The sequence below is a fragment of the Aricia agestis genome, chromosome 19 (genome assembly GCF_905147365.1).
Source record: "Aricia agestis chromosome 19, ilAriAges1.1, whole genome shotgun sequence".
Classification (NCBI taxonomy): Eukaryota; Metazoa; Arthropoda; class Insecta; order Lepidoptera; family Lycaenidae; genus Aricia; species Aricia agestis.
In genome coordinates this window covers 11,213,667-11,453,363 of record NC_056424.1, presented here as the reverse complement: position 1 = coordinate 11,453,363, position 239,697 = coordinate 11,213,667, and the positions used below count along the sequence as shown (strand labels likewise).

The 239,697-nt window shown below is 36.1% G+C and overlaps 5 protein-coding genes, 1 long non-coding RNA gene and 2 other non-coding genes across 26 annotated transcripts; 5 read left to right on the top strand and 3 right to left on the bottom strand.

Annotated features, from left to right (window-relative positions):
* Positions 1-8,072: 8,072 nt before the first annotated feature.
* On the top strand, positions 8,073-60,053 carry LOC121736867 (rho GTPase-activating protein 190). Of its 4 annotated transcripts, none has more exons than XM_042128331.1 (40): positions 8,073-8,167; positions 8,614-8,746; positions 28,225-28,337; positions 29,369-29,513; positions 30,957-31,162; positions 32,642-32,884; positions 33,157-33,257; positions 33,447-33,534; positions 33,741-33,868; positions 34,185-34,347; positions 35,535-35,644; positions 35,861-36,047; positions 39,306-39,421; positions 39,979-40,128; positions 40,320-40,422; positions 40,713-40,866; positions 41,135-41,241; positions 41,516-41,610; positions 41,893-42,048; positions 42,309-42,453; positions 42,989-43,095; positions 43,252-43,436; positions 44,103-44,250; positions 44,819-44,937; positions 45,500-45,577; positions 45,978-46,022; positions 46,610-46,719; positions 47,668-47,760; positions 48,247-48,336; positions 48,831-48,924; positions 49,307-49,409; positions 49,913-50,025; positions 50,556-50,647; positions 53,735-53,839; positions 54,467-54,544; positions 55,335-55,470; positions 55,884-56,015; positions 57,260-57,398; positions 58,244-58,451; positions 58,929-60,053. In XM_042128331.1, exons 2-39 carry the CDS (start codon positions 8,683-8,685, stop codon positions 58,440-58,442), a joined length of 4,740 nt encoding a protein of 1,579 aa, XP_041984265.1. In that variant the 5' UTR covers positions 8,073-8,167; positions 8,614-8,682; the 3' UTR covers positions 58,443-58,451; positions 58,929-60,053. The 4 variants fall into 4 exon arrangements, with proteins under 4 accessions (XP_041984265.1, XP_041984266.1, XP_041984268.1 ...); XM_042128332.1 differs by having other exon boundaries at positions 8,594-8,746; XM_042128333.1 differs by having other exon boundaries at positions 8,095-8,136.
* Positions 38,755-38,836, top strand: Trnal-aag. The gene has a single exon. It is a non-coding gene; the product is annotated as a tRNA-Leu (tRNA).
* LOC121736890 lies at positions 56,617-56,809 on the top strand. The gene has a single exon (XR_006037078.1). It is a non-coding gene; the product is annotated as a U2 spliceosomal RNA (small nuclear RNA).
* On the bottom strand, positions 56,733-70,078 carry LOC121736870. The gene is made up of 3 exons (XR_006037075.1): positions 70,024-70,078; positions 62,935-62,940; positions 56,733-56,819 (listed from the first exon to the last, which is right to left on the bottom strand). It is a non-coding gene; the product is annotated as an uncharacterized LOC121736870 (long non-coding RNA).
* LOC121736868 lies at positions 64,019-121,803 on the bottom strand. 2 transcript variants are annotated; one of them, XM_042128335.1, is made up of 7 exons: positions 121,685-121,803; positions 69,491-69,594; positions 68,861-68,949; positions 68,372-68,502; positions 67,252-67,365; positions 64,945-66,105; positions 64,019-64,343 (listed from the first exon to the last, which is right to left on the bottom strand). In XM_042128335.1, exons 2-7 carry the CDS (start codon positions 69,559-69,561, stop codon positions 64,188-64,190), a joined length of 1,722 nt encoding a protein of 573 aa, XP_041984269.1. In that variant the 5' UTR covers positions 69,562-69,594; positions 121,685-121,803; the 3' UTR covers positions 64,019-64,187. The 2 variants fall into 2 exon arrangements, with proteins under 2 accessions (XP_041984269.1, XP_041984270.1); XM_042128336.1 differs by lacking the exon at positions 121,685-121,803 and adding an exon at positions 77,516-77,568.
* On the top strand, positions 80,016-88,787 carry LOC121736869. The gene is made up of 3 exons (XM_042128337.1): positions 80,016-80,211; positions 86,802-87,191; positions 88,145-88,787. The coding sequence occupies exons 1-3, from the start codon at positions 80,049-80,051 to the stop codon at positions 88,654-88,656; spliced, it is 1,065 nt and encodes a 354-aa protein (XP_041984271.1). The 5' UTR covers positions 80,016-80,048; the 3' UTR covers positions 88,657-88,787.
* Positions 121,804-134,104: 12,301 nt separating the features above from the next.
* LOC121736712 (ankyrin-3-like) lies at positions 134,105-192,291 on the top strand. 15 transcript variants are annotated; one of them, XM_042128088.1, is made up of 54 exons: positions 134,105-134,387; positions 150,801-150,902; positions 152,846-153,025; positions 154,596-154,712; positions 155,238-155,393; positions 155,662-155,827; positions 156,200-156,360; positions 156,616-156,785; positions 157,079-157,185; positions 157,556-157,716; positions 158,017-158,220; positions 158,342-158,440; positions 158,703-158,840; positions 159,338-159,484; positions 159,963-160,106; positions 160,447-160,568; positions 160,862-160,955; positions 161,287-161,458; positions 161,798-161,950; positions 162,258-162,375; positions 162,558-162,578; positions 162,736-162,855; positions 163,112-163,216; positions 164,064-164,224; positions 165,065-165,190; positions 165,501-165,589; positions 167,676-167,883; positions 168,780-168,806; positions 170,017-170,176; positions 170,277-170,442; positions 170,551-170,763; positions 170,846-170,976; positions 171,180-171,349; positions 171,438-171,578; positions 171,951-172,130; positions 172,218-172,381; positions 172,485-173,600; positions 173,681-173,869; positions 173,946-174,200; positions 174,295-175,090; positions 175,190-175,390; positions 175,497-175,623; positions 175,796-176,682; positions 176,785-177,450; positions 178,147-178,283; positions 178,405-179,413; positions 179,521-179,637; positions 180,233-180,328; positions 181,343-187,019; positions 187,109-187,230; positions 188,113-188,270; positions 189,712-189,868; positions 190,058-190,163; positions 190,905-192,291. In XM_042128088.1, the coding sequence occupies exons 1-54, from the start codon at positions 134,358-134,360 to the stop codon at positions 190,963-190,965; spliced, it is 16,800 nt and encodes a 5,599-aa protein (XP_041984022.1). In that variant the 5' UTR covers positions 134,105-134,357; the 3' UTR covers positions 190,966-192,291. The 15 variants fall into 15 exon arrangements, with proteins under 15 accessions (XP_041984022.1, XP_041984018.1, XP_041984014.1 ...); XM_042128084.1 differs by adding an exon at positions 190,590-190,632 and having other exon boundaries at positions 175,796-177,450; positions 190,905-190,974; XM_042128080.1 differs by having other exon boundaries at positions 161,287-161,455; positions 175,796-177,450.
* A 9,771-nt stretch (positions 192,292-202,062) lies between these two features.
* Positions 202,063-229,855, bottom strand: LOC121736761 (the record flags this gene model as incomplete). Its single annotated transcript, XM_042128145.1, has 20 exons — positions 202,063-202,147; positions 203,055-203,129; positions 205,051-205,135; positions 205,437-205,487; positions 206,342-206,492; positions 206,784-206,847; positions 207,042-207,141; positions 210,299-210,420; positions 210,549-210,659; positions 211,065-211,210; positions 211,824-211,943; positions 212,231-212,377; positions 212,567-212,696; positions 212,955-213,214; positions 213,317-213,445; positions 213,553-216,942; positions 216,991-219,499; positions 220,138-220,316; positions 222,217-229,248; positions 229,780-229,855. Coding segments are annotated over 20 exons (14,910 nt in total), but the record flags the coding sequence as incomplete, so codon positions are not given.
* Positions 229,856-239,697: the final 9,842 nt, after the last annotated feature.

The following is a 239,697-nucleotide window of genomic DNA, read 5'->3' as shown; positions in this document are numbered from 1 at the left end:
ACGGCGGAGTAATCGTTGAATATAAAAAAACGAACATAACACCTCCCCCATTTTGAAAGTCAGTTAAAATTGTAGCCTATGTGTTATTCTGATGTTTAAGCTATATTATTGTAAAGTTTCATTAAGATACATTCAGTAGTTTTTGCGTGAAAGAGTAACAAACATCCATACATCCAAACAAACTTTCGCCTTTATAATATTACGAGCTTTTGCCCGCGGCTTCGCTCTCGTTAAGAAGTATTATTATATACAAACTTTCATCCCCTATTTGAACCCCTTGGGCTTGGAATTTATCAAAATCCTTTCTTAGCGGATGCCTCCGCTAAGAAAGGATTTTAATAAATTCCAAGCCCAATAGATCACTATGTCAGAAAGTCGGTCACCTTTGAGTTTTATATATATATATATATATATATATATATATATATATATATATATATATATATATATATATATATATATATATATATATAGATAACGTAAATCCATACTAATATCCATCCATACTAATATTATAAATGCGAAAGTATCTCTGTCTGTCTGTCTGTCTGTCTCGCTTTCACGCCAAAACTACTGAACCGATTGCAATGAAATTTTGTACACAGTTATTCTAGAGTCTGAGAAAGGACATAGGCTACATTTTGATGTGGGAAAATATCTTATTTCCATGAAAATATCGATTGGATGTGGACGCTTCACACCACGTCAGTCTGGCCCCGTGCTAAGTACCTAAAGAACTTGTTTTACAGGTACCAGACAACGGAAATATATTTAATACTTTTGTACTATACATATATTTAAGATTTTTATTATATCATACACATATTTAATACACATCCAGACCCGGGAACATTGAAAACTTTTTGTTCCGTCGGCGGGATTCGAACCCGCGACCCCCGGCTTGAGCTACCAACGTGCTCACCACTGAGCCACAGAGGTCGTCGAATCATACTTATTAGTTATATAGTATGTTTTTGTTTATAGTTTTTAATACGTTAGAATATTATGTTTCATAATATAATCACTTGGTATAATAATAATCAATCTATCTTATCTTATAGAACTCCTACTGCATTTCTAATACCTATATGTGAGAAGTTGACAACAGATGGCGCTCTAAAATAAAGGAGTTCGAGTGTACCGTGTTGGCCTATATTCCATCCAGAAAATATATCAATGCAATCAACATTTTAATTCTAATATATGAAAACAGATGGCGTTTTATTTTTTACTTAAATATATTTTATGTATAATATTATAAAAAATCCAGAAATATATCGATGCAATGAACATTTTAGTGTATGGTTTAAGGTTACGTAACTGTGCAGTGACGTAACCTTAAACCTATCAATGATAAATAGTTTATGGGTAAAGTTGTGTAATTGGGGGGGCTAAATAAGCTTTAAAATTTGGCATAAAATATAAAGTTTAATATAAAAAAATGAAATACTTATTGTGTGCACACTGCACAGCTGTATTGATTTAAGGGGTACCAGGGTTTTTTTATAAAAGCTTTTGACACAAATTTTGTTGACACCGCGCGCTATAAACTAAAGTCCACGCGGACGAAGTCGCGGGCAACAGCTAGTATCTCATCAGCTTATAGTAAAGTATATAAAGTATAAAGTAGGATTAATAATTATATTCTGTTCACTAAACAATGCTAGCATGTCTTGTATGGCAAAAGCCCTTATTAAAATAAGGATTAAAAAAAATCTCTTTGTCGCGGGACAGAAAACCGACAACAATCGGGGAACGGGCCGCGAAGTGCGAAACATATGCGAATCGGATCTCTCACTCATGCTTCGCAGGAATTTCGCGGCGCCGCGGCGTCGCGCACGGTTCGCGCGCGAGTGGGGATGCGGTCGGGGAACCAGCCGCGAGGTGCGAAAAATATGCAAACCGGATCCACACTCACGTTTCGCGGAAATTTCGCGGCGTCGCGCGCGTTTTGCGCGCGAGTGGGGATGGGGCCTTAGGGTTGCCAAGAGGGTTGCTATCCCAATACAAACTATTGTTTAGTGTGGCCATAAGAAGCCACACCAACACGTGGCGACTCGATTTTTGTCGTCTCTTTTTTGATGTACCTACAGTACTGTTATAGTTTGTGCATTTTAAGATGATATGCCGTATGCGTGAGTCGTGACACATTATAATTGACAATAGTAGAGAAGTTACCTAACAAAAATTAATCGATAATTTAAAAATATCGAATCACTTCGTAAAGGAATTGCAATCGAAATTATCGATTTCGTACTGACATTTCCATTGAGGTACTCAAAAAAAAATACCGGTATTTGAAGCCCTGGTGTATAGACAGTATACACTGGAGAGAGCCTTATATCGGTGTATAACACTGACCTCTATTATACAAGTACGCTGGACTGATGATACCCTTTGAAATGACAGCTATTTTTTGTGCCTATTTGAAGCGGAATCAGCTCCCCCATTATTAGGGATAGGAACTAAATTTGACGTAAAAATGACGTTTGAAAGTCGCCATCATGTCGCCGTATTGGCGCTGATAGCAGTAGTGGGAGTATTTGGAACTAATACTAGTGATGTAAAACTGTCTTTTTTATCGATGAAATGTTTCCAGATTCAGATAATGTCGACCATTAGGACAAAAATATTAAATTGAATAATACAAACGCTACATATTTGTATTAAAGATTACAGACTTCCTCTCCGTAATTTAGATAGGCGTAATAAATTAACAACTATTTCATACGTAGATAACGTGAAGTAGCAGTACCTATAATCCATTTATTTTTAGCAGTTAGCACTACGAAAAACTAAAAACAAAACTGAAGATAAGCTTCTAACCTACGAATAATAAAAACTAAGGAAAAGTAACTCCGTCAAAAAATATGCTCCACAATACTTGTCAAAAAAGTGTACCTTAGGTACACATTTCAATACATTTGCAATATTTAGGTGACCTTGAGCGGTACTAGGCTGATGTTACATGACAGATCAAAAGGAACCAAATTTAAAACGGTAATAGTATGGGAGTTACGATTCCTTAGTTTTTATTATTCGTAGCTTCTAACGAAAAATTTGTTGTATTGTATTTTCTAATTTCATTTCTAATATTATCAAAGTAGTGCTACAGTGTATCGTATTAAAGCTGAACAAAGCTGAATAAGTGTTCTGTGTGATTAGACCCTAACTAATGTCATCATATTATATTACAAAGCGGAAGAGTTTGTTTGTTTGAACGCTCTTATCTCAGGAACTGCTGGTCCAATTTGAACAATTATTTCAGTGTTAGACAGCCCATTTTATATATTTTATCACGCTGAGACTAATGGGAGCTAAGAAATAGAGGAAAATGTGGAAAAAGCGGGGGAATGTATAACGTGAAGGATTATATAGGCTATTTTTTATGGTCCAATTTGTCTGTGTAATTAGATATTTACGTGGGAGAAGGCGCGCGGAAAGTCTAGTAATAATATAAAAGTTCCTTATTTATTTATGGATCTAGCAAGCTAATTTTTATCGATTTACTTTATCTCATTTGATTTTCGCCATTTTGGCGCTGATTGCAGAAGTGCGAGGGAAATTAACTAATTGGATAATGCGATCCATAAATAAATATGGAACGTTTGAATACATTTTTTTATTGTGGTGGAGTAGGTAAGGTATTTATAAATAATAAAAATATATGTGCGATACTTTAACATTATATTTTATTAGTCACCGTTACACAGTTACAGTCTGTCAAGAAAGAGTAGACGCTGAAATAAATTTTCCAAACATAATCACGATGAAATGGTAGTTTTGCGTCTTGTATTTTCACAGAGAACGTTTGTACACTTCAAATAGTAACGGCAAGCGGTAGTAGCAATTTTCGGACGCCAACCAGGCTTTTCATATTTTTTAACCATAATAATTCCAGTCTTCCTTCGTCAGACGGAAACCTGTCAATTATTTTAAGAGCATAATATGTATTTGATAATAAAATCGGTTATCGGAGATTTCAATACAATTATTACAGATATCGATAAGTTTTATCGACAGAAAACTCCAGCACTATTGAATTTTATTGTTTATCAAAAATCGGTAAAACAAAGGTAAATATGTGGTGAATACGGTATAATAAGATTGGCACTAATCTTATTATACCATTTTTAAGTGCCTATATTATCAATAAAAGTTTAATACCGTAGAAATGAGCTGTTAAAATCACTTACTTGTGGAATGTAACCCCACATCCCTTTTTGTACCGTGTTTTACAAAACATACACCCTTTCATAGGTTAACTATGAACTACCACCACTTATATATATATTATATATATATATATATATATATATATATATATATATATATATATATATATATATATATATATATATATATATATATATATATATATATATATATATATATTACTTAATCGCGTAAAGCCTTTTAAAACACTTTAAAAACACGAAAACAATTCGAACGATTAAGCCATAGACAATTAAAATAAATACATGGTTACCAATGGTTACGTCAAATTTAGTTCTCTGTCCTAATAATGGGGGCGCTGATTCCGCTTCAAATGGCACAAAAAAAGTAGGTATCATAGATCCAGCGTACTTGTATAATGGAGATCAGTGGTGTATAAGCGTGTAATGTTATGTCCTACTTAGTAGGACATAACAAAGGAGTCGGTCTGCATATTTCATGTAATAAAAGTGTTAATCAAGGTTTTTAGTGAACATTTAATGCTAGATATTGTTGAGTTCTGTGGTTCCGCTAAATATCAAACCATAAGAATGGTCAAAGAATGCCTCAAACAAGTGGATTTAACATTAAATACGTAAGTTTTGAACAACGTTTTTTGGGCTTTTCAATCGGTATTTTCGTAAGCTAAAAAGATAATTTATAAGTTTATTAATCCCTTATTCGTGTTATATACGGCATTAGTGCTAAAAATGTCAAATCAATTAATAATTTGGCTATAAAAATTGCATAGCTTTTTACGTGTGTTTACGGATTCTCATCACTTGAACTATAGTTAATCGATATCATGAACTAATTGACTTTCTTTCCTGTATCATAATGTGCTTCAAAATAATCGACAAATAGAAATATTCAACAAAATAAATGCACACTACTTGTATGAAAAAAAGCACAAAATGGCCACGCGATGACGGGCTAAGACTACATCTATACTATAATACTTTATCTATGGACATTTCAGTGGTGCCGGCGATTTAAGATGGCCGCCCTTTTTTATCGATTTGATTTCGATTCAACAGAGTCAATCTCTATTGACATAAGTTCCGTTTCATGCATCTAACATTTTTCAAATGTTTTCGTAACAATAATTTTATACTCCTATAATTTCACAGTTAATATTTATAATTTTATATTAATAAGTTAGCATTTAGCAACATTTCATTTTTATTCATTTACAATTATTATAGGAAACATTTATTTTTGTAGATGGAATATAATTTATTACATTTTGATTTTTTTTGTTTTCTTGTAAAAAAAAACCCGTAGCAAGGAATATGAAAACTGTCACCCATATCATCACTGATGAAATACTCAAACCAGATATGTTACCACCGCGCGCGTTGTGAAGCTTCAAATACGGCCCAATTGGGCCGTCTGTTGTTTAGTCTGCATCGAGCGCAGTCACGAACGTGCCACGTCTTGTCTTACCTAAATAAATTGAAAATGACGTCGTGCGTGTTTCGAAAATTTATTAATTATGACTCGAAAGTAAACAAAACACATGGAATCTCTTACCACATGTCTTGATTGTAATAAATACCTCGATTATCTACATTTTCAATTATTTTTTCGAACAATCTCGAAAAATCGAATTTTCGTCATAGCTCAGGCGAAGAAAGAGAGCGATACGATTCGACGTTTAAAAATAGAACTGTCTCTTTTATGTAAATGGTTTTTCGTATCTTTTGTTTCACTTATCTGTCAAATTTGTCAATGTCTGCAATTTTGAATTTAAAAAGTGTTCGGAAGAGATTTGAGCCGGAAAATAGTATGGACGTAACATATCTGTATAAGTAGAAAATCATTGCATATCATCTTATAACGCACAAACTATAGTAATTATTACTATACCTTTGCTTTGTAAAGCCGGCGCCAGACATGGGCTTCAAAGTTTGAGCAAACTTTGCACAAATAGGAAAATGCCAGCAATAACTTTGCACAAATAGGCAAATGTCAGTGCCACACTTGGCGGATTTGCGTATTTGATCACATGTCTGGCGCCCGCATAAAGCAAACACACAGTATCCGGTCACTATAAAAGATTTTGATACTTTAAATATTAAATACAGTTTAAAAAACACGTTGTGAATTATATTATTATTTATAATACGAGTATTATGTAGTTAATACAATTTTAAATATTTATGATGTATTTATAGTGTGTGTTTAATTTAAGATATTACAGAAAAAAATCTAATCTATGTAAAGTATTACAATCTTGAATCTATGTATAAAAATGGATTTTCAATTATGTTAGTCACACTTTAATTAACGCTATAACTTAATAACGGTTGAACCGGTGTGGCTAATTATAGTCTTAAAATATTCCTGGAAGTCCAGGGAAGGTTTATAAGTGTAAAGTGACACTTTCACCGGGACATCTAGTGTTACATAATACAAGATGTTAGTGTAATCACCGTTATCCTTGAAACAATCAAATGACCCCGTCAAAATGAACAACTTTTTCTATAAGAACAATGGGGAACTAAAACAATCCGTCATCATAATATTATTATCCGTACAAATTGCCGATCTGGACATCCGTATGGATATGAAGACGGCATTTTTAGGGTTCCGTAGCCAAATCGCAAAAAGTGGAACCCTTATAGATTCGTCATGTCTGTCTGTCTGTCTGTCTGTCCGTCCGTATGTCACAGCCACTTTTCTCTGAAACTATAAGAGCTATACTATTGAAACTTTCATAAGTAGATATTGTAGTCTCTAAACCGCATTCAGATTTTGATACAAAAATGGAAAAATTATATAAAAATTTAGGGGTCCCCATAGGTACAACTGAAACAAAAAATTTTTTTTTCATCTAACTTATGCGTGCGGGGTATCTGTGGATGGGTCTTCAAAAATCATATCCCAATTTCATTTTTTTCTAACCTGAATAGTTTGCGAGAGAGACTCTTCCAAAATGGTAAAATGTGTCCCCCCCCCCTCTAACTTCTAAAGTATATAATATTATATATGGATTTTTCCCTTCCGGGCCGCAAAAAAACGCTAAATTTTGGTAACGTGTAGCATCAAAACTATTGTGAATTGACACGCGGGTGTTCTACTCTCGCATTCATTTTACTAATGCCTATTCAAAATTGAAGAAAATAGAAAATTTCCGATTTTTCGTCTCCTCCGTACACTGTGCATGGTTCGGAAGGTGCTTAGAGAACACCTGATTGTTTATAGATACGAGTTTGGGAGTTTCGGTTTTTAAAGCGTGGGTCGTCGTGGTTGGGTCAAGCGATTTGTTTTAAGAATGGAATGCATATGCTAATATGCAAAGAACATAATTATTTTGTCTTCAACATCATCATCATTGCCATATTATTATACCTTGCATCGTCCCATGATTATGAGCCTATTATGAGTTATGACCTTATTATTGGTACTTTTCATAGTCTTTTAGATCGAGACTCGAGTTTGTCAAGCGATTTAAAGACCAAAACTTCTTTTACTTTAAAGTACAAAGCCTCTATAACTTAAAATAATAATTTGAGCACCGCACCTCAGTAACAGTACTCTGGGCTCCCCTACTATTAGCGATGCGAGTGTGGCGACAGCTGGCGAGTGGCGACTGGCGAGCCGTGGGCCGTGGGCGGCTGTGGCCCGTGGCCCGTGAGTGGCGAATGGCGACTTTTGGCATAAAAGTGAAGAAATTAAAATGTGGCAACATCGTAGTGTCATCTCTTTTTTCTTAGATTGATTTGAAAGGGATGACACTACGATGTTGTCACTTTTTAATTTCTTCACTTTTTTGCCAGACTTTTACTCTTTCTTGACATTACGAAACCAGGGGAATTTTTAAAGCTAGCAACAATATTTAAGTACAAAGCAACGCGAGTAGTGTCAGTGCTAGATTATTGCGATTTTATCAAAAATTAATTGGATTATTGATAAAATGTGAACAATTCGGTTATAAATCGATAAATATGTATGTAATAAATTATTAGACAGTTATTAAATACAATATTTCCTTCATTTTTACTAGTTGTGCATAATCAGTTTTTACTGTGTCAAACTCTCCAAACTGCGGGTTTTCAATCCAACTACATTCTTTCCAATTCTTGTTTCTATCTGAATTAAATACAAGTAAATATAACAGGATACGTGATTGTAAACATTATATCCTAATCATCATTTAAATAATGTATGAGCTGATAAATGTCGATATTGTTACATCTGGTTGTCGAATACCCCTGTCGTGGACAGCAATATTTCATTTCCGCCACTAAATTCTACAGTATTTTGTATTATATCTCACAATTATATAGAATTGTAAAATTTAATTTCACACCGGCACACAACTAGTCAGAAATAATTTAAAACTGTCTATACATTGTTACTACATAATATTTAGCTGGATCATTTCTTGTGCAGTAGACTCTGTGTTGTGATGAGTGCATCAGTTTGTACAGTCCCGAAACTAATGTATTGAATTAATGAAAAATGGCCAAAAAATCCGAGAACACCGGGGGAAAATTGGTCACAGTTTCAGTTGTAGGCCTCTCAGGTGAGTCCACTGTAGACTGTAAAACATTTTATTTTTTCCATTTCATTTTTCACTGGCTAGAAACTAATTTTCGGAATGCTTCTATATAATTCCTACCACTGTTTTGGGAACTAACCTGAAGCATTAATATTGAGTAGATTCTAATAATGTTTAAAGCTTTGGGTGCTGAACATTCTTATTATTACAGATACGAATTAAAACCTATTACAAGTGTTACTCTACTTATTTCCATTTGCACAGATCTGGGTATAGAATTTGGCCATTAAATTTTAGAAGAAGAGTTTTATTAAGAGCACAACTAACCCAAAAAATCAAACATCGTCCTTCTCTCTTCACACTCACGCTTGTCTTTCATATACCAGGTGAAAAAGGATGATGCGTAATCATCACCAAGTTAGTTTTTTCTTAACAACTGTTAAGCTGCGGAATCATCACCAAGTTAGTTTTTTTCTTAACAATTGTGATTTTTTGGGTTACTTGCGCTCTTAATAAAACTCTTCTTCTGAAATTTAATTTCCAAATTCTATACCCAGATCTGTGCAAATGGAAATAATTAGGTGATGATTGGTGATGATTCCGCATCATCCTTTTTCACCTGGTATATGAAAGACAAGCGTGAGTGTGAAGAGAGAAGGACGATGATTTTTAAAATGTTGTATATTTATTGAGTTCAATAAATATACAACATTTTCAAAATCCGCCAGGTCAGTGTCTCAATAATGGAATTTTATACAAAGTGTGAAAATAGTGACGTAGTTTAATGCACGGTTATGGCAATATATGAATAATTTGTGAAAATTAGATGCATATTTGTAATTTTTTTCTGTTGAGAAAATTTTAAGATAATATTGTGTTTTCGCTCAGATCAAACTCTTGGAAATATAATGTAGTATCTATGAATAATTATAAAATTGACAATTTTGGGTTAGTCACCCCCTTAAGTCAAATACTTTAAATACTTTGGTTACTCAAAATATGTTTTCATTTGTTTGATCGTCTTCTTTGTTTGCTTGTGAAGGTAAGTTTTTATTACATAAAATAAGTGAGAGAAAAAGGTTTAGTTTTATTATTTTTATATTTGTTAGAACCCTAATTTTACCTTCAGCTTTTTTAAAATATTATGCAATTATGAAATCTTAAACACACACAAGTGTTGTGTAAAAATTTAAATGGACTGTAATCTGTGTGGATATTTTGGATTGTTGTATTCTGTTGTCTTTCTGGTAATGGATTTGTACAATGTACCTTCTGCTAACTGGTAAAACATCGTTGTTTTCTATGGAAATTACTGATAATACTATAAAACTTCTGTGACTATTGTACTATAACATATTAATTTTAAGGTATTTTAATATTCTCTGTCCTCGTATTTTTAATCTACCTCACTATCTCTCATATATATTGGATCCGAGAGCATTGAGTCAATGATATTGGATAATGTAATATAGACATAATATGATTCATTTCTTCCTTGATCATAGATTTTTGACATTTGCTGAGAGATTGGATCCAATACGGTCATAGAAATAGGTGTTGCCAGTTATTTAATATAAAAAAGAGTTTTTAATTTCTTGTTCGTTAATATGTTTCAAATAATGTAATGTAATTATTTTTCTAATTATATACTTCAATAATCTTGCTGAAATAACAAAAAACAAGCCATATTAAAAATGACGATGTCTTTTGACAAATCGAATTCTCTGAGATCTAGTAACCCTGACGTCAATACCTGTCAGCGTTAGCGCTCTCCATTGGCTATTGAAACCACATATGACGTAAAATAGGATCAATGAAATATGATAATGTAATACGCAGATATGATCAAATGATCATATATATTGGATCCTATATATGATCATAGAAATGATCCAATATAATATATGATAATGTAATACCCCCCTAAGGTTTGACTGGAAGAAAATGCCACAAGGCATTAAGCCTGCCTTTGTGCAACGATGTACAAAAGTTTTAAATGAAATAAAAATAAATAAATAAAAATCAGTCAAATAGTATTTTAAAAAGATAAAACCGACTTCAAAGTTGTAAAAAAATCCTTATCTCAAAAACTGCAGAACCGATTTTGATGAAGCTTGCAGTATTCCCTAAGTTGAACCATATGATATATATATATATATATAATGAGTTTTAGTTTCGTAATTCGTTTCTTAACACTCGTGGCGCTGCTCGTGTCACAGATTAATATATGAGAAGTAATTAATTGCGTATGCCATTTAAAAATTTGGTTTGCAAAAAATAACAGCTAATAAATCATTTTGTCAGCGTACAAAGATTTTGTTAGCAATAATTGAATTCACGTATTCTGTAAATAATCATGACAATGGTCAGCAATTTAAAAACATAACTGGCAGCGAGTTTTATGATGTATCTGCAAAATAAACAGTCGCTCGGCAGAATAATTACTTGGTCGGCAAGATTATACATTCGGTCAGCAGAGAAAACATTTCAGTATTTTATTTCATTTCATTATTAATTAATTTATTTTATTAATTAACTAGCTGTTGCCCGCGACTTCGTCCGCGTGGACTTCAGTTTATAGCGCGCGATGTCAGCAAAATTGGTGTCAAAAGCTTTTATAAAAAAACCCTGGTACCCCTTAAATCAATACAGCTGTGCAGTGTGCACACAATAAGTATTTCATTTTTTTATATTAAACTTTATATTTTATGCCAAATTTTAAAGCTTATTTAGCCCTCCAATTACACAACTTTACCCATAAACTATTTATCATTGATAGATTTAAGGTTACATCACTGCACAGATAAAGTACTGAGTTATTTAATACCGTAGAATAGATATAACAATCGAAAAAAATCGAAACTTAAATGAAAGATGATACTACGTCTTATAGAAAGACTTTTGAGCAAGCGTCAGCGCGATGTAGAAGACGCACGGCGCCATCTATTATGAATTGTTGGAACTAACTTAATTTGAACAAATTTACGCATTTTCACCCCCTTACAACCCTTTTTTTCCAGTAAAAAAGTAGCCTATGTCCTTTCTCAGGCTTTAGACTATCTGTATACAAAATTTCATTACAATCGGTTCGGAAGTTTTGGCGTTTGGCGTGAAAGAGAGACTGACAGACAGACAGACAGACAGAGATACTTTTGGCGTTTGGCGTGAAAGCGAGACTGACAGACAGACAGACAGACAGAGATACTTTCGCATTTATAATATTAGTATAGATTATGTGCACACTGCATAGCTGTTTTTGGGTATTTTGATTAATTAAGGGCCGCGCTACACCGGAATGGAGCTGCCATGCGAGGCGAGCACTTTCAGCGCTGCCATTCCGGTGTAGCGCGGCCCTAAGAGGGGTACCACTTACCAGGGTTTTAAAAAGTTTTAAATTTGACACAAATTTTGTTGACACCGCGCGCTATAAACTAAAGTCCACGCGGACGAAGTCGCGGGCAACAGCTAGTATATATATATAATATTATTATAATATTATTAAATATCATATTCTAACGTATTAAAAACTATAAACAAAAACATACTAACTAATAAGATGTGCCTGAAGTTCCGAACGTTCAAGTGAACGAATTAGCTACAAAACAAAAACAGCTTATCTTGTGTATCAAAATATAATATGCATCATAGTGAGATAAGGGGACACTTTTAGAGGGTGCAAATGTTATTTCTAACTCAAAAAATAGTCACCCCTAAAACCCACCCTTATAATTCCAAGTCGATTTTCTTCCACCCCACAGTGATTGAAAATTCTAAAAAAATTCATGCTAGTATATTTATAGATCCTACATACGATGGTAATATTTTCAACTTGCGGACTCACCCCTAAAACTTACCCTTAAAATTCAAAGTCGATTTTCTCCCACACCACAGTGATTGAAAATTCTAAAAAAATTCATGCTAGTATACTTATAGATCCTACATACGATGGTAATATTTTCAACTCGCGGACTCACCCCTAAAACTTACCCTTAAAATTCAAAGTCGATTTTCTACCATACCACAGTGATTGAAAATTCTAAAAAAATTCATGCTAGTATACTTATAGATCCTACATACGATGGTAATATTTTCAACTTGCGGACTCACCCCTAAAAATTACCCTTAAAATTCAAAGTCGATTTTCTCCCACACCACAGTGATTGAAAATTCTAAAAAAATTCATGCTAGTATATTTTAAGATCCTACATACGATGGTAATATTTTTAACTTGCGGACTCACCCCTAAAACTTACCCTTAAAATTCAAAGTCGATTTTCTCCCACACCACAGTGATTGAAAATTCTAAAAAAATTCATGCTAGTATACTTATAGATCCTATATACGATGGTAATATTTTCAACTTGCGGACTCACCCCTAAAACTTACCCTTAAAATTCAAAGTCGATTTTCTACCATACCACAGTGATTGAAAATTCTAAAAAAATTCATGCTAGTATACTTATAGATCCTACATACGATGGTAATATTTTCAACTTGCGGACTCACCCCTAAAAATTACCCTTAAAATTCAAAGTCGATTTTCTCCCACACCACAGTGATTGAAAATTCTAAAAAAATTCATGCTAGTATATTTATAGATCCTACATACGATGGTAATATTTTCAACTTGCGGACTCACCCCTAAAACTTACCCTTAAAATTCAAAGTCGATTTTCTCCCACACCACAGTGATTGAAAATTCTAAAAAAATTCATGCTAGTATACTTATAGATCCTACATACGATGGTAATATTTTCAACTTGCGGACTCACCCCTAAAAATTACCTTTAAAATTCAAAGTCGATTTTCTCCCACACCACAGTGATTGAAAATTCTAAAAAAATTCATGCTAGTATATTTTAAGATCCTACATACGATGGTAATATTTTCAACTTGCGGACTCACCCCTAAAACTTACCCTTAAAATTCAAAGTCGATTTTCTCCCACACCACAGTGATTGAAAATTCTAAAAAAATTCATGCTAGTATACTTATAGATCCTACATACGATGGTAATATTTTCAACTTGCGGACTCACCCCTAAAAATTACCCTTAAAATTCAAAGTCGATTTTCTCCCACACCACAGTGATTGAAAATTCTAAAAAAATTCATGCTAGTATACTTATAGATCCTACATACGATGGTAATATTTTCAACTTGCGGACTCACCCCTAAAAATTACCCTTAAAATTCAAAGTCGATTTTCTCCCACACCACAGTGATTGAAAATTCTAAAAAAATTCATGCTAGTATATTTTAAGATCCTACATACGATGGTAATATTTTCAACTTGCGGACTCACCCCTAAAACTTACCCTTAAAATTCAAAGTCGATTTTCTCCCACACCACAGTGATTGAAAATTCTAAAAAAATTCATGCTAGTATACTTATAGATCCTACATACGATGGTAATATTTTCAACTTGCGGACTCACCCCTAAAAATTACCCTTAAAATTCAAAGTCGATTTTCTCCCACACCACAGTGATTGAAAATTCTAAAAAAATTCACGCTAGTATATTTTAAGATCCTACATACGATGGTAATATTTTCAACTTGCGGACTCACCCCTAAAACTTACCCTTAAAATTCAAAGTCGATTTTCTCCCACACCACAGTGATTGAAAATTCTAAAAAAAATCATGCTAGTATACTTATAGATCCTACATACGATGGTAATATTTTCAACTTGCGGACTCACTCCTAAAAATTACCCTTAAAATTCAAAGTCGATTTTCTCCCACACCACAGTGATTGAAAATTCTAAAAAAATTCATGCTAGTATATTTTAAGATCCTACATACGATGGTAATATTTTCAACTTACGGACTCACCCCTAAAACTTACCCTTAAAATTCAAAGTCGATTTTCTCCCACACCACAGTGATTGAAAATTCTAAAAAAATTCATGCTAGTATACTTATAGATCCTACATACGATGGTAATATTTTCAACTTGCGGACTCACCCCTAAAAATTACCCTTAAAATTCAAAGTCGATTTTCTCCCACACCACAGTGATTGAAAATTCTAAAAAAATTCATGCTAGTATATTTTAAGATCCTACATACGATGGTAATATTTTCAACTTGCGGACTCACCCCTAAAACTTACCCTTAAAATTCAAAGTCGATTTTCTCCCACACCACAGTGATTGAAAATTCTAAAAAAAATCATGCTAGTATACTTATAGATCCTACATACGATGGTAATATTTTCAACTTGCGGACTCACTCCTAAAAATTACCCTTAAAATTCAAAGTCGATTTTCTCCCACACCACAGTGATTGAAAATTATAAAAAAATTCATGCTAGTATATTTTAAGATCCTACATACGATGGTAATATTTTCAACTTGCGGACTCACCCCTAAAACTTACCCTTAAAATTCAAAGTCGATTTTCTCCCACACCACAGTGATTGAAAATTCTAAAAAAAAATCATGCTAGTATACTTATAGGTCCTACATACGATGGTAATATTTTAAACTTGCGGACTCACCCCTAAAACTTACCCTTAAAATTCAAAGTCGATTTCCTACCATACCACAGTGATTGAAAATTCTAAAAAAATTCATGCTAGTATACTTATAGATCCTACATACGATGGTAATATTTTCAACTTGCGGACTCACCCCTAAAAATTACCCTTAAAATTCAAAGTCGATTTTCTCCCACACCACAGTGATTGAAAATTCTAAAAAAATTCATGCTAGTATATTTTAAGATCCTACATACGATGGTAATATTTTCAACTTGCGGACTCACCCCTAAAACTTACCCTTAAAATTCAAAGTCGATTTTCTCCCACACCACAGTGATTGAAAATTCTAAAAAAAAATCATGCTAGTATACTTATAGGTCCTACATACGATGGTAATATTTTAAACTTGCGGACTCACCCCTAAAACTTACCCTTAAAATTCAAAGTCGATTTCCTACCATACCACAGTGATTGAAAATTCTAAAAAAATTCATGCTAGTATACTTATAGATCCTACATACGATGGTAATATTTTCAACTTGCGGACTCACCCCTAAAACTTACCCTTAAAATTCAAAGTCGATTTTCTCCCACACCACAGTGATTGAAAATTCTAAAAAAATTCACGCTAGTATATTTTAAGATCCTACATACGATGGTAATATTTTCAACTTGCGGACTCACCCCTAAAACTTACCCTTAAAATTCAAAGTCGATTTTCTCCCACACCACAGTGATTGAAAATTCTAAAAAAAATCATGCTAGTATACTTATAGATCCTACATACGATGGTAATATTTTCAACTTGCGGACTCACTCCTAAAAATTACCCTTAAAATTCAAAGTCGATTTTCTCCCACACCACAGTGATTGAAAATTCTAAAAAAATTCATGCTAGTATATTTTAAGATCCTACATACGATGGTAATATTTTCAACTTGCGGACTCACCCCTAAAACTTACCCTTAAAATTCAAAGTCGATTTTCTCCCACACCACAGTGATTGAAAATTCTAAAAAAATTCATGCTAGTATACTTATAGATCCTACATACGATGGTAATATTTTCAACTTGCGGACTCACCCCTAAAAATTACCCTTAAAATTCAAAGTCGATTTTCTCCCACACCACAGTGATTGAAAATTCTAAAAAAATTCATGCTAGTATATTTTAAGATCCTACATACGATGGTAATATTTTCAACTTGCGGACTCACCCCTAAAACTTACCCTTAAAATTCAAAGTCGATTTTCTCCCACACCACAGTGATTGAAAATTCTAAAAAAAATCATGCTAGTATACTTATAGATCCTACATACGATGGTAATATTTTCAACTTGCGGACTCACTCCTAAAAATTACCCTTAAAATTCAAAGTCGATTTTCTCCCACACCACAGTGATTGAAAATTATAAAAAAATTCATGCTAGTATATTTTAAGATCCTACATACGATGGTAATATTTTCAACTTGCGGACTCACCCCTAAAACTTACCCTTAAAATTCAAAGTCGATTTTCTCCCACACCACAGTGATTGAAAATTCTAAAAAAAAATCATGCTAGTATACTTATAGGTCCTACATACGATGGTAATATTTTAAACTTGCGGACTCACCCCTAAAACTTACCCTTAAAATTCAAAGTCGATTTCCTACCATACCACAGTGATTGAAAATTCTAAAAAAATTCATGCTAGTATACTTATAGATCCTACATACGATGGTAATATTTTCAACTTGCGGACTCACCCCTAAAAATTACCCTTAAAATTCAAAGTCGATTTTCTCCCACACCACAGTGATTGAAAATTCTAAAAAAATTCATGCTAGTATATTTTAAGATCCTACATACGATGGTAATATTTTCAACTTGCGGACTCACCCCTAAAACTTACCCTTAAAATTCAAAGTCGATTTTCTCCCACACCACAGTGATTGAAAATTCTAAAAAAAAATCATGCTAGTATACTTATAGGTCCTACATACGATGGTAATATTTTAAACTTGCGGACTCACCCCTAAAACTTACCCTTAAAATTCAAAGTCGATTTCCTACCATACCACAGTGATTGAAAATTCTAAAAAAATTCATGCTAGTATACTTATAGATCCTACATACGATGGTAATATTTTCAACTTGCGGACTCACCCCTAAAAATTACCCTTAAAATTCAAAGTCGATTTTCTCCCACACCACAGTGATTGAAAATTCTAAAAAAATTCACGCTAGTATATTTTAAGATCCTACATACGATGGTAATATTTTCAACTTGCGGACTCACCCCTAAAACTTACCCTTAAAATTCAAAGTCGATTTTCTCCCACACCACAGTGATTGAAAATTCTAAAAAAAATCATGCTAGTATACTTATAGATCCTACATACGATGGTAATATTTTCAACTTGCGGACTCACTCCTAAAAATTACCCTTAAAATTCAAAGTCGATTTTCTCCCACACCACAGTGATTGAAAATTCTAAAAAAATTCATGCTAGTATATTTTAAGATCCTACATACGATGGTAATATTTTCAACTTGCGGACTCACCCCTAAAACTTACCCTTAAAATTCAAAGTCGATTTTCTCCCACACCACAGTGATTGAAAATTCTAAAAAAATTCATGCTAGTATACTTATAGATCCTACATACGATGGTAATATTTTCAACTTGCGGACTCACCCCTAAAAATTACCCTTAAAATTCAAAGTCGATTTTCTCCCACACCACAGTGATTGAAAATTCTAAAAAAATTCATGCTAGTATATTTTAAGATCCTACATACGATGGTAATATTTTCAACTTGCGGACTCACCCCTAAAACTTACCCTTAAAATTCAAAGTCGATTTTCTCCCACACCACAGTGATTGAAAATTCTAAAAAAATTCATGCTAGTATACTTATAGATCCTACATACGATGGTAATATTTTCAACTTGCGGACTCACTCCTAAAAATTACCCTTAAAATTCAAAGTCGATTTTCTCCCACACCACAGTGATTGAAAATTATAAAAAAATTCATGCTAGTATATTTTAAGATCCTACATACGATGGTAATATTTTCAACTTGCGGACTCACCCCTAAAACTTACCCTTAAAATTCAAAGTCGATTTTCTCCCACACCACAGTGATTGAAAATTCTAAAAAAAAATCATGCTAGTATACTTATAGGTCCTACATACGATGGTAATATTTTAAACTTGCGGACTCACCCCTAAAACTTACCCTTAAAATTCAAAGTCGATTTCCTACCATACCACAGTGATTGAAAATTCTAAAAAAATTCATGCTAGTATACTTATAGATCCTACATACGATGGTAATATTTTCAACTTGCGGACTCACCCCTAAAAATTACCCTTAAAATTCAAAGTCGATTTTCTCCCACACCACAGTGATTGAAAATTCTAAAAAAATTCATGCTAGTATATTTTAAGATCCTACATACGATGGTAATATTTTCAACTTGCGGACTCACCCCTAAAACTTACCCTTAAAATTCAAAGTCGATTTTCTCCCACACCACAGTGATTGAAAATTCTAAAAAAATTCATGCTAGTATACTTATAGATCCTACATACGATGGTAATATTTTCAACTTGCGGACTCACCCCTAAAACTTACCCTTAAAATTCAAAGTCGATTTTCTACCATACCACAGTGATTGAAAATTCTAAAAAAATTCATGCTAGTATACTTATAGATCCTACATACGATGGTAATATTTTCAACTTGCGGACTCACCCCTAAAACTTACCCTTAAAATTCAAAGTCGATTTTCTACCATACCACAGTGATTGAAAATTCTAAAAAAATTCATGCTAGTATACTTATAGATCCTACATACGATGGTAATATTTTCAACTTGCGGACTCACCCCTAAAACTTACCCTTAAAATTCAAAGTCGATTTTCGACCATACCACAGTGATTGAAAATTCTAAAAAAATTCATGCTAGTATACTTATAGATCCTACATACGATGGTAATATTTTCAACTTGCGGACTCACCCCTAAAACTTACCCTTAAAATTCAAAGTCGATTTTCTACCATACCACAGTGATTGAAAATTCTAAAAAAATTCATGCTAGTAAACTTATAGATTCTACATACCATGGTCATATTTTCAACTTGCGGACTCACCCCTAAAACTTACCCTTAAAATTCAAAGTCGATTTTCTCCCACAACACAGTGATTGAAAATTCTAAAAAAATTCATGCTAGTATACTTATAGATCCTAAGTAAGGGTAAGTATTTTTAATACCAAAATTGGGTATTAATTTTTTTAGTTTATGGTAGACTTTTACATGGAACTGCCCTGTTATTGACAAATATTTTTAACTATAAGGCATCTATTATTTAAACTTATATTATTACTTCCAATGAAATAAAATACGAAAAAGATGACTGATAAATGTATACTTACCGAATGACACAGAGATCCTTTAGCAATCGATGAAAACGACACACCGTCGATATTTTCTATATCTTTAATTAGTGTAGGTATTACTTCTGCGAGAGAAACTTTTTTTGCTGTGGGTTATTTAAAATAAATTAAACCAAGTAAAAAACCACAATGTCTCGAAATATCTCAAAGCGTTACGTCACAGATGGTCGAGCTTGAATGTAGTCGTGGAAAGTTCCATAAATTTTGAATTTTAAGAGTAAGTTTTAGGGGTGAGTCCGCAAGTTGAAAATATTACCATGGTATGTAGAATCTATAAGTCTACTAGCATGAATTTTTTTAGAATTTTCAATCACTGTGTTGTGGGAGAAAATCGACTTTGAATTTTAAGGGTGGGTTTTAGGGGTGAGTCCGCAAGTTGAAAATATTACCATCGTATGTAGGATCTATAAGTATACTAGCATGAATTTTTTTAGAATTTTCAATCACTGTGGTATGGTAGAAAATCGACTTTGAATTTTAAGGGTAAGTTTTAGGGGTGAGTCCGCAAGTTGAAAATATTACCATCGTATGTAGGATCTATAAGTATACTAGCATGAATTTTTTTAGAATTTTCAATCACTGTGGTGTGGGAGAAAATCGACTTTGAATTTTAAGGGTAAGTTTTAGGGGTGAGTCCGCAAGTTGAAAATATTACCATCGTATGTAGGATCTATAAGTATACTAGCATGAATTTTTTTAGAATTTTCAATCACTGTGGTATGGTAGAAAATCGACTTTGATTTTTAAGGGTAAGTTTTAGGGGTGAGTCCGCAAGTTGAAAATATTACCATCGTATGTAGGATCTATAAGTATACTAGCATGAATTTTTTTAGAATTTTCAATCACTGTGGTGTGGGAGAAAATCGACTTTGAATTTTAAGGGTAAGTTTTAGGGGTGAGTCCGCAAGTTGAAAATATTACCATCGTATGTAGGATCTTAAAATATACTAGCATGAATTTTTTTAGAATTTTCAATCACTGTGGTGTGGGAGAAAATCGACTTTGAATTTTAAGGGTAATTTTTAGGGGTGAGTCCGCAAGTTGAAAATATTACCATCGTATGTAGGATCTATAAGTATACTAGCATGAATTTTTTTAGAACTTTCAATCACTGTGGTATGGTAGAAAATCGACTTTGAATTTTAAGGGTAAGTTTTAGGGGTGAGTCCGCAAGTTGAAAATATTACCATCGTATGTAGGATCTATAAATATACTAGCATGATTTTTTTTTAGAATTTTCAATCACTGTGGGGTGGAAGAAAATCGACTTGGAATTATAAGGGTGGGTTTTAGGGGTGACTATTTTTTGAGTTAGAAATAACATTTGCACCCTCTAAAAGTGTCCCCTTATCTCACTATGATGCATATTATATTTTGATACACAAGATAAGCTGTTTTTGTTTTGTAGCTAATTCGTTCACTTGAACGTTCGGAACTTCAGGCACATCTAATAAGTATGATTAGTTCTATGTTACAATAAAGTAAAAAATAAAACGCCATCTGTTGAATCGTATTAGAACTAAAATGTTCATTCCATCGATATATTTCTGGATTTTTTATAATATTATACATAAAATATGTTTAAGATTTTTGAAATTTTATTTTAATACACATCCAAGACCCAGGAAAATTGAAAACTTTTTGTTCCGCCTGCGGGACTCGAACCCAGGACCCCCGGGATGAGCGCTGGCCACGCGCAATGCGAATTCATTTTCATCGAAATTTTCATGGAAATAAGATATTTTCCCACATCAAAATGTAGCCTATGTCCTTTCTCAGACTCTAGAATAACTGTATACAAAATTTCATTGCAATCGGTTCAGTAGTTTTGGCGTGAAAGCAAGACAGACAGACAGACAGACAGACAGACAGAGATACTTTCGCATTTATAATATTAGTATAGATAAAGACTTAACAGAAAGCATACTTACCACGGATACCGAAGCGGGGGGTCGGGGGGTGCAGCCCCCCCGAAATGGGGGCTGGGGGGGAAAGGGGGGGGGCGCCAAAACAAAAACAAACAATTCAGAAAGTCCAAAAGTAGGTTATGTTAGGTTAGAACTTAGACCACAACACAGCTGTCTGTGTTCACCGAGCGAGCGAAGCGAGCGTGCTGCGGCAGCAGCCGGAGACTGTCATGAAACAAAAGGGGGGTTCGGGGGGCGCAGCCCCCCGCCAAAACAAAAAAAATAAATCCAGAATTTTTCGCTTATTCTCTGAGTGCTTACCAAAATTTAATGAAGTATAGGCCACTCATTGCAGCATTGTTTTATTTTGCAATCATGGTCACCCTATAACTTACGTAGGAGTACGATGCGGCTAAACGTGGGCCGCCTTATTGAAAAACGTATCGCAATTACAATCCGGCTAAACGTCGACACGCCGCATTACAAAACGGCGCCGTATTTTAAAATTGCTATGCGACAGCCGGGTGCCCCTTGGGGATAGATGGGTTAACCAAATGATATATTATATAGTGATACCTAGCATATTAAATTATCATGGTTAGGTAGCTAATGAGCAAAGAGATAAACACAACTTTTAAAAGCCTTGATGAGGCTTCTCAAGACAAATCTCAGGAGAAGTTGGTGTAGATATTCAGAATATATTACTGGGTGCTGTAGGGTAATTGGTATGTCAGCAACATATTTACATAAAATGCAGCTCAATATAAAAATGACAAACGAAGAGGCAGACACATATTTACCTATAATGCAATGTAAAAATGACAGCCAAAAAGGCAGCAACATATTATTTACCTTAAATGCCGGCTGGCAATGTACCTGCAGTTTTTCTAATGTTGGGAGAGACCCATATTTTGTTCGTTTGCCCCCTTAGTTTTTATAAAAAACCAAAAATGCAGGTCAATATAGTTATAAATGACTGGAGAAAAGGCAGTAACTTATGAACTTAAAATGGAACCTAGTGTGAAAATGCCAGGAGAAAAGGACTAAAAAAGAAATCTCTCTTGCACAGCTGATTTGGTGGCTGCAACAATTTAAAAAAAATTGTCTAGATTCTTATCTCCCTTTCCTCTACATTTTGAACCCTATCCCTAAAGTAATAAAGCATTGGATTTGTACATTAGTACATTATTAAGTATACCAATGCCTCTCAATGTCAATATCCATTGGGTAAATGGAGTATACTCCAGGGATCAATTGTTCGGTTTACATCTATTGTTATATATGTATTATCACATCTTGTGCACTTCCTATTTTATTGATAGCTTCCTCCGTACAACATTCTTATCTGCTGTATAAACATGAATAGTTCAATGTTTGGTGTCTGGCATACAAATTTAAATTTAAGCTAAGTAGTTTGTTTTGTAACTTTTATCATCTTGGAACAATGGGTGGGAATTGAAATTAAGGTTTTCTGGCTAAAATGGCTTTAGTGTCAGTAGTAACAAAGGTACTTACATATTATATAATTTGGATTACAAGACTGCAACAAAATAAACAGCGAAACCACCAAAATGTCTTCGGTAAAATTTTACCGAAGTGTGACTTGGACTCGCGCACGAAGGGAAAATACCTAGAGCAAAAATATGCAAAAATTGTGGGTTTTGTATGGAAGCCCCATTAATGAATTAGTTAATTTTAATTTTATTATTAATTATTAAATTAATAAACACAACTGAGGCTTTTGTGAACATTTCAAGTTCCTACCTGTTGATATTATTGAGATCAAGCAAAATAAAAAACGAAAAAATTACGTTTGTTGTATGGGAGACCCGTTAAAAATTTAATTTATTTTGATTTTTTTTTATGAAATAAGGGGGCAAACGAGCAAACGGGTCACGTCAACTTCCGTCGCCAATGGACACTCGCAGCATCAGAAGAGCTGCAAGTGCGTTGCCGGCCTTTTAAGAGGGAATAGGGTAATAGGGGAGGGTAGGGATGGGAAGGGAAGGGAAGGGAATAGGGGAGCATAGGGAAGGGAATAGGGTAGGGGATTGGGCCTCCGGTAAACTCACTCACTCGGCGAAACAAAGCGCAAGCGCTGTTTCACGCCGGTTTTCTGTGAGAACGTGGTATTTCTCCGGTCGAGACGGCCAATTCGTGCCGAAGCATGGCTCTCCCACGTATAAGTATTTGTTGTTATAGCGGCAGAAAAAGTCTACCTATAGCGGTTCTTGATACAACCTGGAGATAGACAGACAGAAGGACATCTACGAAGACGAAGTCTTAGTATTAGCGTCCCGTGTTCACCCTCTAGGTATGGAATCTTAAAAATCGACCAAGTGCGTATAGAACTCGCGCACGAAGTGTTCCATACCATTACAGAGCAAAAATAGGCATTTTTTTTTGGACGGGATGGGACCTTTTCAATTTATTATTGATTTTAGTATTTGTATTTTTTTTTGTTATAGCGGCAATAGAAATAAATAATTTGTGAAAATTGCAACTCTTTAGCTATTACCGTTGAGATACAGTTTGGAGTCAGATGTCCATCTGGACAGACATCGAAGTCCCAGTAAGTAGTAAGGCCTGGTACACATTGGGCGTTTTGAAGCGTGCGCTTTGCTAATGGCGGCTCTCGACATAGGCGAACGCGTTGGCCAACGCGTCTGCAGACGCGTTGGCCCAATGTGTAGAACGGGCGTTCGCGCGTTGGCCGTAGGTATTTAGACGTTGGCCAACGCGCGAACGCCCGTTCTACACATTGGGCCAACGCGTCTGCAGACGCGTTGGCCAACGCGTTCGCCTATGTCGAGAGCCGCCATAACGCGCGTTTCGAGAACCCCGGATTCTATTGAAGCGTACACACGCGCGCTTGCATGTGTACGCTTCAATAGAATCCAGAGCGCGCGCTTCAAAACGCCCAATGTGTACCAGCTCTAATAGGGCACGTTTTTCCTTTGGGTAAGGAACCCTAAAGGGTTGCTCTCCGGGAGTGCCGGCAGGAAAGAAAACAGCCGGCATACATTTTCGCCGCGCTGTAGACTACTCTTAGTGGGAGATGTTACTTCCTCTCCTATGCTATGGCGGTCTACTCTCCCTGCGTCTAAAGGTGCCTCTTCACAATGGTCGATATTGGCCGACTACAACTTACAAGCCATCGCCATTGTGTAGACGGGGTAATGGTGTATGATGGCGGACGATGGCCGGTGTATTATCAGGCAGTGAGCCATGCGCCATTGTGTTTAACACCAAGTGATTCAAGTTTTTGATCACGTCATGTGTCCCGAACTCCCGACGCAAGTACTCTTTTATCAATCCATTAGTCTACAACATTTTTAAGAAGTTGTCATTTTAAAAATTTGTGGAGGTAGTCCCTCTCTGAGAGAAAGTAATTTTACTAGGTAGTCATCGTAGTCATTCTGTAAATTAATGTTTTAAATAGCGATGTGAAGTTTGTCGATTACTTCCGTCGCACAGTGAATGTTTAATCAGGAAATTGCAAACCTAATATGGATATGAAGTTCTATGCGGGGGTTATTGCAAACTTTTTATTTTCACATAAGTTTTGCTATAGTCGGGACGCGGATGACGTAGAAATTCACAAATCTAAAGCTACTTCTCTTTCAAGACATCTCGTTTCTTACATGTACGGCGCAATAGGAGTAAGATATTATTAATTATTGCGGAAAATCTCTAGTAGTTGCAAGTCCGAAAGTGTATTAAAATTAGTTCAGTAGTTTAGGGCAGGGGTCACCAAATGGCGGACCGCGGTCCGCATCCGGACCGCCGACCCATTGTGTGCCGGCCAAGCATTTTCGAAGATGAACTTCGTTAAAAATAAATTTCGGTCTCGACTTACTGATGAACATCTCCAGGATTTAATATCAATAGCTTGCACCAATTTCACTCCAAACATTAGCTACAAAAATTGTCACTTTTGTCATTGATATAAATTATTAATATAAGGGCCTGTTTCACCACTTCCTGATAAGGCTATCCACCACTTAACTTGACAGATGAAGTATGGAGAATCTGTCAAAAAGCTGTGTATAGCCTATTCGGCACTTTATCAGATAGTGGTGAAACAGGCCCTAAGTATTTGTAAATTCCGTAATTACATTTGTTTAATTTTTTTTTAATGTGTGGACCGCGAAGGTAATTTTATTTCTTAACGTGGATCCCGAGCGTAACTAATTGGTGACCCATGGTTTAGGGTTTTATGAATAGCGATGATCTTTACATTCTTTATTGTAATTTATATGTAACAGCGTTAATATTTTTAAATAAGGGCCTTTTGTATTTAACAGAATATCGAGTTTAATTAGCTTTTCAATTAACCGACTAACCTCTCTTCAATGAGCAGTTCTAATTAAACAACATAATTACATACATCATAATAATGTTAAAAAAATAAAACAGAGATCTCCAAAAATTAAGACTCACGATATTGTTTTGGCATCTTTGTTTACTGATTATTATTTCTTTGGTAGTAAAATATTTAACGTTAAAGTCCAATGATATAGTCCTGAAGTTTCTGATTTAGATTTTAGAAATTATGTGTGTACTGTTTAGTCTAAAATAAAGACCCAACAGTAAACACTTAACCTATGTCCAATCTTTACAAGTTAAACCTACAATAAATTAATTATTGTCAGAGAGAATAGTAAAATATCCAGTTTACCCTTTAGTATTTTAGCATAACGATATAATCCATCTAACAAGTAATTTTGTACTATATGTATAATACGTGACGTTAGACGTGGGAGAGCCATGCTTCGGCACGAATGGGCCGGCTCGATCGGAGAAATACCACGTTCTCACAGAAAACCGGCGTGAAACAGCGCTTACGCTGTGTTTCGCCGAGTGAGCGAGTTTACCGGAGGCTCAATCCCCTACCCTCCCCTATTCCCTTCCCTTCCCATCCCTACCATTCCCTATTACCCTATTCAGCTCTTCTGATGTTGCTCGTTTGCCCCCTTATTACATAAAAAAAATAAAAAAATACGTGTATAACTTTCGTTACATAGCTCATATTTTATTCCACAATATCTTGGAGCTTCTATTATTATGTTACCATTATCTGAGCAGTGTCTGTGATAAAAAGGAAGTATCCAAGTCTTTTGTCAACTCATTAATGGCATGATCTCATCGCGATGCTCCTATGTTTACTGATGTATACGGCCCCAACGTTACTAAATTAAATTTTTTATAGACATCGTTTACATAGATTTCGGATACGTGACTCCCCGTAACTTAGAGTCGTAACTTTGGAAGTAAGGATGAGCTCCGCCCTCCCCGATGAATTTTTTGTTTTCGAAGTTTTCCGTGTTTAATAATATTTAATAATTGAAATCTAAAACGTAATGACTGTATGGGGACATTTTAGTTGGCACCGTTATTGTGAAATACTCCCCTGTATTTACGTTAAATACTAAGTTAGATCTGAACAGAAAATAATATGACACATGATAAGTCGCAACGTAATGTGATATTATCCTCTACGTTGGGCAGTGATAGATATAATTGCCATTTGCACCAAGATTTCGCGAGCTCTGACCACATTATATTATGCAGAATCAAAGTCGATCATGGTCAGTTTACGGTGACGCTGCGTTAAAGTAAAAAACCGTGTTGGATATGTTTTAGATTGCTTGTTTTCTATGAGAGGCCGGCCCGGACTCTTATAGAAATATAAGCAAATTAAAGTGTATGCTTGAACCAATCTATGTACAAATTTTGGAAGCTTAAATCACTCTCCTCTGTTGGCAAAATAGGAATCCCATTTTTACAGAGGCCTTTTCGATTGATTATTCTGTGTTATAAAAGTTGATCAATTGTGTTATGGCAGTTATGCTATGGCTATAAAGACAAAGACATGATGAATACTGACAATGAACTTTAATTTCTAAGCTTTAGTCATTGCTGAGAAAAATCGATATCGCTATTCGCTACAGCCAAATTATCAAGGCGTCGCCTTAAGACGAATATTCCTCTCAACACGTTCGCAATCGCATTGATAATTGCCCATCATGGTCAAAGTGGAGAAGCCACATCAAGTCTATAATATAGCCATTTTACGCGTAGATAACCAGTCCACCAGTTAATGTAGGTAGGTAGACTTCAAGTAAGTTCGAGCCTGATAATTTATTTTACTTAAATATCACTTAAAGCAGCCTTTCTCGAGTTTCGGCTAACAAGTAACATTTATTTGATAGCTCTTTAGAATTTGTGCGACACGTGTATTTTGGGTGTACAAGATGCTTTACCACATACGGCCTTGATACAATCTAGGTCGAACTGAATCGTAATTCGCAATGAGTAGACATCAATATAGTTTAATTTTCGATTTAATCAGTGTTTTTATTAGTTTCTCATATAAGTTCGTAGAGATGTTAGAGTATGCACAGTAGTTATTATAACAGGTCCAGCTTAAAAGTAGCTTTTCTTATGAAATCCTTAGGTTTGTGCTCCATACAAACTTAAGCCTTATACAACACATGTGAGCAGAAAATAAGGATGATAATTATTAAATCTTTTAAACTTTTCGTGAGATTTTCGCCATGTGTGTGGTTGCCGAATAATAAATAATTTTAAACATGTCGATTATAGCCCTTCCTTACTTATAAAATTCAAGTCTTATGTAACTTCTTTTTCTTTACAGGAACTGAGAAAGACAAAGGGCAGCTGGGCGTGGGCAAATCTTGCCTCTGCAACCGCTTCGTCAGGACCGACGCTGATGACTACAATGTGGACCACATCTCTGTGTTGAGTCAGGTAACAGTCATACTTCTAAAGCCAATAAAGCCTATTTTCAGAGCGTGTGCGTTGCCATTTTTTTATGAAATAAGGGGGCAAACGAGCAAACGGGTCACCTGATGGAAAGCAACTTCCGTCGCCCATGGACACTCGCAGTATCAGAAGAGCTGCAGGTGCGTTGCCGGCCTTTTAATTTTGAGGGTAGGGATGGGAAGGGAAGGGAATAGGGGAGTATAGGGAAGGGAATCGGGCCTCCGGTAACCTCACTCACAAGCGCAATGGCTGAACTGACAAACTTCCTCAAAGTCGAGGGCTACTCAAATCATACTGGCAGATTGTAGAGTCCTTTTACACATTGCTCCAAGGAATTGAGCCAGCGCAATGGGCCAACGTGTAAAGTAAATTTCGCTTCCAACTTATGGCCGAGTAAGCCTCTAGAAGCGGCAAGGCTGAACACACACGCTCTGAAAATAGATTGGCAAGGTTTAATGGGTGTCAGAAAAAATGTATGAAAAGTTATATGATTAGTGATTACTATGTTACACCTACGAATATTCATTAGGTTTAAATTCTGTTATATCTGTAGAATGTAGATTGTTGTAATTTACACTAATTTTTAAATTCTTTAATCTTGAGTATGACGTCAGCCACAAAAAGCCTAAACAGGGGCCGTACCACGAAATCGTTTTGAGACTCGAAACAATCGTACGAGAATGCCGCGTCCTGCTCTAACAAACGAGAAATCACGTTGTTAGAGCGGGACGCGGCATTCTTAGCCGATTGTTTGAGTCTCAAAACGGTTTCGTAGTAGGCCCACAGAAGCGATTAAGCTGGTCGCGCACATTTGTCAAAACCGTCGCGGCTTGCGCGTCTAACGCACCATATTAATACACGAAATGCGGCGCGTACGGTGGAGACGAATGTGCGAGGTTTCACATCATTTCATACAACGAGTTCGAAAATGCGGTGCGTTCGTTTTGATAAATGTACGATCACCTTAAATCACCTGTGTAAAACCTTTACCGTGACGTCATCAATTTCCCCCTCAGTCGGACTTCAGCGGCCGCGTGGTGAACAACGACCACTTCCTGTACTGGGGCAGCGTGGGCAAGGAGCACGATGAGCTCGAGTACAGGTTCGAGGTGGTCGAGCAGACTGAGTTTGTGGACGACGCCTGCTTCCAGCCGTTCAAAGGTCAGTAGCAGCTTGGAGGACTACTGGGCGGTCGTGATGTTATACTAGAGTAGCTGAGGCCGTAGCAGTAATCTACGGGTGTAACAAAAATAAGTGATAATACCTTAGGGTGTGTACGTGTTCCTTGTAGAGAGTTCACTGTGAGAGTAGCAGCGCTGAAAGACCAAATTTTTTTTTCACTTTTGTATGGGGAAACTTGTGACGCTCGGGCCCTTGCCCATACAAAAGTGAAAAAAAAACTTCGTCTTTCAGCGCTGCTACTTTTACAGTGAACTCTTTACAAGGAACACGTACACACCCTAAGGTATTATCACTTATTTTTGTTACACCCTGTATACTAATATTATAAAGCTGAAGAGTTCATTTGTTTGAACGTGATAATCTAAGAAAGTACAGGACCGATTTCAAAAGTTCTTTCAATAATGTATAGCTAAGATGTCCCTGAGTCCTATAGGCTATGTATGTACCACGGGCGGGGCGGACCACTAGTGATCTCATAACTCTTCTTGCTAGAAGAAAAGTTACACCTTAAAAGTGATTATGGAACCGACTAAGGCAGGGGCTCCCAATCTTTTTCTGCCTGCGGCGCACTTACAAGTAAATATTTTATCACGGCGCCCTTCTAGCTAATATTACAAAAATATGCATAAATAAACACCTTTATTGATTATAGTTAGGTTAAACAAGTAAATAATAATAAACATATACTTAATCATCGGCTTGCTATGTATAATTCATAATATTATTATTTTATTTTATAATATTTCTGGTTATGGATAATTATGGAGGATTGACTCACCGCTCACGGCGCCCCTCTTGCCTTTCCACGGCGCACCAGGGCGCCGCGGCGCACAGTTTGGGAACCCCTGGACTAAGGCATAAGTGCGGAGTACCTCTAAGTTCTAACTAATGCGTTTTAAAATATCTGCTATTTGGAGCAAAATACAGAATTAGAATTTTAAATGTACTCTGACTACCAGAGAAATTAATTCTCAGGTTGATTGTCGACCTACCTAAATGACTAGTGTTCTGTCAAGACAATGATAGTCTTAATCTGCCGTGACCAAACTACTTCGCAAACTACGGTCGCCAGGACGGACCTAATTGACATAGGCGGATGCCTATGTCAGTTTTACTGATAGTTCAATAGCTTTGTCCACACTGTGCCTTTTTCTGTTCGTCAAGGGCATGCGTTATAGCGCAGTCATCAGCGAACGTGAGGCATGCCCGCGACGCATGCCCTCTGACTGTATCCAAAACTTCAAAAATGACAATATTGGCGTTGCGTTCCTTGACGCATTCAATTATTGAATGCGCCAATATGAAAGTTGATGACGAAAATTAAAGATGAAAGTACACAGTGTGGACATAGCTATTGGTAGATAACTAGAAACCTTAACTATTTCTTTGGTGTAATCTCTTAAACTATGTTACCATTTTCAGCCGTGGGTAAAACTGAGACGTACGTGAAGAGATGCGTCGCCACGAAGCTGCAGTCTGCAGAGAAGCTGATGTACGTGTGCAAGAACCAGCTTGGAATAGAGAAGGAGTATGAGCAGAAACTCATGCCGGATGGCAAACTGTCTGTCGATGGGTTCCTGTGCGTGTACGACGTTAGTTTGGTGCCCGGACGAAGTTGGGAGAAGCAGGTATGTCATGTTCTGCAATTAACACATTTGTCGACCTCTGTGGCTCAGTTGGTGGGCTATTGGTAGCTCAAGCCAGGGGTCGCGGGTTCGAATTCCGCCAACGGAACCAAAAGTTTTCAAAGTTCCTGGGTCATGGATGTGTATTAAATATGTGTTTGATACAATCGGTGTATGATACAATCGGTCTCGGGATGAACTTGGACAAGACGAAAGTCATGTTCAACGAACATGTTCTCCCGAGACCGGTTGCAGTTAACGGTGTCTTTCTCGAAGTCGTAACGGAATATGTCTATTTGGGGCACATACTGCAGGTAGGTAGACATAACTTCGAGAGAGAAGCCGATAGGAGGATACAGTTGGGTTGGGCAGCATTCAGGAAGCTAAGCCACATTCTCACGTCGCATATTCCGCAGAGCTTGAAGACGAAAGTCTTCGATCAATGCGTGCTTCCCGTTATGACCTACGGGGCGGAAACCTGGCCTTTTACAGCAGGGCTAGCTCGTAAGTTTTCCGTCGCTCAGCGTGCTATGGAACGCGCTATGCTCGGAGTTTCTTTGGCGGATAAGCTTCGAAATGAAACAATTCGTCAAAGAACTAAAGTCACCGACATAGTGCAGAGAATCAGTACGCTGAAGTGGAACTGGGCTGGTCACGTAGCTCGAAGAACAGACGATCGCTGGAGTAAACTTACTCTGGAATGGAGACCAAGGCTGGGAAATCGGGGTGTAGGTCGACCTCCAACTAGGTGGGACGACGATCTCCGCTTAGTTGCAGGCCCATGTTGGATGCGAGTAGCAGGAGATCGGTCATCTTGGCGTTCATTGAGAGAGGCCTATGTCCAGCAGTGGACGACTATAGGCTGATATGATGATGATACAATAAAAATCTTAAATATATACATATATAGTATAAAAGTATTAAATATATTTCTGTTGTCTGGTACCCGTAACACAAGTCCTTCAGGTACTTACCACGGGGCCAGACTGACGTGGTGTGAAGCGTCTATAGATATTATTATTAACACTGATGTCTGATTGCCCAAGTCCAAGAGAACCATAGTCAATATCGACTATCGTTGACAGCCACGTTGCGACTTCACTAACAATTATGCATAGTGCATATTTCAAGCAGAAAAGACAGCTATTGCTAGACAAAGCTTTCTCTCTACTTTTTGGATAAATTAGCCACTGGACCTGGTCTATGGAATCAATTTTAAGTTGATATAATGTGTTTGTAAAATCATTTTTGCGTTAAGAAGGAGTATGGATGGTGTGAAATTTCCTTTTTGTAAATTATGCTTCCTAACTATGTAATTAATACTGTGCAAAGTAATAATTGTTACGTCTAAGTCCCTTGATATGCGATGGCTAGTGAAGCAGAGTCTTTAAAACCCAACCCCTGTGGTGGGTTTTGACCATTCTAGATATGCCACCAGTAAATATGTCAACAAAATTATACCACCAATCCACCACTTTTCAGAACGAAACCTTAGCAGCTCTCCTACTCAACATAGTCAAACTCAAGAAACCAGTAGTCCTAGTAACCACTAAGAACGACGAGGCTTCAGAGCAGGGTGTGCGCGAGGCGGAACGTCTGGTACAACGCAAAGAGTTCAAGGGAGCTATACCCATTGTGGAGACGTCCAGCCATGATAACGTCAATGTGGACCAGGCTTTCTTCCTGCTGGCCCAGATGGTGGATAAGTCGAAGGCTAGGATTAAGGTAATTTCAATGAAACTATAACTATTATTACTACTAGAACTACAAAAACTATTAAATTGTTATAAAAGCTATAAACTATTAACAGACTACGACCGATGTCTGAGGTTTTGAATAGGAGTTTATCTATTCAAAAGTGTTATTAATTGGTCAAGGATATTTATGTTAGGCAATAAAAATCGCTAATGAATAATTTTTGTCAAAAAACCCGATTTTAAAGTCAGAAGTAATGACGATTAATTAGTCGCTATCATATTTTTTAATATTTTTTTTAGGTGGCAAACTATGCAGAAGCTTTAAGAATACGAAGGGAGACGTTAGATTTTGTTACTGAAGCGTTTACACAGTTAATAAGGATACATGTACAGGATCATAAGTGAGTATCATGATAATGTTGTCTTCTTCTCAGTTTTCTCATAAGTTTTTATAGGTATCATATTTGTCTCATCTACCTGACTTAAAGAAACACCTCAAATTATATAATTCAATTATGTTACAAAAAGTATTTGTATTATTTTTCGTTTTTTTTTTTTAATTTTTTTTTTACTACAATGCTATGTTGCAGGGAAATGTGGTCTATGGTGAGCAAACGATTATGTCATTATCCGGAATGGACGAAGTTTGTGCAACAGTTTGGCAATGATGGAACGCAGGTAAGAATTTTTTAACTGATTTTATTTTATATAAAAATTTCTACATATTATAAAAAGGTTGCTGACGTCTGCATATACAGTGAGGCCTTATTATTAAAGTGTGTCATTCGTATAGACTTACATAAGTTCTTTCAATGTGTGTTAACCCTAGAATGTCATCTTTACAATACAAATTATTTGTCAATATAATATACAATAACCATCAGGTGGTGTTCCGGAGACACATCAGGCGGCTGAAGGAGGAGCGAACCACCAAGAAGTTAAGGAAGCAACTGGCGAAGCTGCCGCAAGTGCTGTCAAGACTGCAACTGCCTACTGACGATCTGAGAGACAGGTTTGTAAAATTAGACTAGACCTGCATTCTGTTTGCATAAGAAAAAAGTTATTTTCCGGTATTTTAACGGCGTTTTAACAGTGACATCTCGTCGTTAAAATGTAGAAAAAAAACTTATACTTGTCTATAAAAACTTTGTTCTTTGAAATGTTATGAAAATTTACCTCAATCTTTTTTCTCTAATACAGTCTTTATGAAAATAGGAGATAACTGCTCACTGATGTCATTTTAGGCTTGTGTCAGTACTTTTGCTTTAATTTTACTTCTCTCTATATTAGGAACGGTAAAGTTACTGATTTATTTTTCATCGTTTTAGTGACTGGGGCATGGTGCTCCGTCAGTTGCGAGCCCACCGCGACTTCTCTGTATACTTCACGGAGACGCGCGCGCACTCGTCGGGCTCCGGCAGCGGGACGGAGCCCGACAGCCCGCTGGGGGCGGATACGACGTTACGGGTGGGCGAGCGGGCGCGGTACCAGGTGAGAGAACCTATATATTTATATTTAGTCGCGGTGCGCTCGCAGTTGACAGAGTACCTATCATGGTACTACGTCAGCTGTGACTGCACCGCGACTTCTCCGTATACTTCACGGAGACGCGCGCGCACTCGTCGGGCTCCGGCAGCGGGACGGAGCCCGACAGCCCGCTGGGGGCGGATACGACGTTACGGGTGGGCGAGCGGGCGCGGTACCAAGTGAGAGAACCTATATATTTATATTTAGTCGCAGTGCGCTCGCAGTTGACAGAGCACCATGCCCCTGTCATGGTACTACGTCAGCTGTGAGCGCACCGCGACTTCTCCGTATACTTTACGGAGACGCGCGCGCACTCGTCGGGCTCCGGCAGCGGGACGGATCCCGACAGCCCGCTGGGGGCGGATACGACGTTACGGGTCGGCGAGCGGGCGCGGTACCAGGCGAGGCCGACTACCATACGGCAGGGATGGCGAACCTTTTCGTATCAATGTGCCCGTTTCTAAAGAAATCTTTCTGAACGAGCCGTTCAATATTTTTTCGGTATAGTAATGATTCGGTTTGTATTTCAAAAATATAATTTAGTGCTTGCTTTGCAGAGATTGATCTATAACCTTCATTGTTGGTAAAATAATTATTTCGATACTAGTTTTTTTGGCTAATACCGTGCTCCAAATTTTATGTCATGTTACGGGCGTACCCAGGTTCTGGGCCAGGGGGGGGGGGGGGGGGGGGTTGTGGGGCAAATCAGATTTTTCATAAGCCTAGGCGTTTATCAAGAATAAAAAATTAATAATTTTTAGTTGTAAAAATATTGTATTGCAACCAAAGACAAAATTCGTTTTCTTAATTTTTAATTTTTATATATAAAAGTACTAGATAATAATACTTAGTAGGGACGTCAACATGATCCAGGGGGTATCCCCTCGGTACGCCCATGAGCACGCGTGCCATTGTTTCGCCATCCCTACCCTAAGGCATTCGTGTGTAAAAAATGTTTGCGCAGTGGATAACAACAAGAGACTTTTCTAAGTTAATATTTTTATTACTAAGTGTCAGCTTACAAATGGCCAATTTAAAGATTAAATTGACAAACTTGACGCAAAATTTCTAATGGGTTCGAAATGACCATATTCACAGTTTATTAATCAAATTGTAATAACCGACGTTATTATTTCCTTTTTATATTTCAGACTCTTGGCCAATCGCAGAAGATTCCCTACGAAATACTAGAGACGAACGAAGCGGCAGCTATATTCAAAACTTACTTGCACGAGGCACAGGAGAAGCAGAGGAACTTTGAGTAAGTTTTGATTTCTTTATTACTTTTTTTTAAGAAAAAAAAAGTCTTTAAACATCATCGATTACTGACCCTTTACAATTTTCAAGTATGACAGAGATCGCAAACCTTTTCTAATGGACATTCCACCAGCAATCACAAATTTTTTCATAGCTGTAATTTTGTCTTTTCCTGCATCCCCTTAACCTTACTATTTTTACTCTAATGTTAACCCTACAGATGGTGTCAACAATTCAAACGCCTGCTTGAAGAGACGGGGTATGTGACGCCCGGCAAACAGCTATCAGAAGTGAGGGTTTTGCTCATGGGCCGCGAGTGTTACGAGGCGCTCACTGATGACCAACGACAGAGGGTGTATGACGAACATCAGAGGGATATCCAGAGGCGGGCGAAGCATAATTTACAGGTTTTTTTTTTTTTTTTTTTTTTTAAACGGGCTTTGGCCCACCACACATTCCCACCACTGTATCTCCTGTGTCGCCAGGATCGACAGCGGCATCCAACCACGAAAACCCTTTGATATGATCTCAGGGAGCCCGAGGGACATGCTAAAGCTGTCTTGGGACCCGCAACGAAATTAATCAGAAGAAAATAGGAGGAGTAGGAAGAATTCCAGATTCCCTCCCCAATATAAAGCGGGAGACAGCACAAAGTTGCAGTGACCGAAAGTCAAAGAACTGAAGGGGAGAAGTACCACGGGAATTTAACGTTAATAATACTAGTGACTACTATGCTACAGCTAAATTAATTTATTGTGTTAGACTGTTGCCAATAGTAATTGTGACAAAAACGCTTGAAGGCACGGAAGTTCCTAGCGCTGTCCACGAGATCACCGTAGTATGCGACACCAGATGTGCAGAGTAGGTTGTTTAGCATTGTAGTTCTTTCGTCCTGCCAGAGACTGCACTCCCAGAGAACATGATGAGCTGTTTGTTCAAACATGTTGCCTTCGGTCGAGCACTCGCACATGGGTGATGCTACCAGATTAAATCCGTAGAGTTTGGCCTTAAAATTTCCATGATCGGTCAGGAATTGAGAAACGCAGTGATCAATATCCATCCAATGTTTGGATAGTCGTTCACGAATATTAGGGAAAAAATTATAAAGATGTCGCCCTTTGGTGGAACAGTCCCAACGCGTCTGCCATTCGGAGATTAGGCTTTGCAAAGAGTTTTCTAAAGGTTCAAACAATCTTGCTATTTTATTTTTATCGCGAGCGCTTAAAAAGAACGGGTTGTCAATGTTTTTGTTATGATAGTACATTGTCGCACGACGCTGAATCTCAAGGTCAACGGGTAAAACTCCGGCTAACACGGGCAAGGCTTCGGTGCTTGTGGTTCTGTAAGCTTTGCACAAGAATATAAGAGCAAGACGTTGGCTTTGTAGCAACTTGCGACGAGCCGCGCCGATAGTTGCTCTGTCGGCCCACACGGGGGCCCCGTAGCAAATGCTACCAAGGTAAGTAGCAGTGTAAATTAATTTTAGGGTTTTGAATGAAAGGCCCCATGTCGAAGTAGATATTTTGGTAAAGGAGTAAAAGTTGCGTTTCGCTTTCTCACCGGTTTGAATTATATGTTCTAAAAATGTAAATTTATTTTCTAAGTAAAAACCAAGATAACAGAGCGACTGTTTGCGTTTAACGTTAATATTGTCAAGTTTAATGCTAGGGGAAGATATAAGGGAACCTTTTAAAAGAATTTGGTAAGTTTTTTGCGCGGCGAATTTCAGACGATTACGCTTACCCCAGTCAGATATTAAATTAAGACTACTGTTGGCTTTAGACTCAATTTCGGAACGCGAGTTTGCTTGAACGATAAGAAACCCGTCATCGGCGTAACCAACTAGTATACAAAGCGGTGGAAGTGGAAGACTTAACAAATCGTCGAATCCGATGTTCCATAATTTAGGCGAAATTACCGATCCTTGAGGGCAGCCGCACGTTAAATCTTTGACATGTGTACAATGTCCTAGACGAAGCTTAGTTTGACCGTTAGAAAAGTAAGAATGTATTATAGAATAAATATTGCAGTAACACCCTCGATTTTTTAGTTTTAATAGCACCATCGGCCACCAGGCATGGTCGAAGGCCCCGGAATTATCACGAATTACATTTAATTGACATAGTCCGACCAAATGACGTAGGTCTGTAAACTGTCTATGAATTCAATTTCTTCGATGGTACATCGTGTGTTAGTTTGTGTTGTTGGAGAATAGGAACTGGTATAGTTAGTACATAGTTGTAACTGTTTAACCGATTTCAAAAAAGGAGGTTATGTAATATTTATATTGTTATCTACTTTAACTTATTAATAACAGAAAATAATATTATGTCTCGGTCACCAAACATTAGCATCCTGATTCAAGCATACGCAAAACACTATGTCTACTCTTCCACAAAATGTGATTTCCATAGGTAAAGTTGTAGACTATATTTTGCGTGTTCTACAGTCTATTATCAGAATGCAAATAATAGGCAATGCTTTATACGACCGTGCGTGTTTTAATCTATATCTATACATATTATAAAACAAAGTCGCTTTTTTCCCCTCATGTCCCTTTGTTCCCTTTAATCTTTAAAACTACGTAACGAATTTTGATGATTCCTTCAGTGTTAGATAGCCCATTTATCGAGGAAGGCAGGCTATATTTTATCACGCTAAGACAAATAGAGGAAAATGTGGAAAAAACGGGAAAAATTATTTGAAAGGGCTAATTTGAACGCGCTAATCTCAGGAACTACTGGTCTGATTTGAAAAATTCTTTCAGTGTTAGATAGCCCATTTATTGCGGAAGGCTAAGCTATATTTTATCACGCTAAGACTAATAGGAGAATGTGGTAGAAACGGGGGAAATTATTTGAAAGGGCTTATCTCGCGAACTACTGGAGCAATTTTTATGTTATTTGGCACAGATAAGAAGTAGACCACTATTCTATCGATTTTAATATTTTTTTCAGTGGCTATATACCCGTGCGACGCATGGGACGGGTCGCTAGTTCTTATATATAAATAAACATACGTCTACATCTTATTAGGCGCTTAAAATAGAACATAATATTGTATCACAGAGATCTATTTATAAATAGATGCGTAAATTGGATCAGTGAGATCAGTGGTAGCGTGGCCGAGCGGTCTAAGGCGCTGGTTTAAGGCACCAGTCTCTTCGGAGGCGTGGGTTCGAATCCCACCGCTGCCAGATTTTTTTTTAATTATTATTTTTTCACCAATATGGCGAAGCAAAAAGGAAAGATGACAAACCTTTTTTGGCCTTGGCCTAAAACTGTTTATCTGTACGTATGTTAGTTCCACTGCTAGCTCCTAAGCATCCCATCTTTTATTGCCTAAACATTCCGTCCTTTAGGGCCTAAACTCCTGATCCAATTTAGATCAAAGAGATGTCAATTGATTTGTTAAAATAGACTGGATATATTATCGACTTACCCCCTTACTAATAAACGTTGTATAAGCTTTGAATAGTTATACAGTGTTTTGTTCCTGTCACACAAGTGACATTTTTAATTGGATTGAAGAAGACAAAACACTTTATAACTATTCAAAGCTTATACAGCGTTTATTAGTAAGGGGGGTAAAGTTTATGTAGTTAAAACGAGTAAGGAGGTTTTTTATTGAATGGTATAAATTATTATTTTTTCCTTTTTTTTTAGGAATTGTTGCTAGAACACGCCGACTTGTTCTATCACTTCAAACGAATTTCACCCACGGGGACGATAACGCAGGAGGACATCAAGGAAATAACGGACGTGCTACAAGATGATTTGAGGTAAGTTGTTCTAAAGTGGTTCTAAGGGTAAAGTAAATTCACCGTGTTACTTATTTTCAAATACTACGCATTCATTTTTGATTGGAGTGTTAGCGTTAACGTTATCAAAAATAGTTTTGCTGCTGCCTACAACTAAACAGCCTTCACTTCTCATACGAAAAGTGGTTATACAGTACAACAGAAACATGTAGTTAAGTGTATAATAATAAAAATATTACGTTTCAAACTACGAATTTATAGAATAAAATTATTGTTAGCGTTCTTTTTAAATTATAGTAAAAACCATGAGATGTAGCACAGAACATCATTTTTGTGTCAATAACTTTTAGGCATCAGTCTCGAAGTCAGCGGGCAGCGGGGCGGGAGCGGCTCATTCCAATGTATAGATTTATATGGACAGGCTTCGAAAGCAGCGGCGCGGCGAGCGACGCGCGGCTTACTAGAGGGCTTATCCATATAAATCTATACATTGGAACGCGCCGCTCCCGCCCAGCTGCCCGCTGACTTCGAGACTGAAGCCTTATACCTCGTCTCACGCCTTTGTCTCCTCTCACCAGGTACAAGATGCTGGACCGCATGGAGCAGGACCGCAAGCTGATGCTGTTCCAGCACCTGGGGTTCGTGCACTGCCCCATGCGCGAGCACTGCCCCGCCGCCGCCAACTGCCTCGACGCCGTGCTGCCCGTCATACTGAACACCAGAGTGGGGTGAGTGGAGACTAGAGAGGCAATTTGATCGAAATTTCATTGCAAAGTGATAAAGTTAATTGGAACTTCGAAAAATAAGTCTACGTCTTCGTTATAGATAACTATATTCTACAAATCTCACTCGAAATATTAGTGTCCGATATTAAAAGGAAATATACCAAAGTGTCTTTATCCTTATAATTTTGTTTCAGGTCGCTGACGTCATCAGGCGAGTCGCAGTGTCACGCGGGTCCGCCGGCGGCGCCTTGGGCGCTAACCTCAGACTCCAATCAGATCAACGTCATCATACTTGGTGTAAGTTATAAGATTATGATCAAGTCTGTTCAAGACTTCTCATCATATGCAGTCTTTGTAGAGCAACCGATTATGATGATATAAAGGTGATGTACTTTTTACACCGACTTTGCGCTATTGGTTTGATTTGCCGAATGGACTTTAAACGGAAACTTAATATATTTTGCGGTGTTCCACGACCGGAATTTATATGGAATACATATTATTATACAATACAATAGATTCACGTTTAAAAACCCGATTTAAAGAAATAGCGGGAACTAATCATATGCTTTTTTTCACATACACAGGTAGAAGAAATAGCTGGGGAGTTTGGAAAACGGCTGATAGCGGGATGCGACAGCGAGCGGCGCGTAATGGTGGGCGGGACGGCGTGGCGGGTGGAGCAGCGGCTGCGTACTGACGACTTCGCCGCCGACCCGCCCCGAGACTTCGCGCCCAACGGTTAGTACTAGCGTGCAGTGCGATAGAGATGACGCGCGTGGCGCGTTCGTGATTGGTCTGAACATACGCACGTCCGTACGTACGTACTCACGCTCGTACGCACGCCACTTTGCGTCCTCAAAGTTAATTTTAATTGTAAATTGTATATTGCTAGTATAAGGTCTGCTGCATAAGGTCTGGTTTAATTTATAAGATTTTAAAGACCTATTAAATTACTTGATATTTTGTTTTATTTTATACGAAATGCTTATTTCATTTTCAATTTCAGGATACTTCTGTGTATATCAAGATCAAGAATCGTTCGAGTATATCCGAGGATGTGCGGAAAAGACGCTTTTGTCGAGTCTAGAGCAAGAGGATAAACTTCCATTTCAAGTAAATTTATATCAATATTAATCTGTCTGTCTGTTCCTCCACGCTCATACTTTGTGTGGATATATATTTGGCTCCCGTAAAAGGACAATAGTTTTTGTTGGGGAGATTGGAATCGTTCCAATAAATGAATTTCTGCGCGAACAAGGTTCTGCATAACTTCTAGTAGTGAGAAAAATAGACAAGGAGACACAATTGATTCTCCTTAAAAATTTGTTCATTTACTAGTTTACCGTACATAACAATAGGAAGTTTTAACGGTGTTTGTTAATTTCAGGGTCTTCCATTGGTTGTGATGTTTGTTCAAGACGAGGGTATGGATAAGAAGGAGTTATCAAGACTACAAGAGGAAGGACAGAATCTAGCTGACAAGTATGTAGAGCAAGATTTAACTTTTTTAAATTCAATAAAAACTGTAAGCCGTCAACATATCTGACGTTAATAAATTGCAGGTTTTTAAGGGTGGTATTGTTTAAATTATTCGTCAAATCACTAAGACTTATGCCCGGTATTTGAGGTTTTTTTAATAATGTTTATTTATTCACTAGCGTTTTTGATCTAAAACTCTTCCTCCTGCCAAAACACTGCAGAAACTTAGTATCTTGACGAAGAGTTTACTTGTGACTAAGTAAGACTAACAATTTTTTATTTCAGTCTTCACTGTTCCTACATGGAGGCGTCCGTCAACGAGTTGGGCACAGAAGCGCTGACCTCTGACGCGGTGCAGGAACTGATAAGGGCGAATAGAGAGAAGGCGAGCTACGCGCACCTGTATAGAGACTTGATTGTGTGCTTCGACGCTGATATACGGTGAGTAAAGGACAGATAATATATAGGAAAAATATATTGTCTCGACTTTCATTGGCTTGCCTTTTCGAGATAGTTTTGTCTGTCCCAAAAGGCCAGACAGTGAAATTTTGTTAAATTAAATTCGGCCATGCCCTGTTAAATACATACATCAAAATATGATGATTTCATTTGATGTATTTAACATGGCACAATAATGATTCACTAAAACACAAAATAGGTTCATGAGTAACAAAGTCTATTCATTATATTTATATTTCCAGTATAATGGTGTGCATGTTTTGCGACGACCCGTACTCAGCAGAGCGCGCGCTCGGCCCGCTGCTGCAGCACCGCGCCTGCTTCCTCACCGGCGACCGCTCCATACTGATAGAGACATTCCTCGGTGACTCCAAGAGGAAGGTGGAGGTGAGTTGTAAAACGAATGGAGCAGTTTGTATGATAATATCATGTATGCTTTTTTTGATTACGCAGGGAAAACGCTTTTTGCGTGGACCGGGTTGGGGAATGATACTAAAGCACCCCACTGAAGTACCCCGTGGGTATGTGGGACGGACCACGACCTACCCACTTAAACAACCTGCGATGTGTAATCAGCCGCATAACGAATGGTGTCCCGGATCTGAAAAACACATGACAACCACCACCGTCTGGTGTCCCTCATAAGTGACCAGATTTTCGCCAAAGTAATTGAACGTTTCGGCAAATTGAAGCGTTTCCCCCGGCGCCGGGACTGGCTAATCCGGGGAGGGTTCCATCCTCCCCCGGAAATAAAACTCCTTTAATAAAGAATTTAAAAAAAGGGTGAAGAGAAGACATAATAATATTAAGTTTTATGGTAGACATTTGAGCTCCACCGGTTCTTACTCTAAGCCTTAGTTCAACGAAACAAGACGCGACGTGGCTTTCACGCGTAGTGTTGATGAACTTGTGTTTGTTTCAGGTTATAATATCGAGCTTCCACGGCGCTAGCCAGTTCAGAGAGGAATTGATCCACGGCTTCATACTGATATACTCTGCGAAGAGAAAAGCTAGTTTAGCGACGCTAAAGTAAGTTTGAACTTTGAACGTTGAAAAATCCTTCACATTATTAAATACATTAATCGTCGATATAGTGTTGGAGTTCTCACAGCGTAAAGCCTCTTATTTCAAGTGTGCCTTTTGTTTTTCATGTATCAACTTAAATAAAAAAAAATCCATTTACAGCGCTTTCTCGATGAACATACCGAATCTGCCGATCCAAATGGTGGCGGTGACGGACGGGGGCGGGTCCGCGGCGACCGCGTTCTTCGGCACCGACCTCGGCCACGCCCTCATCACGGACGGCAACGCTACTGCCGACAGACTCGGCGCGCACTTCACTACGTACACGTCGAGTGCGGAGAATAAGTGTCAGTACTGTAGATATCTTATTAAGACTTATATTACTTACATCTTTTAAAAGCAACGCAAGAGCTATATATTTGTGCGCGAATGCAACAGGCAAGTAGTAATGGATTAATTGATGATCTATGCTGTTGCTGCTGCCAATGGACACCACGATTATACATACATGTTTGTTCTACAATTTTTCATTCATTCTACAACAGGGGTTCCCAAACTCATTTTGTTTACTGAGCCCACTTTGAGAACAAATTATGTTTTAGCGCCCCCCAATGTTTCAATTTAAAATGCATCCAGATGATGATGATGATTTTACAAATCACCCCCTAAGCATTTACACAACGCCCTCATTTTTTTCCGGGTCACACCCTTTAGATCAGCCTTTCCCAAAGTGGGGGATAACGCTCCCTTGTGGGCGCTGAAGATCTGGGATCCAGAAAAAATATCCTGATGAAAAGAATCCTGATGAAATAAATCACCCCGCAAGCCTCTAGGCTTGCGGGGTGATTTATTTCATCAGGATGCATTTTAAATTGAAACTATGGGGGCGCTAAAATATAATTTGTTCTTAAAGTGGGCGGTAGACAAAATAAGTTTGGGAACCTCTGCTTAAGATCTTTAGCGCCCACAAGGGGGCGTTATCGCATCGATTCTATATTTGTTCATTATTCCAGCGGCCTTCTACACGCCGTTCTTCAAGGAGGTGTGGGAGAGGAAGGGCGAGATTGAACGCGCGTTCCGCATGGAGCAGCCCGCGCGGCCTAACCTGCCCGACGTCGCCGCCGGCCGACCGCCGCACGCGCCCCGCCCCCGACAACACAGGTATACTACGGTCACGGCGTACGATTTGATGGTCGTTACGATGATTCGGCTTCCAAATGAAAGATGTTGGGCGTGGCTTATAACGCGGCCCAACCTGGCGGACGTCGCCGCCGCTCGACCGCCGCACGCGCCCCGCCCCTGACAACACAGGTACGTAGTATACCATACCAAGCATTGATGTCTGCAGGGTGATTCACGATTCCCGTTCGACAGGGATTCGGAAACATTACCGTGCGGTCACTGGTCAATGCCTAGGTCACAAAATTGACTCGTTTGTGAGGAATGAGACAAACACATACTAAACACCATCGTCCTAAACAGAAAAAGGAACTATTCATTTTTATGTCACACTGTCACGCTTAAAAATAATAAATCATACACACTCTGCGCTTCAAAAAACAACCTCAGATAATTATTACAAAAATCGTCGAAGGTGGGATATTGCGCGGGTCAGTCAGCCACAGTCAGTACAGTATACAAAAATGAATATGTAATATTTACATTAGGCACTCACGCACATAACAAACACTTTTATTTTCCAACTCACATGTTTTTATTTTCGTTTCAGAATGGACCACAAGCTCACGAACTCACTGGATCTACTCATCGGCCCGGACTCGCGCGCCGACATTGACTCCGAGTACAGTGACACACTCAACAATTCCAAAAACAGAGGGTTCCTCAAAGGTATTGTTTTGCCTGTTCTGTTGGTAACTTACTCATCAAAAACCTCAAGTGCACTCAAGAAACAAAAAAGACGTACTCAAGAAATAAAACATCAGAGAATTTACAAAGTACTCTAATTCTTTCCGACATTCTACAATCTCTTCCTAAAACTTTTATCTCTATACAAATTACTGGCATTATTCACTCTATACTAATATTTTTGATCGAAAAAAAAAACAAAAGTGCAAGAAGCAATACCACATTGCTGTTTGACGTGTGAGATATTGTGGTGCGCTTATACGGGCAACTAAAATTGCTCAACTCCAGTCAATTCTCGTCAACTTTGACGTCACGACTACATCAAGCAATTTGCGGCGAAAAGACATTGAGCGATATAAAATAAATTGCTCCATATTGCTCCACTAATTACTCCATAGTCCATTCGTGTCACCGAGCAATGATTGCCGTAATTATTGCCCGTGTAAGCGCTTCTTAAGACCTGTGAATCGCTTTTTTCGGTTGGAAATGTATGCAAACATCAAAAGTGTCCTGGCGTTATCTATTTATTTATTTGTGACCGCAGGCTTCAGCGTGTACCCGCCTCCTAGCACACCGCCCGAGCCCGCGCCGCCAGACCATCGGATGCACGCGGACTTGTCGCGTGAGTAGCTCTGTCTCTTTCTAACTTCGCTACGTCGGTATATCTATCTCTTTCTCATGTAACTTCAATAGGAAATCTGATGAAGAGGCGTCTATTCTACGAATGTGAATTGAATAAGTAGTAAAGAAGTATGTTAGATAACACTTATTCAACAGCCACGTAAAAAAATGCGCATCTGTGAACGTTAAAGTTTGCGGTCTTTCGCGTTACGCCCTAACGCCGCCCTGCCCACAATGGCGTCGCATTAAAAGGTGTAGCAAAATTATTGGTTTACTCTGTAATTTTTACTTCACTTTTTATGAAATAGAACACCTACTATTGATTATCTACCTACCTACTGAACTACATACCTACATACATATTTTAACATTAAATTAAATGACGAATTCTTACAACGCAGCGGATCTCAACTGTTCCGAGGATTCGCTCAGCACACACGAGTCAGGTGATTGCATGACAATCCAATGTCGATCTTATTACGTTACCGGGAGGGTTCAATGTTGTCTGTAGTTTGTGGAATGCATGCATGTACCGTTTACTTTAGATGATTTCGTTTAAAATATGTTTTACTTTTTAATCTTTTGATGTTAGATGGCATGATAAGATGTTTTGTTTAAACGATTTTAAAACAACATTTTTGTATTTTTATTTACCAGCGTCGAATATAATTATAATTTTTATTTGAGTCTATTTTCTTTTTTAATAAAGGAAGCACAATTTATTTTAATTAATATAATCTTCTTAAAATTTAATTCTTGTTGTGTGTTTAGTTTTGTGTTTCGTATATTAGAAATATCATATAATATGTATGACATTATCATGATTCCAATAGGTTTAATATTAAATATACGTACCTACCTATAATTTATTTACATAGTTTTAACATTAGATTACACATTGTTGTGGCAAAGCCGGCTGCATTTTCGCTTTACCTAGTGGGCAAATTTAATAATAATAAAAAATGCGGCTCGTGTTTTTGAGGCCTAACATAATGTGTGTTTATTTATATAATATTGTAATAACTGTTTATAGATGGCGGCGGTCTATGGCAGCCAGCGGGGTACGGACATCGCGCGTTCACAACGGGCCGCGCGCGCCCGCAGCCGCCGCCGCAGAGGTTAAGACATTCGCAGACGTTAAAGGTATGGGTTTTACTTTTATAATATTGTAATGGGGAATACTGTACCTCGAAATGAATGGAGTTTGACTGGTCTACAAGTTGTAAAGCAGTGGTAATAAAAGTATAGTGCGGACAGAACTATTAAATAGCTGGCGCGAAAGCTAAATAATTAATGCGTCTTTTCCATGCGGGATATTTCATAGATATGCGTGCAGGATATTTCAAGATAGTCGAGCGTGGAAACACACCCGTTTCTCAGCCCCCGATTAAGTAACACTATGTTATTTAGTTAATGGAATCAGGCGTTACTTTGCGGAAATCCATAGCTTAAATTTAGTTTCTTATTTTTTAGCAATATTCCGTGAAAAAAACTTCCATCTTTAAGTAAATGAGTGAGTGTACGCATAGGCATGCGTACAGTACCTCCCTCCTCCCACACTGCCTATGCGTACACTCGCACGCAAGAACCTGCAAACACCACCACCACATAAGCAATAATGTTGGCAAATCCGCGCAAGTGCCCTCACCACCATGCAGGTTGAAAGACTTGACTCCCCATCCCATGCTTTCTCTATAAAATTAAATTGGTTAAAAAATTTATGTAATGACACGTGCAACAACGGTATAAAATATTCATAATTCTTACAATTTCATCGATTTCTACATTATGCAAAACACTACAAGCATGTTAAGTACCAAACTAATAAGTAACGGATAAAGTTGACGGATTTGCCAACATTATTGCTTGTGTGGTGGTGGTGTTTGCAGGTTCTTGCGTGCGAGTGTACGCATAGGCAGTGTGGGAGGAGGGGGGTGCTGTACGCATGCATAGCTATGCGTACACTCACTCATTTACTTGAAGGTGGAAGTTTATTTCGCGGAATATTGCTAAAAAAATATAACAAACTGAATTTTAAACTATGTTATTTGTTTGATGAAATGAATATTAACAGTAGTATTCATTTTTCAGCAACCTGGTAAACTAGATATGAACAACTACACAATGGTCAGTGACGCCCTACAGCACATTACGATTGGTCCTCCGCCGCCTAGAGAGAGAAAGGTAAATGCTGCTCTTTTTCTTAAAGTAAAATGTAAACAAACTTTTTAATATAAAGATGACAATGTGTTGTACAGAAATTAAGTACTTACAGCGTTTTGTCGGTCAAACGATCTCACATATCAGACAAGAAAGAAACATTGTACCCCTCCTACTAATTTAACGTTCACAATGAATAAGCAATGTTTTGTCTATCTCTGGAGTGACTTTTCCATTGTATAAGGATGCATTTCCACCAGAGATGTGTTCCGAGAAATGTGTTTTTATTAAGATCCAATAGCATCGCCGCGGTCAAGCGATGTCATAGTCATGGCGAGCTCACGTTAATGAAGCGATTCTATTGGTTCTCAAAAACACATTCCTCGTAACAAATCTCTGGTGGAAACGCAGCCTTAGACTAAGATGAAAGACGTTTCCTTAGTAAAAATATTAGTAAGTGGGCCAGACCACAACGTATACAATATATTGCTATTTTAATTAACTTTTTAGTCATCGCGTCCTGGCTGGGGTGGGTCCGGGCAGCATCAACATCCATCAGGCGTCAGCTCTGAGACGGAATTGGACGCACAGTATGCACAGGTATTGTAGATTTTTATCTATGCTATATAATATTATAAAGATGAAGAGTTTGTTTGTACTTTGTATGTTTGAACGCGCTAATCTCAGGAACTACTGGTCCGATTTGAAAAATTCTTTCACCAATGTATATTGTAAAGCTTAGATGACCCTAAGTGCTATAGGCTATGTATGTGTACAACGGGCGGAGCCGGGGCGGACCACTAAAACGTAATATGACTGGGATAAGCGTACGAGTTTCTACGTATTTCACGACAGGTCTATAGTAATAGTATGGCTTTTTCTCGCTACTTGTCTCTTTCAGTTGTACGCGGAAATAATAATTATTGTATTGCTCTTAATTTAACTTTTCACAAGGCTGTGCGTAACCGATTTTAATAAATTTTGGTATAGAGATAATTTGAGTGTTTTCCGTGTGTGCTTCAAAACTATCTCTCTTACAAGTTCTATCTTGATTTGTTGTCTATGTCACTTATTATTATTGACTTTAATTTCAGATAAAAGAAGGTAACGAATACATGGAGGCGCCGTCGATGACGCGGCTCCGGAGACATCGGCGACACCACGACAAGACGCCGTTGCATCAGCCTTGTGAGTTTAACCAAAATACGTCATCATACTTGTATTGATCCATCACAGGCCAACGTGGAGTCTGTAAAGTTGTTATATACGATAATACGTACGTTTAACGTCCTTAGGAGTAAGTAGTGTAAAGTGGCATTAATACATACCTACTTATAATTAGCAGACTGATTGTAAATTACACTTGCATAACTCGACGTGTAACGTTTTTTTGTATAATTTTAATAGTGTTTCGTCTTTGAATATATAAAACAGGTGTCAATGTGTAAATTTGGATTGTATTGTATTATAGGTTCTCAATTATTCGAAGATATAATTATATCTACATGTAACCACCCTTTTATTTTTGAACTAAAGCTATAACCCAACTTCGTAATTATTGTGTTAACAGCATTCTCAGAAACTGACAGTTCGGGTTCGAGTGAGGCGTCGGGAGGCGCGCGGGCGCACGTACGACGCAGGCATCATCACGCGCCGAGACATTATAAGAAACGGTAAAAACGAATCTCAAGTTGTCATGATTACTACTGGGTAAAGTGTAAAAGACAGAATGTAACTACTGACTCGATTTGAATTAGTAGTAGTATTTGAATAATCGGAAATTAAACCTTTAAATATTTGACAATATATAAAATATTAATGCCAATTGTGTGTCAAATGTTTCACTAAAACTACTGCAGCCATTCTGCGTACCTACCATGAGTTTATAGCTATAGTATTTATCGATACTCGATACCGACTACGTAAATAATCGGTATGGCGATTTTAGTCCCGCAAGTGACCGCTAGAGGCGCTGTAAAATTTGCCATACTAAAAATTTACGTAGTCGGTATCGAGTGTCGATAAATAATATATCTTTAAACTCATTTGTAGCGAGATAGTGGAATTATAAACGTGGTGAAAAATGGGGTAGGTATGTTATGTCTTGCCGAAAAGGACTATATTTTAGTTGTCCTTCTAAGATTGCTATCACTCATACTATTGATTTGTTTTCTAGGTCTCTAGGAAATTTAGTGGCGGTGCAGAGTCCACGCGTACCCAAACTTGGCATGTTCGTCGGCCCGCCCGAGCTACCAACTGGTTATAGGGCAAGGACGGTCGAAGATAAAGGTAATTAATCATCATCGTCAGTATATTATATTATGCTCCTATACACTTTCGTAATCGTTTGTGCAGGTCCATCATAGGCCAACGTGGACAGATCGCATGAGATGTTCTGTCGTTTTAGACAATACGTAAATTAAGTTTGACCTTTTACGGCCATTCCCAATATTTGATCTATCTCTGGTTTTGCCCTACTAGAGATAGGAATAGCTCACAATTGATATAAAATATATGTCTCTAATATCTAATGTGAGCTATTCCTATCTCTAGTAGGGCCAAACCAGAGATAGATCAAATATTGGGAACGGCCGTTAATAAACAAATAATAGGACAGAAGTAACTAATCCATGTTGCTTTGTCTTATACTTTAAAAAGCCATGAAATACTGGTGACTGTCTTATTCTTCATTTATTTAATAAGACCGAAAACTATATTTCATAAAATTGTCCAGTTCAATAAAAAGACAATAATTTTTCAAATTCAAATACAGGCATATATTAATTATTACAGGTTTAATATTAATATATGGTTTACAGTCGCCAGCGACTCGAGTGAAGGCAGCTCTGACGGTGAATCGAGAAGACCGAGGCCCCTACCGCCTCCGCCACATCACGAACCCACACACAAGGTATTTTTATTTACTTGCTGTAACCATTAAATTATTTTATATACCTATTAAATTTTACCATCTTTGAGTAGAATCTAAAATCTTGCATACTTTAAAATTATTTTTTGTCTAAATGATTACACAAAAGAAAATCTCTAGCTTGTGCCATTTTATTCTCAACTGTGTGCTTAATACGTGTAATTTAAATTGGTAACATTACAAGCCGCCTAAAATGAGCTTTGCTTACATTCGTTTGAAATTACTTAATTAAAACGGCAAAATAATAGTTGGCCGTAACGGGTAGCGTTGCTACCCGTTACGGCCAATCCATAGCAATAGAAAGAATTATCACATCTTAGCACTGGAGTACTGAAATCTGCACAAGAAATCACAAAAACATAGTGCTGTTATCATGCGGATGGATCTAGATCTATAGATACCTACACCATGATTTTGGTACACCTCGGGAGGAAATAACTAAGGATTCTTTACAGAAAATATATTGTGATCGAAATGGAATGCCCTAGAACCTTATTTGACTTTATCAAAAAATTATATTTTTGAACGAAAATCGCGACGGCATTTAAAAGTAAATAGTAAAGAGCATTTATACAATTATTCATTCTTTACTCACGACAATTTGATGCAATGTACTGGAACCGTAATTTTTTTCGGGATAAAAAGTATCCTGTCTAGTTTCTTCACCAAACATAAAAAATGGTTCAGCATGAATCAAAATCAAAGATGACAGACAGACTATTCTATTATTAGTATAGATTATTATTAAATATGAAATATAATAAGGTACATATTTCGTAAATATTTCAAACACCTACCGCTTGCCATTATTGAATTATTGATGTCAAAAAAAAGGTCTAAAAATCGCGTTTTTGTTTTGAATATTCCAGCCCTCTTAAATATTCATTTTAGCTTGTTTCTATTTGTTGTTATGGTGACAAGAAGAGTACATATTCTTTAAAATTTCAGTTCTCTAGCTACCGCGTTACTTGATATTGTTACGTGCTATCCACTGACTCGACGTCTACAAGCGGCTATTTATATGAGCCGAGACGAGTTCTAGAACGTACGAGAATTTCCTTCCATTCCTTTCTAGAATGTACCTGATTCCCGTAAACAAGTGTGGAATATTTCTGAAAGCCTAGCGCCATCTAGTATCGAGTAGGAGTTTTATGTTGTTTGAGAGCATAATATTTCCCGATAAGTTCCATCGGTGTGACGCTATATGGCACTATATGTCGTAAGTTGGTAACAATATACACCCTGGAGACAGACAGACGGATAGATAGCAAAGCGAAGACTTCCCGGGCCAAGGGTCTCTTTTAGGAACAGATTCCTGAAAATTACAAAGAAAATATGAATATGAGCTGCATAACTATAATGAATATTATAATCTAATTAAAAACTTGTCAAAAACGTTACCTTGCTGCAAGTAGAGTTTTCGTTTTTGAACTTCTGGAGGGTGTTATATAGATTCCAGGTGATGCTGCAGCGACAGATACAAGTGATTGTCATGGGGTAGACCCAGGGTTAAGGGCTTTTTATTAAAGCTATTGCAATAAACCCAAACACAAAAAAATATTTCAACCCTTCTCATTGAGGTCATAAAATAAGCTCCAGCAGAGAGGGAGCTGACGATGATGAAAATATTGTAGCTAAGAACTTTTGTGTCTATTTTACCGAATTTCAAATTGACTTCGGTATTAATACTTTGGGGTACGTATATATTAATATAATTTTCGCTGTGAAAGTAGCAATGCTAAAAGAGTTAGTTTTGAGTTCCATGTTTCTATTTAAAATACGCCAATAACATAAATAATATAGTATTTCTTTATAACTATTTTATGGCATATTCATAATGTTGGCGTATTTTCCATGCACAAGTATATATTTATGCAATGAACTATACAGGGTGTAACAAAACTAAGTGATAATAATTTAGGGTGTGTACATGTTCCTTGTAGAGAGTTCACTGTGAAAGTAGCAGCGCTGACCAAATTTTTTTTCACTTTTGTATGGGTGAATGCCCCAGCGTCACGAGTTTCTCCATACTAAAGTGAAAAAAATGGTCTTTCAGCGCTGCTACTTTCACAGTGAGCTCTCTACAAGGAACACATACACACCCTAAAGTATAATTACTTAGTTTTGTTCCACTTTATATAGGTATGGGTAATACTTTATTTTGTTATACATTGTCTAATTTGGTCTATGTATTATTTAGAGGAAATACATTTTTTATGTCCGTGTACAGTACAGAACAAACATCATATTTAAATACCTAATACATCATTTTATTATAATACAAAATTCATTAAAGATTTCGTTTATCAAGTGTTGAACATGGCCTCTCTGCTAATCCTTACTCTGTATGTCGAGTTTACCACGTGATCACATTATTTCTGAAAATATTAAAATCGACGATGACTTGTAAATATATACCTTTCGAACGCCATCTATTGAGCTAGTTTGCCTCAAATTCTAAAACGTCAGTGGCCTATAATCCCGCCTTAATCTATACATATAATAAAACAAAGTCGCTTTTTTCCCCTCATGTCCCTTTGTTCCCTTTAATCTTTAAAACTACGCAACGGATTTTGATGCAGTTTTCTTTAATAGATAGAGTGATTCAAGAGGAAGGTTTTTAAGTATAATACATTCATTAAATAGTGGAGAAATACTGTTATTGTTGGGCTTTCTAATGGGATGTCGTAAACAATTACATTTTTTTCCGCTTACATTGCAAACGCAGGCTGAACCCTGCGAGATTTATCAAAGTAATGTTCCAAGTTTTGTATAGTCTGTCAAAAAAGTGAAGAAATTAAAAAGTGGCAACATCGTAGTGTCATTCCGTTCAAATCGATCTAAAAAAAATAATAATTTAAAAGTGGCAACATTGTAGTCATCCCTTTCAAATAGATCTAAGAAAAAAGGGATGACACTACGATGTTGCCATTTTTTAATTCCTTCGCTTTTTTGACAGACTATACGTACGATATTTTTGTATAAATGAAATTCGTATGTTTTTTTAATTGTCGTATTGTAATGTCGTTTGGGCTCTATCTTAAGTGCACATTACACATTTGTCTGTAGGTACTGTCGGGCGAGTATCCGTCGTCAGCGCAGGACAACTCTTCGTCTAGCGCGGCGGACTCGCGTCGGCGGCAGGCATTCGGCAAACACGATAGGAGGCATAAAGTGAGTTAATGTTTTGTCCTTCTTAACTGAACAAGTGTGTGAGATAAATAACGTGGATCCTACGTCTTTTTTTCATAAAAATTGTATGCTTTACAAACTAATTAAGTACGAAAAGTATAATCACGAGTTAAGGCGGGGATTAATCTCAATCCAAAACGATAACCTTGCACACAACCAAAGACCAAGCGTATACGCATCGCAATAAGATTCATTTTAGCTTAGCATAAAACTGTTGTTACTCGGGCGGATCTTCTTTATTTTTCATTTTTTTTAAATATCTTTGGAAATAAATTAAAAAAAAAAAACAAAATTGTTCGGTTAAGGAGATTTTAATATAGACTAACTAACAATTTATTCAAATAAAATGTATAATTATCCTAGTTAATACTTATATTTCGATGAAATAGATTTTTATCGGAGGTGAGTTTGAAAATTAATTACAGCCAAAGTATTACGTTTTATTAAAATGTTTATGGTTTAAGGTATTTTAAATATTGTGCTTTATATCTCATATTTTTTAACACTTCGTTATTATAATGGAACTAGGTAAACCGGGAGTCTCGGAATAACAAATTGGTGTTTATCCTCGCCTTAAGATTGATGATGTTTTCTATTACTATTTTGCAGGAATTCTCTAAAAGTAAAGACAAGAAGAACGCGTCGCAGTTACAAAATACAAATTCAATACAAAATTGGGGACCACAGGTAAATCAACATAGAATTTCGTAATCATAATAATATTATTTCACAAGCTTTGGGAATGCTATTATTAATTGTGGTAAAATCAAATGTTAAAAGTATTCATAGCTTCATTTAAGAATAAGAATATGTTTATTTTAACACCACACAACACATGTAAATCAAACAATAATACAGCTGAAGAACATATTTCTACAATACCTACAATACATATATTGTGTGATGTCAAAATTGGCCCAGGCTCAGCTATACGCAGCAAGCTAGCTCGCTGCACTGGTATTCTGCCAGGGCCAATGAGTGACTTCACCACAAAATAAGGCTAATCTATACTATACCTACTTACTCTAATAAAATTAAAATAAACAAAAAAAAAACAAAAAATAAGAAAAACAAAACAATAACGAACATACAAAAATTTATAATATGTAACTACTAACAATAATATTAATTAATAAGAAAATAAAATATAATGAACACACACTTTATACCTCAGTCCTGCCTGCAGTTTTACCACACCTAATACATTATTAAAAAGTGCTAAAAGCTTTTAAAATAAGAACTCGTTTGAAATGAAAACTTGATTGTGCTGTGCCTCGGCCCCGAAAAATTCAGTCTGTATTCTCTACAACAGTGATACTCAACGTTTTTTATACGGGCTACAAGAATTTCAAAATGGTTAAATTTCACGCAGGCTACTAATGAAATTCCGGCGGGCACACGCGGCCAGCGGGCCGCAGGTTGAGTATAGCTGCTCTGCAACTAAGAACCAATCTAAAAAAGATTCTAACTCTTTCAGGGCCCCCACGGTGTCCCGTTGTTTGTAGAGAAGTGTATTCAGTTCATCGAGCGTGAGGGTCTCGCGTCTGAAGGCCTGTACCGCGTTCCCGGGAACCGTGCGCACGTCGATATGCTCTTCGCTAAGTTCTATGAAGGTAAATTAATGTTAAATTAAGAAATTTAAAATTAACCCCCGATTCAAAGATATAAGCGTCAGGAAATAGATTACAAAATATTGAACCGATCAAATCACTGGAAGGTACGTACAAGTTACAAACTTACAACGAACAACCTTACAAACTTATAACACCAGTCTTTTATGTCGGGATTTAAAAAGTATCGTAATTACTAACTAGTCACAAAAAATGGAGCGGCATTATTATATTAGCAACTGATAGCAAAACCGAAGAAAAAACACCTGAACGTTTAACCAGTGCTATGTTAGTCAAACATACCATATCTCTAATATTATCTCCTTTATAAGTTTTCACTTTATTTTCAGAAGTTCTTCATATTATGTATTTATGGTCTGAATGGCGTCTTATAAGTTATATCTAATAATTTTCAGATCCAAATATTGATCTAGATTCTCTAGATATACCTGTCAACGCGGTTGCGACAGCACTTAAAGATTTCTTCTCGAAGAAACTGCCACCACTACTTGACGAGGCGAGCATGGCGCAACTAGAAGACATAGCAGGTAAAGTGATTTAACTATAAAATATATATAACTAGATGTTCCTACCACAGGTTCCTACCGATTCCATAATATGCCATACGCGCAAAACGGAATACCGCGGATACCCTGGTCAATAAAATATAGCCTATGTCCTTCTCATGGTCATCAAAATAGATCCCGTGGTGGCCGAAATATCTTTAAAACATTATAGTATCATAATAAAAATATGGTTGGGGAGGCCTTTGCCCAGCAGTGGGACACTGTAGGCTGATAATAATAATAATAATAATAATAATAAAAATATTATTTGTCTTGGCACATTACGCGTCCACATAATATAAGTGGATGCTGTTTAGTAAAGAATCAAATTTTGAATAATCCGCCAAAAGATGATTCGCGGCGTACTCGTTTGTGATTGGTCAATGATACGTCACGAAATAGTCACCACCCAATGACGACGAAGCAGCAGTAGCGCCATCTGTCAAATAATTTTGGAAACGTGTAGAGGTTACATTTCCATGTTTGCAGCCAGATGTCACTCTCAGATTTAGCCCGTTTTCTACATCGCGCTATCGAAAACGCGGCGTACAGAATGACGTCTCTCGCGTTGTATCAGTTCGGTATCGCTTCTCGGCCTTTTGGCTAAGATCAAAGTGTAGTATCTGTTCTTTTCAGCTTAATATCTGAAAGTTCCCGCACTGCGGGACCAGTATATTAAACTGATTTTTGTACCACGACGGGATGTTCGGGGCTCGCTCCACTCCCGTCACGGGTTGGCCCGGCATTGCAGTGCCGCCGGGATCGGCCCACATAAACACTTGAAACCTACATAATATAATTATTATAAAACCACATGGGTCACGTCATGGCCCACGGCTATAGATTATGGTTTCTGTATCAGTTTGATCAGATGGGCTTCAGGTAGGATAGTATATAGATAATAAATAATCGCTGCACTGTTGGGAATAATATAATATTTGTTTCTCTTTGATCGCGTTAATAATATTTTGCTTTGTTGTTAACTACCAAAGTAAATCTGAATCTGTGTTGTAAATTACACCTGTAATTTTATATTTGTCGCAGCAGTTTATTTTTTTACTATTTAGTTTATGTTGCCAATTGCAAACCTGCGTCGCGAATCCGTTCACAACAATGCTGAATGGGAACCAATTTGGTGTTACTTAGTATAAATTATTATTTTTCTTTCTCATGTTGACTATAATTCATGGCTACTTAAATAATTTCACCTCCTTACCCTGTTCTAGCGATGCGCGGCTGCATAGCTGGCGGCGTGGAGCTGAAGGACCGCAGCTGGCGACTGCTGGCGTTGCGCGGGCTGCTGGCGTCCGCTCTCACGCCGCAGGCGCGGGCCACACTCGACTACCTGCTCAATCACTTTGCCAGGTATGTAGTACAAGTTACAACTTACAACTCTTCATGCTAAAGATTTTATTGTACAGTTTGTACACAATTCACGTACACTCTTTAAAGCTTAGGCCAAACCTACGCGACCAGGTGACTGCGAAGCGGAGCGTCAAGTTGTCAAATGTGTGTTTTGTATACAAAACACACATTTGATAATACCTACCTATACAATGTCTGGTTCTTGACTTTTGTAACTACATAATCAATAAAAAAATTAAAAAAGATAAAAGTAAAATAAAAGTAAGGAATATTAAATTACAATATGGGCGTAGTCACGACTCACAACAGTGCGTTGCGGTATCGCAAAAACAACCATATCGATGGCCCCAACGAATAAACGTGCAAGAGCTTTTACCCAAACATTTTTTTTGCATTTTTCGTTTGCATGGCCTATGATGCACTTATGCGCTTATTGCAGATTATTTGTTTATTTGAGTTTACCAGAATAAACGTGTTAAAACAATCTGAAGCTCGTGTCTATCCTTTCCTTTTTTTTCTTTTACATCTTTTACTAATAATTTCTCTTGTCTTTTTTGCTTTTGTAAAAGTTATTCGAAGAGCGGGTCAATAAATATATTTTACTACTCGCTACAAAGTGTTAGTACTACATCTTCATCCATCTAGATGGATGAAGATGTAGTACTACTAGTATGATCGAATAACAAGTGTATTGCGCACTTTTGTTCATAAATGTACATAATATATGAACAAAAGTGCGACATACACTTTGTATTTGCGTTACTGAGCTATAGATAGTAGTAGAATAATCGTTAGTAAAAAAAAGAGAATCACTTTATCAAAAAATAACCAACTACAAATTCCAGGGTGGCCGACAACTCCAAACTGAACTCCATGGACAGCAAGAACCTGGCCATCTGCTGGTGGCCGACGCTGCTGCCCGTGCAGTTCTCCGACATGGGCCGCTTCGAGATGACGCGTCCGTACCTCGAGGACATCGTGCAGACGATGATCGACCAGCACCCGTTCCTGTTCCGGGGGCAGGAGGCCTTCGTGATGGTGTGAGGACCGCGGGTGAGTGAGAGACTGAGAGGGTGAAAGAAGGAGGGAATGCAGTAATCTATGATGCATTTAGTAGGACCCTTAGCGTATTTTGGTGCGGTGCACTTACATACTAATATAGTATTAATGACTGTTGGTTACGAAAGATCCTAGAATAGACTTAATTCGTGGCAAATGTTTGGCTTTATGAAGCAAGTAAACATACTGATTAACTTTTAATCCTCAAGGTAGATATTTAGCCGAAACGTATTTTTAAAGTTTTAACTTAACTATGTTTAAAAAATAAGTTCTTGCTGAGATCTTACCGTTTTCTTAGTTGCATAATTTTAAGCAAGTCTTCTACATCAATAATAATTCAAATTATCAAAAGTTTTTAGCATTTTTATCATGTATGCATGTTGTTGATGTGACCTCCTACAGGTTGAAAGACAAGTTTTACATAATATTATTCAGTAATAATAATAATAATGATCGTCTATTCGTTTCCAGGAACCCACAATGCAGGTTGCATTCGTGATGGACGACGTGTGACGTCACTCGTCCCAGCCCCGGTGCGGGCCGCGGACGCCGGGGGACACTACCGATATCGATATCGACGTCGATACACGATATCGACTGTCGACTCTCGTCTAACTGTGTTGCTATTGTTGTTGTATCGTAGTATTATGGACGAAAGTGATACGGCCGTTTGTTTTTTACGAGTGTTGTCATATCATATGCTTAGTACCGCGGAACAAGCTTGAGTAAACGATATTTAGCGCTTTTTTACCGGTCTAGATAGGTATTATAATTCGATGGACTAAAATTGAATCAGTATTTTATTGTAGATGTTAAAAGCATTTTCTAGGTAAGGGATTGCACAAAACATATTTAACGGAAATGTTTCTATATAATATGGTAAGTATCGATTTTCGTATATTTGTATCAATATGACAACATGGCACATTCCGTAAGGCGAGATGTAGGTTTTTATCCGTTCGTTTACGCCATTTTATTTAAACACGCCTATGTATAGGTGAAATGCTTATTAACGTAAATGCCTTATTTGTAACACCAAATCATCTTTTCATCGACACCAAAATGCACTAAATATTTATTTCTCAGCACTATTCCTTTGTAAATTCTTGCCAAATATTGGATGACTCCGAACGATTGCCGCATTCGACCCAACTATGGTCCAAACCACGAGACTAGTCAAAAAAATTCACACTTAACAATTTTTAAATTTTGTGATTCGTCTCGTGATTTGGGCTATGAAATTTTATCCTTAGGATAATTTTACAATGTTTTTGAAAATTGTTTAAATATCTGTAGGATAAAATAATTGTTACGTTTGCGGTCTTAGAATTTGTGATATAGCAGAAGTTAGAAAGCGAGGCTCAAGGTGTTTTCTTGCCTGTTATTGTTTAGGTATTTTAGTGTATCGCTAAACTTTAATATCTAGGACTACTATATCTGTACGTGGTGAAAATGGCTTAGTTTTTAGGTTTTGCTTAAATAATTCCATATTATGTATTAATTTAAGTATTTTGTGTATAATCTAGCGTTTTCCAAATGTATACAGACATTATTACAAAGTTTAACATTATTCATATTTTTCACAAAATTATCTCTATGTATTATAATTTTTAACCAAAAAGTTTAAATATATTCATAATATATGAATTACAATTAGGTTAAAGCTTTAATTTTATATTTTTCTTCATTAATCATCACAGAAATCTCTATTTTTCTTAAGTATCGCTAGTTTTAGTAATAGAATTTTTATGGTTAACAAATTTGGTTTATTTTTTATGTTTTATTTTGGCTTTATTTTTTATAAATGAATTAAAGAATAAATAATATTTTTGTTACGTAATAATACTCAGCGAGTGGCAATACTAAAGAAAAGCATCACATGTTCATTTGCGTTAATAAATGGCCTATTTTTACGTTTCAAAATGGTGACGTATTCGCTAGCGTGCACGCTATAAGCGTACGGTACGCACAAAATAACATTAATTATAACTTTATAAAGTCCAATTGTTAATCTAAAGCTTTTTTATTTTATTTGTGCAATGGTATAATAAAAAAAGATCTCTATTTATGGCAGCTGCCTAGATTTTGTAATACTGTGACTACACTCACGCGTAACGAAAACTTTTGTCATCATACACACGACCATAATGATTTATTTAATAAGTCGAAACTTTTTGTAAGTGTCGTCCCAGCGCAGCATTATGTTTTTTAAATAATTAATAATTATGCATCATAAAGACATCACAAGGCAGCTTTTTGTTGTGAATAATACGATCTTTCTCATATTTTTCTGGTGTTAAAATGTATTAAAATTATAATTCAACTGTTTAACTGTTCTCGTAGGCTAGCCCTTTACTGTCAAAAGATACCGCTTTGTAAGCAAAGATGGAAGATCAATATTTGTCTATGAAATTGAACATTTACTCTGTGCTGAAACCAAGGTGTCATTTTATGTTAGAAAATGGCGAACTGTAACGTCTTAATTTGTACACAAGAAGATATTCCCAATGTATTTATTTGCATATAATAAATGTAAACTACTCGTAAGTATTTAATATATTAGATGTCTCCAATAAGCATAGTACGTGTAAGTTTATAACGACGTCAATATCTTACGCCGCAGGCGACATGTCCAATAGAGGGAAACGATGCGAGGGATTTTTTATATTTTACTATGAATCGAAGATGACATAGAGCCTACTTTCCTTTGAAACAATTATTTTTATACATTTCGTAGATCTCAATGGCGCTTGTACGAAATTCCCCCTTTACTTTGTATCGTGGCCGATATTTTAATTTGGATTTGTAAATATTGTACATTCGTTTATTTTCGTAATTTATTTATTTGTTTTTGTATCAGAGTTTTAAAGCCATATTTGTTGTTAGTGATTTTAGTTTCGCGACGGCCTTTTTGAGTGCCATTTCGGTTCGTGAAGTTGACTGGTGTGAAGTGAGCAACGTATTGCATTGCAAGTCGCAAACACGGCTAACGTCACATCTGTCATCCTGATAGGTGCACAATTCTCATACCACGAATACATCGATCGTAAAACTGCACGATTACTTGTTCACGCGGTCAACAGTTTTATATTCGAATGAAGGTCGAAGGTTCGAGAATTGGGCCCCAGTTATTGGTGATTCTTATGAAATGTATTCGCGTTGTGTTCGCGTTCTGTTCTCCCGTAGGTTCTCGATTGTTCTAATGTAGAATCAATGTACGCTTGGCCGACTGAACATTCTTTAGCTGTTTATAAAACGAAAAATAATGAATAAAATTAGGCTTCAAATTAATTATTCACTAGTTTATTTTCTTATCACAGGTTCAATCTGGACAAATCTAAGAATTCATTTTTAATTTAGCCCAGAAACTAAAACTCGTCACGTCACTATTTCTAATAAAATCATGTTTAGATCAAAACAATTCATGTTATATCGTGTGTGAGCGAGACAGCGCATAGAAAAGGATTATCACATAAAAACGCTTCCAAATTTCTAGTTCAGAGGCCGTAGCCAAAGTCCCTTTCGTTAAAAACGATGACGAAATTCGTTATCAGAATGTATGGAATTTGACATTAGTCTTCGCAAGCGAAATGTCATTTAGCGATGACTTATGTCAAAGCGCATACATTTTGTTAACGAATTTCGTTACCGTTTTTAATGAAAGATACTTCGTCTAAGGCGGCTGGTTTTTTTCACGAAAATAATCTGCTTCTTTTGATTTTTTGATGACAGATGTGAAGTTTTTAATCTTAAAGTAACGCAAAATTTAATATAATGAAACCACGTTGCGATGCGTTGCCTCGCTCTAACTTCACGTCAAAGTATTAAGTTTTGTAATATAACAGCAGAAGAATGTACAGTAGAATCCCAGTTTTGCTATATGCGTCTGGTAAACTGTATTAAGCAGTTCAAAGAATGTGTCATATTTTATAATAAATAACCATCTATGTATTCATTGTTTTATTTACCATATCTCTTTACTTTTAATGAGAAAATCTTTATTTTTCATGCGGGCTCTACACTCGCAGCGCGAAAGCGGCGAACCGCGAGTGTGAAGGGTTTCGCAGCTTCGTGTTTGCGCTTCGCGGCTTCGTATTTGTACGTATCGTATTCCCGGCGCGTAGCATCCGCGAATCGCCGCCGCAATTCGCGCCGCGAGTGTAGAGCCCGCATCAGATATAATGGCAAGAATATATTTAGTCGTTTATTACGCAATTTAATTTATTGTCCGAATCAAAAATGTTAAAATGGCTTGTTCAGACTCACCGACCTACGAGAAAAGTCTTCTTCCCGCTGCCTTGCTTTAAGTCGAAGAAAGAAGTATTGTAACTTCTGTCTTTTTTTCTTCGTTTTGAGGCTTATCGTAAGGATACTATGATAATGAAATACTACATAAGGTATACATAAGGTATTATTATTTTATTAAATAATACGAGAACCACATGTCGTAATCTTTTACTCATTATCAACCAATCACAGATTACTATTTACATCTAATATCCGTTTCGTATAAATTGAATAGTGAACTCATAATATTGTGTATATCGCAGCCATCTCGTAAAATTAGCCAGTAAACTTTACGCCTAGGCGCATTGAAAGCGCTCTAAAATTATTTTTATCAGTATTATTAATCGTTAGAAATAAGCCACAGGTCTAGATGTATTCTGATATCCTGATCATGCTTTTGATAAATGGCCTAGTCGTCCAGTTTGATTACTAATTTAACTAGACGGCTGCGACTGAAGTTTACACATTTTTGCACGTATATTAACAACATCTATTTCATATCCATATTGCTTAAACATAAGCTACTTGTAAATAAATTAAGATTTGTAATTTAATATTCTTATAACCATGATCATTAAATTGCAATTATTGTTTTAATAAATAGTATCTAAATTGTAAATCTAAGATTTACCAACATTAATTTCGTCATACGAAATACCAAGTGATTTTTCTATCAAAAGTGTCCTCTACATTTCTAGAAAAATATAAATTTCCCTATCTATACAAATAGTATTACAAAGTCTTAGAAAAACTTAACAAAATCGTTTAGAACATTTGCTTGAGTATGATAGATTGTGATTTGTGTTATATTATTATTTATAATGTTCATCTAAAATGTTTCTAAAGCTTAGGGTACACAAAATGCATTTAGGTAAGGTATATTGTTATATACAAAGGAACATCTACATTTTTATAATCTGATACAACATTTACCTGAAATATGTAAGTTATAATATATGTAATACGAACAGTAAACACTGTACAAAAAGTTTGTGAAAGTCCCTAGAAATTGAGAAGTAACCCTGGATGGGCCTTGGAAGTCAACAAACGGCTTATGACATTATTGCATCATGGTGGTTCAAAGTTTCCTGAAAACTCTCGTCACTGATTGATTGAATTGAATTGGGATTAGGAATCCTTTAGTTTAATTGGCTAATTCACAGTTATACAGTTTTGCACAATCACAACTTGATTGGGTGCAAGCGAGAGAAAATAGCTCTGTCCTTGTCACACGTAGCTGGCACCCCAGCAGCCGCACTAGGGGATGGAGTCCTGCGGCGCAGTAGACAGCTCGCTGCAGGGTGCGAGCGAGACGGGGGAACTGCGCCGTCCCTGTCACACGCAGCCGGCGCCCCAGCAGCCGCACCAGGGAATGGAGTCCTGAGGCGCGGCGGACAGCTCGCTGCAGGGTGCGAGCGAGATGGGGGAACTGCGCCGTCCCTGTCACACGCAGCCGGCGCCCCAGCAGCCGCACCAGGGGATGGAGTCCTGCGGCGCGACAGACAGCTTTCGCGATTTCTGCGTGCAGGCAGACGCCAGAGAAACGGAAGAACACATGCTGTTCGTGCGCTCGTGCTCAGAGTGCGATGTGTTCATCTCCTGAAAAGACAGATGAGTCATTAGGATCAGTTTCAGTTCACGATAATTGATAAGAGAGTTTATGGATCTGAAAAAGGAGAGAATTCCAACCACCAAGGAAATGTAGAAGTTTTAAATAAGTAGGTATTCCGTGACTACGAAATAAATATTTTGAGAGTAAAATAGCGATATAATTTGGCAAGAATTAAAAGAATTCAGAGTTCCGACGCAGACTCCAATGGATATTAACAATATAAACGGACAACCATTATATTTATAACGTTCGGACAGCGGTGAAAATTTTCGAGGAATGGGGCAATCACACGCGTAGATGCCCCTTAAACGTGAAGAAATAAAATGGAAGGATATAATACAATAATACAAAGTTAGCGTGAATATAATGTAATATACATAAACTACAATTTAGCAGGAAATGGTACATGAAATACGAAAGCTACTTGGCACTCGCACTATAAAAAGCAATAGGTCACTAGAGGAAATGATTATGTACATGTCTGCTCTACGGCATATTCTATTAATCTCTCATAAACAAGCTCTAAATTTAGCGTGTGAGTGGCCCATTCTCAAAAAGACCTCGAAGAAAGAAGGCTTCTTTAAATACCTGGTAGCTGTCCCTTTTGTATCTCGGACAGGAGCTGGAGGAAGACATGGTCGGCCGCGGGCGGTGCCTTGTGCAGTGCTTGTGCTTTTGTTCCTCGCTCCTCTCCTCTATTAACCTCTCATTGTCACTCTCTACTAGAACTGGAACACCATTCTTCGCTCCGTTCTTTGCTTCCGCTTTCACTTCCTTTCTTTTTCGTTCCCTCTTCTTGAACGTCAGAGAGAATCTCTTTCTCTTCTTCGCTTTCGGTGATTGTGGTCTCTGCGGTGCGGTGGATTTCTCTCTTTCAGACCTACTCGTGTCGTCGTCTGGAGGAGGTACCTGGGACTCCGAATCGGATTTCACGGTTATTTCAGTTCGGGACGATGAATCCGGCTCGGCGTTTTTGTACGACACCTCTTTCTCTAAATTAGCTAGCTCCATCCTTCGGAGTTTCTTTGGGAGCTTGTTTACTGTCGCATAAATCGGTTCCTCGTTGTCGCCGACCGGCGCCGATCTCGATCTGAAGAAGAAGTCGAACTTTTTTGGCTTAGTCGGCATTCGTTTTTCGACGAAGACAACAGTGCTCGCCACCTCCGTCGTCGTAGATTGTATCTCCTCCCCTGACTTCGGACTGGTGCTCGGAATGGGCGTACCTCGAGGGTAGTCGTATGTGAGCTCGATATTCTTCTCCGTGACGTACGATTTGGGAGGCTGCTCCGGACAGACCTCGGGCTTCGGGCTGGGATCTCTCTTTATACAGCAGCACGGTTTCTGCACAATATTCCTGGTATTGCACATAATAATGGAATTCTGCTGTATATAAGTCGTCTGTATGGTCGTCTGCATGTCTCCGAGCAAGTCCTCGACGTTTCCCCCGGTGTGGAAGCGGGGAGGTTGGCAGGGAGCGATGACGAAGCCCGGCGGCGGCGGTCCGGTGAAGTGGAATGGAGAGGAAGTCATGGTCTGATAAAATCTCGGCACTTCGGGCGCGTCGTGTACTAACACGTCGACGGTTCGGTCTATTCCATTGTTCTCCGTATTCGCCTTCGCTGATACATTGTTAGTTTTAGATTCTTCCTTCGGCGGTTCCTTGTCTGCCTTATTTGAATTTTGGCTGGTGTCAGGCTGGTTCGCTTCCTTCTCGCATTCATCGCAATTGCAAGGGGTTGTAGCTCCACTCTGAAATAGTAACATTTTGAGTATTAGCGATTTGACGCTTTACTTTGGACTTAGAACGTACATAAATTACACTATACAGTTAGCAGACAACCGGTTACTTTAAATCTTAAACTAATCTGTACAATGTAAATACTTAAATCTGTAAATACAAATTGACAAATTTGTATGTACAGATTTTCATTTTGTTTTTAACAATGTTTTACTTTTACGTGACCCACGAAAACTTAAAATTGAGATTTTTTTATTAGCATGCATTTTTAATCAATAAAAGTGAAAAGCCAAAAATAAAAACTGCAGATATTTAAACTATATTGAGGCCATTTAGTTAGAACCTTGTTAAAATAACCTTTGAAACTCTTATGGAAAAATTGATCAATCAATATGTTACTAATTACTATGGTGATAGTTAGAGATGCACACAATGAAAACAAAACATTACTATAAATAATATCAATTTAACCCTGCAATATCGATTAAAACTGCATACCGTTCTAGCGTTAGTCGAAATTAGGCATTAACGTCATCCGAACGGAATTGTCGCGTATCTCGGAGCATGCGTCATCCAGGTATTCGATAGTTACAAATATCCAAAAATACACAAAATACGTACGGTATACATGGGATCACTCGACCACACCACTTGTCACTGTATCATAACTGACGTTTACGCGTGCGAGCGCTCAAAAACCGACTGGTTTATTTATAAATCCATCATTAGGTACCACAATATTTTCATACGCTCGCCCTTGACTTATTTTCCAGTGGGATGTATCATTTGAAAGCTTTATACAAACTTTCGATTGAGATAACGATTTAATGTTGTTTGTTGCTAGGCTTTTATTTTGGCAATGGTTTTGAAATTATATTATTATGGTATGTTTGAAAAGTATCGATCCCACTGGTATTAAAACATAGGCTTTAGGTGTATGTCACGATTATGGTTTATAAGCAGTAAGCATTATGAGAATTTTGAAAAGAGAGAACATAGAGAACTGTACCGGTATTCCTATGATCTCAAGCTCATATTATTTTTGGCTGGATATCTATAGCGGGTCACTGCCTTTGTGGCCTTGGTGGGTATAACGAAACGTCTCTTGACAATGGACCATGCTGGTCCACTACAAGCCACATCATCTTTTTCTTTACCTTATCCTGTTCCCCCTCCTCCGGCACCACGCTTAGGTCATGAAAGGCAACAGCCCGGACACTGCCGTCGGCGCTCGTGCACTCGGGACAAGCGCTGCACACCGAGACGCTGTCCTGCCAAACGATACAGTACTTTATCTCTACACACACATGGTTCATTTCACATCTGACTATCGTCATCAACTTCACATTAATTATTATTACCTACAGCAACATCTTTATCAGCATAATGTATGCATCTGTAGCCATATTATCATCATTGTCTTCACCAATACTATTATAGTTAATTATCGTAACTAACATAAAATCTTTCTAAGCAACATCTTTAACAGCATTACCATCATTCTCATTCATCACAATATCATCATAATTATCCACCACACCACTATCATCATTATCGTCAATCATCGTAACTAACATGGACTCTTTTCGGTCATTGCCGCCATAGTCTCGACTATCATAACAATTATCATTAAAACGATTTTATCCTCATCACAATCGTCTACTTTGCCTTCCCCATTCTTATCATGATCATCATCACCATTGACATTACCACAATAACACCAACAATCATCATCAGTATCCTGAACACCATTCACGCTCACAATGGGCATTGTCCAAAAAAAATCACATGCACTTTTTATATATTTTTTAGTTAAAATAGGGTATTTTAAGAATATAAATTAAATAATTTTGAAATTCATTTGCTAGTTTTTTCTCAATAAATTTTTTAAGTTTCGCTCTGACGTCATCATCGGCGGCCAGTAATTGACCTCTGCAGTATGTTTTTTCCTTTCAATCTTATTTATAATGGCTGGTTCGTCAAATGCAAGTTCTCATTATGTGAAAGCTGATACGAGAAGCTTACCAAAAGTTCGAAACGTAATGTTGGTCGAATTTATTGCTAATTTATCACCATTGAAGGTCAAACAAAGGTTAAACTTATTTGTTCAAAAATATAAGTAACTAATGGGTATTTTTTTCGTTTATATACAGAAAAACGATCACTGACCTTATTGCTCGAAATGTTTTTGTAATGAGCAAAATTAAAAAAAAATGGACAATCCCCATTCTCACTGTCATTATCATCATCTTCATTATCATAATCATCATCACGTACGTCCGAGTGGTCCGGCGAAGATCTCCGGTCCCGCAGCATCCGGTCCAGCCGGTCGTACTCGTAGCGCAGGGCGGAGATCTCTCTCTTCAGTTGCTCGTTCTCACGCTTCAACTTCTTTATGTCTGACTGTCCTGAGAAGAGAAGGTTTAAGGTAAATAAAGAGGAAGATTAGTAGCGTGTTTAGGGCTATAAAGTTGGAAGACGTAAACGACGCCCTTCATAAAGAATTGCCGAGGAATATTACATTTAAAAAAATCTACAAAATCGCTAAGATTGTGTTTTCCTAGAGTTACAGTTTATATACTGTTCAGAAATAATAAGGAAAGGGAGATGCAGGTAGACTGTCCAATAAGTTATTTTGCGTGGTCTTAGTTTAGATCGCGAAAATTAGCTTAAGTTTAAATATCATGATAGTCTTTCTCACTGTATGAGTTACGACCAGTCAGTAATAGCAACAGATGAAAAAGAATGAAGACTAGTCAGAGTCACCTCTTTCTACTTCTGCATTGATGTTGATAGTTCGTAGACGTAGCTCCTCGTTTTCGTAGAGCATGCCCCGAGAAGACTTTCGGTCCAACCTGGAAAAGTATTGTAAAAGTACCTATATAAGAAACTGAGATGTTACTACGGACTTAAGAATATAGCAGATGGATGGGGTCGTGACTCGTGAGTATACTGTCTATCCAGTGACAATTTACGAGATGATCCTCATCACCTTGACGAGTGGCAGTCTTCCGCCGTGCATTTTTCGCGTTACTTTCTATCGCGCACTGTAAAACTCTGGAACGAACTATCGCCAGAAGTAATATTTCAGGAGTCCGGACATATACGACCAACAACCCTTCAAGAAGAGAGCGTATTCCCTCTTAAAAGGCCGGTGACGCACCTGCAGCTCTTCTGATGTTGCGAGTGTCCATGGGCGACGGTAGTTTGCTCATTTGCCCTCTTATTTTATTAAAAAAAAAAGATGATGGTAGTTGCGGATATTCGCCACGCCGTCACGAGCCATAATTGGTACTGTAGTACTCTCCTACTAGAGCCCACATTTATCTTATTCTTGGAAGAATTTAGGATTTATTGAAACATTTTTCCCATCTTTGACTGAAGGTTGGTTCTTACTTGCGGTTGGGTTTGACGTTGACATCTTTGCGGCGCGTGCGCAGCATGCTGGCTCCCGTCATGCCCGACATCTTGTTTGACTTCAGCCATGCGTTGATGATCTCCTGCAAATAAGTCAAAGGTGAATATAAAAATGGATTTTCAAATGTGTTAGTCGCGCTAAAACTCGAAAACGGCTGGACGGATTGGGCTGATTTTAGTCTTAAAATATTCGTAGAAGTCCAGGGAAGGTTTTGAAGTGACACGAAGTTCACCGGGACAGCTTGTATAATATAATAACGTTGTAGCGGTATGAACATTGTACAATAAATTCTAAATGGTGCTATCGATGTTTCTGATATTAGCACGACGTTGCGTTTTTCAATTGCAGCACTAAAGTGCATAATCCGGCATAAGACTAAACGTTGAATGTTTCAGCTACAGCAGCGATTTGCTCAGTCAAGAATTGATTCACATTTCAATTAAGCATTAGCACGCTTGGGCAATGAGCATTGTGCGCCAGAGTCGCATTATGCTGTGCAAGTGGAAAAAACTATTATAGTAGAGGAGCGGAGGGTGCTATTTTTGTAGTCACTCGAGCGTCATGGAGACTTAGTAGGTTTTGTACATTAGATAAAACTGATTAAAAAATAATACGAGCGTTTTTTGTTTTAGTGGTGGGTTCAGAAACTGCAGCCATTTTAAAGTTTTGAAAAAGAAAATATATTTATTCAGAAAATTGCTTATTTAAGTCAGTTATAAATATATTTTAGACAGCAAGGACTAAATCATTTAGTTTTTATATTTTAAAATGTACTGGCATCTACAGGCTTATCAAACCTTTGAATCGTCAGTGTTTTATATGGTAGCTTCTTTGGGGTATACTAAACATCCAGTATGTTAATCTGACAGATCCGATGACATTTCAATGTAAAAAAAAATTAACCCACCACATGAGAAATCTGATTTCTATACACATGTCGGAAGCCTATACAAGCTTAATCTGACACGCTGGAGCTACTCCCGAAATCCCCTCTTCACCTCCCCAACTATTATGAGTTAAGAGCCCATATGACCCTAACTTGACTACATACTTTAACCTAGATCTCAAAATCTGTAAGGTCTAGAAAACTGATTTTTTGACACAAGTAACTTCAGTTCATAAAGAGTATATGCTCAAGACGAAAACACGATTACTCAAAACATGCTCGATAGTTTCTTTTTTACAAAAAACATTGTTTAGACACATTTTTGCTTGGATCTTCGAAGTTTGCTGTCTTTTCTTTAATATTTTTTAATATCTAAAAAGGTATTGATAAAACCTAAATTTGCTCAAAACACTTTTTTCAAAATCATTATAGTTCGTCTTTTATTCAAGTAAAACTAACTCGGCGATGATTCCGCGCCGTCCTTTTTCACCTGGCATATGAAAGACGGGCGTGAGTGTGAAGAGAGAAGGACGATGTTTGATTTTTAGAGTCAGGTAAGCTCTTAAGCCTGAAAATTAAAATGCTCTTTATTTATGTCTTCTTACGTGCAGATTTAAGATTCAAGACTTTATTAGCATCCAAGTATAGTATACAATATGATACAGCACCTTGTACAGGCGGTTGCTAATAAAATACTAGGTAATTTATTATTGCAGCAAACTTAACCTAACTTTAAATTAGGGCACAAAGTTCACTGGGCACGATTAGGTTGGAGTTAATGACATAGGTTATAACTTATAAGTTACGAGCTTTTGCCCGCAGCTTCGCTCGCGATAAGAAGTATTATTATATACAAACTTTCATCCCCTATTTTAACCCCTTGGAGGTGGAATTGATCAAAATCCTTTCTTAGCGGATGCGTCATAATATGTACCTGCATGCCAAATTTCAGCCCGATCGGTCCAGTGGTTTGGGCTGTGCGTTGATAGATCTCCATGTTAGTCTGTCACCTTTGAGTTTTATATATTATATAGATGTCAAATATGTCATTTTCTTCGATTCGGAGTAAAACTATCGAGCAATACCGTATGTGAGTACTTAGTATTAGAGTTTTTCGATACATTTTGTAAAAGACTAACGCTCTCAGATATATATATATATAGGTATACGGTACCGGTACCTATGTAACTTTAATTTATTATTTAATGTTTGATGGAAAACGTATGAAGCTTAATATGTCAAAATCATATTTTTGCCAGAAATTCTCCAGCACATAGTAACATTCATAATGTAACTTAAGTACTTGATCAAAATACCATAGCACATTGTAGTTCAATATACAAAGTAAGTTAGTACCTACTTGGAAAACTTGCTAATTAAATCTTTTTATGTTACCTAACTGTATATTTTATTAACTGACTTCCAAAAAGGAGGAGGTTATGTAATATGTACGGCTGTGAAGTGTGGATAGTTTCTATTTAAATACAAAAAGACGACATAATTCCGAATATCCATAAAGCGAAATGTTCGTTAAGCCAAGCTTGTTTGTGGACAAAGCCACACTGAAGTGGCGGCACTAAATCTCAGCTCTGCGGTACTCTCGTACATGACATACACGATACAGAGTAATTAAAGCCAAGTCTGATGGCTTACATTATTCCAATCCAGAAATCCAATCCAGCGTTGGATCAGAATGAATTGGTAGCTCAATGGAAACTTCCGGCTCGGTCACACAAAACTCATCGCATCGTAATGTCACTTTTATTATGAGTTTTGTCCATAAAGTTAATATACCTAGCGGAATAGAGCAACAATTTCGAGCTGTCAAACGAAACCGAAATTGGTTTACATCTGTGGGTAAAAATATGTGTACGTATACACTTACACAAGCATGATTAAGCATGAATTCTATGAGATTAAATTGTCAACGTGCGGCACGTGCCGACTGGACGTCAAAAAAAGAGTGCTGCTGTCATGTATCACACGTCTCTTTTTACCACGCAGTGATACTGATAGTGACATCTCTCTTGCTCAGGCCTTTGTCTCTCTATTCCGCTAGGTATATTAACTTTATGGTTTTGTCGCAGACATTTGCGATGCGAATTCGCAGTAATGTGTTGGATCCCTTAATGGTCGCGAAAATATATGCGAAAACCTTCCGTTCGGTTAATCGACGTTTGGAAAATAGTAATCGACGCCATTGAGTACTACTGCAATAGTGCAGTGGTACTCAACCTTTTATTTATACGGGCCACTAACATGCTTTGAGGAGGTGTCACAGGCCGCAACCAAATTTTTTTAGGATTAATTTTTTTAAATAATCGACTTAAAAGTAGAAAAAGTTTCACAACTTTCGCGACACACCGGTAAACGGGAATTTAAAAATGGTTTAACTTCACACGGGCCACCGATAAAGACCCGGCGGGCCGCAGATCGTTTCTTAAATTCAAGACTTTTTAATTGTAAGCAGTGTATTAAAATTAAGTGATAACTCATAATACTTTAGGGTGTGTGTGTGTGTTGTGTGTGTTGTGAAAAAGCAGCGGTGAAAGAATTAAATGTTTCTCAAAATATCGTTGGGACATTTCTCATAAAAACATAGGTCTGTACAAATTTTTATTCAAATTAAATCTGTAGAGGGAAATCTTCTCTACTTCAGCTGGAATATTACGTTATTGTACGACGGATTTCTGCTGTTCCCGTAAAACGTAAGTCCTTCACGTGGTACGTGACGTAAGGCGAAGGTTTCAGGTCCTGAGGCGTCTCACTCCGAGCCCTCGAGCGCCCTCAGCCCTTGATTAGGGCGGGCACAGCTTTTGCCCCCGACTTTGTTCGTGTGAAAAGAAAAAATACGCGAAAATTATCGTTTAATTACTAGGCTCAAAGTGTAACAAAATAAAAAAGATGATGTTAGTCTCGCTAACACTCGAGAACGGCTAAACCGTTTTGGCTAATTTTTGTCTGGAAATGTTCGTGGAAGCATAGACTAAGGAAAATGGTGGAAGTCTAGGAAAGGTTTATACTCTTATTAGGAGGTTCACCGGGTCGTCTAGTACTTTATAAAGTTTATATAAATGTGGAAATGTGTTGCCATTTAGCCTGTCCCTTTGTCAGATGGTGACGCTTAAACCACTGAACCAATTTTGATGTTTAGAACTGGGATAAAAAGTATAAAGTAATATTCTATATCCTTTCCCAGGACTTAAAGTATCTCCTTTCAGCAAAATTAGTTCTGTGGTTTGGGCGTGAAGATATTAACAGACAAACTGACACACTTTCGCATTTATAATATTAGTTAGTATGGATTAATAACGTAAAAGTGTTCTCAATTCACACCCATTCAAAGGTTTTTGCATGGAAGATAGTTTTATCGATAATCGATTCATAAATTTGCATTTCAATCGTTTATGAATCTGTGCCCCACTTAATAAGGGGCCGTCCATTAATCACGTCATGTCTTTAACAACTTTTTATCTCTCTCGGCTTTTTTTAATGAAATAAGGGCCACTTCCGTCACCCATGGACACTCGCAGCATAAGAAGAGCTGCAGGTGCGTTGCCGGCCTTTTAAGAGGGAATAGGGTAATAATGGAGGGTAGGGAAGGGAATAGGGAAGGGTAGGAAGGAAATAGGAGTAAAGAGGAAGAAGGAGAATAGAGGGTAGGGAAGGGAAAAGGGTAGGGGATTGGGCCTCCGGTAAACTCACTCACTCGGCGAAATACAGCGCAAGCGCTGTTTCACGCCGGTATTCTGTGAGCCCGTGGCATTTCTCCGGTCGAGCCGGCCCATTCGTGCCGAAGCATGGCTCTCCCACGTCAAATTGTAATGGTGATATTATAATCTTTGGCAAACTCATCCGCTTTCTTATAGAAAACTAATTAGTCCTCTATCGAAAAACCTTTTTTAACGTAAGACACTAAACATACAAAAAATCTAAGAAAGTTTGCCCAAAAACTAAAAACTTTAGGCCTATCCATCCATATTCCATACTAATATTATAAATGCGAAAGTGTAATCTCTCTGTCTGTTACCTCACGCCCAAACGACTGAACCGATTTTGCTGAAATTTAGTATACCGTAGAGATAATATATACCTACTTTGAGTCTTGGAAAAGGATATAGGATACTTTTTATACGAAAAAATTTTATGGTTCTCGCGCAATAAACGAATTTTGGCGCAACGGAGTTGCGGGCGTCAACTATGGAAAGGATTTTTTAGACTTAAAACCGATCTCCTTGCAGTTTAAGGTAAAGTAACAGAAAAGAACTAATTAAAAAGCCTTAGAAAGCTGTCCAAAACTTTCGGCTTGTTTACAGCCTTGAAGCTTCAATAGCATAGGTACCTACAGCTGATAGTAGGTCGTATAGCTGATAATAAGTAGATTGGGGTCACGATTATATTCCGTACAATGTTACTAATTGGATAGCATCTTATAGTCTTTTGGAGTGGATCTCTACGTCAAGTGTTTACACCGAACTTGAGGTTGGATGCTGTTTTGAGTTACCTCATAGAAGATTGGAGAGAATAATATTTCGAACTTGAAATCCGATGATGTTTAATGTTTAAGAGAAGATATTTTATGGAGAGGAAAAATTGTAGAAAAAAAAGAGAACGTAAAAAAGAGCCCAGCAGTGATCAATGTATGTTTTTAATGATTAACTTAATTAAGTTAATAACATACGTACAGTATGATTTCAATTATAACTTTTAAAATATAATTAAATACTATTAAACTTGGCACGACTCACGTATTTTATCTAAAGCATAATAATTATGCTCATTTAAATATAACTAGCTGTTTGACCGAGCTTTGCTCGGTATTCGATAAAACACGAATAAAATGACATTTTCTAAAAATGATTCCTAGCTAGATCGATTTATCGCCCCTGAAACCCCCTATATACTAAATTTCATGAAAATCGTTGAAGCCGATTCGGAGATTCCAATTATATATTTATGTACAAGAATTGCTCGTTTAAAGATATAAGATATGTCTACTAAGAGTAGTGTAGTATCAAACTTTTCTTTTGTTGATCAATTTGGTTCTTTGCATCGAATAATCTCCAAAACCACGGATTTATTTTATTACATTTTGTCACAAAATGTAGAGTAGCTAGACTACTACTAGAGTATAAATTTAGTTTGTTATTATTTTTAGCAACATTCCGCGAAAACAACTTCCACCTTTAAGTAAATGAGCGAGTGTACTTAACGGACGTTGTTCGTAGAGTCCACATCCTGAGGATGCTCCGGTGTTGGGGCGAAACGCGCGTCGAGGTTTTCAACCTGCATGGTGGTGAGGGGCCTTGCACGGATTTGCCAACGTTATTGCTTGTGTGGTGGTGGTGTTTGCCAGTTCTTGCATGCGAATATACGCATAGGCAGTGTAGGAGGAGGGAGGTGCTGTACGCATGCCTATGCGTACACTCACTCATTTACTTAAAGGTGGAAGTTACTAAATTTAAACTATGGATTTCCGCAAAGTAACGCCTGATTCCATTAACTAATAGTAGAGTAAGCCTTTTATTTTATTATACGCTATACCAGGGGTCACCAATTAGTTTCGCTAGGGGTCCGTTTTAAGACATGAAATTACCTTCGCGGTCCACACATTTTATATAAAAAAAAATAAGTAGTAGGTAAACAAAAGTAATTACGAAAATTACAAAGGTATATTTAGATATCCATAAGAAAAGTAACCATTTTTTGTAGCTAATTACCTCTCTGAAGTTTGGAGTGAAATATTGGTGCAAGCTATAGATATTGACATTAAATCCTGGAGATGTTGAAGTCCTAAGATGAACGAAAATTATCTTCGAACATGCTTGGTCCGCACACAATAGGTCGGCGGTCCGGTCCTCCATTTGGTGACCCCTGCGCTCTACGGTTAGATTACCGTAATCTTTGTTCCCCGCGTAGGTTTTGGGTATCAAAATTTCAAGAACATTTTATTGCTATTTGGTTTTTATAGGCACGCAATAAAAGCCAGGCTGTGGCAATAGTCTTCACGTTACAGCTACCTAGGTATAAAACTCTGGTTACTGGTACTTACAAAAATACTAAGGTATAAAAGTTTATTACGTATTTCAGAGTTACTTGCAGTTTTTATAGGCAGTAATTGAGGTATATTTGAGTCCTATTAAAATTTATGGATTGGCTATAATTTGGCAATGGTGAAAAAAAAAACTTTGAACCGCTTCAGGTTTTTCAATAAACATTTACTTACTAGTGTTACAAGTCTAATATTAATAAGAAAATAACGGCTGTATTATTTTTTCAGTTCTGCGTACTATTTGTTGTTATTTAACGTATAAGACATAAGTGGTTCAAAATAAATAATAATACACCTTTTGTTGGCGACCGTACGAATTTGGAACGAAATTACAAAGTATTTCCGTTATCTTCAGTTCTACTTATTTTTACTTCTTTCCTTTTATTAACGTCTCATATACACTGCATAACAATCACTATAACGTCCAAAATAATTCAGCGGTTTTGTTGGCGACCGTACACATACATTTGCAAAGAAATTAAGTGAATATTACGCAAGCAAGACTGCAGTCCATCCAACTTGCATAACATTAATGCAAACTGCATTGTTTATAATGAAATAGACCGAAGAAAGTAATTGAATTAATATAGGGTTCCTCTACTAATGTATAGTCAAAACTTTAAACTACACATCTTAAACAGACCTAGTATAACGTGGTTTGTGTTAATCTATGTATAAAAAAAAAAGAAAATATTTTGAATGTTGTTAGTATCGCTAATACTCGAGAACGGCTTAACCAATTTGGGTGATTTTAATCTTGAAATGTTCGTGGACGTCCAGGGAAGGTTTATATTATGATGAAATTAATACGAAGTTCACAGGGACAGCTATTAACATGATATTTATTAATTTTGACGTATAAGTTATGATACTTGTTAACTGAAAGAAAATTGGAAATTTAAAAAACAAGAAAGATAAAAACAATAGAAAATGTCGTAGAAACTATAACATAACAATAAACAGTAAAATCACCAGCACCTAAGTCCTACGAAATTGGTCGCAAGGAAGGGTGTTTCGTACAAATTACGTAGGAGTCCTACGGTAGGACTAATTGAATTAACTTACCGTCGTTTCGGCTGACTCCCGTAGGACTCTTGGACACGGGTATACCCTGGACAGAGCACAGGTAAGGACTGACGCTAGCCTAAGCCTCTTGATCCGATCATGCGCAGTACGACATAACTTAATTAACTGATAATGAGTTCGAAATCACTTGACTGATGAATGGATAATGTGACCTATATTTTACATGATATAGTATAGGCTCCACGATAGGCGAGGTAAGACCTGATTATGTAAATGAAAAGCTAAATTCTTTTCGCGGTTTTGTTTGCGTAAAATAGACCATAGTTGCACTGGCATATTATGAAGCATGATTCCCTATTTAATTCTCTCAAGGGTGGAATTTTGAAAAAGATCTTTAGACTACATCATAAGTCGTAACAGAAACACGAAAGGTTTCTGTTATGATGTAGTCTATGTAGAATGAATTTCTGATCTATTTGGTCAGTCAGCATAAAACATTGTCAGAAAAGTTACACTTTGTAACTTCGCTAAAGTCGAAAAGCGAAGGGAAAGTTATAATTTCTATTAGCAAGTTAGATGTTTGCTATTTGCCTTATGATCTGTATCCCGACAAAACCATAAGTTCTGTACTTTGACGTGGGAGAGCCATGCTTCGGCATAAATGGGCCGGCTCGACTGGAGAAATACCACGGGCTCACAGAAAACCGGCGTGAAACAGCGCTTGCTTGATCCCCTACCATATTCCCTTCCCTACGCTATTCCCTTCCCTTCCCATCCCTACCCTCCCCTATTACCCTATTCCCTCTTTAAAGGCCGGTAACGCACCTGCAGCTCTTCCGATGCTGCGAGTGTCCATGGGCGACGGAAGTTGCTTTCCATAAGGTGACCCGTTTGCTCGTTTGCCCCCTTATTTCATTAAAAAATATGTACTCTATATGACTTAAATCTTAATTTAAAAAAACCTGATCGAACGATTGCTGTTTTTTGCAGGTTATTAATTCTGTAATTAAAAGTGTAGTAATCATCATCATCTCATCTCATAATATTAATACGCGAACGAAAAACTTTGTAACCCTTTTTACGAAAAATGGGGAAACGTAGGTGCATGAAATTTTGCACAGTTATAGTTTATATGGTGAAGGAGTGCATCGAACTAATATTATTTTGAAATTATGCTTTTATCATACATTTTTTTAACAAATAAAACATTACACACACTACAACACACACACATGAGAAATGACAGATTTTTGAGTGACAAGCCTATACATACGAATTATACTCTTTTATTTATGGTTGAAGTCTGTTGACAACAAGTTGACAAATTGAAAATGGATTATAGTTTTTTTTATTGAATCTAAGATACTATTAGACAATGCTTACACGGCCAGTCTGAGATCAGCTGAGTCCCAGAGGCAAGAGTTGAAAAAAAAAGATTAAGGCAATATTTTTTACAAATTATAGATAGTAGTCCTAATGTCCTTGAAACTAAGGTCGAATTTCGACCATTGGGCGATCTCTAGTCTTTATTAACATTTAGATAAAATGAATTGAATCCAAGTATAGTTTTTTACGACTCTACTAAGTACTTTATAAGACTTTTTCCGTAAAAGAAGATGCTTTTCTTGGGAAGGTTTCGATTGATTTACACGTTTAGAATCCTATTCCATCTCTTTTTTTTAATAATCATTACAAAGCAAATATGAGAACAAATTACAAAGCATCGAACCCAGCCCTTCTAAAACCCTAAGAACTTAGTAATCTGCAACCGCTCTACATATCTCTACCATTAGGCCACGGATATTTTTATGTCGATAAAAACTTTAATAGTCCATAAAAATCGACCGGTCAAATCTTATTACTTGGGCCATATTGGGTTTCGACTGATGGCTTAAGGCTTAAAAGTAAATATAATGTTACGTGTTCTACATTCAAGATAATCTGTATAAATTGTATAATAATGAAAGTTACGTAATTTATACTGGAATAATAATATTATTGATTAGGTACCTACATGATATTAAAAGAGGTATTGATTATGAAAGGGATTTTCAAAGCAAAAATCGCCTTTATGCATTCCGTTTCGTGCACCCCAAACACAAGCGAGCTCGCTTGTCCGTAGCTAAGCTACGTGAAAGCGGAAATGTACAGTTATATTAATGGTAGGTAGGTCGAAGGGGAGCCCAAGAAGGGATTTCGAGATATTCTCGAGCGTGTCAGATTAAGCTAGAAATTAGAATAGGTAGTTGACACGTAAAACATATGTCTCCAGTTATCGTCTCTTTCGACGTTCTCGAAACGTCGCGCGTCGTGAAGACTTTGTAGGTTTTATAGATATAAAACCTACAAAGTCTTCACGACGCGCGACGTTTCGAGTAATACGAATAGCATCTGGGCTCCCCTACTATTCGTAGCGCATACAATACAGCGGATTTGTAAGCGAGCGAGAGAGCGATAGAGCGGGGAGCGAGACGCGAGCAAGATGGCGGACTGGCGGGGCGAGACGCGGGTCGCGGGCGTCAGTCGCTCTCCGCGCGCGCCCCGCGTCTCCCGTCAGCGTTGACTATCCGCTATGGAGGTTAAAAGTAAAGCGAGGCGGGACAGAAATATGGACAAACTCATAGCCGCCGTCCAGGCTAGAGAGTGTTTGTGGGATAAAAGTTATAGAGGACACAGAAATCGGTTTAAATTGGAGCGGTATTGGAACGAAGTCGCGGCCGAGGTCGGCACCACAAGTGAGTAGCGGCCTAGCGGCCATCTTGAATGTTTACGTTTACGCGCAGCGGCCAGCGACTCAACGCATGTGGTAGTACAATTTACTATCAGCGAAAACTCGCAATATGTTTACAATTGTGCAATTATGTGTTGTTAGGTATAGATTGATAAAACCGATTCTAATTTTGGTCTAATCAATACCTCATTAATATATTATCATATTCATATTAAACATAGTATTAAAATTATTTTAGTAACTATCTAAGTAGTAAGTACCTTTTAAGTTTTTACCTTTACTTACTAAAAACTTGATAAGTATCATTTGCATTTTATTTCGAATATATATATATATATATATATATATATATATAGTATGGATAATATTATAAATGCGAAAGTATCTCTGTCTGTCTGTCTGTCTGTCTCGCTTTCACGCCAAAACTACTGAACCGATTGCAATGAAATTTTGTACACAGTTATTCTAGAGTCTGAGAAAGGACATAGGCTACATTTTGATGTGGGAAAATATCTTATTTCCATGAAAATATCGATGAAAATTAATTCGCATTGCGCGTGGCCAGCGCTCATCCCGGGGGTCCTGGGTTCGAGTCCCGCAGGCGAAACAAAAAGTTTTCAATGTTCCTGGGTCTTGGATGTGTATTAAAATAATATTTCAAAAATCTTAAATATATTTTATGTATAATATTATAAAAAATCCAGAAATGTATAGATGTAATGAACATTTTAGTTCTAATACGATTCAACAGATGGCGTGTTATTTTTTACTTCATTGTAACATAGAACTAATCCTACTTATAATTAGTTATTATGTTTTTGTTTATAGTTTTTAATACGTTAGAATAATATGTTTAATAATATTATCACTTGGTATAATAATAATCAATCTATCTTATCTTATAGAACTCCTACTGCATTACTAATATAATATATTAGAAATGCATGCATTATGAATGAATGAATGAATATACTTTATTGCGCACCTCACAGTTACAAACACACACATAAAATAAAGAACATATAAAATGGAGAGTTGACAACAGAAGGCGCTCTAAAATAAAGGAGTTCGAGAGTACCGTGTTGGCCTGTATTCCATCCAGAAAATATATCAATGCAATCAACATTTTAATTCTAATATATAAAAACAGATGGCGTTTTATTTTTTACTTCATTATTGTAACAGAACTAATCATACCTACTTTATTATATATTGCTTTTATTCATAACTAGCTGTTGCCCGCGACTTCGTCCGCGTGGACTTTAGTTTATAGCGCGCGGTGTCAACAAAATTTGTGTCAAATTTAAAAACTTTTTAAAACCCTGGTAACTCTTAGGGCCGCGCTACACCGGAATGGCAGCGCTGAAAGTGCTCGCCTCGCCGCTGCCATTCCGGTGTAGTGCGGCCCTTAATCAAAATACCCAAAAACAGCTGTGCAGTGTGCACATAATCTATACTAATATTATAAATGCGAAAGTATCTCTGTCTGTCTGTCTGTCTGTCAGTCTCACTTTCACGCCAAACGCCAAAACTACCGAACCGATTGTAATGAAATTTTGTATACAGATAGTCTAAAGCCTGAGAAAGGACATAGGCTACTTTTTTTTTTACTGAAAAAAGGGTTGTAAGGGGGTGAAAATGCGTAAATTTGTTCAAAATTAAGTTAGTTCCAAAAATTCATAATAGATTTGGCCGTGCGTCTTCTATATCGCGCTGACGCTTGCTCAAAAGTCTTTCTATAAGAGGTGGTATCATCTTCCATCTAAGTTTCGATTTTTTTCGATTGTTGATCTATTCTACGGTAGGTATTAAATAGCTCAGTACTTTATCTGTGCAGTGACGTAACCTTAAACCTATCAATGATAAATAGTTTATGGGTAAAGTTGTGTAATTGGGGGGCTAAATAAGCTTTAAAATTTGGCATAAAATATAAAGTTTAATATAAAAAAAATGAAATACTTATTGTGTGCACACTGGACAGCTGTATTGATTTAAGGGGTACCAGGTTTTTTTTATAAAAGCATTTGACACCAATTTTGTTGACATCGCGCGCTATAAACTGAAGTCCACGCGGACGAAGTCGCGGGCAACAGCTAGTATAAGTATAAATGTAAACTTTTTTTATCTATTTGGTTTTTACTAGATTTTTAGACAAATCACAAACTCAAATAAGTAAAATTACTTATATTAGCATTAGCTAGTAGGTACTAGCTTTTCCCCGCGGCTTCGCTCGCTTGAAATTCGAAAATCGCGTAAGCCTTTGGGATCATGATGTTTTAATTTTAAGATCAAAAGTTACTTGATTTTTTATTTATTTATTTACAATTTATGTACACACAAAAAAGTTAAAAAACCAGTTTAAAACTAAAATCACAGGATCACAGTAGTTTTCGTGTTAAAGAAAAAAGTTTGATACAAAATCTTACACCCTCTTTTGTCCCCATAGAGGGGTGGGTGGTCCCTTTCAAATGGGATCAGTAGTTTTCGCATGGTGCTGGAACAAACATACAGACATACAGACAGACAAATAAACTAACCACATTTTTGGCTTCTATGACGTATAGCGATGTAGTGACAGCCCCCACTTATTATTTTTTGAATATCTATAATGTACAGAATTTTCATTTCTACAGTATTACTTATTACATGTATAGTTTTTCTTTTTCAAAAAATTGTAACGTCCAGCCAAAATCGGGACATGGCAACGCTGGTTATAATTATTCTTAGTCCCGGTTACGGACACAATGTTAGGAAAGTTTTATCGCGGAAAATGTGTGGCAAATGCATGACAAACGATTTAATTAATTACAGAAAATGTTTTATTCTAAAATAATTGAAAATATACTTTAGATAGAACAAGAGTTAGGATAATATCAAAGACCTTTGATGATTATGAAACAAAGTATGTAAAACAGCTCCTACGCTAAAACATACCTATATAGGTAACGAAGCCTACGCTAAATAATTCTAGACTTGTGTAGGCGCATATCGTTGGTTCTATTTTTACTATCCTAATAACTTTAATGAAAATGTGTCGCTTAACAACAGCTATCTATCACTTATTAGTAAATTGTGAAACCTGTTTTGCCTACTTCAAAGACATGCTTAATTCATAAGAAATAGATTTTTCCCGGTGTGCGTAAAAATAAATCTTGTGGAAACCGTAAGTTTTGTCGCCTGAAGCTTTGATGGATGTCGTACGTAAACGTAAAATAACTTAGATTTTAAAATACTTGACATAAAAGAATCGATACCATATATATTTGAATGTTGTGCTGTTGAAATATTACAATATAATTTAATAATAATTTGTATATATAAAACTCCTGACTCCAATGCTACGATTTTTTTAAATAATTTAAAATCTCTCCTAAATCGTTTATTACGAAGAAATAAAAAAAATGTTATATTATGTGGTGATTGGAATATTGATCTGTTAACATGTAACAAATATACTAAAGATCTGATAGGTATTTTGTCTAATTATAATCTTACGAACCACATTATTAAACCTACTCGTAAAAATTCTTGTCTCGACTTAATTGTTAGTAACTTATCAAGAATTGTGGGAGCGAATACTCACTATCTTTGTCTATCAGACCATGAAACTGGACAGAGCATAACTTTTAACTTGGATATTAAAGGTAAATGTAAAAAAACACCTAATGTTTGGTTTGAAAAAAAAAGAGATATGAATACTGAGAACCTACATAAATTTCAATCCTGTATGTCTGCTTTATCTTTTGCAGAAGTTTTAGAAGACAATAATACTGAAAGCGCATTTAACAAATTTCACGATATTATAAAGCTGTTCTATGACCTTTGTTTCCCGATTATTAACGTAAAAAAAGTTAACAAGCCAATCAAAAATTCCTGCCTCACGAAAGGTATAAAAAAATGTTGCATAAATAAACGACGATTATATTTAAAATACAGACTTGATTCATCTAATAGAAATGTAAAAAAAAATCATTATAAGGACTACACGAGAATTCTTAAAAAATGTATTTTAGCTGCTCAAAAATCAATCAATACTAGTCTAATAAAAAAATCAAAGAATGCTTGTAAAACTACTTGGAATGTAATAAAAAATAATTCTCAAAATAAAAGTATGAATAAAGGAATTCGTGAAATAATACTAAATGATAATAAAATTACTGACATCCCAACAATTTGTAATGAATTCAATAATTTTTTTATTGACATATCTAAATTGAATAAAATTGACATTTCTAATAATACGAATTCATTTAATCATATACCTAATAACCCAAAATCTATTTATTTGACTCCAGTAAATGAAAATGACATATTCAAAAAAATTAAAGAACTAAAAAATTCGTTCTCCACAGGACATGATGGAATATGTACAAGAGTGATTAAAAAATGTGCCAAAGAACTTTCCTTACCATTGGCACATATTATAAATCTGTCGATGAATCAAGGACATTTTCCTTCCGCATTAAAAATTACAATTGTAAAGCCATTACATAAAAAAGGTCCTTCAGACCTATTAGGTAATTACAGGCCTATATCCATCATACCAATTATATCAAAGATATTTGAAAAAGTCGTATCAGATAAAATCCAGACATTTATTTCTTTGAATAATTTGCTTAGCAAAGAACAATTTGGTTTTCGAAAAAATAGCTCTACAGCCCTTGCCTGCTTTAACTTAGTTAGATGCATCTCTGAAAGTCTAAACAAAGGAATTCATGCCTTGGCTATATTTCTTGATATGAGCAAGGCATTCGATTGTGTTGACAAGAAATTACTTCTTCGGAAGCTTGAGAGATATGGAATAAGAGGAATAGCTTTAAATTGGATAGAAAGTTACCTTGAAAATCGCCAACAAAGGGTCGAAATAACTGTCATAGAAAATAACTCCAAGAAAACATATACCTCTAACTTCCTTACTAATACTTGTGGCGTTCCACAAGGAAGTGTATTGGGGCCTTTGTTATTCCTTTTATACATTAACGATCTACCTATTTTTACGGACCAAGAGTGTATACTGTTTGCAGATGACACAACACTGATAATTAAATGTAAAAATAAAAATATGCTAAAAACTATCGCAATTAAAGAGTTAAACAAAATAGTTAAATGGTTGTATAATAATAATTTAAATATTAACATAGAGAAAACAAAATTTATAAAATTTCAATCTATAAATAAAAAAGAAAATAAAATTGACATCACCTGTAATATAAACAACAAAACTAATTCAATAGAGGAGGTTAATATGACAAAATTTTTGGGAATAACTATTGACAAGTACCTTAACTGGAAAGCTCACATTGACACTATTGTAACAAAATTGGACCGGTTTGTTTACGCTCTCAATAGATTAAGACAAATTGCATCGAAACAAGCTGCCTTGACTGCTTATCACGGATATGTGTCCTCAACTCTACGGTATGGAATTATACTATGGGGCAATTCAACCGATACTACTAGAGCATTTAAGGTCCAAAAAAAATGTGTAAGATCTGTATGCGGCGCAGGGTATTTGGACAGTTGCAAGCCGCTGTTTAAAAAGTTGAATGTACTGCCTTTGCCTTGTCTTTACATTTACGAAACGGCTATATTTGTTTATAAACATATATACTTATTTGCTAAAAACAAGGACTGTTCTAAATATAGAGGTAGGAAACGTGAAAACTTGTGCATTCCTGACCAGAAAATAGCTCTATTTTCTAAAAATGCATACTGCATGGCTATCCGTATATATAACAACTTACCTAACGATTTAAAAAAAATGTCATTAAACAAATTTAAAAATAATTTATTTCAATTACTATTAGCCAAAATGTATTATACCATTGACGATTTTATTAATGATGATAATATAATATTGTAATAATTATAAGTAACATTTCATTTTGACAATTTTTAATTTCTTTTTTGCATATTTGTACTGTTTGACATTTGATTAATTTATTATAATTTTTACTAACAATATTGTACTGCAACCTATGAATAATAAAAACTAACTGCAACTAAATATTATGTGTCAAAGAATTAAGAAAATTAAATGTAACTTTTATTTCCACAATATTTGCACGTCGAGATGTATCCGACAAAACATGAGCTCTATTTCTCATTGTACCATCTAATATTGTCATTACCATGTTTTTGCAAATAAACGTTATTATTATTATTATTATTATTATTATTATTACGGCGTACCCCTTTATATCCGTGCCATTAATCAAAATCGAGCCTGCAGCCCTAGCATGGCCACAGTAGAAATGCGAAAGTATAGAAACACTGCGGAGATAAACTGAAGGTACCGTTCCGATCTTTACCGCGGCTAACCGCGATCGACAAAATATCAAATAAAATGCCACTTTATGACTTAGGTCTTAGACTGTAGTCTATGTCACAAAGAATTTCTACTGTGGCCATGCTAGGGCTGCAGCAGTAGTTTTAGATCTTATTTATGCATTAAATAGGCTCTGAAACTACTGCTGCAAATATAGAAACAATAAAACGGACCATTTTTTCTAATCTATGAACCAAAATATAGAACTGTTTTAACTAACTAGTATCTACTCATATAAAACTAATCTTTATTTTCTCAATTTCCAGCTTTGTACTGCAGAAAAAGATGGAAGAACCTAAAAGACCAATGCCGAAAAGAGATGAAGAAGAACCCTCATCAGTCAGACTGGCCGCATTTCCAGAAGCTGAGCTTCATTCATCATCAGTTTCTGGTAGACGATGAAGACAATGATGATTTTATGGGTGATGAAGCATTCAACGCTTTGGACGAGTCGATCAAAACACCCAAATTAGGATACACTATGCGAAAAAAGTTGCTCATGAATAAAAGAAGGACGATAGATGTGGATATGAATAAGCTTATAGACCTGGTGAAGGAGAGAGAGTTGATATGGAATAGGCAGCTGAAAGGACACCACAATTGGTATTTACTGGATGAAAATTGGAAGGAAATAGCGCAGGAGTTGGGAGTTACACGTAAGTTTTTGTACTTAGTACTTTAACAGTTTAACAGTAAAATAAAGGTAAAGATATAAGTATATAATGACGATATTGAACTTATAACAAAGTATATAACGTTAGGTTACTTTGTTGTAATAGTCATCAATGCAAAATATGCATGGCATATTTCACTTACGGGTGGTTAAACAATAAACATGCATAGTTTTACTGTCATTATTTAATGAAGAATGTAGTCTGAAGACTCGCTGCTGACTAAATGAAAATTCATCAATCATCATAATATTTTCATAAACTATTATGTGAAGGTATCTGACTTTCAATACCTGTTCACGATTAAACTGCTTCACTGATTAACACCTCCATCGTGGGTATCGCAGACACAGTTACGTGGGAGAGCCATGATTCGGCACGAATGGGCCGGCTCGACCGGAGAAATACCACGTTCTCACAGAAAACCGGCGTGGAGTGAGTTTACCGGAGGCTCAATCCCCTACCCTTTCCCTTCCCTACCCTCCCCTATTGCCTTCCCTTCCTTTCCCTACCCTCCCCTATTACCCTATTCCCTCTTAAAAGGCCGGCAACGCACTTGCAGGTCTTCTGATGCTGCGAGTGTCTATGGGCGACGGAAGTTGCTTTCCATCAGGTGACCCGTTTGCTCGTTTGCCCCCTTATTTCATAAAAAAAAAACAGTAGATTTTCAATTGTTATGCGGTAGCCGGCTGCCGCTTGGGGCTTGATGGGTTAAGATATAATTTATCTTAACCCATTATCTCCATATTTAATGTGGAGATAATTTATGTCTCTGGAAAGGGCATAGGATAGTTTTTATCCTGGAAAATTGTACGGTTCCCGCGCGATAAACGATGTCTGTGGCCAATCGCTAAAGAAATTCTATTCCCGTTCATCATTTTGATTATAGTCTTTCGTTTTATTATGCAATTTCTCAACAAAAACATTTCGAATTCCAGGCGACGAGGCCAGGCTCAAATGGAAATACCTGCGAGACCAAGCGAGGAAGGAGATAAGAAAATCAGAGTCCGAGTGGTCTTACCTACCAAAACTAGAGTTCCTCACCAACCAGTTCTATGAGTACGAAGGGGGAGAGACGGTCGATGATAATTATTACGACAACACATTAGACTACGAAGCCGAAGCGGCGCCGGCGACCGATTTCTTTCCGGAGCAAAGTGAAGCGGCCACGAGCGAAGCCCCACCCACCTCGTCGAACGTCAAAGACGACGAGTTCGACGAATTCGACACGAAACCCGTCATAATGGAGACGGATTTCTACGACGACGACCACCCAACCGCGAACAGCACCATCTCCGAAACTCCCAAAGACGAGGACGTGGGCTTCTTCGACAGTCTAATACCGCACGTCAGAAAGTTGCCACCGGCAAAAAAGTTGATGCTGCGAATGAAAATACAGGAGCTAGTTTATAATACGGTGTATAATAATAGTAATGGGGCATCGTCGTAAATAAAATAAGACGGACGCACTTGGAGAGATTAAGTCCCAATTTCACCAACGACTGTTAAAGTTAATCCTCGATTTAGAGTCATATTATCTCTTTCGTTTTTCATATGAATGAAAGAGAAGACACGACTTTTTAACAAGCTGTTCACACTAACAGACGTTGGTGAAATTGGGTCTTAGGTTGGGTTGCACCAACCAACTTTAACTGTTACATTAACTATAACTTTAACTACAATGTAAAATGCAAATCTTTGGTTAAAGTTATAAATGGACGCCATCAAGACGCCATATTTAACCATAACCATAGAGCTCGACAAGGTTTTAAATGCACGTGGCGAAAAAAGGAACTAACGCTGTCGTCATACAAAAACGCCATTTTTGAGAGTTCTCCTTTACCAGCAGCGCCCCTGCCCACGTTCATTTATAACCTTGTTGGACCAGCTGTCATCTGTCAATTTCAAAGTCAAAGTTAAGGTTAAAGTTAAAGCTAAATTTAGTCTTAACTATAACCATAACTTTAACCACGCCTCTGGTGCAACTCACCCTTAAATATTACTATGAAAGGAGTATGAAGATTTTTGTATGTAGCCTGGCCGACCTGCTGTCCGCTAAACGTGTTTTTTCGCGTTCACGAATATTTTTTTCAAAAATAGATAGCTATCATCAATACAAACAAAAAATAATCTTGGACACCGCGTAAGGTGTCACATTTCGAAGATTTGTGCTGCCAAAGTTGCAATATCTTAAATTGGTAAAACTTTAGCAGCTCATATCTTCGAAATGTGACTCTTTATGTGGTTTTGTCTAAGATTATTTTTTGTTTGTATTGATGTTAGCTATCCATTTTTGAAAAAAATATTCGTGAACGCGAAAAAACACATTTAGCGAAAGTAGGTCGACCTCTGTGGCTCAGTGCAGGTGAGCGCGGTGGTAGCTCAAGCCGGGGGTCGCGGGTTCGAATCCCGCCGACGGAACAAAAAGTTTTCAATGTGTGTATGATATAATAAAAATCTTAAATATATGTATAGTATAAAAGTATTAAATATATTTCCGTTGTCTGGTACCTGTAACACAAGTCCTTTTGGTACTTAGCACGGGGCCAGACTGACGTGGTGTGAAGCGTCCATAGATATTATATATATTATTATAGGTCGGCCAAAATCTTCACACCCCTTTAATAAAGACTGATGGCCGCACTCACACACACACAGAGACTCTTAATTACTTAACTGATTATAAATGAAGATTTTGACAAAAGCACAGAATAGATAATAGCACAACATAAGCATCGTACGTTATCTGTAAAACTCTTCATTTAATTACAGTAACTAATATTCGTCTTTAAATGCGGCAACGAATGTATAAAGCTTATGTCAAATTCATCATTAAATCAATGTTCAGTAATCAAATGTGACTGTGTGCGGCCGTCAGTGCATCGAATAAGCTAGCTCTACAAAAGCCTTAAAACCGTTCGCCTCTTTGCCAAGAGATGGCGCTCACTTTAATAAAAACGACAGTCTTTAGGCAGGCTATACAAACACATGAAGATGCAAATACACAAACTAATAATTTTACTGCAATGTCTGTCTTATTTAGTAAGTTGTACCTGAAATGAGCGCACGCCGTGCCGTAAGAAGCAAAGGTCTAAGGGGGTCTTAGGAATTATAAGGAAACGTGGGTAACACCAAAAATTACAATTTAATGTTTTTGTTGAACTATGGGGCTACGACTGTATACGCGTCGTGGCAACCGCTTACCATCAGATGATCCTGCCTCTTTAGTCTTTACTGGTCCATTGTACAGCGTTCATACGAATTGAGCTAGTAGTCTAGTTTTGCTCGATCGAGCAATAACGTCGAGCAAATCCCGCGGCTCGGGATTTCGTGCACACATTCAGCATTGCTCGATAGTTTTATTCTAAATGGATATATTTAATTCCATCGAGCCGTTCGATGCGAGCCTTCGAGTTGTCAGTTTTGCGGTCCACACAGTAATTATTATTCGATTTGGTGTAAAACTATCGAGCAAAACCGCATGTGAGTACGTAGCATAAGAGCGAGTGTTCGGCAGACTTACACCCAATTTCACCAACAACTGTTAAAGTTAATGCTGGAAGTATCACTCTATCTCTTTCATTTTTAATATGAATGAAAGAGAAGACATTAAATTTTAACAAGCTGTTAACACTAACATACGTTGGCGAAATTGGGCCTAACAGTAAAGTAGCGAACTCTATATTAATGCCATGTAGTTTTTCTAAGTAGTCTGTGGCCATGTATACTGTTACTGCCGAATACGTGATCAGTCTATAGCTATTTCTTTTCTCAGTTCTATATATTTTCTCTATTTCTTATATGGGGTAGGAAGTAAATGAATGATCTCAAAATTATAAGAATAAGAACTAAAAATATAATACCTAAGTTACTAAAAGTGTAACATAGATTTTGCATACATAATTCTATATTTTTGTCACCACTCATTTTTTAATCGCAGTAAATAATTCTATTTAAGTGCTTATATTAACAATTTCCTAATATGAAAGGCCATAACTATGGAATAATATAAGAACAGTAGTTGTACATAATAATTATTATTAGTTAAGTTTATAAAGAAAATATACGTACTTTAGTGTAAAAAGTCTATTCAGACGACTTGTTCTAAGTTTTTGTAAGCATAATAAATAATAATATTATATTTTCAAAGTATGTACTCTGGTACCGTTCCGATCAACGTGGCAATAGCGACCGCGACCGACAAAAGTTTGAATAAAATGTCACTTTATGACATAGCCTAATATAGGTTTGTCGCTAGACCAATATCGGTAGAAAATGAAACCTAGCCTAGTTCATAAAGTGGAATTTTACTTGAATTTTTGTCGTACCCAAAGCTTTATTTTGTCATCAGTATAATACATAATATTTATGAGACTTTAATAAGACAACTTTGTCATTCTTAAATTACGAATTTATTCTTTAATCTGGTCTTCTTGTCTTATTACATTGGTAATAAGAAGTTGATAATATTATTATTTCACCAGAAACAAACAGACAGATTGTTTTTTTATGGGAACTGTTTTATTTGTACCACAAATAAATATGAATATGAAGCAAGTTCCTAAATCCTAATGTATAAAACTTTGTATAATAAAAAAAAACTACTCTTATACTTTTTTATTGAATATTGAATATTACGCAAAGGTAAAGGCAGCAGAGGGCGCTACTAGCATACAGTAAATAATCCGACCAAAATCCGACATGCTGCACACGTCATATCAGAATATTGACAGAAACGTACTCGTCTAACAAAACTTTATTTACTGTCTATGCTGGTGCTGCTGACAAGCGATTCAGGTGCTTACAAATTGAATATAAAAATTGAATAGTTACTAGTTACCACGTTGGGAATTAGTAGAACTTACGGTCAATTAATCAATTTAAATAATAGAGCAGAGTCGAAGCGCAGCGAAGCGAATTCCCAAAAACTACACAGAAAACTCTGTAACTCAAGAACGTAATGCACATAATATTATTACTTTTGAGTTTTGCGAGATCAACCAGCGTTGGTCGGGCGCATGCGCGCGAATTAGCGCAAACGCGCCCGACGCGCGCGCGCCTTTTAAAATTCTCAGATGTAATGTGTGCGTTATGGCTTTGGAGTTACGGTTGGATATATGAACATAGCAAATGTTCAGTTTTGATCCTTCGTTTCGATGCGCTTCGACTCTGCGCTAATATAAATTGGCCCGAAATCATGTGACACAGCTACCAATAATTATAATATATTTTTATCAAAATACACTTTGTCCATGTTCATTGACTGAACAAAATGCAATTTAATTGTGTTCAAATATTAAATTAGGCAAAACTAGATGACGCCGGCAACTCTGTTGCGCCAAAATTCGTATATCGCGCGGTAGCTGTACATTTTTCCAGGTTAAAAAGTATCCTATGTCCCTTCCAAAAAGTATCTCCATATCATATTTCATCAAAATCTGTTCAGCTGTTTGGGCGTGAAGAGAAAGTTCTTAAAAACATTCAGAAATATAAGTCTGAATGTCTTTAAAAAATTCAGTTGGTGCAACCTAATCTTTTAGATTAGGTTGCACCAACTAACTTTAACTATAACAGCTGTAACTTTAACTAATTACAGTGCAAAATGTCAAATCTTTTACAATACATCTGAAAATTTACTATGTTTTGCAGTGTTATATTTTTCCTGTCGATTTTGACGGATAATTCAATTTTTATACCCTCAATCCCGTTACCTGTAGGTACAAAGCTTCAATAAAAGAAATAAGCGCAACAGACAACTGTGAATTGCTCCGGTTAAAGTTAAGGTTAAAGTTAAAGCTAAAGGACGCCATAATTAACTATAACTTTAACCACGCCTCTGGTGCAACCCAATCTTATTGTTTCTATTCTTTCGTATTTCTATGCCATATTAAGCCTGCAGATTGACGTGAGATGAATCATAAATATTTATTATCCGGAAGCGATTCGGTTTAAAAATAAACGGAGTAAATCGCCTGCAATTTCAGATGCGCCATTTTGGAGTTCGTTCACCTGGCACAGATGATATAACGCAGATGCGACATCTGTTATTACTTATTAGATCTTGCATTGCATTGTCAAGGCCACTAGCTGTGGTGTATGAAGTTTGGACTATTTATTCAGGTGACGAAGATAGTACGTCAACTATTAAGCTTTCGCTTGTACTATTATCCATCTGTGCTTTCGCACAGAATATAATATATTAGTAATACCAAGCTTTAGGCCAAATTTCACCAATGACTGTTAAAGTTAATGCTTGAATGTATCAGTAGGCCTACTACGAAACCGTTATGAGACTCAAACAATCGGACGTGAATGCCGCGTCCCGCTCTAACAACGTCATTTCACGTTTGTTAGAGTAGGATGCGGCATTCTCGTTCGATTGTTTTTCGATTCGATTCGAACTCAAAATGGTTTCGTAGTACAAGCCCAGGTTGCCACTTTCGTTTTTTATATGAATGAAAGAGAAGAAAATATGACATTTTAACAAACTGTAAACACTAACAAAGTACATTGGTGGGCTTTAGCCAACCAGGGTTCAGTTGCGACAGTCTGAGTCATAGGTGGTTGAAGTATGGCAACATTATTTTTATTTATTACAAGATGAAGAGCGGAAACAATGGCATAAGATTATTATTTACATTTTACAGTATAAAAAACATATCAGACAAATTAATTATTTCCTTAATGTGCACATATTGGATTGTCTGGTGATTGTCTGCATCAAAGAAACTGTGGTTTAAGAAGGAATTAAGAATTTAATAAAACATTTTCAATACGTTTCAAAAAGATGTAAAGGATTATAATAGATGCACGGCTTGATAAATAGATATAATAAACTGCTCCACATATTCGCCAGCTGACTCATAACAACATAAATTATTTTTAAACAAGATTACCAATGATCTAGTACCTACTCTTATAAACATATAAGACATAGATTAGACAACGTTCAAGTCTAAAACTTATGATAAGTAATAATACTTTTTTATTATAATCACTTATTTAGGAAACCTTCTTAATATAAAAGATTTTTATAAGTATTATATTATTGTCGTAATTTATAATTCGAAACGTAACTTGCGTTAATTCTATTAATAAACAAACTGAAGAATAAATCTCAAAAACGTTCTACGTAGATCGGAACACAAAATATAATAGATGAATCTGCGGGTAGTTGAACAACTTCAGCGAGTTTGACGTCTGTCACCTCAGTCCACCCGTGATCACGGCCGCTAGAAAAGTCTATGGCTGGAAAGCAGCCGAAACGGAAATAAGAAAAGTGCTCCGCGACAAAATCCGTAAGTTATTATAACATAATAATTCGTATTTTTATTGTTATTTTTTTGCGAGCATAAAATGAAATTTCGACCTCCGTTATAAAATGCAACGTTGCTCTCAGAGGCGTACCAGTTATAGGCACAAAATATTGTTTACTCAAAACATAATCTTTCCTTGCACTTAAAGAATTTATAGGTTCGAAAACGAATGCAACTTGAAAGCTGAACGGCTATAGTCGATCGTTTATTATTATTTATTATAATATTTGCCGATCAATTTAATTCTAGTTATTCTGTTTGGTTTTGGCTACGTTTCAATCATGTGATGAAAAATATAATCTGTTGATGTAATACAATTAGTGCTAACAAATTGGTTTATAATTCGTGTTAGATTTAATTTTTGTTTTGAGTAAGTACATTTTTTATAACCGAAACTTAGATTAGGTTAGGTTAGTCTTTCAGGCGCCTATCGCCTAGACTGAACCTAAAATTCTTATTACTACTTATATTATCAATGATGGATAGCCACCATTGCTATCATGGGCAATCATAGACGAATAATATGTCGTTAACAATGATCTATGTCGTTACACATGGACATATAAACCGCCTGTATTTATCCATTTTGTGCCAACCTAAAGCAGCCGCATGCAATGAAACTGGCTACCGTCACCGAAACCGGTGTACCATTATAACTGTATACTTGTTTAATACGTTGAGCTATTCTCATTAGCCATTCCTATAGCTCCCGGCGTTGTTTACAGCAACAGCAAGGCCGCCTGTCTGTTTGTTTACTTTACTGACACTCTGCGTGCGCATTGGAGGTCGAGTTCTTTTTATATACTTCAAAAGTAATATGTTTGTCTATGGTTTTGAAGAGTCACTCGAGAGTCAGGTTGTTTCATTCATTCATCGCGTTTGTTCAAAAAAATAAAATTGAGGTGTATGGGTTTATGATATAGCATCTGACCGAGTAGACCGATTTTAATCTAGTTTTATTGTTTGAAAACTGACATGGTTGAGAGTGTTTTTAGCAATAATCCATCATCAGCTCGCTGACTGCTGGAGGAGTTTGTCGTTTTTTTTCTTCAGATTTTTTTTCATTTTTGTTCTTGGTTTTCATGCCAAGGATGGTCGATGATATATTATAGACATATTATACATAGTAGTCTGCAATTAAGATATTTGTATTCGATGACTCGTCCAAAGATTTGCCAACCTCCTTAAAAGAGAGGTGTTATTTTTAGCCTCGCCAATATAAAATTATCATGACTAACATACTCAACGCTTTTATTGCTGATCGGATGTTGGTATAAGCCCTGGATCCAGGTCATCCAACATTTAGGGTATGAGTTTATTTTAAGGGAATGTTTTGAAGATTAAAAGGTACTCGACAGTTATTTTAAGGAAATGTTTTGGAAGAAATACCTATACATTAGTAGAAAAGGGATTCTACACAAAAGGCTAGACTCTAGAGTTTATTTTAAGGGTTTTTGGGAGGCATTAGTAAAAAAGGGTTCCATAAATGTACATTTTCAGTTATAAAGACAATCGTCTTATCCCATCACATCAAAATCAGTTTAGCGTAAAGACGGAACGGACAAACACACTTTCTGGTTATTATCAGTATATGGATCGGCTATCCTCAAAATGATACTTATTTAAAAATAACTACTTATTTAATTAATTGGCAACAAAATTCTATCTAATAATATCGCGACATTTTAGATATTGCATCGAATAACGAGTTCTTAAAAGGAAAGTCCTAAAATAGAAGTCTGGGTCTAGACTATTTCTGGGTAGTCATCTGTTACTGTCAGAAAACCATTTGTCGTGGAAAATAAGTTGTAACTGAAAACTTATTGTGGCTGGGTGGGGCAAAATTTATCGACCGAACTAAAATATGATTTATTTCCTATTCCTCTGTTACCTCTATATATTTAAGCTACTAAAGCGATTTTAATTTTTTCTCCTTCATGACCCACTGTATTTTTAACCTAATTAAGTTTAAATAATACTCAATTATTAAATACAAATTGCGAACTACGAAGTAGAGAGCTGACGAAACTGATGAAAGCGACCCGTATTTTATTTTAACGGCCCGCTACGGCTACGGAGAATGGGAAACGCTGCTTTACACGTTCCTTATCGCTTATATCGGACAAATATAATATAGAGGCCTTCTTAAAGATTAGTTATTCTGGCCACTAAAATCGAAATTTTCACCAAAAAGTTTACATTACAACCACTTAGCATAACAATCACATGAAATGACACTGTAAAACCAGTTTATGGCTCGTAAAAATATTATCGCGCGCTACACAACGAATTCTTTGATGTTGTTTCGAGAAACGCGTTCAATTGATTTCTTCAATGCGATTAAAACGTTATTTGTGTTTCGGGTTTTATGTATCAGTAAAAGTAACCTGTAATGACAATCAGTTGAAGAAAATTCCGTTTTTTTCGAGCAGTAAAACTTTCATTATGACTCTCACATAGTTACTACTTCGTTGTTAGGCACTAGGGTCCATTCAGACCACAACGCGACGCGTAGATGTAGTTCTAAAGTTAAAGTGACGCCGCGTTAAAGTAAAAAATCGTTTTGGATGTGTTTAGATCGCTTGTTTTCAAACAAGAAATGGAAAGGGCGTAAGCGACAAAATGGTTTTTATCGCGTAATTTAAAAACCATAAATATATTTCATAAATTATAAGCTATGGGCAAATTATAGTGTATGCTTGAAGTAATGTATGTACAAATTTTGGAAGCTTAAATCACTCTCAAAAAGTTAAAGTTGGCAAAATTAGAATCCCTGTTTTTATAGAGGTAATTTTGATTAATTATTATGTGTTATAAAAGTTTACCAATCGTATTATGCTATGGGTAATTCAAAGATAAAGACATGATGAATACTGATAATGATCTTTAATTTCTTAGCTTTGATCATTGTTGAAAAAAATCGATATCGCTGCAGCCAAATTATCAAGACGTCACCTTAATTGCGTGAGAGTTGAGACGTCCTGCCAATCTGTCTATTGAATACAAATTTGGAAATGCTACGCGTCCTATAATTTCCAATTTGGCAACATGCAAATGAGATAACAATTGATAAAATGAAGTGTGAACTTTACTGTCTTTTAAGCTTTTAAGTGATACTTTTTAAGATTGCGTTGTTATATCGGGCTAACGGCCGTATTCGGAAACATTTAATTTATGATTAAACTTTAAGTTAATGAAGAGTTTGATGAATGTATAGGACGTATGTCAAAATCTTCATTTAATTACGCACGTATTAAATTAATTTTGTGAAGTAAATTAATATTCGTATCTGAATGTGGCAACAAACCATCCTTGTAGATTTGTTTTACGGAGTTGAAAATCTTGTCTGTCAACTGCATAGGAAATTTATTCCTAGGCAGATGACAGACCAATGTCATTTGGCCGGATCACGTCAATTCAATGTTAATTGTGATCTGGGCTGGGTTTGACATAATATTAACGCGACCAAACTACATAGGTCCCCCATCTGCCTAGGAATCAACTTCTCTAATAGTAAGTACAAAGCTTGTTTCAATTTCCAGACTATTCTGTCACATTTAAATAAAGTGGACGTCTGTTTTCACAACTAGTTCGAATGGTATTTACACTAAACAAACACTTGTTTTAAAACATTAGCACCTATTTATACGTGTGTTTACATCGCAATCGGGAGATTGCGGTTTCTACGCGGCTTGGGAACTGAATTACGAAATGTGTGAGGATTTGTGTTTCCAGCGGTTAGTATGGCGTCCGTGGCCTAGTGGGTAGACCTTCGGTTCGCACTCGAGAGGGTGCAGGTTCGAGCCCGGCTGGAGGCGTGTACCAACGAGACATTTTTAGATCTCAAGTATATAATACGGACGCTCGTACGGTGACGGAAAACATCGTGAATAAAAACCCGCACATATGGCTGTGAATCTCCGACGTACTACTCATCTCTCCGGTTAGACCGACTATGTTGCGAGAATAATAAAAAATACAGAAATTAAAAATCCCAGGCACTACACTATTTGAAGAGTGGTTGCTAATTAATCGCTCTGAAAATATTGGCAACTGTCAAAAATATTGACATTGTTTTAGGATGGCGAACTAAAAATCATTTGCAAAATAGCTACTCGAGTTACGAAGAATCAAACTGTTCGAATTTTTGGCACACGCAAACACACTTTGTCTAGAATCTAACTGTTAATAAATCTGGACAAAACACCTCATGGGGTCTCTCAGACCGCGCTCGAAGTTCAAACCGAAATAACTTTTTAAGCTTGCAGTCGGCGTTAAATTTTTTTTCTTTAGAATACATTTTTCGACTAAAACTGAAGCTAGCGCCGCAAGAGTGAAGCATAAGGGGAAATAGCGTAGATGTGATCTTTCGTAAGACGTAGGTTACACGTTCAGTTTCTCATCAATCTGATCCATCAGTCTAGTAAAGATTGACGCTAAACTGAACGTCTAACCCACGATTGATGGACTGATCATTTTTTTAATATAAGTACTTTTTATAGCCATCAATCTGGCGTCAGTCTCAGATTGACGCCATCGCCAGATTGATGACAAATTGAACGTGTAACCTACGACTAAGTGATCGGTCAAATGAATACCCCGCCTCAGTATATTATTGTTCTTATTTTATTATTATTAGGTAATATCACAGAATATATATTGGTAGTACCAAGTAATACTATACATATATAATGTCTATATGAAGAACATAACTCTTGTAAAATATGACACTAAAATATTAAGATGGGATGTAATAAATTTGGCCTTAACCCTTAAAACGTGCCAAGTAAGCCTTCTGCGGAGTATAGGTCGAGTCCTTGGCCCATATATGATATAGGGCCTGTCCTTGGCCTATATTGGCATTATTAATCGCCTGTTTGATAGACAGTTATTTTCTATTCATTAGATTTTTTCTGTTCCCATTAATTTATATTAAATGGATGGATATGATGTTTGGTGTCGACTGTCGGATGTTTAAATGTTTTAGAAGAAATCTTTCTTTCGATTCTTTTGCTGTCCAAAATTGATTTTAATCGAAAGTTACAGTGGGGCTAAAATAGTTTAGCATTTTTTTTTAATATTGAAATTTATTTATTTTTTATTTATTTATTTAAGTCAGGCATCTTGGCCCATATTATAAATACCTTATAGACTAACATACATACATTTATACTAAAACTAACACTAACACTAAACACGTATTGTCTGCGACGTGGGGCGTGACGTGTTCGGAAGTCGTCCTCGGAACCTCCTGTAGATGACTCCATTCGGTCAGAACTCCTCCTTCTCGAAGGTCGGTAGATGATGCGTCGGTATCCTCACCACAAAGAAGCTAAAATTGACTTTGTGGCGGGACTCTCGACCCTCAAGACGAAGTGAGTCCTGCTCCTGATGTAGTCCACGACCTGCTCGACCGTCGTGGACCAGTGCAGCCTGGACACGTACAGCGGCGTCGCGGGAGTTTCACGCCGCAACAGCTGCTCGGGTCCTTCGGGTGCGGTGCCGCGATGGTTGCGGACGACGGGTTTCTTCTTCTTCCTCTCCACTTTTATAAACCCGTCATCATCGCACTTTCGGTCCTCTTCGGAGAGAGGACACTCCTTTGCAGAGGCCTCCTTTTTCCCTTTGTTTTTGGAACGCGGGGGAGGAGGCGGGGCGGCGACACTTGCGTAGTTCGGCCGCGGCTCCGTTGCAGGCGGGGCGCGGGCGGCGGGGGCAGCGGCGGCGGCGGCGATGACGTGCGCGTGCGTTGACCCGTCTGAAAGTGCTGACGGGCTGAACGTGATCGCCTGCGCACCGCGTCGGCGGCATCAGGTGACCTACATATTGAATTACCACTCTTTAATTGTGATAATTCATTACGTAGATTGCTGATCGTAGACTCTGATGCCTGCATTCTACCTTGAACTTCGGCCAACTCTTCTTTCAGGAACCTGATGTCCTTTAAGAGGGTGATGATGTCGACGTGGTCCAGCGTCACGGGCGGCAGCTTGTGCAGTTTTTTCGCCACAATTTCGCCTCATCCGGATCCGGCTTCAGCAGGGAGATGATATCCTGCATGCTCCTTTCTGTTCCATCCCTTCGTCGTGATGGCATATTCGCGCTCTGTCCGAGCGTCTCAGCAAGCAGCCGCTTCCCCTGGAAAATCTCCTCGCTGGTGAAGGAGGACTTGCAGATCTCCCCCCCCCCCCAGCAGTGAGCCTACGGAATCCTAAGCACATGTAAACTATTCGTAGTACATTTTCCCTTCACAGAACCCAAGTTCATAGCAATTACTGTGTCAACACGTTCCTTCACAATTCTTAAAATACAAAAACATATTATTGAGAAACGCTTGGCAGAGCTCTGGTATTTTTTGTTATATTTATTGAGTGTATATTTAAAACACTTGTATAATATGTGGCTTTAAATTGTTTATATGACAAAATTATTATTTATTATATCGTGTAGGTGCACGAGGATATACGGTACGCCGTACGTGATTTTTTGGTTATTAATAATATATTTTACAGTTTTATTTTATTTTATTAGAAGCAGGGTAAAGTTGGCACTAAAATAGTCATCTATCGATCCTAACGGCGGTCGGCGCGTTAATATTTCAAAAACGGTCCAAAAAAAAGGAAAGTTTCAAGTGACAATAATAATTATTGTAATAATAATAATTGGTCATAGAAAATACTTTAAAACCGTACATAGATTTCTATATTTGTATATTTTATAAACTAGATGACGACTGCTACTCCGTTGGGCCAATATTTATTTTTGCATGGGAACCGTTTTTTTTTCCGATTTCACCAAAGAAATGGAACGTGTTCAATGCACACTGATCCGGTTCAAAACGTATGAACGCGATTAATTAATCGGCGATTATAACATCGTATTGCATTTCACCAACATAAGCTAAACGCGTTCACAGCAAATCCGAGTTTTATCTCTTCTGAACGCCCAAGGTCTGATACTCTAGACAAAATAAATGTTAATGCATAATAGATTTCCACGAATCCACGATCGAGGGATGATGACAGTTTTGACACATGCGTTTGGTTGGCTTATGTATTGTTTTTTTGCTATTTTGTAGTTAATTAACGTTAAAAGGCTTTCAAATGATGAAAACATGTAAAATAATCGCGTGACGTCACGTAAACTTAGATATTTTAATAATTGCGATCAAAAGAAGTTTGTGAAATCCAATTGAAACAGAACAAGATTTACGTAACCGCGTAAAAGAGTTCAATTAGTACTAAGTTTTATAAAACGAAGTTTTGAGTTTGCCTGGTGAGATCTCACCTAAGTAGGTATTGATAAGAGAAAAGTTCATCTCAATAATAATTTTTTCCTGAAACCAATACTGTTCAGAGAAGCTAGTCAAGTGGTCTATAAAATCTATACACAGACTCATAATAACAAAATTAATCTGCTTACAGCTAGCTGGTTCTGTGAAAAGATTATATCAATAACAATACTACCATTATCTACGATCGTTCCTTTAAAATTTACCTTTCAAATACACAAATAGGTATAATTTCGTAATGTTAGGATTAAGAACTCGAAAAGCAAAAACTACCAAGGATTTTACCGTGTGTATATTTGGGTGGTTGGACGGACGGACACACAGCGAAGTCTTGGTAGTTAGTCAGTAAGGTTCTGTCTCTAGGCCATATCTCAAGAACTACGATAGCTAGACAGTGGAAATTTTCACAAAATATTTATTTCCAAAACAAAGTAAAATAAAATATATTTCAGTAGCTCTACCATGAGTTTAAAGCTATAGTTTTTATCGATACTCGATACCGACTACGTAAATATTTAGTATGGTTACAATGCCTCTACCGGTTACTTGCGGAACTAAAATCGTTATTAAATTTAAAAAAATTGACGTGGGAGAGCCATTCTTTGGCACGAATGGGCCGGCTCGACCGGAGAAATACCACGTTCTCACAGAAAACCGGCGTGAAACAGCGCTTGCGCTGTGTTTCGCCGAGTGAGTGAGTTTACCGGAGGCCCAATCCCCTACCCTATTCCCTTCCCTACCCTCTCCTTTTCCCTTCCCTTTCCAGCCCTACCCTTCCCTATTACCCTATTCCCTCTTAAGAGGATTCCACACCGCCCTTTTTTCCATACAAACGTTGTCCCCTGTTTCCTCCCTGGATAATGCTAGTAGAGTTATAATTTTTTTCCTGAATATCTACGGCCACTAATACAATGTCCCTATGTTTTCTTTTTTTTCATAATTTAATTATTAAATAGGATATGAACGTTCAAAAACCCAAAAAAATGGCCAGATTTTCCGCTGTGTTCAAACGTCCAGAAAACAGATTTGGCAAGATTATATAAAAAAAGCAAAACATAGGAACACAGCTCAAGCCTTTTTTTAATCTTTAATGAAAAAAGTACTTAAATCGGTTAAGTTTTGGAGAAGGAATCAGGGGACAACGAATCGTTGATTTTCTGGATTTTCTGCAGTTGTCTCTATCGCGTTCTGCGGTATAGGCTTGAGGTAAGGGAGACAGCTATAGATATTACACGTACTTTTTTTTTCATTTCTCTAGTCCCTGTTGTATCCTCTTAAAAGGCCGGTAACGCACCTGCAGCTCTTCTGAAGCTGCGAGTGTCCATGGGCGCCGGAAGTTGCTTTCCATTAGGTGACCCGTATGCTCGTTTGCTCGCTTATTTAAAAAAAATTTTGAAAATGATATGAAATGGTAGAGCTACTGCTCGATAATAATAATAGTTTACCGGCTATTCACTGGTACGGCAGTCTTCCACCGAGCGTTTTTCGCGTAACTTTCTGCCACGCAAAGTAAAATTTTGGAACTAACTGTCACCAGCAGGCAGCAGTATTTACGGACTTATACGACCCTTTTCCCCTTATTTTACTTACCATATACCCTGATACTTTGAAGAGTATTCCCTCTCAAAAGACCGGCAACGTACCTGCAACTATTCTGATGTTGCTAGTGTCCATGGGCGACGGCAGTTGCTCTCCATCAGGTGACCCGTTCGCTCGTCTGCCCCTTAATTTTTATATTGCGAAAAAGTCGCGCTAAAACTCGAAAACGGCTGAACGGATTGGGCTGATTTCAGTCTTAAAGTATTCGTAGAAGTCCAGGGAAGGTTTTAAAGTGACACGAAGTTCACCGGGACAGCTAGTTTTTTATTAAAAAATGGATTAAGGAACCTTCCGTAAGCGAATGCGACTCGCATTTGGCCGATTTCTAAAGACGTATTGTAATTTGTACCATTGCACCTTCATTGATAAACTGAAGCACGTGAATCGTAATCCTATAAATAGTTTCCAAAGCATGTTGCTTTGATATTCTCCTACGCGATTGTAAGCCGGAAAATTGCTTTGAGTCCTCAGTTAAGAGGAGTCCACACCGCCCTTTTTTCCATACAAACGTTGTCCCCTGTTTCCTCCCTGGATAATGCTAGTAGAGTTATAATTTTTTTCCTGAATATCTACGGCCACTAATACAATGTCCCTATGTTTTCTTTTTTTTCATAATTTAATTATTAAATAAGATATGAACGTTCAAAAACCCAAAAAAATGACCAGATTTTCCACTGTGTTCAAACGTCCAGAAAACAGATTTGGCTAGATTATACAAAAAAAAACAAAACATAGGAACACAGCTCAAGCCTTTTTTTAATCTTTAGTCAAAAAAGTACTTAAATCGGTTAAGTTTTGGAGAAGGAATCAGGGGACAACGAATCGTTGATTTTCTGGATTTTCTGCAGTTGTCTCTATCGCGTTCTGCGGTATAGGCTTGAGGTAAGGGAGACAGCTATAGATATTACACGTACTTTTTTTTCATTTCTCTAGCCGCTGTTGTATCCTCTTAATTACTTTGGGAGTCTTGATTTCAGAAACTACTGCAAAATCAAACCTAATTTAATCAATATTGACATTATACATGCGAAATTGTGGCTGTCTATCCGTTGCAATCAATCTGTAGCTCTACCATGAGTTTAAAGCAATAGTATATTTTATCGATACTCGATACCGACTACGTAAATATTTAGTATGGCAATTTTATTTCCGCAAGTGACCGCTAGAGGCGCTGTAAAATTTGCCATACTAAATATTTACGTAGTCGGTATCGAGTATTGATAAATACTATAGCTTTAAACTCATGGTAGAGGTACTGTAGTTTGATCTTTTTTCGCGCTGAAAGTTATAGATAAAAATAATAATTGATATACTTTGAGACCCGGGACAAAATATAGTTTATATCTCTGAAATGTTTGCCGATTATTGCAAGACGTTAGCCAAGTCTACATAAGATATTTAACCCTCGGTTGGTCACGTGGGGTCTTTCAAAGCCCGGAGTTTGCAAAAACGTGAAAAAACTATATTTAAATTAATCGTAGCAACTCCTCTCTTTAGGTAGCTTCCTAAAAGGAATTATATTTCAATATAATCGCCACTCGTCTGAGCTCACGTGCATGTGTTGTGTGTTACACATGCGTTTATTCACGCTGGGGTCTTTAAAGACCCCAGGTGACCAACCGCGTCACTATATTTGAATTGATATTTCCATACAGTTTTCACACCCAAATGGATTTCTTTCGTGATTTTCATTGTACTTTAATAATAAATTTAAAAAAAAATCATCGTGTGTTGGTTCTTATTGTTTTATGTCACTTAGAAGAAGCGTTAGACGCACTTTTCCAAAAATGCATATTTTGCTACCTAGACCGAAATGATTATTATTATTTTTTGATGATGATGAGAAAGTAATTATTGGTATATTTACCATACTTCTTAAGTGTTAGAACAGGAAAATATATAAAATACAGTGGTTTTGATGCTGAAAATTTGTGAATGTTTAACATTCAATAGTTAATATGTTATTTGTACTTAGCTTTTTAAATTGTAGGAAATTTAACTGTTAATTTAGTTATCTTCATGTTTTACTACAATTTTAAAATAATTTTGATTTTTTTTCAATTTTCCAATCTTACGGTCTCCAACTGAAATTTTGTGACTTGTATTTTTAAATTGTGTGTTTAGGTTAAAAATCTTCAAAATATTATTAATTTTTTGATTGAATCTGATTACTAATGAATTAAATAATAATAATATAGATAAAAAGGTGAAGAAATATATAAATTTATGCCATTTTTATGTCATTTAATTTTCGGGCTTTCAAAGACCCCAGGTGACCAACGGCGTTATTTTAAAAGCGCGACCAACCGAGGGTTAATCTGGTTGTACGTATATTCGTCAATTTTGCACGTATAGACGTTGTACTTTACATAGGTGCTATGCGAAGTTCTATCAAAATCGCCTTGGTTTCGGAGATATTGCAATCAACAGATGTTAATATCCCCACGTTTTCGCTTGTAATACTTGGCGCTAGTATTTTGGCATATTACATGTGTTCCCTCATAATATGCGTCATGTTTGCTTATCTAATAATATGAAATATGTTGTGTTTCTTTGTCATACATATCTTCAATTTATTGAAATAAAAATGTTAGTCTTAAAACTCGAAATTCAATAATCGTGGAAGTTCAGAAAAGATTTTGTATTAGAAGGAAAGTGATACGAAGCTTTCACGGCTCTTCTAGTTAGAAATATATTTTTTACTAGATGACGCCCGCAACTCCGTTGCGCCAAAATTAGTTTATCGCGCGGGAACCGTACATTTTTTCGGAATAAAAAGTATCCTATGTCCTTTCGAGGGAGTCAAAGTATCTCCATACCAAATTTCAGCAAAATCGGTTCAGTGGTTTGTATTTAGGCATATTAAGAACTTTTCGAGTCTCGGAACACCCTTTTAGGGTTTCGACTTTCGTAGTAAATTTTCTTTTTAGTACGGAACCCTAAATTATTTGACGTCACTCAGTTATTTCTGCTGAAGTCTATTCCCAAAACGTGATAAACAGGAAACCATGCAAAAATTAAATAAACAAACTGATGCGGCCTTGTCCCATCACTCTGGCTATATATTTATTTCACACTCTACATAGTACATACCTAGGTATCTAAGTATAATATTATTATTAACTGGTATGAAACGAAACGATACATAGAGCCGAGAGGCATGAAATAATATAAGTATGGGTTAATATTTGAAACGCAAAAAAACGATAGAGGTAATCTCAAAGGTAATTTTCTAATGTTTTTCTATAGTGTATTTTAAATTGAAGATCTCTTTCATTATAAAACTCGAATAAGATGAAGATTTTAAATAATTATAATAGTTAATTTGAAAAAAATTGTAGAATTTATCATGTAAGTATCTTAACCCTTTACTGCATATGAAGCCATTTCAGATTAAATTTTTTTTCTGCCTTTAATATAATGAGAATGGATTATATATTTTCACTCCTATATCAACTACTTCTCTGTGGATCGAAACGAATTTTTTTGCTGATGGAAAAATGTCATCTGCGAATGTAATTTCACTTTTTAGCGGCGCGGGCGCATGAAACATACGAAGTAAAATTTTATGAGACTTTGACGATGTATAATATTGAAAAAAAGTACGTTATTCGTGTGTTAAAAATCTGATGATAATGTTCAAACGTTCTTTTTACTTTCTGTAATATTTGTTTTACTATAGATTTGGTTTTTCTTCTATTTTTTCTGAATTTTCCGCGGGAGCCACTTCTGGCTTCGTATGCATTCATCGATCTTACTTGCGCACTTTTATGATACCAATAAGTTCACAAAAACTATCCGTGGTGATGATGAATAGTGATAAGTTAGGATCTGACTCGAATGAGGATAAATTACCGTTTTCTAACTTTCTCTAATTCAAATACAATAAAAGCATGGTTATTGTGGCGATATCTGGATGTCCAACTAGCACTACAATTCTGCATCGCACTATTGCACGTTTTCTAAACGTGTCGGATAACATATTCTTATTTTTTAGATAATTAATAATTGTTTCGGTCTGACCAAAAAACACCCTTGACAAGTCGGAAGGTCTTCCTTTGCGGCCTCCACCATATGAACACATTAGTAACCCTCGACAAAAATACTCCTACATCATCAAAATTAATAATTATGTTTTGCTCGCATATAAAAGTGAAATTTGTTACGTTTTCTTACGCCTAAACGAGAAAAGAAACTGCTTCAAAGATTTTTACAAAGCTAAATTCTGTACTTGTTATGCATACGAAGCCATTAATGGCTTCTCAAATTATTTTCTAAAATAAGTTACTAAAAAATTTTTTTCCTAATAATTTTCTTAATTACCCCTTATGAAGCAATATTAACCAGCAAAACATTTTTTTTCTTCATTCTATCATAATAAATATAGTTATAGATTTTTTTAATGATAATTAAGGGCTATACTTTAGGGGACACAAGTGCTATACATAGCAAATCTTCCTTTCATACAAAACAAACATGTTTACAAGGGATCAATCACAAGTCGCATTTGAAGTCGTTGCCAAATACCAACAATTATTAATTTTCGTTTATTTATTGCATGATTTTTTGAGTTTTGACGTGAAGCAAGTGTGATAAATGAACAGTTAACTTAATATATAGCACAGAATATATTCTATACTAATATTATCTATACCAATCTATACTAATAATATTATAAAGCTGAAGAGTTTGTTTGTTTGAACGCGCTAATCTCAGGAACTACTCGTCAGATTTGAAAAATTATTTCACTCTTAGATAAACGATTGGTCTCGCGCGCGCGCTCGACTAGATACCGCGCTATATAAAAAAAAACAAATTTCTGAATGCGGCAAGTGCCGGCAACTCAATATTATTGTGTGCGTAGATAATATTGTTGTGTGCGTAGATAATCGGGTTGCCAGATACGTGACTGGTGCCCAATCAATGGGGAAAAATTAGTTGCTGCGGTCTTGTAATTTATTATTATTGTATAGTAAGTGCTGATTTTTCAATCACCAGATAAACTTTACCATTGGAATAAAGTCCATTCGAAAAGGATGCAATAAAATAACAACGTTGTTTAGGTCAACGAAATATAATGGGTACAATATTGGTGAGACAACAATACAAAAACAATGGTAGGAAGTTTAACGAAAGTTAAGAATGAGTCGTAAAAAAGCAAATGTTAAATTTGTTTTCTCATTTGTTACTGTATTATGTATACTACATAAAATATAAACTGTATTTAAGATTTTTATTATAATATGATACTCATAATTCATATTTAATAATACACATTCATGATCCAAGAACTTTGAAAACTTTTTGTTCCATTGGCGGAATTTGAACCAGCTACCCTAGCTAGAGATTTTAATGCGCTCATCGACTCAGCCACTATGTATACAGGATGTAACAAAAATAAGTGATAATACTTTAGGGTGTGTATGTGTTCGTTATAGAGAGTCTACTGTGAAAGTAGCAGCGCTGAAAGACCAATTTTTTTTTCACTTTTGTTGGGCAAGCGCCCGAACGTCACGAGTTTCCCCATACAAAAGTGAAAAAAAATGTTGGCCTTTCAGCGCTGCTACTTTTACAGTGAACTCTCTATAAGGAATACATACTCACCCTAAATTATTATCACTTATTTTTGTTACACCTTGTATATAAAAAAATAAGATATAATAAATAAGTAAATAAAAATCACAATCTCAGAAAAATTTGGGTATGTGATGCCAGTATCTCTATTGTTTCTTGTAGTGTTAAGTCTTACTACGCAAACTGGCATTTTGCTACGGATGTAACTTAAAATTTCGAAAATTATCGACACATCTACCTCACCCGAAGCTTGCGGCGCGACTGGCGCGGTTACGCCCGATGTGGCGTATGATTTGTTGCCGCATTTTTCAAGTACTCCGACGGTATCTAGTCGTAGCGCACGCGCGAGACCAATCATTCATCTAACCTTTCAGTGTACGAAAGCCCATTTATCGAGGAAGGCTATAGGCTATAAATTATCCTTCTGAGACCCATTGGAGCGAAGAAATAGAAAAAAATATGTAAAAAAACGGGGAAAATTAAATAAAATTGCTTATTATCTTAAGAACTACTTCAGCAATTTTTATGTTATTTGGTACACATGAAGAATAGAATATGACGTAAAGGGACATTGGCTATTATTTGTGGAAAAATGTGCGGTTTCCGTGAAGTTCCTAAATTACGCGGACGAGCCGCGTGGAACATCTAGTACTATATAATATAGCTCTCAACTGGGTCGGTTTCGGTGAAACAAACAAAAATATTGCTTTCATTTGATGAAAATAATGCAGGGTAATCACTTGATATTGGATAAAGATGATCCGGATTAGCATTTAAAAGTCGGTCGTGCACCTGATCTCTCGCAGGTCGTGTCGGATTGTCTATTTAATAAGTAATGAAAGCTAAGAAACAGAGTATGTGTGTATTGCACACACATTTAATTTTTAGAGTGGGTTGCAACAGAGGCGTGGCTAGAGTTAAAGTTATGGTTATAGTTAAGGCAAAATTTAGCTTTAACTTTAACCCAGAAATTGACAGATGTCTGTTGCGTTTATTTTTTTATTCAAGCTACAGGTAACGGGATAAAGGGGATAAAATTTTTTATTATCCGTAAAAATCGACAGGAAAAATATTTCAAACAACACAGTAAATTTTCACGAAAAAATGTCGATTTAAGTAGGTGCACGGTTATAGTTATAGTTAAATTTTGGCGTCCTTAACTAGAGATTTGACATTTCGCACTGTAGTTATAGTTAAAGTTGAAGTTAAAGTTTAAGTTAAAGTAAGTTGGTGCAACCCAAACCCAACCCAACCCTAAGCATATCAAAATTGACTCCTATACATATCCTGGTTTATAATGGAATAGGCGACACTTAGGTTACTTTTGCTTTTTGGGGTTCCGTACCCAAAGGGTAAAAACGGGACCCTATTACTGAGACTTCGATGTCGGTCCGTCTGTCCGCCTGTCTATCTGTCTGTCTGTCTCCAGCCCCCCTATCATTAACTTTGTCAAAACCTGAGCTAATCCGTGCAGGTATGTAAACAGTTGTAAAGTGAATGGTTATGTTTCCGTATCATGTGCACTTTTACTTCTCAATGGTTTTAACCTGTAATATTTGTCTCTGAACTGGATTAAGAAATGTCAAACACGAACGTCAAATTTGACTAACGGAATTGTTTTTTTTTTTAGGAATTGAAATGGCTTAGCCATAACGACTAACGGAAAAATTGTAAATCAAGATGAAAATATAGTTTAAAAAAAGATTAATATTTTTTATTATAAAATATACTATTTTCTAATATAAAACGTGGTCAATGTAGGAATAGTTACTTTTGCACCGATTTATTGTATTTAAAGGTAATTATTATAAATGTGTAAATGGTTTTATTTATATTTTTTGGTATTTTATAAGCCCTTTATGAAAACACTGAGAAAATAACACTCCTTCATGTTTATATTATCACAAGCATGGCGATCTAGAGGAGAAAGAATTCTCTGACATTGGCAACTAACTGAGTCGGCAATTAAAAAAGAGAAGAAGAAGGAGACAAAAAAAAAAGATAATTGGATATTGTTATTAAGTTTATAGAGATTATGTTTTAAGCAAGAAATTGATAAGTTTATTATATCCTATACCTACTTGATACCTACGCTAAATAATCTACCATGAAAAAGATTTAGAAATGCATCAAACTTGTGGATTACAATTACATGCATTACAACAGAGTTGATGTCATGAGTTGAACATAGTTTGTTGAACTTGAACTCATTCTTGAACACCTACGTTTTTTTGAGCTTTCAAATAGGTATTATTGTAACATAAACAGGCAATTTATAAGTTTAATAATCCCCTTTTTGTGCCTTGTAAGGCATTTTACATTATTAGTACTGTGTACGCTGAACCAAATATTTTTCAGGATAAAGGATGATTGCTAACACTGAGATACTATAAGTACTACATTTTATAATAAAGAATAGCAAGTGTAATGATGACGAAGTCCTAGGAAGATAATATATATTCACTCAAAAGCTTTAATTAAAAGAAATTTAATAAATACTCGTTTTTAAATGTTTTTTCATTTATTTTCTCACTTAAATATACCTACCTTAGATACATATTCATACACAGCTTTCATCAATAGGTACTACATTTGTCTTACACCTTATTATCAACCTAGTATCAGATAGGCAAGTGTTAAATCTCTTTTATATTATACTTCTAAAAATATTTATACAGCGGAAATCTTAAACAAGGTCTTGTCACTTAAAATCAAAGAAGATGAATCAAATATCCCTTGTGTAAATATTAATTTATTATTATTAAAGGAGTTCAAATACCAACTTTTGATGAAAGATAAAAACAATATTATAATTTCAGACTTTTATTTGGCAAACCAATAACAATTAGAAACTGCATTGCAAGTTGCAACTATGGGAAATTGCCTGGGATATCTCAGACAGAGAGCGGTCAAGGGTTTTGTGTTCTTTGTGTTGTATTATGTTGTAGAATGCCTCCCGTGTGAGTATCTCTATATACTCACACAGGAGGAGTTCTGAATGTGTTAGAATTGCTCCTCAGTCACACACTGACTGCTCCAACGCAAATGCTTCAACGCGTGACCACTCTGTCTGATAGGTCCCTAAAACGACCACATCTTTTTAAAATGTATAATACATGAGGACTTACTAAAGTCCTCATGTATTTTAAATTTTAATGTAATAAGTAATATAAAACTAATATTATTATTATTGAGGTACAAAAGAATTTTTGGTAATAATAATATAAGTTCCAATGAAAATATTATGTTTTATGAACAATAAGTATGTTTGTTATGCAATTTTTGTTATGTCTTTTTGGAAAAAGTACTATAAGTAATGTAGGATTATATTTTTGAGTTTTAGTGACTATTCCCATTGTATATTATATCATATTGTAGTCAAGAGAAGTTATAAATGAAAAAGTGCATATGAGAATTTAGCTAATTTGGATTTTATATTATCAATGATTTAACTTTTCTAGTAGTTTAGGTGTATGTGTGTGTGTCAATATTTATTCGTGAATATACTTGAATCTAAAGTTTCAAAGGTTGTGTTCTCAAAATTCTTGTTATTGAGAAAGTAATACCTTTGAATTTACCTCTTTGGTGCAGCGTTTATCATGCATGGTTTACAAGGAAATAGTTTGTGAAATAACACAAAGACCTACTGCAATCAAAAGATTGTACGAAATGCTCCTAAGATAGGTTCCTAAGAAGTACATAGTAAGTTTTAATTTAATATAAAACTAATACTTATTATTATTATTGAGGTAAGTACAAAAGTATTTTTGGTAATACATAATAATATATGTTCCTATGATAATATTATGTTTTATGAACAATAAGTTCCATATGTTTGTTATGCAATTCTTATTAAGTAAGTCTTTTTTGGAAAAGTACTATAATGTAGGTTTTTGTTTTTGAGTAAAATTTAGTGATTTACACTATTCCCATCATATAATACCATATTGTCGTCAAGAGAAGAAGTTATAAATGAAAAAGTGCTCATATGAGAATTTAGCTAATTGGGTTTCTAATTGGGATTGATAATATCATATCAATTATTTAACTTTTCTAGTAGTTTAGGTGTGTCAATGTTTATCCGGAGCATGTTATACATACATCTAAAGGTTAAAAGGTTGTGTTCTGAAAATTCTTGTTAAAAGTAAGTAATATTGAATTATTTACCTCTTTGGTGCAGTGTTTATCATGCATATACCAAAATACTTCAGGTTTACAAGGAAATAGTTTGTGAAATAACACAAAAACCTACAATGCAACTATAAGATTGTACCTGTAGGTTTTTGGTGAAAATTCATACTTGTTTTACAGTAATTATACACAACACTTGTGTTCCTTATACCTTGTATGTGTTTCTTGTGTACTAAATCAATGCAGTCTTAGCTCATCGCACAAATGCAAACCTTATTGTTGACTAGACATATAGGTATACTACACCTCACTTATGTTATTATTCTGAAACCTCACTAACACTAAATGGATTACTAAGGTCTCTACGTCTTTACTTATGTATCAGTTCGTGATTAACTTGAGAATACTTAATCGTTTTCCAAAAATTTGGACACTTCGAATGTTAAGTTTTTTGGTTTTAATAACGAATTATTTTCACTAAAATATATGCTACAGACTAAAATATAACTTATTAAGTAACTAACCAACTAAATAGCAATATAATTTAAGACTAAAAAGTATGTAATATTAATAAATAAAATTACTAAAATGTAAACTATTCAGTAAAAGCTACTCGTTGGTTGGTGTTTATTGAATTGCTGTATTTGACGTAAAAGCAAGCGAGCTTATGTCAGAAGTGTTGTCATGATTCGAAATTATTACTCAGTTAACAATGGAGAAGTGAGTTTGGTGTCACGTGACCACTGACTGGCTGGAAAATAGAGGTCATGGTACCAAAATGCGAGCCAGTCAGTATTCTGGCTGGCTTTAAGAGCTCATGATAGAGGCCCAGGCTGTATCTCAAGAATCGCTATAGCTAGACTTCTGAAATTTTCACAGATTGTGATAGAAGTATTTTTTGCTCGATATCAATAATAGCAACAGGTAGGGACATGCAATTTTCACAAAGTCCTTAATTATAAATATATTATGTACTTTAATAATTAATAATAATATTAAAATAAAATAAAAGTTTTGGGTGGCTCCCATACAAAAAACACAATTTTTGGCCTAATTTTGCTCTATAACTTTTTAGTCTATAAGATTTTATAAATTTACAAATAATTTTAACAAGCGGTTTTATCCGCGTTTCCTACGTAAAAAAACCACACGAAAAGTAAGGTTGCCCCTGACATCAAGAATGTATTAAAAACATTCGGATTTCAGGTAACGATATTTCGTCCGCATTTTGTACAGGATGTATCACAGGATGTATATTGTATACCTTTGCGCTTTAAGCCTTTGATGTTAACAGGAATCAGTTGATTGGCACATAAACGTTAAAATTAACTAGATTATAGTTTATAACGGATCTGATAAAACAGTTAATTTTTATAATATCGTTATGTTTACCTGAGTGTAGTTAGTATTTTTAGTTTCAATACGAATTTTTAGTTTCAAAAAACTTTTCAAGAAGGAATAATATTAACAGCAGTAAAATCGTCATGTTATGAAACACACAATTGACAGATAAAAACGAACTATTCTAATCTTGTTTGTTCCAGAACCAAATGACTTTGCAGCTGTTAAATATTCTTGCTTAGCCCCAAGCCTTAATAATATATTACGTTACTATTCTAGCCTTCAGTTTTTTTTGCAACATAGTTACTATATTATTTTTTTTCGAACATTTTCACGGTTTTCATTTTTAATCGGTGGCTAAAGGTATAAAATGTATAGACAATCCTTTTTCGTTAGAACACCTGCTTGAATGAATGATTTGAGTAAACACCATGACATTGACATTTTTAATTCATCTACATATGCTATCAGAAAGTTAATTAATGAAAATTGGTTTGAGGCTGGTCACTGATTGTTGGCTTCACTACTTTTGTATTATTGATAACGTATGATGCTTTTGTAACGTGTTTTTGTATCAATTATAAATACTTGTCTACCTAAATGTAAAGCAAATTTGTTAATGTTTAGATTTCTAATTGTGGAAACATGTTAATAGTGCATAGAAATTAAACAGCTTTAATTTTAATTTATGTTTTTCACTGTATGTTTTCCGTGCAAATAAAAATAAAAAAAATAAAAAATAAAACAAAGTTTCAGACAAAATGTCGGTCCGTCTGTACTTATAAAAACGACCAGGACACGTCTTGAGAGCCCATTAAAATGTTAAGCACTACATGCATAAAACATGTCACGCATTTGTCTGCATACTGTTCTAGTTTTTCCCGACTGTGCTATAAGGTTTATGTTTTTAGCGGCTATGAGGAATAGGCACTAAGATGCTAATTGACAAATTGGAAATTAAATCCATGGTTTTATAATTTGACGACCCCTGTGGCTCAGTTGGTGGGCTGTTGGTAGCTCAAGTCGGGGGTCGCGGGTTCGAATCGCGCCGACAGAACAAAAAGTTTTCAAAGTTCATGGATGTGTATTAAATATGTGTATCATATAATAAAAATCTTAAATATATGTACAGTATAAAAGTATTAAATATATTTCCGTTGTCTGGTACCTGTAACACAAGTCCTTCAGGGACTTAGCACGGGGCCAGTCTGACGTGGTGTGAAGCGTCCATAGATATTATAAAAAAAAAATTAAAGTGTCTATCTTTCTATCAGTGCATTATCTCTTTAGGCTTAAGCCGCTAAACCGATTTGAATAAAATTTAGTACTTGTTGAAAATCTAAGAAAGGATATGGTAAATTACGTCGTCCATTTCACGATAAACAAAGCAAAAACAGCACCATGAAATTAAGAAAAAATTAGTTAGATATGACCTACGTAAATATGTAGGAACATATTTACGTAAATTATTATCTGCATTAAAATGTTATAACCTGTCAGTCATGAAGATAATATTGAATATATATCTCTAAAATTTAATGCTGAAAAGTAAAAGTGTTATAGCTTTTATAGCATAACCGGATCCTTAGGGACATTAAAGTCAATTTACTAAGCCGAGAAAACCGTTTTGTCCTTAAGCCGCTAATTTATCTTGAGTCAAGATGGTTATCTGAAATCAAACTTACTAATCTTGTTTAATACCTTTTTAAACGGAATTTCCGTTATTGAATTTCGACTTTATTAAACAATTTATAAGGTCTAAAATCAATCAGAGGCATCTTGATTAAGTATCGTCTATTCCCACAGCCCTTGACCTGCGGTTATGAAATGGCCCGCTACATAGTAGAGCCGAAAGTTATGGTGTACTCGAAACAAAACCTTAAAACGGTAGTATAGGGTGTAAATTGCAACGATTTTCCATAAGAAAATATGTAAACCTGACATATTTTTCTGGTACAACGCAGGTTTGCTCGTGTTCTTTATTTAAATTTTATATATTTATACCTACGAATAATAAAAACTAAGGAATCGTAACTCCCATACTATTACCAGAGTAGACAGAATGATAGAGTATGCAGACTTAGAACTGATGTTGAAATTTTTAAATTTGACGTATTATGACGAAAATCGTCGCTAGGGTTGTTAACTTGTTACCTACGAATTTAAAAATATGACATGCTCGATGGACGTGTTCCTCTTTGGTCGTATTGTTGTTTGTGTTTTGGCACATACGTCATGCGATTAAAATTGTCAGAATCCAATTTTGAAATCTTTATTTTAAATATTTAAAAATAAATTATATCAGCCAGCGCGAGGCACATTCCGTTCATAATCCTAGTGAAACCCGACGAATTTGACAGATATTGAAACCTGTCCGTTTCTTTGCAGTCGAACTACTGGTAGTTATGTCTATTGTGCAGTGTGCTATTACCGTTTTGAATTTGGTTCCTTTTGATCTGTCATGTAACGTCAGCCTAGTACCGCTCAAGATCACCTAAATATTTCAAATGTATTGAAATGTGTACCTAAGGTACACTTTTTTGACAAGTATTGTGGAGCAGGTTTTTTGACGGAGTTACTTTTCCTTGGTTTTCATTATTCGTAGATTTATACACATTCTTTATTTAAATTATGTTTGGTTAGAAATGTTTCAAAGCATTCTCTTTCTGAATGGCCATTTTAAAACAGGTCGAGTGTTTAAAAACCGGCCAAGTGCGAGTTGGACTCGCCGTTCCGCAGCAGCAATAAGGTATATTTTTATGAAATTAAAATGTTTTTGATTTATTTTTATATTTCAGTTGATTTAATGAAATTTAAGGGGACGACTAACCTTAAAGTGTCGATTTTATCATTCATTTTTATACTTGAAAATAAGCCCCGAATTGTTTCATTTTCTAAAATTAGATACTACATTATATTTCCGAGAATTCGATCTGAGCAAAAACACGATATCTTAAAATTTTCTCGATAGAAAAAAATCATAAAGATGCATCAAATTTTCACGAATTTTTCATTTATTGCCATAACCGTGCATTGAACTAAGTTAATATTTAAACACATTGGATAAAATTCTATCATTGAGAGATCGACCTAGCGGATTTTTAAAATGTTGTAGGTATATTTATCGAGTTATTGAGAAAAAACTAATGTTGCGATGAATCCGCGTCGTTCTTTTTCACCTGGCATATGAAAGACGGTCGTGAGTGTGAAGAGAGAAGGATGATGTTTGATTTTTTGGGTTAGTCACCCTCTTAAATTAAGGTTTACCATTTATGACGTACAAAAAAAAAAACTACTTGCCAGATCTCGTTCAAACCAATTTTCGTTAGTAGTTTTTATAGTAATGTACATCATTACTATAAAAACTACTACATTTTTTAGAATTATCATGCCCCTACTTTAGAAGTTAGAGCCTACTACTTTTACCACTTTGGAAGAGTCTCTCTCGCAAACTATTCAGGTTAGAAAGAAATGATATTAAAAACCTCAATATGATTTTTAAAGACCTATTCATAGATAGCCCACACGCTTAGGTTAGATGAAAAATTTTTTTTTTGTTTCAGTTGTACCTATGGGGACCCCTAAAATTTTTAGTATTTTTTTCCATTTTTGTATCAAAATCTTAATGCGGTTCACAGGCTACATCTACTTACCAAGTTGCAATAGTATAGCTCTTATAGTTTCGGAGAAAAGTGGCTGTGACATACGGACGGACAGACAGACAGACAGACAGACAGACAGACAGATGGACATGACGAATCTATAAGGGTAACGAAACCCTATAAAAAAGAAACATGTTATAGTTTTTCCATACAAACGTGAAAAAAGGTACACTTTCAGAGCTGCTACTTTCACAGCGAACTCGATGTAGGGTACCCATAGTCCATACTCCATACACAGCTTGAAGTATTGTCACTTAGTTTTGTTACACCCTGTATGTATAGATGTAACTGTAAGGGCCTGTTTCACCGCTTCCTGATAAGGCTATCCACCACTTAATTTGACAGATGGAGTATGGAAAATCTGTCAAATAACCCTATCGGGCAGCTTATCAGGAAGCGGTGAAATAGGCCATAAGTATACATATTTTAATTTTTAATAGTAAAATCTTAGCATTCATACCTATTTCACACCATAGAAGCATCGACATTTGACACAATTTTAGTTCCATTTAGTGACGTTTTTGGAATGTGTCACCTTAAACATTAACAAGGCTATGTAGGTCACAAGCTAGACAGAGCTAAGTTTAGTGTTTGTTTATTTTAAACACTAAACTGCAAGAGCTATTTTTATGACGCTCTAAAACTTTGTATGCATTGTTTAATAGGATTTTAAATGTTACAAACATTGCATATAATTTTGTGTTACATGTGTTACGCTCAAAGACCAAAAACGCTCAGTGAGCGAAAAAATGGCTCACAAGTCACAACGCGTTGTGGTCAATGCGAAATTCGCAACGTGGCCCTAATGAAAACGGCCACGACGCGTTCTGGTAATCACAGAAATACCACATAACGAGTTATTTTATAGTGCCCAAGTGTGTGCGCAATACACAAGAGCACTCTGGTTTCAATGAAACCAGGCCAGTTACGCAGGAGTAATTTTATAGTGTCCTTAGTGTGTACTGTGTGCGCACACACAAGACCACAACGCGTTGTGAGCCATTTTTTCGCTCACTGAGCGTTTTCGGTTTTTGAGCGTAACATATGTAAAAATGTATCTGTCTTTCTGTCACGCCCAAACCACGGAACCGATTTTGCTGTTTGGTGTGGAGATACTTTGAGTCTCGGGAAAGAAAAGACGTGGAATACTTTTCATCCCGGAAAAATGTACAGTTTCTGTTTTTTTTTTTTATGAAATAAACGAGCAAACGGGTCACCTGATGGTAAGCAACTTCCGTCGCCCATGGACACTCGCAGCATCAGAAGAGCTGCAGGTGCGTTGCCGGCCTTCTAAGGGGTAATAGGGTAGGGAAGGGAATAGGGGAGGGTACGGAAGGGAATAGGGGTGGGTACGGAAGGGAATAGGGGTTGGTACGGAAGGGAATAGGGGAGGGTAGGGAAAGGAAAAGGGTAGGGGATTGGGCCTCCGACAAACAAATTAAACAAATTTTAGCGCAGTGGAGTTGTGGGTCACCAGTACTAGATATTATGTTTGTTTGCGGATAACTTCGCCGTTTGTAAACCGATTTTGATGATTCTTTACTCTGTGGAAAGAAAATATTTCACTAGTGGTCCCGTGATGAAGAAAAACTGTTTGAAGTGAGTTTTTTGTTAAAATTATTATTTTAAATTTTATATTGTAATTAACTTCACATTTAAAAGCAATTTAAGTCAATCGCGTTTCCATAACTGTTATTTCTAGCCCATAGTTAACTTTATTTATGTTTATAAACTCAATTATATTTTAAAGCAGATTTCATAGAGACTGACAAAGTTAATCTGTCATCACTCCCAAAACGCTGTTTCTATTTTTTACATTTCTATTGTGCTTTTGATAGATGGTATAAACATTTTCAGACATTGTCATTTTAATCGCTCGTCGCAACTAACAATTTTTGTTAAATTAGATTTTGATGCAGAAGTTTCAAGTAACATTTCTGGTGATAACCCGTAAATGTCCGACTTTTTTCTTTTCCTGTATAAAGATTAAAGATGTATTCTGTGCCATATTCATACGTTCTCAAACTTTTTAATATATGTAGTATGTGTTTTAAAACAATAGAAAGTTATTTCCCATGTGGTTAGAAAAAGTCCCCATCTAATGCGTTACTGACATACTTTCGATTCATTGACATAGGTCATAATGTCATAGCTAATATCAATTAGTATGGGGAAATTAACATGAGTTCAGTTAATTTTCCCATACTAATTGAGGAAATTGCTTCATAATGTGCAGAGTGCGGACTACGTAATTTGGTTATTCTATGTCAAACCCAGCCAACAGATAACGGCCTTATTCAATTGACATAACTCGACTAACGGCCGTTCCCAATATTTGATCTATCTCTGGTTTTGCCCTACTAGAGATAGGAATAGCTCACAATTGACATAAAATATATGTCTCTAATGTCTAATCTGAGCTATTCCTATCTCTAGTAGGGCAAAACCAGAGATAGATCAAATATTGGGAACGGCCGTTAATGACATAGGTCCGCCATCTGCCTAGCAATCAACTTCTGATACTTCTTACAGCGAAAGATAGGCAATGTCCATACTAATATTAACTATAAATGCGAAAGTGTGTCTGTCTGTCTTCCTCTTCACATCCAAACCACTAAACCGAATTTGCTGAAATTGGATATAAAGATACTTTGAGTCCCGGGAAAGGACATAGGATACTTTTCATCCCGGAAAAATACGGTTCCCGCGCGATCAACTATAAATATTGTAAAGCTGCCGATGATTTTTGTGTAAATGACCACAAAACTAAAGAAACGAAGAAACGTATGCAAGGGCTGATCCATCTTTGGCGCCAGGGGGGGTCACATAGTCGTGGTCAAGACACAAGAACTTATAATTTAAATTCTTGTGTCTGTAAATAAAACAAAGTATTAGGTATATTAAATTAATTAAATATTGAAAGTACTTAAATAAAATCTATAAAAAATATATAAAATCCGTATGTTTAACAATTTTACTTAGTGGTTCACCTACCTGGACTCAGCCCAGGGGCCCCCCCCCCTGGGATCCGCCCTTGGATGTATGCTTATTTTCAGGAGTTTTTTTTTTTCAAAAGCCTCGTTAAATGGGTAAATGTAGCGACTAGCGTTAGCCAATCAAAAGCTCTATTTAAAGTATATACATTTCTGTACTTATACAATTTCAGAAACTGGGCATTAGTGGATAAACAATGAATTCTACCTGATATGTTGTATCTAATCTAATACATAATAAATAATAATGAAACTTATTATAATAAATAAAAACGAACTGTTCAGACTTGGGATTAGGCCCTATTAAATGAAATCACGAAATTTAAAAAAATATCGAATAATAATACAACTATGGAGCTACAATTTAAAATTATATAAGTATCTTCTTATTATAATACACTATAATTATTATGTATTTACTTACAGTACTCAGGAACAAAGCTGGAACTGTCACCAAAACAAACGGTTCAATTTCAAAATTCGAAAAAAGGAATTAGTTAAACCGCTATTTGGAAATTCGAAAAAGAAAAAAAAACAACGGACTTTTTAAACCGTAGAAAGACTCTCTCACCTGAATCTTTACAAAATCAATCCAAGCACTGCACAGATCACTTTGTTTATATACAGAGACCACAGACAACCACAGACTAGCACAGACCACAGATTAACAACACGATACTTCTGAGCAACATCATGAGGCGAACTGGCTAAATTTAACATCGAAGCGAGGACAGGAAAGAGTATTGACCGATATAATACAAATATATGTAATTAAGAGTACGACAAGACTGAAATAATTATGGGTGATGATGGGAGGTAAGGTACTGTTTCTTACAATTTTGCATAATAATCGGTTATTGATATAATATTATGAATGCGGTATATTTCTGTTACATCTTCACCCCCAACCGCTTAACCGATTTTGCTGAGTATGGAGATAAGTACGTTGAGTATTGCGAAATGACATAAGATACTTTTTATCCCGGAAAAATGTACGGTACTCACGCGATAAACGAATTTTGGCGCAACGGAGTTGCGGGTGGGAACTTATCCAAAATTGGAATAATGCTTGGAAAACTAGTACTGCTCGGTCTTACTAAGTTTTACCTATAAAGTTAATATACTTAGCGGAATAGAGAAACAAAGCCTGAGCAAGCCAGATGTCACTGTCAGTAACACTGCGTGGTAAAAAGAGACGTGTGATGACAGCAGAACCAATTTTTTTCATCTGTTTGACGTCCAGTCGGCACTTATCGGCACGTTGACAATTTAATCTCTTAGAAAGACGCTTGTGTAAGTGTATACGCAAAGTGTCTACACACAGACGTAAATCAATTTCGGTTTCGTTTGACAGCTCGAGATTGTTGCTCTATTCCGCTAGGTATATTTACTTCATGGTTTAACCTGTATAATATGATGACGATGATGATGAGTAACCTACTCAAATGGACTCACTACGCTAAGCTAATTGATCAAAGCCCACTAACTGCTGCTTTCAAATACATTTAATGATGATTAAACTTCAATTATAAGAAGTGTTTGACGTGAGGCTTATGTCAAAATATTCATTTTATTATAGCTAAGCTTAATCAATATTCGTATTTGAGTGCGGCGATTATGGTAAGATGTAATGAAAATAACTGGTGTTTTCTTCATTACATCTTAACATCAGAACTGTGATAAAAAAAATGTATAAAGATTATTTTACCAAAAATTAAGCCCTATTAGAAAGATTAATTATTCCTTAGTACTAAATCTATATATTAATACGTGAGCCAAAAACTTTGTATCCCTTTTGACGAAAAATGGGGAAACGTGGGCGAATGAAATTTTGCACAGTTATAGTTTATATGGTGAAGGAGTGCATCGAGCTAATATTATTTTGAAATTATACTTTTTTCATACATTTTTTAACAAATAAAACATTACACACACTATGAAAAATGACAGATTTTTGAGTGACAAGCCTATACATACGAAATACGAATTATACTCTTTTATTTATGGTTGAAGTTTGTTGACAACAAGGTGACAAATTGAAAATGGATTATAGTTTTTGTTTATTAGACAATGCTTACGCGGCCAGTCTGAGATCAGCTGAGTCCCAGAGACAAGAGTTGAAAAAATATGATAAAGTCGATATATATATATTTTTTACAAAATATAGGTATTAGTCCTAATGTCGTTGAAACTAAGGTCGAATTTCGACCATAGGGCGATCTCTAGTTAAATTAATAACGGCAAATTAATAATGATTATGTCAAACTGTCATCTGTCACTAACAAGGAACTATAAACTAATTATAAACACCTTGTAAACAGCAAAACTTAGTTGATTAAGTTAAAGTCTGTCACAACTTTATAAAACAATTAAACTATCAGGGTCTAAAATCTTAGATTACTATTTAACATTTATTATGCCCGCGACTTCAACTGCCAAGAATTATTGTAACATTTTAGGTTTCTTTTTATTACTGTTCTTTTTATTACCCTTTGCTGTGACAGCACACGGGCCGACAAATTTATTCCCATTAACATTAAAAAAATTGTAAAAAATGTGTTTTTTGTATGGGAGGCGGGAGCCCTCTTTAATTATTTATTTTATTTAAATTTTATTTTTGATTATTAAAATACAAGTACTATTTAGTATTTTGTGAATATTTCAAGTGCCTACCTACATATATCCATTATTGATATAAGGCAAAAAAAGCAAAAAAATGACGTTTGTTGTATGGCTCCCATACAACAAACGTCATTTTTTTACATATTAATGTTATTTTGTTTTTATTATTTGTTATTATAGCGGCAATAGAAATACATAATCTGTGAAAAGTTCAACGCTCTAGCTATCACCGTTCTTGAGATACAGCCAGACAGATGGACAGACAGACAGACAGACATCGAAATCTCAGTAATAGGGTCCCGTTTTTACCCTTTGGGTACGGAACCCTAAAATTATCATTATATTGTTTATTCTTCGGACTGTTACGCACCTAAACTAGCTGACGGTGTGGTCTATCACTGTGACAGAAAACCAACCTCCACTTGGTGACCAATCATTGTACTTCTACCACAAGTCACAGCCTTCTAAATTCTTAAAATATGCTTTTATAATAACCCTTTATTCGCCCTTGTAGCGTCGCAATTATCACGTTAGACTAAAAATACAAGTGAGATAATAAAAATATCTGCGCACACAAACTGTTTACAATAGTGTGAGCTTGACCTTAGTTTTGTTTTACGACCAATGAAACTATGAAATAAAAACAATATTCCATGTAATTTATGTGAAATGTAAACATCCATTTCTAATGGCGTTCCTGAAATGTTTCATAGTGTTAGTTTATGAGTTTTTGTAGTTCATCTTACTATGAAATAACTGGAACATTTGAGTACTATGTTAACTATGAAAAAATCAATAATATTTAGGGCCTAAAAGATAAGATGGATCACCATTGCCCTTAGTACAAAACTCTACAACCTACATTCTATACAATATGCTCTACTATTACATTTGAAATGAATATTAATTTTTTTTAATGAAATAAGGGGGGCAAACGAGCAAACGGGTCACTTGATGGAAAGCAACTTCCGCCGCCCATGGACACACGCAACATCAGAAGAGCTGCAGGTGCGTTGCCGGCCTTTTAAGAGGGAATAGGATTACAGGGTAGGGGAGGTGAGGAAGGCAATGGGGAAAGGTAGGGAAGGGAATTGGGCCTCCGGTAAACTCACTCACTCGGCGAAACACAGCGCACTATATTACTATAACAATGATTTTGAATTTCGCTTCCAAGTAATAATCTAAATAATAATACAGGTATAAAAAATAAAATTTACGCATACTCGTGTACAGCATACATATAATATCTAGTCTTCATAATTTAATTAAAAAAAGAACTTAATCAAATCAATAATTATTGTGTATTTAAGTTGTATAGGACACCACTTGAATCCACCAATCACGAGCAGTGTATTTCCTCAACATCGACTACGTAAGCAATGGCTGCTCGTGATTGTCGGTGTATTTAGCGTAAACGCCATTTTTAAAAGTCATTTTTATTTATCAGAAGGGTCACATTATCTGTTTTAGCTAATATTTTAGAGATATAAACTGATTTTAATTTATACCCGGTATAAAATGAAAATGGGTGGGTAAAAATAGGTATAAATGGGTATTTACCCGAGCCTCGGGTTTTTACCGGGTAAATGCCCATCTCTATTCACGCTGGTTTTCTGTGAGCCCATGGCATTTCTCCGGTCGAGCCAGCCCATTCGTGCCGAAGCATGGCTCTACCACGTAAGCTCGCACTTAATTATAAGAGGTCATACCCACAGGATCAAGACTATTTCAATACAAAATATTCGTTTGTACGTCTTTATGTGTTACACCAATAACCTATCCAAAAACAGTCTCAGTCAATATTATGAGCCTAAACGAACTATGAGTATAATTATTATAAAAGTGATGATGATCATGTCCCCCTCCTCCACCATAGATCGTCGGCGATAACGCTACGCAGATGTGTATTCTCTAAATCCGTCCGGCACGCGCGGCTAATTTCGGACACAATTAATACGAGAATTGCTCCTAACCTAGTATTGCTGTTCTCTCATAATGCGCGGTTCCAGGGGACATTTTTAAGAGTCTATGCAGTATGCTATCCCACTTCTGGGTCAAGGCTTCCCCCAGCCCAGGGATCATGATCCCCGAAAATAGAGGTACAGTTCGACAAGGCTTTATTTGAACGTGGCGAGAAAAGGAACTAAGCGCTTCTATCATAGAAAAACGTCATTTTTGACATGTGTTTGACAGTTCAAACGTTGAAATTATGGAGGGTAGATGGACGAGAACTATCTTATATGGGGGATATATTTTGAAAAAGTGTCCAGCTGTACGCAGTAAATAACAGTTGAAAAATCCTCCAAGAGTGGCGCTAGCTGCAGCAAAGGGTATGGAATGAATGTAGCCGTTGGTGACAAAGTATAAATTGAAGTATATTAAAATATAACCTAAAATAGCTGACAAAATATAAATTGAAGTATATATTAAAATATAACCTAAAATAGCTGAAATAAAAGCTGCTAAATGATTTAAAATTTACCCTGTAGCTACTGTAGCGCCACCCTAATTTAACGCATTTCAGCGGACACTTTTTACATACAGAGATAGTTCTCCTCCATCTACATTCCATAGTTCAAATAAAGCCTTGTCGAACTGTAATTAAGTTAGTACTATGTTTTTTTTTTCGACAACGGTATTGTGTCTATTACCATCCGAACCTTTATTATCTTGTGGCATGTTCCTAAAATTTTAGACTAAAAAGGCCCATTCACGGCAAGACTGCACGGCAGTCCTGCAGTGAATGGGCCTCACTGATTGGTTCACACTCGGTGTTTCCGGCCGACAACAGGCCGGTCCTTTAAGGCCGTGCTGTTTCTGTCACTTAAGGTCACGAAAAAGATAGAAACATTAAAGTATGATATCTGCGTCTCGGTTAAAAAAGCAAAGCCGGCTTTGCCGTCTCAAGGTGGTAATGGACGGCATTAAGGTTGGAGTGTAATCCCCTGATATTACAAAAGTCCATGTTTAATATCGAGGGGGGTGCCTTTGTGTGTTTGCTCTTGCCCCGAGCAGATTGGAGCGCAGTTTTGCCCTCCCAAGAATACGAGGGGCAGCCTGGACGTCCACGCTCAGTTCCAAGGGTTCCTGAGCATGGACGTCCAGAGAGGGATTCTCCAACGCAGTTGGTACCCTCCTGGGGTAACAAATTGTTTTCAACTGCGACATTTCTAGGGGGGTAGGGGATTGGGCCTCCGGTAAACTCACTCACTCTTCGAAACACAGCGCAAGCGCTGTTTCACGCCGGTTTTCTGTGAGGCCGTGGTATTTATCCGGTCGAGCCGGCCCATTCGTGCCGAAGCATGGCTCTCCCACGGACTTACACAGAATACGGAAAACGAATACGTTAAACGATTTACGTCATGTAACTCTACAGCCGGGAGCCAGGTACATTTTTGGTCAAAATTTTTTTTGTAAAATGGATAAGAGACTTATACTATGAATACTAGCGACCGTCAGCTGCAACTCCGTGGGTGGGGTGGGCAGTGGCGCATGAAGAAAAAAAAATTTTTTCAGTAATTTCCTCTCATTTGAAAATTTATCAGAGTAAATTTTTTATGTAGTATTTTAAAAGTAAAACATAGTCAGCTGACCATAACACTGGATTATACGTCAGCTGCCTCCTTGAACATGAAAAAAAAATCATTTTCATTCTCTCTTTTGCTTGTGTCGCTTTCATCTCTCTCTGATTCACTGTCAGAGTCACTGTCAGAGAATTATATGCGATCATGTCATCATCATCATCATCATCTGTGAAAAAATGAAAAGAAAAATATTAGTCCGCATGTATAGTGATCATATGAAAAAATACTACGAAATTACATAGTTGCTGGTAGGTTCTTACCTCTATAGGGGTCATCTACAGAAAAACTTTCAGCTTTTATAAAATTACCAAAGTCAATAATATTATGATTGGCTCTTACTTTTTAAGCAAAATATTATCATCATAAATAAGATCTTGATAAATAATAATTTATTCTGCCTATATCTAGAAAGTCTATATTCAGTGAAAATGTTTATTTGCAAATCATTTTCTCTACATCAACATGCGCTCTAAAATATTAGAAACGTGTTTGGAACGCGGTAGGTAAACAAATATTTCACTTAACTTTAGTATCAACATGGTAAATTATTTTAGTCCTAGATAGGGATTGCAACCCGGCGTCATTTTCAATCCGGACCAGATTTGACCGGGTTCCCATCAATCCGGCCGGGTCCGGCCGGATCCGACCGGATTGATGAAACTGAACTAAAAAGTAAAAATCATCCTAATTTTTGCATTTTAGTTCAAAAAAAACATTAATAACATAATATTGTAGATGACATACATTTTTTTTTCAAAGCGAAGTAACCACTTTTCATATACCGTACTGATTCGAACATGATTTCAAATATGCGTATAGTTGCCCAAGCATAATATATTATAGGGCATTCTCGCAACATAGTCGGCCTAGTCCAGAGGAATGAGCAGATCAGTACGTCTGGGACTAAACCATGTGAGAGCTTCCTCACGATGTTTCCGTACGAGCTTCCATATTATGCACTTGAGATCTGCAAATGTCTCATTAGTTCACGCCTCAACCCGGGATCGAATCAGCACCCTCTCGAGTGCGAATCATACGTCTAGGTACCCAGTAGGCCACAAACGCTCTGTTAGTTCAAAATAATTGAGTTATTCAAGTGTCAATTAAACTTATATGTGGGTTGTTTATAAAAATAAATCATAAATAGGTATACAAAATTTAGTTTTGACCCAAATTAATGCAAAGAATTATAGACATCAAGAAAATAATTAAGATTTAGCTGTAGTTAATAGCGAGTTGATATTTTTATTTACGATTTATTACTTACAATCTAACCAAATAATGCGAAAAGGATATCAGAAGACGTATAGGTATGGCCAAGAATGCAATGTCGCAGCTCCAAAGAATATTGAAAGATCGTAACATCTCACGGAAGACAAAAATCAAACTTGTCCAGTCCTTAGTCTTCTCCATATTCACCTGCGGAGCTCGGAAACTCAGTCTGTTGGTGCTGGTGTCCCTCAGGGCTGTGTGCTATCGCCTACTCTATTCATACTGCATATCAATGACATTTTACAAACCAACGGCATTCATTGCTATGCGGATGATAGTACAGGTGATGCTGTATATACCGGCTCCCCTAATACTTCTCGGCAAAATGTCACTGAGAGTCGAAACGAACTTGTGTCTAAGGTGGAGAATTCATTGGAGAAGGTCTCTGAATGGGGTAGATGTAACTTGGTCCAATTCAACCCTGCCAAGACACAAGTCTGCGCGTTCACCACTAAAAAGTCACCAATGGTCGTATATCCCCGTTTCGAGGGCACATATTTAACCATCTCCCCTAGCATTGAGATACTTGGCGTCAACATATCGCGTGAAGTCCAGTTCCGATATCATCTAGAGGGTAAGGCCAAATTAACCTCGAAGAAGCTTGGTGTTCTTAACAGAGCGAGACAGTACTTCAGTCCGGAACAACGCCTACAACTCTACAAGGCGCAGGTTCGGCCTCATATGGAATATTGTTCTCATCTCTGGGGAGGGGGGCCAAAATACCAACTGCTCCCTCTGGATCGTATCCAACGAAGGGCCGCTCGAATTGTTGACTGCCATAGTGTTTCAAACAGCTTGGACCCACTGGAATTACGCCGAGATGTAGCTTCACTCTGCATACTCTATTGGTTGTATCACGGGGAGTGCTCTGAAGAATTGTTCGGAATCATACCACCTGCAACTTTTCGCTATCGTCCCACGCGAAAAACATACCATCCTCATCACCTTGATGAGTGGCAGTCTTCCACAGTGCGTTTTTTGCGTAACTTTCTGCCGCGCACTGTAAAACTCTGGAACGAACTGTCACCAGCAGTATTTCCGGACCTATACGACCTGCAAACCTTCAAGAAAAGAGCGTATTCCCTCTTAAAAGGCCGGCAACGCACCTGCAGCTCTTCTGATGTTGCGAGTGGGCAACATCAGAAGAGCTGCAGGAAACTCTGGAACGAACTGTCACCAGCAGTATTTCCGGACCTATACGACCTGCAAACCTTCAAGAAAAGAGCGTATTCCCTCTTAAAAGGCCGGCAACGCACCTGCAGCTCTTCTGATGTTGCGAGTGGGCAACATCAGAAGAGCTGCAGGTGCGTTGCCATGGGCGACGGTAGTTGCTTACCATCAGGTGACCCGTTTGCTCGTTTGTCCCCTTATTTGATAAAAAAAAAATCTGACATCCGAATGCATGGAATCAGTAGAAAATACATAAACTGAAGCACACGTTCGCTTTTTTCCGAACGGAACGAATTCTGCACGTTCGTGTCGAGTGCAAGTCGGCGCGTTCGCAAGTCTAGAAAAACAAACGTTTTCGCTAGTCTCACGGAATTCCAAGTCGAATGCGGAAAACGTGTGTATGCGGCAAGCATGTGTGAAAAAATCGAAAACAGACGAATATTTCCGAACTTATTAACAAATACACATACATCTTATACCTTATCTATAAGGCATAGGTAATATGCCCCCCGCGTTCCAAAAACAAAGGGAAAAAGGAGGCCCCTGCAAAGGAGTGTCCTCCCTCCGAAAAGGACCGAAAGTGCGATGATGACGGGTTTATAAGAGTGGAGAGGAAGAAGAAGAAACCCGTCGTCCGCAGCCATCGCGGCACCGCACCCGAAGGACCCGAGCAGCTGTTGCGGCGTAAGACTCCCGTGACGCCGCTGTACGTGTCCAGGCTGCACTGGTCCACGACGGTCGAGCAGGTCGTGAACTACATCAGGAGCAAGACCCACTTCGTCTTGAGGGTCGAGCGCTTGGAGTCCCGCCACAAAGTGAATTTTAGCTCCTTTGTGGTGAGAGTCCCGACGCACCATCTACCGACCTTCGAGAAGAAGGAGTTCTGGCCGATTGGAGTCATCTACAGGAGGTTCCGAGGACGACTTCTGAACACGTCGCGCCCCACGTCGCAGACAATACGTGTTTAGTGTTTTAGTGTTAGTGTTAGATTTTAGTATAATTGTATGTATGTTAGTCTATAAGGTATTTATAATATGGGCCAAGATGCCTGCATTAAATAAATAAATAAATAAAATAAATAAATATTAATTAAATTGAAAATTAAAGCTTTAGTTAGAAAATATTATGTCGTGTCAATCGATTATATCTGCCTTTGTTGGTTGTATTCGGCAAATATTTTAAATTTTCGCACATTAGGTATTTATATTTTACTCTTATTAAAAACCTTTTACATTGAAATATATGTCTCTGCCTGGAGTTAAAAAGGGTTCTTTCTAATAGATGAAAGTCCCTTTCTCAACCCTTCGTGTTCACTGTACTGTAAAGTTAATAGCAGAGAAAACAATGCCACTGACGACTGCGGTTTTGCGGCTTTTACTTATTTAGTGAAACTTTTACGGTAAATTTACCAGTTGTAATGAGTGTGGCAAGTCTTTGAGACTTAAATTTCTTAAATATTATTTTTTTATTAATAATTTACTCACATAAAAACGGAAGTGTGTCTGTATGTTTTGTGACCTATTCACGGTAAAAACTTTAAACCGATTTTGATTAAATTTCGTATGCAGATAGAATAGGAAAATATAGAACAGACATATGATTATAGGATCGAGTGGGAAAAAAAGCTTAGAATATATTTTTATTTCAGAAATATTTACTGTTCCTTTTAACCGAATTTTGATTCAGCAAAGTTGCGGGCAGCGTCTATCTAGCAGTGTCTTTAAATCAAATATTATATTATTCTATGTATGAAAATTCCCACCTAAAGAAGGGCGCAGCAACAGAATATCCATAAGTGAGCTATAGGTAGTAAAGATTGAAAAAACCTGGTTTAGGCAATACGCAATAGGTATTTTAACAGCTGATTTCAACTGCGTCTTTCTACTACTACTACTACTTATCGAGAGGCCAGAGCCACTATCAGCTGCTTTTAACAGCTTTTCTCCTATAATAAATAAAGCCTGTAGACTGTAGAGTGTAGAGTTTCAACAGCGTATGCTTTTCTATTGACGTGTAGATGTTTTTAACCTATTGCTTAGTTTTTATTGTGGGATTTGAGCGCGACGACTAAATCGAGAAATTCCGTAACGAAAAACACCTAACATTCGTTTCAGTTCGGCTCAGTGTGGCTCGGGTGTGTGGTGGATGTGTGATGTGGTGCGTGCGACTCGACGTATACAAATTATAATTGCATAAGTTGATAAAATGCTATGCGAAATCTTTACCGCGGCAGTCCCCGAGTGCCACACGTTGTTTAATAGGCTTTGGGCCAGGCCACAAGTGCCTTGCGGCACCGCATCGTAAAAATCTACGAAGTCGCAGAAAGCATCGTGGTAAGCGATGCGTCAGCGACATTTCCGATGAAATTTTTGCGTTGTAACAACGCATCGCATTTCTGTGCGATGTTCTTTTTGCGATACGACGCCGCAACTCAGTGTTGTGGCCTGACCCTTTCAGTTTCCATAAAAACAACCTGTCAGTGTAATAGGGCTGGCAATCGCCGGGGTAAGTGGATTTCCCTTTCTCCCCGACAGGCGACAACACGGAAATTCGGTTAGGTGACATTCCCTGGAATTGAAGAGAGATACCTATATTTAGCTTGTTTAGTTACATATTTTGCCTTTGCCAACGCCTCCGTGGTCCAGTGGTTAACTTGACTTGACTCGAAGGTCGTGGGCTCGATTCCCGCGTTGGAAACATGTTATTTACAAGTTTGGTTAGGACAATGCAGGCTGATCACCTGATTGTCTGACAAGTAAGATGATCCATGCGTCGGATGGGCATGGAAAAAGTCGGTCCTGCGCCTGATATCTCTCGCCAGTCGTGTCTGTCTTCGGTCCCAGTAGATTATGAGAGAAAAAGGAATAGAGAGTGCTTGGGCACTATACACACACTTGGGCACTATAAAATTACTCTTGCGTAACTGGCCTGGTTTCAATGAAACTGGCCACCGTCACCGAAACCGGTGTGGGAGTTATTATTATTATATTTTGCCTTTGTGTGTATCTACGTAGTACGTACATACAACGTAAGATCAGAGAAATAGGGAATATTACACAAAGGTTGTAACTGAGAGCGCTACTAGCACAAACACGGTTCAATTAAGTGGGATAAATTATGTTGTTGTGAAAAAAAATACACCCTATTTTTTTGTTAAATAGGCTCTCCTAATGATACCTAAGCCCTAAAAAAAATTTGGCCCGTAGGTTTAATTGCACCCTGTATAGTCAATAATCCAACCAAATTCCGACTTGTTGCACACGTCATATCAAAATACTGACAAACATTGTCAAACGTCGAACAAAACTTTTTCTAGTCTGTGCTGGGGCTGCCGCATCTTCGTGGGCTGCCGTTTAGCGTGAAAACATTGCAGTTATAATTATGTTGTTCATTGGTAGATTGGAGATCTAATTAATTTGGTCGGTTTGTGTCAAGCCCAGCTGGTAGATTACGATTTTTCGACTAATTTTGACTTGACATTACCTAAACAATAATTAATAATGTCGATAAGTCCGCTAACTGCCTTCAATATTTTTAATGGTATGTACTACATAGTAGAAGCAATAAGTTCATGACTACGTACCTGTGGTATTTTTTGTGACCTTTTTTATTAATACATAAATAAGTTTCGCCACTTGTAATTGGCTCCCAAAAATTCTCATCTCAAAATATTGGTCACGTGTATGCGCCATGTTTACTCATTGGGAAAAGCCAATTAAACGAAATTACGTTTAAAGAACAGCTGTTTAGATTAAACCAAGTTTCATATACGAGAAAGATTGATAATGTGCTATATGTTAAACTTAATTGTTACATTTTTGTCTGCAACACATTCAAATCGCACTAGTAATACAATAAACATTAAATGATCAAAAATTATTCATCTCCAAATTATACAGCTAAAATAACGGATAATTATTAAAGAGTTTTTTAAAAGGAGCCTCAAATCCTTTAAGCTCGTTACATGGGCAGAAAAATGAACAAAATTAGCCGATCTCCTCACCGCGCACGCCCGGGTATTCCGCGCGGGTCCGCGGGACACGGCTAGTTAACATCCTAAATACAAATATAATTTATACTCCGAATCTGTGCCTCTTTGTCCGGCCGACACCGCGTCTGATGTTCCCTCCGAGCGCTCTGCATTATCGATTGTATTTGCGGACGGGACCAGCCTAACCTGGCCTCCGGTACCCGGTACGTCGGCCCGGGCATTGTTCGCTCTCGACTAAAACGCGGGGGACGGGGGGACCAAGTTGAAGTGGTCTAGATAATGGCATACACGCACACGCACACCAGCGGCCGCGCATGCGCAGACGAGCCACCCCACCCAGCCAGCTCGCAGAGCCGGCGAATCCTGCACCCCCGCGGTACGCTCCAAACGCAACAAACTCCGTTTTCTTCAAACGATTCCGTGAACGACGCTTTAATTGTCGCCTAGTGTTTTCTACCGTAGTGACGATGAGTAGGCTGTAGTGTTTTTACCTTTTTTAAATCATATGCGAGGATTGTACGAGGACAAAGTAAAATCGATATTCGCGCGATGTCTCGCGGATAGGAGTTCGAGGGGTGGATTCGGGAGTCGATGAAGTAGTCGACATGACGACGGAGACGGCGACGCCTAACCAGGTGAGTTTGTCGCATAGTCAAGGACACCCAAATATAGACTTACATAAGTCTCTATTTACAGAAAGTACCGACTCGAAAGAATTTATACATGTGCTAATTTCTTTTAACTAGCTTTGACTCCTATGAAGGTCCTGTGTCGCCAGGTTAAAATTTTCACCGGTCTAGAATAAAATCGATATCACAATAAGAAAAGTACCCAGCGAACGATTATATTTTTGCAACATTAGATTTTTTATAATTTACCTACTAAAATTCCCATGTTTATATTATAGTTACTACAAACTACATTATATGACTGTTTTACTGCTGTAAGCCTGTATGTTACTATGTCAATTTACGTCCGCTGCAGCTATATCTAACATATAATATTATGACGTACAGAAATAGAACTTGCGCCATTGCGATTCGCCATAAAGACGTCATTAAAATAATTTAATTACAACTTCATTCAACTTTTCAATCATTACTTCGTTCACATTAATTATAGTCTTGATGAGTATTTAAATTGGGAAAACCATCAGCTGTGTATTTTCCACAATTTTCACTTTATATTCAGATAACGATCGAACCGATCTAAGCTTCTTTTCCTATCTTTCCGAACAAAAAATCATTTTGGCAAACTCTCCTCGAATTCACATGAAGTTTCAAAATTAGTTTTGAAACTTCATGTGAATTCGAGGAGAGTTTGCCAAAATGATTTTATGACTTGGGGGTTAGCCCCCAAGTCCTAATTTTGACCGACTGAGCAAAAAGGTGGTCCATTTTTTTGCGCAGTCGACTTTCTTCGTTTCTCTTAGTTAGGGGTAGTTTCCCAGGGTAGTATTGATTCAGGTTTTACGAGCGTTGATAATCTATACTAATATTATAATCTATACTATCTTTACTATATATAATATTATAAAGCGGAAGAGTTTGTTTGTTTAAACGCGCTAAGCTAAGTCGCGGGAACTACTGGTCCGATTTGAAAAATTCTTTCAATGTTTGATAGTTCATTTATCGAGGAAGGCTATAGGCTATATTTTATCACGCTAAGACTAATAGGAACGAAGGAATAGAGGAAAATGTGGAAAAAACGGGGTGAAATTATTTGAAAAGGCTTATCCCACGAACTACTGTAGCAATTTTTCTGTTATTTGACACAGATTCTTATCTGTACCCCACGTGAAGGATCATAGGTTATTTTTTGTGGACTAATTTGTCTGCGAAATACCTAATTCACGCGGGCGAAGCCGCGCGGAAAGTCTAGTAATGTAATACACTAACTGGAATTCTGCTAGCAAAGTCTGTCACAATTAAGCGATATTCATAGAGAACAATAATTCTTAACGTTTTTGCCAGTTTCATAACCACAACATTCAATAATAATTACTATCAGGCAGGTAAATAAAAATAAAGGTAAAAAACTAGGATTACAGGTAAAGGTAACCTACGTGGTATAGGAAAAGAATTGCGTTAACCTGCTCCATTTAATTTGCCCTTGACTTTGTACTTGTAGGGCTTCAGCCCGGCTGGGATTTCACTTGTCACATGCCCTTAGCAAAGCGGATTTTATTTTTATTACCGTACTATAAAGTAATTAAGCTTTAAGGTTATTTTTTATGCCAGGTTACGGTAGCCGATTTTGGAGATGTCTTCTTTTATTGCTCTCTTTCTTACTTTTTCTCTATCTTATTAATTTACGACTTCTATATATTCTTTTATTGATATTTCTTATGCCTTTGAATTGGTTTGTAGTTTACGCGTTTGCTTTTTGAATACGATCTTTAGTCTTGACTTAATAACTACGAGTATCATAATTTCTATTAGTATAATCTCAAACCAAACTATCAGTAGAATGAAAAACTACAGTTTCATTTTATAATGCATTTAAATGAAATCAACAGAACTAATTATGATGTAAATGATTTAAAAGAATAAATAGCGAAATGCCCCTTTCGTGACTATAATTTGACCGCTATATTATAATAATGGGGTTGACCCCAACCCCAAAAATTACGTAATAAGGTGCGGTGATGAAATATATGCCGCAAGTTAATTAATATTTATATTTGTATTTATAACTTTTATTCTCTGAGATCAGTCACTACTCAGTAAGTTTTTTTTTAATGAAATAAGGGGGCAAACGAGCAAACGGGTCACCTGATGGAAAGCAACTTCCGTCGCCCATGGACACTCGCAGCATCAGAAGGGCTGCTGGTGCGTTGCCGACCTTTTAAGAGGGAATAGCGTAATAGGGGAGGGTAGGGATGGGAAGGGAAAGGAATAGGGGAGGGTAGGAAAGGGAATAGGGTAGGGGATTGGGCCTCCGGTAAACTCACTCACTCGGCGAAACACAGCGCAAGCGCTGTTTCATGTCGGTTTTCTGTGAGAACGTGGTATTTCTCCGGTCGAGCCGCCCCATTCGTGCCGAAGCATGGCTCTCCCACGTTATAGTAAATAATAATTACACAAATATAAATAATAAGAAAGTATGTGAATGAATGTGTTTGTTACTTCTCCACACAAAAAGTATTGAACGGATTTTAATGAAATTTGAAGTGGAGATACTTAGAGCTCCGGAAAAGGACATATAATTTTTTTTATATTTATTTATTAAGGGATTTTTTTCCGAAGATGATATATGATTTATATTCCGATTAAGATGCATAGTATCCGCACCATGAACGAATTTTGGCGCAACGGAGTTGCAGCCAATATCTACTAACTTAAAAGCTAAGAAACTCAAAAAAATGCAGCTTCAACCAAGTTTGATTGTAATGAAATGCTTCTCAATTTATTAAGTATAGTACCTATAAAACATGAAAGTATGGAATCCAATTTAAGTGCCTAATACTTTCTTATTTTACATGAGCTAAGTTGACCTATATCGTAAAAGATGTAATCTTGGATGATCTAGATATTATATCATAAAGCTCTACAGCTCAGTTATAAAAAGATTTTTATACTTTAGCCCAGTGTTAGCTTCGGGAAATATCGTTAAGCGGAAGGCTTGGATTAGACTTTTGGGTTGAAGACTTCTTGGAATTCCGGTCAGATCTATACAGGTTTTTTTATTTGTTTTATCTCTTTCTAATTTTTCAGCTTAAATATTATCTTATACTATTGAAATTTCGAGTAAAGTTCAAGCTTTATGCTACATTGAATCAGGGGAGTTAAAAAATATACAGTTTGGAATTGGATGTCTACATTCTTTGACAAAAAACACTTTAAATGAAAATGAAATATCAAAGAAAAAACATAACACAATCTTTAGACAAATTATGTCACATTATAATGCTACCGGTCAGTTTTTAACAAACAAAAAGTAAAATACCTTTACAACCTAACGTATTTTGCCTATTGCATACCTTAAAACCCCTGTAAACACATTTCCCAACGAACAAATTGCATTAAAATTGTCGGCCGTTTTGACGCCATATTGGAAAATGGCGCGCAAATGGAATTTTAAACGAGTGTCGGGTATTCCCCTTTGTGGCGTAATGCGATTCAGGATTGTGGTTCTAATGGCTGTTTTATGGGCAATTTTTGTTTGGACCTTTATAACTAGAAGACATAATCATCACTCGCTATAATCTTTAATAGGGATGATGACTAGGTCAAAGATTAGCGAATTTTGTTCATAAAATAAAGAAATCACGGTGAAAAATAAGTGTTCCCAAAATTACAGCTCGATAGCATTTTTATTTTTTTTTGTTATGCGCCTTCAAAGTTAGATAATCAACTCGATTTTCTTAATATTTGTATACCAATGGATAACTTATGCAATTAAAAGCAACTTTTGTTATGAAACCACTTTCATAAACGCAATATTTGATATACCTATCGAACAAAGTTGTCTCCCGATGCGTACAAACTACGAAAGAGTGACGTCAGTCTTTCGTAGCACTTTGCATGGAGCGTTTCGGGCAGGTCTATTTTATGAGATGTTTGAATTGTCATATCTTGGTGATTTTTTAAGCTATCAGAGTTATTCTTTCAGTGATGTTTCTATTTTTTACGGTTCTTTCAATTACCAATAAGAAAAAAATAGTCATCTAGCCTATTATTTAGTAGGCTTAGATCTACGAATAATAAAAAACTGGGGAATCGTAACTCCCATACTATTTTCGTTTTAAATTTGGTTCCTTTTGATCTGTCATGTAACGTCAGCCTAGTACCACTCAAGGTCACCTAAATATTGCAAATATATTGAAATGTGTACCTAAGGTACACTTTTTTGACAAACTTATTGTGGAGTATGTTTTTTGACGGAGTTACTTTTCCTTAGTTTTTATTATTCGTAGGCTTAGATAGTTAGATAGTTTCTTTTGAGCGGAGATGTCTTATACAATTATTATAAAAGCAGACCAGTTAGATTTCTATTATGTAGTAGTAGTAACTATTAATCTTTACAAAATTGTAAATGTATGTAGTACAGTGGCCTACGAATAATAAAAACTAGGCGCAATTATTTATGAAAGCTTTCATGTTGTCTCTATGTCGTCATCGTATTTTTATGTCATTTGCCAAATAAATATTGAAGGGTAGGTACGAAATTAGGTAATATTAATCAACGGTTTATATTGAGGTCAGGGACCAGCGGCACTGTTATTGAAAGCCACATTGCTCTCTTGCGGTGCGTTGCGTTGTTTTAACGCATTATTTGTTTAAATTCTGAGAAAAGGTTGCAGCGATGAGAGAAAAACAATAAACAAGACGTGAGTGGAAGAATAAGGTAAGTAATATGAAAAAACTTCCCGTTTTTTGCTTAAATGGAGGCTATGGGACCGGAAAAATTATTTGAAATAGAAAATCTGTGGATTAATTGTGTAGCCAAATATATTAGCTAGGTTATGAAGTAGATAAGTTACAAGTTTTATGAAAATTATGAGGGAAAAAATGAGTTACTGTCCGTATGTTACGAAATGTTACTTATTCGATTCTTCCACTCACGTCTTCTTCCATTCATATTCTACACACACTTCATCTCTTGTCGGTCATTCTGTTGAAATATCCAAACGATGTAGTACAAGTACAATAATCAACGATTCAATGTAGTATATACCAACTCATAAGCTACTTCGACATTGGTAAACGATTCCGCTGATGTTCCCTCTCATTTCGTAAGAGGTGCGAATTCGCCCACCAACGTGCATGATAATTATTTATTATTATGTAATATGTAAAACGTCGAAGAGTTTACACTGCGGCGACGCACCGCAACGCAACGGAGTTATGTGGCCTCTTCTTAGACAAACATAGGCTTGAACCAATTTTATTGATGATGTTTTATTGTCTGGGGATACATTTGGGGTCTCAATATTATGACTAGGCTTATTGTCAACTTGGCTTCATATAATATTTCTCTATATAGGATATGAAATTTAGTTCTATCCCTCTTATTGTAATATTTCCTTTTAAAAATTAATAAAAAATCATTTTCTAATTAATAAAGTACAACCCTGAACAGTTGACTCTACATAATATGGTGACGTTAGTTTTAATTTTGGTCACGAGCCAAAACATCCATATAAGTCTGTATTAATATTTAGTGACAGACATATTTATCCTGTAATTACTAAAATATTAATGCATGAAGGGTGGCTAGCAAGCTCCCTTTCCCCTAAATATTAATATTTAATAAGGACCAAATGTTACAGACTGCAATGAAATTTGATGATTTCGTTGGTAAAATAATTACATTTCATATATTCTCATTTTATAAATTATAAAACATTTAAATTAATATAATTTAGATTCGCTGCTGTATCCAAGACGCAGGCATGGCAGTACAATTCGTGTGTTCAGGCTTGTCAATAAAAATCTCCTAGTGTGTGCTGTAGTGTGTGTAATGTTTTATTTGTAAAAAAATGTATGATAAAAGCATAATATAATTTCAAATATAATTTCAAAATAATATTAGCTCGATGCACTCCTTCACCATATAAGCTATAACTGTGCAAAATATTTTTTCATCAAAAGAGATTCAAAGTTTTTCGCTCGCGTATTTAATACATTGTTTAGATATCGCATAGGAAACGCACATTTATCCTCAATTAAAATATCCAATGTCCTTTCCCGGGGCTCAAAGTATCTCCATACTAAATAGCAAAATCGTTTGGGAGTGAAAAGGTAACAGACAGACGGACACACTTTCGTACTTATAATATTAGAATAGACTTTAGAAGTATTATATAAGTCGCGTTTAAGTATGAGATAATTCACATTAGGTAATAGACAGACATACAGTAAGACAATTCGGATTTATAATCTTATATATAAAATTCTCGTGTCACAATGTTAGGCCGCGTACTCCTCCGAAGCGGCTTTACTGATTTTAATCAAATTTTATATGCATATTCAGTCGGTCTGAGAATCGGCTACTGGGTACTTTTTATATTGATAAGTGCATTTGTTTAATAAATAATAGTAAATTATTACAACTCGAGACTGACGGTACCATTGCGACGGGATAGCGATGGACGTTGCCATGGTGACATACTTATTTAGTCACTTCAATAAAATAATACGGGCGAAATACTTTATATGGCAAAGAAACGTTTGCCGGGACAGCTAGTATTAGTATGAAAGTATTCGCGTAGCACTTCGTAGCAATACACGCTACGAAGTGCTACGGAGTTCCGAAGTATTTTGACTCTGTGGTGTAATGCAGTAATTTAGAATTTTGCTCTCGACCACTGTTGACTGTACCACTCTCAATCATGGGTTTTATTAAATATCTAGCTGACCCGACGGACGTTGTCCTGTCTTAACGATTTAACCATGATTAAAATTAAAAGCTCCATGCCAAATTTCAACAAAATAGATTAAATGGTTTAGGTGAAAATCATAGTTTATTGTACGGGAACCGTTCATTTTCCGGGACAAAAAGTATCCCTTGGCCTTTCCCGAGACTCAAAGTATCTCAATACCAAATTCCATCAAAATAAATTGAATAGTTTAGGTGAAAATCATAAAAGTTTAATGTGAGGGAACCGTACATTTTCGAAATAAAAGTATTCTGTCTCCCTGGTTCTACGCTACCTCTCCACCAATTTTCAGCCAAATCGGTTCATCCGTTCTTGAGTTGTAAGTAGTGTAACTAACACCCTTTCTTTTATATATATATATATATATATATATATATATATATATATATATATATATATATATATATATATATATATATATAGATGAAAACTTTAACTTTATTTTCCTGAACTTAACATCGTTTCACATGGATCCGAGCAAAGACCGTATATGTTTATTTTTCTCTATGGAGCAAAGACAGCATAGAACACTTTTTTTAATATAGACAATAAGTTTACATCACAGACAGAAAAACTGTATTGCCACAGATAACATAAATGTACTTTATAATTAATAGGTTTGATTCCAAGTTGTAACAAAAATAATAGTCTGGTTTAAATAGTTTAGTAAATTTAGGAAAAACTAAATGGGCAAGAAGTTGATAACATGCTAAGCCAGTCGTGTTAAAAATGGGATTCGAGTGTAGAAGAGAGAGAGTGCTGTATTGCGCACATATATGGGCACTTTAAAATAAGTGCATGGCCTGGTTCCAACGAGACCAGTATCGTTTGAGAGTTTATTATTTTTATTTTATTTATTATATTTTATATGCTAGACGTAAATACCATTGCATTCATATTCAGTCGATGCTTGTAAAAACATGGCGCCAGTTGATTAAGCTTGCATGAGCGAGGGTACTGTACTGACGTAATGTACGTAATATACAGTAGACCAACTTTATACTGTACCGCCATAATCAGACACGCACATAATTATTATCAGTGTGATTTAAGGCATATCAAATATCAAATAGGAAATAACTGGGATTTAAACTAGGAAATATCTGTATCTGTATTGAGCGAATTTAGTAATCTTTATATTGCGCCACCTGAATCAGACACAAGTAGCGAGCCCCTATACGAGCAATTTTATTGCGCATTATCACGTATTGCGTAATATTATTGACGGTCTAGGGTTGATATTAAACATCACGCGCCTTCAATATAATTGTCAAATAAACTGTTCAATAAAATTGGAGCGTGATATTATTGCACAATTCAATTGATCGTCTAGGGGCCGCGCCGGCGCGGCGTTAGACATTGACGTGATCTAATATTGAATTACTTGACGAAGCTTGAAGTAGCAAAACAACGCATGTCGTACACGCGTAGAGCTCTCTCTGTGTTCAGCCAGTTTAGTTATCTTCATACTGCACTGCCCGAGTCAGCCACAATATGCACATATTTTATAACAATTTATTTAGCAATGCAGTTTCACGTACATGAAAGGGTTAAATCAGACCGCAATGCCAACGCGTTACGCGACGCGTAGATGCATTTCTAAATTGGTATGGATTTGACAGATTTTCAAGACGTCTCACCGTGTAATTGAAATCTGTCAATTCAGTAGATATTTAGTATATCTGCGCGTCGAGTTGCGGTCTGAATTGACCCTAAGAAGTAAAAACTGTCTCTGGGTTAAGAGAGTTTGATTTTAAAGCTGTGCGTATTACTCTACTGTGTGACACTTATACTGTATTAACCATGTTGGGTCGCACTTGACTGCGCCGATCCATTATAAAGTTATGAAGTGGAAAAACTTTAGTGAACATTTCCCTAGCTTTAATTAGTGTGATGCGTCATACTTTAATTTATGAATTTCTGCAGAATCATAACCTGTAAAAGTACTGAAACGTAGGTAGATCCGTGGTGCAGAGATATACCTAATGCGGCCTCCTAATTGGTCATTGGTCTATTATGGACAACTAGCGATTAGAGAGACACAATACTTATTCGTCACTGGTTGCCACTGACCTCCATTATACATTATACAAGTACGCTGGACTTATGATACCCACCTGCTTTTTGTGCCTATTTGAAACGGAATCTGCGCCAGTGTTGTCACACCAGATTTCATGCCAAAAATTGGTAGAATTAGGTAGATGTTGAAACCAAAAATTGGTAGATCTACCACCCTCATATCAGTAAATTTTTTAGCAATTTCTGTTCAATATTGCTTTCAAATTCATTATTTTCATGGCATTGTCACATATTGAATCTCCGGTAGGAGTATTAGTGTTCTGTGGAATGACGTAATACGTACAGTGTACACGTATTAAGTAAGTACATAATATTTTTAATTATTACGTATTAAATATTTTATTGCTTAGTTTTTAACAAAATTGCTTTCAATGTGATTGAACCGTGTAAATCCGCCTTTTCGTTCCAAAATGTTAAACGTTCCGGTTCGCGAAAAAAAACAATTAATGTATTGTTGTCACCACTCTTGTAAAATTTCGGACCGTTTACAGACTAATCTGCGTTCCAAAAGTGAGCGAACGGCTCAGAGCAGCTGCAGCTCGTGTAGTAGCGTTCCGTTTTTGTTTTTAAATGATAATTGCTGAAGGAAGTATTGTACCAAGACGACTTGGATACCATTTTGGTACAATTTATACCAAAATGGTATCTGAGGAGTCTGTAACGTTTATGATTTGTGCGTGAACAATGATATGTCGAAAAATAGGTAGATTTGATACCGAAGTTGGTAGATAGGTAGAAGGGCGGTGAAATAGGTAGATCTACCATAAAGTTGTTAGATGTGACAACACTGATCTGCGCCCCCAATGCGGGGGAAGAGGACTAAATTTGACGTAAATTGCAAATGGCCGCTTAATCATCATTGCTTGTCATCACTAGTATTAGTTCCAAGTACTGCTATCAGCGCCAATATGGCGACTTTCAAACGTCATTTTTACGTCAGATTTAGTTCTCTTCCCCCGCAATGAGGGCGCTGATTCCGCTTCAAATAGACACAAAAAATAGCTGTTATTTCAAAGGATATCGTAAGTCCAGCGTACTTGTATAATGAAGGTCAGTGGTTGCCCATGATTGATGTAAATTGTTCAAACATAAGTAGTGTCTAAGAAATTTATTCATAGGCAGATGGCGGATCTATGTGACTTGGCCGTGCTATGTCAATTCCAGCTAAAAATTAAGCGCTAAAATAGAGGTGACATAACCTGACCAAATAACGTGGGTACGTCAACTGCTTGTGGATTAATATATTTGATAATACATGTGACAACTGACAATGTGGTTGAAATATGGTCAGATGATCTTTATGTGAAGAGGTGGTAAATGTCTTAAAGTCTACTACTTTAAGCGAGAAGAATAGAAGTTTTCTCAAAAAAAATATAATTAGCATAGATAATTCTCCTTACTTTTTCTTCCTACCTCGGCCACTTTTTCTTAGCTAATAAAACATTAAACTAATTAAAAACCCCATAGGCCAATGTATACCATTCCGTAAGATATTCTCAACTACCCTGTCACAAAGCCGTCTGCATCCCAGACGCTCGTTCAACACCCTGTATAGACAACAGAATATATACACTGTATAGTTGATTTCAGCTGAGGTAAATTGAACCTTATGTTGTAGACATAATATAGTTGATGTTAGAATGGTTGGTAGTAACAGTGTTTTTCCCTGCCTGAAAACTTTACAAACATAGCTTGTTTTATCTTTGTTTCCGGGTTTTTATTGGTAGTGCCATAACTACGATATGATAGTGGAATTGGTTTTTCGATTTACAAGGACTAAGGTTTTTTTTTGAAGGGAATTTAATACCTTTTCTACAGAGTAATTAGGTGGCTGTTAAGGTTATAAATCGTTAACAGCTGTTTTATTACAGTTGCAGTACAGTAAATTATGCTTGGTGACTGTTGTTTGCTTAGCTGCATTTACTATAAAAGAGGATGCTACGTCATCATATTACGTAGAGCAAGTCTACGTAGTATGATTAACAATAAACGTTTAAAAATATTCGATAATTTTGCTATGTTATGATAACCCAAATCCCTTACTTCAAAAGGCTTCTTTAAAGTAAGAAATAAATAATGTACAGGATTACACACAAGCATAAATAAGATTCGAAAAAACATTTTTAATTTATAACTTAGCCATCGGATCATCAAAATATGCAACTTGACTAAAGATCAAACTTATCGTATTTCTTGTTAATATTGGGCTATAATAATAAATATCTGTCCCTCCCTCAAATAAAGCAACAACCATTCAAACTTTCCCATCTATCATTGCCACTATAAACTCCCCTACAAAGTTGCATTTATGTAAATCATGCCATTTTTCCTCACTTCAGTAAGTCATCGATCCGAATTCCGAGAATCGAACCCCAACCCCAGGCAATAAATAGGCCAAAATGCACCCTCGCTAGATGTGAGGGAGATAGTGACGTCATCAAGGGGACACTTGACAGAAGTGACGTCACTAATGTAGGCTGTCTTTGCTAAGGCTCAATTACAGATGAAGTTTCTGGCAAGTTTTTCGCGAAGTATGCAGTGAGTCTAGCGCAAATATTACTGACCACTGGCGTGGATGACATATGGAGTAAACTGAAAAAAACTATTTTGACATTTTTATTGATCTGCTCACTGCAAACATAATATAATTTAGAGCATTGATGACATGGGGGCGTGTAAAACCGAAAATGACGTTAAATTAATGAAACTTGGATGACATTGGTAAGATGAGTAAGAAACTATCTCTCAACTCTGAAGTGAGATTGACAATGTAGTGAGGCTAGTTTAAGTTACTGGTAACCATAGCTGGGCACCGTTAATCAAATAGTTAACTTCGGTAATCGTTAATCCGTTAAAAAAAATGTTAGCTTCGTTAAACGTTAAAGCGTTACATTTCAGACGAATTAACGCAAGTTAACGTTAATCCGTTAATATGTGTAATATGACCTTGTTGTAACTTATAATATCATTGTGTCAGTGTACATACAAAACCTGTTGGTTTAAGGTTTTGGAGGTTAACAGGTTGGAGACAAAACAAAATATTTCTATAGTTATTGTATTCTACCTAACTAAATTATACTGCACTCTTCTTTATCAACATGCAAATGATTTATAATAACAATAAACAAATCACTCTCTCTATAAGCACCGGCGCTGAGTAATGAAATGATAAAACGAAACCAATCTCTTCTCACTCGCATGCGCCTGAAAATGTATATGATCTAGTATTGTTTTTGTTTCGTCTGAACCTGTTTTCGCGCCGCGCCGCGGTACCGTGCAGTAAATGTAGGCATTGGATTAACGATTAACGGACTTCTGCATATTAACGGAAGTGAACCAGTCCGTTAATATTTTTAAAAGTTAACTTAAAAGTTAATCCGTTAATCAAAATGTTAACTTCGTTAATTAACGATTAACGGATTAACGAGTTAATGCCCAGCTATGCTGGTAACCCATGAAAATTGTTGGAAAAAGTATTTTGTATTGACCACATTTGTGTACTTATTTTGTACCAAACTTAACAAATGTATTTTGTACCAAAACAAAACTATAAGTATAAAGTAATTGAATTTGGGATAATAAGCATTAAGTTAATATACCTAGCGGAATAGAGCAACAATCTCTAGCTGTCGAACGAAACCGAAATTGGTTTCATCTGTGTGTAAAAATATGTGTATACGTACACATATTTTCGGTTGCACACACACAAGCATGATTGAACATGATTTCTATGAGATTAAATTGTCAACGTGCGGCACGTGCCGACTGGACGTCAAAAAAAGAGTGCTGCTGTCATGTATCACACGTCTCTTTTTACCACGCAGTGTTACTGATAGTTACATCTCTCTTGCTCAGGCCTTTGTTTCTCTATTCCGCTAGGTATATTAACTTTATGGTTGTAACACAGTTTTGTTGTGTTTCTAAGCATTCTAAATAATTGAGACAAAGTTTCACAATTTCAACCAAAACAAAGGTTGTACATTGTAATCAATAGCGCGAAGTCACTAAGTACACAGTTTCGAAGTAAACAGTGAACAAATCACCAGGCCCTATGTCCCCTACGTGGGTACGTACCCTCACATACGAGGGGTGACTAACCCCTGTAGGGGACGAAATAAAAGAGTACAGACGACAGAGCAAGTGTATGCAGTATGACTGCAAAATGTCACTTGCACATACAGAATTTGAGGTTGATGTGTATGGGGAAATGAGCAGAAAAATCACCTGATGATTTTTTAAAATGAAACAAGGGGGCAAACGAGCAAACGGGTCACCTCAGCTCGCAGCATCAGAAGAGCTGCAGATGCGTTGCCGGCCTTTTAAGAGGGAATAGGGTAAAGGGAAGGGAATAGGGGAGGGTAGGGAAGGAAATAGGAGAGGGTAGGGAAGGGAAAAGGGTAGGGGATTGGGCCTCCGGTAAACTCACTCACTCGGCGAAACACAGCGCAAGCGCTGTTTCACGGAGGTTTTCTGTGAGCCCGTGGTATTTCTCCGGTCGAGCCAGCCCATTTGTGCCGAAGCATGGCTCTCCCACGTCACAATTCACAAGTCAACGATATTGGTTGCGTCGATACTGCGAAGCTACCCGAAAGAAGTTATATTTAAATTAGTTGGCCAGGAATCGTACATTTTTCTGAGATAAAAACTCCAATGATAGGATTTTTGAGTTTAAAAGATTCAAATTGTGCAAAGAATATTCATACCAATTTCATCAAAATTGGTTTAGCTGACTGAAATACACATGCAGACAGACGTACAGATACATTAGTATCGAATATCGATAGCTTGATTAGTTTTAGGCTATGTATTGTTTATGCTGACTCTACCTCATGGTGCATTACGCTAAAACAGTGTGACGTAATTAGGGGAAAAAACTATGAAAAGGCCCCCAATGTTTTGGGATTTTTTAACCCCTAGGGGGTGAATCAAGAAGGTGTTACTAATGTGTTTTTAGGTGTTAAAACTGAAGGTGCATGACTTTTTAATTAATTTTTTAAATCATATTCACCTGTTCATGTTGATAGATCTTTTGATTAGGGTTGCCACCCGTACTTTATTAAAATGTATTGTACGTTATATTTTGTACTTTACGAAAATAGTAAAGTACGTATATACTTTATTTCAAACTAGATGACCCGATGAACCTCTTATCACCTATCTCCCAACATAAACCCTCCCTGGGCTTCCACGAATGTTTTAAGACCAAAATAAGCCAAAGCGGTTCAGCCGTTCTCGAGTCTTAAAGAAATTAACAAAGTACAGAATTTATTTTTATTTATACGGATGATTTTATAAATCGTACTTTATTTTTATACCATGTACTGTTTTTTTTTCTCACCTAAAGTAGCCGATGTATTTTATTTGCAAAAAATAAAGGTGGCAACCCTAGTTTTGATCTAATTTTGAACCTTATAGCCAATACATAAGGTCTTGTAATGTCGTATTTTATGACAATCGTGTACAATTTGCTTATGAACACAATATTATTATCTTAGAAAATGTGTATCCGTTTTGATAAATTAATACAATATTATTTTATTCACAAACTAATAATATTGCGACTGTTTTAAATATAAGATATAATATATTATATTGTTCTGTCCTTTAACGAGCTCTGTCTGTCTGTCTGTAACCTCTCCAATATTCATACTTGAACCCCTAACCTACTTTTGATGAAATTTGATACGGAAACACATACAGCCCTTGAAAAGGATAAAGAATTATTAAAGGATAAGAATAGGAGAAAGAAATTGAGGAGAGAATAAGAAAATGGTAAAGAAAAATTTAGGATAAAGAAAAAAAATGAACACATTTTATGATTTTCGCGATCGAAATAACTTGAAATAAGACTAATAAAAACATCTCATATGTCATAACCATAGACTTAATATATACTGTCGTAGCATTATAGGTTTATGGTCATAACCATACTCCTCCACTTTCATACTTCCAAAATGGCGGAGTTACACGTATTTTTATGGGCATAGAATTACGACTGTCTGGGAGTATAATATTACCCCAGACAACCTTGAGGATTATGTTATGTAAGCACGGCATGCCCATGTACCTAGAGTCCTAGACGCGTGGATATTATTATGCGTAGACTACATAATATTAAATGTAGGTTGGCGAATATTAGACAAATGAAATATTATACTTTTATTATTTGTATCCAAATATATGTTATTAGAGTTCCGTAGTTGGGAAGGAAAATTGAAATCGTTATCACTCGGACGGTCGGACAGACTGTCAAACTGTGTGACAGTCTGTCCATATCCATCCATATTATGTCGGATTCGCTTTTAAATACCGTTGTTTATATACTGTTATTTTGTTAAAGTGTATTTAGAAAACCGGCGTGAAACAGCGCTTGCGCTGTGTTTCACCGAGTGAGTTTACCGGAGGCCCAATCCCCTACCCTTTTCCCTTCCCTACCCTCCCTTATTCCCTTCCCTATACTCCTCTATTACCATTTTCCTTCTTCAAAGGCCGGTAACGCACCTGCAGCTCTTCTGATCTGCGTCCATGGGCGACGGAAGTTGCTTTCCATCAGGTGACCTGTTTGCTCGTTTGCCCCCTTATTTCATTTAAAAACACATTATTAAGTTGCCTTGAAAAATTTTTGTCCAATGGAAAAATATATGGAGATTTTAATTCCCAAGGGAATCAATATAAGCGGTACTTTTCATTTATAACTATAAAATTTTTCAACTTTCAGTATTTTTATTAAGATATTTTTTTTATCGTAATAGCTAAAATCTAGATTTTAACCCCTAGGATCTAACGAGTAAAGAGGTCTTTAGTACCCATCGGAAACGTGAAGGACTCTTCCTGTGACACGGTTAGAAGGGTTAAAATAGAATCTTTGGAAGGGAACTGGAAGGGTTGCTCTTAGCCCTTCGAGTTCGTTAAAGCAAACAATACTCGAGAAAAACTCTTTGTTTTGATACCTAATACCTTTGTAAAGGGCGTAACACACTCGTTTTGGATTTCACGGTCATATTGAAAGAATATATTGCTGTTTAGCAGTCATTTTTCATCTTTTTTGAGCAGGAATGCAGTTATGTTCTTAGATCATTTAGAACAAGACAGCATTCATAATTCAATAACAAAAATTTTGTGGTTTTGTATACAGCGACCAAATATCGAGCATATATCATTGACCTATAGCGGACTATAATATTATTAAGGTGCTGGTGTAGCCAAACCAAAATTTTTACCTCTAATTTACATGATATTATGTCACCTAAAGTTACTGCACGTTTTGCTTTTGTCACAAGAGTCACTTTGCCTGCACTTTACTTAACATATGCCACCTATGGTCAGTAGTCTACATCTTCATAAGTGGCAGTCTTTCATCGTCTGTTTTTCGCGTAACTTTGAATGAACCACCAGCAGTATTTCCGGACAAAACGACCTGCAATCCTTCAAAAAGAGAGCGTGATCCCTTTTAAAAGGCCGGCAACGCCCTTGCAGCTCTTCTAATGTTGCAAGTTTCTTGGGCGACGGTAGTTGCTGTTCGTCAGGTGACCCGAATGCTCATTTACCCCGTTATTTTCTTTAAAAAAAACTGTGCTTGTTACAGGCGGACGCCAGCAGTACGTTCCTGAGGGCGGCCCGCGCCGGCCAGATCGAGAAGATCATCAGCCTGCTGGAGCAAGGCGTCGACATCAACGTCAGCAATGCTGTAAGTAGTCCAAGAATGACTTCAAGATCACTTGGCAAAAATGAAAGGAGTGCTTGTTGTTGAGATGTAACTTGTAGAGTCGAAAGTGTAGTTAAATGTCAAAAATGTATGGAAATAGACATTACGCATCCTAAGTGTGAAAAGCCACTGACCTCCATTATACAAGTACGCTGCACTTACTGCTGGTTTTTGTGCCTATTTGAAGCGGAATCAGCGCCACCAATGCTGGGGAAGAGAACTAAATTTGACGTAAAAATGACGTTTGAAAGTCGCCATATTGGCGCTGATAGCAGTAGCGGGAGTACTTGGAACTACAATACAATACAATAAGTCTAGCGTACTTGTATAATGGAGGTCAATGGTAGAAGCCCTTGCGATGCGTTACCTATATCAATTCAATTCAATTCGTTTATTTCCTATAAAAGTGGTGAATACAGTAGGTGGTAATGATAATTTTCTTAAGAACTAACACTTTTAGCTATGAATGAAATAGCATGATGTCAAATCGACAGTGAATCTAGATGACATTATTGATATTTTAATTCGCACTCCACGGTATTTAAAGTAAAACACTCGCTATTGGTGTATCAGTGATCATTGGCTGATCGGAAAAAAATGTTTTTTACATGTTATTCGTAGATATGACGCATATTACGCGTCGCGTTTAACCCTTTGAGTTTTACCTAGCGATCTAAAAGTTTTGTATAGCCTATGACATAGACTATATCCATACTCATAGCTGTAAAGCCCGTCACAGACTTAAGCTATAATATATATTAATATATTTATAGCTAGACATATTTTCTATACTAAATCCACATGCCACAGAAATATATATTATAGCTGAGTATGTGGTCACGCGAAATTAGTATAGAAAATATACATTAATATGCCGAGCTATAAATATATTAAAAATATTATAGCTAAGTCTGTGACGGGCTTTAGTCGGGTCTTAAATCTATTTTCGGTTATTTCTGACGCTTTATTTTGCACGAAGCTAACAGCTCTATAACATACAAAATATCACATTAAAGTTACCGCAGTAGTCGCATATTCGTGACTTGCGTGTCACCCCACTATAACTATAAAAGCGATTTAGGAATACCAACTTTATTATTAACTCTATAAAAATCAAATTCAAATAAATTGTATGGAAAATTCGATACCATAACGAAGTGTAATTATGACTTAATTTTTTCCTTTGTATTATTGAGTGGCTGGACATTTTATTATTTGTTTGAATATTATGCTATTGATTTTTTTTATTCATATTTATTATTAGAATAGCCTTTTTTTAAGTAAAAAAAGATAAAAATTTATTTATCAAACGTGGGTACATAGAAAACTACCAAACAATATAAATATTAACCTAAAATGTATATTCAATGTTGTTAGTTTTTACAATACTGCGATAAAAATATAAAAGATCAGCACGTGTTCCAATAAATCAAATAATATTTAGTGCAGTGTTGTCAGGTTTAAATAATTTTAGCCGCTAAGCAGTATTTTATGGTAACACCCGTGTACTCCAATCTGGCACAATTCCAAGAAAAAGCCAACTTGTACAGTGTCCCAGTTATGACAATTTGGCACACTAGTTTGCCAAACATAGGCAAAAAAATAAGGACGCCTACATTTTCTTACCTAACTTAGTAGTTAGTTAGTTTACCTAAGTAGGTTTTATTTTCTTCAAATATTTTCTTCTAACAAATAAATTATTTAGCTATAAGCTGTATTGTGGATACTAATTTAGTTATTTTTGAAAAGTTTGAACTTTAATTTATCCATTTAGTAAAACAGCAACCCACCAAAACTTCTAATTAACGTGAAAGAGCAACACTTCACCACGAACGAACCAATATGACCTGATCGACATCATCATCTCAAAGAAAACTGTTGCAAAAGGAAGAAAACTGTCATTTTATACAAAAAAAAATTCACAGAACGGTCTGAACGCGATCCACCTTGCGTCCAAGGACGGCCATGTTGAGGTGGTGCGTGAGCTGCTACAACGCGGAGCTGCCATCGACGCCGCCACCAAAAAGGGCAACACAGCCCTCCACATCGCGTCCCTTGCTGGTCAGGAGGCAGTAGTAAAGCTGCTGGTGCAGAATGGTGCTCAAGTGAGTAGAAAGATCTATTAGCTTTAAACGTGTCATTGCAGACAGGGGCTGGTCCAGAAGCTGCTACAAAGTTCACGATGTCACCATTAAGAAGACCAACGCACCTAGTAAGATAGCTCGACAAGAAGAAACACATCCACATACCACAACTAATGAAATAGTTAAACTTCCATATCAAACAAACTTGTATCGTTTCAATATCTTCATTACAGCAAAAAGAAATAAGTGCAAAAACAACAAACGGTAAAAAGTAAGCCTTTTCAACGGGTTAAACACTGAAATGAATAACACTTTTACTAAATTCGTAAATTTAAAATACGGTAAGTTAAGAGCCTAGGCCACAGCGATGTTAACCCGTCGACCTGCTTTTGAAATATTTCGCTGTACAAGTATTCAATATTTCACTACCATTTCACTGTTGAGGTGCTAACAAGCATTCTGATTTATCGTATATTATTTTTCATTCATGGGCGCTTTTAGTTGTAACTTTAAATAATTTTATTCTTATATAAGCTGATCTAGTATTAATGTATAAACAAATAACAATTGATTCAGATTAAAAGTATTACGGTGACGATAAATATAATTGTTGTCATTGGTTGTATTTATTGTTATTATATAAATTTGATGAATTAATTATAATTAGCAAAAAATGCTAACTGATGGAATAAAAATAAAAATATTAGAAAGTTCTATATTGACGATATAATAGGATTAGCACAGCGCACTCACACGCAGATAATATGTTAAATGGGGCACGCCGGGATTTTTAATAAGGGTAATGTATTTTTAAAATAACGTAATACATAGTAACTTATAAATAGGTAACATAATATTTCTAAAATAATAATTTGATCTCTAGAGCTGTGTTAAAGTTATTGTATGTAAGAAAAATAATATAACCCGTGGTGATTAAATGTCTCGATTGTGAACAGAGTAAGATCCCAGTCCCAAAATAATGTTCGATAAAGTATTACTTATACAGTGTGTAATAAAAATATGTGAAAATACTTTAGAGAGTTCACTGTGAAAGTAGCAGCGCTGAAAGACGAAAAATTTTTTTCACATCTGTATGGGCAAAGGCCCGAGCATCACGAGTTTCCTCATACAAAAGTGAAAAAAAATTTGGTCTTTCAGCGCTGCTACTTTCACAGTGAACTCTCTACAAGGAACACATACCCACCCTAAAGTATTATCACTTATTTTTGTTACACCCTGTATAAAGTGCTGAATTATTAATTCTATCGTATTTGTGTGATAAACCCTCGGAAAAAGCTTTGAAGTTAAGAGCCTTTATCAAAAATAATTATGGATCTTCAAACATAATCTTATTTGAAAAGATCCTTAATGTAAAGTAGGCTTAATAGCTATATTCTGTCATAAGTCTCAAGTGGTAATTCTTCAGAATATTAACATTATTTTTTAGAATAATTATAAAATTTTAAATTGTTAATGGTGTATAATGGTAAATCTATTAAATTTTTATGATCACCTAACTATTTGTATAATTACTTCAGTAAAAAAGAATGAAACCTTTATGGATAGACTAACTGTAATAACTTTGTTTCAGGTTAACATCCAGTCCCAGAATGGGTTTACGCCACTTTACATGGCCGCACAGGAGAACCACGACGGAGTTGTCAAGTTCCTACTCGCCAATGGAGCTAATCAGAGCTTGGCTACTGAGGTGAGAAACTCCGACTTGAGTGGAGTGTATTTTTTGGAAAGTATACTTAATATTTTTAATATGAAAGAAAGGAGGAGAACTAGAAAGTGGTCTGTTCTTTTATAGACATTGACCAACGTCACGGGATATGTGTTCTTCCAATTTGATTCCCTTTCATAAGTCTTCAATCTCAGCTATAGAAAACTATGTAATAAAAATATAATACATACACCGGATACTTTGAGCTAATTCCCAAAGAGTATAATATAAACTACGTAATACTGATTCCCACCGTCTTTGCGAGCAATTTTGATTGGGAGCCACTTCATTGAGAAAGTCTTTGGCTCGGCAGCAAAATACTTTCTCCTTGAAGTTGAAGAAAAATCTACGAAAGTATTTTCAAAAGACATTGACATGTCTTTCGAAAGCCATTTCTTAATAACACAATTGTAATATTTTAAATTATCTGTAATATTAATTCAAATAAGGTTCACTGCACTTTTTACTGACTAGCTCCCTAATGCTGCATAATCTATGTTCTATTAGGACGGCTTCACACCACTCGCGGTGGCGATGCAGCAGGGCCACGAGAAGGTAGTCGCAGTGCTGCTTGAAGCGGACACGCGCGGCCGCGTGCGTTTGCCGGCGCTGCACATCGCTGCCAAGAAGGACGATGTGAAGGCTGCTAATTTACTACTTGAGGTAGGTGTTAATGTCATAAGGAAACTCCACATAGGGCTGACTAATGAGCCAGTTCGTGAGGTTTTTTTGAGAAAAGATTTATATTTAACAGCGAAATAGATAGATAAACTTCTTAATTTTCAATAAAAAGCTGACTTGTAAATGAGGACGTAAGTGGGTGAAGTGGGTCATCTACAATTCAAAAATACCTGTAGAAACGCGGTATCAATATGGTATTATACCTAAGAAACCTAAATACTTAAGGACTTCAAGACATAATATCTTCTAGAATGAACACAACCCCGACGTGACATCCAAGTCAGGCTTCACGCCGCTGCACATCGCGGCCCACTACGGCAACGAGTCTGTCGCCAGATTGCTGCTCGCTAAAGGTGCTGACGTCAACTGCGCCGCCAAACACAACATTTGCCCGCTGCATGTCGCTGCTAAGTGGGGTAAGTCAATACTTCCGCTAGAGATGGCATAATAGAAGAATCACAAGATAAAGTTGTGGTTCGAAGTTGAAGAAGAAAATAAATATAATGTATGGTTCATAAAAAATAAGTTATCAAGGTATAGAATCCAATCTTATCCATAATTATTACGATGCTTCCAGGAATAGCTGGATTGTAATAAATATCTACTTCAAATTTTTTCGTTGTGAACGTAGTTAAGCGTTTTTAGCTCTTAGGGCATTGATTATTGTTTTCCTACGTCAGCCACGGCAACGATGACGTGAAAGTTCAAAGTAGAGACACATTAATGACTATTTTCTGTTCCAATTTTAACATTTCTAAGTTTTCTTCTTTCACTTCTCTTTTGAACAGGCAAAGAGAACATGGTGTCTCTTCTATGCGACAACGGTGCGAACGTCGAAGCTCGTACGCGCGACGGCCTAACTCCGCTACACTGCGCCGCGCGGTCCGGCCACGAACGTGTAGTTGAGGCTTTACTGGACAGAGGCGCGCCTATCACTAGTAAGAGCAAGGTAAGTTAAACACCATATTATTATGAGACCCAAAAAACATTGAGACCCAAAAATCTGTACATACATAATACATATTACTCCCAAAGGATCTTGGTCTTATGCCTAATATCCCACCATCCGCGTTCGATTTTTATTATTATCAGTTCCATTATAATGGAACAGAGAGTATCTATTTGTATTGCGGCACACACTTGAGCGTTTAAAAAATTACTCCTAATAATAACTATAAACTGTATCTCAAACCCTTGTACACAGAACGGCCTGGCTCCCCTCCACATGGCGGCACAAGGTGACCATGCGGAGGCAGCCAGGGTGCTCCTCTCGCGCCGAGCTCCGGTCGACGACGTCACTGTGGACTACCTCACAGCGTTGCACGTGGCAGCTCACTGTGGACATGCTAAAGTCGCCAAGCTGTTGTTGGACAGGTGAATAAATTGATACTATATTTTGAGGCTGGTGACAAAAAAACATTTAAAGATAATACCACAATAGACATAACTTTGATTACTAAAAAAAAATTGGTTGGGGACGTTGGACCAAAACGGTGTGTTGTCTTGCCGACAAGATGAAATACCATTGTCGACTGCAAAATCAATGCAACCGCATTAATAACAGAAATGCTTTTAACATTTAAGGACAGTAAAGTAAGGTTCTCTACTTTGCCTCACTGTCCAGTTTCCACTATTTGTATTTATTCTGATCAAGAAATTATTTTTAGAAACGCTGACGCCAATGCGCGAGCCCTGAATGGCTTCACGCCGTTACACATCGCCTGCAAGAAGAACAGGATCAAGGTCGTGGAACTGCTGCTGAAATATGGAGCAAGTAAGTTTACATGATTCTACTGGTTGATGTCTTTGTTTAATCCGTAGAGAAAGTCAGAGGATAGACGAAACTAGCAACCGTGATGAAGCTATCAGACATATAAACATTTGGAAGACTTAGGGGCCGCCTAAAAGTTGTAAATGATTAGAGAGATTTTTTATTGTCTTTGTCATATTTAATAACATCAAAATATTATGTTGCCATTTCCCATCTAAATGGTAGAGCCAAATTTGATTGTTATTGAACAAAAATACATTTTATTTTGAAGATACATAAGGCTTAGGGGAAAATTTAAATAATTATAAGAAAACTTTTAAAGCTAAATACACTAGCGTTTTTGCAGCCTACTTACATAACAATAAATTCTCAGGTATCCAAGCAACTACCGAGTCAGGGCTGACTCCGTTACACGTTGCTTCTTTTATGGGCTGCATGAACATCGTCATATACCTGCTACAGCATGAAGCCAACCCTGACGTGCCAACTGTCAGGGGAGAAACCCCTCTGCATCTTGCAGCTAGAGCTAATCAGGTATAGTAAATATAATATTATAGACTATAAAGGAAATGATAAAGGATTGTTTTCATAATGCATTAAATGCAAGATACTTTAAATCTGAAGTGTGTAATTTGCTAAATATGTAAGATGAGAAAATAAACGCAAAAAAAAGTACAAAATTAAATAATTAAGCCTAAGCTAAAACAAGAGTAATCAGTATAGTTAATAAGGAAGCTGATAACTTAAAGAATAATGATGACATGCAGTTAGGCAAGGAAGATGAACATTTTAATGTTACCTTTGCAATAAAAACTACATCTAAATATTTTGCAGACGGACATAATCCGAATCTTGCTTCGTAACGGCGCAGCGGTAGAGGCGACCGCTCGCGAGCGCCATACACCGTTACATATCGCGTCACGACTGGGCAACGTCGACATTGCCGTGCTGTTACTGCAACATGGCGCTGATGTTCGCGCGCTGACTGCGGGCCACTATAATGCGTTGCATATAGCTGCTAAACATCATAATCATGATGTAAGTATATGAATTACAGTACATTTTACTGTTATAGCCTAGCTGCTAAAACCATATTATGAAACACAATAGTTACTGTTATAAGCTCTTCTTCTACTATCTCATCATCGAATGTTTTCAGGTTGCATCAGCGCTGATTGAACACAATGCCCCACTAACGGCGACCACCAAAAAGGGATTTTCTGCCTTACATCTGGCAGCTAAATATGGAAATCTAAAGGCAAGTTTAATATTATTGTAGGTGACATAATCTTCAAAAATATTTACCAATGAATCACTAAGTTTATCACGGAAGAGAGGACCAAATTGAATTGAATTCTTTTTTACGTAAAGTTTATAGACAATTTTATTTACTAGTTGGGTACATAAAATTATCTATATAACATAACTTTATTTAGATTGCTCGAAAATGTTGCCTGGAAATCTCAGCAATATAAGGAAAAGATTGAAACCAATTCCCAACTTTATTATACCCCTTTTAGGTAGCAAATTTGCTCCTTGCCCATGGTGCGTCCCCCGACCAGGCTGGCAAGAACGGCATGACGCCGCTACACGTTGCTGCGCAGTACGACAAGCAGGCCGTCGCCAATACACTGCTGGAGAAGGGAGCTGATGCTAAGGTAATTATAATTTTGTAAGCAAAGGACGTCTTATTAGATAATATAAATCATAATAATGATATGGAGAGTACGTTCCAGAAACTTTTTTTATTTAAATGGTGTACAGCTTTTAGGCTTTTAGATTGCTAGATAAATAAATGAAGAGAAATGATCAGTTTTTTGTGTTTAAGTTTTCTCGTTGGGACGAGAATTAAGCGGGTAGATGGTTTCACCATACGTCGCAGGCTATTGGTAGATGAGTGATTGAACAGTGACACGTTATTGGCCGATTGCGCTGAGGGATCTCAAAGTTGTGATCCACCTATAAAAATTTCAATCATCTTCTTAATCGTACTCATTATCGTCAACCAAACAAAGCCTTAATTAGGCACCAGGCATCCTTAAAACTTCCTCCTTACTAACATTAAAAACTTTAATTATTCTTAATTATTCAAAAATATATTTCAAATGAAGGCTCTATTCTTCTTAAATCACATAATATTATTATGTTCATCCAGGCTGTGGCCAAGAACGGTCACACTCCGCTCCACATCGCGGCTCGTAAGAACCAGATGGAGACAGCAGCGACGCTGCTCGAGTACGGAGCACTGACTAACGCCGAGTCTAAAGCTGGGTTTACACCACTCCATCTCGCTGCTCAACAGGTATACATGGGTTAACATTGACTTTATATTGCTAGATGAAAATAGTAAATAACAGACAACAGTGACTAGTAATAGTGATAAGCAAAAATATTAGTAAAGTAAGTAGAGGAGTAGAGTAACAGTAACTATTAACAGGTTTCAAACCAGATTTACTTATCTATAGGTGCGAAATTGGTAAGTCGTTGGGACTGCCATAGTAAAAGAACAAGATAAGTTCAAAGTTACTCGTAGCGTCTTTCCTAAACATACTACAATGAAAGAAAAAAACATTGAAAAATAAAAACAGCATGCATGAAACACATAAATTCGATGAAGTAGAGTTTCTCAGCCTGCGTCTCAGTCCATTGCAAGATCCCCTTGAAATGGAACTAGCGCAACTCGAAGACAAATATTACACGTGGGTAACATGTATTCTGCTTGAAAAGGTAAAAAAGTAGAAAAGTAGAAAAAGGAAGATTTATAATTTTATTCTCAACAGGGTCACACGGAGATGTGTTCGCTTCTGCTAGAGCATAGCGCAGAAGTAGATCATCAGTCTAAGAACGGTCTAGCAGCACTCCACCTCGCTGCTCAAGAGGATAGGGTACCGGTTGCCCAGTTACTTGTGAAGAACGGAGCAGAGGTTGGTTATGAAATTATTTCTGGAATCAATCTACGAAGTTATTCAGAGTCATCCATACCAACAATATAATAAAGTAAAAGTGTGTCTGTCTTTCTATTTGTCACGCTTAACAGTTAACTCGGGAATAAGAAAGGTGTCTACTGTCTATCTTTCATCAAAATTTCACAACGGTTTTAAGCGGGCAGATTTAACAGACGATATGGACATAATATTTTTGCATTTTTAATGGGATTATGGAAATGCTTTACTCTAACTGCTAACATAACTGGTACAGGATCGTGTGTAGTCTAAGGATTTTCAATATATTTTATTCCCCCAGTATTTAATTTTTTTTGTCTAGGTGGGTATTTGCACCAAGGGTGGGTACACGCCGCTCCACATTGCGAGTCACTACGGCCAAGCCAATATGGTTCGGTTCCTTCTCGAAAACGGCGCGTCTGTGAAGGCTCAAACGGCGCATGGGTAAGTTCTTTATTCTTTGCTCTATTTATGTCTTAGTATTTACTTTGTAAAAAGTTTATAACTTCCGCAATGTGACGCTTTAGTCTATCTAGCAAGCCCTAGCAAACTAGGCATTACTAGGCACTAAAGCAACATTCTTAAAGTGCACAAAATTGTCTCTATCTTCCACTATATGCATTTCAATTATTATTATCTGGATAGTTACATTGTCGACCTGCGTTAGAACAAGTGATACTGGCGCAAGCTACAGTATCAATGTAAACCAGCACTTAATCTAAATACTTGATTCACAGCTACACCGCTCTGCACCACGCGGCTCAGCAGGGCCACATCAACATCGTCAACATTCTGCTGGAGCATAAGGCAGATGCTAATGCTACTACTGTTGTAAGCATAATTATAGTCTTATATAACTTAAATTTTTTGGCCTCAAATCACTAAGCCCATCATTACAATTTTTCTGAGTTTTTCAATTAGGTATCATTACCGTGGTTTTAAAATTTCTTTTAAAAATTTTAGTACTCGATCTGAGCTTTGGTTTTGGAAACTTTTTATACTGACATCATATCATGAATAATAAAAACTTATTATTCGTAGATGACAACCAATTAATCAGCTTCGGTTTCGGTTAAGTGTCGACTTTCTGTCGGGAAATACTTGGAAAATACGTAGTAGTCAGACAATCATGACAGTTTCTAAACATCCTCTACTTTTTCAGAACGGTCAGACCCCCCTCGACATAGCGTCGAAGCTGGGCTACGTTACCGTCATGGAGACACTGAAGGAGGTCTCGGAGCCCTCGCTGGCGCCCGCCACGCAGGAGAAGTACAAAGTGGTGGCGCCGGAGACCATGCTCGAGACCTTTATGTCAGACTCCGAGGAAGAAGGTGGTATGTTTGTTTTGATAGTGGGATAATTGGTGGGACTAATTTTGAATGATCCTGGATAAACTATTTTGTAATATCTCATTATCCTGGTCATATCGTTGTCATAGCTTTAAACAGACACAAAATACATCAATCTTTCAACATCTATTATCATGATTATGTTATTATCTTTCAAACAGTTACATCCATAAATCTAAACATTACATAACCATCTAAAACAATAAGATGATCATTTATTTCAAATTAATTTACTGAATCTCATGAAAACGCTATTACATTGGACACAATATCACCGGTGTTAAGAGCACCATAACTCATCAACTATATTCCTCTCTTCACCAGGAGAAGACACGATCTTGAACGACCAGCCCTACCGCTACCTGACAGCTGATGATATGAAGTCATTGGGTGATGATTCCCTGCCCATTGACGTCACTAAGGACGAGAGAACAGAATCAGCCATGAGCCATAAGAACGTCATGGAGATATCGCAAAGTAAGCAATTAGTTAACAATTATTGGTAAACGTAAACTTTAAATTATTTACAAGTGGATGTTTGCAGGAATTCTTAGTTCTTCTCAAGTAATAACGATTATTCTAATTCTAATAAAATCTGTTAATATGTATGTTGTTTCTTTTGTTGATCGCCATTGATCTGCCAGTTCTTTCAAAAATAAAATTTCAAATTTTAGATTCTTTCACGCTTTTCGGTATTTAGTCTTGTAATTTCTCTGCTGTTTTATCGGCAATTCCAAATTTTCGGAGAGTATCTTATAATAACCAATTTTTAATTTTCCTGCAGCGTCAATGAACGGCATCCCTTACCAGCCGCAGCAGGAGGTGGTTAAGAGCGTGTCACGGTACAGCGCCGTGCATGCCCCTGAAGCCTACTGCTACAACGTCGACCCCACGCAACCCAAGTAAGAGCCCTTCTGCTTAGACTATAGAAAAAATCTTTGTAGATGTGTAAAGACTATTACTTTATTTCCTATTAGGCGATACGAAGGTTCTACAAGTTTCCTACAAATGATTGTATTTTTACAGACTTGTCACCGTTAACTAATCGTTGTTTCTTACGCATGCATCATGGAATTGCAAACAGGAAAAAGCTTCAATGGAAAAAGTGAGTAAAAATACATTACTCAATTAAGTTTTCTTGTCTTTATTATTCTATCGTATATTTTCAGTCCGGTAATTGTGTATTACCTATTTTTACTTTGTACAATCCACCTTTACTTTTTATGATAATATTTACGTATTCATCATTATCATGTTCTCAGTTTCCTGGTATCGTTCCTTGTGGACGCGCGTGGCGGCGCGCTGCGCGGGTGTCGCGGGGGCGGCGTGAGGGTGATCGTCCCGCCGCTGTCTGCGCAGCAACCTACTAGGATCACCTGCAGGTAAGTGGCCCACTCGCGTCAATCTAAATTCTAAGCTGTTAGCCATAAAGATACAAATTGGCAGTGGACGAATAGAAGCTTAAGGGTATTCCGACGGCAAAATAACATATGCAAGCGACATGTCGCAGTGACACTGCTGGTATTTGAATTTCTATGTTTTTTTGCGAAATTAGCGGCACTATTAAAAAAAACTAGTGTAGATTCAAGAATTTGTAAAAAAGAAGGTGTACATATAAAATTACTCGTTCTATTACAGATATCTCAAGCCATCTCGAATCAATCACATGCCGCCGCTGATGGAGGGAGAAGCTCTGGCTTCAAGAGTTTTGGAAATGGGACCAGTTTCTGCCAAATTTTTAGGGTAAGAATTTCAAAGTTTATTATTGGAAAGACAATATTGTTACGTGCTAGGGTTCGAGGATTTGGAGAGAAAGACCTGCTGACTCTCTTGAAGACTTTATTCACAAAATCTAGGTCACACAAGCACACACTAGGTCCAAACACTAATCACTAGGTCCAATCACTAAGCACTATCACTGTCCTAGGTCGTAGCCAAGTCGCAGGTTTCACTGGTTCACTCACTATTGATCACTTGTTGTCACTCCGAAGTCGCCTTGAAGATCGCTCAGATCGAACTGAATTATCGGCCCGACTGTCTGCGACTATTTATGTGGGTTGAGGCGAGCCCTAGACTGTTCGAGAACATTTCTTCCCGAACGTACAAAATTGGCGTAAACAGGTGTGGAATACTTCGAGAAGCTTAACACCATCTAGTATCCAATAGCAGATTTACGCTGTCTGCGTTTCTTCAATAAGTTGCGCTGGTGTGACGCTAGATGGCTCTATGTGTCCGTAACAATATGTTTAAAATTTTAGAAAAATGTTTCTTTTATGAATTATGTTTATGGTAGATAAATTTGATCTGGAATACGTTACGGATTTTTTTCTATACTCACATACAAAGTTGTCCATTAACCCACAACTTTTGGTTGTGTGGAAGTGACTGTTGCCAGCGGTAATGTGTCTATTTGTACAGTTCCCTGGATTGAATATTTAATGTTTCTTATGTTTGTAAAGAATGTGCAGTTTGTGTTTTCTCATCTCTCAACTTCTCTTCCGTTTCGTCCTATCCTGTTCCCTCCCGTCCCGTCCCTTTCTATTCTGCTTAACAATTATATCGCAAAAAATGTTTTTCACGTTTTCTACAGCCCTGTGATACTGGAGGTACCGCACTACGCGTCTCTCCGTGGGAAGGAGAGAGAGATAGTGATACTGCGGTCGGACAACGGCACTAGTTGGCGGGAACACAACGCGGACGCGACCGATGACGTCGTGCAGGATATACTGCATGAGACGCTAGAAATTGAAGGTAATGATTGATGATGACGATTTTGACGAAATTTCTAATAGCTACATACATAGTAAGTATACGCAGACTACTATGACACACTAATATGCACATACTGTTAGACATCATGAAGAATAGTATAAGTTCCTAGATATTAATAATACTGATGATAAATGATGAGTTGCATCAGAAATAAAACTAGCTACTTCAGCTATTAAATACAACCTAAAAGTACTGATGAAAATGTCAAGGTTATGTAAAATGAGAAACATAAACTTGAAGGCACTAAAGAAATGATGATTAAAATAAAACTATTACAGCAATAGATTAAGATCATCATCTCATCTTTATTCATAATAATACTAGCTGTCCCGGCAAACGTTTCTTTGCCATATAAAAAGGAATTTGGCCGTATTATTTTACTGAAGTGACTAAATAAGTATGTCACCACGGTAACGTCCATCACTATCCCGTCGCACAAACAATGGTCGCCGTCAGACTCGAGTTGTAATAATTTACTTATTACAACTCGACCCACTGAATATGCATATAAAATTTGGTTAAAATCAGTAAAGCCGTTTCGGAGGAGTACGCGGCCTAACGTTGTGACACGAGAATTTTATATATAAGATTATAAATGCAAAAGTGTCTGTCTCTCTGTTACTTTTCACACCCAAACCACTGAACCGATTTTCCTGAAATTTGGTATGAAGGTACTATGAGTCCCGGGAAAGGACATTTTTATCCCGGAAAAATGTACTGTCATCTAATCATTTATACCTTTTTCAGTAATGTAGTTATATGTAGATGATTTTTAGATTCTAAATGAGACTTGTTTTTGATAATACTTCTTTTAAATAGACACGAACGAGGACGAGAAGGGTTGGGATGCGCCACGTGTAACCCGCATCCTTACACACGACTTCCCGCAATACTTCGCGGTCATTTCGCGTATACGTCAGGAGGTCCACGCTATTGGACCAGAAGGTAGGTGTACTTCCTTTTTATTCTTTCTTTCAATTCTATTTATTGCTTCTTATTATTTTAATCGTAAGACTTCATCGTATTCTTTTTAAGTTTTATTTTGTTTTTAGTTATTTTAGCTTTTCGACTTTGATGATATATTTACATTTTTTGATTTTTTTTTGTAGTTTGACAATTTTTTACCGTTGTCTAATCTTTCTTGAATAGTCACTTAGAGATTTATCCTCTTATTCTGATTTGCGAGAATAGAAGAGAGAAGTTTTATAAAAATTTCTTCTAGGATCTTATTAACCAATTATTATTTCTTTTACAGGTGGAATGGTATCAAGCTCGGTGGTCCCACAGGTACAAGCGGTGTTCCCTCAGGGCGCTTTGACGAAGAAAATCAAAGTTGGCCTCCAGGTAAATCTTTTCAAACCGCGTAAAGGGGTTAAAGATATGAATTTGAAAAAGATAACCGTCAATAACGTATCTAAGAAGAAACGGTTCTCTTTGATTTGGTAGTACAATAGGCATAAGTGTATCCACGTGTGATAATCAAGTCAGTATTCTGTTAGATATAAGAGTGTGGTATGTGTAAGATCGACCAAGTCGTTGCAAAAGGTTGTCATAAATTTCATCATATCCTCTAATATGCCGAAGAATATTTTTATAAAATAAACTTTATTAGTATTTTTTGGAGGCTCGATTATTATGGGTGTTCTGCATTTTGTTAAATCACGATTTTGTCTACCTTTTGGATTATACGGGTATACATCTGATTATTTCAAGTCTGAAAATTTGAGTGCCAAGTTTTATTGATACAACACGTTTGATTGATACAGTACGATTTATTTTATGTAATGAAGTTTAAATTAAAGAAGAATAATATAATTTTTAACAAGCTCAGCTTCGCATTTTTAATAAAATTTAAATTTTTGAAACAATGTTCATAGTTTGTTATACTCGAATTCTTCATATCAAATATAGTACAAATGTATGCCAAACAGTTATCTGTATTTAAAGTATTCTTGAAATTTATAGGCTTCTAGCTCAATATAATCGTGAAAAGATGATGTTGCCATCAAATTTAGTACGTTACTTAGAGCCTAATTTATTTATATAATATTATCTAAAATACATTTGTTAATTTCTGCTAAGCTTCACTTAATAAAGTTACCATTATTCTTAATAACATATTCTTATATCCATATAACTATACTTTATTCAAATTCAATACTTGAAAAGCTGGTATGCCTTGCAATAATGCCTTAGATTTAAGATAAACGGAATATATTATATTCTTTTCACTTGTCAAAAAATTAGATGGTAGAATAGAATTTTAGGGTATAAATGTCTTGAAAAGATTTATCTGTCCTTATTAGCATGGAAACAACGAAAGCTAGATTTATAATTTTAAAACATATTACGGTTAATATGTAGTATATTTTTTTGTAAAAAAAGCGATGCTGTTGGTAAAAAGAAGCTGCAAATTTGAAATGAATTACATCTAGAGTCTAGACAATGAACTTGCTTCTCAATCTTAATAAATTCACGACGTTGAGTGAAATACTATAGGCAAAATACTCGTAAATTAAAAAATCTGTAACCACTCAGATTTATTACTAGTAGCAATTAATTGTAGTTTCTATCTGCAATACGTTACTCCATTTGAATGTTGTATGTCCATTGCCCAATAAATTTAGTATCCTCCTTAACTGTGTAGATGAAAAATAAAAATATTGATGTACTCTCATTTGTTTTCAATTTAAAGCAAAATTGAAACTGAAATCACTGGAAAGATCTTCTCACACATCGTTTTTACGGAAATTTGTATCTAGTTGGTCTTTAGGCATAAGAGCATGTACACGGAGTATAATTGTAACAAATAGTGCATAAATGTGTGAAATTTTGGAGTGACGTATCCGGTAGTTAAGTAGATGTATATTTTAGGCAACTGCTAAATTTATTGGGTAATGATATATGAAGCTTTATATTTTGTGTATATTTGTGAGAATGTGTTTCCTAAAGACCAAACGAGATTTGCATGACTTTTTATTTGCTCTTTTTTCTCTTAAGCTTTCCATATTGGATGTTTTTATTTGAGCGCATGTGTGAGAAATTCGCAAGGTACTATGCGAACTAGTTACACCTTATTGCCTTTCTTGTGATTTCAATAATTCATATTTGCTTTAAGCACCCTTCCAGCTTTATTTTAATTCCTTATTTCTACACCAGCACACTTTTTAGTTATCATGCCAGTGTCTATTGATTTCATTGAGATATTAGCGTCTCTTCGTTCGGGGGTAAGTGATTACTTATTAAATTTATTATTTATTGTATCATCTACTTCATCGCAAATAACGTAGAAGCTTCAAAAACAAAGCATGCTTACAGCGTTTGGTCTTTAGCAACAAAGACACATTGTTCAAAATTAAATAAAAATATATTATAATAGTCTTTATATTTATTGGTATTTTAAAAAATACTTATTGAGTAACGTTTTCAGGCACAAATTATAGACTCGGAGCTAACAGCAAAATTGTTGGGTCGTGGTGTAGCAGTGTCACCAGTAGTAACCGTGGAGCCCAGGAGACGTAAATTCCATAAGGCTATAACGCTGAGTATGCCGGCACCCCGTCCTCATACTCAGGGCATGACAAACCAATACAGTACATCTTCAGCCCCTACACTACGATTGCTTTGTTCTATCTCAGGTGCGTCTTATGTTAATTTTTTAAATAATAATGTAGAATGTTTGTTACTAGACTCAAACTTAACAATTTCATTCAGTTCCTCTAAACTAACACTGTCACTCACATATAAATTCATGTTTAATAAACAGTTGTCTTAAAGTGGTGTGAAGTAAATCTAGTAACTAACATGTGAAATTCCGTAAAGTGTTCCAATGGAGTATGGCTTGTTTTGCTAAGTAGATGATAATATTATAAGAGTTTTTAATAATAATACTTTATTAGCTAGGAGTAGAATTTAGGACTCGATATTAACAAAATTATCATAAATAGAATAGAAACATTAAAATGCATTTAAATTATATTCCATTACAACACGTGTAATGTGTAGAATTATTTTGGTGGATAATAAAAACATACAACTTTAATTCAGTATATCTACGAACGGTAGAATGTAGTGTCTGAAAGAATTTGCATAAAATTTAATAGACAAAAGACATATTAGATGTTACTAACTTGAATATTGATATAATTATGAATAGAGTAGATAAAAAGAAGATTATAATTATTTAGAACGAAAATTAGTATGCAATGGGCATGTTACATTTTTAAATCTAGTAGTTTTTCATTGTTTATTTAAAACGTTACATTTATAACGGATAAATAAAATACCGACACAATAACAATTATAATTCAAATAATTTATACTCTACCCAAAATCAATTGCTATGTTCAGTATTAAAAGAAGTCCTAAGCTAAAACGCTTATAGCAAATACACAGAGCAGCTAAGGGGACACGTCCCTATGTGTGCGTTTGTGCGTGTCTACATTGTTTTGTTTTCGTGTGTTTGTGTGTGTTGCACGCTCACCGTGTGTGGCAAATTTAATGCTGCCACCTAAACGACGCTATCGACCAACAGGGGTATTTCGCAAAAGATCTCTCGAAGGTAAAAAAATTAGAGATATTAACTTCAAAACAAGAATATCGGTTTAAGTTTCACCTTTCTTTTTATTTATCATTATTGTAATATTATTTTCAAATAGTAACGATTGATTTTCGTCATCGACCAGTTGATATTTATACTCTTCATTATATTCTGGTATAAATATCAATATTTTCTTATTATTTTATCATCCCTTTTGAATGCTTTTTCATATCTTGCTTTTCAAATATTTTCTCTTTGCACGGGCTGGAAGTTTGCTTTGTTAATGACTGACACTGTATCATAAACAAAAATGAAAGACGAAAGTGCACAATATAATGTTTCACACCTCGGTTTTTAAGATATTTGTATCTAAAGGGTAGCTAAGTTGCAAAGAAAATGGCACTTTATGTAACAAATCCAAGCACAAACGGTTTATGAATTAAAATAGCAAAATCACGTTGAACGTCTAACCGCGCCACTTTACCATGATCATTCCATACTTCTACGTCAATGTTGTTAAATTATATTTTTTTGCCTATAATAATCAACTTCTTCTCCAAAACGGCCTATCATTTTTCTTTGTCATCTTTTTGTACATTATTTCCGTCACACTCCATTATTCAGGATTTTAGTTTTTATTATTTTTATAGAATTCGATTTTAGTGTGTATTCCTTCGAGAGATCTGTAAATCGAAACTAGACCAAAACTCGTTTATATTCAATTGGAATCTTTAGTATCATTATTTTTGTTTTCACAAAAATAGCACAGTGCTTCATTTGCAGGATCGTTTTAACAAAGTTGTAGTATTAACGTCATTACCATTAACTACGACACGGTATGTTATTGTTTCCTTATGATATGTCGTCCTCGCTTACTGTGTGTTTGCTATAGGCCGTTTTGGAAATATTATAATTTTCTTTTCCTTTATTGACCTATCTTTCCAACTTCTTATCTTATATTTTTTTAATTTACGGAACTGTATATTAGAATCGAACTTATGATTGTACTACTTTTCATTATTACCGCGTAGATATTATTATAGGAATATGAAAATAATTTGTGTACAGAGCTACTGCATGCAATTGATACAATTGGCAAAAATCATACGACATGCCTTGTAGTTTGGGATATTTGACTATCTAAACTTGAAATATCGTTAAGCATGAATTGAAATTAGAGTTGAAATTATATTTATGACTTATGTAATAATAAATATTAAATTGAACCCAGGAGGAACAAACCGAGCTCATTGGGAGGATGTGACTGAAAATACTCCATTGACGTTTGTAAATGACTGTGTTTCCTTCACCACAACTGTATCAGCTAGATATTGGTTAATTGATTGCCGACATGTTGAAGATGCCACTAAAATGGCCACAGAGTTGTATCGGTGAGTATAAAAAAATATTACTATCAATACGTAATATCCTTCAACTATTTAGTAGTATATAACAAATATGTATAAAACATAACAATATGCTTTATTTTAGGGAAGCAATTCATGTACCGTTTATGGCTCGATTTGTGGTATATGCCAAACGAACGGATGAATGTCAAGCTCAGCTACGAATGTTCTGTGTGACTGATGACAAGGAGGATAAAGCTTTGGAACGTATAGAAAGATTCATACAAGTTGCTAAAAGTCGTGATGTCGAGGTAAAATCTAATTACTTAGGAACCCACATTTCTCTTCAATCAGAATTTTTGGAAATTATGTTCTGGACTGTAATTATAATCTGAAATATTTCACTCATAATCTTTTAGGTACACGAAGGAAAACCAATTTACTTGGAATTTGGTGGCAATCTGGTTCCAGTTGCTAAGTCTGGGGAGCAGCTTACTATACCATTTAGAGCGTTTAGAGAAAACAGAGTTGCCTTCCCAGTTATGATAAAGACTCAGGACCTTGAACCTATTTGTAGGTGTCAATTTATGAGAGACCCGAAGGTACCGAAGGGAGAACCGTCACCAGCACCGGTAAGTTGAAATGTATTTATGTATTGGCAATAAAGTCTGGCAATAAAATCCTAGATATTTATCACTTCCCTAACTCTTCCAGATCGCTGCCCTTAATATAATGGTGCCGGATGATATACCAGCCGAAAGAACATCGCCGGCACCAGTCGATTCCTTACCACGACGTACTGAAGAACAAGAGCTAATTTGGAGACAGCGGCTTAGTGACCCAAGGTTATATTTCTTAAATGTCATTTTAATAATATTATAATGTTTGAAGTAACACACCATCCAAAATAATATTATATGGAACAAAATTTATTGAAAATTTAGGAAAACATGTTTGGATATGTAATACAATCGTAAAGATATTTAAATTTGAATTGAAATTCAACTAGATAAAAAGGAATGTAAAATTTTTGTATTTTCAATTTTAGGTTAGAAGATATATGCAATTTACTGGGTAAGGATTGGGTTGCTCTAGCTTACGAATTGGGAGTAAGTGTTGCAACTGTAAACCAAATACAAGCCAAACGTATAACGAGTGCTGAACAAGCCGAACTCATGCTTAAATTATGGAGGACACAATCTGGGACGAAAGCTCAAGGTAAAAACCTCAAAATATGTGATTGTGCCTATAAAATGTACTTCTATAGTCAAAATTTTGTTTTGATATAAAATAAAATTCATTTTAGATAATTCATTAGAACTAGCTTTATGTCGTATTGGAAGAGACGATATTATAGCACCACAATCTGAACTGACAAACGAAAGACGAATACAACGAAATATATACCAAGAACGGCAAGCTTCAGAAGAAATAGAGGCTTACAAAGGTACTTTTGCATTGTATTACAAATATTCGAAAGCTTTTTATTTGATGTAATTAAAACAAAGCATCAATGTAATACATATTTTGAAAATGGAAAAAGCCGTAGTTCTTCATAATTAATAATAAGTAGTTTACGTGATGAAAATCTACAAAAGCTTAATATTTACGGATCGATTTAGTTTTTGTAGAATATTTATTTCATTAAAACTATTCTGTAATCTGTCTCCAATTACGGTTTTTTCCTGTAAAATTGCGTTAACTATTTTAAAGCGGGCTTTCTAAATATAAATATGCGTTATATATATTTATGTAATTATGCGTTAAAATTTTAAAGTCAATATTAGTAATTCATAATTATATTGATGTTTTTATAAAGTTGATGAAGACAATAAATTAAAAGAACTAATACACGATGACAATCAAGTTATAGAAGGTATTCGTACAGAAGACTTAGATCAGGATGAAGCTAAATATTCGCCAGAAGAAAAATGTGTTCTTGATAAAAGCGAAATTGAAAGAACCCCCACACCTAGTGAAGAAAGTGAAGAAGACGAAGGTAGTTTAAGTTAAAGTTATTGCTGAATCCCTTGTATAGGGATATTATTCTGTTTACCTAAACTAATATTTTATGTTTATAATATAGATGTCAAACGGAGTGTCGCAGAAAGGAAAGAACAAATAACTAAAAAATTAAGTTCTAGTAAAATACCAGCGTCTAAGCAAAAGAAAGAAATTAGAGAGGAAATAATTGAAATTAAAACTCAAATTAAGCCAGACATCAAAAAGTTCCAGGACATCGAACAGCAGGTTTTAGTTATTTTATTATATTTTTAGAGTTAGTATAAAAAAAGTATCGCTTACTAGTTAGTATCATAAAAAAAGTATAACTACATTTTTAACACAATTGTAGGTCAAGGAAAAAGAACCAAAATTGGAACGGACACGTTCGAAAACTACACCTGATACTGGGGAAGAAGAGGTTGACAAAGAAATTAGTGAAAAGACACCTTCATTAGAGCAAAAGAAACCGGAAAGGCCTACGGATCAATTTAGAAAATTTGACCCCTCCTCACCAGCTAAGCCTACTCCTAAGCATTTACAAAGGCATATGAGAAATGAGTCTATGAAGTTCTCTTCCGGTGACTTTTCTAATGTTACTATTACGCCACGAAAATCAATTCCATCAGATACTATAGACACAAAAACAAGTACTGAAACAACAAAAATAGATAGTTTTTCAAGGGATGTTATTTCACAAAAAGAAATTGATAGCGCCAAAATTGAAGAAAAGCTTGATGACGGAGATAAATCTCCAGATTTAGTTGTTGACGAAAAAGATATAGCAGAAGCGACCTTAAAAGATAAAATAAATGCTATTGAAACAAAACTTACAAAAGAATCATCTGTAGATTTACCAAAAACAACAGTAAAATTAACCAAAGAAGCTTTAAAGAAACATACTCAAGAACAAGATCCAGGCATAGAATATACACAAGCTTTTATAAGAGACCAATCAAAACAAATCTCTCTTAGAGAAACCGAAGAAAATGTCACTCATAAAATTCACACAGAAGCAGAAAAACATATAGAATCCGTAAAATCAATCAAAGAAACAATACAACAATTTGATTCTAGAGTGAAACATACAAGTGATAAAAGTAAAGTTTTCACCAAGTCAGTACGAACCGATTCAACTCTTGTCCAGGTATCATCAGAAGAAGATAGTGAGTTTCTCAAAAAATCTACAGATTCCGAAACAGAAACTGAATCTCAGACTACTGTAAAGGCTGAAAAAGATAAAAAACATAAATTGGAAGCAAATCAATTAACATCTGACATCACACATGATTTAAAAAAAGATATTTATAAACATAAAAAGCAACCAGATGAGCAAGATATGATGGCCAAGAAATATAAAATTGAAAAACAATTAACTGATGAGTTAAGAACAAAGGTAAGCGAAGAAGAAATTTCTGAAACTTTTGAAGAAAAGGGTGTTACTATGACTACTGTGGAAAAAGACAAGGTAATATGAATCTAATACTATAATATTATTACTTTTTAAGTCCAAAACTAGGATAACAGTGATGATTTAATTTGTTTTAGGCTGAAGTTCCTCAGTCTATTTCAAGTACAAAGTCAGATATTAGCAAACATACGAAAACTGATTCTGGAGGATCTGACAAAAAAATGTCCTATGAATCTACAATCCTTTCATGTACAGCGGATTCTATGGCTGATTTACAACAGAGCACTGAAAAGGATATAAGTTTTGTATCCCAAACAGAATCAAAGGTAAACGAATAATATCAAATAACATTTTAAAACCACCTATAATAAAGTTAAATATTATTATTTTTGAATTTGCCAGGTTTATTCTAGAGATTCAAAACAAAGAAGCGATTCTTTGGATGGCTCTCAATTTTCGGAATTAGATGACCAGATTGGACTCAGCCCTGCACATAAGCCTGTTGAACGAGGTCCTAAAGATGTTGTTGTGACAAAATCTGGTGAAGATTTTACTGTCGTAGATAAATCTACCACGAGTACCAAAGATATAACTAAAGAATTTTTACAATTTGAAAGTGTTCATTCGTCAACACTTTTAACCAAAGAACCTGAGAAGGTAGAAACTTATAACAATACATAATTAAGTTTTAATTATTTTGATAAATAGTAGTAGTTTCATATAATTTACATGAAATTTTATTCTCGTTTAGGATACTTCGAAAGAGTCTCCTGTCATAAGCGCTAAAGCAAGACAATTTATTGAAACAGTACCAGAGGATGATTCAGTTCAAGAATGCTTCTTCTCAAAAAGAATCTATTCTGATTCGTTAGAAGATTCAGAACATACTGATTCTAGACGACACTCAGAAGCTGAGTCTTCAAAATCTGATCAGTCAGATGTCAAAGCAAAAATTTCTTCATCAGATTTTGATGAGAGAGCAGAATATGAAGGTACTGCTGATTCTGGTAGCGCCTTTGGTGATGAAAAGTTTGAAGAAAGTATAAGTGGATTTACTGCTTTGAAAATTGATTCAACAACGTTAGATTCTGATAAACAAGAAATATCTCAGTGTGAAGAGCCAGAGGTACTTTTTAAGAAAATGACTCCAAAGAGGCATTCAAGAACAGAATCAATATCAATCAGCAAATTAAGCGACTTGATAGAGACCGAGCCATCAAAGTCTAAGCAAGAGTTCCAAATGATTGTCACTGAAGCCGAAGAAGTTGATCGTTCATTCGAAAAGGATGATGTCTCTGATAAAATTTCCTCGGAGAGCAGCAGAGAGGTTGAAATTTCAGATAAAAAGTCCTCTGAAGGTATCTCTGATAAAATAAGTTCGGAAGACGCAGTAACTGATAAGAAAACCTCGTCAGAAGAAGGTGTAGCAAAAGATGATGACTTGGAAGATTTAAAACAGAAAGATGCTACGAAATCCGTTAAGGATATTATAAAGCAAATTGAGAAATCAGAATCTAAAATTCTAGCTGGAGCAACGTTAGATAAAGGTAAAAAATTTAACTAGGCGTTTAACAATTATATAAATATTCTTTATAACATTACTTTCCATTTATAAGAAAAAAGGATTTAATGAAATTTCATTTCAGATGAAACAAAACGACAATCAGTAACGTCTGTTGAGTCCGGATCTGCAAGTGAGCTACGGCTTGAAGAAAAACGTCTTTCTGATGCTCACAGCCTAACAGAATCAAGAGATTACACATTTGAAGAATCAGAAGATGATATAGCAACACAAGGAACTCATGTTAATATATTGTCAAAAGAGAGATCAGATTTTAGGAAAGAAGGTATCAAAACAATTTTATTACTTTTTTAATGTAGTAAAAATGAATGTAATTGATGATGAAATAAGATTTTTCAAACTTTGCTGCTATCCAAATCATATTTTTATAGATAAAAAGATTGAACCAGCGAAACCAGCAAAGTTAACACATGGAGATTCATTAGATGATGTAGAGGGCTTCCCAGAAGATCATGTTTCAGAATACGTGCATAAGCTGCCCCATATATCTGAAATAAGGTATGAATTTAAGCGTTTGTAACTATAATATTATTGAGAAAAACAAAAATAATTCCTTTGTTTCTTGCAATAATTTCATCAACTTATTGATCCATATTAAAGTAACTAACAAGTTAAAATATCAGTTTATTTAAAATTATTTAGTTTTACATGTATAATTTTTTACTTTAAGTGCACAAGAAAAAGATTTCACAAGCCAATTCCTTCACAAAGAACGTGAGGAGCAATTAAAAAGAGAAACGGGCTTATCTCATGAAACATTGATAGCTTCTTCTAAAAAAATCACGGATGCCAGAGAGTCTATAACACAAAAAACAACAGAAACATCCGTCAAAGAGAAAGAACACGAGGATACAGATATAATAGACACATCCGTAACTACAACTATTGGGAATGCGGGAGAAGAAATAACCACTACAACTACTATTGAAAAAATTAATGGACTCGACGGAGAAGAACAAGTTAAAACTACTGTAAGAGAAACCACAAAATATCTAACAGGAGAGGTTGCAACAAAGGAATCAGAACACACAACATCTGAAAAATGCATGACCAAAATAAGTGATGTAACTGAAAGTGTTTCTACTGATATCATTAAAACTTTTGCACAAGAAACAAGTAGCGATGAACTACATAAACACGATTTGAAAGAAGAACTATTAAAAGCACAATCGGATACACAAACAAAAATAGGACCATCTGGTGAAACTATTACAATTGTTACATTGACAGAAATAGCCAAAAAACCTAGTGGAGAGGAAGTTACAAAAACTACAATAACAGAGAGAACAAAATATCCAACTGGCGAAGAATCAGTGTCAACAAAAGTTTCTGAAGTTACATCTTCAGTTAAATATAAATCGCAAATTGTTACTGAAATCGAAAACATTATCTCTTCAACAGAACCACCAGCACCTATTGAAGTAAAAAAAGGTGATGATCAAATTATTAAAAGCACTAAGTCAATTGAACCTGATTTTGAAGATAAAAAAATTCAAGGAACTAAGTTTGATGTCAGTAAAATAAGAACAGACACTCTTGATAAATTTTCCGTTGGAGATGAAATATCAGATTCAGGTAAAGATTCGAAAAAAATTAAAAAAGGGATCGTTCAACATGGAGCTTCCGAAATATCTAAGAAAGAAGTAACGAATGTTGTAGATGAAATACTGCAAAAAGGGACAGCCGATGCTTTGGCTCGCAGTCCCCTACACGAGAAATCTATAGTGAAAGAATTCGATTCAGAAAAACGATCTTACGATGCTAAAGTACCTACGAAAGACGAACGTAGACATTCTTGTATCAGCCCTGCTATATCATTAGAAAGAATAGCAGAGTCAGAAACTGAAACGGAGGAAGATATTTCAAAACTAAAGACAGAAGTTTTAGAAAAATATAAAGCTGATGATTCAAAAAAAGAATTAAAAAAGTCTGACTCAGCAATGAAACAAATGGCTGAAAATATTGAAATAATAATTAAACAGGCGTCAGAAGATATTGATATGTCTTCGGAAGATGCACCAATCGAAGAACACCCGAAGGACTTGGAAGGCGAAGTTTCAGTAGATTCAATAATTGAAGAAGCCGTCGTCACAGTTGAAGGGCTATTAGACAAATCTAAAGATTCACAAGACCAGTATGTAGACTTAACATTAGAGAATATATCAGATGCAAAAAGAATAAAAGATAAGCCAGGATTGACAAAATCTTTGTCAAGGGACAGTGGAGAAACGATGATAATGCCTAAGAAAAAACAAATTAGAACATTTTCGGTTCAAAGTTCTCCGGATGAAATGGAGGAGCAAATATATACAGATTCCGAGTCAGGTAATTCCAGTACTTTTGTTACTTTCTTATCTATTACATTATATTAAAAATATATTACTAGCAATTCATTGCAATTGTTATGGGCGAACTTCGAGATACGAGTATCATGGACTATTATAAGCTGGGAATTATACTCGCTGAACAGCGAGTATAATATGAATATATTATTATATTCACAAAATCGCAGGAAATATATCCATACAAAATTTGTGTGCCGAAATATTTGTCAGCATGTCGATCGACGACCGTACTGGTGCGCTACCCTATTGTACTGATGAGGTAAATGTTATGTGACGTATCAGTAGTGGGTACGTGAGTGATAAACTAAACTCTGTGAATCCACTGGCCTGTGTCAGTGTGTATTGAGTTATATTATTTCGAAACACATGCGTTTTTTATGCTTGGATGCTATGAATGCCTTTTTCGTTGAGTTGTTTTAAAGATTCAAGCAACTGATGAACCAATTTGATTTGATTTAAAGCTGAGTTGATCAAAAATGTTCGCTATATTTCATCACTATTATCAAGAAATACTCACTGATTGATGATTTTCAATTAGTTTTCAATAATATACTTTGTTAAGACTGTGTATGTAAATTAAAGTTGGGTATTAAGTTTCGGTGCTATTTCTAACAACACATAATATTTTTGTTTGTTTTTATTTTACAAATTTTATTAATAAATTACATTGTTTTAGATATGGATAAAGCTAAAGTTTTGGAAATTATCGAGCCTTCTTCAGAAGTCGATAATAAGCTTCCAGCTTCTAGTTTTGACCCAAAAAAAATGCGCACAGATTCTTTAGATGATGCTGATGATTTTCCAGAGAAAGAAGTGAGATTTTAATATTATTTAATAAATTACTTATTTTCACATAATAGGTTTTAGCTGTTATTGATTTACAAATTATTTGTGTCAGCCTTATTATTTTAGCTTATATGTTTACTTTTTATAGACTGAATACTTTGGAGAAGATTCAAAATTCATCGAACAAAAAGGTTTTGACGAGCATCATGTATTAAGCTCACATGAATCAGAAGCCAGTTCCAGTATACAGCCACAAGACGAAAAACCGATGCCATTTACGGGGAAAAAAACTCACTTTGTTGACAGCGTTCTTCGTTCCGATGTTGTATCAAAATCAACTACTGAATCATCAGTTACAACTGTTATTTCCACCCTGACAAAGTCTTCCGAAGACGATCAGAAATCTATAATTGAGGATAGAACTTCGGCTGATCTGTCCAAATTAAGTGGGGCTGAACTACTTAAAGATACTTCTAAAATGTCTTTTGATACAAAAGACGAATTTAAAATTGATGATCAAAATGAAGACAGAGGTACTCCTGATTTATCAAAAAAATCTATTGATTTAACAAAAGATTATTCAAAATCTTCAATAGATAGCAAAGATACTTCAAGGGACTTTGCAACGAATGAACTTTCAAAAGACTCAACGGCAGATTTAACTAAAGATTTCTCAAAAGTATCCATTGACAGCGTAAGAGAAACTTCGAGATCAATAGATGAAAAGACCTTCTCAGAAGACCATTCATCTTTTGATGTATCTAAAACCTTAGCTTCAGATGGTTCAGATGGTATCACCATAAGCAAAGAATTTATAGAAGAAGAGAGATCTATTTCAAAAATAGTTCATGTATCTACGAGCTCATCTCAAGAAACATCTATTATGACCGAAAGTAAAGGTATGAGTGAAGTTGATGATAAATCATTGGACAGAACTAATAAATTAGAAAAATCTGACTACCAGATGAAATCAATAGAGGAAAAATGTGATTCATTAAAAGACGACGATGATGATGAAAACGAGACTGAAAATTTAACAAAAGATGATTCTGAAGTTCCAGATATGAAAGAGTTAAACAGAAGATGTTCCAATCTTTTAGAGGATATATCGTCCCAGGGAGCTCTTATAAGAATCGACTCCAGCCATGTTACTCAAGGTGATTTGCTTATCTATATCCTATAATACATTAGGTTCTGGCCAAATTTATTTAAGTATCTTATGAGCATATATCACATGTGAGGGTTATAAACTTTGATATTTCAGATTTAGTGTCAAAATTTTCAAAGACACCACCCCCATCCCCTGTTGATTTGATTATGAAAGAAAGGGCGAAATGTGAGGAACCAAGTAGCGACAGGCCAGTGGGACTTCATCTTAAAGGTAATTCAAAGCTCGTACCCTAAAATAACATTTAATATCAATCTTACAATGCCTATTTTGTTTAATCCTAAAAGTCGATTTTTTTATGAATTAAGGGGGCAAACGAGCAAACGGGTCACCTGATGGAAATCAACTTCCGTCGCCCATGGACACTCGCAGCATCAGAAGAGCTGCAAGTGCGTTGCCGGCCTTTTAAGAGGGAATAGGGTAATAGGGTAGGGTAGGGATGGGAAGGGAAGGGAAGGGAATAGGGTAGGGGATTGGGCCTCCGGTAAACTCACTCACTCGGCGAATCACAGCGCAAGCGCTGTTTCACGCCGGTTTTCTGTGATAACGTGGTATTACTGTGGTTGAGCCGGCCCATTCGTGCCGAAGCATGGCTCTCCCACTTATATAACTAACTAACTATACAAAATAGGCCGTGTCACGCCGCTCGACGGCATGACTTTTTAATGTTACTTATCAGTCACGTTTCAAGTCACTTGAAGGATGGAATTCAGTATTATATCTATAAGTATTTATTAGAGATTATTATTACAAAATTATTTACATGATATGAAATGTTTGAAGATATGAATTTGACTTTCATATTTAGGTTCCGATTCTACGTTCCTAGATACGAGCCGACAGTCACCCAGAGCTTCATCGGCTGGCGATAGTCTTATTAGTGAAACTGAAGCTCATCAAAGTGGTAATTATCAATTTGTATTACTATGGATTCCATTGGTCATTTAGAGTTACAATATACTCGCATAATAGAAATACGAAAATAAACAACTTTGAAAAAAAAAAACATTTGTAACGTAATTCAAGCTTAAGCATTTGGTAGTGGCAAAGTGGTAGATTCATAGCGAAACCTTACTCATTACTCGTATTTAGTAGTTATGAAATAAATATAATCCTTATTTGCCACACTCTTTATTTGAGCCAATATCGCATGTCATTTTAATTTTAAGAACACCCATTTCATAATAATGTTGCTAGAATCAGAATACGTGTCTCAAAAGGGAAATGCACTTGGTTTACGAAATAATTCACAAAGTAATCCAACTCACACATTCATTGAAATTAGTACCATTAGTCGAAATAGTACGTATTTTTAAATAATTCCATAATTATTTGATAAAATTGATCCCGTGTATTCGTTGCTATTTTCACAAAAAAATGTACCAATGTATGTTAGCACTGTAAATTTTACTTTCTTTCTTGCGGAGTCCTTACGTTGCATTAGGTAAGTGGACATAATCGACGACGAATCACTATAATTTCTTTAATGTCGCTTTTTTGAATTTTCTATTAGGGCAAATTTCTTTCACAGCCATTAATTCGCAACTTATTCTATTCAACATTTATTAATTTTTTTATAAATTTGGGTAATGTTTCGCTTTGATTCCAATTTTTTATTATTTTGTCACGTTTTGTCACCTCGGTCATTCTGCTTCCATCACTTTGGTATAAATTCATTTCATTCGTGTAAATACTGTTTTCGTTCTCAAACTAATATTATGTAGGCGCTTTATGGGCATAGACGCTATAATACCGATATTAATACAATTTAATCGACGTAAATACACGACCATATTATATAATACACTTGTTTGAATATAAAATTATAAAAAGACACATTGAAACATTTTTTTTATTGATACATTAATGTTATGTTATTTATTCAAGAAATCATTATTTAGAAAATATTTTTTTGCAGAACTGACAGTAAAAACATCAGAGGGGAGTACTGCTACTCGGCCGAAATCACCGACAAAACACTTGGCTGATAATTTGGCTTTTGTGAATGTTGATAAGCCAACCATAACAACTGGGGCAATTGAACTAGTTGATCGGACAATTGAAAAAAGTATCGATGTTATTGATCAGATTAAGAAAGAACAAATTGCTGTTAAAATGGAAGAACTGCAAAAGTCTACATCATCTGATAAATTCTACTCAGAATCTAGAATTGAGACATCAACTTCATCTTCGTCAATTCATAAAACTATAGAAAGTTCTCAGCTCAAATTTGAGAATATTGACCCTGAATCTGTAATGTCAGATATGATTGCAAAATTTGGGACTACTAGTGATTTTGGCACTGTCTTGTCACACAAAGAAACTGAAACAAGAAAGATATCTGGGCAAGAATTCTTCACAGAGACTAAACAAGTTTCCTCATCAGATGACGATTCCCTCATTATTAAAACTGAAACAAGCCATGAATTACGAGGTCAAGAACATGAGTTAAAAGAAAAATTAGTGGTTCGTAAAGATGGAGATCATACGGAGACATCTCAAAAAAAGATGGAAAAAGCACACGAAGCAACTGCCAAACGATCAGATATTGAAACAAAGACAGTTTGCAAAAGTACAGATGACTCTGAAATTATCAAAGTAGAAAGAGAATTCATTGAACAGGGTCTATATACTGGTAGGCAAACAAAATCTGAAGAAAGAATGACTGCAATAAAAGACGAAACTGTTAAAAAGAAACATGAAGTAAAAATATCTGAAAGAGATCTATCTCATGAACAGTGGGGTAAAGAATATTTTACAGAGCCAGGAGAGCTAGAAGATATTAATGAAGATGAAATAAACAAAAGTAAAACAGCATACATTGATACTAATTTAAAAATTATAGAAAAAGATGAAGTGATGTCAAGTGTTGAGTTGTCCGAGCGGGGAAAAATAATCAGTACAAAAGTTGAACATCATAAAGAAGAATCTGTTATTGAAAGCAAAGAACATGATGACCTTAGTTCTGATGCTCCAAGTTTTAAAAGTGAAACAGTAGATAAGCACGATTCATCTGAAGCTAGCCCAAAGAGCAAAAGTAAATCATTTAAAAAAGATGATGAAGTTTATGAAGTTGATTTCATAAAAGAAATAAAAGTATCAACATCGCCAGTTAAGAGTTCATTTAGTCGAACCGGTAGTCAAGATACGCAATCAGAATCTGAAATTGTACCTGATTTACCCCATGATGAAAAACCTGACACTCCTAAGAAAGATAAGTTTGCAAAATCTCCCATAAAATTGCCCCATGAACAATTACAGGATCAGGTATTAGAAATATCAAGGGAGACATCAGAAATAAATGAAGGAGCAACTGATGTTTCTAAAGTTCAGGTAACCTCGTGTTCTAAAGCTTATCATATTTCTTCTGATAATGAATCAGTACTTGATGCCAAACCATGCGTTTCTCAACAATATGAAGTGTCTACAAAAGTTACCAAAACGGATATGTCTCCATGTACTTTAGAAACATCAGAAGATCTTAGTATAACATCAAAAGATATTATGATAAAATCAGGTGAAAGCATAGATACTGAATATATGATTAAATCTTTAGAATCACATGAAGGTGAGGCAATGCAAAAATCAATAGACTCAACTGTAAGTGCTGAAACTTTGCATCCTTCAGAATTTTCAACTGAAGCAGATTCAGCGTTTCTAACTGGAACTGAGCATAAAAGAGAAGAAATGAAACTTTTGAAAGAAAAAAGCACAGAAGATATATGCAGCAGTGGATATGATACAGACCTGTCTTCTGCTGAATTTCATGCAATGAAATTAGAGTCAGAAAAAATTGATGTTTCATCAGTTAAGTCTGTTCCACAACTTGCGGATTTGACAGTTTTAGAAAAAACCATTGATGAAGTTAAGCAGTCTCTCGAAGCTGCTCAAGGTGAATTAATTAGTGAAAAAAGTGATGGAAGTATAAAGTATAAGCAATCACCATCTGAATTTCAATTTAAATTACTAATAAGTCCTGAGAAACCAGAAGTAATCACAGAGGAACCCCAACTATCAGAAGATCTACCAGAAAAAGATCAAACAAGAGAACTAGATGAAAATACAGTTAGGATATTGGAAAGTCAGATTTCAGATAGTGCGTCCCAAAAAATTAGTTCCCAGGAAGAAACAACATTGTCAGATGAGGATAAAGATACCGTTCACCAAAAAGAATTAAGCCCTCCTCTTGAAGGTGATATTTCGATAATTTCAGATAGCGGACCACATTCCATATTAGAAACTGAAAGTGAAACTGCTATTTCTGACAAGGATTTATTATCATCGAAGGGTAGTCCAGAAGTTAGACTACGGACACAGAAACACATAAAATCTCATTTAGGGGTTGTAGAAAGAAGATCAGCCTCCGAAGTAGAAGGTTGGTCAAGTTCAGGTGAAAGTCACTATCATAGTTTTGAACATTCGGAAAGTAGGCCCTTATCTTCTGATATAGAAGTGATGATGACAGCACAAAGTGGAACAGAATTTGAAACTGCTCTCACTAGTCAAGATATATCTACTCAGTCAATGAGAACATCAAAAGATTACTTTACTGCTGGTAGCTCCCTTGCATCAAGGGATAGTATGAAAAGTCTGGATTCAGATGCTTCTAGTCATGTAGCTAGTATAGATATTTCTGATGCCTCTGAAACACTTGTACCTTCAGCCAATGAATTGAAAGAAGAATTAATGGAAAGTAGCACATATGTAGAACAATTTCTACATGAACCTGATAAAATCCTAAAAAAGATTAAGGATGGCAGTGATGAAGAAATGTCAGGGGAGGATGATGAATTAAAAAATGCCAGCATAGAACTTGTAGGAAAGATGAAAAGATCTCATGAAATGCGCTTTCAGCCAAAAGAATTAATACCAGAGCATTTCCCCGGGGATAGTAATTCCGAAAGTGTCGAATTTGATGACGACTCTTTAAAAGACAAAGAAGGCTCTGATACGACAATATCAAGTCAGTTCAAAACAGATGAAATTTTATCATCATCAATATCTAAATTAGATATATCATCCTCTCATTCTCAATTGGAATCTGATAAGGAAGAAGCACACGACCACATGACTAAAGTATCTGTTCATTCTGAAAGAGCTGTTCCCTTTTCTGTTACAAAAGTTGAAAGACCGCAGCGACAAATGGTAGATATCGAGAGTGAGATTATTCCTGTTGGTTCTAAAGAATACGAAGAAATAGAGAAAAGGGGGATCAAAACAAAAGATCCCGAACAGACTTCATCTCATGAGAGCGTGACTGTTGTAAAAAAATCTTTAGTCTTGGATGAAAGTCTCCCTAGCAGCCATAAACCGCAAACCGATACTTTGGAAGAAGAATGCATTAAAAAAGTTGTATCGGATGTAAGTGCTATTCCATTTCCCGTTGTAGAAAAACCTCCCAGGCAAAGAGACTTCGTAGACGTAGAAAGTGACATTATTCCAGTTGGGTCCAAGCAATATGAAGATCTGATATTAAAATCTAAAAGTGACTCATCGGTACCAAAAACTAAAATTGAAAAGTCTGTAACTAAATCATCTGAAGGCCTCCTAGATAGTAAGCAAAGTTCTACTTCAAGTCTTAAAACACATGAGCATTTATCTACACCCCATACACCTTTATCCGCCCCAAGTCAAAGTTCACTTTCTACAGATAATGGCAGAGAATACATAATAGACGATATGTATGATATATCTGAAACACCAGAATTAAACACAGATTTAGTTACTGAAAGCAGTAGATCCGAACTTATTATAACAACTGAAGATAGGACGATGCATGCTTTGGAAAAGGAACAGGAATCACCTACAAGTGATGAATTTGAAATCGTAGATAAGCCAAGTGAGATGGATGACTTTGTCGTTATCGAGGAAGTGGCAAGAGAAGCTCAAGAAAGCGATCCAGAAGGTAAAAGTGTTCAAATCAAATCTCAAAAATATGTAAAAAGACATGATACGGAGGTGGAAGAATATTTGTCAAAAGCTTCTAAAAAACAAGAAAGTACTAGTAGTACTTCCGGATCATTGTCTGACGAGGAATTATTACAATATGAAATTGATCAGAAAAGATTACAAGCGCAAGAACTAGCAGAGATTGAAGCTGGTAAACGTTGGATTCAAATGCAGTTTGAAGGAGATCCGCGGTATGATTATGAGCGAGTGCCATTAGAAGATATAAAGGAAGAAGAAATGACTGATTTTGATGCCAGTAGAATAGGTAGCCTTAGTTCACAAAAAGAATCGATTGGAAGTTTTGGTAGTTTTAGGAATTCATACGGAAGTCTTTCGGAATCAGAAATGGCATCCCGAATGCGATTTAGAATAAAGGGTGAAAATGATGACATATCAATAAGTTCACTACAAGAATTTGAAAATTTGGAAAGGATGCTGATGGAACAGTACCAACAAAACTCGTCGTCATCGCAAGATTCATTAAATGGTTCCTTACCGCGAAGATACATTTTAAGTAAAAGTCAAGGAGATGATATATCAGTATCCAGTCTTAAAGAATTTGAAGGACTCGAGTCCGCGTGTTTTGAAGCTTTAAAAGCTGAACTATTAGCCAAACAAAAAGAGGCTCTCTTACTTGCAGACCCTAAAGTAGTTAGCGGAAGTTTCCTCGAACAAGAGAAACGATCTTATGATACCAGTTCTGATAGTAGTCCGCCCTTAAAAAGTAGTGGTAGCCCGGGCCAAAAAAGTGGCAGCCCTTCTCAAAAGAGCGGAAGCCCATCACAAAAAAGTGGAAGTCCATCACAAAAAACAGGAAGTTATGGTAGCCCGTCGCAAAGGCTGCTGGCAGACTCAGCTGCTATTAGAAAACTTATTGATCAACAGCTAGCACTCGAACAAAGAATGCAAGAATATGCAAATAAACCAAAAGTGGTGACCGTAAAAAAGTATGACGATAAAGGCGCGTTCTTTGTTCCGGAACCAGAGGAAGAAAAGGCAGATGACAAAGTCTCTGTAGAAGAAGAATGCAAAAAGTCTACTTCTTTCGTTTGTGCCTCAGCACCAAGCGATGGATCAGCTGAATCAATACCTGGAGACTGTGAAGAAATGATGAAATTATTAGATCAGGAAGAAGAGAAGAAATCAGAAAAACAAAACCAGTATTTAATAGCGAAATCCTTTACGGATACTGGGGTCGTAGAAGTTGTGAGAACAACTACTGTTATACAGCAAAAATTTGTTGATGGGAAAAAAGTGTCTGAAACTGTGAAAAGCACTGATACTGAGGGCGCGGTAGATATACCAACCAAACCAAAACATGGTGATGAAAGTGCTATGTCATTAGGTTCAGAAATGTCATCTTCATTAGCCTCACAACCTTCCGAACTAGAAAGTCTGGTAACTGTGATCGAAAGGTACCCTTCAGATAGTGACGTGCAATCATTTTCAAGGCATGCTACGATGTCATCAGATAGGCTTGAAGATTTAGATTTATCTAGAGAGAGCAGTGCTGTCCGTGAACTATCGCCCTCATCGGTGAGGTCGGTAGCTCACAGTATTATTTCCGGTAAACAATTTACAGATCCAGCTAGCGGGTCTTGGAGTGGTCAAGACGAAGAACTGAGCTCGTCTGGGAGCTTCAGTCGGTAAGTTTTATTCAAATAACATAATAGGCATTTAAAAGTTAATAATATGAATAGAAGACTTTGATAAGTTTTTCTTATTTGAACTTTAGGGCACGAGCAGATCTGATGCTAGGAAGTACTGACAGCCTTGAGGCAACAAGCTCAAATGCAACCAGGGCAACGTTCAACTACGAAGTTGATACCCCAATGACAGGAAGCTTAACTTCAGGAGGTAAGTTACGATAAAATGTCTTAAGCTGCACTAATAAAATAAAAATTAAATTAGCTTTACATCTTGAAGTTGTAATGGGAATAGTTGTCTGAAAATTTAGTGTCCTAAATTTATGATCCACTGGATATGTCGTTTATCATCCTACACAGGTGATGCACCATAACAAAAATTGAAAAAATATAGATGTGTAGTAATTTAGCATAGCAAGCTTATATAAGTGTAGTGGAAATTAGACTTTGCACTTCAAAATTCTTTAATGGTTAATAATCTTGTCGTTACTTATATTATTATATTTATCAGGTAGATATAAAACTACAAAAACAACATACTATATTATATTTTGTTCTCTATTTTTATCTACCTTACAATTACTTCTGCATTTTGCTTAGTGCGAGCTTGTTTTTTAAAAAATTGTAAAATAGCATCAATGTTAAAAGCTAAAATACTGGGCTATTGGCTTTCTTTGAATGAATTTTCTTTAAAAGCTACTAAAAATGTCAGCACACAAAATGTTCTCTTAAGCTTTCACATGTCAAAAATATAATAGACTGATATGTACAGTTTTTGTATTGCTAAATGTTGTAAATAATATTGATTAATTTTGCAGATGCTCTGATCCCTGCTTATACTAAGTGTTATATTAGAAAAAAGTACACTCTTATGGACTATCAAATTAAGAAAAATAATAATTAGGCACAGCCCGCACATTGACAAGCGTTTTATTATGAAAGCACTATGTAATAGCTAGAAAAACTAGTATTAATAGAAAAAAACGTAAAATACCTGAACACGAAACTAATGTAGAAAACATAAGAGTGTATTATAGCTTATAAGTATTAACTGCGATCCCACCAAGCTTGATACTAATCAGAAAGATAACAGCGGTACGCCCTCCAGGGTCCAATACCATGGTATCGTCATTGGACACCATGGACCCAGTGACTGCGGTCCAAATGGAGAGCTTAGAACACCAGTCCACGAGCGAACATTACTCACAGGAATACGAAGTCCATGAACCAGATTCGGATACTGAAAGATTGGTGGGTGCAAATTTTTTAATATTTGATTTAAAAAGTCAGTAAACCTTGCGTGCATATTATGTCAAAATTTACGAATGACTCATATTACAATTTACAACATTAACTGATTAAATTGGAAAAAATTGCTACAGGTAATTGCAGTGTATTAAATTGCTTAATACACTGCTGAGTAGATGTATCAAATCAAATCAAAATTGTTTTATTTCTGAATAAATTTAAAATAAATGTTTTCAGAATGTCCTACATGATGACTACCACCGGTTCGGGAACTAACCCGGCGAGAAGAACCGGCGTAAGAAACTCGCACGGGGCCCACTTTTTTACCAAAAAAAGTGAGAAAAAAATTAACCTTTTAAAATAAAGTTTACAATTTTGTAACTAAATATTATATACAATATCCACATACATAATTGTAAGTCCTATAATAATGAAGAAGTAGCCTTGCAAGAAGCCATCCTACTCCCAAGGTGTGCCATCGTTTATGAAATCATTGACCTTATAGTAGGCTTTGGCACACAAACGTTCTTTAACTACTTTTTTAAATTTATTAATAGAAAGATTTTGAACGTTTTCTGGGATTTTGTTGTAAAGGCATATACATTGACCTTTAAAAGATTTACTGACTTTACTAAGTTTGATCACCGGCATATCTAGCTTGTGCTTATTTCTAGTATTCCTAGAGTGAATGTCACTTTTAACTTTAAATTTACTTATATTTTTTCTAACATATATTACATTATCCAAAATGTATTGAGAAGCAACAGTTAGAATACCAATTTCTTTAAATTTATCTCTCAGAGATTCTAAAGCAGACATTTTATAAATAGAACGAATGGCTCGCTTCTGCAGCACAAATATTGTATTAATGTCGGCAGCGTTTCCCCATAAAAGGATTCCATACGACATCCTACTATTAAAATAACTAAAATATACTAATCGTGCCGTGTCTTCGTCAGAAATTTCCCTAATTTTTCTGACTGCATATGCTGCAGAACTAAGCCTACCTGCAAGATTAACAATGTGAGGACCCCACTGTAATTTACTATCAACTGTAATACCTAAGAATACAGTGTTGTCTACTAAATTCATCTTCTCATCATTTAATACTACATTGGTTTGGACTTGCCTAACATTGGGCAAAGTAAACTTTATACATTTAGTTTTACTAGAATTTAAAAGTAAGTTATTAACATTAAACCAATGTACTATTTTTGAGAGAGAGAGAGAGAGAGTTTACCTCGTCGTAGTTCGACTGTTGTCGCTTCACTTTAGGCCTTCATAGTAATAAAAATATTTCTCACTTTTATAATAATATGATCGAATGATTTACTGACTTTTTAACGCTAATAAACAATAGTGATACAACCTAAATTATGAAAAAAAATATTGACTATGCAAGAACAAATCAATCCTTAATACTTATGAGAAAAACATTTTTCAGGAACTTGATGGTCGTACGCCAAAGGCAAAGGAGCGCACTATTATGTTCGATAGTACAGATACCTTGAGCGCAGTAAGTGGCGACGGCTCTGTGAGGGAGGTGACTGTCGAAGCCCCTGCTGCTACGTTTTATATTGGAGATACACCGATAACAAGAGGTAGGAATCGTGCTATTAATATATAATAATATACATTATATATTAATAAATAGGGGTCTAAATTACATGAAATTGCAAAGTTTTTGTTCCTCTGGGTGCAATTAGGCAATGATATAATAATCACGTATATAAAAGATAATTCAGATGATGTTACAGTGCAAGATTTTTATTTGAATTGTTCATTGTTAGGAGAAAGACACGAAGAAGAAGAATCTCAACCAACTCTATCTGGGAGCTGTCCAGCGTCTCTTCCCCCGACCGCGCAGCCGTCACTGCCCGTACCAGCACAGAGAAGGTAATTACATCAACTAACAGGTTCTGGAATACGTTGAAACTGGTGGTAGAGTTGACTTGACAAATTTAATCGCTGTTAGATATTTATTACTCATCATCTCCTTATTTGTCTATAGAGCTTTCTCTATCTCACAATCTCTGTCTATCATTAATCCTATTAACAATCACTTACCTCTTTTTAATAACACCTCCATATTATGAACTATGAGCATCGTATTTTTTATTTGTGATTAAATAGCAATTTATTATTGTTTTTCCGCTTCTAACGATCATGCTTTTGTTACTGTATTCAACATCTTTGAATTTTTTGTAACTGCTATTGTATTATTACTGTTTCTTTTTCCTTTTTGCTTGTTCATAAATTTTATGATTTTTATCCCAAATCGTTTGTGAAGTACCAACTAAAATGCAAATATTATCCTTGCAGCTGCTATTGTTTAAGTCACTCGCAAGAAAAAAGCGACAAATAGGTACACTATTTACATTGTATTTGTTTGTTCTTCTTTGCATTATGTTATGATTTTGTCACCAATTTAAATGCTTTTTGGGTTTTATTTATGTGTGTATTGGATTCTTTTCTTTTGTCATTACGATTTCAACAGCATGGTGAGAGTTTTTGGATTTTTACCTAGTAATTATTTAATCCATTAGGTTTTCGAGTAGGTAGAAGAACTGTTATTTCAACGCAGTTATGCCCTATATAATAAATTATGTCTTATAATAAAATCGAAATTTTTTCCAGGTCATTGACGACGCTTGCAAAATCTCCATCATCTAGCTCGGAGCACTCACCTAAGAAATAAATTCGATTAGCCTTTTCGTTATTTTCACATGATTTGTTAACAACTTTTCGTAAAGTTTTATCGGCTTTAGCTTAGCAAATATAAGCATCGTTTGCTGTTCCTTGCCGATTTACGTATCTGTGAATATTGAACGTCTATTATTTTATACGATGAGTTTATTTACAATACCCTAACCGGTTGTAGGTAAGACAAATATTTTAGGAAACGATTATACCGGACGTACTAATCGTGAACTAACTAGATATCATTAACTTCTATAGGTATATAGTGATAAATATATCAAACCGTCATTTGGTGTTATGAAACATTTTGGATGTATTTTGGTACTCACTTTTGTACTGTGCCGTCGAAAACTCGACACTGGTCCGCAATTACTCTTCGACCTATAACTTTGATAGTGTGCTTAGCTTACTAGTCTGATTGCTTACTCAATACCCACTGTAGAAATATTGACTATTTTGTAAGCGTTAAATGTAAGTAGATATGTTACTGGGGACTAAGATACGTCTATACTCGTGTACAGAATGCCAAGCATTTGTTGTTGGTTTCCATCTGGATGGTTTCGGGTCTCATCTCTTGCACAATTTCTCAAATAAGTAGTTAGATAGAGGTACAAATAATGTGGACTAGCTAATGCTTTTATAAGAACTTTTCGTACTCGTTATAAGTTCACTTTTTTTCTTATTTATCTTAATTATTATTTCGTCCTAGACCATCGTTATGACTTCCATTATTTAATTTAAATGTTAAGACATTAATTTATTGTACCTCCTAAACTTAGATTTAGTTTTGCAATATTTTGTTTATTAGATTTGTTTATAAACTATAAATTTATTTAAGGCTAACTACGTCTTTTTAAGGTTTGAGACTGAAGATGGTTAGGTTTTATAATACGCATTAGCGATTTTAAATTTACCCGCGCGAAAATGTGGGTAGGATGAATTGTCACCACGTCAAAAGAGCGAGGGAAAGAGACCGCATGATTTCTTTTACTTTTCGCTGTTTTATCGAAGTCTCTTTAAAAACCCAAAAGGCTGGATCTTGCGGTGCAGCGGCCAAACCGCGCGTTCAAATAAATCCATCTGAACGATGAAATCAATAATATTGTCTAACCCTGGACACCCTACAGTTATCCTTCTTCTCTCTTTTCGACGTGTGGATAGTTTTATAGAAAATTTCGTTTAAAGTCAATGTGCTTAATGTTACCGCATTGCTGTCGTATTGTTCAGTTGTGTTGCGACAATGTTCACGTTGTATTTGTAATATTGCTACATATTCTATAAACTATATTATTGAACATTAAATAAAATGCTGTCTCATATATAATTTGTTGTTTGATTATATCTTGGTCTGTAAATATTAGATCAAGCTTGTTGCTCTTGTTCACAAATAAGATTTTTGCTATAACATACTTGTGGAAACGAGATAGCTTATAGATGGACCATATAGTTAATATACATAGCGGAATAGAGAAACAAAGGCCTGAGCAAGAGAGATGTCACTATCAGTAACACTGCGTGGTAAAAAGAGACGTGTGATACATGACAGCAGCACTCTTTTTTTGACGTCCAGTCGGCACGTGCCGCACGTTGACAATTTAATCTCATAGAATTCATGTTCAGTCTGGGTTTGCGCCCGTCACGTTCGGACGCGCTCCGTGTTACGATCTCTGTGACGTCAATTTTCATTTCATATTTGCGAGTTTTTTTTTGTTTCCGAGTTTAAATATTCTGAAGTATGATTATTTCGTTTATAATTATTAATAATTATCAAATTAAAAGTGAACTTATGTGAATAGTTTTGTTTCTTTAACAAACTTTCGTATTATTATTTTTTTCGATCTACCCGCATTGTGTTGTAATTATGAGTGAACCTGAGGAAGAAGGTACGATGGAGCCTGCACTCAATGAGATGGCTGCGGAGGCTGTTAACATAATAGTGCTGGAATCTGGAGAATATGAAGGAGAGGTAGACTTAGAGTGGGATGATGCAGGTATGTCAGTAGGTCATAATAATCTCGACGATGTTGGAAGTGAAGCGATGTTGCAGCCAGGCAACAAAAGGCGACTAGCAGGTAGTTCTCCAGAGCCGCTAGCTGATGATGGCTTTACACTGGTCACGAGATATAAGCGCAGGAACCTGCAGAGAACCCCTCCATCTGCATCACCTAATCCGCCAGCTAATTTACGTAATAATTTTGAAGTTTCTATAACCGCCAAGACCGATTTTCTACCGAAGCAGTTAGCGTTTGCAAAACTATTGGCTAAATACAATATCCAGGGCATAGAAACTATCAAATATAAAAGTCCTTTCAAACTTTTAATTAAATTTAAATCCGAGCTAGACGCAAACAATTTTCTGAATAATAAGATTACACAGGATTATGAGTGGGTTTGTAGAAATACTAATGAGTTGCATTACTGTTATGGCGTGGTCCGGGATATTGACATTGATATAGAAGATAAGGAATTGAAAGAGATTTTCGAATGTGACACGAAGATTTTATCCATTAAGAGGTTGTTACGTAAAGATTCGGATGGTAAATGGATAAAGTCTGAAACCGTTCGAATAGGGTTCGAAGGTTCAAATCTTCCAGAATTTATAAAAGCTTATGGGTGTCGAATGGCCGTAGATTCTTACATGTATCCTGTGACTCAATGCTCTAAATGTTGGCGATACGGTCACGTCAATCAGATTTGTCCATCTAAGACCCCAATTTGTCCTAAGTGTAGCGGGAAACATGAAAACTGCGAAACGAAAAGTTATAGATGTGTTAACTGCAAAGGGAATCACTTATCTTTTATGAAATCTGCTTGTCCTGTATTTAAGAAAGAAAGAAATATTCGGATGTATATGGGAAATCATATGTGCTCTTATAAGTTTGCATTAAATAAGTTGAAGGAAGAGACACTGAATAAGACTTCGACCAGATTGGAACCCGAGATGCTTTTTGTTAAACCTATTATTTCCCACGCCAGGACCGACGGGGCTTCGGCTCCCACTTACAGAGATGTTACTGTTGGCGACTATGCAGCCGTTGAAACTTTACATGATAGTGATGATGACATTATGGAATTAGATGAGTGTGTTTCTTCGATGCCTAATCAAGAGTCGTCTACCACAACTGAGTTCAAGAAAAAGAACAAAAATAAATCAAGGAAAAAAAGTCTAGACGTCAGACGCGATGACGAGGATGTTTTTCATACATTTCAGATAACTAGTGCTGAAATTCATACTGAAAATAAGCAAGTTGAAAAGTCTAGCTCTAGTACTAATCGTAAGGAAAGGAAACGTTTGCTAGAAAGGATTTTAGATAAAATAAGAGAAGTTTTTGTAGCAGAAGGAAGTTTAAAAGATAAGTTTAAAATGTTGATTGAATTTTTCTGGTCCGAAGTAGTAGATGTTTTACAAGAATATTTGAATTTTGAGACGGTGCTTAAGTTTATGGGAAGAAACAATAATGGCCAGTAATATCAATTCTTTACACAGCGGTATCAACATTTTTCAATGGAATGCTAACAGTTTAAAACGTAAGGCCAGTGACTTTGAACTTTTGATGTCACAAGACAAAATACATATGGCTTTTGTGAGTGAAACGTGGCTTTCATCTAGTGTAAGCCTGAAATTTTCTGGTTATAATATAGTGAGAGCAGACAGAGACGATTCATATGGTGGTTTGTGCGCCATAATACATAAATCAATAAACTATTCTGAACGAGTTTCTAATATTTCTAACTCCGATATCCAGATAATCAATATTGAAGTTTTTAACGTACCTACATTAAAGCACGTGATTGCTGTGTATTGTCCGCCTTCAATTTCTACAAGTCAACAGGATTGGGATGCGATTTTCAATACATTCAAAACAGGTTGTCTTATAATCGGAGATTTTAATGCGCATCACACTCTATGGTCTTGCAAGTCCGATAGAAGAGGTGAAGCTGTTTATAAAGCTATGTTTGAAAATGATTTTATATGTCTTAATGACGGTGCGCCTACTAGAGTGAAGGTGGTTAACGGTAGCCTTCAAAAAACCTCGCCTGATATATCATTTGCTTCCACGGACATTGCTGTCAATATGAGTTGGCAGGTTACAAATGAATCCTTAGGCAGTGATCATCTAGTGTTAAAGTTAAGTTGTGGTTTTTATAAAACGAACAGATACATTAAAAAAAGAAATTATAAAGCAGCTAACTGGGTAGAATATACTAAAGAAGGAACGACAATGTTTATTCATGAAGAGGTGAATGATGTCCAAACGAGCTATGATAGTTTTACAAATCAAATTAAATATTTGGCTGATAAGCACATCCCTTGGATTAAAATTTGTCAAGACCCCACATCAAACTTCAAACCCAAACATTATTGGAATAATGATCTTTCAAAGGCAGTTGCTGAACGGCGTCTTGCATTGGCGCAGTTACGGCGTAATCCTACACCTTCTAATTTGCTTCTATGGAAAAACAAAGTATCCCAAGCCAAATTACTTATAAGAAAAGAAAAATCTAAGTCGTGGAGAGAATTTTGTTCCAGTATCAACCACGAAACATCAGCATCCGTTATGTGGAGAAAGATGCGATGGATCAAAGGCAACACTGGACGCAGAGATACTGTAGATCCTCTTAATGCTGAAAAGCTATTGCATTCCTTGACCCCTGATTATGTTGCCGAGCAGGAGCCAACTTTGCCAGAAAGACAACCTTCCATTATAGAATCACCCATTACTCTCGCGGAGCTTCGTAACTGTTTAAAAAAGAAAGATACATCTCCAGGAATGGATAATATATCATATACTATGATCTATTATCTTCCAAATAATGCTAAGTGTATGCTTTTAAAAATTTTCAATTTAATTTTAATGTCAAGTAATATACCTGATCAGTGGAGAGACATACAAATAGTCCCTATTCTTAAACCGGGAAGGGATCCCACTCTTGCCTCCTCATTACGTCCTATCTCATTAATGTCTTGTCCGTGTAAGATATTCCATTTGATTCTATTAAGAAGATTGGAGTGGTTTATTGAAAGCCAGGGCCTCCTTCCCGGCACGTCGACTGGTTTTAGACGTGGACAATCTTGTGTTGATAACCTAGCTTTACTTACATCTCATATACAATTAGGTTTTGCCAGAAGAGAGCCAACAATCGCTTGCTTCATAGACATTGAGAATGCCTACAACAATGTAAATATAACTGCATTAATTCATATCTTGCAGGAAATTGGAATCGGTAATTTTATTTGTAAATATTTATTTAATTTTTTGTCTAATCGTCGTTGTACAATTGTTTTAGATGATCTAAGTAAAGTAGTAGCATTATTAATTAGATGTACAAACCAGGGACTAGCTCAAGGGGACCCCCTTTCTCCTAGTTTATTTAATATTGCAACTAGAGGTATTTCTAGAATTATTGTAAATAATAATGTTTATAACTCCCAATACGCTGATGATTTCGTGTTATACAAAACAGTTGTAAATGGTAATACTCTAGAAGCAGTTTGCTCTCTTAAGTTAGCTATAAAGGCCGTGATTAACTATTTAGATAGTATTGGTCTCCAATTATCCGTATCTAAATCTAATATTTGTGTATTTAATAGAACTAGAAGAAGTTTTAATATTGATATTGAGATTAACGGTTCATCTCTTAACGTGGTGGATAAAGTTAAATACTTAGGTTTATGGCTGGACTCGTCCTTAAGATGGAGTCTTCATGTAAATGAATTGTGTGCTAAAAACTATAAATGTTTGAACGTCTTAAAAGTTCTATCGGGTAGGTCGTGGGGAGTTCACCCTCAATATATTCGCCGTCTTTATATTTCTCTTGTAAGGAGCCGACTGGACTATGCTAGCTTTATATATGGTAGTTGTGCTAAAACACATCTTAAAAAGCTCGATATTCTACAAAACAGAGCGTTGAGAATATGTGGCTCTTTTATACGTAGCACTCCAGTGTTTGTTATGCAGAGTGAACTCTCCATTCCTCCCTTACATATACGTAGGTACGTGTTGGCGAGTAGGTTCTTGCTTAAATTTAAGTCTAGACTAGGCAACGATTTGTTATATTCTTTAGATCAGTTAAATTTAGTACGAAATTATTTTAGGAATACTAATCTCCCAATTCTAGCACAAATTAACTCTGAATGGAGTAATATTAATGTATATGTAAGTGAAAAGTTAGAGGCGTATTCATTAAACACATGGGTGTCTTCAATAGATGTCGAAGAACTCATTGTACATAAAGTTGGCGACATGGCTCCAAAACGGAGCTTATCTGATTGTGAACTTAAAAATTATTTTTTGCAATTCATATCTGATAATTATTCTGATTGTTATAAGTTACGGATATACGGATGGCTCTAAATGTACTCAAGGTGTCGGAGCTGCCTTCTTCGATCCCCAATTAGACGTTTCACAGAAGTTTAAATTACATAGAGATAATAATATAATGACTGCTGAACTTCTTGCTATTAAGGAATCACTAACTTATGTTAATAACTTGAACAACAATAACAGTATAGTTATTTTATCAGACTCGAGAAGTGCTCTCCAACACCTTCGTCGGTGCGCCACGAAGCAACGTGGCTCTCCGATAGCCTTCGAAGCTTTGGATTTACTCCGGCATGTTTCTGGAAAAGTTTCAATTAAACTGCAATGGGTTCCTGCCCATGTCGGTTTAATTGGAAACGAAACTGCGGATGCGCTTGCCAAGAGTGCAGTTATGGATGGTCCCGTGGTCTGTTCTAAACCTTTTGTAAATGAGCTTCGTCATCAGATTAAGGAAAAGGCGCTCGAGAAATGGGAATACCATTTCGGCGAGGAATTACAAAGAGGTGTTGGAGTTTGGTACGGAACCATCCAGAATAAACCAGTATGGGAGCCTTGGTTTATTTCGTGTAATTTATCGAGAAAGTTGTTGGTGTCAGCCTTTAGATTACGATCTGGGCACATTCCAGCAAATAAATTTTGCTACTTGGTTGGAATTAAGCCTTCGCCTAATTGCGATGTGTGCGACAAGCCGGAAGACCTGTATCATGTTTTACTGGAGTGTGCTCGGACTGCAGAGCTAAGATCAAGGCTCTTAGGTGACTTTGGCTGCCTGCACAATGGACGGATCAATAGTGTACTTTCGGAGCCGTTGTCCCCAGAGGCAATAAAATTATATAGTTTTTTGGATCTGTCCCTTATGTAGGGAACACTGTATTCACCTATGAGGCTGACATTAACACTGAGTGTTAAAAGCCTCTGTAAAATAAAAAGATTAAAAAAAAAAAAAATTCATGTTCAATCATGCTTGTGTAAATGTATACGTACACATATTTTTCACACAGATGAAAAGCAATTTTGGCTTCGTTTGACAGCTCGAGATTGTTGCTCTATTCCGCTAGGTATATTAACTTTATAAGATGGACATAATATTTGCAATTGAAAGAGACACGTAAAGGTAGGTCAATGGACGAATTTATACGTGCTCTGTGACATACACATACTGTCTTCCTATTTTTCTTTTCACTCATCCATATTATAAATGGGAATGTCTGTCTGTTACCTCTTCAAGCCCAAACAGATTTTGTTAAAATTTGGTATAGAGACACTTTAAGTCCCAGGAAAGGACATAGGATACTTTTTGTCCCGGAAAAATGTACGGTTTCCGCGCGATAAACGAGTTTTCACGCAACGGAATTGCGGGCGCCATCTAGTAGTCTACAGGGTGTAACAAAACTAAGTGATAATACTTTAGGCCGTGTAAATACGTGTTCCTTATATAGAGTTCACTGTGAAAGTAGCAGCGCTGAAAGTTAAAAAAAAATTTTGTGATTTGTATGGCCAAGCGGTCGCGCGTAGGGAATGCAATCTTGATCTTGCAAGATCAAGATTCCACCAAGATCTTGAGTGATTTTCCAAGATTCAATCTTGAAAGCCATCAATCCTGAATCTCGAAATCCTGTTCGCGATTTTGACAAAATAGTCCAAGATTGTAACAAGATTCAGATTTTGAACAATTTTCAGATTGTTCATACATTTTTTTTCACCTTTGTATGGGGAAACTCGTGACGCTCGGGCCCTTGCCCATACAAAAGTGAAAAAAAATCGTCTTTCAGCGCTGCTACTTTCACAGTGAACTCTCTACAAGGAACACGTACACACCCTAAAGTATTATCACTTATTTTTGTAACACATTGTATAAGGAGGTCTTAAACTTAAAATAAAAACAATATTTTTCTTAATATATTTTATTAACAAAAAGCATTTTAATGTGCGTAATTTACTAATATTCTCACTATTCGCTAGTTACAGTAAATAAATAGATTTTGCTATGTACAAAACAAAACAAGAATAAATAGAATAAATAAGAACAGTCTTGTTAGAAGCCTCTAGGAGTCTTGCCACTAAATACTTAAATGCTGCTCAAATTAAGAACGTATTGTATTCGCATCAATAAAGCTAATAAAAGAGAGTGATATAATTTAACATGAAACGTGTAAGACAAGAATATTATAATTCATCGTTGATGTTATATGCGATGACTTTTTGAATATTGAAAAAACATACTTATGTAGAACACATAAGCGCATTTGTATCGGATTGTAAAGTGTGTTCTAAAACACCAACCAGCTAGGCGTAAACCAAATAGGTATGTATGAAACTTTGATTACAATATATGATTTTTTTTTTTATGAAATAAGGGGGCAAACGAGCAAACGGGTGGATGGAAAGCAACTTCCGTCGCCCATGGACATTCGCAGCATCAGAAGAGCTGCAGGTGCGTTGCCGGCCTTTTAAGAAGGGATTGAGTAATAGGGGAGGGAATTGAATTAATTAATAGTGGGAGGGGAAGGGAATAGGGGAGGGTAGGGAAGGGAATAGGGTAGGGGATTGGGCCTCCGGTAAACTCACTCACTCGGCCAAACATAGAACACACAAACACACAAATCCCTTTCTTTAGTACATTTTATATATCATATAATCTCTTAACTTTAAGAAGCATTTAAGCAATAGTACTTTAGATTGTTTGAAAACGATATTAACTAATGTGCTGCAATTACTGTATATTTGTAAGCTAAAACGTATAAAAATGTAAAAACACTCAAGCTACAAAATGTAACGGTATCAAAATAAAATATTATTAAAAATATTTCATATCAATTAAGAAAATAATTCAAACAGGAAATCGTTTGAATAAATTAAATTTACATTTGATTTCTCATTCAAATCATTCTCAACTTAAGCTACTTATATTATATTATGGCATAATATTTTGTATCGGATATTTTTTCTGGTAAACCTTTTGAGTCTTATTTCCTCAAATTTTTTATTTCCTCAGATTACCTCCTCAAAAGAGATTAATGAATGAGTGATGAAAATTTTGAAAATATTGACATAATCTCCATACATTTTCTGATAAACTCTTCATTGATTAAGAGGATACACAAGGGGCAAGAGAAATTGAAAATAGGTATTTGAAAATGTATTGCTGTCTCACCAATCTCAAGTCTCCCACCGCAGAGCGCGATAGAGACAACACGACAAAAGTTCTAATAAAAGAACAGAAAATCTTCGATTCGTTGTCCGCTGATTCCTTCTCTAAAACTTAACCGATTTAAGTACTTTTTTCATTAAGAATTAAAGCAAGGCTTGAGCTGTGTTCCTATGTTTTATTTTTTTTGTATATTTTAGCCAGTTTTGTTTTCTGGGTGTTTGAACACAGAGGAAAATCTTGCCATTTTTTGGGTTTTTGGACGTTCTTATCTTTATTAATAATAAAATTATGAAAAAGAAGAAAACATAGGGACATGCTAATAGTGGCCATAGATATTTAGGAAAAAAATCATAACTCTACCGGCATTATCCAGGGAGGAAACAGGGGACAGCGTTTGTATGGAAAAACAGCGGTGTGGACTCCTCTTAACGTTTAGTTATCATTAAAACTCTCTGAGTGCCGCCTTTAATCGTATTAGACATGGCATTATAAACCATGTAAATGGTACTTTTGTATGATTTTTTTTCTGTCATTTATTATAAAGATGCCATATAACCTAAGTTTTAAAATATTTTTTGTAATTTCAACAAGAATATTGTAGAAAAAAAATCTATTATGACATTCTTACAACAACTAGACCAAAAAGATGAAACCTTATACTATTAGGTACTGTTTTTGTATTATCTATGTAATATGTGAGGTTTGACAAGTTCGGTATTTATTAACCGACTAGACCAAAGAGCAAAAGTGTGAAGGGATAACTATAATATGTACGTATGAACTTATAAACTAATCAACACATTTACCCAAAATGAGAAACAAAAACGCTGTTTTAACTTGTCAAGTTTACAATGGCACAGTGACCGTTTTGAACCGCAGTTAAAAATATATTTTATGAAAAACATAATATTATCTTTTATAACATTATTCTGGGGGCACGGTAGAGTCCCCGCCAAGTCCGTCACTAATCAATAAAATTATTTACTCTACGCTTACTATCAGACAAAAATAGCAACACTGTCTTGTGTTTATTTCTCTTTCTTTCATTGTAGGTATTTGTCTATCAAGTGGGATTTGCTACAGCACATAGTCCGGGTCCCTAGAATAATTTATTTTTATTACTATCAAGCTAATTTTTTGTGAGTAGCTTCATTTGGATAAGACGAATAACAATTTTATTTGCGAAAAATCTCGAAAGTGGTAGCTTACAGTTAAAGAAAGGATTTTATACGTTTTCATTATTTCCGTTTTAGGGTTCTGTAATCAACAAAACTTGATTGACTCCGTCCGTAAAGGCTAAAACCCTAAAACGCTAACCAGCTGACTTTTTGTATATTGATAGGTTAATAGTTATTTTATTTAAAAATAACATTTTTCAACAAATAGAACAATCCATATTTTAGGACCATCAAATCAAAGTATGAATCCTTTCTATCTCATAAAATTGTTGTTCGTCTTATCAAAATGAAGCTACTTACAAAAAAATTGCTTAATAGTAATAAAAAAAATAGTTGTAGGGAACCCGGACTAACTTGGATTATAGTGAGCGTAAAATATTTTATTTCTGAGAAAATTATTTTCTACCGTTTACTCTCTTTATTTTTTCTGTGAAGTTCTTCTTGTTGGCTTTCTTGAAGGTTGGCTGGACTGCGTGATGTATCTTCATTTTTCTACTATAGGGAATCGAACTCTGATACATCGCTAGTCTGAAAAATAAAATTGTATTTAAGAAAATTATACTCAATGTTAATAGAAAACTCGAGCTTGCTGCTTGCGCAATTAATATGTGACAATTAAATTACTAGAATTATAGGCAATAATATATTTGAACCAAAATAAATCGTAATGGAGTATTTGTGGCTATGAGAATATTCAACATTAAATCGCTAGAAACGGCTGATAAGGAAACCATGTGGAGACTAAAACTATCATAATATAATATTATGTGCTACGTGGTTTCTCGACAAAACCACGTAGCACATAATATTATATTATGATGGCCGAAAGGTGACTTTTCGATCTTTGCCGCAAGCGACTGCGACCGACAAAAATTCAAATAAAATGTCACTTTACGGACTAGGCTCTAGGTTCCATTTTCAAACAATGGTCTAGTGACCCATATTATGCCGCCACTGCTTTGAAGTGGCATAGAGGCTAGAGCAAAATGAAACCTATAGTTTAGGTCATAATGTGGCATTTTATTTGATTTCTTGTCGCATGCGGCAAGGATCAGAAAGCCATCTTACGAGCGCTTTTGCACTTCGTCCTATCAGAATCAGAACGAATTTACGGATGACGGAGAGAAGTGAGTTATCCGAAGCTAGACTTAGTGCATAAGCTATCACTAAATGATTCTACGTCTACTCTAGATCGTTCTTTCACGAGTTTGGATTGGACGTGCGAATCGCTGTTAGGCCTCAGCGTCGAACTTTGTGGGCAGCGGGCCGGCGGCGGCGGGGGAGCGGCGCGTTCTAAGGTATAGATTTGTATAAAACTGGCATCGAAGGCAGCGGCGCGGCGTACTAGACGGCTTCCCGCGTCGCCGCCGCTCCCGCCCCGCTGCCCGCTGATTTCGAGACTGAAGCCAAAGGGTGATGTGGTAGAGTGCAGTACCAGGTCGGGTTTGTACAGGTGGACGTGCGGCAGGAGGAAGGTGGAGCCCAGGTCGCGTTCCGCCATCGTGTTCTCCTGGAGATAGGGTAGGGTGCTTAGACAAATTGCATTCGAGAATTGCGAGAGAGATACCATAAAAATGTAAGGAAATCCCTTACATTTTTGGTATCTCTCACATTGTTGCGTAGAAAATGTTATTCATTTTGATGAGTAACCTTATAAAAAGTATCGAATGCAATTTGACCAAGGTTCCTGGTTTTAGGCTGCGTTTCCACCAGACATGTGTTGCGAGGAATGTGTTTTTTAGAACCAATTGCATCGCTTCATTGACGTGAGCTCGCCATGACTATGACAGACTATGACATCGCTCAGCGCGGCGATGCTATTGGACCTTAAGAGGATACCACAGCGGCTAGAGAAATGAAAAAAAAGTACGTGTAATATCTATAGCTGTCTCCCTTACCTCAAGCCTATACCGCAGAACGCGATAGAGACAACTGCAGAAAATCCAGAAAATCAACGATTCGTTGTCCCCTGATTCCTTCTCCAAAACTTAACCGATTTAAGTACTTTTTTCATTAAAGATTAAAAAAAGGCTTGAGCTGTGTTCCTATGTTTTGCTTTTTTTGTATAATCTATCCAAATCTGTTTTCTGGACGTTTGAACACAGTGGAAAATCTGGCCATTTTTTTGGGTTTTTGAACGTTTATATCTTATTAAATAATTAAATTATGAAAAAAAAGAAAACATAGGGACATTGTATTAGTGGCCGTAGATATTCAGGAAAAAAATTATAACTCTACTAGCATTATCCAGGGAGGAAACAGGGGACAACGTTTGTATGGAAAAAATGGCGGTGTGGAATCCTCTTAAAGGAGTGAGCAAACACACTGAGACGGGCCGTGCCGGGGCTCAGCATGCCGGGGCTCATCGCAAAAATCCGCCTCCATACAATTTGTATGGAAGCGGATGCGCGTATCGCACACTGTGTCGGGGCGCAGCGGATTTCCGCTTCCATACAAATTGTATGGAGGCGGATTTTTGCGATGAGCCCCGGCACGCTGAGCCCCGGCACCTCCCGTCTCAGTGTGCTCACTCCTTAAAAACACATTCCTCGCAACACATCTCTGGTGGAAACGCAGCCATAGGGTGCGAATGTTATAGTCTGTTTGCGATAAGATTGAAATGTCAAAATTAATTACTGATGCCTCCGTATTTATTAGTTTAATTGGTCAATATAAGGTTCTTAGCGCGAATAGACTATAAAAATTACTGTGAAAACTAAGTTGTTAAGAGGCCGGGTGCCATCGAAATTCTCATACATACGTAATACCAAAATTATTTTCTGATACGAAAATATTTAACATGTTTGAGTTATTTTTCATCTTAAAATAGTAATTACCTAGGTTCCTACGCAAAAATTTACTACAAAATATTTAAGCACTAAAAATATATAAACAATACAACAACAATATATAAACAACAAACAAAACAATATTTTTTAGTGTTTAAATATTTTGTAGTAAATTTTTGGCGCAGGAACCTAGATAATTACTATTTTAGGCTGAAAAATAACTCAAACAAGTTAAATATTTTCATATGAGAAAATGATTTTGGTATTACGTATGTATTAGGCATCGATGGCACCAGGAAGGAATATCACACAGGTTATCAAATATTATAGGTACATATTATTACTACAATAAGTTTTGTTACAAAAAAACTCAAGGTGGCTTAAAAGACATCTAAAAGTGAAAACTACAATTTGGTACACATTCAATGTTGTTTACTGGTGTCTAATAGTAGTAGTATACTAAGGCCCAATTTTACCAACTGTTAGGCTTAACAGCTTGTTAAAAAGTAATGTCTTCTCTTTCATTCATAAGAAAAACGAAAGAGATAACGTGATACTAAATCAAGCATTAGCTTCGACAGTCGTTAGTGAAATTGGGCCTAAGAAAGATATAATAATATTAAGCCACAAGGGGTAAAGTACCTGATGAGTAAGACGTGTAGAGGAGGCAGCTCTGCCAGTGCTGGCTGGGAGAGTTCCACCGATAGACCGAGCTTCTGACAGCGTCCTGAAAAAAAAACATGGGGTGTGTTCTCTTCTCCCGTTTATAACACTTCGAGAGGTTACTATTGGATCTGTATATTTTAGTTTGAGCATATCAATAGACACATACTGCCAACACAACGCACTGCTGTAAAATAAATTATATCTGCTATAATATGAACATTTTTAAGAATGAAGATGGGTAATTAATGCTGCTATGGTACCGCTTAGGCTATTTTTTCGATTTTCAAAAAAATTATTGTTTCCAAAAGGTTCTGTTTTCACATGGATCACAGATGGAGCTGCAAAAGTACTAAGTTACTTACAGCTCTCCTATACGCCGTTCAGCGTCCGTCCACTCTGACATGTCTTCTTGACTGAAACAAAAAAATAATATTATTTCTAATTTAACTACTAATCCCATATGATTGTCGCAATTCTCTAAATCGCATTGACAAATCCACGCCTAAGTGTCCGATGCCGTCCGACCATGCCGAAGTTCCGCGGCGGAAGTTCGGCATGATTCCGCCTGCAATGTATTTTAACGAACATCTAACAAAATGTATGCGATTTGACATAAGTCATCGCTTCGCTAGCGAATACTATAGTTTGTGCGTTTTATGATGATATGCGTGACACATTATAATTGACAATAGTAGGGAAGTTACCTAACAAAAATTAATCGATAATTTAAAAATATCGAATCACTTCGTAAAGGAATTGCAATCGAAATTATCGATTTCGTACTGACATTTCATTGGTGCCGGCGATTTAAGATGGCCGCCCTTTTTTATCGATTTGATTTCGATTCAAGTTTCAACAGAGTCAATCTCTATTGACATAAGTTCCGTTTAAATTTTCATGCATCTGACATTTTTCAAATGTTTTCATAACAATAATTTTATACTCCTATTTCACAGTTAATATTTATAATTTTATATTAATAGTTTAGCATTTAGTTAGCATTTAGCAACTTTTCATATTTATTCATTTACAATTATAGGAATTATTTTTGTAGATGGAATATAATTTATTACATTTATTTACATTTAGATTTTTTTTGTTTTCTTGTAAAAAACCCCGTAGCAAGGAATATGAAAACTGTCACCCATATCATCTTAAAACGCACAAACTATAATGTCAAATCCCATACATGTTGTGGCGTTGGCGTTGGCGTTAGCGTTTACGAATGCTTGCCACTTGGCTAGCCCCGCAGGGCAGCTACACCAACCTGTATGTTTTCCTAAGTGTGTCGAAGCGCGACAGTTCGGCTTCCAAGTCTGTCTTGTTGATGGATGACGCGTCATCTCTGTCATCCTTCAGAGCTGACTCATCAGGACGCACCGTCGTGGACACTTTGAATCCCGCTGACACGAGAGCTCCTGTAACATACGTAGAACTTGGAAATATTTTCTGAACTAGAAAAAGCCTTTTAAATTTAATAAAATTTTAAAAAATAAAATTTTTCATGTCCTTATAACGAACTATGAATTGAACTATTTACTATTTTGCTTAAGAATTTAGTATCTCATTAACCATGATTCTTATGTTGTACTACACACTAATAATTATCACTTATTATTAGGAACGGACGTGTCATTAATCCATTTTACAATTTCACTTGTTTTTTTCAAAATGTAGGGCGTACAGACTCAAATAGTTTATTTTCTTACCTTGTTTGTTCGGCTTCTCTTTGTTGACACTGTATGATGACTCCATGCTGTGCTTGCGACGCATCTGAAAAGTCAGAGATATTTTTTTTACAATCTTCATAATAATTCTCGTACATTCATTGTTTTTTATATTATTTTTACACTTATTGTTGACGTTCGAAATCGGTGTGGGAGCTATTATTATTATTATAGTGATTCTTAATTCCTTCTTAAATTTTACCGATTTTGAAAGATTATACTTAAGACTTATTATATTACCTCATCATTAATGGAATTGTTAGCTCCGGACTCCAGGTAGCTGATCAGCTTCGCCTCGTTGCAAGCTTCAAGACTCTTCTTTCTGGATAGGTTGTCTCGGCTGAAATTAACATTATATCAAAATTAGGAATACTTACTTATTAAAAAAAAAATTAATGACTATTTTTAAGAATTTTAATAATTTATCAAATTTTACAGTTTTCTTGATTAAAAAAATCAAGGAAAAAGGAAAATTATAGCTTTCACGCCATTTTTAACAATTTTAATATTTATCCAATTTTAAAGTTTCCCAGAAATCATATCAGCTTGCTTTATCCAAGACATTAAATACCTAAAGTCTTTTAAGTGCCAGAAAACCTCAGCAGTGGAATCTATAAAGATATTAAAGTTAAATTATTGTATGTCGTGACGACACGATATCTATGTAAACATCTGCCATACATACACTTTTGAAATATAAAGATCATAGTCACTTCTTAAATTAAAGATTCATGATAGACTCTGAGGATGATTATCTCTAATATATAAAATTCTCGTGTCACAATGTTAGATAGCGTACTCCTCCGAAACGGCTTTACTGATTTTAACCAAATTTTATATGCATATTCAGTGGGTCTGAGAATCGGCTACTGGGTATCTTTATATTGATAAGTGCATTTGTTGAATAAATAATAGTCAATTATTACAACTCGAGACTTATGGCGACCATTGTTTACAGTGCGACGGGATAGCGATGGACGTTGCCATGGTATGTCTACTTATTTAGTCACTTCAATAAAATAATATGGGCGAAATACTTTATATTATGGCAAAGAAACGTTTGCCGGGACAGCTAGTTATTATCTATACATATAAATAAAATTGGAGTGTCTGTTTGTAATATTAAAATAACCGTTTTTTACTACATGCATTTGAATATTTAGACGGTACTTACACCAAAATAATAATTTTTAGAATTTTTGTCTGTCTGTATGTCTGTCTGTTTGTTCCGGCTAATCTCATAAATGGCTGGACCGATTTTGACGGAACTTTTATTGGCAGATAGCTGATTTAATAAGGAGTAACTTAGGCTACTTTTTAACCGACTTCCAAAAAGGAGGAGGACATATTTTACTTTTTATTTTTTACCTACGTATTTTACATTATGTTGACGCGGACGAAGTCCCGGGTAACAGCTAGTCTATACATATAAATAAAATTGGAGTGTCTGTTTGTAATTTTGAAATAACCGTTTTTTACTGATGGTACAGACACCAAAATAATAATTTTTAGAATTTTTGTCTGTCTGTATGTCTGTCTGTTTGTTCCGGCTAATCTTCGAAATGGCTGGACCGATTTTGACGGGACTTTTATTGGCAGATAGCTGATGTAATAAGGAGTAACTTAGGCTACTTATTAACCGACTTCCAAAAAGGAGGAGGATATTTTTTACTTTTTTATGTTTTACCTATGTATTTTACTCCTCCGTTTGTGGACCGATTTTCGAAATTCTTTTGTTGTTGCATAAGAAATGGTCCAAATTAGATACCATGTTCATAAAGTGGTGATCTGATGATGTAATCCATGAGAAATCGAGGGGACCCCTTGAAATTTATATGGAAACATCAACAATATCGTGATTTTAATTTTTTGAGAAGGATTTCAAGCATACACTACCAAAAAATAAGAATTTGCACTGAATATACCCTGGCTCCGAAGGTGCTGTTTAGAACTATTGAATCCTTATAGATATATATTCGGGAATTTGGATGTTGTTTCAACAACTTAAAGCATATTACCTAAGTAAATGTATCAATTATATTATTCATCATCATCATCACTATAATTATGCCATGCATCGTCACATTATAACCTTATTAACGGTATTTCCCATAGTATGTTACTTCAAAACGCGTGCCTTTATTATTATTCCTCCGTTTGTTGACTGATTTTCAAAATTCTTTTGTTGCTGTATAGGGTATAACCTGAATTTGGTATCATGCTTACGAAAGTGGTGATCTGATTGGAACTCCTGGATCTTTTTTTGGGACACCTCAACTAAATCTTTGATCAATCTTCATATTTTTTTAGTCGGTACCAGCTAACTTCAGCGTAAGTTCTATGTGCAATTTACCGCATTATACATAACCAATTTTCTGAAATCTATAATAAACATAGAACCTACAAGGATAGACAATATTATATAGAGCGATTTTTTTGCAGATTTAGAAAAGGGGAATATTTCGTCCCTGTATTTTTTTTTTTAATGAAATAAGGGGGCAAACGAGCAAACGGGTCACCTGATGGAAAGCAATTTCCGTCACCCATGGGCACTCGCAGCATCAGAAGAGCTGCAGGTGCGTTGCCGGCCTTTTATGTCTTGTTTTGTTATGTCACATCTCATAGGGCTTGGGCAGCGTTTTCGTCAAAAGATGGCTTAATTTTTTCCGACACCTCTGACAAATGTTAATATTTTTTACTCAAATGCACATAGAAACTCAACAAATTATATGCCTGAACCTCCCGAGGAATCATTTTATCGATTGGTGAAAAGTGCATAAAAATCCGTGCATAAAGGCATTGATTGTATGGAAGCCTCCTTCAAATATAATTAAGTTACTTTGTTTTTAATGAAGTTTTAGTAGCAACAGAAAAACGTAGCTTATGAAAATGCCAACTGTCTAGCTAGCGCGGTTCTAGAGATACAGCCTAGAGATTGACATACAGACAGGCTGCTGCTGTCTTTGTAATAGAGTAGAAAATTTTCTGTCTTCGTTATCAACTTTTCACATTTTTGTTCACGCGGACGAAGTCGCGGGTAACAGCTAGTATAATGTATAATATGTATCTTGTCAACAGCGTGTAACAAAACTAAGTGATAATACTTTAGGGTGTGTATGAGTCCCCTATGTAGAGTTCGCTTTGAAAGTAGCAGCGCTGAAAGAGTACGTGTTTTATTTTTGTATGGGAAAATTCATGATGTTGAGCGCTTGCACATACAAATCACAAAAAACTTTCAGTGCAGCTACTTTCACAGTGAACTCAGTGTAAGGGACACATACACACCGTATTATCACTTAGTATTGTTACATGTATATCGATTGCCTAGTAGTATCGTTTAGCGGATATTTAAGGTGGTGCAAAAAGTGCCTCGCCGTCTTTAAAACAAAGACGAGGCACTTTTAAAAGTATAATTATCAATAATGATATTACCAATTACCATGGTCTTAACCAGACCAGTAGCTTAGACCCTTTCGAAAAAAAAAGAAAAAAATTACCTGTCATGATGCAGCCTTGCGCGGGGTATGAGGACGGCGGGTGCGGGGGGCGGCGGCGGCGCGTGCGCAGGTGGAGCGCCCATACATGACAACTTCTTACTGCTAGATCGGGAACGATGTTGCTGAATTGAATAGAATGTCCTATTAATATAATATATAGAATATTTTTAACCGACTTCCAAAAAGGAGGAGGTTATATGTTCGGCTGTGGATATTTTCATTACTTACTAAGTATCTATTTTTTTTTTACCTTGCTCGGTATATAAGGCAGCGAGGTATTCTGCACACTACAAGTCTCTGCGACCTCCGCTCTCTCGGCTATCAGCGCGCGACGGTCTGCCCTCTGCTTCGGTATGTTACCCTGGTACAAACGAAAATTAACTCACAAAATACCGTTTAATAAGTTGAGATAAAATCTGGCGCAAGTAGGTTACCGTTAAAATGTTAAGTACAACGATGCAAGTTAATAATTTGGTTAACATCTCAACCAGAAATATATTTAATCTCAAAACAAAATATTTTCTAAACTTTATTAATTTCTAAACTTATACCCCGGTGAGCTTAGTATCACTTCCCATTTAATATATTTTCTCACCGTACAAACATTCCCCGGACTCCCACAAATTTTTCAAGACTAGAATTAGCCAGATCGGTTCAGCCGTTGTAGAGTTTTTAAACGGTGACAAGCATCAGCAGATTTGACGTTCAAAAAGAGTATGCAATACTAATTTTGTCAAGGCAGAAGAAAGAAGAAGAAGAAAATTACCTGATGTAAGCTGGGCATGCCCTGCATGCATCCGATAACGAAGGTCTGCGTCGCTGGGCCCTTCTGGCAGCAGCAGCGCTTCGACGCGTAGATGGTCACCACTATGATCACTATCGCGCCGATCGACGTCACAGTGATCAGGACCGCTGTAAAATATGGTCACAATAATTCAAATCGCAGAAAGCGATACTTAAAGATTTGGTGAAAAAATATTATTTAGGGGTTTAATTTGTATCCGGGATCTCATCCTTTAGTCATAAGTCATAAGGACGTATGGCTAGGGTTGCATTATGCCGTATGCAGAAAATAGTTGAAGTTGCCTTTGATTCTATGTAGGACAATCGCTTCATATTTAAAGTTATCTTTGCATCCATAACTACAATAATAATAGCTCCCACATCGGTTTCGGTGACGGTGGCCGGTTTCAATGAAACCAGGCCAGCTACGCAGGAGAAATTTTATAGTGCCCAAGTGTGTGCGCAGTACACAAGAGCACTCACTATTCCTTTACTCTCATAACCCAGTGGGACGGAAGACCAAAACGACCGGCGCAGGACCGACTTTTTACATGCCTATCCGACGCATGGATCATCTTACTTGTCAGACAATCAGGTGATCAGCCTACATTGTCCTAACCAAACTTGGAAATAACATGATTCCAACGCGGGAATCGAACCCACGACCTCCGAGTCAAGAGCCGCGTTCTATACCACTAGACCACGGAGGCGTTCATGTATGGGCATTACCTATATTACATACCCTTCAAATTGACCTGACACGTTCTCCCGGAGTACCACTTGAAGCACTCGCAGATCATCATGTTCTCACGCTCAAAGCACGTGCCGTGGTAGTTGCAGCCGGCGCAGCCGACGGCCTCCGCTAAAACATTATAAAATCGTGGTTTATATATACATATAAACCATCGCGGTTAATATTTCTGCTTGCATTAAAAAATAATAGTATTCGGTAGTCGTACTCCTGGACTACTCAAAGAATCATCAAAGCTCACGTTCTTTCAAAAGCTCTATCTAAGCCGGTCCCTAGACGAACAATTTAATTGTGTAATATTATTCGCTAACTTAAAAAATTTCAACAATAAAAAATCTAAGTAAATAAAAGACACAATAAAAATAGTGTTGTAAAATACTATACTACTACTATCCTACATGAGCAAATCCGACCGGGGTACATGGTATTGACGCTGAGGTCAGCGAAGCCCTCCAAGCAGCTGCAGGTGTAAGTGCCGCGGAGGTTGAAGCAGCGAGCGTGCTCGGAGCAGTCGTGGAACTGACGACTGGTGCACTCGTCGAAATCTGCAAACGACGTGCTATTAGACGAATTGCATTTCAACAGAATATTTAAATAGCTTGAGCCATAGATAAATGATTGATATATCGCTGGTACGAAGAGAGACCTTAAGCTGAAGGTACAAACCATTGCCATAACTTGTGCATTAATCTCGAATTTGAATGCATTGACAAAACTCAGTTAGAAATACATACCGCTAACATTCAATCTATCCAAGAGCGTTTCTGCAGCATGGATCGGTGTACCTCCTAAGCTGAAATTGTTGTGTCTCAGGTATTTCTCTATCACTTCCTTCAAACGGCTTTCGTGGGCGTTATCAGAGAGCTGCAAGGACATTATTTACTTATTGCAGGTACTACATTTTTGCAAAAAAATATCTTGACACTCAGACTATGTACCATCGAAGAAATTTATTCATAAGCAGTTGATGGACCTTGGTAATTTGGTCGGATTATGTCAATTCAATGTTAGTTGCGGCTGGGTTTGACATAACGCGACCAAATTACGCAGGTCCACCATGTGCCTATGAATCAACTTCTCTGATAGTAGAAAATGTGTTAATGGATCATTTGTATTATCTACCTGTACATAGAAATCATTGACAACTCCCTCGTAGTCTCCTTTAGGAGATGTAATGGCAACAGGGTGGAACTTCGTGATATGTACACCATGATAGACGTCACGTAGGTCTGATTGCATGATCATTCTGTTGATACCCTCATATGACGATACAGCCAGATCATGGTATTCCTTGCTTGAATTGTCAGAGAGCTTTTCATCGAATCGCAAACGTTCATTACCACGCGATCCCAGAGCCAGACTAACTGAATATGTGTAAGTTGCTAAAAATAGTTTTATTCAAAATTAATTGTTCATGTAAGATATGAGTCAGCCTATCATATAAGACATTTTAATGAATATATACTTATTAACATGAGTCTTACGTTTACATGGACGATCAGGGAACATTCTTGCAAATCCAGGTCTACAAACACATTTCATGATGCCATCAATTCTTTGACACCTTTCGTTTCTTGAAGCCTTGCAATCTGGTTGGCATTCTTTGCTATATCCTACTCCTGAAAAATTGCAAGGAAAGTAAATGTTCTTTTATTCACCAATTTTTAAGTAGATAATAATATTATAATAAAGTATTATTATCTGGTTTTATAATTATTACCTGTAGTATGCCCGACATTAGTTGTTTCCAAATATGGTGCTCCAGCTAATAATATCTCTCCAAACAAAACTTGAGATACACCATTATTATTAACCTGTTCATTTCTTGTAATACCTTCATAGTCACCAGTATCAATATCGGTATTAATTGAAGGTAATTTTCCACCATTTTGTGATTTATTCATGACCACAAAGAAAGTATCATTTTCTTTTTCCTCTTCTGCGTCTTGAATCTTTTGAATATTTTCTGTTACATCGTTATCCTTAATAATATAATTTTCACGCTCCTCAGACGACATTGAAATATCATCCAGAGCAATCTTAGTTGATGGTATGTTTTGAACTGATGTAGGCTCAACTTGAACTGGTATATGCTTAGTCACTGTTTCAATAATAGTTGTTGGTAACACTTGAGTATATATTTCAGTGACTACATCAACGATCGTAGATGTCTCAGTGTTTGTCAAAACTAAAGTTTCAGTTATAGCTCCTTCAGATTGACTAACTAAGCTTGTTTTAGTATGTGTTACAGTCAGAGTATGCGTTAAATTGACATAACCAATACTTGACACAGTTTCTGGAGGCTCAGATAGAGTTTTGGTATGGGTGATAACAGTTGTTTTAAATTCTGTTTTTGTTGGAATTATATCATCTGATATTTTAATTTCATTGCCAGCGTGGTGTGTTTGGTGACTGTTGGATGGTAAAATTTCCTTACTTACTGTAAGTGTAGAAGTTATAGTTTTTTCAATAATCGAAGTGATTTCTGGTGTAATCGTTGGTTCATTAAAGTGATCTGTTGGTTTTACATAATATTCATCTGGTGAAGATTCGGAACTCTCAATAACATATGTATTTTGTACAGGAGATGGCTGAGATGGCAAAGGTCTAACTACTTTGTTAACTGGCGCAGTTCTTGTCGGGTACAGAATTTCAGGTCGAGTAAGAGTTCGAGTAGGTTTAATAGCGGAGAACGGTTTTGTGGAGAGTTTGTATTTTGGCGTCGTTGATTTTTTGTCGTTATTTCGAATCGGATATGGTCTTCTAGTTCTGTTTCTATTTCCTAAATTGCTTGTTGTGGTCGTATTTTTCGATTCGTATTCCTTGCTGTCTTCATACGATTCTGTACTACTGTATGGTTTATAAACTGGTCTAGGCCTCGGTTTAGCACTTGAACTTTCTTGTGATACTGACACACTCTCATGATTCTTCTCTGAACTATTGTCAGTTTCAGCAGACGTTTCATATTCATACGAGTATGAATTTTCAGATGAATAGTCTTGTACTTTAGTTCCTGCGTCATCTATTGTTTTTGATGGCAATACAATTTCTGGGAATTGAACGGAGGTAGGTGCAAAATTTATACCAGATGAAAATTCTACACCCGATGAAGTTAACCATCCAGATGATAGTGGCGTTGGGAATATAACTGAATTTGGAATTTGTGTAGACTTCGAGGTTTCTTTTACAATAATAGTAGGAGGATGAATTGGTGGAGGTAATAACTGTGATGAAGGCTGATCCCGATTTCCCAAAGGTCGTTTCGCTTTATTCGTGATATCATAAGTTGGTCTGTATGTCGATATTTCTTCTTGGGTATTTGGTTTTTTACTAGTTTTTTGCGTTGGTAGTCTAGGTGGCAACGACTTCGGTGGTAGAGCCAAATATGGAGGAGGTGTTCTAATTGGTAAAACAGGCTTAGGAGGCGGTTTCCGCTGCGAATGTCTATTAGGTAAGTGGAACTTAGGAGGTGGTGGGCTCATGCCCATTATTTGTTCTGCATCGGTTGAAGTCTTTAAATTGTTGTTTGAAGTCGGTGGAGGTGGTGATAAGTCAATTATATCAGTTTTTGAGTTATTGCGATCTAGGTGGGTAGAGATGGTAAATGTAGGCAACGTAGTTTTTTCAGACACCTTTACTATAATTGGTTTTTTATCATGTATATGAACTGTGGAAGTAATTATACTAGCATTATTTATGCCGTTGTTCACATTTGAAGATAATTTGTATTTATTAGATAAATTCTTTTCAATATTGTTAGACGATGTTGTGCTCGCAGGCTTAGCACTTATTTCTTCGCCTATATTCAAGTCCATATTATCTTCATATGACACGTTTGTGGAATTTACCATCAATTGGTTTATTTGCCAATGAGGCTGTTGCAACTGATGATCTAGCGTCATAGCTGTGTTAATTGTAAAAGGTCTAGGTTTATTATATTGATCATTATTAAAAACTGTTTGTATATTATTAGAATGATACGCAGGCTTTGTATAAAGTCCAAACGGTTTTTCAGTTTGTGTTTCTGAATTCGGTTGTGTATCTTTTATACTATTTTGTACAGGTTTTGCTAAAGAGGCATTGTTATCAGAATTTGCATGGAAATTGTGTATTTCAATCGTATTATTAGAAGAAGCAACAATAGGAACTTTGACTGATTCTGAGCTTACTTCCCCATCTGCATCGCCAATTGCTTCAGATGAATCATCTCCATCATAAACTTCATCTGCATTTTCATAAATGACTTTCACTGATTGTACCTGAGGCGGTGGTCTAGTAGTTACTGTAGAAGGCTGTACGACATGTCTAATTGGTATATTATATGTGATTTGCTTATCATCGGGAATAGACGGAATATATTGAACATGTTGATATTGTGATGACGCAGATCCATTTGATATTTTATTTTCATTGACTTTGCTGAATGGTTTTCCAATATTAAAGTTATTAATAGGATGCTTCGTTTTTTGATCCCATAAGTCAGATGGAGGTTTGCCTGCTGCAGCTAACTTATTACCGAATTCAGGTAAATTATCTCTGTTTGTGTCATAGTTGAGAGGAATCATTACTCTTGTCGACGTTTCAACATTGATCTTCTTAACATTTTTTTCATTTAAAATACTCAAATACCATCCATGTGAATTAGTTTGTGTGTTTTGAGGCTGGTTATCTGGTAGAAACTTATTGTTTACGGTACTTGATCCTTTCACGTCCTTTTGAACGTGTGGTGATTGTTTATGAGTGTAAATAGATTCTTGATGATCATTCATCATAGGGAAATTTGCGTGACTATTAATCGACGACAGTGTATTGCCAAAATCAAATGTAGCTCCTTGTGGTTGCTGCGTACTAGAAGGTGAGTGTGTTTCTCTTACCAAAGTATTTGTAATATTATATGCATTTCGATTATTCGAAAGTTTATTCTTCATATCATTATAAAGGTTATAAGGTGAATAGCTATCCTGACTGGATATTGTTGGAGAAATTTTTCCATGTAAGGCGACACTTTCGTATTTTGCTGGATCATCTTCAACTTTTATTGCAAAATTAGTTCCAATAGGAATATCTGCATTAACTTGTCCATTTTGTTGCGAAGTACTTATAGGTACAGCTATGCTAGATCCAATGATGTGTCCCTGGGTGTTAATAGTGTCCACACTAGTTGCAGTGCTCAATGTATGTGCAAAAGTATTTCCAGACTCCGGAGTTATTTTAATTGGTTTATGCACATTGTTTCCAGGTGTTTTTGTTAAAGTTTTTTGCGTATTTGGTTTTTGTTGATTGATAGAAACATATTTGTCATGGTTATCAATAGCAGGGGTCTGGAAATGATTTTTAACTGAATGTGATTGCGGCGGGAAGCTAATAGTATAACTGGAAGTAGGCTCGCTGCTAGGCATTTGAGAAGCGAAATAAACTTCAGAGGTAACTTTTGGTGGCAGCTGATTGGGAATTGGATGCTGAATATTCAAATGTATTTTAGTATCATGAATTGGCTTTGTGTGCACTGTAGGCCTCTGGTGATGAAAATTACTCTTTTCTTGGTAGCTCCCTTGGTTATAATTTAATTTTGGTGGCGGAGGTGGAACTGCTAAGTAATTTTCATATTCCTTGTCAATAACTTCTTTTAATTCGTTTGATTTATTATTGTTTTTAATTCTATTGAACTTGTCTGGATCATTTTTGAAATCGTCAGGATTATAAACTGTTATTTGTGGACCTACTCTAATATGACTCTCTTGGATGCTGGTAGGAGGTGGCACTTTACTATAATCCTTAGGACGTTTGTTTTCATTCTTCACTTTATGATCATTTATAAAGAAATTCTCTTTGTCTGTTGGTGAATCATTGATTTTATATGAACCACTTAAATATTTCTCATCAGGTCTTTCATAAAATTGATTTTTATTCGGTGACACATTATGAACATTCGTCATTTGAGGAGCGTCAATACTAAAACTACCAAAATATCCTGGTTCGGGATATGGAAGAGGTGCGTCAACATAGTTACCAGTCTTGTGTGGTTCAGATGAACCAGCAAACACTAAAGCAGTAGTACTTCCATGTGGAATTAAAACATTAGCTACTTTTGACGGCTGTATGTCTACCAAAAACGGTTTTGTGATGGAATCATCGGGATCAAGAATAGAGTATTCACCATCAGCAATTATTTTACTGCTTACTATTTCAGATGAACTTGGGCTATTGTCGGCTATGTCTTCTTTATTTTTGTCAGTTTCTGTAACTTGGTAACTAGATTGTCCGAACATGTTGTTATTCCCATTTGGTCTTTTCAAAGATGGAATATAGTCCAAAAAGGCGGGTCTTCCATGGTTAAGTGGGACAGGTATATTTTTATTACTCATATGCTTATTAAACTCATTTGAAGGTGGTTTTGATAAATTAGGCTTATTTGGCTGTTTAGCATGTGTCATAGCACTGTGCTGATTTAAGGGCCTAGGTATATTTTTGCTAGGCTTAGACAATTCAGGAGGTCTTAAATCGAAAGAATCATCAATGATCTGGTCACTTTGAGGGCGATTTTCACGAATGACATAATGCTCATTACCTGAAACATAATTGTCAACAGGCGGTGAACTTACATGATTATGTATCTTGAGTCCGCTTGCTCCTAAGGTAAGAGGTCCACCCACTGCAGGTTTCCCAACAATTACATCAGAATTGGCAGTTATAATGTCTCCGGGACTGATAGGAATCCCGCCATTTACTAAAGGACTTTCATGAACGGACTTTAATAATATGTGGGGTTTTGAATTTTTGAATTCCGCTGCCCAAGCCATGTTCTGATGTAAAGTAGCATTTGTAAAAGCAACCTGAGACTCCGCAGTTTCCATATCATCTACTGGTATATACATTGGAAAACTTCCTTGCTTAGTTTCCATGCTGTCGATTCTTTTGTTAGCATTGTATGAATGTATTGTTAATATTGGTTTGACTGTCGTTGTACTTGTTGTACTTACTACAGTCTTATTGATATTGTCATGGCGTTTCATAAAACCACCAGTCATTTTTTCTATTACAACGGGTGCTAATTGGCTCAAACCTTTTATACCCAAAGACCCAAGTTTAATTAGTTCAGCGACCACCAATTTATTCGTATCAACTTTTTGCGGCTTTTCGTTTTTATGTTTAATGGGATTTTTGTGACTTGCAGTTTTGTTTGGTTGGTTCATTGATGGTGCTTGTTCATTAGTTAAGAGGTCATTTGCCTCTATGGATGAAGTATCCTTTTCATCTGAGTAGTCACTTATTACTTCAGTATATTTCTCTACAATCTTATCAGTTGGAGCTATTTGAGATGTACTTTCATATTCATATGGTCTATACTGTGTTTTCTTATCGACAGGTTCTTTGATTGTAGATTTTATCTTAAAGTCACTGAACCTTGTTGTTTTCATTGTATATTTTTGGGAATTAGAATTATAGTCATTAATATTTGTATATTTGGTTTTCAAATTTTCTGTTTTGGTATGACTACATGAACAAGATCTCGTGGTGCAGGGTACGTGATTTATTTCTGAAGGCTGAATTAATTCAAAGCCATCTTCATCATCGCTGTCTATTCTCTTGTTAATTTTATGAATTTGACTTGAAAACATGTTGCTCATTTGAGTTGGCTGAACAGTTTTCAAGTCCATGTATTTTGTCTGGAAATGAGAAATATGTCAATTATTTATTACTTTACAAAATGAGCAAATTTATAATATTTTAAATATGTAAACAATAAAATCACAATTAAAGGAACAACAGTTAGTAAGCAAAATATGTTCTGAATTATTACAAAAAATATAAATTTTGTTTGAGGTAATATGATAATTGCTGTCGACGGCAGGGACCTAGAAACCCAGGACACGGTTTAATTTCGGGGTCTGTAATAAGCCTTACTTTTGTTGGCTTAAGTTCAGTAAACACGTCGGAGGCGTACACATTAGTTAGCGATTCTGTCGTGACCACTGAAACTATAGTTTCAAATGTTGACACTGCGCTTCGTTTATTTTGAACTACTGTTGTTAAATAAGTGTATGTCGTCATACACGTCTTGATTATATAGTTATGTTGCATAAATTGGTGTAAGGGATAGTGTACACTTAAATGTTCGCGGTTTACAACAGTCGATACTGCTGAAGAAATCAATGACTTGTTCGGAGTTGAAGTCACCTGATTATAAGTTGGCTTAATCGATGTTATGTGCTTAACTCTCCGCTGTGAAATAATCATTAGAATAATAAGTGTTATTCACAATGTTACATTCTTAAATAAAATTAAACAATTATACATGTATCACCTGTTCAGTCCTATCATTAGATCCTTTATCTTTTACCAGTACTTCTACACCGTTAGACATGATCCTTGTTGCTAAATTTTTGAGCTTTCTTTCATCTTCTGCGTTGTCTTGAGATACATCTATGTCTCGCCCGGGCCGCCATGGGGAATTATCAAAAACTATTCCGTTTGTGTTAAATGCTGTAAAATTTGTTAATGTAGATTACAATATATAAATCAAATTTGCTTTACTTACAAAACGCTTAGTATTTAATTCATAATTTACAAATGAAACTATGGTGCTATAATATAAGAAATTCAAAAACTTTTTCTCTATTTAGTCTAAACTTCATAGTGAAATTATTAAATTAATACTTCAAACAACCTTTTCTTTGCAAATATTATTATGTACACAAAACATGCTTTTGTTAGGGAATTAAAATAAAAAAGAACTAAAAAAATAATCCTACAAAACAAAAAACAAAAAAAAAATTGTGTCCTTACTATGTATTTTCAACTACGGTTAAAATACATTATAATTATTATCAAGCATTTCGTTATATTGCGGTATAGTATAATTTTGTTATTTTATTAATATTAGTCTTTACTTCAATCTACAATCTCAATAATATCTTGCAGTACTACAAGCAATTAACTAGCTACAATAATTTATCCGTGTATATACATTAATATTTACAGAATTTACTAATATAATATTACAGTTCTAAGGTGCTACTATGGCTGCCCTATTAAAATTATATTTCCTTAAATTTTTCTAAAAATAACGCGCAAAACATTTCAACTACGAAATGCTATGTGCTTAATTATATAAAATAGGGCCACCACATAATTTTGAATCCAAATCCAATTAAAAGAAGTCTTCTATTAAAATTGGATCCTCTAATTACAATGTGCATTTACAAATAACAAACAAACTCACCTTCTCAGATGGTTGGAGACTCGGGAAGGAAACATCCATTGGAATCCTGGAAGCTTCAGATAAGGTCTAGTCTCGTCAAACTAGTCAAGCTCATACGTCAACTCATTAATCTGTCTGTAAGTATTGGGCTTGCTTTCAATATTGAAGTAGTCGTGTTAAAATTAGTTATTAGAATTTAAAGTTTCATTAACAATTATAAGGTTAATAATAGGTTATTTCAAATTTTATTAAATCTGAATAATATCATTTGTTCATAAAAAAAATAATATATAATCACTTACATAAAACAGTCACTTCACCGATTTTTATGATAAATCGTAATACAATTCAGTCAATTCAGATAGGAATAGTAATAATTTAACAGTTAAATTTTGTAATAATTATTATTGTGGTTTCTGATATTGATAATAATTCAGTTAAAAGTGATTATAATTCAACCATGTGCATACACACCACGGATGTTATAATATAAACTATAACACTTTTTTTTTGTAATATTGTGTCACTTAAAAATAATAGGATTACAAAGAAAAGAATCAATTCGATTAACTTGTTTATTATTTCGTTCGCAATTTACAAGTAAAGCAATATGAGTATAAGAGTTACAAAGTGTAAAATTATTATCACCTAAAACATTACGATTTATTCTTAGGCAGTGATTCGATAAACTACAGTTATCTAAATTACATTTTCATAAAAAATCGACACCTGATAACAATATCAACATTTTTTGGCGATCCTACGAAGAATAAGGCTTCAGCGAAACCTACGCGTCAGTAACGCGGGAAGCGAGCGGGACGCAGGACGGGAGTTTTCGCAACGCAAAACTGGTGTGCACACCTGCGTGACTACGATGCGAAACCGTAGATTATTCTCACTTTGCCGACGCGAAGCGGGAGCGTCTGCAATGCCGACGCGAACGTCCCGCATTGCAGACGCTCCCGCTTCGCAGTCGCTCTGGTCGCGTAGGTTTGGCTTTAGGTTTACATAAACATACAATTAACTATCTACACGGTTGAAGTTTAAAGAGTATTTTATTCTTATACATAAAACTTAATCTATAAGGCACTATTCGTACTATCATACAAAGTAAATAAATAACTAAAACATTATTTATACCTAATCAGTTGCTTGGGTTTCAAGAGTTATCATCGATTGAACTTTGTTTTTGATCTCTAGTCATCGAAGGTGTTTGGAATTTTACAACATATGTAGGCGATGCGTCGTAGTTTACGTGGTCACTGATTTTACCGACTATACTTTCCAAACTTTGTGTTTCAACTTGTGAATCACTGTAGGAGCTCTCAATGTACTTATCTAGATTTGTGTAAATGGAATTTTCAAGCAAACTGTCATCCTGTGAGCTCGATAGCTGATCGATTGTCGGCAATATCGAAGGTAATATTTTGGCATCCTCATAATATATTGCCTCGCGTTTTCTGACTGTTTGTGTATCATCACTGACCACAGTAGATAGAACAGTGCTAAATTCGCCGGGGTGTTTTCCAGAAACATATAAAGTGACGACGCTAGTTAGTTTTTTCGGTGCCGGCGGTGTTGGATGTGCGGCTGGAGACTGAGCTTTATGTTTATGACGTTTGCGAGTATGCGTAGGGGGTGAAGTAGGTTGTGGTGTTGGTGGTGGGGGTGGGGGAGGAGGTACATCTTCTTCACTCTCCGGTATGGGAATATCCTCAGAAAAATCTTCTTCGTTGCTATTCAAATCTGATAGAATGTTTGGTTTTGGACTATTGCTGTAAATATCATTGATTAAATTGTCGTTTGAAAGGAAATTATTTTGGTTTGGCAGTAAATTGTTTTGTCCAAGATTGAAGTTAGGTTGAGCTAAGCCAAGCAAAGGATTAGCCGTTTGTAAAGAAAGAGCCTGCTGCTGCTGTTGTTGCTGTTGCAATAAGATCTGTTGCAAAAGTAGTGAATTATACTGTGGAGGAGGCGCTAATACTGTCGGCGTTGTTACAACTGTCTCAGTGAAATATTCAGTAGCAGTAATGACTTCGATTGTTGGATCGACGATTGTCGTTAATATGGGTGTACCACGGAAGGTGATAGGTAAAACAGTTTCCCTAGCATCGGTTACTGTCGTAACATATGTTGTCGTTTTTGTTTTGTACTCTGTTACAGGTGTTTGTACTACTGGTTGTTGAGGTAATAAAGCTTGACCTTGTAAGGCCAATAGAGGATTAATACCCGGCTGCTGATTTCCTAAAAGTAATTGAGAGAGTAGTAAGTTTGCTAATGGTACGTTAGAATTTATTTCTGGCGCTATTGTCTGAACCACTGGCTCGACATTATAAATGGTACTAGGTAAAATGTGTGAATAAGAAGTTTTACGACCCCTTATTGTTGTTGGGGTGAAAATAACAGTCGTTGTTGGTGTTTCATGTAGGACGTATTTTGTTATTTTAGTAGCTCCATTATCACCTAATCCAGTTGATTCTACTGCAAGTACTAGCTGTTGGTTGCCGAGTATACCAATAGAAGTCGATATTTGATTAAGCAAAAGAGTTTCAACCTTCGGCTTAGCAGTCAATAGGTTTTTATATTCAGTTACTTTTCCATTTACAACGGGTACAGTGACTTCAAATGGTATTTGATGAGTAACTGTAATTTTACCATCATTTAAAATAGTGTCGTATTTATTAAATCTTTCTCCACTTAGATTCTCGAAGGAACTTCTTTGTCTACTTGTGGTAGTTCGAGATCGGGATCTACCCGTAGAAGAACGCGAGGAACCAGATCTTGAGGATGGAGTACTTTTATGAGATAATCTAGGTGCTTTTGGTCGTGAAGAATGGGTAGTCGTCCTGGAGGATGGTCTTGAGTTACCTCTTCTATAAGCAGGAGCTGATGTAGTTGTTGTTCTACTCTCCCCTCGTACTATATACGGTTGTCTGGCAGAGGATTTGGGAGCTGCAGATGTAGATGGACTGCGGTTTCCTGAAGATATGCGGCGACCAGATTTCGGTTTTAGTGCTGTCTGCGCAGGAGGTTCAGTTTCAGGCTCAGGCTCTGGTTTGCGAGTGCTTACAGACTTTAAAGCAGGTCTTCGGAAGTTAGTGAACTTTCTATTACCGTAGTCTACCTGACGTTTGGTACGTCGCTTGAAAGCGAATGGTCTTATCTGTACTATATTAGCAGTTCTCCTGAATTGAGGAGTTGATGGTGTAGCTACTTGTTGCTCTTTCCTGTTAGATGCATCATAATCATTGTCGTCGAATTCTTCCTCTTCTTCTAATAATTCTTCGCTTTCACTAACATTTTGTTCTTCTTGTCTTATTTCTTCTTCTGGTTCGGGCTCTGGTTGCTTAAATAGATTTCTTTTGGGGAATAATGCGTTTGGTCGTTGTCTTCGTAAAGAAAGTAAAGGATTAGGCGTAGTACGAGTAGTTGTTCTTCTTGTAGTAGTTGTGGTTGCCCGTCCACGAGGTGTAGCACTTCTCTTTGGTGCAGATGTGGTAGCTCGCGGAATAATAGCTGTACCAGGTTGCCTGGCAACTGGTGGTCGTCTAAATTTAAGTAATGGATTATTAGTGGTCCTTGGGTTTTCTGTCACTTCATCCAGAGAATCTGTAACTCCATCATCTTGTTGAGTTGCGTAAGTTTCAAATTCATTTTGCTCTGCTGGCTGATTTGAAAACGAAGATGATTGTCTTCCGTTTCGTAGTCTAGATGACGCTGTAGGTCTTATTACTCTTGCACTTGCAGATCTACTAGCTAAATCCAAACTATTACTTCGAAGAGAGCTTGATCTGAATCCGGTTCGTCTTGATGTAGGTTGAATGCTTCCTCCCCTTGAGAATGAACCAGGCCTTGAGGAGGGAACATTAGCGTTTAAGTTTATAGTAGAACTGCCACGACCAGCAAATTTTCGTCCAGGGCTTGATGAACTAGGAACGGCAGATTGTTTTCTACTACCTCCGAAGCCACTCGATGCTCTAACGGCTTTTAGTGTTGGTGTAGCAGTGATTGTAGGGGTGAAATCAGCTCGAGTTATTGTGGTGGCACTACTTGGAATAGATTGACGTTTAGGGCTGAATGTAGGTCTATTCCGTGAAGCGAAAGGAATGATAACTGGGGTGAATGATGGTTTCTTGGTAGTAAACGTTAGTCTGCCTTTTTTCCTTGTATTTGAATCATCATCTTCCTCCTCACCGGATTCTACTTTATATTCAGTTGTGGTTTCGGGTTCAGCGACAGAACTTTCGATAACATCGGGAGTGGGAGTTAAAATTTGAGGTGATTCAGTCGTTGTTGTTGTTGATGAAGTATCTACTGGTAAAGTTGTATTATCATTAGTAACGATGGTTGAATCTCCCGATATAACTGCTACTTGTGAAAATAGAATTTTCTTTTCTGTTGTAGTTTCAGATGCATTATTTGCAACGGGCTTTACTTCTGCAAATAAATTATCAATATAAGTTCCTTGTAATATAGTCGATGCTGGAGCAGAAACATTGGGCAAAAGTGTTGCCTCAATTTGTTCTTTTACTTTAGTAGGAGTAACTATTGGTTTGTCACCGATGTCTTGTATCAAATTCTTATCGATACCTCCTGTTGGAACCTTTCGACCTATCTGATTATCCTCTAAAACTTTTGTATTTTCTACAATGTTGGTTTCTGTTTCAAGACTGCTTCGCACTTGTGACGTATTACCAACATAGAAGGTTGTAAAATATGTATATGTTGTGTAAAACGTAGCTTTTCCATCGTCTGTTTCCAAATTATCTTGAATCATAGATGGTTTAATTGGGTCTAACAACTCTTTTTGTGGCAAATCACTTACTACATCGATTGGTGTTGTATCAATAGGGCTTATTGTTGGTATTGATTGCGGAGTTGGAGTGACGACATTAGATACTATTTCTTCTCTGCTCGTTATAGTAGTTGATTTGTCTTTGTATAATGTAGTCCAGTATGTAAACGTAGTATAGTAAGTTATAGGCAAATTGTTTACTTCTTCAGGTTCAGACTTAGGGGAGATTGTTTCTGTTACTACATTTGTAATAGTTTCCAATCGACTTTTCACTTTACTTGAATCTTTTCCAATGTACATAGTAGTAAAGTATGTAAATGTAGTATAACTTGTTTGGAGCAAGAGTGTGGGTGATGGTAATATTTCTTCTATATTACTCTCTGAACTTATTTGATCGTCTAAAACATTGTTATTGTCCAAATATTTTGTTTCACCTTTTGAAGAGGAAGATTTTATGTCAGTAACAAAAGAATTTTCGTTTAGTATTGGATTGGATTCAACACTGAACAGCATATCTACCTCAATAGGCTTAGGTTTCGAGGGATCTTTCTCTTTCAATTCTTTAATATTATCTTGTTCTGAAGAAACACTACTTTCAACAGAAGAATTTTCTTCAGAATTTTGTGCAGTGAGTCCTTTGACTTGTTTGCAATTTCTGAAATCAAACTGAGCTCTAGTATTTTCAGCAGATATTTGATTAGTTTTTGATGGTACTAATTCATTTGGTCCTACAAAGTTAGTATAAACTTCACTTCGACTACACACATTTGCGTCAGATCCAACATAGATTGTTGTAAAGAATGTGTAGGTAGTAAAGTATGTTTTAACACCATCTGGTTTAATGCTTGCTATGACATCTTCCCCAAGTACAGGTGTAGGCGTTTGTGAGCTGTAAGATTGATCTCCTTCAACAGACTCGATAACGTCTTTATTTTTTACCAAATCAATTATACTGTTGATTGCATTTGTTTCTGTAGATTTTTCTGTTATAACACTTGTTGGTGCTATTTCATCATCATTGTAGGAATCGAAAAGTGACGGATCAAAATTAGACAGATCAACAGTTGACGTTATAATATTTGTTATAATAGACTTGTGGCTAGCAACACTAGAGGTTTGATCTCCAAAGAAAGTTGTAAAGTAGGTATATGTAGTATATAAGGTTTTGTAAATTAAATCAATTTCATTTTCAGAATCATTTATTTCGTCCTCTTTAGGTTTATTGTCATCTACTGGTGTGTGTTCCGTAGTCACAGATATTTCAACATGAGTTGTAACTGCTTTTTCTGTCGTTGTAGTAGTTTTCGAAGTTGATGTTTGTACTGGAGGTTCATTTTCTATTTGCATTTTTTCTGTAGTTACATCTTCATGAGTCGTAATTTCTTCTTCACCCTTCTCTTGCTCTTGTACTTGTACAGTAAGTTTTCCAATATTTTCTGTATTTGATTCGGATTCTAAAGAAGGAGTTGATAAATTGTTATCGGTTTCCTGGATAGTTTCAGGTGATTCTATGTGGCTTATATCTGTATTCTGATATTCTTTAGATAAAACAGACGTAGGTTCAATATCAATATTTGTTTTACATACCACATTGGTCAGATAGCCAACATTACTTTCAACTACTACATCGGATTTTATTGAAGTCGTTGTTTCGGTACTTTCAAGAGGTATGAAATATGTTGTTAAATATGTTAGTGTCTTATAAGCTGTAGTCATTGTTGATAAGGTTTCAATGCCATCTGTGCAGAAAACTTCTTTGTGTTTATTCAACTTATTTTCTGTTGTAGTTTCGATTTCATACGATTCATCACTATGGCCACTTTCAGTTGTTGTCTTGACTTCTTGGTCACCTAAAGTAGTTCTTTTGTCTTCATTTTCCTCCTGTTCTTCGTCTTCCTCGTTATTTTCAATAACTTCGGCCGCTGTATTTTCTGATTCCTCGGCAGGATTTGTGAATGAGTTATCTAAATTACTTTCAGTCACAACAGACTCTTTAGGAGTTGTAGTGATTGTAGATGAAGGAGAAATATTTTCTAAGGGCTCGGTAGCACGCGAGCTGAAGTCTTGAATTTGTACAGTACTAATGTCTTCTGTGTTTTTAGAACTCTCGGAAAATGTATAAGCTGGTTCTGACGGCTGAATGACGTCAATATTTAAATCGAACCCATTATTATATTTGACCTGAACTGTATCAGGCATTTTATCATCAACATTGTACATAACTTTTTTAAGGCTTTCTTCGTCATTATAAAGATTTCTTTCAGAGCTATTTTCACTACTACTACTACTACTAGTAGAGATGGCAACCCTGGTTGAAACTATTTCATCTGCATTATAAGTTGCTGTGGCGACAGGTATATCAGCGGAAAGGAATGTTATTTTGGTAGCAAAATTTTCAGCGGGTTTTGAAACAGAAAAAACATTCACTTCGTCAGGATTTGGCTGACGTACCGTTTCTGTATTTGGACTAAAGATTATAACCGTATCACCTACAACTGTTGTGAAATCGGCAAAACCAGCGTATGTAAACGTAGTTTTCGATTTTGGTTCACTACTTTGTCCAAACAACTTTTTAGGTAACTTCGTTTGTGGTAAAGGCTGCTGAGGTGAATAACGAGACTCAACATTATCGATATAATAAAATATAGGAGAAAATTCATTTTTAATCGTAAAGGTCGGTAAATCGTAATCTGGTTTAACTTTAACTACACTCGATTCATTTATTGTATCAGCATCATTTTCTACGCTTTCCTTTACTGGTTCAGTTACGGTGTCATACGCTTTACTTTGACGATGCAAAGATTCAATTGTATTTAAAAACGCGGGACGAACAAGTTCAATATTCTTTTCACCTTCGATATTCGGTCCATCGAGATAATTGTATACTTCAAACTTGGGCTCTTCTTTGACGATTTGAGCTTTGCGTGCCTCAGGTTCTTCAAATATTTGATTGTCGTCGGGCGTGTTTTCGTATGTTACAGGAGGAGCATTCCACGCTTTGTAACTATCGGTGGCAGGCTTGCTGGCGTAAATTATATCCATTTTACTGCTAGGAGCCAAGTAATCAGTATTTTTTAAAACGAATTTGTCTGGATCTACAATGCCCAGATCTTGTTTCAGATTCCATTTTCCGTCGAAGGCGGAGTGTACGCGAGTGGGCTGGACCAGGTCATCGTCGACGTTCGAGGGCTTATTATACAGGACCAGCGACGATTTAGTAAGGAGTTGGGCGTATATTCTGCCGTTGTCCAGTGTGGTGCCGAGTATTTGCGTGGCGAATTCAGTCGTAACTCCATCTTGAATGAACGTTCTTGCCGTGGAAGTAAGAAGTCCTATCAGAGGTTTTACGCTGTGGTAGCGCCCAATTTTCGTGTTATAGTCATTTCGGTTTTGGTCGTTCACTAGAAGAACTGTCAGGTCTGGTGTTTCGTCACATCGGTCGTTTCGTCAAGTCGCGGATGGGATAGTGTAGGTGCGTATTTTACAAGGTCCATTGAGTTCGGAGTTGACCACGACCCGAGGATTAGATTTGAAAGAGAAAGAAAAACATACAATTAATAATGCATTAAGAATAGAAAAGAAAACTTAGGTTACTACATACAAGCTAGAGAGAGAAAGATATATTTTTCAATACGTTAGCACTAATCTATACAATGCTTCTATCATTTGGTGATTTTATATTTGGAAGTAATAAACTAAATAGAAATGTAAGAAAATGTAAATTTAATAATTCATTTTTATCTCTGTCTGTTATGATGAACTAACAGTATTTCTATAAAAAGTAAAATATTTGTCTTTAAAAATGAAATCACCAAATAATATATTTATACAACAATTTAGAGAAGGTTAAGAAAGAAAAAAATGCCAATATGCAATAATAATAAATAAAGATCGAGCATAAATTTACAATAAACTAAATAAATAGAATAAAATAATAAACTGACACATACCCCTATTTTCGGAAATCCCTTCTCTTTTTATTCTTGACGCTTCTACATGTTCGTTGGCGTTTATTTCTGCAACAAAATATAAAAATAATTAAAAAATCAATGCTTCCAAATGTTACATACAGCTGCCCTAAAAAGTTCAGCAGATTTATTCATGACTTAAGTGTCACGCAAATATCAGAGCAGAGGACGCCACTAGCACAAACAGTAAATCCGACCAAGATCCGACATGTTGCAGTTGCAGTCAGAATATTGACAGAAAGGTTGATAGATAGATGATTGTTTAGTATGCAGGTACAATAATAAGATGTTACAGTATTTTTCAGAGCCTTATACATTCTGCCTTACGGCACAATAGACATAACTACCAGTAGTTCGACTGCAAAGAAACTGACAGGTTTCAATATCTGTCAAATTCGTCGGGTTTCACTATGATTATGAACGGAATGTGCCTCGCGCTGGCTGATATAATTTATTTTTAAATATTTAAAATAAAGATTTCAAAATTGGATTCTGACAATTTTAATCGCATGTGCCAAAACACAAACAATAATACGACCAAAGAAGAACACGTCCAGAGAATATGTCATAGTTTTAAGTTCGTAGGTAACAATTTAACAACCCTAGCGACGATTTTCGTCATAAAACGTCAAATTTAAAAATTTCAACATCAGTTCTAAGTCGGCATATTCTATAATTCTGTCTACTCTGCTTACGGCATGCAAAATTTTATCATCAATAATTGTCAAAATTATTTAGGTTATTAAACTTAATATCATTATTTAAAACTTCAGACAACAAGTTGACAACAAAACTGTTTGTTTACTGTCTATGCTGGTACTGCCTAGCGTGTAAACCTTGCAGTAAGTAATATTATATCGGTATATATCCTATTGATATTATTTCGCAAGTATTCATGAAAGATGTTATCCATACTAATATTATAAATGTGAAAGTGTGTCTGTCTGTCCGTCTGTATGTCTGTCTGTCTGTTACCTCTTCACGCTCAAACCACTGAACCGATTTTTCTGAAATTTGACATGGAGATTGAGTCCCGAGAAAGGACATAGGATAGTTTGTATCCCGGAAAAATGTACGGTTCCCTCGCGATAAAAGAATTTTGACACAACGGAGTTGCGGGCGTCATATAGTTAAATATAAAAGTTAAAATTGTCGTTAAAAATATTATTCAGTTCCAATATTTTTTTGCTTAAAATGAAAGTTTAAGGTTTTAAGTGAGGTTGGAAATCAAAAGAAGAATATTTTATTTATAACTTTGCTGTCGAATCCAGTGCAAGCTGTCTAAAGGGGAACTGAGATTAACAAGCAGTTTGGCGGCAAGCATGTAGACTTCAAGCAAAAGCAAAAAATATAAATTCACTTCAAGCGCGGAGCAAGCACATTCATTCTTGACTCAAGCATCAAGCAAATATTGTAAGCGGTCAATATGCTTGAAGCAAGCGAAAATTTAAGGGGAGAAGGGGGCCACCGCCTAGGGTACCGGATAAAAAGGCAAACAAAAGGGGCGCCAATTTTTTCAGCCCTACCAGCACCCTGGGCGCCAAAGAAATCTCGCCCAGGGCGCTGGTAGTGCTAAAACTCTACATTTAATGATGATTAAACTTCAATTAAATGAAGAGTTTGACAACTTATATCAAAATCTCCATTTAAGTATCAGAACCCTGTGTACCATATTATTGTCACATGGGGTCAACAACATCCTTATGCGTTGTGTGTAAAAAATTAGAAACTACCTTTTCCATACACATTAAGGTATATCTAGGTTAATAGTACATGCGACACGTATTAATCTATGCACATCGTTTACGTGACAGGTCCAATCATAAGTGAACGTTGCCCAGGGGAAGATATGCTATAAATATATTATTAGAAGTCAGTAAATTAAGGCCATGTATACCCAAGGGTTTCCTTCAAATGTGAACAGATCTTGAGCTTCATATCTTCTAATCTTCTATATATATAAAACTTTAAGGTGACTGACTGACATAGTGATCTATCAACGCAAAGCCTAGACCACTATACCGATCGGGCTGAAATTTGGCATGCAGGTAGATGTTATGACGTAGGCATCCGCTAAGAATTCTTTTCGAAAATTCTTTTCGATCAATTCCACCCCCAAGGGGTTAAAATAGGGGATGAAAGTTTGTATATAATAATACTTCTTAACGCGAGCGAAGCCGCGGGCAAAAGCTCGTTATATCATATAAATGACTGACAAAAGGTTACTGCGCGGTAACTTTTGGAACTAATGTAACTTCTGAAGTGCAACTGGGTCCATTCAGACCGCATGCCGACTCGTAGATGCATTTCTGAATTTGTACTGAATTGATAGATTTCAATTGCGTGAGAGTTGAGACGTCTTGCAAATCTGTCAAATCCATACTTTAGAAATGCATCTACGCGTCACGTTGCGGTCTGAATGGACATTGTCACGCTGAACTCTCGCTGTCCGCCAGCGCGAGGTCAGCGCCGACACCGAAATAAATGCGACGCCAACAGCTTCTATATCTATACAATATACATATTATAAAACAACGTCGCTTTTTACCTCATGTCCCTTTGTTCCCTTTAATCTTTAAAACTACGCAACAGATTTTAATGATTCTTTCAGTGTTAGATAGCCCATTTGTCGAGGAAGGTTATAGGCTATATTTTATTACGCTAAGACTAATAGGAGCGAAGAAATAGACGAAAACGTGGAAAAAACGGGAAAAATTATTTGAAAGAGCTAACTTGAACGAGCTAATTTCAGGAACTACTGGTCCGATTTGAAAAATTCTCTCAGTAAGAAATAGACCACGTGAAGGATCATAATTCATTGGCTATCGATTTTAATCATTTTTTCATTGGCTTTATATTTTATACCCGTGCCATACCGCGCCGGGGCGCGTCGCTAGTCTCATTATAAAAAACGCTTCCTATTTTAAATTTCATACACTTAGGGCTATCAGCGACTAATAAATAGCGGTTGCATTAAAGACCTTCAATCTGAGCTATAGAAAAAAAATTGATTCTTTTAATATTTTTTCTCACGATATGATTAAAAATTAAATTATTAGTTTCTAATAATTGCACTTTGTATAGATTTCTATTAATCATGTTGCTATAGTATTACAATTATAACTATAGTGCACTGTACAGTAGAGATTGATTGCGAAAAGAGTACAGTAAGTTATCATTGGCCAAAAAAATATTAAAAAAAAAGTAAAGGCTATGTCAAATTTAGATCAATACAACAAGCTTATTTCATTCCAATTCTATTTTTTAGGCATTTTCGCTTCTTGCTAAATACAGTCCATTTTCTATCAAACAGCTAAAGTATTTTCATGTACGTCAAATGAACGTTATACAATATACTTACATTACTATTATGGCCTGAATTCACTTTGATTATTGATAAGTGCAGGTGATTAGTAATCAGAAGAAAGCAAGTGTGGACAGCGACTGATTAATGCAAATCCGTTATTTTCTCCTAATCACTAATCACCTGCACTCGCACTAATCAAAGTGTATACGGCCTTGCGCTGGTTAGTCTCATGAAATCATGAGAATTACCTTTTATAGTTTGATAAGAAACGGACTAGATTAAACAAGGAACGAAGCTAAATAATGCGGCATTAGTAACATTTATGGACGCTTCACACCACGTCAGTCTGGCCCCATGCTAAATACCTGAAGGACTTGTGTTGCGGGTACCAGACAACGGAAATACTTTTATACTATACATATATTTAAGATTTTTATTATATGATACACATATTTAATACACATCCATGACCCAGGAACTTTGAAAACTTTGTTCCGTCGGCGGGATTTGAACCCGCGACTTGGGCTACCAACAGCCCACCAACTGAGCCACAGAGGTCGTCAAGACTCTAATAAGTTAAACTAGAAATCGAGAGCGTCAATACTAAAAACTAGCTGGACTATAGGCTATACTCACTATAGCTTCTAACAAAAACAAGCTTCGTATATCTTCCAACTTTCCTAACGCACTGACACGCTGACCCACGGAAGTGCGTACGCGCATGGCATACGACACACATACACCAGGAATCGACTGTCACCATTTCTATGCCACCCCAGTGACATTGTCCTTGTTTTTACGGAAGTGATCTTAATTTGTAGTATAGTCTGTGCGAGTTCCGAGGAATGGAGGTTGAGCAATGCGCATCTTGTCACATATCCTGTGCTCACCCGCAACATCTAACCTTATGTTATAAAAAATGCTTGTCTATGTGTCTGCTGCCTCTTCACGTCACAAACTTCTGAACCGATTTTGATAAAATTGAAACCTTTAACAGTGAATCTCGGCAAAGGGAAAAAGGTTTTCTCGAAAAATCAATTATTAAAGTGGCTTTGAAAAATGATGAAAACAATAACGACGCTCTAGCTAGGAGAAACATCTTAGAATTTTTGTTGTTTTCTATGACTAAGAGCTAATTTCAGTTCATTGTAAATTTTATCGTCTCTGAGTTTCTATAAGATCCCGTTGCCGTGTCAAAGGAAGTCTGCGAACGCTCGCAATAATTAGAAAGCTTATTTTCCAATCATGATAATTTGGTCATATTCGTGTGGACAAACCATGACATCCTCGAATTTGGCAACGAGTGTAGCAACGGCCATCAGTGAAGAAATGCCTTGCGCAAATAATTACACATAATAGTGAGAATATGAACGCTATGAACTTGCGACAGAGGTTATGATACTGTGAACAACTTTAATTGTAATTTAATAATGTTCGGGCTTTTCTATTACTATACCGACTACGACAAAAACAGGAATTTGAGCCGCTGCTGTGGCACAAAATATGTAAACATAAACTGCCAAAATCATTGTTTCATCAAAGGACATAGGATACTTTTATCTCGAAAAAATTTACGGTTCCCGCGCGATAAATACATTTTGGCGCAACGGAGTTCCGGGTCTAGTAATATTTAAGCAATACAAAGCAACCTCAAACTGGGGACAATCGCGTTTTTGCCTCGACAGGCCATATACTCTTCAATAATATAAATTACACCTACTGTATCTTTACTTCTCTCTATATTTAAGTAGAGGCTAAGAATGGCTTAATAATGTTGCGCTCAATAAGGCCTCTACCGTTGGTTTTAGATATTAGTATGTGAGTATCGGGAATCTACTTCAGCTACCGACCTTCCTCACATTTAATTTTATGACTTCTCACTACTCATTAAGTAAATTGGTAAAAGTATTCTGGGGATATGCGTGGTGGCCTCAAAGGAAGATTTTCCGACCGAGCGAGGTGGTATACTCAGTCAGGCCGAAGCCGATACATTTCAGCTGTCGTATTTATACCGACGCACTTAGAAAACTTCGATAGCGCGATGCAGGAATGTAAGCCGAATTGTGGGTACCGCCACAGTATCAAACGATTCACTTGATGTATCCATTCAAAAGAATTTCTTTGACTGTTTTATTTTGGGTTTGATGCTTCACTCTGAAAGTATCAAATAGTTCACTTGAGGAATACCTCAAGTGAACTATTTGATACTTTCAGAGTGAAGTATCAAACCGAGCATTCGAGTGAATACACTCGAATGCTTTATGTTTCTTTGAATATTTCATTTTGTGTTTGATGCATCACTCTATGTGAATGGGAAATGAAAGAGGAAAACACAAACAATTAACGTATAAGCTTTACGATTTCGATAAAGCATTTGAAGTTGCTGAACCTTCTACAATTTCTTTGGTTGTTAAATCTGAAGCTTAATTTAAAAGGTGTTCGTCTTTTTACGTCAATACTGTTATTTGCCTATAACATTTTGCATAACGAATTTATTATCACTTATTATCACTTAGTTGTAGTATAGTATACCTCCATATACCATGTTAATTAAGACAAATAACTAGAGGTATGTAACAATAACAAAGATATTCTAATCTTACTCATGCTATTATGACATTGTGTATAAGTAGAGTTGACGCCGGCGTTTCTAACGCGGTCACCGGCGATTGTGGTCTGCCGCAGATGTCAAATCTTATCGTTCGTGTAGCTGTTTCATCATCACTATCATTATCATTATCATCATCATTACTATCAACAAAGAACGTTATTAGAATTAACGTTTCGACTTTATTTATGGTAGTTAACATTTCATGATATATGACAACTGTTTGATGACAATTGACACGAAAATCAAAAGACTCTATCGCTACATAGCTAAGTAGAGTATAGTAAATACTAGGAAAGTGTCGGAAAATTATTTTTAACAGTTTTGAAAACACGAGTCCACCACGCAGCTCTTCGTTTGAGTCTGCTCTACCACCTAGCAGCAAATGAAATAAAGCTCATTAGTGATCATGATAGTGCGCTTGTGAATAGTAAATATTTTTTTCTATGGTAACTTTTATGTATGCCAAGTGGCAAAGGTCATTGAACTCTCAATCACTTTTACAATCTGCAAAAGTTCAGAATAATCTTTATGTCATTTTGAATAAGAATGACGTTTTAGCTAGCCCACTAAAAAAACGTTAAGTAGGATTTCCACATTGCTAAAGCTGATAGTCACTTGTTGATTATATTATTTCATTTTGCATTTCATTTAGAACTAGCTGACCCGCACGACTTTGCCCTCGTTATTATTAAGATATAGAGATTATCTTAATAATTACGAGGGAAAAGTTTTCTACAAATAAACCATCTTCTTGGATTAAATGATCTACTAATTCTACCAATAAACCATCTTCTTGGTCAAAATGAGTTTTTTTTAATATTATTTTCGGAATCAGCGAATAAATAAAGGCATGACGATACCTTAAAAATCTGTGGTTTTTTTTTTCTAATATTTCTGATAGCCAATTTTCTACAATTTTAAAGTAAAAATAAATGTTGTTAACGATTTATATTTCGAGCAAATAAAGATTATAACTTTTTTCATTTCACGTCGATATGAAAAATAAAAAAAAACTGCAGTAAAATCCGTTGCCTACTTTATACATCTGACATACTATGTAGTGAAATGAATAAACTACAGTTTAATAATAAAACCACGGCTCATAACAGATCATACAATCTAGCAGCAGCTCCTGATTGGTGGTATTACCACACGGCATATAAATCAAACACCATTAGAAAGTAATCGGACAGACCTAGATTTCTTTGTAATAATTATTCAATATTGCTACTAGTAAGTGATACGTTGTATACTGTAAAGTGTATCTATACTAATATTACAGAGCGGTAAAGTTTGCAAGTTTGTTACGTTAAAGAAATTAATATACTAAAGATAGAACATTTGTTCACCAATTAAAAAACATTTTCTATTATCATTTTCTATCATATATAATATATTTTTATGTAGTTTTTTTTTTATGAAATAAGGGGGCAAACGAGCAAACGGGTCACCTGATGGAAAGCAACATCCGTCGCCCATGGACACTCGCAGCATCAGAAGAGCTGCAGGTGCGTTGCCGGCCTTTTAAGAGCGAATAGGGTAATAGGGGAGGGTAGGGATGGGAGGGGAAGGGAATTGGGGATGATATGGTAGGGAATTGGGCCTCCGGTAAACTCACTCACTCGGCGAAACACAGCGCAAGCGCTGTTTCACGCCGGTTTTTTGTGAGAACGTGGTATTTCTCCGGTCGAGCCGGCCCATTCGTGCCGAAGCATGGCTCTCCCACGTATAAAATATTTATGTTTTAATGTCATTATCATGTTAATCTCATTTATGTTCCTTGTAAATTGATGGAAAAATAAAGACCAATATGTATTTAGTTTTTAAATGTCTTTTTAAGGATCCCTGAATTAAGTAGCCTTTTAAGTTTCGTTAATTATTGTACTACTGATAAAAAGTCGCCTAAAGCTCTCTTATCAATTATCAGTAATTAAATATCTTTACTGTCAAACAGTTAGGCCATAATTGTGTCTTTGGGTGGTATTTCACAAACGTTGCGTAGTGTCTACCCTGCTCCAGTATGTACCGGTTCTAGGCTTTCTAGTGATTGTAGGGCCGACCTTGCTGAGAAAAAATCCAGACGGATCTGTGCTAGTTAAAGGCAAAAGCTTTGGTCTCCTACTACATCTTATAATATATTATGAAATACCGACAGGTGTAGGTTGTTATTTTTAACGGTTTTCATGATTTGGACCAAATGAAATACCAATTTTCGAATATGGCGTAACAGACAACCCAATAAAAAATGCTGTACAGTTGAGAGGTTAGTTGTATGAACCATGATCTGATCTGTATTGTTCTTCTTAGCACTGGAAAAGAAGCTCCAACAAGGGACTATGTTGTCGCTCATTTAATTGAATTTTAACATTAAATGATTGATGGTAAAAATATAAGTACAATATAAGATAAGAAAGAAATTCAAAAGATTCGGAACTCCTAAACCTCCTGGTTCCGCTGGTGTTATATTTTAATTTATAACAGTTGATAGGGTTTTATTATAAACCTTGACAAAAAACATTTGTGTAATAATAAAATTATACCCAAATTATGAGGCATTTAAATAACATAACCTATTTGTCAAGGAGAACGTGTCTTAGCGGCTTTAATGGCAAATGACTCAGATTTTACGGAATGTCTGGCAACACTTTTGGGAATTTTCTAACAATTTGTTAAAAATCCTTTTAAAAAGATTATTTTACATAAAAAAACTATTGATGATGTATCTGTTTTTATATTTGTGTGTCTGTGAACTCTTCATATTTAAACAGTTGAACCAATTTAGATGAAATTTAGTATGGATAATTTGATAATATGAGAGACGGGAGAGGACAAAGTTCATTAGTACCATCGAAGAAATTAATTCATGGGCAGTTGACGGACCAACGTCATTTGGTAGGATAGTGTCAAATCAATGTTAATCGTTATCGTGTGCTGGGTTTGACATAACGCGACCAAATTACTTAGGTCCGCCATCTGCCTAGGAATCAACTTCTCTGATAGTACAAGTATATTTATTCAGTGGGTGACCGCACCACAGTTTAATATATTTGTTATTACTCAATATTTCGTACCGTACAAACTACTCTGCCCTCTGACATTTGACTCTGAGGCAACAGAAGGCATTTAGCGACAGTAATATCAACTAAAATGTTTCTTGAAGTTGCAGTTTAATGATTGCAATAAACATATGGTCGGCATTAATGGTCAATTTATACTAGCGCAGAGTCGAAGCGCATCGAAGTGAATTATTAAAACTGAATGTAACAAATTCAACCTTAACTCCAAAGCGTTAACGCACTTTATTACTTCTGAGAATTTAAAAAGGCGTGCGCATCCGCGCGAATTCGCGTCGATGCGCCCGACCAACGCTGATTGGCCTCGCAGAAGTAATGTATGCGTTACGCTCTGGAGTTAAGGTTGAATTTTCTGTGTTAAGTTTTTGGAAATTCGCTTCGCTTCGACTCTGCGTTAGTATAAATTGACCTTTAAACTAAAGATTGAGATTCTGACAGTTATTAATAACTGCCTAATAGTGTGTGCTATCTTAAGTAGTAGCACAGAATATATATTAGTAGTACTCGTACCAAGTAGTAGGTAAGCAAGTTGAGCCAGTACTATTATATATTCTGTGGTTGAGCTTGGAATTGCCATCTTAAAAATGCGTCGTGCCTCGGTCATTGTCAATAATAATAATATGTAGAATCAATATCTAACAATTAGTACACCTGTGTAAGCCAATCAAAAGTGCTAGTAAATACATAAACTCCAGCCAAAAATCCGGACTTTATTCAACATAAATAGTTATTAAGTACTTCTTTTCCATTTAACCTTGGCAAATATTTTTGTACGTAATCGTAATAACTGTAAATTACAACTCTAAAACCAGACACCACCAGACCACTATCTAAAAGGTAAACATAAAATTACCATAAATTTTAAGGTCGTTAGAGACATAACTTATAATTTAATTTAAATTTTTTTA

What these genes read in the sequence shown, in the direction of transcription:
- LOC121736867 (XM_042128331.1), top strand. Translation starts at nt 8,683, where the DNA reads ATGGCCAAAAAATCCGAGAACACCGGGGGAAAATTGGTCACAGTTTCA. An exon ending in GGACAGAATCTAGCTGACAA is followed by an intron (nt 41,611 to 41,892) that starts GTATGTAGAGCA and finishes TTTTTATTTCAG; the next exon opens with TCTTCACTGTTCCTACATGG. An exon ending in GACGCCGTTGCATCAGCCTT is followed by an intron (nt 48,925 to 49,306) that starts GTGAGTTTAACC and finishes TTGTGTTAACAG; the next exon opens with CATTCTCAGAAACTGACAGT.
- LOC121736868 (XM_042128335.1), bottom strand. Translation starts at nt 69,561, where the DNA reads ATGTCGGGCATGACGGGAGCCAGCATGCTGCGCACGCGCCGCAAAGAT. An exon ending in CAATGCAGAAGTAGAAAGAG is followed by an intron (nt 68,503 to 68,860) that starts GTGACTCTGACT and finishes TTCTCTTCTCAG; the next exon opens with GACAGTCAGACATAAAGAAG. An exon ending in AGGAGGGGGAACAGGATAAG is followed by an intron (nt 66,106 to 67,251) that starts GTAAAGAAAAAG and finishes TTACTATTTCAG; the next exon opens with AGTGGAGCTACAACCCCTTG.
- LOC121736869 (XM_042128337.1), top strand. Translation starts at nt 80,049, where the DNA reads ATGGAGGTTAAAAGTAAAGCGAGGCGGGACAGAAATATGGACAAACTC. An exon ending in GGCCGAGGTCGGCACCACAA is followed by an intron (nt 80,212 to 86,801) that starts GTGAGTAGCGGC and finishes CTCAATTTCCAG; the next exon opens with CTTTGTACTGCAGAAAAAGA. An exon ending in GCAGGAGTTGGGAGTTACAC is followed by an intron (nt 87,192 to 88,144) that starts GTAAGTTTTTGT and finishes TTCGAATTCCAG; the next exon opens with GCGACGAGGCCAGGCTCAAA.
- LOC121736712 (XM_042128079.1), top strand. Translation starts at nt 134,358, where the DNA reads ATGACGACGGAGACGGCGACGCCTAACCAG. An exon ending in ATCTGGGACGAAAGCTCAAG is followed by an intron (nt 171,350 to 171,437) that starts GTAAAAACCTCA and finishes AATTCATTTTAG; the next exon opens with ATAATTCATTAGAACTAGCT. An exon ending in TCCAGGACATCGAACAGCAG is followed by an intron (nt 172,382 to 172,484) that starts GTTTTAGTTATT and finishes ACACAATTGTAG; the next exon opens with GTCAAGGAAAAAGAACCAAA.